A 268,427-nucleotide genomic window follows, 5' to 3' on the forward strand; every position below is an offset into this window, starting at 1 on the left:
CCTAACTACTGGACCTCCGGGGAATTCCCGAGTTTTCTTTAAAAGCTATTATTTTTATCTTCTTCGTATAGGAAGGTTACTTTTTAAAAGAATTATTCCTATTACCAAATTATTTTTAAAATATATTTTTTCCAGGTTTTTTCTAGGTCTAGGTTTGTAATTTAACTTATTTAAAACCAATAAGCGGCGCACCTCCAAAATCAGAAAACTTATAACAACCCAGAAGGGACAAACATGCTTTTAATAAGCCGTGTGCGAAAAGGATCTGTAGTCGTGGAGATGATGCAGAGTAAATCTTTGGCTTGCAAGCCCAGAGAAGCACAGGGCAGAGTTTAAAGCCACGCAGGGCGGGGCGGGAAGCTTTGGGTCTTGCCATGCCGCCCTCTTGCCCAACGCTTGATTGAATGGGCCCGGAACTCTTCTGCCAGCCCCCAGTGGAACTATCCGGAAAGGTAAGCTTCCGGTGGGTACACGACTTCCGTGCGGGGCAGCTGATTAGGCTAGCCCTAGAGGGACCGGAATTCCGTCACCCTGACTCCCCGCCCACTCCCGGAAGTGACGCACGGTGGGGTTGCCGGAAGAAGTGGCGAAGTTAGTTTTGAGGGGATCCGAGTCGCGTCGGCGTGCCGGTGTATACAGAGGAGGAGGAAGAGAAGCTGACCCAGGGTACGCAAGCAGGTGCACTCGAGTGTGGGGAGACGCGGGAGGACCCGTGGGCCTGGGGCTTCCCGATGTTCCCCGCGCTGCTTGGCTCAGCCCCCTTCTCTCCTTCCACCGTCTCCTCTCCGTAGCTCGCGCAGCCCCCGGCTGTTTCCAGGGCAACGGGAGTAGGGGACCCCACGAGAGGCCGCCCACGAGACCCTCGCGCGCAGCCATGAGCCCCGCCCCCCACTGGTGCTCGGAGAGGGGCGGGACCTGGAGAGAGGTGTGGGGGCGGAGTATGATGGGAGGAGGTGGGGCGGGACCTGGAAGGGATGGGGAAGGACCTAGAAGGAAACGATATGTGGGCGGAGCATAATAGGAGGAGATGGGGTCAGAATGAGAGGTAGGGGTGCTTCCTCGGCAGAAGTGGGGTGAGGAAGTGAGGGCCGAGCACTTGAAGCAGAAGGGACAGTATCTGGAAAAAGCCGGTGGGCGGGATCTAGAGTGGAGGGAGCCTAAAGGAGGGTCAGAGTCTAGAGGAAGGAGGGGCTTGAGACCCACCTCAAGGCTGTCCTGGAGCAGAAGGGGTCAGGCCCTATTGGAACTGGATGGGAGGGTATGCAGACTGGCAGGGACTGGGGGTGGGGTGTGTATGCAGTAGGGGAAGAGTCTGAGAGATGGAGGAAAGAGAGGTAGCCCCATGAAAACCTGTGGCTGGCCTAACCTGACCCTCCCTGGCCCCGCAAGGCTCTCAGTCCCCCTGTATTCTGCAGGCTGCTCCGTGACCCCACCATGTCCACCCCCGCCACGAGTTCCCTGGACACCCCCTTGCCTGGTGAGTGACCCCTTTCCCAACCCAGCCATCCCCCTGCCAGCAGATTATTGTCAGGAGAAACTCACTCTGCCTCCCTCTCCCAGGAAATGGCCCTAGCACCCCCTCTTCTTCACCTGATGGAAAGGAGGATGGCCCTGAGCCGTGCCCAGGGGCGGATCCTGATGTCCCAGGCACTGATGGGGCCAACTCAGCTTCCGTCGTGGGTGAGACGGGGTCCAGGGACATGGGCTGGGAGTTGGTATGGAGGCTTAGGGAGGGATCTAGAAAGGGAGAAAGATCAGAAATGGGGATGGGCAACCCCAGTTTCTTGTTGATTTTTTTCTTCTGTTAGTCCTTGACATCTCTTATTTTGACCCATTCTTTGGGATTCACTGACATACACATCTTTCCCTGTGAATTGCCATCTCCCTGGATCACTCTCCACACTCTGACTCTTTGCCTCCGATCTCTCATGGACCTGTCCCTCTGGCTGCCGTTTTTCTCTGTGGCTCTGTCTCTCATGGCTTGTCCACCAACGCCAGTCATCCTAGACACAGCAGAGGAGCCGGAGCGCAAGCGAAAGAAGGGCCCGGCTCCAAAGATGCTGGGCGACGAGCTGTGCCAGGTGTGCGGGGACACGGCCTCTGGCTTCCACTACAATGTGCTCAGCTGCGAAGGCTGCAAGGGCTTCTTCAGGCGAAGTGTGATCCGAGGTGGGGCCGGGCGCTATGCCTGCCGGGGCGGTGGAACCTGCCAGATGGATGCCTTCATGCGGCGCAAGTGCCAGCAGTGCCGGCTGCGAAAGTGCAAGGAGGCTGGGATGCGGGAGCAGTGTGAGTGCCGGGGAGGGAGCAGTGCCAGCCTGGCCCCTGCCCAGGCCTGGGACCTCTACTGAGGGCTGTGTCTCCCCAACAGGCGTCCTCTCCAAAGAACAGATCCGGAAGAAGAAGATTCGGAAGCAGCAGCAGCAGTCGTCACCCACAGGGCTGGGAGTCAGCAGCAGCTCAGCCTCTGGGCCTGGGGCCTCCCCTGGAGGGTCCGACGGGGGTGGCCAGGGCTCCGGGGAAGGCGAGGGTGTCCAGTTAACAGCCGCTCAGGAACTAATGATCCAGCAATTGGTGGCGGCCCAGCTGCAGTGCAATAAACGCTCCTTCTCTGACCAGCCTAAAGTCACGGTACAGCCCCTTCCACAGCCTTGAGGGGCGATGGGCCCAGGAGGGTCAAGCTCAGAGGGCCGCAGTCTGGGGCACAGGGAGAGAATGAGGCTCCAGAGGGCACGAGCTTTGAGACGGGGGCCTGCTAGGGTGTAGGCTTTGCCTCAAGGGGCCCCCATAGCCTTGGGCTTATGGGAGAAATCCTGAGAGTAACCTGGCCCCCCACGTCCCCAGCCCTGGCCCTTGGGCGCAGACCCGCAGTCCCGTGATGCTCGCCAGCAGCGTTTTGCCCACTTCACGGAGCTGGCCATCATCTCAGTCCAGGAGATCGTGGACTTCGCCAAGCAGGTGCCTGGCTTCCTGCAGCTGGGTCGCGAGGACCAGATCGCCCTCCTGAAGGCATCTACCATTGAGGTAATGGCCGGCCCGCCCAGCCTCAGGGAGGCCCTTCCATCCTGCCCTTAAGGAACCCAAGAGATAAGCCCCAGGACAGATGCTGGGAGCATAGTGACAAGCCAGACTCTGGTCCTTGCCTTGGTGGGGATGGTATTCTACAGGAGAAGATCAAAATACTAAACAAGTCATCAGAGCCTCCCACGAGGCAAGGAGAGAACGGAAACAGGTCTGAGGCTGAGAATAATTGAGGATTGGGCTGGAGGGACACACTTTAGGGAATGTGCTGAAAAGGCTTATTTAGGGAGTTGACATTTGAATCAAGCAATGGTAATGAATAAGCATTGAGTGCCTAGTGTATGCCGCGCCCTATTCCAAGTGCTGGGTACGTGGTAGTAAACAAAACAAAGAGCTCTGCCCCATGCCTCCTAACCACCTGGGGAGAGTGTCCTGAGTGGAGGAGGCTGGGGGTGCTGAACCTGGAGGAGGGAGAGAGCTCGGAGTGTCCAACACACTGACTGCAGTCCGTGTGGCCGTGAGAACGGCGGGGCGGGGGTGGGGGGAGGTGAGGGATGATCCCGGCAAGATCAGGGCCCCCATTCAGGCCAGGAGAGGAAGGCCAGTGGCTAAAGGGTCACAGAGCTCCTCAAACCCCTGCCCATCCCTCTCCCCACCTCTCTCAGATCATGCTGCTGGAGACAGCCAGACGCTACAACCACGAGACCGAGTGCATCACGTTCCTGAAAGACTTCACCTACAGCAAGGATGACTTCCACCGCGCAGGTAAGGCCAAGTGCAGGCTGGGCGGTGGGGGCACAAATGGCGCCTCTGCTGGGTCCCTGCTGGCTGGGAGACGCGGGGCCCTCTCATCCCTGTCTGAGCCTCTGTTTCCTTATCTCCCAAGTGGGGTGAGGGTTGAGCCCACCTTGTAGTGAGACAAGAGCACGTTTATTGAGCACCAGCTCTGCACAGTGGGACATAGCGCAGGATGAAACAGAGGGGTCTCTGCTGTCACATAGGACATCTTGGTAAGAATTAAGAGAAGATACTCTCTTCTCCTCAAGCCTGGTCTCACACGAGGGAGGCTGGATCTCAGTCCATCAGGAAATGCACAATCTCCCCAACCGTACAGGGCAGCCCTGGTCCCTGCCCTCCAAAAGCACTTCCTTGGGGATGTAACCTAGTCAATGGCCTTCTGGAGGAAGCGTAGTTGAACTGAGGCTAGAGGAGTGAGAAAGATCACCTAAAAGGGAGGTGAGGAGTAGCATTAGCCACCAGGGAATGCACGTGCAAAGGCCTCGCTCCCTCGGCCTCTGGGCTTTCTCAGTAAGTCTTGTTCTGTCCCATTCTTTCTCCCTGGGGCACCTCTCTGTACTCCTGGACATCTGCTCCTAACCTCATCTTCCCTTTAACACCTGGCCCTTCCAACACCCAGGACAGTCCCAGTAACCCTTTGGGTATAAGCTTGGCAGGGGAGCACTGGGTTGTGGGGGAGTGTTTCTGGCAGGGAGGTCAGCATGTGCAAAGGTCCTGAGGTGGAGAAGAGCTGGGCGGTTTTAAGGAACCACAAGGAGGCTTGGAGCACAGGGAGATGGGGCTGGAGAGGAGGTTGGTTCACATCACGTCCCCCGCATCCTCTGCCATTACTGCAGTCTGGGCCTCAGTTGGTTCTCCCTGGAACATTGCAGGGGCCCCTCACTGGGCTTCTACCTCCACCCCAACCCAGTGTGTTTGTTCACACAGTCATCAGAAGAATCCAATTAACAACCAAGTTAGCTCATGTCCCTCCTGTGCTCAGAATTGTCCATGGCTCCCGTCTCACTGGGAGAAAAGCCAAAGTCCTCACCTGGCCCACCGGCCCTGCAGGGTGTGGCCTCGTCCCTCTCAGCCCTCATCTCCCACCCTCTCCTCTCACTCACTCTCCTGCAGCCACACTGGCCTCCCTCTTACTGGAACCCACCAAATGTGCTCCCGACTCAGGGCTTTTGTACTTGCTGGTCCCTCTGTCCAGAACTAGGGTGACCAACTCATCCCAGTTTGCTTGGGACCTTCCCAGCTTTAATACTAAAAGTCTCAGGGCCCAGGAAGTCTAGTTCCAGGCAAAAAAGACGGGTGGTGCCCTACCTGGAACACTCACACATCCTGGTAACTTGCTCCCTCCTCTCCTTGGGGTCAGACACCCTGCATCGAGGGAGGCCTTCGTGCAATGTCACCCTACGGTGACCATCTTGTCTAAGATGTTGACACGATTCTCGTGGGCCCCGATTACCCTTCCCTGTGTTACCTTGATTCATAGAACTCAGAATCATCTCACAGGGTGGATAATTTCCTTACATATTCGTCTACTGTTTGTCCCCTCGAGCCCCAAAGGTAAGTTCCACGGGAGCAGGGGGCTTTGTCTTATAAACATCTCTCCCCTGGGGCCTGGCATGCAGTAGGTGCTCAATCAAGTTTGATGAATGAATGAGTCCCGCCTGGGAATGAGTTTGGGCTTCACTCTGTGAGCAGGGGAAGCCACCGCAGGGGGTGACATAATGTGACCTAGGATTAAACTTCTTTCGTTTTCCCAAGGAGAGGAACCGGGAAGGCAGGAAGGAAGTGAAGGTGGTGATGGGGTGGTAGAAAATCCTGAGTTAAGTGTTCACGCTCATTACTCGTTCCTTCATTCGGGCAAGAGGTATGGCACACCTACTACGTGCCAGGCACCCTGACAGGCAGTGGGATTACAGGGTGACCAGCACTCTCTACCTGCTGCTGTTTCGCTCACCCTGCTGAAGGCGGGCAGCGCCAGGGGCCAGGCATGGGGGCCGGTTTCAGGGTCAGGGGGGTTCATCGGGCCGGGCCTCCCACCTCCGCAGGCCTGCAGGTGGAATTCATCAACCCCATCTTCGAGTTCTCGCGGGCCATGAGGCGCCTGGGCCTGGACGACGCTGAGTACGCCCTCCTCATCGCCATCAACATCTTCTCGGCCGACCGGCCCAACGTGCAGGAGCCGAGCCGAGTCGAGGCACTGCAGCAGCCCTACGTGGACGCGCTGCTGTCCTACACCCGCATCAAGAGGCCACAGGTGCCAGAGCCTAGCCCCTCCGGCTTGGGGAGGGACAGGAAGTCCCTGGGGCCAGGGGCCGGCTGCCTAGTCCCAGCCCAGCTCTGTCGCCACCCCCGGCACCCCTGACAGCACTCTGAGCCCTGGTCAGCATCCTCTCAGCGAGAGTGTGTCCTCAAGCCCCTGTCCCCTCCACAAGGAGCCAGGCCTAGTCCACGCACGGGGCGCCACGCTGTCTCTCCTGGCTCGACCCACGGAGGGGCCCTCCTGGTGGGCTGAGGGGCTGACCCGCGCCCACGCCCTCCCGTCCCCCCGCAGGACCAGCTGCGTTTCCCCCGCATGCTGATGAAGCTCGTGAGCCTGCGCACGCTCAGCTCCGTGCACTCGGAGCAGGTCTTCGCCCTGCGGCTCCAGGACAAGAAGCTGCCACCTTTGCTCTCCGAGATCTGGGACGTCCACGAATGAGGGGCCCGGCCACCCTGCCCCACCACCCTGCACCCTCCAGTGAATGAACACTGCGGTGGGGAGGGGCCGGGCTGGGCCTGGGGTCCCGCCCTGTGGCTTGGAGCTCCGGCCCTGGCCCCGCCAGCCGTCAACCCTCAGGATGAGCCCCAGTCGGGGTCCAGGAGCCTCTCTCCCCGCCCACTGAGTCTTCCTGGGAGGGGTAGATGGGTCACGGATCCCGACCTCTCCCAGCACTCCCAGCTGCCCTCCCTGCCCAGCTTACACCTCAAGCCTACCACGCAGTGCACCTTGGGAGGCAGGGGAGGGCCTGTGGCTCCCGCAGAGCCCGAGAGACACAGGCCCCCCTCCCTCTGCTCCTTTTATTTAATAAAAACTAAAAAAAACAAAAACAGGAAAATAAAGTATGAATAGAAACCTGCCCTGAGCCAGAGTGAGTCTGAGGTGGGGAGGGGCTGCCAGGGTCTTCATGGACACCAACCCCCATGGACCTGGTGCTGAGCTGGGAAGGGTTCAGGGTGATGTGACTAGGCACTATGGGTGCCTAGGAGAGGCCCCTGACAACCTCACGGTCACCTCCCGGTGGTCGGAGCCCGCTCCTGAAGGACAAGGAGGGTTTAAGTGGATGAGGAGAAGGGGCTTTCATTCAATCAAGTATTGGCTGAAGTCTCTTGTGGGCCAGGCACTGTGCTGGCCATCCTGGGGTCACAGATGTCATTCATTCAGCAAAAATGTGTGAAGCATTTTGGGACTTCCCTGGTGGCGCAGTGGTTAAGAATCCGCCTGCCAGTGCAGGGGACACGGGTTCGAACCCTGGTCCGGGAAGATCCCACATGTCGCGGAACAATTAAGCCCGTGCGCCACAACTACTGAGCCTGCGCTCTAGAGCCCACACACCACAACTACTGAAGCCCCCGTGCCACAACTACTGAAGTCCATGCGCCTAGAGCCCGTGCTCCACAACAAGAGAAGCCCCCACAATGAGAAGCCCACGCACTGCAACGAAGAATAGCCCCTGCTGGCCGCAAATGGAGGAAGCCCGCATACAGCAACGAACACCCAATGCAGCTAAAAATAAATAAATAAATATAATGTAAAATGTATGGAGCATTTACTATGTGCCAAATACAATATTAGGCACTGGAAGCATCAGTGACCAAGATAAAGTCTCTCCTTGCAGCCACCGTGGGAAACAGTATGGAGGTTTCTCAAAAAACCAAAACTAGGGGAATTCCCTGGTGGTCCAGTGGTTAGGACTCTGAGGGCCCGGGTTCAATCTCTGGTCGGGGAACTAAGATCCCACAAGCCACGTGGCTCGGCCAAACAAAAACAAAACCAAAAGCAAAACTAAAACTAGTACTCATCACAGGATGCAGCAATCCCAGTCCTGGGTATATATCCAAAAAGAACAAAAACACTACTTCGAAAAGATACATGCACCTCAGTGTTCACAGCAGTATGATTTAAATTACAAGATACGGAAGCAACCTAAGTGTCCATCAGATGAATGGATAAAGAAGATGTGGCGTGTATATACACAATGGGATACTACTCAGCCATAAAAGAATGAAAGTTTGCTATTTGCCGCAACCTGGGTGGACTTGGAGGGCATTATGCTAAGTGAAATGAGAGAAAGACAAATACTGTATATTGCTTATATGTGGAATCTGGATACAACAAAGTAGTGAATGTAACAAAAAGAAGCAGACTCACAGATAAAGAGAACAGGCTAGTGGTTACTGGTGGGGGGACAACAGGGGTGGGAGAGTGGGAGGTGAAAACTATCGGGTGTAAGATAGGCTCAAGGATGTGTTGTACAACACGGGGAATATAGCCAGTATTTTGTAATAACTGTAAATGGAAAATAACCGCTAAAATATATATTAGGGAGTTCCCTGGCGGTCCTGTGGTTAGGACTCTGCGCTTTCATTTCCGGGGGCCATGTTTGATTTCTAGTCGGGTAACTAAGATCTCGCAAGCTGGGCAGCACGACCAAAAATAAAATTAAATTAAAAAAATAAAACAATAAATAAATAAAAAGATCAAGTCCCTCCTTGGAGTTGTCTACCAGTCAGGGCTGGTAACGGGGGGCTGAGCAAGGACTGCTAGAAGGTAAGGGAATAGGGGCTTTAATGGGGTCAGCACGGGGCAATGTGGGAGCTGGAAGAGGAAGTCCGGCAAGGCCTCACAAAAGGCCCAGATGAGTTCAAAGTAAGGAAGGGCAGTGGAGTTCTCCTAATGTCTCCTTCTCTTGCTCCATGCCTTGAGGGGACACCGAGGTGAGCTGGATGGACAGTCCTGGTCGAGGGTGAAGAGGGTGTTGCTTGGAGGGATGGGTTGGGTACTGAAAAACATTGTTTTTTTTAGAAGGGGGAGAGGGAACAGCAGAAGTGAGAGTAGTTACAGGAGACGGTCCCATCCCAAGCAGTGTGCCTCTCGCCTTACAGGTGTGCCCGCCCTGCGCTGAGTCCAGTTTATAGATGGGGAAACTGTGGCTGTGAGACAGGAGAACCGACCAGGCCAGGATCTGAGCGCGAACCGGCCAGCCTCTACGGAGAGGGAAAAGGTCTGGCTGCGCGAGCTGAAGAATGAACAGTGAGTGCCCAGGTGGTCCTACCGAGCAAGGCCTCGGCCAGGAGGCAGGTGGGGAAGCAGAGGAGGCGCGCCTAGCACCTTAGAACTGGCGGAGTCGTGGTGACGGCCAGGGCCCACCACCGCTGCGCGCGCTCCGATAACACTGGGCGGCGACGCTTCGGCAAGGAGGGGGCGTGGCTTTGACCCGCATACGTCATAAGGGGCGTGGTTCGGCGAGGGTTCGTCTGCAAGGGGACTAGACCACAGCCCGCGTCTGAAAGAGGGGGCGTGGCCTGTGCCCCAGAGGTGGTGGAAACAGGGTGTGGCTTTCCCCATTCGTGCGGTAGGGGCGTGGCCCGGCTCGGCGTGCCTCTACTCTGGGCATGCGCGCGCCGGAGTCAGGGGTCACGGCGGCGTGGGCTGTGGCGGGAAACGCCGTTTGAAGCGGGTGAGTTACGGGAGAAGGGGAATTGCAGGAAGTTCGGCCTGGCGGGGAAGGGGGCTTGAGGAGCTGGGCACGTGGGTCTGAGAGAGGGTTGTGAGGGGTCGCGTGGGGCGTGACGGCGAGAGGAATCCCCTTGGCTTGGGGGCGCGCGGAAGAGGGGCAGGGGCCTGTTGTGGGCGCGTGCACGGGGACGCGCGGGAAGATGAAGAGGGTGGGGCGCCCCTTCGGCATGCGGGGGGCGAGTGCGCTGGGCTCCGTGGACTCACCCTGGAGGGTCTTTGGGGAGACCGGTTCCGGAGGCATTGGGGACTGAATGGTGCACGTGGGGGCATAGCGACATCTTTATTGAGTATTCTGTGCCAGGCACTGTTCTAGAAGCAGGAGCTACAACCGGAACAGGTTAGAAAAGGTCCCTGTCTCAGGGGGAGACAGACAGTAGACAAGTAATAAGTATAAACGATAACGCAATGCTTTCAAGCCTGTGATACGTTATCCCAAGTGAAGTAAAACAGAGTAGCCTGCTTCTTTAACTAGAGTGATCAGGAATCGTCTCTCTGGGGAAGTGACATTTGAGAGAGAAGTCAGCCACGTAAAGAACGATCCGGGCAGGGGGATCGTCCAGGGGAAAAGCCTCGAAGTAGGAAGGAACTTGGAGTGCTTGTAGCTGGAGGGAACAGGTGAGGCTGGAGACGGGAGAGAGAACCAGATCCTGCAGGGCCTTGTAAGTCTCGGTGTGCGGTTAGCTTTTATTCTAGGTTCGATAGGGAGCCCGGGGGAGGTTTTAAACATCCCAGCAACGTGACCCTCCCCTGCGTTTTAAAAAAAAGTCCCTGGCGGCTGACTGAAGATAGGATTGTAGCAGGAGCAAGAGTGGAAGGAGGGAGGCCAGTTAGGAGGCAGGAGGGGACTGTAGGTGGCTCCGCCTGCAGTGCAGGTGGGGAGAATCCATCAGGCGTAGGTTGTGTTTGGGGTTTGAGCCCGCACGAGGGGATAGGGTAGGAAAGGGGAGCCCAAGATTACTGCGGTTTGAGCAGCAGGCTGGAGAGAGAAGGCTGAGGGGGAACAAGTTTGGGGGTGCCACCCTGAGGGCAGAGCTTAGGTGGAGTGAGTGGGCAGGGTGATGTCAGTGTGTCAGGTTCATGGCCACACCCACTCCAGGAACCTCTTGTTGCCTTTTCTCCCCCTACTTCCAGCACTTCCCCACCCAGGCCCCTTAGGTTCCTGTCCCATTCAGGGCCTTTGCCATGCCCTTCCCTCCTCCTGCAATGCTATTCCCTTTCTTCATTCCTTCAGCCAGCTGCTCGTGTGGCAGGGCCTTTGTTAGGCACTGGGGAGCCAGTGATAATTCAGTTTGGCTGGGGGAAGGACAGGAAAGCTCAAGCCAGAGCGCTCTGAGCTATAAAGAGGTAGTGCTGGTCTTTGGGAGCCGAGAAAAGAAGGCCGGGGCTCAGTGCAGACTTGTGGAGTCGGTGACACTGGAGAGGAGTCTGAACTGACACAACTTGAAGTGGCCTGCGTTCCAGGCACCGTGCTGGGTGATGCTGGGGACCCAGAGAAGCATCAGCCCTGCCCTAGTCTCAAAGGTTCTCTGTCTGTTGAGGGAGTCAGACAAGCCCACATGGTCCCCAGCCTGTGACAAGGGCAGCGGGATTCAGAGAGGCTCAGAGGCAGGACAAGACCAAAGAGTGAAAAGTGTGTGGTTTTCTGGGGGGCAAGAGTGAATAGGTCCATCTGTCATTATTTAATCAATCCCTCAGCAGATGTGTGTGAGCCCGGATGCGGGGGTGAGCAAGCTGATGAGCCTGTCCTCATTCTGTCTCCCCAACTGGGCAGAGGGCAGTTCACCCCCATACCTCTCCTGGCACACCTGGAGGCCGCAGTCTGGAGCGCTGGTTTCCGGTGGGGCTCAGGCGCCAACCTGCTTGGGTTTGAACCCTGGCTCTGCCCCTCTGAGCTAACTGTGCCGCCTTGGGCAGGTGGCTTCACCTCTCTGGGCCTCAGTTCCAGTCATTGTGTTGGAGGGTTAATAGCAGCACCACCCTCAGAAGTTTTGGTGAAAATTCTGTGAGTTCCTTCCATCCTTCCTTCTGCATTCGGAAAATGTTTATTGGGCACGTACTCGGTCCCAGGCACTCTCCTGGGGACATGAGATATAGCAGGAAACAAAGATGAAATCCCTGCTCTCACAGCGTTTCCATTCTCCTCGTGGGGAACAGACAATACACAAAATAAATAAGCAGTGGTGCTCAGACTTGAGCAGCATTGGAGTCCCTGGAGGGCTCGATATACAGATTGCTGGGCCCCACCCCCAGAGGCCCTGGTTCAGTAGGCCTGGAATGGGGCCTGACAATCAGCATTCAGACAGGTTCCCACCAGAAGCTCATGCTGCAGGTCCAGGGCACCACACTTTGAGAACTCTTAAGACCTGCCACAGTGCACCAGACAGCGACAAAGACCAGCAAGAAAAGTAAAGCAAGGGAAGGGGTTGGAGAGTATCAGCATGGGGCAGGGGGCTGTATTTTTAAACAGGCCTCACTGAGTAGGGGACATTCGAGCAAATGAATACCTGAAGGAGGGGAGGAGGGAGCCATGGGAAGATCTGGGAAAGAGCATTTGCAGAGCAACGGGAACAGGCTGTGCAAAGGTCCTGGGACAGGACCAAGCCTGGAGTGTTTAAGGAACAGAGAGGAGGCAAGTGGCTGGAGTGAGCAAGGGAAAGAGGGCGGAGGTGGTGTCCGTGAAGGGTGGGGTGCAGTTGTGCAGGGTCTTGTGGGCCAAGATGAGGGCTTTGCTTTTAACTGTGCATGAGATGAGAGCCAGGGGCAGCATCCGAGCAGAGCAGGGAAGGGATGATCTGACACACTTGTATGGGATCCCTTTGGCTCCTGAGTGGAGAACACTGAGGGGGCAGGGTGCAAGGACGGAGATGGAGGTGGGGTGGGGGAAGAGGCTGTTCATTCATTCAACAGATATTTCTTTTTTTTATCATAGTCGTTTTATTTTAATTTTTTAATTCTTTCACAGGGGAATGGGAGCCCTGAAGACAAATTCCCCAGGTGTGGGGAAGGAGGCTTTATAAGCTGGTTCGGCTGGGAGAGGTCAGGAATCAGGGCTGTTGCAGTAGTCTGGGGGATAGGGGAGGTCTGAGGATGCTGATGGCAGGAAGCACCCTTTTTTTTTTTGGCCTTGCGGTAGGGAATGTGGGATCTTAGTTCCCTGACCAGTGATGGAACCCGTGCCCACTGCGTTGGAAGTGCAGAGTCTTAACCGCTGGACCGCCGAGGAAGTCCCAACAGATATTTCTTGAGCGCCCTCTATGGTCCAAACGCTGTTATTGACACCTGTGATACTGCAGTGAAGGAAACTGCCTCCCTGCCCGCTAGGAGCTCATTTTCCAGCAGGGGGAGCCAGACAAGCAGCAATGCACAAAATAAAGCGGCCAACCATTTTAGGGAGCCAGAGGGACCAGACTGGGAGGCCGAGAAGCGGTGGGACTCCCGTCCGTTGGAAGGCAGAGCTGACGGGATTTGCAGATGGAGTGAGCGTGTGGTCTGAGGGGAAGAGAGAAGTTGGGGTGACTCCAAGGCTGGTGGCTTGATGGGAGCTGCCGCTTACCGAATCGGGGGAGATGGTGTGGTGCGAGGAGCACGGTTGTGGGGAGATCAGGAGCCCGGCTTTGGAGTCTGGGGTGTCTGAAGGGACCTGCTTACAGTGGGCAGTTGGATCTGTCAGTCTGGAGGCCGGGCTGAAATCTGGGCCGGAGACACAAAAGCGTAGAGGTGGCATTTAAAGCCGTGAGGTTGGGTGGGATGGGATGACAACCTCGAGGGAGTGAGTCACAGAGAAGCTGGTGTCTGACCCGAAGCAGACACTCATCGTAGTGTGTTACTGCTGGATTCGCTCGCTGTTCAGTATTTGCTACTGAAGCGTCGAGAAAGGAGGAAGCTCACAGCGTTTGCCAAACTCCAGCTCTGCGCCGGGGCCCCTGAGGGGGGACACCCAGGGGCCTCCTTCCTTCTAATGCTGCCTCGCCTGACAGTCCAGGACCCTAGATTTTGCTCCAGTGACAGCTGCCCTCCCATCGTACCCCCTGGCCACAGCCCAGTGACCCAGGGCTGCCATTCGGCCCCCTTCTACCTCCCTCTGCCAGGCCAGGTCTGGCCACTCCTCCAGGCTCCTGGAAACCCCTCAGCTTCCTCTGCTTCACCCGGGTTTCTCCCCCAGGTCCTGACTCTCCGCATCTCTCACAGTTACTTCAGAGGGCGCAAAAGGAGAGCTGGTTCAGATTCTTTCTCATACAAAACCCGCGTTTGCACGGTCATAGCAGCACTGTTCACAAGAGCCCAAAGGTGCAAACAACCCTCGTGGATGAAGTGGATGAACACAATGTGAGATAGCGACGCGGTGGGGAAATATTCAGGCATTAAAAGGAAGGAAGCACTGATCCGTGCTACGTGGGTGGGCCTTGACAACATCACCCACAGGGAAAGAAGCCAGACACAAGACTGCATTTCTAGGAAATGCCCAGGATAGGCAAATCCATCTAGACAAAGTGGATCAGTGGTGCTTTTGGGGAGGGGGGGGGGGATGGACTGACTCCAGAGGGTCTCTTTGTGGGGTGTTGAACGCGTTCTAAAATGGACTGTGGTCGTGGTTGCACAAGTCTGAATATACTAAAAATCATTAAACTATACACTCGAAGTGCGTGAATCATATGGTATATGAATTAGCTCTTGGTCAAACTGTCTTCTCGCCCCAGGGAACCAGTGTTGCCAGTTTATTACCCATCCTGCCAGAACTATGCATGAAAAGCCAACATCTTTAGATATCTTCTCCCACCCACCTTGTGAAAATGTTATTTTTATTTTATGTGTCTCCCTCCAACTTTTTTTTTTTAATTTTTTTTTTATTTATTTATGGCTGTGTTGGGTCTTTCTTTCTGTGCGAGGGCTTTCTCTAGTTGTGGCGAGCGGGGGCCACTCTTCATGGCGGTGCGCGGGCCTCTCACTATCGCGGCCTCTCTTGTTGTGGAGCACAGGCTCCAGACGCGCAGGCTCAGTAGTTGTGGCTCACGGGCCTAGTTGCTCCACAGCATGTGGGATCTTCCCAGACCAGGGCTCGAACCTGTGTCCCCTGCATTAGCAGGCAGATTCTCAACCACTGCGCCACCAGGGAAACCCTCCCTCCAACTTAATTTTGAAAAATTCCAAGCCTGCAGAGAAGTCCCAAGACAAGAACAATTAACACCCATGAACCCTTTGCCTGCATTTGCCAGTTGTGAGTGTGCTGCCTCATTTGCTTTATCTTGACACATGTACACTATTTTTTTGGCTGAACTATTTGCAAGTTGTAGTCATCATGATACTATAGGATAATTATAATCAGGCCATTTACCATGAGGCATACTGTAATCTCATAGGCAATCCTTATTCAATTTGCCTAGTTGTTCCAGTGATAGCCTTCAGAGCTATTTTTGTTTTTTTAATCCAAGATCTGACCTTGCATTTAGTTGTCATGACTATGTAGTCTCTCCTTTAATCTAAAACAGTTTCCTGGCCCTTTTTCCCCCCTTCGTGACTTTGACAGCTTTTGAAGATTCCATCTTGCAGGCCAGTCTTGTCTTTGGTTTGATTGTTTTCTAATGATTAGAATCAGGATAAACATTTTCTTCATTTTCTTAGACACCTTTTATATATTTTTATATATATATATATATATATATATACACACACACAAAAGTTCTCTTATGTACAACATTCTGCACTTTGCTTTCTCTACCTAACAATGGGTCTTTGAGAGTCCTCTGTCTCAGTACATAGAGAGCTTCCTCATTCCTTTATAGAGCTGCATAATATTCCATGGAACGGAATTCATGTAACTTATTTAAACAGTCCCCCAGGGGAGGACATTTAGGTGGTTTCCAGTCTTTTGCGACTGCAAACAATACTGCCGGAAATAATCTTGTAAATGCAGGTTTTCATTATATGATAGTGTATCTGTAGCATAAACCCCTAGACGTGGAATTGCAGCCTCCTCACTTTTATTGCTTTTACTTGAGGTGCTATTTACATATGGTGAAATGCACAGGTCTCAAGCGTACAGTTGGATGTACAGCACATTTCCATCACACCACAAAACAACCTCATGCCCCTTCCCGGTCAGTCTCTCCCACCCCAGAAGCAGCCTGATTTCTAGTACCATAGATGAGCTTAGTCTATTCTATAACTTTGTGTAAATGGCATCATACAGTATATACTGTTTTCTTAAATTGAGGTGAAATTAACCATTTTAAAGTGTGTAGTCAGTGGCATTTAGTGCATTTACAATTTTCTGCAGCCACCACCTCTGTCTAGTTTCAGAACATTTTCATCACCCCAAAAGTAACTCCCCATTTCCCCAGCATGTACTCCTGTGTCTGGCTTCTTTTATGCACTTTTTTGGTAACATCTTTATTGGAGTATAATTGCTTTACAATGGTGTGTTAGTTTCTGCTAATAACAAAGTGAGTCAGCTATACATATGCATATATCCCTGTATCTCTTCCCCTCCCTCTTGCATCTCCCTCCCACCCTCCCTGTCCACCCGTCTCTGCGGTCACAAAGCAAGGAGCTGATCTCCCTGTGCTATGTGGCTGCTTCTCATTAGCTGTCTATTTGAAATTCGGTCATCCTGTGAGTATATCAGCGGCCACCTCCTTTTTAATGCTGAGAAGTGTACCATTGTATGCCACCAACATTTGCCATAACATATCCCGAGTCAGCTCAGAATTTTTCCATGCTGTGTTTGTTAAGGTTTAGGCTAAGCTGCTATAATAAAGAAACACCAAGGCACAGTAGCCCAGGAAAGATACAAGTTTATGTCTCCCCATAGCCATCCAAAGGTAGGCAGCTCTGCTCCAGAAGGTTGTCAAGGGCCCAGGTTCCTTCCATCTTGGAGCTCTGCATCCCCTTCAGTGTTGTCCTTGTCCCCGTGGTCAAGGTTGGCTCACTGCCGCCACATCCACGCTCCAGCCATGGGGAAGGGGGAAAAGGCTGGAAGGCAGGCTTTCTTTTCAGGCTGTCCCAGAAGCTGCACACCTCACATTCACCCCCATTCTGTGAGAAAGAACACGATCATGTGACTACCCCTTGCAATGCACCTTGGGAACTGTAGTCTGAGGCTGGACTGCCTGTGGCAGCTCCAAGGCAAGGGGTCTGTTGCAAAAAGGACTAAGGGGAGACTGGATGTGGGGGGATAGTTATAAGATCCAGAGGTGTTCCCTTGCACCTAGGGCAGCTGACCTGTCCCCTCCCCCACTCTCTCCCAGCTGGGTCTGGGTCTGCTCTTAGTTTTCATAATCCCCTCCGTCCTGGCCTGATGCTGGGAGAAGTGTACTTTTTTACAACTTATTTTTCTAAATAAATAACTAATTTAAAATTTTTTCATTTTTAATAACTTTAAATTACAGGCCTGAAGGAGGCGCTTCCCAGCTGTTTGTAGGAGGAAGGCCTGGGCCAATGGGGAGAGGGGCAGGCGAGGGCATTGAGGACAGGGGCTTATGGGAAGGAAAGGGATGATCTGAGGACCACGTCTGTGATGAGAGAGGGTGGAGGGTGTGCAGGGCTGGTGCCAAGGGGTTGGCAAGGGGCAAGCAAACGAGGATAAAAATTACGTGGAGGGCTTGAGCATGTGAGGAAAGGGTTAAACTGAGCTGGGCATTGCTGATGATCGTTGGGCATCTGGAAGGTGCCAGCACCCCCCGAGCCTGTGGCGGGGGTTGGGGTGGGGAGAGTGTGGGGGGTGTGTGGAGAGTCATGTTACTCTTTAGGCGCTCCAGAGACTGACTGATTGATTGATAGTTATTTTTTGGCTGCGCCACACGGCCTGTGGAATCTTAGTTCTCCAACCGGGGATTGAACCCGCACCCTCAGAAGTGAAAGCGCGGAGTCCTAACCGTTGGACCCAGGGAATTCCCCACTCTGGAGATTTTTTTTTTTTAAAAGCTCACGGTCATGGTGGGTACATGGGAGGCCATGGAGAGGATGGGCACCCTCACCCTGCTCCAACTTGCCCCACAGGATGGATGGTAAGCGGCGACCAGGCCCAGGGCCTGGGGTGCCCCCAAAGCGGGCCCGTGGGGGCCTCTGGGATGAGGATGAGGCATATCGGCCATCGCAGTTCGAGGAGGAGCTGGCGCTGATGGAGGAGATGGAGGCAGAGCACAGGCTGCAGGAACAGGAGGAGGAGGAGCTGCAGTCGGCCCTGGAGGGGGCTGCGGACGGTGAGACCTAGAGCAGGAGCCCCTTGCACCCCACGCCTGTCATGCCTCTGAACCATGGAGCTGACCTGTAACCTCTGACTGCCAGCCCCTGGCTCACTTTGAGCTCCACAAGGGGCTGGCCTTTGACCCCATGTCAGTAGGCCACCTCTGTTTCCTGTCACTTCCAGTCTAACTTTGACCCTTGACTCCTGAATCTCTCTCGAGTTTCTGGCCTGATCCAGCCCATGACCTCCACCTGACTTTCTTTTCACAAGTCTGATGCCACCTGAGGGATCACTGGCAGGGCTGGGAAGGCACTTCGTACTTATTTCCGAAGCAGGACCACAACCCCATGGAGCCTTGCTTCCCTCTCCCGCGTCCAGGGCAGCTCTCCCTGACAGCCATAGATGCCCGGTGGCTTCGGCCCTCCCCACCCCACCTGGACCCCCAGACGGAGCCCCTCATCTTCCAGCAGTTGGAAATCGACCATTACGTGGGTGAGTTTGGGGGACAGAGGCCTGGTGGGTGGGAGGAGGGGCCCTGGGCTCCCGGGTGGAGGCTGGGTCAGGTCAGCCCCTCTGGCTCTGTGGGAGGAGATGGACACAGATAGTCCCCGCCCAGGTGACCAGGGCTGCGAGAGGGAGGGACAGGGCTGGGGTGGGGGCATCCTGGAGGAGGGGGGCATCTTCTAAATGAGGCCTGAAGGAGCTGGCTCCTCGCAGAGGGGAGAGGCGTGTGGTGTGGTATGCATTCATCCGTCCAGTGAGTCAGGAACGAACGAATGTCTGCACTGAGGCAGCCCTGTTCCAGGCAGACCAGGTCCCTGCGCTCAGAGGCTCACGTTCTAGAAGGAGAGGCAGAATAAGAAAGGAAGTGGAGGGAATTCCCTGGCGGTCCAGTGGTTAGGACTCTGTGCTTTCACTGCCGAGGGCTCAGGTTCGGTTGCTGGTCGGGGAGCTAAGATCCCACAAGCCGCATGGTGCGGCCAGGAAAAAAAAAAAAAGGAAGCGGAACGTGAGGTGGTGGTGAGGGTAACCGAGGAGCATCGAGTAGGGCAGCGGTGCTGGACCTCGCGTCATGGAGGTGCAGGAAGGCCCTTCTGAGGAGGCAACAAGGAACTCTAGGGATGTCTGGGAAAGCGGGATTCCCGGCAGAGGGTCCTGAGGAGGGAGCAGGTCTGGTATGTTTAAGGAACAGCCAGGAGACCAGTGAGGCGGGAGCGAGGGGTGAAGATGAAGGTGGGAGGTCGCGGGAGATCCCGTTGGCCCACTGAGGACCTCGGGGCTCCATTCTGAGAAAGCTGGGGAGCCTTTGGGAATGGGGAGAGCCCCTCTAAGCCCTGACTTGTGTTTCGAAGACTCCCCTGTACGAGAATGAAACGACAAGCCACAGGCGGGGAGGAAACGTTTGCGGTCCATATGTCTGACAAAGGACCAGTGCTGCGAATAAAGAACATTCAGATCTCAAGAGAAAGAAAACAATCCAGTTCAAAAGTGGACAGAAAACTTGGACAATTCGCTAGAGGATCTACGATGGCAAATAAGCACATGAGATGATGTGCTGTGTCATCAGATATCAGGGAAATGCAAATGACAGCCACCATGAGACGCAAACGCACAGCTGCGAGGAAAGCTAAGGTGAAACGCACCAACGCCAGCAAGTGCAGCCGAGGCTGCGCAGGGCCAGGAGCTCCCTGTGCTCGGTGGGGCCACAGTTCGGTGCAGCCGCTCTGGGAAACAACCTGGCAGTTTCCTACGGAGTCCAACCTACTCTTTTTTATTTTTCTGGTGGTAATTGAATTTTTGGTTTTTTCCCCAAGCTTTATTGAGATGTAAGAGTTAAACCTACTCTTACCATAGAATGTGGCAGTTCCACCCCTAGGTATTTACCCTAGAGAGACAAACACCTACATTCAAACAAAATCCATGGATGTTGATAGCTCTATTCATATCCACCCCAAACCAGGAACAATTCACATGTCCTGCAGCAGGTGAATGGGTAACATATCACACAGTGGTTCTCCACAACAAAAGGGAACAAACTTGACAAATGCAACGACATGGATGGATACCAGAGGTGCCATGCTGGGTGCAAGAAGCCAGACCTAGAGGGTTATGTACTGTTTGACTCCATTCTGTGGATGGCCTCAAAAAGACAAAATCAGGATGACAGAGAACAGACCAGCAGTGCCAGGGGGCGGGGTGGAAGCAGGTGTGATTACAAAGGGGCAGCTTGAGGGAGCCGTTTGGAGTGACGGGACCGTCTTGTACCCCAATTTGGTGGCGGTTACACAAATCTATCCCTAAGTTAAAGCTCGTAATGCTGCCCACACAAAGTTGATTCTACTTTTGAAATTTGCGAAAAAGGTGGGGTGCTCCCTCTAGCTGCGCAGTGGGAAAAGGACTGTAAGGAGGACAAGGGTAGACACGTAAACCAGGAGGGAGGCAGGCACACCTTTGAGGTGTCCGAGAGAGCAGCCCCTGCCTTACCCTATGACACCCCCAGGCCTAGCACGGCCCCTGCCTGGGGTGCCCCTGCCGTCCCAGGACTCCGTGCCGGTGATCCGCGCCTTCGGGGTCACCGATGAGGGCGTCTCTGTCTGCTGCCACATCCACGGCTTTGCGCCTTACTTCTACACCCCGGCACCCCCCGGTGAGTGGCCCCGACCCCGAAGACCCCTCCTCGCCCCTACCGCTTGGAGGCCCCCTGCACTTCTGACGGGCCCTCCCACACCCAGGGTTTGGGCCTGAGCACCTGAGTGACCTGCAGCGGGAGCTGAACACGGCCATCAGCCGGGACCAACGCGGGGGCAAGGAGCTCACGGGGCCGGCCGTGCTGGCCATGGAGCTGTGCTCCCGGCAGAGTGAGTGCTGCCCCAGGGGCCAGGTGGGTGGGGGTCCCTCCAGGCCGGTGCCAACCCGCTCCATCTGCAGGCATGTTTGGGTACCACGGGCACGGCCCCTCCCCGTTTCTGCGCATCACTCTGGCGCTGCCCCGCCTCGTGGCTCCCGCCCGCCGCGTCCTGGAGCAGGGCATCCGCGTTGCCGGCCTGGGCACCCCCAGCTTCGCGCCCTACGAGGCCAACGTTGACTTTGAGATCCGGTATGGCCCCCGCCTCGCTTCTCCAACCTTCGCCTCCTTCCCCTCACCCCCCAAGCCAGCCTCTGCCCACTGACCCTTGTCCCCCTGCAGGTTCATGGTGGACGCGGACATCGTTGGCTGCAACTGGCTGGAACTCCCGGCTGGGAAATACGTCCTGAGGCCGGAGGGGAAGGTGCGTGGGTCCCCGGGGTGGGGTGGGGGTCACAGAGCCGGGACCCTGCAGACACTGACCCACCTTGTCCCCACAGGCCACACTGTGTCAGCTGGAGGCAGACGTCCTGTGGTCGGATGTGGTCAGTCACCCACCAGAAGGGCAGTGGCAGCGAATCGCACCTCTGCGGGTGCTCAGTTTTGATATCGAGTGCGCGGGCCGCAAAGGTGTGTCCCCGGGGCCTGGGGGTCCTCCCTTCCTCCTTCCGGATGTTAGTGATATGCCAGTCTCACCCCGGGAGTCCCTGCATTTCTTAAGCTCACTCAGGGAGAAGGGAGTAGACACACAAGCAGACAGGTTATTCAAAGACTCGCAACGCAAAGGAGGAAGGTGATGGAGACAGACAGGACTGCTTCGGACAGGTGGGCAGGGGAGGCCTCGGGCGAGGGGCTAAGCTTCGTGAAGAGGGAGGGGCCGGGGAGAGCATTCCCTGCAGAGAGAGCAGCGAGTGCAGAGGCGCTGGGGCAGGTCGGCCCAGCCTGTGAGGGATGGGTAAGAGGGCCCAGTCTGTGAGGGATGGGTAAGAGGGCCCGGAGCTGCAGGCAGTGGGGAGCCAGGGTGGATTGTGCAGGCTCTGCAGGCAGTGGGGACAGAAAGGAGTGGGTGGGCCAGGTGAGATTAGAGGTACACCCACCCGATGTGTCACGAGGGAGCATCAGGGGTCAGGTCTCCGCCTCCCCCTCCTCCCTCCCCTTGCAGGCATCTTTCCGGAGCCTGAGCGGGACCCCGTGATCCAGATCTGCTCCCTGGGCCTGCGCTGGGGCGAGCCAGAGCCCTTCCTGCGCCTGGCGCTCACCCTACGGCCCTGCGCCCCCATCCTGGGCGCCAAGGTGCAGAGCTACGAGCGGGAGGAGGACCTGCTCCAGGTGGCTCTCGCTCCGTGCCCCCCAACCCCCATTTTCCTCAGCTCCCCACACTGCACCTCCCAGGCGCGAGGCCGTTTTCTGAGCCGTTTCCCCTGTGGATTCGTTATTTTCAGAAGCACCTTCCCAGTCTTTCTTCCACGGGTGGGAGGGCTCTTGGGCTGCTCTTGGGGGCTTCCAGAACATTCCAGGAGTGGGGAGGATCCATGGCAGGGGGTTGACCAGGATGACAGCCTGGGTGACCCGGTGTGCTCCTGCCTCAGGCCTGGTCCGCCTTCGTCCGCATCATCGACCCCGACGTGATCACTGGCTACAACATCCAGAACTTCGACCTTCCGTACCTTATCTCCCGGGCCCAGATCCTCAAGGTGTGGCGGGCGGGCGGGGGCGTGGGGCTGCCCTCAGACACCCCACCGAGGGCTCAGGCTGTGGGCGGCTGCCTCCCTGAAACCCCGGCTCTGGCCCCGTCCCTGCCCCGTTCAGAGCCCAGAAGGTTTCTGTGGCTTTTGCAGAGGCGAGGAAGCACTCGTGGTTAAGTCAGAAAAGGCTCGTGTATTTGGAGGGGCAGATTGAAGTGGGCAGGAGTGCAGCGCCTTGTTCTTCGGGCTTTAAAATATGTCAACAAAAAATAAGGAAAAAAGGGGGTGTCCTTGAAGTAGGTGGCAAAACCTTGATGCTTGAATCTGGTGTGGGCCTGGGGGGTCGTGTGAGCTTGCAGGGGCTGCCGTAGCAAAGCCCCACGGTTGTGTGTCATCTCTCAGTGTGGAGGCTGGAAGGCCAGTCAAGGTGTCACAGGGTTGGTTCCTTCTGAGGCCTCTCTCGTAGCTGCCGGTCGCCTCAGGCATTGCTGGAGTGTACGTGGCGCTCTCCCTGACTCTCCCTCCTGTGCATGCCTCTGTGCTCCAATGTCCCCTTTTTCTAAGGACACAGTCATATTGGATCAGGGCCACCCTAATGACCTCAACTTAATTTGCTCACCTGCAAAGACCCAATTTCCAAATGAGGTCACATTCTGAGGTGCAGGAGTTAGGACTTCAGCGTCTTTTGGGGGGACCCAGTTCAACTCCTAACGGGGTATATATTGTATTATTTTCTTCCTTTTCTCTATGTTCGGCCAGTTTCATAATGGAAAAAGCAAACAAGCACACTTTAAGGCCCCCGGCAGCTCCAGGGAGAAGCCCACCCCTGTCGGCCTGGCGTCTATACTCCGGCCTCCGCTCCCTGCCTTGCCCTCCAGCCCCAGCCTCGTTGCTCCCAGCCCAGCTCAGGCCTCTCCTCCACACCTGGCCCCGGCTCACGCACTGTCGCCAGTGCAGACCTGGTGCTCCACACCGTGCCCTGCCGTCCTCCAGGCCTCCCAGCCCGAGCACCTGCTGCCTCCCCGTCAAGCTAGCACCATCCCCAAGTCTGCCCCTGCGCCCGCTCCCGCAGCCCTGGGCACCATCCTTGCCCCTTCACGCCCCAGCCCTCAGGCCCCTGACTCTCCCTGTCCCAGCCTCCCATCCGTGCCTGTCCAGCCACAGAGGGTCCTTCTGCCCCAGAGCTGCCCCTGCCCGCGGGGCTCCCAGCAGGAAGAGAGGGTGGCACCGCAGGGGGTGTCATGGGTTGTCTGGTTACCGTTGCTGTGGCTCGGCCGTGCGGATCCCACCGCCACAGCCCCCGCTCTCCCCGTGTGCTGTGCCCCCAGGTGCAGACCTTCCCCTTGCTGGGCCGTGTGTCCGGCCTCCGCTCCAGCATTCGGGATTCGTCCTTCCAGTCCAGGCAGACCGGCCGGCGGGACAGCAAGGTGGTCAGCATGGTGGGCCGCGTGCAGATGGACATGCTGCAGGTATGGCGGGCCGGGCGGGGGCCGCCCTCACAGGGCCGCTTCCCCGGGGCCGCCGCCCACCCGCTCCCGCTTGCTGCAGGTGCTGCTGCGGGAGTACAAGCTCCGGTCCTACACGCTCAATGCCGTGAGCTTCCACTTCCTAGGCGAGCAGAAGGAGGACGTGCAGCACAGCATCATCACTGACCTGCAGGTGCCCGCGCCGCCCGACCCGCTTCCCGCCGTCCCTTCTCTCCCCACCCTCCCGACCTCGGCCCTCGGCGCCTACCTACCTTCCTGGCCCGGGACATCCGCCTGCTCTCCTGACCGTCCCCTTTAGCTCCTACCTTCGACCTCTGATCTCGCCCCGCAGATGGGACCCCTGTCCCTACCCACTCCCGTGACCTCTGGCATGGCGACCTTTGTTCCGCTGCCCTGCCCCGACCTCTGGGCCTCACTAAGTCCTCAGGCTGTGCCCTTCTTTCCTCCTTCCTCCCACGCTGTCGCCTCCCTGTCCCCTAATGCCTGCCCCCGTCCCCAGAATGGGAACGACCAGACGCGCCGCCGCCTGGCCGTGTACTGCCTCAAGGACGCCTTCCTGCCCCTGCGGCTGCTGGAGCGCCTCATGGTGCTGGTGAATGCCATGGAGATGGCGCGCGTCACCGGCGTGCCCCTCAGCTACCTGCTCAGCCGCGGCCAGCAGGTCAAGGTCGTGTCCCAGCTGCTGCGGCAGGTCAGCGGGCGGAGCCCAGGGCGGGCCTGGCCACCACGCTCCCTGCTGAGGGGCCCTGCCCGCGCCCATCCACAGTTCCCGCCTTCTGCCCTCCCAGGCCATGCGCCAGGGGCTGCTGATGCCCGTGGTGAAGACGGAGGGCGGCGAGGACTACACGGGGGCCACGGTCATCGAGCCCCTGAAAGGGTAAGGCCCGGTGGCGGGGTTGGTGGGGACAGGGGGGCTCCCCGCCCTGACTCCTCCCGGCCCCCCAGGTACTATGATGTCCCAATCACCACCCTGGACTTCTCCTCGCTGTACCCGTCCATCATGATGGCCCACAACCTGTGCTACACCACGCTTCTACGGCCCGGGGCCGCCCAGAAACTGGGGTATGGTGGCCCCGCTCGCCACGTGTACCCCGAGACCACCCAGGGGCCGGCCTCAGGCTGGCTGGGGCTGGGGATCCAGAGCTAGTGGGGAGGGGAGGGGACTGGCAAGAGGTGGGGGGGTCCCGAGAGGGGATGGAGGAGGAGCCAGGGAGGCCAGGTGTCACCCCCACCACCTTCGGCCCAGCCTGACCGAGGATCAGTTCATCAAGACACCCACGGGGGACGAGTTTGTGAAGACGGCGGTGCGGAAGGGGCTGCTGCCCCAGATCCTGGAGAACCTGCTCGGCGCCCGGAAGAGGTGGGCTCTTGAGCCCGGCCGCCCACCCCTGCTCGTAGCTCAGCCTTGCTGAGGCGGCCTGGCGATCCCTGTCCGTCATGGGTGCACTGAGCTGCAGCTGTGCCTGCGTTAGAACAAGGCATCCCCGCGGGCAGCTCCCCCCAGCCCCTGTGCTGGGCGCCTCTGTGCGGCGTGCAGCCTGCGCGAGCGAATGTGACACCCCTTTCTAGAAAGGCGCCCTGACCAGTGCCCAGGCCCGGCCTCTCGTCTGCCCCTGAGGCCTGAAATGCCACCTGAACGGCCTTTGCCTCCCCCTTCTCCTTCTCCTCCCAGGGCCAAGGCCGAGCTGGCCAAGGAGACAGACCCCCTACGGCGGCAGGTCTTGGACGGGCGGCAGCTGGCACTGAAAGTGAGCGCCAACTCTGTGTACGGCTTCACTGGTGCCCAGGTGGGCAAGCTGCCATGCCTGGAGATCTCACAGGTGAGTGCACCGCGGCAGGTAGGGGACAGACAGCCACCCCTTAGGGAGAACTGGGGCTCAGTGTAGTAGAGGTCAGGGCCCAGATCGCCCCAACCCGCTGACCTTTTGGAGAGCGGGTGCTTGTGTGATTGGTTCATTCGTTGGTTCAGCAAACACTTGCTGACCGTTCACTGTAGGTTGGGCCTTGTGCCCTGTGGGTCCAGCAGGTGACACAGTGGATGAGAGTTCCTCCCCTGGTGCCCAGCCTTGCGGGGACACAGATGGTGACAGCAGTAGATGTGTATGGGAAAGCAGCTGGCGCTCTGCAGACAGATAAATTCCGGGAGGGCTGGGGTGGAGCAGGGCGGGGCGGGGGAGGCAGAGGCCGAGGGACTGAGGGAGGGAGGCAGCTTTGCTCATTCTTTTCACCTGTCACACAGTCACCTGACAGCCCCTATGTCCCTGGCAGTCTGCACCCCAGCCCACCTCCTCCCCTGGTCCACATGAGGGTGGGGGAGCAGAGAGCAGGTTCGCTCCCTCCTCCTGATGGGAGAGCAGGGCCATGTTTCTGTGGGGGGGGGGGCTGGGGCGGGGCTGGGGGCTCACCCAACGGCACGGTCAGGCTCTGGCAGTTAATTCGCGGTGTGTTCTTGGTCACAGTTGGAACAGGCACGAGGGTCCCCTGTCCCGTCCCTGTGTGAGGATCCCAGGGAAGATGCTTGGCCGGTGCTAGGGCAGTGCTCTGCTTTGAGAGGGAATGTGGGCATAAAAGCCCACTACCTCCCTCCCCGCCACAGCAGCATCCTAGGCCTGTTTACTCTGCTGTTCATACAGAAAAACAGACCCACGGCACGACCACAGAGCGCCTGAGTCTGAGGTTCTGCCACGCTGGGATCAGTGCCTCAGCTCATGGCCTAAGAGATTCTTAGAGAGGTCTTCTGTCTAGCTCCTTCCCCTGGGGTTTGGGTCCCTGCACATTCCAGACTTGGTTACCTCCAGCCACGGGGAGCTCCCTTCCTGAACATTGTGTCAGTCCTCACATGGCTGTGGGTGGAACACCTGGAAGAACTGGCAGTGGGTGGGCCTTATGCTGGGAGGGGCCTGTGCACACACACACCCACTTACAGTTCAGGGGCCCCCAAGCCCATCCTCAGATCCAGTGATTCACTAAAAGGGTTCCGAGAACTCAGAAAAGCTGTTATACTCATGGTTATGATTTATTACAGTGAAAGGATAGGGATTAAAACCAGCCAAGGGGGCTTCCCTAGTGGCGCAGTGGTTGAGAGTCCGTCTGCTGATGCAGGGGACACGGGTTCGTGCCCCGGTCCGGGAAGATCCCACATGCCGCGGAGCGGCTGGGCCCGTGAGCCATGGCCGCTGAGCCTGCGTGTCCGGAGCCTGTGCTCTGCAACGGGAGAGGCCACACAGTGAGAGGCCCGCGTACCGGAAAAAAAAAAAAAAAAAAAAAAAACCAGCCAAGGGAAAGGCACATGGGGCAGAGTCCAGGGGAGACCAGGTGGAAGCTTCCAGTTGCCTTTCCCAGGGTAGTCCTGCAGACAGCACTTATTCCTCCCGGCACTGATGTGTGACCATACACACGGTACTGCCCATTGGGGAAGCACCCCTGAGCCTTGGTGTCCTGGCTTTTTACTGGGGGTCAGGTGCATGGAGCGCCATGTGACTGACCTTCGTTACTCAGTCTCCAGTCCCTCCAGACGTCAAGCTGGATATCATGTGGCCCAAGGCCCCACCACAAATCACGTTAGCACAGATCACCTGATGTGACCCAAGGTCCCAGATGAACAAAGACACTTGTCAGGCAGGACACGCCAAGGGCTTAGAGCAGCGGTGCCCAACCTTTTTGGCACCAGGGACCGGTTTCGTGGAAGACAGCTTTTCCATGCACCTTGCGGGGGGTGTGGTTTGGGGATGATTCAAGTGCATTGCATTTATTGTGCACTTTATTTCTATTCTTATTCCATTGGAATATATAATGAAACAATTACACAACTCACCGTAATGCAGAATCAGTGGGAGCCCTGAGCCTGTTTTCACTTGCCACTCACCGATAGGGTTTTGATATGAGTCTGCAAGCAACTGATTTATTTTGGTCTCTGTGCAGTCAGACCTCTCTGTTAGTGATAATCTGTATTTGCAGCCACTCCCCAGCGCTAGCATCACCGTCTCAGCTCCACCTCAGGTCATCAGGCATTAGATTCTCACAAGGAGCACCAAGCTAGATCCCTCACATGCGCAGGTCACAGTAGGGTCCGCGCTCCTGTGTGAATCTAATGACGCCGCTGATCTGACAGGAGGCCGAGCTCAGGCAGTAACGCGAGCAAGGGTTGGGGGGGAGCAGCTGTAAATACAATCGGAGCTTTACTTGCTCGCCCACCTCCTGCTGCGTGGCCTGGTTTCTAACAGGCCACGGACAGGTACTGGTTCATGGCCAGGCGGTTGGGGACCCCTGGCTTAGAGGTTCCCTCCCAGGAGCCAGCCGAGAGCCAGGCCTCTCTTTGAGCGAGGTTAATCTTTTACAGTAGGCCACCCTTACTGCTCTTACTGGCCCTTCATAATCTCTGGGGGCATCTCCCATCCTCCTTGGTGGAAAGAATTGGATGTCTGGCTGTCAGGTTCCAGCCCCGAGGGGAGGCCAGGCAGGAGGGTGTGGCTTTGCTTCCCCTGGGGCTTCCTCATAGCAGCTGCTGCTTCCTGGCCTTGTCTCTCTGTCATTTCCCTTTCAGCCCCTTCCCTCTGTCTCCGTTATGTCTCTGTTTCTTAGCCTCTTTCCCTATTTCTGTCTCTCAAGCTTATGGGGGCAGCAGAGTGGAATAATAATAAAAAAAAGAATACTGAGTCATTCCAGAAAGAAGAAAGAAAAAGGAACATAGAACAGGTGGGACAAATAGAAGACAGTTAGTTGGATGGTAGATTTAAGCTCAGATATAATCAGTAATTACACTAAACATAAGTGGCCTCAATGCTCTAGTTAAAGACAAAGGTTTTCTGGGCAGATCCAAACAAAAACAGAAGAGTCATGCCTGTTTCTCCTTAGTGTGTCCCTTCTCCTTCCCCAGCTTCAGTTTCCTTATTTGGAAAGGAATGGTCTTTCCATGGCCCTGGTACAGCACCCTACCTTTGGGGGGACATTTCTGATTGCCCAAGGATAGGGGGATGGGACCAGGAATGTCAGTGGTCCTGCACCATGGAGAGCTGCCTGCAGTGTCCGCAGATTCTCAGCACCTCCGTGGAGAGAAACACTGAGCTGATGGCCTCTTCTGGCTCCAGCCTTTCCACCACTGTTTGCTGCAGTCAGTTCCTCCTCTGTGCCCAGGGCTCTGGGCCAGGGACCTACTTCCAGCAGACCATTAAGGAGCAGCTCAGTAGCCGCATTTTGCAGATTTGGAAACAGGCCCAGAAGGGCAGTGGCTCATCCATACTCACAGCTGCAGAAAGCAGCAGAGGTGGGACCCTAAGCCTGTGTTCCCTGGGGACGGCCCCTGGGCCCTCACTCTGCCTGATTCTCTCTCTGACAGAGCGTCACTGGGTTCGGGCGCCAGATGATTGAGAGAACGAAGCAGCTCGTGGAGTCCAAGTACACGGTGGAGAACGGCTACAGTGCCAATGCCAAGGTCAGGGGCCTCCTGCCTGCCCACTGCTGGCCTGAGACAGGCCTGGGGCTGGTGTGGGAAGTGCAGGGGCCGCCAGCATCTCCCCAACCCTCTGGGTCACACGTGCCCCTCCCCAGGTGGTGTATGGCGACACTGACTCTGTCATGTGCCGATTTGGCGTCTCCTCTGTGGCTGAGGCCATGGCCCTGGGACGGGAGGCTGCGGACTGGGTGTCTGGCCACTTCCCCTCACCCATCCGGCTAGAGTTTGAGAAAGTAAGTGGGGGCCCCCCAGCGCTTGGAGTGGGCAGACGTGGGTCTTGCCAGTTTTGGGGGGGGTCTCTGATTCTCAGGGTGCCTGCAAAGTTTGAGCGCATTTGGGTAGAGTTCTCCTACTGCATCAGCGTCCAGGAATGCCCATTGTTGCTTATGTCTCCATTTCGAGGTGTGCTGATCTGGGTGCCCTGGGTATCCTATTCTTTGAGTTCATCGGTCCCAGTTTTATTTATTTATTAAAAAAATTTTTTTTGCCCATGCTGTGCGGCATGCAGGATCTTAGTTCCCCAACCAGGGATCGAACCCGCACCCCCTGCTGTGGAAGCATGGTGTCTTAACCACAGGACTGCCAGCGAAGTCCCTTATTTTTAAAAAATTTATTTATTTAAAAACTCTTTCGTAAGCCCCAGTTTTGAGGTATTGTGTTGCCTGGATCCTCCTGAGTTTGGGGACCTTGGTTTTGGAAACCCCCAAAAGCCTTGGGGAAACGGTGTCTGTTTCCTAAAGACCCCGTCGGTCTCGGAGCGTCTCTGGTGTTCAGGTGTTTTCAGGGGCTGTCCTGTGCAGCAGGGGCCCTGACGGGGCAACTCCTGGATCGGGGTACCGCTGTCCAATGCTCCCTGCCTCCCAGCGTGCGACAGGCTTGGGTCTGGGAGCCCTCACGCCGGATTCATCCCCCGCGTTCGAAGCTGGGGTCAGGCCTCGGGGTACACCTCTCAGATTTGGAGCCTGTCCCTGCCCCAGGGCTCACTCCCTGCCCTTAGTCTCCTGTCTTTGAGGGGGTGCTGCCTGGTCTCCCCCGTCTGCCTCTGGTCTGTTTCAGGCCCCCATTTGGGGCTCTCCAGACTTCACCCCAGTGTCTGGATCTCGGGTTTTAGGGTCTAGCTTTATCCCAGCCCATTTCCGACTTGGGGTCCCTGGAGTGCTGAGGGTGTCCCCCTGAGCTGAGGTGCTGGGGTCTTAGGGTCCATCTTCCCGTGTCCCAGGGACCATCCCTGTCTGGCCCTGTCTGTTTCTGGGGAAGCCTCAGGATGGGGCACTGGCCCCCACAGCCTCAGGGGCTCTCAGCCGCGGGTTCCCCCCAGGTCTATTTCCCGTACCTGCTCATCAGCAAGAAGCGGTATGCGGGCCTGCTCTTCTCCTCCCGGTCTGACGCCCATGACCGCATGGACTGCAAGGGCCTGGAGGCCGTGCGCAGGGACAACTGCCCCCTAGTGGCCAACCTCGTCACCGCCTCTCTGCGCCGCCTGCTCATCGACCGGTGTGTGGAACCCGCACCCGGACCTGGAGCCCGGCCTCTCTTCCCTCAGGCCCAGGAGCCCAGCCCCCAGCCCCTCCTCCCTTGGGGACACAGGTGTCAGGCCCAGCCCTTTGTCGGTGGCGGAGCTGTGGAAAGAGTGTGGGGTCGGACAGCTGCGGGTTCCGGCCCTGCCTCTGCCACTTGGCAGCCTGCGGCCGGGCAGGGCCCCTCCCCGCCCCTGGAGCGCATCCTGGTCCCCCAGCCTCAGGGCAGTGGAGGTGCCAGCCGGGCGGCCACAGCCACCGGTGACGCCCTGGTGACGCCCGTCCATCCGTCCGCCCCCCTGCAGAGACCCCGCGGGCGCCGTGGCGCATGCGCAGGACGTCATCTCCGACCTGCTGTGTAACCGCATCGACATCTCACAGCTGGTCATCACCAAGGAGCTGACCCGCGCAGCCGCAGACTACGCGGGCAAGCAGGCCCATGTGGAGCTGGCCGAGAGGTCAGCCCAGCGCGGTAGGGGGCGGGACCGGCCAGAAATAGCCCCTCTCCTTCCAGCTGGGCCCACCACTTCCTACCCCCCAGCTTGCCCCCACCGTCCCACCTGCCCTCACCCAGCCTGCCGCCCCGGTCTCCCCGCAGGATGAGGAAGCGGGACCCCGGGAGCGCGCCCAGCCTGGGTGACCGTGTCCCCTACGTGATCATCAGTGCCGCCAAGGGCGTGGCCGCCTACATGAAGTCCGAGGTCAGGCCCACCTGGGCTGCCCGCTCCCGCCCAGCTCTCCTCTGCTCTCACTTCTGCTTTCCAGGCCTGGCGGGGAGGGTGTTTCTCTCCGCAGGCCCCACGGGGCCTTGAGAACCGCCCCGCAACACACCCGGGGGAGTTGGCTCCACAGTGCTTTGCTCCGGGCCTCCCGGTACCCTCTGGAGAGGCCCTCCACCCCACCCCCCTTATTCTGACCCCTCCTGGCTCCATCCTGCAGAAGGGGGCCTAGCCTCACTGCACAGAGCGAGAGTGTCTGTCTCACCACCTGTTTCTGTGTCTCTTACTGACTCCTTGATCCTGGATCTTCAACTTGTAATTCTCTTGGATTCATACCCTCCCCTGTCCTACCTGGATGTCCAGTGACCTGTGACCCCACCCCCACCCCTTTGTCAGTCCCTAGTTCCTGTCCTGCTACCTCTTATCTTGGCTTCCAACCTTCAGCTCCAGCTCACATCCACCTTCACATCTCCTGTCCCCACCGTGAACTCTGACCCTTCCCTGGTGACCTGAGGGCTCCTACCTGTGGACCCTAGCATGGATCACAGGGCCCGCGGCCAGGGACCCCCATGACCTCTGACCCCATCCCAGTCCGGGCCCAGTGACTGCCCCCCACCATTGCCCCCACTCATGGCTGGAAGACGCACGGCAGCTCCCGGTGCCCTTCACCCTGGCTGCCCGCTGTTGACCACAGCCCCTGCCCCCCTGCCTGGCAGGGACCGCAGCCCCTTATCCCTTCCCGGGCCCCTGTGTGTGTGGCTGCGGCCCCTCCACTCTGCCCCCCTGGTGAGACCACCCCGGCCCCTCTGCCCGCAGGACCCCCTCTTCGTGCTGGAGCACAGCCTGCCCATCGACACGCAGTACTACCTTGAGCAGCAGCTCGCCAAGCCTCTGCTGCGCATCTTCGAGCCCATCCTGGGCGAGGGCCGGGCCGAGGCCGTGCTGCTGCGTACGGGCGGGGGGCAGCCAGGGCAGGCGGGGTACCGGGGTGGGGGGTGGGGGAGGGCATCGGGCCCACCGCCTGCCTTCACACGCAGGCGGGGACCACACGCGCTGCAAGACAGTACTCACGGGCAAGGTGGGCGGCCTCCTGGCCTTCACCAAACGCCAAAACTGCTGCATTGGCTGCCGCACTGTCCTCAGCCACCAGGGTGAGCACCGTCCCCGACCCCGTTCCCCTGCCCTCCCACCTCTGCCGCCACCCGAGGTCCCCGGCACCGGCCCCACGGGCTGGCATGGCTACCTGGATAGGCCCCGGCCCCTGGGTGGGGGGCTCCTGTCTGCAGGCAGCCCCGCGAGGGTCCTGGGCCCCCCGCCCTGGGAGTTCCCCAGGGAGTTTTCTCCACACACTTGCTCCCTTGTTCTCTCATCGATGGGGACTTTCAGAAGCCGGGATGGGCAGCGGGCGGGGAAGGGGCAGGGGTGGGGCGGCCCAGGCTGACCTGCCCCCCTCCCCCACCCCAGGAGCCGTGTGCAAGTTCTGCGAAGCCCGGGGGTCGGAGCTGTATCAGAAGGAGGTGAGGGATCAGGGGAGGTGGGGAGGGGCAGCTGGGGGTGCGCAGGGCCGCCCACTCAGCCCTTCCATCCCCAGGTATCCCACCTGAACGCCCTGGAGGAGCGCTTCTCGCGCCTCTGGACCCAGTGCCAGCGCTGTCAGGGCAGCCTGCACGAGGACGTCATCTGCACCAGGTGGGCATGCCTGTTGGGCCCCAGCGCTGGACTGCCCAGGTTCCTCTGAGCTGCCGAGGCCTATGGACCAAAGCCCTGGCTCCGGGCTCTCAGGCTTCGGCGCCCCCCGCATCGCCGACCCTCGGCGTCCTGGCCTGCAAAACGGGCCAGTGCCCATCCCAGCCTTCTTGGGGTGGGGTTGGGGGCTGCTGAGTGGGGGGTGCTGGGCACCCAGTATCTGCCCAGGAAATGGGGAGACACACACACACACACACACACACACACACACACGGTCACACACACACACACACACACACACACACACACACACGGTCCTGGCCCCCTCCGCCAAGGCGGGGCCAGCCTTTCCCCAGGGAACAGGTGGGCGGGGCGGGTTCCCACGCCAGGTGCCAGGTGATATACGGCTGGTGGCCCAGCGCCTGAGTGAGCACCCGCTGTTATCGGCTCCCCCCATGCCCGCTGAGCAAACAGCCCATCGTGGGAGGGGAGGTGGGTGGGCAGCATACAGGGGCCAAAGTCCTGGGAACGGCCCCTGCCCCACCACTGGGCTGGGCAGTGGGACTCTGGTGTGCCCGGGCAGGGGCAGTGGCCCTGACCCCCGTCCTCACCCGCAGCCGGGACTGCCCCATCTTCTACATGCGCAAGAAGGTGCGGAAGGACCTGCAGGACCAGGAGCAGCTTCTGAGGCGCTTCGGGCCCCCCGGCCCCGAGGCCTGGTGACCTCTGACCTCGGCCGACTCCCCACAGGGGCCTTGTGGGGTGGGATGGGCGGAGAATTAATAAAGTTCAGGCCTTTTGTTACCCGGTGCTTTGTGGTCCCTGGGGGGTCGTGGTCCACTGTCATAAGCTCTGGCCCAAATGGGTTAGCTCCACTCAGTGGGATCCACTGACCCCCAGGAGGCCCTCACCGGACTCCCTCACCCTCCCTGCAAGCTCTCTGGGCCGGGTCTCACCCCCACCCCCGCGAGCCCTCCCTCGAGGCCCAGTGAGCAGAGCATCTATGGGCACAAGCTCCTCTGGCCCGGCTGCCCCGCCCTCCAGGTGCTGACCTGTTTCCTCCAGGCCTGGGGCAGCCCCTGGCTTGGAGGCTCCCGCTCCCCGGAACGACCAGGGGGACCCCCCTCTCATGTCACACACCCACAATGTTTCCACATTGGGGTCTCCACCGGCTTCGGCCCTGGGTTTTTCTCAGGGACCCCAGCCCAACCCACGTCTACTCTGAGAGCCCAGGGCCCCCCCACCTCTGACACCCCCCAGTGCTCTCGTCAGCCGGCGGTCTCGGCGTGCCCCCAGTGCCTGGCAACCCACTCCCCTCTGGTTCCTGGGTCCAGAGCCTCCCCCCACCCCCCCTGCCCACAGGACCCCTTGACCCCTCCTTTACTTTTTCAGGGTCCCCCCAAATCTGGCTCCTCTCCCATCTCCACTCCTTAGGGTCAATCCCCCCATCCCAACCCTGGGGATCCCCAAATCCAGACAGACCCTGGGCCCACCCTCCCTGCCACGTGACCAAGGGGTTGTGCAATCCAGCCCCCTCCCCTGACTCCCTCCCTGAGGGGATTTTTGAGGCGGGCTGAGCTCACAGCCGCCGGCACCCCTGCCCCCCCCCAGGGGGCTGGGCCAAGGTATAAATAGGGGTGGTGTCTGCAGGCGGCAGCGAGCCCAGCCCAGCACCACCATGCTCACCCTAGAGGCTGCACAGTAAGTGGGGGCCACCCGAAAGTGGTACTCAGGACCCCTGCCCTGCACCTCACCTTTGACCCCTCTGCCGGGCCTGCCCCACCCAGGGGGCAGGTGGGTGGGAGGGGAGGGAGGTCCACACTGTCTCTCGCCCCTCCTGGATCTCTTTCCTCTGCCACCTCGATTCCTCCCTCCGTCCCATCCGTGTCTCCCCTGGACCCCAAAGATCTCTTTTCCTTGGGATGCTTGCTTCTCTGCCCTGCTGTCCTCTCCCAAGTGGCCCTCCATCTCTGTCTCTGTCCCCATCTCCTCGGAGTCTCACTGCATCCCCGACTCACTCACTGGGTCTGTTCACCGTGCTTCTTAGCACATCTTTTCTGTTTTGGGTCTCTGTTCTCTGCCTCTTGCTCCCTCTCTCTGTGTCTTTCTCTGTCTCTCCAGTTTGTTTCATCTCTCCTTCTGTCTCCCCGTCTGTCCCCCACCCCATCTATCTGTGGGGCTTAATAAATACTTCCTACATCCCATGCCATGTGAATTGTCTCTCCACACCTTTCTCCCTTCCCTCCTCTCCTCTCCCCTCTGCTGAACCTCTTCTGTGTTTTCCCATCTCTACCCCGACGTCCATCTCTCCATCTATCTCCTCCGGTCCAAGATGGACCCATTTAACCGACTCGCTCACCAAGGCCCCCGCCCCGCCCCCACCCGCCCTCGGGCGCCCACATCTCTCCGGGGACTTTCTCTCCCTCACTTTCCCTGCCCCCGCCCAGCCTCTGTCTATGCAAATCCCAGGGGAGGGGGAAACATTTGCCTGGCCCCCGCCCCCCACTTCCTGTCCTGGTGGGGGTGAGTGTGGTGGGGCTGGTCTCACACAGAGACACGCAGCAGTGAACGAGCTGTGGTGGTCACAGCTGCAGTCGCCTATCCCCCATCTGCCCAACCGCTTCGAGACTCAGGAGGCTGCAGGCTCCCCTGACATGCCCCTGTGTCTCTCCCCCTCCAGGCTTGACGGGCCACACTTCAGCTGTCTGGTGAGTTGGGGCCCTGGGGGTCAGGGAGGGGTGGGGGGACCCACGTGGCCCATCGCGACCTCCCTGCCTCAGTTTCCCCCTCCACTCCTTCCTGTCCCTTTGTCTTTCTGACTTTTCCTCGGTACCTCCAAGGACCCCCTTCCTACCCATTCCATCACAGAAGTTTTCCTAACATCTCTTCTCTTCTCTCAGACTCTGGTCCACTTCCTCGAACGGGGAGGGGTGGGTCTTTGTGTCTTTGACTTTGTGTCCCTTCCTCCGTCCATCCCACATTTAGTAAATCTACTTATTCCTTCTTCTCTTCTCTGCTTTACTTCGTATTTTCAAAAATTGAGTCTGGACTATTTCAGACGTGCAGAATACTATACCCCACCCCCATAAACCCACAGCTAAGTCCAAGAAATAAAACCCCACTCACGTGCTGGAAAGAAACCCCGCTGTGGGTGCCCCTTCGCCAGCACATCCCACCCTCCTCCAACTTGAAGAGTTTTGCTTTAAAAAAAAAAATTGAGGTTTGCCTTACAAGTCAAGAAAGAGACGAATCTTGTATACAGCTCAATGAGGTTTTAACATAGGCACACACCTGTGTAACCACGAACCAGACCGCGATAGAGAACATTACCATCACTCTGGAAGATTCCCTCACGTCCCTTCCCAATCAATACACCCCTCTGATATTTTCCACCACAGATTAGTTTTGCTTGGTTTTGAGCTTTATATAAAGTGAATCACACAGACCTTTTGGGTCTGGTTTCCTCACGCGACATCAAGTGTGTGTCAGACGTTGGTCCTTTTTTCTTGCTGTATAGTACTCCATCCTAGGAACGCACCGCAGTTTGTGTGTCCATTCTCCTGTCTCTGGGCACTTGGGCCGTTTCCCGTTTGGGGGCTGTTACGAAAGCTGCGCTGATTATTCTTGAACAAGGCTGTTTCGTGGACATACGTTTTCAGTGCTCATGGGTAAATACCTTGCAGTGAGATCACTGGTTTATCAGGATGGCATATATCTAGTTTTAGACTTTAATTGCTAAAGCAACATGATTCTTGGGATGAATCGGAGTGATATGGAGGGGGATAAAAAAAGCATGGAGAGCTTCTTTGCCTCTGTTAAAAACACTTCTGTGCCTCTCACCCTTCGGCCCCCTCCCCCTCCCCCAGGCAGGCAAGACTGGGGGAATTCATCTACACCTTCCCCAGCTGCTACAATGTCACAACTGTGTATCGGTGAGGTGCTGGGATTCCCGGAAGCCCACAGTCTTAGTAGGGGCTGGCTGCTGTGTCCCTTTGCGAGACCCTGGTCTCTTTCTATGTGTCCCTACCTGTGTCTCTCATTCTGTGTGTGTGTGTGTGTGTGCGCGCGCGCGTCTGGGTCTGGGCCTTTGTGTATTTCTGCTGTGTTGTATCTATCTCCCAACTCTGTATCTCTGGATGTCCCTCTCTTTGCCCTTGTCTCTGGTGCCTAGTCTCTGTGTCTCTCTTTCTCTCCCTCTCCCAGCCTGTCATAGTCTCCCCGCTGGTCCAGGGTTGGGTGGGGTCTCCCTGCAGCCTGGGTTGACCCCTTTTCTTTCCCAACCCCTATCAGTACCCAGATGGAGTCTTCTATGACCTGGACAGCTGCAAGCACTCCAGCTACCCCGACTCAGACGGGGCTCCTGGTGAGTGATCCTGGCCCAGCACCCTCCCCACCTGCCCCTTGGGCCCATTTTACAGATGGGAGAGCTGAGGCCCAGGGGAGGCTGTAACCTGGCACAGCAGGACAAGGTTAGCTCAGGCCTCCAGACCTCCTCCCCTTTCCTCTCCCAATCACCCGCTTGCCCATGCAAATCCTGGGGTCAGAGATTTGCCCAGCCCACAATGGTCCCTCTGTGCCAGTGCAGGGGCTTCCAGGGGGAGGGGGCCGAGGCCAGACCTCTCAGCTTCTGATTCAGTGCCCTTCCCCCCAGATCTGTGGAGCTACGGCCTCAGTCCAGCTGTCCCAGCCGCCTCCTATGAAACCTTTGACCCGGCTGTGGCCACCTTCAGCCACACCCAGGGTGTCCAGCTCTGTTACGGACCCTCAACCTACAGCCCTGTGGGGAACCTGGACCCGGCCCCCAGCCTGGAGGCCCCGGGGCCTGGCTTCCCAGCATACCCCATGGAGGACTTCACAAGCCAGGTGAGGGGCGGGGTGACCATGAAAATCCCCATCATTTGGTTGAGGTTTCCTAGGTGCCAGGCACTGCATCAAAACCTGTGCACACCGGAACCCCTTCACCCCTCTGACGACCCTCTAAGGTTAAGCAGCATTATTACTCCACTGCACCATCGAGCCCACAGAGGCACACACGTGGGTCAGGGGCCGCACCAAAGGCCATTATCTGTGTGGAGCAGGCTCTCATGGAGGTGGCCCGGGCATCCCCTGGCCACGCCATGGAGATCTGAACCGAGGCCAGAGTGCAGGCTGTGAGCAGAGTGGGGAGGGCCACGGCCGGGGCCCAGGAAGAAGCCAAGGGACGAAAGCAGAGGGAGTGAGAGAAGGGGGATCTCCCTCTGGGACTACAGGTAACCCTGACCTTCCACAGACCCTGGGTCCCCTGGCGTACGCCCCATACCCCAGCCCCGTGCTGTCTGAGGAAGAGGACCTCCTGCTGGACAGTCCCGCCCTGGAGGTCTCGGACAGCGAGTCAGATGAGGCCCTCATGGCCGGCCCCGAGGGGAGGGGATCTGAGGCAGGTATGTGGGCGCAAGTGGGGTGGGAGGGACTCCAACTGGAGATGGGGGTGGGAGGTTAAAGGAACCATGTCTTCCCAAGCAACTAGTATATATACTCCAGCACTGAGGGCAGTTCCCAGATCTGCCATCTGCTGGCTGTGTTGCCTTGGGCAACTGTCTCTACCGCTCTGTGCCTTGGTCTCCTATCTGTACAGTGGGGATGACAGTAATAGTATCTATTGCTGGTGGTTGGGAGAATTAGGGGGGATCATACATGTCAATGAGATAGCAGTGTTCGGCACAGAGTTTGGCACTCAATAAATCTTCACCATCATTATGGACACAGTAGCAAAAGAAATCATCACAATATCAACTCCCATCTATCATTCAACCCCTGCTTCTGCCCCTGTGCCCTCCATTAGTCACAACCCCTGGAAGTTGGAATTATTAGTTACTTTCCCTATCTGGGCCTCAGTTTCCCATCTGTAAAATGGGCATTGTTATTATCATCCCTGTCTCGTGGGGTTATGATGAAGATTAAATGAGCTCATAATTGTTCAGTGCCTAGAGCAGCACCTGGTACTAAGCGCTTCAGAAAGATTTGTAAAAACACACACACAAGCCTCACTTTTAGCTGAGGAAACACCAGCTCAGAGAGGTTAAGTCACCACCCCAACGTCACACAGCTGGAAAATGGCAGAGGTGGGGTTCTTGTATCCAGTGCCTGCTATGAACCCCCCAACTCTGTGGGGCCCTTGCTGCTTAAAGGAGCCCGGGAGTCAGACCCCTTGGCCTCTCCCAGGATCCCAGTCCCCGCGGAACTGACACACTGAGTGACCTGGAGCTGGAGAAATGGCCACATTCAAACCCACTTCAGATCTCTTCACCACAAGTCAGCTCTGTCATAAGTCTTTGAGGAGCATTGCCAACCCATTTCACAGATTCATCCATGCGCTCCACAGATACGTGCTGGCCACCAAGCAGTCACAGGACAGAGACACATCCTGAAATATAAAGCAGGGATGGGGGATGGGGGTTACGGGGTGGCACATTCAGGAAAGGGGAGCAACTTGCCCCGGATGGGAGTGTGGCACGGACAGAGCCAGGCAGGTGTACCTAGCAGCCACCCTCGTCACCCCAATTCTCTTTATGGGGAGACAGAGGCTTGGCGGTTCCGGGACGGGGTGAAGCGGGGAGGGGGTGGGGCGGGGCCCGAAGGATGCTTCAGCTAACGCGCCCCGCACCCGCCGCAGGGGCCCGCAAGAAGCTGCGCCTGTACCAGTTCCTGCTGGGGCTGCTGACGCGCGGAGACATGCGCGAGTGCGTGTGGTGGGTGGAGCCGGGCGCCGGGGTCTTCCAATTCTCCTCGAAGCACAAGGAGCTCCTGGCGCGCCGCTGGGGCCAGCAGAAGGGCAACCGCAAACGCATGACCTACCAGAAGCTGGCGCGCGCCCTGCGCAACTACGCCAAGACCGGCGAGATCCGCAAGGTCAAGCGCAAGCTCACCTACCAGTTTGATAGTGCGCTGCTGCCCGCCGCCCGCCGGGCCTGAGCCCGGGGCGGCCTCTCGGGGGCTCTCAGGGGCTCCACGCCTGTGTCACGTGGGCGTCCCCACACCCTAGGTCCTAGGACCCACGGATCCCCCATCCTGGCTGCGGGGGCGGGGCGCTGCCACAATCCCTAAGCCCTGCCCAGGCTCCCTCTGGGATCCCCCCAGTCATGTCTGGGGCCTCTTTGGGATTCCCTTGTCATGTCCAGGGGCCCCAAGATCTTCATGCCTTGGGTTGAAGGACCCAGAGACGACTATACTTATGTGTCTGTGTGGAGGGGCGGGGCAGGGCAGTGCTTCCAGAATCCCAAGAGCTTCTCTGGGATCCCCTTGTGATGTCTGAGATCCCTTGTGTGTCTGCGATCTCTCAGTCTCATCTAGGGGAGGGAGAGCCTACAGATCATCACACCAAGAGGGGGACTCTGCCAGCAATCCAAAGCCCTGTCCAGGGTCTTTCTGGGATCCCCTTCTCATGTTTGAGTCCCTCCTGTCCCATCTGAGATCTCCTAGTTACGTCTGGGTCCCTCTGGGAACCCTTTGCATACATGTCTCTGTGCCCATCTGTGACTCTCATTCTGTCTGTCCCCCCAGATCCCTTTGTCATCTTTGAGATCCCCTAATTCTCTGGAACCACCCTGCTATCACTTGTTTATGTCTGGAATTCTCCGATCACATCTACGGTGCCTCTGGGATCCTTTTGTCATGTCTGAAAACACCCTTGTCAGGTCTGGAGGGCTGACCTCAGTGAACCTTGTTGTATCCGGGCCACCTCTGCGATGCCCTTGTTTGTCTGGAATCCTCCAATCACATCTGAGGCCCCTCTGGGATCCTCATCTGGTATGCCCTTTTGGGGACCCCACCAACAGCTCCGAGTTCAACTGGGGACCCTCCGCCTCCTGTAATGCCCTCCCTAGGGCCATGCTGGCGATCAATTCTGGCCGCTCAACTGATTTCTGGGTGACCGTGGCAGCCCCCCCCATGTCAGTTCTAACCAGAGACTTTGCACCATCCAGCAACAGTGGGCCAGCTTTTCGATGTGGAGAGGCTGGAGCAGGGTGTTGGCCGCTTCTAATGGGGAATCTGTTTTCCAATCTGCTCAAGTCCCCATCGCCCCTGGCTGTCATACCCCGGTGGCTTCTCTCAGTTGTCCGTTCGCCCCAACCATTCTCGTGTGAATCCAGCCTGAGCAGAAGAAGACCGGATGAACTGTGGGAGCTCTGACTGGAACCCTCGGGGGGTGTCAGAGGCTGTGGGCTAAGAAGCCGGAGTCCCAAGTCCTTGAGCCTGGGTGGCTGGGGGGTCTAGGGTGAAAGACTTGCTGCTTCTGGGCCAGTTTGGCCCTTCTGTGAAAGGGGAGAGGAGGAGGAAGATCTCGGAAGGCCCTTGCAGCCCCATCAAGCCTTTGATACATCTGAAATCCACCCATCCACCCACTGGTAGCCAGAAGGAAGTCGAGGAAGGAGCACCAAGGATCCAGAGAGGGAAGAGGTCCTTGAGGCGGGCATACAGCGGCTGGTAGCAGAGCCCAGGCTGGGACCTGCCCTCGAGGACAGCACACCCCCCTCCCTGGGGCGGTGCCAGGGACAAAATGTCTTTTGGGAGGGCCTCCTCTTGCAAATGAGGTACCGTTTACGAAAACTATCATCATCACCCCAAGTTTGGAATAAAATAAAATAAGTCAAGGTAGACAGACCTTCTAGGACCCTTTGTCAGGGACCGCAATGCTACCCATCCATCCGGGCCTGCTGGCCCTCAGAGACACTGGGACGGCGAGGGGGGAGATAAGAGAGGCGATGCAAGAGGCAGTTAGAGCCAAACCAGGCCGAGCCTTGAAGGCCGCGGTCAGGGCTTGGGATGCAGACACTGGTGGTTCGATTCAGTTTTTGTCTCCGTCTCTTCTTGACGATTGGAGTTCTTCCCCACCCTCTTCCTGATTCCCTTTCCGTCTGGCTCTTGTCCCTCGTTTCTGAATTTCTGCCCTCCTCCGGATCTCTGTCCTCCTCTCGCTGGATAAGGCCCGCGGGTAGCGAGCGAGGCCCCCAGCTCTCCAGGCGCTCCACCAACCTGCTGGGCCCGCAGGAGCCGCGCAGCAGTCTGCCTGGCAACCCATGACGTCACAAGGGGGCTGCCTTCGGGTTGGCTCCGCGCTTGGTGGAGGCGGGGAATTTTCCAGCTCTTAGGGGGTTTTGGAAAAGAATGGTGTGGGTGGGGGGGTGGGGGGGTTGGCGATGGGCAGGAAGAAAACGGTGAGGGACTTGTCTTCAATAACACCGGGTCCTCCAGCCGGCGTTACTTCCCCGCCTGCCCTCCGCCTTAACTCCAAGCCACACCCACCTCGCCCTCCTCTCCGAAACACCTGGTGTCCTGGAGACCCTCTCCTCCCGCAATCCCCTCATCTCCTTCACCTCCCCGCACCCCCGCGTCCGGCCACCACTACCCCCATACGGAAAGCCACAGGCACCCCTGCCGGGAAGGGCGCCAATGTCTGGGCAGCCCTCCAGGGCCTTCCCGGTCTCCCCACCCGCCCCCGCTGGGGCACCCGCCCCCTCCCCCGCCTCCGGTGCCCGCCGCGCCCGCTCCGGGAACCATCGCGGGGAGCCCGCAGGGCGCGGTCCCACGAGGGGCCGCGGCCAATCCGGGGTCCCAGGTGGCCGGGGCCCCAAGCCATCATGTATGCCCACGTCCGGGGGTGGGACTCCGGAGTCCCCGACACTCAGTGCCCTCCCTGCGGGCACAGAGACCTCCCCCCGCCTCCCCCGCGGCCATCCTGCCTACCCTGGGAAACCGGACCCTCCCTCCCGGCTCTGGTTTCCCGAAAACTCCTGACTTGCAGATACTAAGAATGGCTTTCTAGACCCTGTCTTCCCCACCATCCTCAACCCCCATGCCGGAGTTCTGGCTCAGAGCCCTCACCCACTTCAGACCCCAGTCCTTTACTGTCCCTCCGCCTAGGACCCAAGAGTCCAGGCCCTCATCCTTCTTTCTCTGGGACCCAAAAATCTGGACTCCAGGTCCCTTCTGCACCGGGACCCAGGAGTCCAGGCCCTCAGGCCCCCTTCCCTCAGACCCGGGAGTCACCCGCCTCTGGCACGTCCTCCCTCGGACCCAGGTGTCGGAACCCCAGCCCCTCCTCCCTGGGGACCTGGCATTCAGCCATCTCTCCTTGTCCAGCTGTTATTTCTCGCCCTTTCGAACACACAGGCGGAATGTGGGGCTGCAGGGGAGGGTGGGGAGGCGCGTCTGATGCCTCCCAGGGCCTCCTGGGAGTCTCGGGACTCCTTAAAGGGCTCCCCCCGGGGCCCACCTGTCCTCCTTAAGGCCCATCGGGACACAGCTGCGGTCAGAGGAGAGAGAGCAGGTCCGCCGACATGCCTGAGGAAAAACCAGGTGGATTTGGGGACTCCCTCCCTATGTGGAGACGCGATTCTGTTTTCTGAATGGGGACTGGGGGCTTCTCCCTCCATAGGGTTGGGAGAATGGGGTGCCTTCTCTGTGTGGGGAGGAGCTCCCTTCCTTGTGTGGGATAGGAGGGTCCCATACTTGTGTTAGGTGGGAGGGGGTTTCCCCTTCCCTGTGGGGTGGTAGGGGTTCCTTTCTCTGGGGAGTTGGGGGTTTATCTCTGGGTGCAGATGGAGATTCTCTGATTATGAATTTGTGTCCCTTTTTCTCGTTGAGGATGGGAGTCCTGTGGTTGTAGACTGCGGAGTCTTTGCAGGGTGTTTGGGGTCCTCTACATTTGGGGATGGGGTCTTCTGGGAAGGGACCAGGGTCACTTCTCTGAGTGAGGATTGGGGTCTTTCGCTGCAGGGGAATGAGGTCCTCAATCTGCCTAGATATTAGAGGTTCAAGGTACAAGGTTGTACAAGGTTGAGGGGACCTCATTTCAATGGGAATTGGGGCTTCCCCATGTAGGAATTAGGGGACATTCTCCATATAGAGGCTGGTGAGCTTTTCTTCATGTGCAGTTTTGAGGCCCTTCTTTGAATGGGACTGGAGGCATTTCTTTATATGGGGTTGGGGCTTTCTCTCTATGAGGCAGTGAACAGAGGAGACACAAGCCCCCAGGGAGGACCCCTCCTCCCTGGGTGTCCAGTCCGCTGGCACCAGACCAACCAGGCTGAGGGATGGTGGTCCAGCCCCTCGCTGCAGCTGGGGCCCCAGCGGGCCAGGTGCCAGCAGGCAGGACGGGTGCAAGATGCTGTGGTCAGCAGGAGTATCCAGTTTCCAGCCCAGGGGAAGAGCTAATTATACCTCCAAGACCTAAAAGGTCAGAGCCTGGTGGCCTGGGTGGATGGGGCATGGCCTGCCTGGGGCAAGGAGAAACCGGATCTCACAGACTCTGGGATTAGAGATAAATTTACACCTGGACTGCTGGACTCCAGATTCCGAAGGAGGAGGGGCCCAGGGACCTGCACTCCTGGGTTCTGGAAGAGGAGAACGCTGAGCACGTGCTCAACTGTGAATATCTCCTGCCTCACAGCGGCCAAAAATGCCCCCGCAGGCAAAGATGACACCAAACCGGCTCCCAAGGAAGCCCCGCCTCCAGAGGCTCTTGCAGAGCCCCCCAAAGGTGAGATGGTGTTCCAGAGGGTGGGGCAGAAGCTGGCACCTCATCCCCCAGCCTCCGCTGGCCCCTCTGCACCTTCCCGCTCTCTCTCCTTTGGTCCACCCTCCCCACAGCTCCAGTGCTGACCGCCCTCCCCTGCTCACAGCCTTCCCTGGCTCCCCAGTGCCTCCAGGACAGAGCCTAGCCCCTCAGCCTGGCCTTCAAGCCCCCAGCAACTGGTTCATTCATCACCGAGTCCTGCCCAGCTCTGAATGCCCCAGTCTATCCTCTCCTATCCCAAAGCCCCATTTAAGACCATCCGGTTCACAGATGGGGAAACTGAGGCCCAAAGGGGCGGGGAACCTGGTCCCGCAGCTACCTGCATGAAGCGTGGTCTCTCCCAGGTCAGGAGAAGCCACTGTGCCCCAAGGTCTTTGACTGCTGAGCAGAGGGTCCCTCATTCACTCTCAACCCCGCCCCCAAAGTAGCCTGCCGTCCCCTCCCTGGCTGGCCTTAGACCCCCTAATCCTGTCTCCTGAGCAGAAGCCCCACCTGAGGACCAGTCTCCCACCGCTGAGGAGCCCACCGGCATTTTCCTGAAGAAGCCAGCCTCTGTGTCGGTGGAGACTGGTGAGGGGTGCCTCGGGGAGGATCGGGTGGGGGCTGGGCTCCTGGGTCTGAGGGAGGCAGGGCTGGGGTCTCCCGGCTTCCCAGTCCTCTCCATAGAGTCTTATGACTCCTGCCTGGCCATTCCCTCCCACCCCTCCACCCCCACCCAGGAAAGGATGCCGTGATCTTGGCCAAGTTGAACGGGAAAGAGCTGCCGGACAAACCAGCCATCAAGTGGTTCAAGGGGAAGTGGCTGGAGCTGGACAGCAAGAGTGGGGCCCGATTCTCCTTCAAGGAGTCCCACGACTCTGCCAGCAATGTGAGGACCCTGTGGGGACTCGAGGGCTTGTGGGCCAGGGCTGGAGGTCGTGTGGAGCTCCTTGGTAGGGGTTGTGCCGGGCAGGAGGGAAGAATGTTTGGGCCGGGGCAGGGTGCACCTGGGCACGGCGTGTGCGTGCCCAGAGAGCTCTCAGGGTCAGGGACGCAGGCCCCCAGAGGCCAAGATTGTCCAGGCATGGGAAGAGACAGCTGGCCCTTCCTGGGGGCACTCAGAGTTGTGAGGTGGGCTCTGGGGGAGGTGGGGTGGCACTGGGGGTCGGACATGTGCACCCATACCCCTGGCCTGGCCCCCAGGTATACTCCTTGGAGCTGCACATCAGGAAGGTGGTACTGGGTGACCGCGGGGATTACCGCCTCGAGGTCAAAGCCAAGGACATCTGCGACAGCTGTGCCTTCAAAATTGATGTGGAGGGTACGCTGGCGGGGGTGGGGGCCAGGGGTCTTGGGTCTGGTTGGGGGGATGGATCTGTCAGCCAGGTGTGGGGAGAGTATACTGATGTGGGGACAAGGCGGGCACAGGTTTTCGGAAGATGGAGCACAGAGGCAGGGGTCAGGTTGTTCAAAATAGGGGAGACGATCTACCGGCTTAGAGGGTGAGGAGGTGTAGATTTGGGGGTGAAAAGGTTCAGGGTTTGGGGGTGTTCACGTGGAACTTAGGAGGTGAGTTATGTAGATTCCAGGGTCACAGTGTACAAGCTTGAGAAAGTGGCAGTAAGGGCTCGGGAAGTGAGGGTGTCCCAGGTTTTTTTTTGTTTTTTGGTTTTTTAAAGTATAATTTCCATTTTATTGTCCACTGTTTATTTCAGGGGAGTCTAAGGGTGGACAGGTTTAGGGTGAGGGTGTACAGGATGGATGGGAGGCTACACAGATTTGGGAGCCTGTGTATGGAACTCTGAGAGTGTACAGGTTTGGGGGCATCTGCAGCCCAGGATGTGTGGGGACTTAAACATGGAGGGCACAGGGAATGAGGCTGCCCAGCCCCGGGGAGAAGGGCCAGCCAGCCCAGGTGTGAGGGGGATACAGGCCGCTGAGAGAGGGTGGTGCATGGCGGCCAGCGAAATGCATCTACAAGCAGAGGGTGTCCAGTCCCAAGTGAGAGGGTGTGCTGGCCCGAGAGATGGAGGAAAAGGGGTCTGGGGGAGGTTGTGCAGGCCTGGGGTGGGCACTCTTGTTCTTAGATCAGGCCTTGCCTCCAAGCTCACCTTCCCTTCCCCCATTGCCTCTCCCCAGCGCCCAATCAGGACTCCGCTGGGCAGAGTCTAGAAAGCTTCAAGCGTTCGTAAGTGACCCCGGACCCTGGGGAGGGGCAGGAGTATGTCCTGGTGCCAAGGACCATGGGAGGGTGTCCCTTGGGAGGGGCAGCTGTGGGAGAAGGGGAGGATCAGGGAGGGCAAGGAGTGGGGACCCAGGGTGAGTCTGAGGGTCGGGACCTCCATGGGGTTCACACTCCCTCTCAATGGCCACAGGGGTGAAAAGATGCCGGAAGGCAAAGGTGAGCTGGATTTCAGCGGCCTGTTGCAGAAGAGGTGAGTCCACCCCGCCTGGCACAGAAAGGGGAGATGGGGCCTCAAGGAGGAGAAGGATGGTGGGTGAGGCCCCCCTGCCCCCCGTTGCTTCCGCACTGCCATCCCGGGACTCTGCCTCCCCTCCATCTACCCATTCCTTGCCCACCCAGCCACCTGTCCATTCACCCATCCACCCATTCACCCACACCCCTACCCACAGCCCCACCCAACCAACAATCTGCCCATCACTTCTCCTACCTACCCACCCTTTAACCCATCGTCCTCACATCCACTTTCCTGTCCACTCAGGCTCCAATTCACCTACTCATCCACCTGTTCACCCAACCAACCATCCATCCATCCACTTGTCCATTCACCCACCCACCAGGCTGTCCACTCATCCAGCCAGCCAGCCAGCTATTTATCCATCTACCCATCAACCCACCCACTCATCAGCCTGCCCACTCATCTATTCAGGCAACCAGCTACCTATTTATCCATCTACGAATCTACCCATCCACCTACCTGCCCACCGCCCATCCATCTGCCCACATATCCATTCATCTACCCACCTCTTCCCACTTGTCCGTCCATGCATCGGCCATTACACTCAGCCACCCATTCATTAACCCATTCATTCATCCTTCACCCACCTACCGCATCATCCACTTCCCCATCTATTGAGGCACCCATCTATCCACGTTTCCACCAGCCATCTGTCTACCATGCATCCACCTTCCCATCTGCACCTGTATCTCTCTTTCAACTGAGTCCAACATCCCACCCATCTACTCATTCACCTACCCATTTGCCAGCCTTTCCTCTGTCAACTGTTCACCTCTTCAACGGCACACCCATCCTCCCAGATAGCTCCCTGTTAGACTCATCTATATGAAGTTGCTATTCTGTAGGTAAAAAATGATTGAATACTGGCAATTTCATATTATTCTACATGATGCTTGTCCAATCACTCAGTTATTCATTATCTGCTGGTCCACGGATCTATCCTTCTACTCACTCAACTATCTCCATAACCAAATCCCCAGAAACTCCATTTACTAATAGATTCATCTGTTTGTCTTTACCCAGCCAACCATCTTCCCAGGCATCTTCCATCAACATATTCACCCAACTGCTCACCCAGCCATCTGCCACCAACTCATCAATCCACCCACTTACCCAGCCATCCTCCATCAACCCATCCACCTGTCTTAATGCCACCCATCCCCTACCAACCTACCCATCCATTGACCCATTCATCCATCAACTTAGCCATCCATGGACCCCTCCACCCATTTACCAGTTCCCCACCTAATGCTCTGTACGTCAATCCAGATATTCATATGTCCCCCAAATTCACCCACGCATCTATCCTTCTTTTGTTCCCTCCCCTTCCTTCCTTCTTTCCAGAGATTCACTCTCTCTCACTCATCAAACATCTTCTGAGGCCTCCCGTCTACCAGGCCCTGATCAGGGGACAGGGAGAAGTTTGACTGGTTCCCTGACACTGAGTCGCTCATTGCCTTGGGAAGATGGGTCTGATCCAGCAGACACAGACACAGACCATGACTGTTTAGTGTGGTCAGAGAGAAGGTCCCACGAGGGCCTTGTGAGAGCTCAGAGTGAGGGCAACTGAGGTGCTGGCAGGACAGGGGGTGCCTCATGGAGGAGGGAACTTCGGTACTAGCATTTGTAGGATTGAAGAGCAGGTGGAGATGGGTCATCCAGGCAGGGACAGACGTTGTGCAAAGGCTGGGATGCAGGAGCGAGCCCAGAGTGCTCAGGAAAAGGCAGGTAGGGTGGTTTGGATAGCTGTGGGAGTGTGATGGGACAGAGGGCGAGGTTGTGATTTCGAGGCTGAGTGGCTGGGGTTTCCTCCTGAGGGCAATGGGGAGCTATGGAGGAGTTTTGAGCAGGGAAGGGGTGGCATCTGATGTGGGGGTCAGAAATAGCCCTCTGGGGCCAAGTGGAGAACCGACTGGAGGTGAAGAGATGAGATGAGGTCAGGAGGCCAGGGAGGAGGCTGGAGCAATGGTTCAGGTGGGACAGGATAAGGAATAACAGACCCAGAGAGAGAAAGTGACACAGCAAGTGAGTGGAGAAGGCAGAGGGAGACCCTCACCTCCTCACTCCCTGGTGGCCCCGGCCTGTTCTCTCCACCTTCAGGCAGGTGGTTGAGGAGGAGAAGAGAAAGAAGAAAGATGACGATGATCTAGGCATCCCGCCTGAGATTTGGGAGCTCCTGAAAGGGGCAAAGAAGAGCGAGTATGAGAGGATTGCCTTCCAGTATGGCATCACTGACCTCCGGGGCATGCTGAAGCGACTCAAGAAGGCCAAGGTCGAGGTCAAGAAGAGTGCAGGTCAGTGCTGGTCTGAGGGGAGACGGGCCCTGCCCATAGGGACTCCAGCACCATAGGTATCTGATGTTTGGACCCTGGACTTATCTTTTGGAGGTCCTAATCTGAGGAGTAATAGAGATGCCAGTTCTCAGGGGCCTCCAAGTTCACAGGAGGCTCTCTGACCTTGGTGGTCTGGGGAGGGAGACTTGACAGCTCAGGACAGTGAGAACCTCTCAGCTCCATCCCGCTTGCATCCCTCAATCTCCAGCCTTCACGAAGAAGCTGGATCCAGCCTACCAAGTGGACAAAGGCAACAAGATCAAGTTGGTGGTAGAGATTAGCGACCCAGACCTTCCCCTCAAGTGGTTCAAGAACGGTCAAGAAATCAAACCAAGTAGCAAGTATGTGAGAGGGGCAGTCCCCGGGTTGGGGGTATCCAAGTCCCAGAGAGGGAGTCCAGAAATAAGGCTGGCCACTCTTAACCCAGAAAGGGCACTCCCTCATCCATATGAAAAGTGCAAATACCTCGGTAGAAAAACAGACAAAGGCGATGAAGAACAGGAATTCAGTTAGAAGAAACCCAAGTAGCTAATTCACTAAGTACATATTCAACCTTGCAAACACAACCACCACCACCACTAATAATAACGCAAGTCAAAACAACGGTCTTGGGACTTCCCTGGTGGCCCAGTGGTTAAGACTCTGCACTTCCAATGCAGGAGGCCCGGGTTCGATCCCCGGTCAGGGAACTAAGATCCCGCATGCCACAGCTAAGACCCGGCGCAGCCAAATAAATAAATAAAATAAATATTAACAAACAAACAAACAAAAACCCCACCAACGGTCTTTCTGCTCTCCAAATGGGCAAAAACTTTACAAAATGATAAAATCTGGACTCCCCTGGCAGTCCAGTGGTTAAGACGCAGCGCATCCACTGCAGGGGGCGCGGGTTCGATCCCTGGTTGTGGAACTGAGATCCCCATGTGCCTCATGCCGGGGTGCAGCCCCCCCCCCCCAAAAAAAAGGATAAAACCTAGTGCTGGAGAAGACATAGGGAAATAGGTCCACATGTTATTGGTGGGAATGTAAATTGGCAAATCTCCAAAAGGGCAGTGTATTCTAAAGCCTTTATCTGTTTTTAAAATATTTCTTCATTTTGGCTGTGCCAGGTCTTAGTTGCGGCATGCGGGATCTAGTTCCCCGACCAGGGATCGAACCCAGGCCCCCTGCATTGGGAGAGCGGAGTCTCACCCGCTGGACCACCAGGGAAGTCCCCCCAAAACCTTTAGATCGTGCAAGCCTAGGTATTTATCATAAGGGCATGATCGTGGTTATTCATATTTAGCTGCAAGGATGTTCACTGGGACATTTGCTGCTGTAGCAAAAAGTCAGATAACCAAAACATACAATTCCATGTTAAGGTGCTGTGCAGTCACTAAAAAAGATATTCTAAGATTTATACTGACATGGGAAGCTGTTCAAGATTAGTGTTATGTTGTTATGAAGCAGAAACCAACACACCATTGTAAAGCAATTATACTCCAATAAAGATGTAAAAAAAGAAAAAAACAGATTAGTGTTATGTGCAGAAGCACAGTGCTCATCTCTGCTTCACAAAATGTTAATCTACGTGTAGATTAGATATAAAAAGATTGGAAAGAGAGAGGCCAAAATATTTGTAGCTGTTATCTCTTGATGATACCATTATGGATGGGTTCTATTTTTATTATTTTCCCCTTGGCTGTGTTTTCCAAATTTCTCATCACGAGCATTTTGGATAAGATAAAAATTATGTTAATTAAGTTACAGGTTAGGCTTCCCTGGTGGCGCAGTGGTTGAGAGTCCGCCTGCCGATGCAGGGGACACGGGTTCATGCCCCGGTCTGGGAAGATCCCACATGCCGCGGAGCGGCTGGGCCCGTGAGCCGTGGCCGCTGAGCCTGCGCGTCCGGAGCCTGTGCTCCGCAACGGGAGGGGCCACAGCAGTGAGAGGCCCGCGTACCGCAAAAAAACAAAACAAAACAAAAGAAAGATACAGGTTAAGTTGCTGTAACAGAGTCCCCAGAACATATTAATTTAGAGAGAAAGATATTTCTGGCGGATTGAGCTAGACGCAGGTTCCATATTTTTTGGCTACACCATTTCTCGTGGTGGTGTCCTCATCTGCATGATTGAAGCGGGTCATGGGCACGTCTGTGTCTATCAGACAGGAAGCTGGAAGGAGAGAAGTCTAGAACAAGCACCGCAAAATTACAGATGACCTTGCAGTTATGCCATCACATCCATTCACATTCTGTTGGTCCACGCTCAGTGGTGCGGCCCGCCGAGCCACAAAGGAGGCTGGGAAATGTAGTTGTCTAGGTGGGTCGCTGTGTGTCCCTGCTAAATGGAAGAAGACGGATATGGGTGGACGGTCAGTATTTCTGCTGTGGTTACGTAAATACTAGAACTTGGACCGTCGATCTCCTCCCACACAATTTGGCTCTGAGAGGGAGTGGCCTGTCCTGAGGATAGATGGGTGGACGCAGAGTCTCCCCCATGCCCTGGCTTGAGCTGAGACTTCTGCGTCAGGCACGTGTTTGAGAATGTTGGTAAGAAGCGAATTCTCACCATCAACAAGTGCGCGCTGGCGGACGATGCTGCTTATGAGGTCGTCGTCAAAGATGAGAAGTGTTTCACTGAGGTCTTCGTCAGAGGTGAGGCCGGGATTTGGGCGTGAGCTTGGGGAGTGGGGCTCTGGAGGGGATCCTGAACCTACTGACCTCCTGTCGCCCTGCACCCCACAGAACCCCCAGTCTTGATTGTCACACCCCTCGAGGACCAGCAGGTGTTTGTGGGCGACCGGGTAGAAATGGCAGTGGAGGTGTCAGAAGAGGGCGCCCAAGTCATGTGGTAAGTGACTCTTGACCCCTGATCTCCACACAGATGCCCACAGTGTCTTTGTCTCACAGTGTCTTTGCCCACAGTCATCCATACAGATGCCCACAGTGTCTTTGTCTCAGTCTTGATCTTTAGGACCTCTCTCTTTTTTTTTTTTTAAATTCAATTTTATTAATTTATTTTTGGCTGCATTGGGTCTTCGTTGCTGCGCGCGGGCTTTCTTTAGTTGAGGCGAGCAGGGGCTACTCTTCCTTGCAGTGCGCGGGCTTCTTACTGCCCTGGCTTCTCTTGTCACGGAACACGGGCTCTAGGCCCGCGGGCTTCAGTAGTTGTGGGGCACAGGCTCAGTAGTTGTAGTGCACGGGCTTAGTTGCTCCGCGGCATGTGGGATCTTCCAGGACCAGGGCTCGAGCCCGTGTCCCCTGCATTGGCAGGCGGATTCTTAACCACTGAGCCACCAGGGAAGCCCCAGGACCTCTCTTGAAGATTTCAGACCTTTAACCGGTAGTTTCCAGGAGACCTCAGCCTTTCTTTATAAATCCTGATCCTCACCCATGACCTCTTTCTGAAACTTCTGACCTCTCCCCATCCCATCCTCTTCCAGGTCTTTTTCCTGATCCCTGCTATTTCTGATTCTTTAAGTTATTTATTCACCCATTCAACCAATTATCCATGCTTTGACTATTCATTCATGTATCCATCCATCCATCTCCCCAGCCCCCAATCCATCCATCCATCATCTCCCCGTCCATCCCATTGATTCATCCATCCATCCACCCACCCGTCCACCCACTCACCCATCTACCCATCCATTCGTCCATTCTTACATCTATTCCCCCTCCAACAAGTCTTTATTGAGCACCTGTTGTGTGGTGGCACTCTTCCATGTATTGGAGAGAAAATGGAGAGAATATATATTAACCTGCCCTTGTGGAGTTTATGATCTGGCCAACTGCTGGGGTGGAGTGTGTGTGTGTGTGTGTTGGAGACAGAAACAGGCATTAATAAAGTCATCACACAAATAAATGTCAAAGTTTTATTTTGACAAATATTGATATTGCAGAGGATCAATAACTGATGCTATAACCACTTTTTTTTTTTTTTTTTTTTCTTGCAATACACGGGCCTCTCACTGTTGTGGCCTCTCCCGTTGCGGAGCACAGGCTCCAGACGCGCAGGCTCAGCGGCCGTGGCTCACGGGCCCAGCTGCCCCGCGACATGTGGGATCTTCCCGGACGGGGGCACGAACCCATGTCCCCTGCATCGGCAGGTGGACTCTCAACCACTGCGCCACCAGGGAAGCCCTATAACCACTTTTTAATAGGAGAAAAGGACTCAGGAGGTCAGGGAAAGCTTCCTGGAGGAGGTGACGATTGAGATGAGGTTCGAATGATGAGGAGGTAGAAGTGAAGTGGGAGGACTGGCCCAAGCAGGGAAGCACCATTTACTGAGGCCACAATATTTGACATCTCTCTGTGACCCCGAACTTCCTCCATGTTCTGACCTCTCCCCATGACCCTTTTTTTGTGTCTCCTGACCTCCAACTGAGACCTGTGGCCTGTCACCTCTTCTTCCTCTTTTTCTCCCCAACCCCCACCTGCGATCCATCCATTCTAGACACCTCTATCAACCTTTGTCTCTCATCCTTTGCGTGATCTCCCTTCTGACTCCTGATTCCTTCTCAGGACTGTCTGTCTGGCCCCTCACTCACCTCTGACATCCAGACTCCAGCCTAAGCGAGCCCCTCACTTCCCCCCTTCCTGTCCCCTCCACCCAGGACGAAAGATGGCGTGGAACTGACGCGGGAGGATTCCTTCAAGTCCATGTACCGCTTCAAGAAGGATGGGAAGCGTCACATCCTCATCTACTCGGATGTGACCCTGGCGGATAGTGGTCACTACCAGGTCATGACCAACGGCGGCCAGTGTGAGGCGGAGCTCATCGTGGAAGGTAGGGGGCCTCCCAGTGGGGCAGGGAGCCGCACTGCGCATGCTTCAGCGCGCCACTCGAAGTTGCCCAAGCCCCAAATCTTGGAGCTGTCCCTGACTCCTTCTTTGCCTCATACCCTACATTTGATTCACCAGCAAATCCCGGTGGCTCCACCTTCAAAGGATATCCTGAATCTCACCACTTCTCTCCACCTCCATTGCCCTCACCTGGCCCAGGTCTCCATCCCCCGCCCCCCATACCCTGGACTGTGGCAATAGTCTCTTCACTGCTCTCTCTGTTTCTACACTTGCGCCTCAACCCTGACTCCAGCCAGAGTGATCCTTGTAAAATGTCAGGTGGTGAAAACTGAACACATTCTGTGGTCTAGTTCACAGGACTGGACCCATGTCGGTTTCCTGGTTTGGATAGTAGACTACAGTTACGAGACATGTCACCATTGGGGGGAGCTGGGTGAAGGGTACATGGGACTCTATGTGCTATTCCCCCCCTTTTTTTTCTATGTGCTATTTTTACAAACTCCTGTGAGTCTGTAATATTTTCAATATAAAAAGATAAAAAAAAAAAAAGCCCGAGTCATTAATAGGCCAGATAAATGATGGTAGTTCCCTCTGTAGCCATAAAAAAGGACAATTTTTAGTTAGTGATTTGGAAGGGTTTCCAAGATGTATTGTTAGGTGAAGAAGCAAATATGCCACTATTTGTATGGAGGGGAAAGAGAGGAAGCAAGGGAAGGAGGGAGGGAGGAAGGAAGGAAAGAAGGAAAGAAAGAAAGGAAGGAAGAAAGAGAAAGAAAGAAGGGAATGAACTGTGTGTACATCTTTGCTTTTCTGGCTATGAACTGGCTATAGTGTCTCTGGAGAAGGGATCGAGACCGGTACGATTGGAAGTGGGTGGGTTAGAGATTTCCCGCTCTATAGCTACATCCTCTTATCATTTTATTTTTAAGCCATACAAGTGCATTGTTTTATTTAAAAAATTAAAAAGAAAATGTAAGTCAGATCGCAGCCATGTTCCCAACACCCTCCAGCAGTTTCCACCTCACTTGGAGTCAATGCAAAGTGCTCTCCATGGCCCACGGGATGTGTCCTGCCTGTGCCGTCTCCCACGTCTGCTTTGCTCCCTCCGCACCAGCCTGCTGGCTGTTTCCCAAACCAACAAGCCTGCTTTCCTCTGCAGGGCCTTTGCACATGCTGTGCCCTCTACCTGGGAGCCTTCTGCGGCCTCCCTGCCATCCCTCAGGCCTCATCGCTCCCTCTAGTTATTGGTTTGTGTGTTTCCCATTCACTGTCTCTCTCCCCACTAGAACGTGAGCTCACGAGGCCCACACATTGTTTCACGGCCAGAATCCCAAGAACCTGGGACACTGCTTGGCCCATAATGGGTGTTCGCCAGTCTTTGTGGACTGCCCGCAGTTTGATGGCCCCATCTCCTTCCCTCCCCATCCAGAGAAACAGCTGGAGGTCCTGCAGGACATTGCAGATGTGACGGTGAAGGCCTCAGAACAGGCCATGTTCAAGTGTGAGGTGTCCGATGAGAAGGTCACGGGCAAGTGGTACAAGAATGGGGTCGAGGTGCGGCCCAGCAAGAGGATCACCATGTCCCACATCGGGAGGTGCGGAGTGGACTGCGGACGTGGTCTGCAGACTTTGTGGTTTAAAAGAACAAGGGTTTAGGGAATTCTCTGGCCGTCCAGTGGTTAGGACTCTGTCCTCGCTGCCACGGCCTGGGTTCAATCCCTGGTCGGGGAACTAAGGTCCCACAAACCATGCAGGACTGCGAAAAAACAAAACAAACGACAACAATAAAACACAAGGGTTTATTTCATTGTGAGTCTCAGGGTTGGTGGGAGGCTGGCTGATCTCGGATGGCTGTCTTCCTGGGCTCCCTCAGGCCCTCATCTGGGTCAACTGGGCTGCCTCCACTCTGGTGCGTGGGACGTCTCATTCCCCAGGAGGCTGCTCCTGACATATTCACGTGGCCAACACAGGTGTCCCGAGAGAGAGCAGAAGCGAAGAGGGCCTCTGAGGGCTGGGCTGGGCGCTGTCCCAGTGTCACTTCCACTATATCCTATGGGGCAAAGGAGGTCACAGGCGGCAAGGTCTCCTTGCAAGGGTCACGGCTACAGGACAGGAAACTTGTGACTATATTTGCAAAGTCAGTTTTGGCGGGGAGGCCATCTAGCTAGGGAAACGGGGCTGGAATTCAAAGCGTAGCACGTGGACACCTGAGATAAACACCTGGTAATCTGCAGAATGCCGAGAACCACTGTGATGCCAGCAGAACGTCGTGCCCCTGTGGATTTCCTGATCATAGCTCTTGGCAGACGTAGACTTTTTCTGGGTTCTGTGTGAGGCCCCTGCCTGCTGATGGTGTCAGTAATGCTGAGAACTAATCTTAATGCTTTACAGCGCACTTACCAGGTGCCAGGGAGTCTTCTAAATGCCTTACAACAACCCCCTTGTAGATTGTGAACATTACCTCTATTTTATAGATGAAGAAACGGAGGCACAGAGAGGTTAAGTGACTTGCCCGAGGTCACACAGCTAGTAAGGGGCAGAGCGAGATTTGGGTCCAGGCACTAGCATTGCATTGAACGCGGGGATCGCATGGCGGCGCGTGTGTCTCCGCGGTGGTCCCCAGGGCGACCTGGCCTGACCTTTGCCCTGCACCCCCCCACTCCCCTTAGGTTCCACAGATTGACGATTGACGATGTTCGCCCTGAGGATGAGGGAGACTACACGTTTGTGCCCGACGGCTATGCCCTGTCCCTCTCGGCCACACTCAACTTCCTGGGTGAGGATACCTCCTTGTCTCCCCCTGGCTGCCAGCGCACCTGCCCTCCCAGACCCCAACCCCCTTCAGGATTAAGTCTCCCTAACTGTACGCTGGGGGTGACAGCAGGTGCTTGTGGGAGGAGGGACAGTCATGGGCCTGAGTCCACCTCCCAACCCCTCAGGTCCCAGGGTGATGGGGTGTGAGGGGGGGGATCAGGGGCCCCATAGACCTAACCATCAGTCTTTTTTGTCCTCCAGAAATCACGGTGGAGTACGTCCCCAAGCAAGGTAGGGACCAGAGGCTGCTGTGGTCCTTAGGCTGGGGGCCTGGACTCCTGGCTCTGAGGGCAGAGGGGCAGGGGACCTGGACCGCTGGTTCTCTGTGGCTGTTGGAAGCCAGCTTCTCAGGAGATCCTCTGGAGGGGATGGGGAGGGCCCAGCTGCCCACTCCCAAGTTCCCCAGCATCTCTCCTCTGCCACCAGAGCCACCAAAGATCCACCTGGACTTCTCGGGCAAGACCTCGGAAAACACAGTTGTGGTCGTGGCTGGAAACAAGCTGAGGCTGGACGTGTCCATCACAGGGGAGCCCCCTCCTGTCGCCACCTGGATGAAGGAGGATGAGGTAGGTGGAGCTTCCCCTGTGCCCTGACTTCGCCCTCTCAGCTCTGCTGGGTGACTTTAGGCAAGCTGGTTTCCCTCTCTGAGCTTCAGTTTGTCTGTAAAATGAGGAATTTGATTCCTTCTTCAGAGGGTTGTTTTGAAGATTGGAGATTCTGTTTGTTCACCACATGGTTCTGGCCTAGCACGTGATGAGTGCTCCAACCATTCATCCATCCACCCATCCATCCACCCATGAACCCATTAATCAGTCAATCAGTCCTGCCATCCATTAGGTCATCCATCTAACCATCTTTCCATTCATCAGTTCATTGATTGATTAATGAATTCATCCAGTAATTAATCCATTTGTCCATTTATCCATGAATCAATCCACTTATCCATCCATCCATCCAACAGATATTTTCATCTTGTATGTTCCAGGCCCTGAAACAGTTCAATTTTTCTTCTCTCCTCTGGGCTTCAATTTCCTCTTCTGTAAAACGGATAGACTTGACTCAATCTTCATTCATTCCTTCACTCAGCAAACACCCCCTGATGTTTCCTGTATGTCAGGCTCTTGCATAGGCATTGAGGATACAACCGTGAATCAGATGCAGCCCCTGCCTTCCTGGAGCCTTCACTTTTGGAGAGAGGCAGACACGTGCCCAAACAGTCACAGTTCAGGGTGATCAGGGCGGAGAGAAAGGGAGGTACCAGAAGCTATGAGGATTCTGTCATAGCAGTCAGAGTGGGCTGTCACTTTCAGCTGAGGGCAGCCAGGAGTGCTTTCCAGACGAGGCGACTTCTGGGTGGGTTCTAAAGGATGGGTAACGGTATAGCAGAGAGAGAAGTGGGTCAGGGCATTGCATGCCCTGGGGATCAGCTTTGCAAAATCTTGGGGATGAGACAGCCTGGCGTTTTTAATGAAGGGTGGTGTTTGGAAGGCAAGGAGGGCAGTGGCAGGGGGGTGATGAGGCTGGGGGCAGACCCAGCAGGTCCACTTGTGCTGGGTCCACATCCTGTGTATTGTGTGGTCACGGGGAGCCATTGGAGACTGTTGGGCAGGGGAGGGGTGGAGGGCGGTCTGGGTTTTGAGAGAGGTAGAAAAAGGCCATCTGGTGGGCTGTGTTCAGGTGTTCTCAAGCACTGAGGGCAGGGTCCACATCGAGAAGCAGAAAGACACCAGCAGCTTCGTGATCGAGAGCACGGAGCGAGCTGATGAGGGCCGCTACACCATCAAGGTCACCAACCCCGTCGGCGAGGACGTGGCCACCATCTTCTTACGGGTTGTGGGTGAGCAGAGGGGAGCAAGGGGGCTGAGCCAGGGGGGGTTCCCCGAGGCCATGAGGTGTCCTCTGACCATCCTGCCTCCCCTTCCCCAGATGTCCCAGATCCCCCGGAGGCTGTGCGTGTCACATCGGTTGGAGAAGACTGGGCCACCCTAGTCTGGGAGCCACCCAAGTATGACGGGGGACAGATGGTCACCGGTGAGTGCCCGTGTGCCACAGTGCCCATGACCTCTGATGACCTCCCTGTCCCCTGACTTCTCCTTGACCTCCAAGAGTCCCTATAGCATCCTCAGTGACCACCCTCGGAAACTCGGTTTTCCATCTTCAATAGCTCACGATCCCTTTTGCCCTCCCTATCATTCTTTACTCCCCAGCAACCTGGGAACCCTCACTTTGGCTAACAGCCTAGGATTTTCTGTGACTCCTTACGCCCTGATTCATGACCTCCTTACGCCCTGATTCATGACCTGTGGCCCTTCTTGATCCCTGGCCCCATGACGGGTAACCTCTGACTGCTCTGTGACCCTGAGATCAACTCAAGAGTCACGGCCTCAGACCTCTCAGAGTCATGTGACCTTTTGATGTGCCTTTGACTGCCCCAACTGACCTGGGACCCCAGGCCTCCCCATGACTTCCCACTTCTCTCTGCTTGCGGGGGCCTCCAGGGTACCTCCTGGAGCGGAAGAAGAAGGGCTCTCAGCACTGGATGAAGCTGAACTTCGAGGTCTTCACGGAGACCACCTACGAGTCCACCAATATGATCGAGGGCATCCTCTACGAGATGCGGGTCTTTGCTGTCAACGCCATTGGGGTCTCCCAGCCCAGCGGCAAAACCAAGCCCTTCATGCCTATTGGTGATGCTCCTCTGCACCCTCACCGAGCCCCCGCCCACCTCTGACCCATGGCCTGCCCGTCACTGATCTCTAAGCCTACACCCTGGCCTTGACTCCCTTGACTCCGCTGACGTCTGTCCCCTCTCATCCAACAACTCAAGACATTGACCCCCCAGCCCCACGCATCCTCCTGACCTCTTCCTGACCCAGTACAACAGCCACCGACCTCTATGATCCTAGACTCCATGCTGTCCCCCGAATATGGCATTGACCTCTGACCTACCACACAGACACCTATCCCTGCCCTTGGAGACCTCACGATTCCTTGAGATCTTGTTTTAATGACCCGTGATGCCACATCCTTGCTCCCTGACCTTTGGCCCACCATATTGATCCCTTTCCTGACCAGTGACTCCAGCTCTGACCCCTGAGCCCTCATTTACCCTACCTCCCCTTTCCCTGGATTCTTACAGCACCCACAAGTGAACCCCAGCACCTGACAGTGGAGGATGTGACGGACACCACCACCACCCTCAAGTGGCGGCCCCCAGATAGGATTGGGGCAGGTGGCATCGATGGGTACCTGGTGGAGTACTGCGTGGAAGGCTGTGAGTTACCCCGTCTGGCCTGGTGGGGGGCGGTGGCACACACACAGTCCCAGAGGCCTGCAAATAGGGCAGTGCAGGGACAGATCTCTGCCATAGCGAACGGCCCTTCTGTCTGTGCCTGCCTGAATCCCTGGGATGGGATGGGTCAAGCCAGGCCTCCAGTGACCGGCTTGTCCTCTCTCCCTCCCCCCTCCCTCCCCTACACCCATCCTCCACATAGTGATACCTTTTTATCCATCCATCCAAGTATTTATCTACTACCTATGTTGCTCCTCCTGTGTTCTATCTAGTTATCCATTCATCTACCCACCCAACCAATCTTTCATCCATCCATCCATCCATTCTTCCATCCATGTATCCTTCCTTCCTTCTTTTCCTTCCTTCTTTTTCACCTCTTATTTCTCCCTCCCTCCGTCCCTTCTTTCCTTCTTTTTCTCCAGTTGCCCACCCAGTCATCCATCCAACCATCTCTCTATCCATCTGAAAATTTTTTGGATCATTTAACTATCCATCCATCCAGTAACATTGTTTTCATCCATGTATCTATCGCTTCACCACTATGTTTCTTCTCTCCCTCTCTTCTTTCCATCCATCCGTTTGCCTATATGACCATCCAACCGTCTAATTAGGCATTGTTTCTCCATCTGTCTGTCCATCCACCTATCCATATTTCCACATATCCCACTCTCAATCCTCCACGGAACAAACATGTATTGAGCACTGACTCCATGCCAGGCCCAGTGCCTCGGCTCTGGGGATATCTCCGACGTGGTCCTCTCACTGGGGAGACAGACAAGATCTCCGACATGGTCCTCTCACTGGGGAGACAGACAAGATCATTTTGACACTGTATCCCAGGCTTTAAGTCAGACAGTTGTGGGTTCCAATCCTGTCCCTTCACCTTGTAACTGTGTGACCTTGGGCAAACCTCTAAGCCTCAGTTTCCTCATCTAAAAATGGCAAAAGCAGTTTCCAGTGATGACAGGATTTGGGGATGCATGTAAATGATGGAAGGGTGGTCTCTGGTCAATTTCTTCCTTTTCTCTTCCCAGCACTCTTTACCCAGTTCCTACCCTTGCCCACCCCTCCCCAATCTGTCTTTCAGAACCTATTATACTTTTGTTAGAGTTCACCCTGTTGATTGTTGGTCTGACTCTCACTGGTTCACCAACCCGTGGCAATAAAACCAGGATGGAAAAGCACCCATTTGCAAGCAGGAAATCCGAGGAGCTGTCTGTAACTACCACCCCAACCCCTTACCCTCTCTGAGCCTCAGTTTCCTCATCTCTAAAATGGGGATAACAGAATGGAGGCAGGAGTTAATGCGCTACCATTAATTAGCTCCAACCTGGTCATAAGAGATGCTCAAGAAATGTCAGTTGCAGCTACTCACTGCGGTGGGGCCCTAGGCGCTGAAAGGACACAAACGGAGGGGCCCCTAGGAAGGTCTTGAAGGAAGATGCCCAGCCTCGCTCCTCTCTCCTAGCTGACGAGTGGATCCCTGCTAACACGGAACTGGTGGAGCGCTGTGGCTTCACTGTCAAGGACCTCCCCACGGGAGCCAGAATCACCTTCCGCGTCGTTGGGGTCAACATCGCGGGGCGCAGCCAGCCGGCCACCCTGGCCCAGCCGGTCACCATCCAGGAGATTGTGGGTGAGGACTCCTGACCCCCGACTCTGCTCTCCTAAAGACCAAGTCGGTGTCATCATTAGGGCCTCCCCCCACAACCTTATCGCCCCTGGTCTGTCTGTCCCTCCGTCGAGTCCCTCTGCCCGGCGCTGAGCCCCTCCCTGGGTTTGTGCCCTCAGAGCAACCCAAGATCCGGCTGCCCCGCCACCTCCGCCAGACTTACATCCGCAAAGTGGGGGAGCATATTAACCTCGTCATTCCCTTCCAGGTGCGTCGAGCTGGGGTCGGGGGTGGGGCAGGGGTGAGGGGTCAGCTTCTGCGGGTGAGACCCGGGCTAACCTCGCCGCCCTCCCCGCCTTCCCGCACAGGGAAAGCCGAGGCCGCAGGTGACGTGGACGAAGGGCGGGGCGCCCATAGACACCTCCCACGTGCTCGTGCACACCAGCGACTTAGACACAGTGTTCTTCGTGCGCGAGGCTGCCCGCTCAGACTCCGGGGAGTACGAGCTCAGCGTGCAGATAGAGAACATGAAGGACACGGCCACCATCCACATCCGGGTCGTGGGTGCGCGGCCCGCAGGCGGCGGCGATGAGGGGGGAGGGGAGGAGATGGGCGGGGATGAGGAGGACCCAGGACAGGGGAAAGTGGAGAGACTGGGACCGGGGAAGGTGTGAGGTGGCAGTGGGTCAGAAGGGGAGGAAATGGGAGTGGGAAAAAGCCTAAGAGAGATCAGAGGGTGTGGGGATGGACAGGGGAGAGGAGGTGAGGCACTGGACGTTTAGGGATGCTTGGAGTGACATAACACGCGCCCCATCTTCCAGAAAAGGCAGGGCCACCGGAGAACGTGATGGTGAAGGAGGTGTGGGGCACCAACGCGCTGGTGGAGTGGAAGCCCCCCAAGGATGATGGCAACAGTGAGATCACCGGGTATTTCGTCCAGAAGGCCGACAAGAAAACCATGGTGAGAGACTAGAGGGGCCCGGGGTGGAGTGGACTTGGGGGGAGAAAAGCTGGCCAGATTGTCAGAGCAGGTGTGTTGTTCCCATTTCCCAGCTGGGGAAACTGAGGCACCGGGAAATTTGGGAGAATGGGCCGGGACAGGGAGGAAAGCCTTTGGGCTGAGATTTGGTGCATAACAGATTTTCTTTTTCTTTTTTTTGGTGGTGCCGGGCGGCTTGAGGGATCCCATTTCCCCGACCAGGGATTGAACCCGGGCCCAGTAGTGAAAGCCTGGAATCCTAATCCCTAGGCCACCAAGGAACTCTTTAACAGGTTTTCTTTTTCTTTCTTTTGTATTGAGGTAAAATTCCTCTAGCCAGATTTAGCATTAACCGTTTTCAAGTGGCATTTCACACCTTCCCAATGTTGTGCAGCCACCCCGTCTATTTAGTTCCAAGACATTTTCATTACCTCCAAAGGAAACCCCTTGTCCGTGGAGCAGCCACTGCCCTTTCCCTCCCACCCAGTCCCTGGCAACCCCCCATCTGCTTCCTGTCCCCGTGGACCGGCCCCTCCTGGACATTTCTTATGGACACAGTCACACACTCTGTGGCCTTTTGTGTCTGGCTCGTTTCACTCAGCACCGCGTTTTCCAGGTTCACCCACATTGTAGCAGGTATCCGTGCAGCTGAGTCCTAGGCCTGGTTTTTGTTTGTTTGTTTTTTTGCGGTACGCGGGCCTCTCACTGTTGCGGCCTCTCCCGTTGCGGAGCACAGGCTCCGGACGCGCAGGCTCAGCGGCCGTGGCTCATGGGCCCAGCCGCTCTGCGGCACGTGGGATCTTCCCGGACCGGGGCACGAACCCGCATCCCCTGCATCGGCAGGCGGACTCTCAACCACTGCGCCACCAGGGAAGCCCCTAGGCCCTGTTTTTTTGTTTGATTTTTGTTTTTGGCTGTGCAGTGCGGCTTGCAGGATCTTAGTTCCCCTACCAGGGATTGAATCTGTGCCCCCTGCAGTGGAAGCGTGGGGTCCTAACCACTGGACCACCAGGGAATTCCCCTACCAGTCCCTGGTTTGAATGGACCATGTTTTGCTTGTCCATTCATCCACTGATGGGCACCTGGGTTGTTCCCACCTTCCGGCCATTGTGAACAGAGCTGCTGGGGAACGGTGGGTTTTATGAGCGAGGCGCCCGCTTGGGTCCGTGTCCCTGACTCTCCCGGCCCCTCCCCGTCCCCCATGCCGTAGGAGTGGTTCAACGTCTACGAACACAACCGGCAAACCTCCTGCACCGTATCAGACCTCATCATGGGCAACGAATACTATTTCCGAGTTTACAGCGAGAACATCTGTGGGCTCAGCGACTCGCCTGGCGTCTCCAAGAACACGGCCTGCATCCTCAAGACAGGTATGGCTACTGCCACCGTTCCGAGGGGGCCAGTCCCAGTTCCCCCTCTCTCTCTGTTTTTTTTTTTTTTTAATTGGAGTGTAGTTGATTTACAATGTTGTGTTAGTTTCAGGTGTACAGCTAAGTGATTCAGTTATACATATACATATATCCGTTCTTTTTCAGAGTCTTTTCCCATATAGGTTATTACAGAATAGTGAGTAGCGTCCCCTGTGCTCTACAGTAGGTCCTTGTTGGTTATCTATTTTCGATATAGTCTCCCTCCCTGCACTCAGAGTTGATGGCAGCTGGTGCTGGAGGAGAAGTGGTCCGGGGACAGTGAAGACCAGTCCCCTTACAGGTGTGTCACCCCTCCCCCAGGTGTCACCTTCAAACTGCCTGAGTACAAGGAGCATGACTTCCGAACGCCTCCCAAGTTCCTGACGCCTCTACCTGACCGGGTGGTCGTGGCTGGTTACGCTGCAGCTCTCAACTGCGCCGTCAGAGGCTACCCGAAGGTGCCGTGTGTGTGTGTGTGTGTGTGTGTGTGTGTGTGTGTGTGTGTGTGTGTGTGTGTGTGTGTGTGTGTGTGTGTGTGTGTGTACGCACGTAGTGTGTGTAATGTGTAACCCTGTAGGGAATTCATCATCGAGGTGAAGCCCCATTGCCTGCCCGCCACACGGGCGCTTCCTCCCTGAGTTCTCTCTCTGCTCGTGGGATTTGCTCACTTTTAACCCACTTGCTGTCTCTCTGCTCTAACCAGAGCCCAAGTCTCAGCTCACTACACTGACTTCCCTCAAAAACAGAAACCTTTGGGGCGGAGGGGGTCTAAACCTGCAGGGCTCCTTGGCGTCTTCCTGCCCTGTCTGGTTTCCAGACTACTGTCTGGGAATGTGGACACTTGCAACCTTGAACTCCAAGGACCCACCTAGACCAGCGGCTGGCAAACTACGGCCCTCGGGCCAAATCCGCCTGCCACCGGTTTCTCTAAGATATTTTTTTTTTGGCTGTGCCACGTGGCTTGTGGGATCTTAGTTCCCCGACCAGGGATTGAACCCGGGCCCTGGCAGTGAGAGCATGGAGTCCTAACCACTGGACCACCAGGGGATAAATAATTTTTAAAACGGTTTTTTCTTTTTCTGTTTTGTTATCTTGCTTTCACGTTAATGGTTTGTGTGTGGTTCATGACCCAGAGACCACAGAGCCCCAAAAGCCTAAAATATTGACTGCCTGGCCCTTTTGACACATTTTGCCAACTTTTAGCGTCAGCTGCTGTAGGCATCCCGTGGATTCTTTCCTTCACCTCCGCCATCACCGCTGTCTACTGCTTTATTCACTAACTCCATCCATTCATTCATTCTGCTCATTTCCCTACCAATCCATTCATTTATTCAGCTCATTCATTTGCTTCATTTATTTACATCATTCATTCATTCATTCAACACACGTTTTCAGAGGCTTTCTATGTGCCGGTGATTTGAACAAGGAGTTCCCGTATGTTGGGGGAGACCGCCATGCATCCGAAGTCACACAAATGACTATAAAATTATAAAGGGTGGCGAGTGTGCTAGGGAAATGCAGGCAGTTGTGAGAGTGTAAAGTGGGGCATTCCTGTTCCAGTCTAGGACCCGGGAAGTGACAGGGGAACTGAGACCTGAAAGATAGGCAGGCACTGGTTAGGTGAAAAGAGGAGGGGAGAGCAGTATTGGAAGAGGCAAGAGCCAGTGCCAAGGTCCTGAGGCGGGAGGCTGTCTGGTCTGTTTGAGGGACAGTGAGGCAGCCCGTGTGGGCGGAGCAGATGGAAGGAAGGGGTGGGAAGTGAGGGCAGAGGAGTAATGGGGCCAAATCATGCAGGGCCCTATGGGCCACCACAAGGGGTGGGCTCTTCCTCTTCCTGAAGAGGAGACTGAGGGTCAGAGAGGAGAAGTGACTCGTCCAAGGTCAGCCAGTCAAAATTAGGAGGTGGCACAGCCAGAAGGAGAACCCAAATCTGCCTCCCAAGGCCCACTTTGCTATCTCCCAGGGTACCCTCTGTCACATGGCTTCCTCTCCACTCTCCTCAACAGCCCAAGGTGGTCTGGATGAAGAACAAGATGGAAATCAGCGGAGATCCCAGGTTCCTGATGAACAACTACCTGGGGGTCTTGACGCTGAACATCCGCCGCCCGTCCTCCTTCGACTCGGGGACTTACTCGTGTCTGGCCGTCAATGAGCTGGGGGAGGCCCTGGCCGAGTGCAAGCTGGAAGTCCGAAGTGAGCGTGGGGTGGCCCCCAGCGCACCCCTGCCGACCCTCATCCACTCCCTTTACCAAGCTAACGGGAGGCCGGTGCTGAGCAGGGCTGAGACCAGAGCCTAGGCAGACCCGGGCCCCCTGGGAGTATGATTGGGAAGCCAATTCAGACCCCAGCAGGATGTTTCAGGGTGACACGTGGGGGAGGGAAGGCAGCACAGGGTATGGTAGGGGTGGGGGAGGGAGAGCGCCTGACCCGGCCTGGGCAGGAGTCTGAGGTTTTCCAAAGGAGCTGAGGGACAAATAAGAGGTGAATGAGGGCGAGAAGAACTTAGCAAATGATCGCTAAGGCTTCCAGTGTGCCTGGGGAGGTGTGTGGCACAGCACTGAAAGCAACATGGGTAGTGGCAGAGGACGGGGGGCTGTGGGAGCCCCGAAAAATGAGCCCCCTCCAAAGCCTGTCCCTGTCCCCCTCCTGTCCCCACCTCTCTGCCCCACAGCCCCAGCCTCATCTGTCCTCCTTCCTGAATCCTGCGCCAGCCTCCTCTCGGGCCTCAGGGCCTCCGGTCTCTCTCTCCGGTTCCACCTCCGGGCCCTAGAGGGTGCCTGGCTCATATCCACAGTTGACCTGCTCACAGGGCTCCCCAGCAGCCCCGGAACCCTTCATCCTGGGGTCATGGTCCTGCCTCTGCCACCCCCAGCCCCTCTCCAGCCTCAAGCGCCCCCATTTTCCAGCCACACTGAGCAGTTGGCGGTTGGACAAACTGGTTGTGCCTTCTCCTGCTCCTGGGGCTTTGCACGTGCTTTTCCCTCTACCCAGAATGCTCTTCCTTGCATCCTCCGCCTTGGGCTTCAGTCCAGCAAGCATCCACCAGCCGAGACTCGTGGGGAGGCCGCTAAGCAAGTCCCTCAGAGGCGACTGACGTTCATAGGGGCTTCCAGAGTCCCTCCCTGGCTCTGACGACAGCCCAGTAGACAGAAGGGGCTGCAGACCCTTAGCAAAGCGTCCAGAGGGATCACTCCAAGCACCTCCTGCCTGTCATTCCAAGGCGCTGATCTGCCAGGCCGACCTACTGATAATTCCTAGGGTTCTGCTGTCCCCCTTATCAACTGTTGAATCCGTTCAGAAATATCCCTACTTCAGGATTCCAGTGACGGCTGGTCTCCAGCAGCTGCTCTGTAATCAGAACGTCCCAGTTTGGGGTTCAAAACTACAGGAATCAGGGCTCTATGGAGTTGGGTTGACCAGGTGCCGAGCTAGGTGATGAAGGGAAAACCTGCTCCCCGTGCTGGTCAAGTGAATCCAGCGGGCACAGGCCCGGGGGCAGGGACGGGTGGTGGTGGGACAAGCATTTTTACCACCCTTTTCTGTTTTCCCCCCACAGTGCCGCAGTGAAGCGCTCTCTCCCACCTGCCAAGATAATTGGCTGCTGAGTCCCAACCCAGACCTCCCCCAACACGTTTCCCTTTCCCGAGTTATCAAAGAGAAGATCATAGTCTTGTCTTGGACTCCCATATGTCTGTCCTTCTTGAGTCTGTAGCTCCGCCTTCCTCCTCCTGTAGGGCTTAGTCACCTGGGGCTGGGCGATGGGGACAGCCAGGTTGGAATGGCAACCACGATGAGGCGGCCCTCATGAAACAGACCGCATTGAGGCCGCCATCTTGGAACAGCCACTTTAGCGAGGCTACCGCGTTGCCATGGCAACTACAAAATCACGGGGGGGGGGGCCTGACACCCTGTGGAGGCAGCCCTGTTAGCCGAGCTACTGGGAGTGGGGAGGAGGTGGGCTGGCTGCAGGGGCCAGATGCAGTGGGCAAAGAAGAACCAAAGGCCAGACTGGGGAGGGCTACTCTAGTGAGGTAGCCATGATGGAGTGGTGAGCGCTGGGCCTCAGTAGCGGCCCGAGGAGCCAGACACCATGACCAGAAGACCGCGCTGGGGCAGTCATACTGGAAGAGCTGTTTCTGCCATGTTGAACCGGTGACGATGGGGAAACTGCTCGTGACCGGGTTGTTGGTTCTTAAGTGGCCGATCCTTATTAACTTTAATAATTCATCTGTCCGGCCCCGAGGTAGGGTACACTTTGATCTCTGGTCTTTTAGTGACCTCAAAATAATGTTGGAGGAATCAGAGTCCCCAGAGTTCCGAGGTCTGTGGGTCCAGGCTGGCTTCCATGGCTTGAAGCTGGGTACAAGAGTCTGTCTCGGAGGCCCTGACTGCGGACGCACCTGCCATTTGGGGGTGGGTGAGTGGGCACTCTGTACTTCCTGGGAAGGCCTGGGGAGCAGGGTGTCTCGAGAGGAAGAGGCCCCATACGTTCCAGTGTCCCCACCTTCAAGGACTGGGGCATTTCCCCTCCCCAGGCCTTACACGGAACTGGCATCTTGTCTGGCTGACCCCACTCCTTCAGGGCCTGGGCACTCCCTCCCCAGGTCCCACCATGCTAGGTCAAGGGGAGCGAGGCTGGGGTGGGGGGATGCCCAGTTAGGAAACCATCACCACTTTTGCTGGTGCGCCAAGGTCCTGCAGACCTTGCCCTGCTTTTGAGAGCCTCCTGTCCTCTGGGTACAGATGCCACACACTGTCAGGACTTAGGAGTCTGGGCTCCTGGTCACCTCCACTCTCAGACACAGGCATCCAGGTCCCAGGCCCTCCTCCCTCAGACCCAGGAGTCCCGCCCCCAGCCCCGCCCATGCCCCTCTCCCCGCTCCTTGCAGCCCCGCCCTGCTCCGCTCACCTCGTCCGCTCACTTCCTCCTGCTCGGATCCTCGTCCTTGTCGTCCTCCAGCGCCGAGCACGCCTGCGTGAAGGGTACGGCTCCCTGGGCCGAATGGAAGCGCAGGCGGTAGAGCAGCCGCACCCATTGGCCGAACTTGCGGTCGCGGCTCTCCGGCGGGGCTCGCAACTGCAGGTAGAAGGCGCGGCCGGTGCGGAACTTGACCTTCAGTTGCCAGCGGCTTTCGTCGTGTACGAAGAGCTGGACGAACTGCAAGGGGAACAGCCTGGCGGGCGGAAGGGGCGGCCTCAGCGTCTTACCCTCCCCGGCTTCGCAGCGCCCACCCCAGCGCCCCTCTCCCTGCCCGGAAGGATCCTTTTCCACTTTCTCTGCCTCTTGCATTTTATCCATCCCCAATTTTCTTCCATACACAGAGCCCATCCGTGTCTCCCGCTGGTCCTCCCTCCTAAACGCGAAACTCAGATTGCTGCTTACTTGAAATTTCCATTTGTATGTTGGATCGACATCGGACACATAAAATGTCCAACAGCCAAATTCCTGATCTTCCGCCAACCCCAAAGCTGCACCTCTTCGTCTTCCCCATCTTAACATCCTCCCACTTGCTCAGTCAGAAACCGCGGGAGGCGACTTTTTCCCATTCTCAGCCAATCCTACCAAATCCTGATGGCTCCACCGTTAAACCGTAGTCACAGTTCGACGATTTCCAAGTCCCTCCACCAGCCGCCCCCGACCCCCGCCGTCCAGCCACCGTAATTTCCCGCCTTCACCCCAGTCTGTTCCCACGCGGCCGCCAGAGGGCGCCAATCAACACCCGCGTTAGCTCAAATCCTTCCCGGGGCTCAGAGTAAAAGCAGAGTCCTCGCCTAGACTACAAGGCCCTGCGGGATCTGCCCGCTTTGTTCCCTCTCTGCCCCCCCCACCCCCACGCACTCTCCTCGCTTACTCGGCTCCAGCCATACTGTTCTCACTGTCCCATAAACACGTGCTAGGCTTGGTCCTACCTCAGGACCTTTGCACAGGCCGTTCCCTCTGTCATCCTCCAGCCATCCCCATAGCTTGGCCCCTTCCTCTCTTAGAGAAGATCTGTTTACAACCTCCAGCCTATATAAAACTACATTCGCCCTTGCAGACCTCCCCATGCCCACCCCCATGCCCCATCTGTCTCCACAGACCTCACCCACTGGACAAATTGACATCTATTCTGTCTGCTTTCCTAGTAGAAAGTGAGCTTGAGGGCAGAGATTTTTGGTCCAATTTTGTTCAGTGCTGCTTCCGTAGTACCCAGAGCTGACCCATGGTCAGTGCTGAGTGAATGCTTGTGGAGTATCTGAATAAAGGAATTGCTCAGGCCCCCAGCCTGATTCAAGGTCCAACAAGGCAGGGGAGGAAACAATCCAGACAGGATGGGTAACTTGGCCCAGATCACACAGCAGGGACTTGAAGCCAAGTCTTACCTATGTTCTTAACAACACTGGGTAGCCACATACGACTCCCCTCAGGCCCTGCAAGACTACCTCTAGAAACTGGTCTTACAGACACCCTCGCAGCTGAGCACATGGATGTCCCCTGCCTGCCACACTGGTTGTCACCCCAAGGCACAGGGCACATCAGAGTCCCTCAGTAGGCAACTCGATCTATTAGTATGTTCCCCAAATGGAAGAATAACAGCTGACATTTCCAGAGTGCATACTCTGTGCCAGGTGCTGTTCCAAGAGATTTACAGACATTTACTTAGTTTATCCCCTGACAGCCCTGGAAGGTGGGCTCTCCTCTTATCCTCATGTGGCCGATGAGGAAACTGAGGCCCAGATGGGTAGGAAACTTGGCCAAAGACAGTGAAGAAGAGGTGAAGCCAGGATTTGAAACCAGGCCATCTGAAGGCAGCCATTCGTTGAAGGACATTCCCTATTACATCATCACAGCAAGAGGCTGGATGCAAGCTAGGTGTCCATGGGGACGGAGTTTGTTGAATTGTGTGTGTCCAAAAATGGATCTGTGTGCACTGGCACAGAATCACTAAGGGCTGGAAGCTGGTTAGAAGTGAGGGGCTGGGGGATGTGTTGAGGCTGAGTTGGCAGAGCAAGCTCAATGATTTTACTTCGATGGTATGTTTTCTCTGGGGCTCGGAGGGGAGAGTGCTGAAGGAGATGATGAGGGTCAAAACCCCCCTCTCAGAACCATCCTTAGCATCCTTTCAACTGCAGGTTGTGACTCATATGGTGGGATACAATTAGCACTGAAAAGAAAAGGAAGATGGTAGAGAATGTCCCAGTACAAGGTTCTGGCATCAGAATACTGCTTTGTGAAATGTTTTAAACTTATTCGGGGGGGATAAATAAAGGCTGTAAGTGGCATCAAGTTTGTTCAGGTCAGAAGCAGATTCTACCACCAAATGAGTTACATCCAAAATTGCAGACAGGGGCTTCCCTGGTGGCGCAGTGGTTGAGTCTGCCTGCCGATGCAGGGGACACGGGTTCGTGCCCTGGTCCGGGAAGATCCCACATGCCGCGGAGCGGCTGGGTCCATGAGCCATGGCCGCTGAGCCTGCGCGTCCGGAGCCTGTGCTCCGCAATGGGAGAGGCCACCACAGTGAGAGGCCCGCATACCGCAAAACAAAACAAAACAAAATTGCAGACAAAGGATTGTGTGCATGCGTGTGTGTGTGTGTGTGTGTGTGTGTGTGTGACAATGTGACTCCATCCTTCCTTCCTTCCTTCCCGCCCTTCCCCCGTCCCCCTTTCTTTCATTATCTGTGAGATGTAGCCAAAAAGTGAAAGCCACCAGCAGAATGTTTCTGGAAATATACTCTATGCCTGTAAATGTCTTGGTATTTGCAGCTGGAGTTGGAGACAGGAGCCTAGGATGGAAGAAAGGTGTATTTTGTGCTATGTGTGTTTTGTACCTTGGAGTGTATTTGCATTACTTTTTCAATCAAAAAAACAAAGACCTGAAGGGGCAGTGTGGAGTGTGGCCCAGGAGCTCCAGAATCATGAGGTCAGCAATCCTGAGGAGCCCAAGGTTCTGATCCCAGGCCACCCCTGACCCACTGTGGGACCCTGGGCAAGTGGCTCCCCTCTCTGGGCCTCAGTTTTTCTTATGGATGGGCCTAAGGGGCCCCACCATATGACAGTAGGAGGTCAGAGAAGAGATGATGTGCATGGTCAAGGGGACGCCTGGCATGCAGTAAGTCCTGCATAAATGGTCATTCTCCTGATTCCTGCCAGGGTGTAGCTGAAGACAGTCCCCCTCATGTCTATCTATCCCTGATTCCTGGCTCCTGTGGATGGCCCTGTCCTTGTTCTCCTGGGTGGACAGTAGCCCAGAGAAGGCTAGCAGCCATCCATGGCTCCTGGCCTTGGAGGTCGTGTGGGTGAAAGGAGGTGCTGCAGGGGGCCTAGGATGCCCAGAGCTGGGGAGAAAGGAGGTCTAGGCTGGGGTGGGGGCAGTCACCCGAAGAGCTGCAGACGTCCGTTCTCCTTGGCAGGGCCCGCCAGAAGCAACAGGTCTGGGAGTTCCAGGGCTGGACTGGAGGCTGCCACCCCCATGGTGACCTTGTTGGCAACTTCTCCTAACCGGGTCACCTGGGGCCGGGGGGTCAGAGGTTAGAAGCCAGATAGATGGGGGGTGGGATTGGGGAGGGATCAGGAATTTTGGTAGGGTTAAGGGTCAGGAACCAAGTAAGTTAACCACCAAGATGGGGATCAGAGATCCTGGGGTCAAAAGTCAAGAGTCATATGGGTATGAAGTCAGGGAAAATGGACCGAGGGAATCAAAGGCCAGGGTTCATAGGGAAGCAGGAATTTCAGGAGGTGGGCATTAGGGGGAGTGATCAGAAATAGGGCGAACAGAGGTTCCCCAAGTCAGGAGGCCGGGGCTCAGGCCTGGGCTCGGAGGGCCCCGGGGCTCCACACCTGCACGAAGTTGCTCTCAAAGATGGGTAAATCCCGCAGCTGGTCGAACTCGCCGCTCAGGAGATGGCGTTGGAGCCGTCCCGGCCGGTGCGTGGGACAGGCTGGATCCAGGGGGCGTTCTACATGCGCGGCAAAGTTCGCAGGTCTGTTCCAGGAGGCTGGGCCAAGGTCCCCAGGTCAGCCCCGCGCTGAGGGTAGAGGGTTCCCGGCTACCGGTCTCCGTATCGCAGGCTCCATCCCTCACCTGGTTCCCTCACCTGGTCCAACCCCTCCAGGCCCGGCTCCGCCTCTCACCTGCCATCCCACCTGGTCCCGCCTCACCTGCTCCACTAGGGGCCGGCTTAGGCTCGTGCCACCGTTTCATCGCAACGCCCCGCCCCTTGGGGGGAGCGGAGGGAGGCGCCCACGGAGAAAACGGGAGGGCGGGGCCCCGGGCTCTGTGACGTCACAACGCGACGGACCGGGTGTGCGTCACGGAGGAGACGTCCGCGATTGTGGCGTCATCCAAGGGGCGGTGCCCGGAGACCCGGATGGAGCGGCGCCCGCCCCGTGACGTCAGGCGCCGGTAGCGGGAGGGCGCTAGTGCGCAGACGCAAAGAGCCGGCGCAGGCGCACGGGCGACGGGATGCGGGCCGTTCCTCCCGGCGTGCTCCGCGGCGCCCGGCTCACTCCAGCCCCTTGGCTGGTGGGACGGGTCCGAAATGGCCGCGCCCGGCGCTGGGACGACTCGGCTGCTCCTGCTCTTGCTGATGGCGGCAGCAGCCCCCAGCCGGGCGCGGGGTAGTGGTTGCCGGTCCGGGGCCGCTGTGCGGGGGGTGAGTGCTTATTCGCTGTGCACATAGGGCGGGGTTGACGGAAATCGTGGGTCTTGGGCCTTTAGGTCGGTTAAGGTGGGAACGAAGTTGCGCAGGACCGAGAGGGAAGACGAGGTAAAAGAACCGGGGAAAGCGAGGCTGCAGTTCTGCGCATTCATGAGGCCGCACAACTGGGAGAAAGCGAGAGGATAGTTAGGAAGGCTTTAGCTCGTGAATATGCATAAGGGGGCGGGGCTCCTTATGGGATTTTGCCATCCCCTTTCTGGGCCTTAGCTAATCCCATTTTGGTTTTGTATTTTTTGCGGTACGCGGGCCTCTCACCGTTGTGGCCTCTCCCGCTGCGGAGCACAGGCTCCGGACGCGCAGGCCCAGCGGCGTGGCTCACGGGCCCAGCCGCTCCGCGGCATGTGGGATCCTCCCGGACCGGGGCACGAACCCGTGTCTCCTGCAGCGGCAGGCGGACTCTCAACCACTGCGCCACCAGGGAAGCCCCCTAATCCCATTTTGGGATGGGACTTTGGCACCTGGGCGTTGGGTGCGGTGAAAACGAGGCTGCACCGAAAGAGAAGGTTGGGGCAAGAACTTCCTTAACATTCGGACGCTAGGGATCCTCAGTCATGAATATGTTTGAGGAGGTGTGGCCCGGGTGGAATCTTGGCAAATCAGACGTCGGGGTGGCTAAAATTAAAGAGGCGGGGGGGGGCTCTCGGAGGAGTTCCGCCTCCCGAATATGCATGAGAGGGCGGGATCTTGAGCTCGCGGATTAAAATCTGGACCGAGGTAGCGCAGGCTTGAGGACGTAGAGAGTCAGGAGAGATGTGGAGAGTTGGAGAAAAGGAAGGCATGGAATCTTGAATGTGCTTGAGAGGGGTGGAACTCGGGCGGCATCGTGGCTATTGGGGCTGTGAAGGTGAAAACGAGGTCACGTGGATATTAGCTTGGGAAGGATGCCTTTTAACTCATGAATAGTTATGATGCTAGGTGTGAAAGTGACCTGGAGATAGTTGCCTTGGAAACGAGGTTCCGCTATTTTGCAGGCTCTGGTTGTCTCTGGCCCGTCCAGATCATGAATTTTCATGAAATGGGCGGTTCCCGGTGGAATAGTGGGCAAGCGTCAGTGTTTGGATGTGGGTATGGAAATAAGGCTCCTGCCGCAGCCTGCGGGTCTGTCTGTCCTGGGGTCCGTGGGTCCTGCCGGACTGAGGGCTCTGATGGTCCTTACCTGGGGCCCTCTCTATCACCTGCAGGCGGGGGCGGAAAGTCGAGAGGGTGAGGGCTGCGGCGCCGTGGGGCTGCTGCTGGAGCACTCATTTGAGATCGGTGAGTCCAGCAACGTCCTGACCCGGACACTTACCCAGTGCCCTGTGTCAGGAACTCGGGTGCCACTCAGCGTGAGATACGCCATCCATTCACTTACAGCTTTGTACTTGGGAGTGTGTTTGCATTACACTGGGGAGGTGGGGGCGGCGGCGAACAGAAGCTCTGTCTTTGAAGACTCCCATACCTGTAAGACAAATGCCAGTTTCAGAAAGGTCGGTGTGGCAGTAATAACCTCAGAGCCGACTTTGACCAATTGCCCCATGCCCTTCCCTAGTGGTTAGATGTATTAACTCAAACATCTATATTAACTCAGACATCCTCAGAATAGTCACCCAAAATAGGTGTTAGGGATAACCCCATTTTCCAGAAGAGGAAACTGAGGCTCGGAGGGATACCAGACAAGGTCCTTTTACAAGTGAATGGTAGAGGTGGGACCTTCTCTAAAGCCAAGCTTAAACTGCCACATTTCAGGCATCCAGACTCCCAGAGCATAGATGTCAGTGGGGCCCAGGGGCTCATAACCCAGTCTGAGGCCCCAAGCTCTGGGGGCACCTGTTTTAAACACTGAAGCTCGGACCCTCTGCAGACCTCCCCAGTCAGACCCTGGCATCTGCCCAAGAAAGCCCGGTGGTTGGGAGCTCCCGAGCTCTGCAGCCCCTGTATTCCATAGCTGGGGAAACTGAGGCCCACTTAAGTCACGTGAGCGACTCTGGGTCACCTGGCAAGGCAGAGGCAGGGCTTCAGAGACACGTGGGGCTGTCCCCAGTCTTTAGGTGGGAAAATGGGGGCTCGGGATGGGGAAGCAACCTGGTGGCTGCGAGGGTTGACGTCCAGGCTCCCGCACAGATGATAGTGCCCACTTCCGGAAGCGGGGCTCGCTGCTCTGGAGCCAGCAAGATGGCACCTTGTCGTTGTCGCAGCGGCAGCTCAGTGAGGAGGAGCGGGGCCAGCTCCGGGTGAGGACGGGACCCCCCGCTTTGCTGGGGCTGGGGGCACGTGCCTCAGAGCACAACACGCGTACTTCGGGGCCTCTGCCTGAGCTGTTTCCTCTGCGCAGCACCCTCTCTTCCCCACGGTTTTCGTACAGTCAGCTCCTCTCGCTCTGCTAGATTTAGCCAAGGTGCTTCACACTTAGTGCAAGATTTGCTTGTGAGGAGAAAGGGATTCCCACGGCAGCATGGTTAAGCAGGAGAACGTTACCTCTCCTGTGGCCCTGCTTTGTGGCCTCCTCCAGGTCCGCCTGGGTCCTCCCTAGGGAGGTGTGGGGCTGGCGGGGGCGGCGGGGAGGTTCCAGGCAGCAAGGTAGAGGAGGGGAAGAAGGAGGGCCAGAGGGAACAGCCGGCTTTGGGGGAAAGCTCGAGAAAGCTGCCACAATCCACTTCCACTCCGTCCCTTTGACCAGTTGGAGCTGCAAGGGAAGCTGGGGACGCAGGCTTTATTCTGGGCGGCTGCGGGCCCATGGGTGCCAGCGCTGTGGGAGAGATCAGGCTGAGGCCCGCCCGGCCAGCCTTCCTGCGTGGTGCCCACGTGATTCCTGTCACAGCCGCCCACAGTGAGAACCAGCCGCTCATATAACCGGGGAGGTCGGGTGTGGGGCTGGACCCAGACCTGCGGGAAGTGTCCTCGGGACTTACTCTGTCGCTGGGCTGGCCTCTGCTCTCCTCGTGGTGGTCTCCCCCCGGGTGGGGCACCCAGTGGGAGGAGTCTTGGGCTTGGCCGGGCCAGGGAGTGGGGAATGCTGGCTGGGCGAGACTGGGGAAGGGCCTTCCTGGTTGTGGGCCCAGTGGGTGTCCAGACCGGGTGGGGGCTGGGCACTGTCCCTCTCACTGCCACCCTCCCCTCTCTGCCCTGCAGGATGTGGCAGCGCTGAATGGCCTGTACCGTGTCCGGATTCCACGGCGGCCTGGGGCCCCTGACGGCCCAGAAGCCGGTGGCTACGTCTCCTCCTTTGTCCCCGCGGTGAGTCGGTGATGAGGTCAGCCTCCATCCTTGCTTTTCCCGCCCGCTCTAGCCTGGGTTCTACCCTTTGGCCTCCACTGTTCGCGCTCCAGCATTTAAGGACCTCGCCTTGCTCTCAAGGGTCTCCCGGGCTGGAGGGGGACAATCCAGTTGGTGGGCCCTGGGGAGGCCGTTGCTTCTGCTGGAGGTTGGCAGGGGGCCATGGAGGGCTTTGAAAGCTGCTTCGGGGGCCCTGTGGGGTGGGGAAGGAGGCTTGGGGGGGTGGCTGGTGTCAGCGAGGCCTGGGCAGCAGCCCCTGCTGGCCTCCCTCCTCTCACCCCCCTCCGCTCCTCCCCCAGTGCTCCCTGGTAGAGTCGCACCTCTCGGACCAGCTGACCCTGCACGTGGACGTGGCTGGCAACGTGGTGGGGGTGTCGGTGGTGACATACCCTGGGGGCTGCCGGGGCCACGAAGTGGAGGACGTGGACCTGGAGCTGTTCAACACCTCAGTGCAGCTGCAGCCGCCGGTCCCGGCGCCAGGGTGAGTACGGGTGCGGGGCGGTGGGCAGAGCCAGCCCTGTCCCCGCTGGCCCGGCCTTCCGCTGCCTCTCACTCCGGCCCTGCCCCTCCCCCCACCCTTCCAGGGTGCCGCGGGGTCTCCCGGCCCCTCATCCCCTCTCCCCCTTCTACCCCCACCCACAGGCCCGAGACAGCAGCCTTCATCGAGCGCTTGGAGATGGAGCAGGCCCAGAAGGCCAAGAACCCCCAGGAGCAGAAGTCCTTTTTCGCGAAATATGTGAGTGGGGTTCTGCCCGCCCCCGGCCCCTTCCCCAGCGGCTCCCCGCTCCCATCCTGAGCCCCCCTGCCCTGCTCCCCTCGCCCACGGCCCTCCGCTGGGCCTCCAGTGTGGAGGGCCTGCTTGGCTTCTCCGGCATGTCTATGCGCGTCCTCCTGGCCCCTGGCTTGAGCCGAGGACTGGAGCCCCGCACCCTGGCCTGCCGGCGTCGGCTTGTGGCGGTGCTCACGGGGCATCCGGTCTCAGCAAGTGGCCGGCCCGGAGCTGGGCAGTGAGGGGGACTGGGGACAGCCCCTCGGGTGCTGCGCTGGAGCACAAAAAGCACAGGCAGGGTCAGGCTTGCCTGTTGGGAGGGAGCGCACTGAGGAGGGCGTGGTCAAGGGAGGGGCGGGGTCCGACCTTGGAGGAGGCTGGGACCAAGGTCTGGGGGAGAGGATGAGGCCTGAACCAGGCTGTGAGGCTGGGGTGTGGGGGGCACATGGCAGAGACCTCGAAGGAACAGGGAGGTTTGGAAAGGAGGGAGCGGGTGGGCTCCGCCAGCCAGGCCTGGCGGGTGGGTAGGTGGAGGGGCTGTGCCGGGAGGTGCCCGGGAGGCTGGGAGCTGGCAGCTGAGGGTGAGCCTGTGCTGCTAGAGCAGCTCTTGAGGCCCAGGGCCCCGGGCGCTGGGGGCGCTGGGGCTGGAGGAGGTGGTCCCACCCCAGGCAAGGGCAGGGGACAGTGGAAGCCAGCGTGGCTGGGCCCTCGGGGCCTCGGGTGGGAGGATGCCGAGCCTGACTGCGCTGAGCGCCGTGTCCGTGGGGCCTTGGTTAGTGTGCCGGGAGCTCCTGATGTCAGGAGAGCCTAACTGCCGAGCTGCGGGGAAACTGAGGCCCAGAGAGGCCGAGAGCTCGCCCACCCCTGGCTCTGCCCTCCCTGATGGCCGTGGGACGCCACAGCCGCCACTGGCCCTGACCTGCGCCCCCCTCCCTCCTCAGTGGCACCTCATCCTGGGGGGGGCCGTGTTGCTCACAGCCGTGCGTCCTGCTGCCCCCGGGCTTGCACCGCCACCGCACGAGGCCTGAGTGAGGACCGAGCCCCCTCCCGCCTCCCCCGTCCCTGCACCCCGCCAGCCCTTCCCCAACCCGTAGTGGAGTAGGGGACCTGGGCCCCCTTCCCTCACTGCCTCCCCTCACGCTGGCCCCCGCCTTCCCCACCCTGGGCCGGACACTGCTTATTCTCTCTTCTCTTCTCTCTGTCTCCCTGTTTGTCCGTCTGTCCTTCTGACATCCTGTCTGGCTCACAGTGGATGTACATCATTCCCGTGGTCCTGTTCCTCATGATGTCGGGAGCACCGGACGCCGGGGGCCAGGGCGGGGGCGGCGGCGGCGGCGGAGGCGGTGGCCGGTGAGGGGCCCAGGGTCCGTGAGTGCCCCGTCCTCTTTCCCTCAGCGGACGCCCTTCCTGCCCAGCGTGCTCGTGTCCTTGGTCATCACAGGAAGGATTTGCCGGCCCCTCCTGTCTCCCCGTCGCATGAGGGTAGGAGAGCGCCTCCTCCCCAGGAGTCCCTTCCCTCTGGGCCTTGGCGTCACTGGTGGCGGAAGGGCGGCGGGTTCTGGGTCCTGCTGCACCCTGCCCTCCCCTGTGGCCCCGCTGTAGCCCCAGAGGCTTCCCTTTGCCACAGGATAGAGCCCAAGCTCCTGGTCCAGCTCTGACCTCACTTCTGGTTCCCCCCACCCCACCCCCTGAGGCCTGCAGTTTGGGAACATGCCTAGTTCTCTCCAGCCGCTGTGCCTTTGTCGTGGTCTTCTCGCCCTGCCTGGCCAGGTTAGATGATACCCCTAACTTGTCTGACACTGGATTGGGACACCAGCCTCCTGTCTGTCTGCCCTTGAGGGCACCCTGGGGCTCCTCGCAGCCCAGAGCTGGCACAGAACAGGGGTGGGCTGGCCACGGGTGCCCCCTTTTCCATCCCTCCGTGCAGCCCTGTCCCCTGTTTTGGCCTATATCTGCCCACGGCTGTTAGTGGGAGTTGAGAGTTCCTGCCATCAGGATGCCAGGCCCTCCATAGGCTTCTGGGCTTGAAGAAGTGATGTTGAAAGTCAAAACAAACATTTAGTGGAGTCAGGGGCCAGGTGATGTAAGTAGAATCCCTTTCCTGGCCTGGGTATCTTCCCTGGGACTTTGCTGGGTCCTTGCTATCTATCTCCCCTTCTGCTTTTGTCTGTTTAAAAACATTGACAAGGCAACATATTGAAATAGGTAAACATTTTGGAAAGTTACAACTTGCAGCAACCCAGTGCAACTGTTGACTTGGCTAAGAGGCGGTCAGGATGTACCGGCACTGCTGAATTCCCCTGGTCACTGTGTGTGCTCTTCAGAAACACCAAAAAATGGCCGCCGTTGTCATGGTAACAGCTGCGTCAGGCTCCACGGTGTCTGTATAGCAGTTTATTAAACTGTCCCCCAGACATTCAACGTTCAGCTTGCCTCCTGCTTTATGTGGTTATAAATAGCGCGACATCGCGGCTCTGTCGCTGATCTGCCTGTGATGTGACTTTGAATGACTTCGCGCAGACTCGTGACTCGAAGTAGAATACCAAGGCAGATTAGAGACGTTTTGTGAACAGGGGAGACAGCCGAGGAAGGTGCGCAGTGGAGCCTTGTCTCCGTGGTCACTTGATCATTTTAGTCCATTTGTTTTCCCTCCCGGAGTGTCTGTGCGGACACCAACAAACAGGAACGTGTGCTCTTTCCCCCTCCTCGCAGCAAAGGTACCATGTTCGAGGTTGTACACTGTCCCGTGCTTGCCACTTGCCTCGTGCGCTGTATCTTCTGCAGTTCTTTCCTTGCCCAGAGAGTGGCCTCGTCCTTCGTGTGCCGCCAGAAAGGGGCGTTACGCTCATTCACCCCGCTCTCCTCCAACTGACTTTCTCACGAAATGCACACGTGACCTAAGTGCACACGTGCCCGTGGAGCGTGGCAGCACTATTGGGATTTTCTGAGAACTCTTCTTGTCCTGTGCTCCATGGCAGCATTTGTGTTTTTGAATTCCTCTTGTGATTCATCTGATACTGCTGAGACCTCCGTGTGCCACCTCCGTCCTCTGATGCTCCTGGACCCTGATCCTGCTGCGCCTCTTCCCTGCAGCCCCGTGGGAGCTCAGAGCCCACCCCCTGGGGGGCCAGCCACGCCCCTCTGCACAGTGACAAGTGGCCTGAGAGCCCCAAAGCCTCCCGCTGACTCACATTGCCTTGGTATTTTTTTAAATTAATTTATTTTATTTATCTTATTTTTATTTTTGGCTGCATTGGGTCTTTGTTGCCATGCGCAGGCTTTCTCTAGTTGCGGCGAGCGGGGGCTCCTGTTCATTGCGGTGCGCGGGCTTCTCATTGTGGTGGCCTCCCTTGTTGCAGAGCATGGGCTCTAGGTGTGCGGGCTTCAGTAGTTGTGGCACACGGGCTCAGTAGTTGTGGCTCGCAGGCTCTAGATCGCAGGCTCAGTAGTTGTGGTGCACGGGCTTAGTTGCTCCGCGGCATGTGGGATCTTCCCGGACCAGGGCTTGAACCCGTGTCCCCTGCATTGGCAGGCGGATTCTTAACCACTGCACCACCAGGGAAGCCCCCATTTTGTTATTTTTTAGTGGCTCGAGGTTTGAGGTCTTTGTCAATCTGATTACATTATTTTTATTTATTTATTTATTTATTTGGCCGTGCCGGGTCTTAGTTGCACATGTGGGATGCGTAGTTGTGGCGTTCGAGCTCTTAGTTGTGGCATGTGGGATCTAGTTCCCTGACCAGGGATCGAACCCAGGCCCCCTGCATTGGGAACGTGGAGTCTTAGCCACTGGACCATGAGAGGAGTCCCACATTCTTTTTTTCTTAGACTTTTTTTGACTGCTCTCAAGCCAGCAAGGTTACCCTGTGGCATATTCTTCAGTGTCCGACCTCGTGCAGGCTCCCTGGGGCTCTCTTCTGATTAAACTTCGCATCTAATTCTTGCCCATCCCTGGAGAGCTTAGTCACTGTTTCTTTTTTTTTTTTTTTGTGGTACGCGGGCCTCTCACTGTTGTGGCCTCTCCCGTGGAGCGCAGGCTCAGCGGCCATGGCTCACGGGCCCAGCCACTCCGCAGCATGTGGGATCTTCCCTGACCGGGGCACGGACCCGTGTCCCCTGCATCGGCAGGTGAACTCTCAACCACTGTGCCACCAGGGAAGCCCTAATTTTAGTATTTTTAAAGAATCTTTGCCACCCCCAAATTGTGCATTGTAGCAGGTAGCTTCGGGAAACAATTCTAGAGGTTTCTTTATTTAGCCCATCAGAGAGACTCCAGGTGAGGATCAAGGGCCAGTGACTGGGGCCTCTCGGGCTGTGAACATTCACCTTTGCTTGCACCCAGCTTCCATTCAGCAAGGTCACTGCAGAGGAAACAAACTCAGTTTGGCCCAGTTCCTGGAAATAGGCTCCCTAGCAAATTGTGTAAACCAAATCCCACTCTCCTTCATTTCCCAGAGCAGCGACGCGTGCATTTCCATGGCAGTGCAGGAGAGAACCTGCCTGTAGCATGACTGGAAAACACCCACGAAGTCTGGAGATTTAAGTTGGCACACCAAGAAGCTTGCTGAGTATGATGTTTATGTATTGGTTAGGAGTCAAGTTTTTAATTTTTACAGAATTTTGCAAATTCTCCCCCTCCTCTCCCGCAGCCCCTCTGCCACCCCCTGGCACTGTCCTCTTTTGTCGGGGTCATTCCCAGTGTTTATTAGAGCTGGTTGCAGTTTTGTCCTTTGCCAGTAGGTGGTGATGGACGATCACACCGAGTCTGAGAATGCCTCTTGGGCGGTACTGGGGGAGGTCAGGCATCATGCTGACCCATGTGGTCCGTCTCAGCGGAGAGGAGGACCCTAGAGGGGGCACTGTCGATCCTTTGGGAAGGTTGGGGTTCCCATGAAGTCTCTGTCTGAGCAGATGCTGGTCCTCAGGAACACCAGGCACCTGTTTTCTCATCTGTGAAGTGGGGTCATGTGAGGTCCTCCCAGCGGCTGCTGTGCTTCACGCTGCCTGAGGAAGAGAACATGGTGGAGGGTTGGGCAGGGGAACGGAGCAGAGGCGGCAGCCCGCTTCCCAGCAAGCTCAGGCCGGAGAGTCAAGAAGGAGCAGATCCCAGCCAGCTGCAGGGCGGCCCACCCTGTCCTGGCCCTGCCACTTACTTGCTGTGCGTCTTTAGGCAGCTTGCTCCCTGCCTCTGAGCCCGGCCTCGTTCCGTCCTCCCTGCACCTGGGGCAGACTTGATCCCTCCAGGCAGTGTCCAGAGCCCGGGGCAGACAGAAAGAGAGAGAAAATGGGTGTCACAAAGGCCCTTCCACCTCGGGGACTCTGGCCTGACAGCCCGGCCCCGGGCTCCCTGGGTTGGCTTTGCCATCTGCTGAGAACTTGGAAACCTCAGAGCCCCAAGGGCAGGAGAGGGAAAGGGAGAGAGGAGCCCCTGGAGCCCTCAGGGCGAGGACACGCGGGGGAGGGGGCGCTGGGCAGGGCAGGGCAGGGGCCTCCGGAGACAGAGAGAGGAGATGAGAAGACAGATTGGGAGAGGAGACAAAGGAAAGGAGGAGAGAGACCGAAAGAAGGTGCCAGGGGCTAGAGAAAGAGAAACTGTAGAGTGAGAAAGAGGAGGGATGAGGGGAAGGAGAGATTCAGCGAGGAGAGGAGAGAGAAGAGACGGATGTGAGGAGGGGAGAGGGGGCCACTCAGAGGGGAGGACAGGCAGAGAAGTGGGAGGAGCAGAGACAGGGAGGCCCCCAGAGGAGGGGCAGAGAGGGAGAAACAAGGAAAAGAGGTGGGAAGAGAGCTGGGGAGGGATGGGGAGGGGACGGGAAGGGAGAGGGTCAGAGAGAGAAAGGAGGAGGAAGAAAGAAGGAAAGAAAGAGGAAAGGAACAGAGGGAGGGGAGAGAAGAGGCGGGGCCGCCAGGAGCACAGAGGGGAGGAGCGGGAGGATGAGCAGACAGAAGAGGAAATGGAGGGAAGAGGGGAGAGGGGCATTGAGACCAGAGTGGGGGGGAAGCAGGAGAGAGGGGAGGGGCATTGAGACCAGAGGGGGGAAGCAGGAGAGGGGGGAGGGGGCATTGAGACCAGAGGGGGGTGAAGCAGGAGAGGGGGGAGGGGGCATTGAGACCAGAGAGGGGGGAAGCAGGAGAGGCGGGAGGGGGCATTGAGACCAGAGCGGGGGGAGCAGGAGAGGTGGGAGGGCGCGTTGAGACCAGAGTAGGGGAAGCAGGAGAGGAAGAGGCAAGTGGTTTTGAAAGAGAGAAAAGGGGTGAACTGGAGCGGGGAGGATGAAGGGAGCAAGTGGAAAAAAGGAAAGAGGCAGAGGAGAAGCAAGATAGAGAAAGTAGAAGGGAGACAGGGGAGGAGAGAAAGCCAAGGGCAGAGACACAGGAGCGGGAGAAAGAAAAGAGGGGGGCTGGAGGAGAGAAGAGATGGGGCGAAGGGGGGAGAGAACCGCTCCAGAGAGAGACCCGAGAGGGAGGGGACGAGCCGGGAGACAAGCAAGCGGAGAGAGAAGGGGTGTGAGCCCTGGGGAGGTTCCCAGAGAGCCGGGGTGGGGGGGAAAGAGGGAGAGATTCAGGGAGACCCGAGAGGGAGGGGAGGAGAGACCGAGGAAGAGAGAAAAGGATGGAGGGGATACGGTAAAAAGAAGATGAGAAGAGAATGAGTGTGTGTATATATGTGTGTAAGAGAGAGAACGGGTGTGAGAGACGGCACGGAGAGAGAGGCAGAGAGAGTGGGAGAGGAGGAAAGGAGAGAGAAAAGGATGGAGGGAGGGGGGAGAGAGGAGGGAAAGGGAGAGAGAGGCGTCCCGCCAGTGTCACACACACACACTCTTGGAGGCCAAGGGGAGGGGCGGAGGGAGGGGGAGGTCCAAGCTGAGGAGAGGATGGAGGGAGGCCAGCGGGGAGGCACGTGGTGGCAAGAACGGACGGGGAACACGGAGGAAATGAGAAAAGTGGAAAGTAAGGCGAGACTAGGCTGCAGCGCGAGGCCAGGACGCGCCGGGAGGGGTGGGCGGTGGCTCTTCAGACCCCAGCCAGGCCCACGGAGGACAGTCTCCCTCCTCGACACCTGGGCGGCCATCCCTAGGGCATTTGGTGACTGAGGGAGAGAAGAGAGTGACAGCAGGGAAAACAGAACAAAGCCAAAGGTGTGACAGGAAAGAGCCGGGTGAATAAAGAGGGAGAGAAGGAGTGGGGCTCAGCAAGGAGAAGGGGGGAGAGAAGGAGTGGGGCTCAGCAAGGAGAAGGGAGAGAGAAGGAGTGGGGCTCAGCAAGGAGAAGGGGGAGAGAAGGAGTGGGGCTCAGCAAGGAGAAGGGGGAGAGAAGGAGTGGGGCTCAGCAAGGAGAAGGGGGGAGAGAAGGAGTGGGGCTCAGAAAGGAGAAGGGGGAGAGAAGGAGTGGGGCTCAGAAAGGAGAAGGGGGAGAGAAGGAGTGGGGCTCAGAAAGGAGAAGGGGGAGAGGAGTGGGGCTCAGAAAGGAGAAGGGGGTGAGAAGGAGTGGGGCTCAGAAAGGAGAAGGGGGGAGAGAAGGAGTGGGGCTCAGCAAGGAGAAGGGGGAGAGAAGGAGTGGGGCTCAGAAAGGAGAAGGGGGAGAGAAGGAGTGGGGCTCAGCAAGGAGAAGGGGGAGAGAAGGAGTGGGGCTCAGAAAGGAGAAGGGGGAGAGAAGGAGTGGGGCTCAGAAAGGAGAAGGGGGGAGAGAAGGAGTGGGGCTCAGCAAGGAGAAGGGGGAGAGAAGGAGTGGGGCTCAGCAAGGAGAAGGGGGAGAGAAGGAGTGGGGCTCAGCAAGGAGAAGGGGGAGAGAAGGAGTGGGGCTCAGCAAGGAGAAGGGGGAGAGAAGGAGTGGGGCTCAGCAAGGAGAAGGGGGAGAGGAGTGGGGCTCAGAAAGGAGAAGGGGGAGAGAAGGAGTGGGGCTCAGAAAGGAGAAGGGGGAGAGAAGGAGTGGGGCTCAGCAAGGAGAAGGGGGAGAGAAGGAGTGGGGCTCAGCAAGGAGAAGGGGGGAGAGGAGTGGGGCTCAGAAAGGAGAAGGGGGAGAGAAGGAGTGGGGCTCAGCAAGGAGAAGGGGGAGAGGAGTGGGGCTCAGCAAGGAGAAGGGGGAGAGAAGGAGTGGGGCTCAGCAAGGAGAAGGGGGAGAGGAGTGGGGCTCAGCAAGGAGAAGGGGGAGAGAAGGAGTGGGGCTCAGCAAGGAGAAGGGGGAGAGAAGGAGTGGGGCTCAGCAAGGAGAAGGGGGGAGAGAAGGAGTGGGGCTCAGCAAGGAGAAGGGGGAGAGAAGGAGTGGGGCTCAGCAAGGAGAAGGGGGAGAGAAGGAATGGGGCTCAGAAAGGAGAAGGGGGAGAGAAGGAGTGGGGCTCAGAAAGGAGAAGGGGGAGAGAAGGAGTGGGGCTCAGCAAGGAGAAGGGGGGAGAGATTGAATGGGGCTCAGAAAGGAGAAGGGGGAGAGAAGGAGTGGGGCTCAGCAAGGAGAAGGGGGAGAGAAGGAGTGGGGCTCAGAAAGGAGAAGGGGGAGAGAAGGAGTGGGGCTCAGAAAGGAGAAGGGGGAGAGAAGGAGTGGGGCTCAGAAAGGAGAAGGGGGAGAGAAGGAGTGGGGCTCAGAAAGGAGAAGGGGGAGAGAAGGAGTGGGGCTCAGCAAGGAGAAGGGGGGAGAGATTGAATGGGGCTCAGAAAGGAGAAGGGGGAGAGAAGGAGTGGGGCTCAGCAAGGAGAAGGGGGGAGAGATTGAATGGGGCTCAGAAAGGAGAAGGGGGAGAGAAGGAGTGGGGCTCAGCAAGGAGAAGGGGGAGAGAAGGAGTGGGGCTCAGAAAGGAGAAGGGGGGAGAGAAGGAGTGGGGCTCAGAAAGGAGAAGGGGGAGAGAAGGAGTGGGGCTCAGAAAGGAGAAGGGGGGAGAGAAGGAGTGGGGCTCAGCAAGGAGAAGGGGGGGAGAAGGAATGGGGCTCAGAAAGGAGAAGGGGGGAGAGAAGGAGTGGGGCTCAGAAAGGAGAAGCGGGGAGAGAGGGAGAAACTGAGGGAGGCAGAGAGGAGGGAAGGGAAGGTTTGCCCCTCTCGAGTGATAGCGCGCCAGGTCACGGGACAGTGTCCCCGTGTCCCAGTTAACGATGAGCTGCAGGCGGCAGAAACGTGCAGCTGATGGTCCCAGGACCTGGCAGAACATGAAATGAATTCCGTAAGCTGTGAAACATTAATCACAGGACCGTCTGTTCCGAGACAGGATAAAAATACCACCAGCGCGGGGACGCAGCCGTCCCGCCCCCGTTGGTTACCGCACGGGCCTCCCCAGCTGTGGGAGTCGAGCAAGGACGGGACAGGGACGGGGGACAGGGGCAGGGAGAGCGGGGAGGGGAGACGCTGCAAACCCCAGGTGTATGGCAGCAGGTGTGGGAGAAAGAGACCATGAGAGACGGAGACGAGGCATGCGGTGAGGGCTGAGGGGGCGGTTGGCCCCTCACGCCAGGGAAGGGAGGGCACAAGGACAGGGTGGTAGGAAGGGCAGCGCCGGGAGAGAGGCGGGGAGGGGGGTAGACGGCGGAGGAGAGAGTCGGGAGTAAAAAGCCAATGGAAAGAAGATACAAGGAAAACTGAGTGAGAGCGAGGCTAGGAAGGGAAGGAAATAGGAGCCCCTGTGGGGGAGATGGGAGGAGCAGGAGAGGCTGGTGTGAGAGGTAAACGTGAGGCATAGGGACGAGGCGAAGGGGACGAGGGTAGAGAGAGGAGACACCGCAGCAGCCGAGGAAGGGGGAGCGGAGGGCTAACCCGAGAGCCCAGAGCGGGAAGCCCAGGGCTGGGGACTCCGCACCCCATCCCATCGGGGGTAGGAGGATGGACGGGGTGGGAGCCAGGAGCGGGGGGCGGGGCAGAGGCAGAAGGAAAAGCAGAAGGGCTTCCAGAAAGGCTGAGAGTGGCAGTGCAGGGGAGTCGAGCTGGGGCTGCGGCGGAGGAAGGTGTAAAGGACGGATAGGAGCGCGGTTTAAGGAAGAGAAGTGGGGTGGGGGAGGAGCGTGGGGTGCGTGAATTAAAGAGGAAGAAACTGAGGATCAGGGTGAAAAACAAGGGTGAGAGGAAGGAAACCTGTGAGCGGGTGGCTGTGGAGAGACGGACAAATGGACAGAAGGTCGAGACAGATCAGAAGGGGGAGGAGGAGGGGGAGGAGGAGGGGGAAGAGGAGGAGCGGCTGCAGGAAGAAAGAATGAATAGGACCTGATCGAGGTGTGCGCGAAGCAAACGGCAACACAGTGTGAGGGAAGTCCTTTCCGGCAGGACGATGCGTGTGTCAAGAGAAACTGATGGGGCAGAGGCAGAGGAAGCGTGTGAGAGACAGGGGCAGGAGAGAAAGAGAGAAAAGATGGAGCGAGAGGTGCGGAGAGAGCGAGGTCCAGAAAATGGGAGGGAGGGGAGAAAGAGCTAGTGAGAGAGAGAGATTGGGAATCGGAGGGAGATCCAGAGAATGGGGGAGAGAGGGGGCCGAGTGGCGGGCGATTCTCCCCGCCCCCCCCCCCCCCCCGCCTGAGCCTCAGTTTCCTCAGCTGCTTCTCGGGGGCGGGGGCGGAGCAGAGCGCGCAGGGAGGTGAGGGAGGGGGCCACGAGGGCGACAAGTGAGGACTCAACGACCAGAGCAGGATGAGCGCCCCTCCTCCCTCCCGTGGGCGTGTTCTAGCACTGTCTAGCCTCCTTTCTCTCCTGGTCTCCTTCAGTCACCCCTCCCTCCCCCGCCCTAGGGAGTGGCTATTGTGATCCACATTTTCTTTTCCCCAGTGAGGAAATCCAAATGGAGCCCCAGTCGGTCATCAGCTCGCGGTGCCCAGCACCACGAGGTGAAGATGACGGGCCCCTTCCACAGCCGTGGTGGCTGAGATCGCTGCCTACATCCCTTCCTTCTGGAAAAATTGAGAGCTTCCGCTGCAGAGAAGGAAGAGGAGGGGGCAGGGGAGAACACAGGGTCTAAGGAGAGGCAGCAGCGTGTGTGAGCTGCCCAGCACGCAGTTGGTGCTTAATCAGTGCCCCTACCCTTTCCTGGTGGAGTACGCGGAGAGCAGGAAGGGAGAGAAGAGGCGGTAGAGAGGAAGGGAAAGGGAGAGGGAGAGAGTGTGAGGAGGGGACGCTGGGCTTGTGAAGAGCCTGGCACACAGCTGGTGCTCAATCAATGCCCATTCATTCCCTTCGTCAGGAGAGAGGAGCCAAGTCAGAAAGGAAGTGAAGAAACCACCACAGGGGAGAAACGGGAGGAAAGACAGCCAAAGGAGGGAGGGCCAGGGGTGGAAATAGCTAGGAGTACGGTTGGTGCTCTTCAGTGTTGGTTCTCTTCCCGGGAGAAAGAAGACAGGAAGAAAAGGAGCGGGGAGGGGAAACGCCAGCAGAGAGAACGAACAGGAGAAGCTGTGCTGGAAGGAGACAGTGTAGGTAAAGCAGTGGGCATACAATAGGCACTTAATAAATGCCTGTCCCCTTTCCTAGCAGCGAGCAGAGGAGGCAGCCAGGAGGAGGAAAGCAAGCAGAGAGGGAGAGAGAAGGGAGCGCAGGGCCTATGGGGCAAGCCGGGACAGACAGACAGCTGATAGGAGTAGCACACAGCAGGCGCTCAGTACATGCCTAGTTCCTCCCGCAGGAGAGAGCTGACAGGGCAGAGAGGAAGGGGAGAAGCTGGAGGAGAGCAGGAACCAGGGAGAAGAGAGGAAATGAGGAAGAGACCATGCGAGTGTGTGGGTGAGGCACACAGGAGGTGCTCAGTGAATGCACACTGTCTTCCTTGGAAGAGAAGGCAAACAAGAGGAAGAGGAAGACACTGGTGAGAGGAAGGTTGGCCGAGGAGGCAATAGGATGGAGCAGAAGGGAGGAGGTGATGTCAGAGGAGGCAGTTCCGGCAAATCATGGGGCACATAGAGGTGCTCAGTTCATGCTTGTTCCCTTCCCCGAGGAAGGCCCAGAAAACACAGGAAGGGAGAAGCTGGCAGAATGAGCGGGGCAGGGAGAAAGAGGCAAGAGAAGATGAGGTGGGGTGTAAATTGCCTGGCATACAATAGGTGCTCCATAATTGCTTGTTTTCTTCCCCCAAGAAAGGGGAGACAGCAGAAAATAAGTCAGAGATGAAGGAACACGGAGAATCGAGGGGGAGGGAGGGGGAGTGGAAGGAAATTACCAGGCACACGATAGGTGCTCTATGAATGCCCAGTTCCTCTCCTGGCAGAGAGCAGAAAGAAGCCGAGGACAGCAGAGACCACGGGTCAGTGGAGATGAGCGGGCGAGAGGAGAACAGAGGAAGCACAAGCAATTGCTGGGTATACCATAGGTACTCAATAAATGTGTGTTCCTTGCCTTGGCAGAGAGCAGAGAGCCCAGAAAGACAAGGAGAGGACAGAGGAGAGACAGGGAAGGAAGACGGTGTGAGGAAGGGTGAGATGGTGTGCAAACCGCCTGGCACACAGTAGGTCCTCAATATATGTTCACTCCCTCCCCTAGGAGGGAACAGAGTCAGAAAGGAGAGGAAATGAATAGAGAAGGAAGAAAAGAATTAGGGGAGAAAAGGGTGTATATAATAAGAGAGGAGACAGGGTTTGTAAATTCCCTAGTACACAGTAGGTGCTCAATAAATGCCCATTTCCTTGCAGGAGAGACCAGGCAGATCAGGAAGAAGGGAAAGGAAACAGGGTGGAAGGGACAGGAGAGCAAAAAGAGTATAAGGTGCAGAGACAGTGTATGGAAATTGCCTGGCAAACACTAGGAACTTAATAAATGCCCATCTTTTCCAAGGAAGGGAGCCAGAAGCCCAGGAAGAACAAGCAGAGGGCACAGAGGAAGGGACAGGGGAGACAAGAGGGTGTCGGGAGGGGCCGGAGGCATCTCAGGTACATCCAGCAGGTGCTCCGTAAATGCCTGTCCCCTTCCCCGGCAGAGCAGAAAGCAGGCTGGGAGTGCGCAGAGACCCCAGAGGGAGGCTGGAAGGAGGAGGTCGAGGGAGGAGGGAGAGTCTGAGGGTGGAGGCCAAGGCCAGGCTTCTGGTGGCCGCCCCTCCCCCCCAACACCGGGGCCCAGCCAGCCCAGCCCCCAGCTGCCGGACAGAGTCAAGGCCCTGTCAGGACAAGGGCCCGTTGTCTGGGGCCTGGCACCGCCTGGCGGGAGGGGGAGGGGGCTGCCCAGCCCAGTCTGCCGTGTCTGGGGGGATGCGGGGCACCGTCTAACCTCTGTCTCTCGATCTCCCAGTCTCTCTCCGTGTCTCTGCATCTCCCTGTCTCTGAGATGGAGATGTCGCCCTGTCTCACTCTCTGTGTTTCTCTGCGTATCTAGGTCTTGCTGTCCCGCTGGCTCTCCCATCTCTGAGTCTGTGGCCCCCATTCCCGTCTGTCTTTCTGTCTCTGAGTCCCTGTCTCTTGCTGTCTCTGGGTCTCTCTCTGCATCCATCTCTCGGTTTTTCTCCCTATCTCCTCCATCTGTCTCTCAGCCTCTGTTTCTTGCAGTCTCTGGGAGGGAGGAACCCCGACCCCGACCCCAGCCCCGGGTTCCCGACCTCCACCCACCCGGGTTCAGGGCGGGGGTGCTGAGCTCAGAGGCAGAGGGGTAAGAAAGGAAAAGAGGCGAGAGGAGCGGAGAGGTGAGGACAGAAACAGCTTTATTCAGCAGAAACCGCAGCAGAGGCCCCAGGCGGCCTCCATCCTGGGCGATGGAGAGGTAGGGCCAGAGAGAGACGGGGAGAGAAAGTCTGGGAGAGGCAGAGAGACAGAGACAGGGAGCGACTGAGAGAGACCAAGAGAGGAGTGAGGAGAGAGACAGACAGACAGACAGACACACACACACACACACACACACACACACACACACGGAAGAAGGGAGAGTGACGGGCAGAAGGGTCAGAGATGGGGAGACAGAGACAGACAAAGAAATGGAAAGAGGAGAGATACACAGAAAGAGATGAAGAGAGATTAGATAGACATGGGAAGACAGAGACAAGAGAGAGGATGGGGCAAGAGAGACAGAAAGAAGGACAGAGGCAGAGTTAGGAACAGGATGGGGAGAAATGGAGAGCGGGAGGGTCGGAGATCGGAAGAGACAGAAAGACAGATGGAGAGACGAGAGGAAGAGAGAGAGAGAGAGAGAGAGAGAGAGAGAGACACACAGGAAAGTCGGAGAGAGAGGGGCAGCGCTGTGCAGGCGGGACGCGGGGAGTCAGGAAGGAGCGCGGCCCCTCTCACCTGGCATCGCTGGCGGCCACCCCCCAGGGCCCGACCGGGTGATTTAAGGGGTGCCCTGGGGGCGGGGCTGCACCCCTCACTGCCTTATCTGGCTAGCCCCGGGCTCCGTCCAAGAGCTAAATTGGGCCTCAGCTGTCAGCACCCGGGGGCACGGGACAGCTGTCACCTCCCCCTGTACCTTCCGCGTGACCGGACCCCCTCCTTCCCTCCTGCAACCACGCCGTCACAGAGACGCCCCTGGGGGCCTGCGTGGGGCGCCCCCAAAGGGAAACTGGGGATCCCCAGGAGCCCCCGCCAACCGATGCTCTGGGACCAGCCTGGCTGGGCACCCTGGGACAAGGGACAGCCTGACTCAGGCTTGTGCGAAGTGGGGTGGCCCCAGCAGGTGGGGGCTTTCAAGGCTGCATGGGCCCGTCTGCACCCACCATAAGGGGCAAACAGTAAGCGCTCAATCCATGCGCTGGCCCAGCCTGCAGAGCAGGAGGCGTTAGCGCCTGGGGGGGAGCTGGGAGCAGGAGGAGGGAGGCTGCAGGGACCCCCACGCCCCCTGCCCAGGTCCCACCCTTGCCCTCTGGGCTCCCGCTCTGACCATATTAGGCCGCCACTGAGAAGGCACCTGGGGAGGTCACTCAGGCCCAGGAATAGAAACACTCAGGGAGCCCCGCCAGGCTGTCTGGGACCAGATGGGACAGGCGACAGGCACAGGGGGCAGGAGGGGGCCCCAGAAGCTGAGAGCGACACGGAGAGACAGAAACACCCAGAAAGAGAGCCCAAGAGAGGGACCCAAAGGGAGGGACAGAGGGAGTCAGAGACTAGGCGGGTGTTGGGGGCACCCCTGAGCTGGAGTGTCCCGGGACCCCAGCAGTTTCCCCTCACGTGCTGCTTGACTTTTTACTTTACAAGTTGCCCTTTGACCTCTGAGGTCTTGGGAACCAGTGCCCCCATCACCACGGGTCAGCGTGTCCTGCCGGCGCCTGCTCCCGCCTTCTTTCCTGTGTCCCTCTCAGAATTTACTGTCTGGGTGGAGCACAGCCTGAGGCGGGCCCGGGGAGACGCCCCCAGCGGGGCCCTGCCTGTGCCTCCAGGTCCCCCATATCTGCCCGCCACCTAGTGGGGGCCCCCTCTTTTGCCCATGTTCCTCCCTCACAGTTTTAGGCCCATGACCCCTAAAACCATCTCCTGGGTCCCTGACCCTGGTCCTCCTCCCCTGATGTCACCCGGCCTGTCACACTCCTTACACCCCCCTGAGCTCAGCATGTCCCCCACAACCACTCCTCCTCCCTCGGTCCCATCTGTCCCCCAGGGCCAGACACCGGGTCCTCCTTCCCTGCCCGTCTCCCACCCCCAGAGCCTGCCCTGATCCTCTTGTCACCTCCACTCTGCCCCCAGGGTCCTGAACTCAGGCCCTGTCTCGTCCTCTCCCACTGGGACCCTCAGCCTCCTCCCGGGCCTCCCAGCCTCCAGCCTTCCCCCACGTGTCTCCCACTGGGACCCTCAGCCTCCTCCTGGGCCTCCCAGCCTCCAGCCTTCCCCCACGTGGCCCCAGAGGGTCTTTCTGCACTCAGGACCGACCTGCCCCCCTGCTCACAGCCCTACCCATTGCCCTGGACCAGGTCCAGCCCCTCAGCTGCTCTTGGAGGCCCTGTGGGCTGTGGACCTGCCAGGATCCACCCTTATCTCTTTATCACCTCCTCAAATAGCTACTGGAGAAATCATCTCCCTCAACATTCCAGGTCTCAATCTGGGCTGTTTCTAATTCTGGAATGGGCCCTCCCTCCCTTCCCACTGGCTCCCTGGAGAACGCCCCTCAGCCAGCTCCCCCAGGACCCCTCATCTTCCTGTGGCCCCCCACCTTGTCCCATGGGACCCCTGTTAAAACACCCCACCACTGGGACTGGGGGTCTTTACATCCATCCCCTTGTGTCTTCCTCCCAGCCCGAGAGCTGAGGAGGGCAAGCATCCAGCTGCACAGGCCAGACCTGGAGGGACAGGGGGCCCTGGGGGAAGGGTACAGGACAGGATGGGGGCTGCTCAGGGGAGACTGTGGGGAGGACACCCAGTGGGAGTCTGTCCTTCCTCTGCTCAAGTCCCACTGGCCACCATCTTCCCCCTCCGTCACCTCTCCTCCCTTTCTCTCCCTCGCTCCCTCAGTTCCAGCCACACCAGCATGCCTCAGGACCTTTGCACTGCCTGTTCTCTGCCTGGAATGCTTCTCCTGCAGACCTCTCCGTGCCTGCCTCTCTCCCTCCCCTTCTTCCAGTCTTTGCTCAAACACCTCCTCAGCAACACCTTCCACTGCCCTGAGGAATTCTACGCTGTGTTCCTTTTCCTGGTGTTCCTTTCCCTGGCTACTCTAGCAAACGTAGTGGCTTATAACAACACACATTGATTCTCTTACATTTCTGGAGGTCGGAAGTCCAAAATGAGTCTCACTGGGTTAGAGTCAAGGTGTGGGCAGGGCTAGTTCCTTCTGGGGGCCTGGGGGAGAATCCGTTTCCTTGTGTATTTCACCTCCTAGAGGCTGCCTGCGTTTCCTGGCCCATGACCCCTCTTGTCTCAAAGCGCCCCCCTCCGTGTAGCATCTCTTTGATGCTGCTTCCTTAGTCATGTCTGAGATTCTCCTCTCCTACCTCCTTCACTTTTTTTTTGGCTGCACCGCCGTGCATGTGGTATTGACCAGGGATTGAACCCATGCCCCCTGCCGTGGAGGAGTGGAGTCTTAGCCACTGGACCACCAGGGAAGTCCCGTGCTCGCTTCACGTTTAAGGGCCCTCGGGATTACATCGGGCCGACTCAGACAATGCAGGATAATTTCCCGATTTTAAGGTCAGCGGATTAGCAACCTTCGTTCCCGTTCCCCTTTGCCACGCATCTGAACATATTCGCAGGTTCCGGGGATGAGGATCTGGACATCTTTTGGGGCCATGACTGCAGTTGGTAGATGAGTTGGGAGTCAAGAAGTAAACCCTCTCCTTCTCCTTGGGGCTTATCTCCCTAAACACCCTGGACTGCGTCTCTCTGTTCACTCCTGGTCTCTCCCAGGTGCCTCGAGAGGGCAGGCATTTGCATTGTTTTCCCCTGGGCCCACCCCCATGAGGAAACTGAGGCCCGAGAGATGAGTGACCAAGCCAGGAGGTGGCAGAGAGCTCGGATCCTGGCCAGGCCTGCCTGGGTCTCTCTGATAAACCAGCGTAACTGAAGGAAAGGGGCCCCCAGTGAGACTCAGGCCAGGCTGAGAGCAAACCATCCATCTGGTTTATTGAGGCAGCAGTGGCATGTGGCGGGGGCGTTGCGAGGAAGGGGCTGGGACCTCCGCTGGGTCCAGGAGGTGCAGGGCCTGGCCCTTCCCCCGGCGCTGGGAACTGGATGTGGATGCGCGGGGGCCACGCCCGCGGGCGGCCGTGGTCCCCTCCTCCTCGGGGTCAGTCTGTCCGCAGCCAGGAGCCCTTCTCCTCCACCTCCTTGGTCACCACCAGCAGCACCTCGCACAGGCCCTGAGCCAGCGCGGCTGCCAGGAAGGCCCTGGGCAGAGAAACAGGGAGACTGAGGCCTGGGGGGTGCCTGGGGGTGCCCCCCGGGGAGGGGCGTCTGGCGCCCAGCCCTGGAGTCACCCCCTCTCCTCACCTGACACCATCCTCGTTGCCCAGGACCTCGGGCGCCCGCAGCTTGGAGTCCAGGTTGTAGTAGACGCCGTCCACCTGGCGCAGGGCCACCCAGTGCCGCCGGCGCAGCGGCAGGGAGAGCAGCCCCAGGGACACGGGCGAGGGCAGGTTCAGGATCAGCCCCAGCACCCGGGGCAGCGCCAGCTGGGACAGGGGCCTGCATGGCGGGGCAGGGATGCCACGGTCAGGGCCCGGCCTCCGCAGGCGCCCGCCAGCCCGGCGTTACCGGGTGTGGGGGGCCCAGGCTGGTGGCAGCGGTGGCTGCGCGAGCCACCCAGGGACTCTCTTCCACCGACCCACCCCTTGCTTCCTTCTACTCACCTGCTCCCCCTCCCCACCCAGACCTCCCAGTCAGCCACCCCCCACCCGGCAACTCCCCCTTCACCATCCACCATCTGCCTGTCCATCCATTACCCGTCCCTTATGCACCTACCTCCATCCATCCAAGCGCCCAACAACTCCACCACCCACCCCACTCCCCATCCGCTCCTGACGCATCTACTGCTGATTCTACCCATTATCCATCCATTATACAGCACCTGCCCACCCACTCACCCATCCAGGCCTCCCAGCCATCTAACAATCACCCACCATCCAGCCCATCAACGCTTCACCCCGTCATCATCCACCCACTGATTCAATCAACCAGCAGCCAGCCAGCAGCCCAGCGGCTTCTCCACCGTCCACCCAACTCTTCATTCATCCTTTCCATCCACGCATCCATCCATTGATCCGTTCGTCTACCCGACCGCCTATCTGGTAACCACTGCCTACCAGCTGTTCATCCTTTATTCACTCAACCACTCAGCCACCCAACCATTCACATCATCCCATCACCCAACCACCTCCCCAGCACATCCAGCCGCCCGCTCACCATGCATTTACTCACCCAGCTACCATCAACCTATCCCACTGACCATCGGCCTGCCAGCCGTCCATGACCCACCCATGCAAACCTTCCACCCATCCCCTCCTCCTGCTTTGTCCCACACTGACCACCATCACACCGCACCCACTGTGCCAAGCTCAGCACACAGGACACAGTGCTTTCGGTCGCACCTCCTTCTATCCCACCACACGGCGGCCAGGCCCTGCCCCTGCAGGGCGGCCATGATCACGTTGACGTCATAGTTGCCGGTGCCCAGGAGGCTGCGATGGGGGTTCAGCCGGGAGTCTGGGGCCAACCTGGTTGGGAGGTGGTCAGGGCCTCCTGAGTTGGGGGTTCCCTGGAAAGGCCTCCCCCTCCCCCACAAAGCCAAAGAGTCCCAGGGTCCGTGAGTCACCCAGCCTTGGGACTCTTCCCTCTCTTCAATCCCCGTGACTCAGCCCCAAGCCCTGCTCCTGTCCCCGTACCCTCTCTGCCCAGGCCTTAAGGATGTGTGCCCTGTCCCTGCCCCAGCTTCCAATCCTCCCCCTCCTGGGGGCTCTTTCTACACCCAGCATTGCCTCGGCCCTGCCCCTGCTCCCAGCCCTTCCTGGCACCCCCGTCACCCCAGGAGAGAGCCCCAGCCCTCCAGCCTGGCCTTGCAGACCTGTCCCCTGCTGGCCTCCTGGCTTCAGGCCCATCCCACCCGTTGCAGCCACCTGTCCCCAACCACATCTCCTGTGCTGCTACCCCCAGCCTTTCGTCCAGCTGTCCCCAAGCCCAGGAGGCCCACCCCACCACCACTTGTCTCTCTGGGCTCTGCCTCCTCTGGACAATGGCACCTTTGTTCTGTCTCTGGGCCTTTGGTGGGCAGGGCAGGGGGAGGGGTCGGAGAGGGGAAAGTTGTGTATTCTTTTTCTGTGTATCTGTTTCCCTGGCTTCCCTCAGCGCAGGGCTCATAGCGGACTCATCTCTGGGTCTCCAGCATGGCCTTGCCATGGAAGAGTTGATTGATCCCTGTTTTGAACGACAGAGGAGATGAATACATTCTAAAATAACCAGTCTGAGGGGCTGGGACTTTGCCTGAGGATGCCGGGGCAGGGGCACGGGCACGGGAGGGCTGTGAGCAAGAGATGGGGACAAAGGGTCTAGGAGATGATGGGGCCAGAGCTGTGGGGACAGAGAGGAGGGCATCTGGCAGAGAGATAACAAAGGAGTGATGTTTGAAATCTTGAGTAGTGAGGAGGAACATTCCAGGCTGCCGAGAGGAGAAAGCTGTGCCTGGCAGAAAGAACAGCCTGTGCAAAGGCCCAGAGGCACCGTGGCAGGGCTCCTTCGGGGACTGGAGAGGAGTTTGCTTGGAGGGGAGCAGTGAGATATGAAGCGACAGAGACGGGTGGGGATCACAGCACACAGGGTTTTGGTTATCAGACTGCAGAGCTTGGGACTTCTGCCAGGGGTGCTGGGGAGCCATGGGGCCACTGAGAGCAGGGGAGGGGCAGGGTCATCGCGGGAGCTCTATGTAGCCTGGACTGAACGAGATAAACCGGAAGCTGGGAGGCCAGAGGAGAGTGGGGGATGAGGGCCCACATAAAAGGATGTGGCCTGTTCTGGGGCTGAGGAGAGAGGGGTGAACAGGCGCAGGAGGCACTCTCAATCTCTGAGTCCCAGAGTCCAGCCCAGGCAGGGGATGGGGCAGCAGAAAGCCCCGGGGCTCTGCCCCTGCCTTGCTCTGAGACCCAGGTGGGTTGCCCCACCTCTGTGAGCCCTGCTTCTCCAGGGGTTGGGGTGGATGATGGTCACCTCTTGCAGATCTCATCGGCAGCCTCCTGGCTGAAGAGCTGCTGCTGCAGGACGTTGTTGAGGGCGTGGACGGCACAGAGCTCCAGGCGTTGCCGTTCGTGGTAAACGGAGGGCGGGCTTGGCTGAGCTCCTGGGGCCTGGGACATGCCGTCCTCGGCTCCTGCTTGGGGGTGAGGGTGGGGGAAAAGGTACTCAGGGGCCTGGGATCAGGAAGCCGAACCTGCCAGCAGGCCCTGGGGGCACCGTCATTGAGTGGGGGCTCAGGCAGCCTGAGCGGCCACCGGGCCACTGACTGCTTTCCTGGCGCTCTCCTGGCAACAGAGTACCTCCATCCCCTATTTCTAGGAAAAAAGCTCTCTCTTCTGCTCACTTAGCAACAGAGGACCACCCCCGCCACATCCCTAAGTGAAAGGGTCCCCTATGGTGGTCACCTAGCAACAGAGAACCCCCCTCCCCTGTCCCTAGGTAACAGGCTTCCTCTCTGGTTACCCAGCAGCAGAGGACCCCCCCCCCCCAACTAGGTAACCAGTCTCTCCTCAGGTTACTTAGAGGAAGCAATAGAGGAAGGCTCCTCCCCTGTCTCTAGGTAACAGGGTCTCTTCTGGTCGCCTAGCAACAGAAGACTCCCCTCCCCTGTCACTAACCAACAGAGTTCTCTCCTCCTGTCACCTGGCAACAGGGCCCCCTCCCCGGACACCGAGTAACAGAGCCCTCTCCCCGACCCGTACCCCAACCGTGGCGCTAGCCCGTTGCCTGGCAACGACCCTCACCCCGCCTGCCTCTCTGTTCCCCCGAACCGGGGGCTCCCGCATCCCCCTGGCCGGCAGCTCTGGCCTCCGAGAACAGGGCGGGCAGCACCGCGGTGACTGGGCAGGAGGGACGAACTACAGCTCCCGGCGGCCCCCGCGATCCGGACTACGACTCCCGGCGACCCTCGCGAGAGCTCTTGCTCCGCACGGAACGCCCGGGCGGCGTGGCCCGGAAGTTCGCTGTCGCCCCCGAGAACGCGGGACTACAACTTCCGTCGGCCCCCGCGGTGAGTCCCGGAAATGTGCCCTGAGGCGACCCTCTCCTTCGCACACTTCCACGCCCCCTGCTACTCGAAGGATTATGGGAAATGTAGTGACTAGGCTCTCGCGATAGCTTCCAGGGGTGTTGCTACTCTGTATGCCCGCTCCCTGTGATGACATCATGCCTAGTGTGAAGACAAAGCGTGGCGTCACAGAAGGGAAACAAGTGATCAGACACCAGACTATGCAGGGAGAAGCGTCTCCAATATTTACTGAGACAGGAGGGAGGTCTGGGGATACTGAGGCAGCAGCGGGACGGTGGCGGTGGGAGGTAAATAATGAGATGAGGATGTCCTCTTGGGAAGGAGGAGGCTTCTTAGCAGAGATGGATCCCCGGCTTGGAGGGCAGGTGGCAGCAGCCTGCGGAGGAGATACGGGGAATGAAAGGCTGAGACAGAGAGATAAGGAGTGACAGACACTTGGAAGAAGGGACAGACCAAGGTGGAGACCTAGAGGGAGGGACTGAGACCCAGAGAGAGGGACCAAATTCCAGAGATAGAGGAACGGAGACCTGGGGGGTAGACAGAGACTCACATGCTAGCGGCCCAGAGAGAGGGGGACACAGAGGCTCAGAGAGAGGAGACTTGGACAGAGATAGAGATCTATAAAGATTCAGCGTCGTGTAGTAGAAGGTTAAGGAGACTCAGGAATAAAGATGAATCGATAGAGACAGAATCAGAACTGCAGACTCAGAGAGCCTGAGACCCAAGCTCTGCAGAGCACAAGAGCCCAGGGCTTGGGGAGAGGAGCGCCGGGGAGGAGCGTGGCCGCACCCAGGAGGCTGCGCCAGAAGGTGGTGATGGTGGCAGAACCGGTGACAGCGCCTGGCTCGCTGGGGTTCTCTCTGTGGGTGTGCACAGCAAAGCTTCGGCCTTTGGGGCCCGGGGGTCCGCTCAGCTCCACATCCACCACATGCATGTCCTTGAGGCTGGGGCAAGCAGGGTGGTCAGTCCGGCTGGCCTGGCCCCAGCCCAGACCCCCGCTCAGCTTCGCTCACCTGAAATCGGCCACAAGCACCCCGATCACACGGTCGAAGCCCAGGCTGGGGGCGGCCAGGGCAGCAGCAGCCATGGTGTTGGAGTTTCGGGGGGCAAGGGGGCAGAGCCCGCGGACAGGGCCTTCATAGAGCACAGTGCGAGGCCCAGTGCTGTGCGCCGTAGCCAGGGGTCCCTCAAGCCGGAAGCCATCAGGGTGTGTGGCCATGGTGACACGGAGGCTCTGGAAGTGAGAGCCAGAGTCGGGGGGACTGGGGGTCTCTGTTGGCCCCCTCCGGTTCCCAGGGAGCCCAGCAGGCCCTCACCTGGAGGCCCCCGGCTTCGTCCAATCTGGCGATGTCCTCAGTGCCCCAGAGGGCCCCCCGGGCCACGAACACAGCGTGGCCCCAGCAATGCGAGGCCTCCAGGAGCTGCCGCTCTGTGGCCTGGTCAGCCAGGGCTGAGGGGGATCCCACCTGGGGCAGATGAAGGTAGGGAGGGGCTGAGGGCAAGAGATGGATCCCACTTTAGGGCGGGGTGATGCCAAGGCAGAAGACACAGAGCTCACCAGGAGATTGGCATAGCGCAGGATTTCTGCCCCAGATTCGTGGATTATTTTGGGATGGGCCACTTCCACCACAAGGTCAGGGTGCCTGGGAGAGGGGAGAGAGGCAGCGAGGACCTTGAAGAGGCATCAGACCTCCCCTCCCCAGATTCCCAGAGTCTATGGAGGCCTGTCACTCTTCGCCCTGGCCTGGGAAGGGAAATAAGACAGAGGCTTGTCCTATTTCACATTTGGGCGAACCAAGGTCCAGAGAGGGTAAGGGAATCACGTGAGAGCACACAGCACCTAAGGGAGGCCAGAACAGGAGCTTCAGAGAGTCCCATTCTCTCACAGCGAGGTCACTGACCTCTCCCCGAGGGCAGCAAGGTTCTGGAGCTGAAGGGTAGGGGGCACACTCCCCGCCATTCGTCCTGGGTCACGATTCCAGACAAAAACAAGTTCTAGGCCCAGTTCTGGTCCCTGAGTCAGCAAGTGGGAGACCAGGGACTGTCCTGGGGAGAGGGAAAGAGACTCAGAGAGAGGGGCACAGAGACCCAGAGAGAGGGGGACAGAGACCTGGAGAGAGGGGGACAGAGGCCCGGAGAGGGAATGACAGAGGTGAGGGAGGGAGTACATTGACCCAGAGTCGGGGGACACAAAAACTTAGGTGGGGGGCAGAGACTCGGAGAGGGGAGGACGGAGATCCTGAGGGGGCTGGAGCCCCGCGGTGAGGAGTGGAAGACACTTAGTCAGCCAGAGGCAGCCGAGCCACAGATAAAGACACAGAAGAAAAGTATGTTTGTGGAGGACAGGGGATTCTGGGGCTCTAGAAAGGGGCCTGGGGAAGAAGCCCCAGACAGTCAAGGACTCACCGAGGCGGCCGTAGCCCAGTACCCCCACCTTCCTCGGGACCGTGTTGAGAGCCATGCCCGCGGATTTGGCGGCCTGCGGTCTGAGCTCCGCAGCTTCTTGCTGCCTCCCATCCCCCCACCTCACCCCACACACGAGGTTTGGGCAGCGGCTGAACTTTGGACATTTGACCCTTGAGCTTCTCTGGAACCCTCCCCCTCCCCCGCTATGGCCCAGAGGTGGGGGTGTGGGGGGTGCCACCTGGGGGCAGGATGAGAATCCCAGGAGGCAGTGGGCGAGATGTTTTGGGGTTCCAGGGCCCTGTGCGGCACCCCCCCCCCCATGTATCCAGCCCATTCCTTCTCTGCATCACATCCTCTTCCTGCTGATGTGGAAAATTTCCTCTGCAGTCCCCTGCCCCCCTTTCTGGCCGGCCAGGTTGCCATGGAAACTGCATCCTGCTTGGGTTGGGGTAGAGAGGGTTGGGAGCAAGAGAGAGGAGATGGTGACGGGGGACTCTGGGCTCTGTCTGTCCCCTTGCTCCTGTGTTTCCAGTCCCCACCCTGCGGCCGCTCCCCCCCCGCCCCCCCGCCCCCCCCCCCCGTGCCTTGGCACCCGTGTTTGTCAGCATTCCTCCTCCAGTGTTTTCCTCCCTTGGTTCTGTCTCCATCTCAGATCTCTCTCACTCCCATCGCTGTCTCTCCACCTTTTCCCGCATCTCCATCCCTCCAGCTGCCGCCCCTGACTCCTCTGGGCTGGCTGCCATTCTGTCTCCAGCCAGGCCCTCATTTCCCCCAAGGTCCGAGGGAGGCCTGGCCTGGTCATGACCCTCTCCCCACAAGACTGCAGGAGCTGGAGTTCGGCTCATCCTAGCCTCAGTGGGCCCCCAACCCCACCAGCTCCCATGGAGGGGTCCCTTCCCCCGGCCCCTCCTCGAACCTCCCTCCCTCCAGCCTGATCATCCTTCTGTTCACCTTGACTTCTCACCTTTTATCCTCCCCTCCCCCGGCCACGATGCCACCAGCCACCCCTCTTTCGCCCCCTTATATTCTCACTCCCATGCCCATCCCTCCGCTCTCCCCACCTCCCATGGCCAAGGAGAAGCCTGCGAGGCCTGTGGAGGCGCCGAGTGCCCCCCCAGTGAGCCCCAGCCACGGTGCCTCGCGGGTGCCTGGCATCGGAAATGGCGGAGACTGCGGCAGTGTCGGCTCCCTGCCCCCCACCACCACCTGGTACTCGCTGCAGTGATACCATGGCAACCAGGATCTGGGGGCCCTGAAAGAGGACGAGAGAGAAAGAGAGCATGAAAGCGGGAGCGAGGGGGAGCCAGGCGTCGCACTAGAGGAGAGTCCCAAGCAGACAAGCCAGACAGATAGGGCCAGGGACCCCAGACACGTCGCTGCAGAGGCAGCTGCCACGGGTGATAAGGCAAGAATTTGCTTTAAGAGCTCCAGATGGGGGCGGTGGGGGGAGATAAGATGCTGTGGGGCAGAAACAGGCAGGGAGGAGGCGCAGGGCCAGGCGCATGGACACGGTCCAGGCCCTCTCAGAGGACACAGGGCCCCGGTGGGGTCGTGGGGGCTTCCTGCCCGCTCCACCTTCAGTCGTGGACTCCAAAGGGCCTGGCCGTCCTGCGCATGCGCCAGGCCTGCCCTGTACGCGGGCCAGTCTGGGCCGAGGGGAGGATGGGGCTGAGACGAGAGCTGCTCCCGGGGGCCCAGCCCTGTGTGCCCGCAGCTGTGTCTGCCCAGAGCAGTGCCTCATCCTGCTTCCACTGGCCTCTGTCTGTCTAGACAGCACGAAGCGGCGGCCCTGGGGCGGGGACCTGGCCCTCTGGAGGCGGCAACGCTGGTACCTTGGGCTGCCCCAGCCGTACCAGCACCTGCCCCGTGGCCTAGCCGATCGCTGGCATTTGCTGGCATTTGCTCCCACTCGCTGGCTTTTGTCTCTCCGAGGGCTCTGCGTGTGAGCTGCCTTCCTGAGCTGCAGTGTAGCCCCCCCTCCACTTCCTGGGCCTGGGCTCTGCCTCCTGCTGCTGAGTTAACAAGACAAAAGTGCAGCCCCTCCTGCTCCGCTGGCCCCAGCTGCCGCACCCCTCCCCCAGCTCACTCCTCGCCCCCCCTTCGACGTGACCCGCTTTCTCCGCGCGGCAGTGTCTTTTTTTTTCTTTTTTTTTTTTTTTTGTGGTATGCGGGCCTCTCACTGCTGTGGCTTCTCCCGTTGCGGAGCACAGGCTCCGGATGTGCAGGCTCAGCGGCCACGGCTCACGGGCCCAGCCACTCCGCAGCATGTGGGATCTTCCCGGACCGGGGCACGAACCCGTGTCCCCTGCATCGGCAGGCAGACTCTCAACCACTGCACCACCAGGGAAGCCCGCGGCAGTGTCTTGAATGGGACCCCTCTGGTTTGGCTCTGAGATGGGATGAATTGCGTCCTCACCTCCACGACCTGTGAATGTGACCTTATTTGGAAATAGGGTCTTTGCAGATGACCAGGATGAGGTTGTACTGGAGTAGGGTGGTTCCTAATCCAATATGACTTATAAAGAGGGGAAATTTGGACACAGAGACACACATGCACAGAGGGAAGGTGCTGTGGAGACAAGGGAGAATGCCCTGTGGAGACTGGGGTGACACTGCCACCAGTCAAGGTACATCTGAGGCGACCAGAAGCTGGAAGAGGCAGAGAAGGACCCTCCCCTACAGGTTCTAGAGGGAGCGCGGCCCTGCCCACACCTTGACCTTGGACTCTAGAACTGAGACACTAAATTTCTGTCGTTCTGAGCCACCCAGTCTGTGGTACCTTGTAAGGGCAGCCCCAGGAGATAGGCCCCCTAGGTTTCTTCTCTTTTTTCTTTCTTTTATTTTTTTGCGGTATGCGGCCTCTCACTGCTGTGGCCTCTCCCGCTGCGGAGCACAGGCTTCGGATGCGCAGGCCCAGCGGCCATGGCTCACGGGCCCAGCCGCTCCGCGGCACGTGGGATCCTCCCGGACCGGGGCACGAACCCGTGTCCCCTGCATCGGCAGGCGGACCCTCAACCACCGTGCTACCACGGAAGCCCCAGGCCCCCTAGGTTTCTGCTGTGAGGTGGGAGGTTGGGGGAGAGGACCCTAGTACATGCCTCAAAAGGGGTGCAGGCAGAATAAACACAAATGCCAGGCGTGCTGGGTGACCAAGCCGCTCTCTAGGGCCTCGGAGGTGAAAGGGTAGGGGCCTAAGACCACTCAGAGGTGCCGGCTCTCCCACTGATCTTCCAGATGGGGCCTGGAGTTTTCCATCTTCTCATTCTACTGCCCACCCATGTTCCCTTTCTTTTCTCTCTCCTCCATGCTTTCATAACCAAAAAAAAAAAAATTTTTTTTTTTTTTACTTTTTCCGTGTTTTTTTTTTTTTAAAGTAATTACAGAGCAGGTAGTCGTTGACGCAAACCTCCCTTCAGTATCAAAAGAGTCTGTGGGGCAGGAGAGGGCTGGGGGCAACGGTGGGGGGCGGGCTGAGGCCGCCCCGCCCCCGGCCAATGGGGACCAGGGGCCGGGAATGGACTCCCCCAGGGCAGGGCCAGGGGCTCGGGAGGCTCTGACCACGTGGCTGTCTCTTCAGTTTAGAGGGCGGGGCTGGGGGTGGGGTGGGGACAGGCGTCAAACTGCAAAAACTGAATCGTAAAAGGAGGGCTGTTGGGCGTGAGGGGAGAGGACACCCCTGAAAAAAGCTCCTCTCTCCCCCGGAAGGCGGAGGGCCGGGAGAAGTTGGTCGGGAGAGCGAGGAGGAAAAGCGGAGGGTTCCGGCCACTCCCGTCCTGCGTCCCCTCCCGCGACCGGGGAGGGGGGCGAGGCCGGAACCCCGGGGGTTCCATTCCCGGAGCCCCGCACTGTCCTCGCTGGGGCAAGATGCCCCGGGGTGCGGACGCGGGTGGGGCTCCGAGCTGCCTGCCCCGACCTCCCCTGTGCGGGGCTGGGGCTGGGGGCAGGGTCCCGGTCCGGCCCCCGCCCCGGGGTGCCCCCCTGCCCGGCAGGCCGGAGGCTTCAGATCTGCGTCTCTTGCACGTTCTCCTTGGAACCGCTCTTGAAGAGCAGAGGTTCGTGGATGGAGTTGAGGCCGGGCGGACCCTTGCCCCCGCAGCTCCCGCCACTGGGGTTGCTGCTGTAGTGCGCCTTGAAGGCGGCCGCCACGTAGTGGTGGTGGTTGATGTGGTCGCGCTCCAGGGCGGGCAGGGCCAGGTGGCTGTCCCCGCCCACGCCGCCCCCGCCGGCCACAGCGGCGGCGGCGGCCACGGACACGGCGGAGGCGGCGGGCAGCTCGTCCTCCACGTTGATGATCTCCACTGTGCGCGTGGGCCCGTGGTGCTTGTGGAGCTGGTGCTGCTTGCGCAGCTTGTAGAAGGCCACGAGCATCACGGCGGCCATGAACGTGATGGCCACGAAGCAGCCGATGATGATCTTGGTGGTCTTCATGACGTCGTCCAGGTCCTTGAGGGCGTTCTCCGTCACGTCCGTTATGGGCACCGTGAACGCCTTCTCCGTGGGGCGCGAGGAGCGCGGGGCGGGCGCCGTGGTGGACGACGAGGCCGGGCCGGCCGCCTCCCCCGGCCGGCCCCCGCCCCAAGCGCCGTCCGTCGTGGGCCCCGGCGGCTCCTTCTCGGTCCCCCGCGGCTGCAGGGCCTCCTCCCCGGGCTGCGTTTCCAGGGTCTCCACCGTCACCGTGGTGAAGTAGGTGTAGCCGCCGCTGCCCCCGCCGCCGCCCCCGACCCCGGGGCCGCCCCCGCCGCCCCCGGCGCCTCCAGCCGCCACGGGGTCCACGGCCGAGACGTTGAGCGTGGCCGAGGCGGTGGTGTTGCCGGCCGAGTTCGTCACCATGCAGGTGTACTGGCCCGTGTCCTGCACGGTGACGTTGGTGAAGTTGAGCGTGCCGTCGTGCAAGACAGAGATGCGCACGCGGTAGGAGCCGTGGGTCATGAGGGTGCCGTTGGGCGTCAGCCAGTTGACGGAGGTCATGGACGTGCCCGTGCGGCACTTGAGCTCGGCGGCCATGCCCTCGGTGACGTTGAGGTCCGTGGGCGGCTCCACGATGACGGGCGCGTAGCAGGTGAAGTGCGACTGGTCCAGCTCGCCGATGTAGCGCCCCTTGAGGCCGGCGGGTGCGTGGCAGCGCGCGCAGCACGTCGTGTTGCTGGGCACCGTCTCCTTGAGCCACCAGCTCAGCCAGAGCACGTCGCAGTTGCAGTGCCAGGGGTTGTGGTTCAGGTGGACGCGCTCGAGGCGGTGCAGGGGCGTGAAGAGGTCGTGGGGCAGCGACATCAGGTTGTTGTGGGACAGGTTGAGCTCCTCCAGCGACTTGAGGTCGTCGAAGGCGTTGCGCTCGATGGTGGCCACCTGGGCGTGCATCAGCCACAGCTTGCGCAGGCTGGTCAGGCCCTGGAAGGAGCCCGGGCGGATCAGGTCCAGCCGGTTGCCCGACAGCTCCAGCTCCTCCAGGCGCACCAGGGCCGTCAGGTTGGGGATGTCCTTGAGGTTGCACATGCCCAGGTTGAGGTAGCGCAGGTTCACCAGGCCCTCGAAGGCTGCCTCGGAGATGTACTCCAGCCGCTTGAGCTCGCCCAGGTCGAGGCGGCGCAGCGAGGGCACGCGGTTGAAGGCGTACGACGGGATGCTCTCGATGGGGTTGTTCCGCAGCCAGAGCTCCCGCAGCTTGGACAGGTACTCGAAGGCCTGCGTGGGCACTGTCGTCAGCCGGTTGTCGAACAGCTCCAGGGTGTTGAGGCTGGGCAGCCCGTTGAAGGCTCCCACCTCGATCTTGCGCACCAGGTTCTTACTCAGCTGCAGGATCTCCAGGTGCCGCAGGTGTTTGAATGTGTCCGTCCGGATCACCTGGGGTCGGGAAGGGGCGACACCATCAGTGATACTGATACTAACGGAGTCGACCACAGAGGGTTTTTAAAATTTTTATTTTATTAAAGTATAGTTTATTCATTTATTTATTTATCGGCTGCGCCCTGTGGTTTGCAGGATCTTAGTTCCCTAACCAGGGATCGAACCCGAATCCCCTGCGGTGGAAGCACGGACTCCTAACCACTGGACCGCCAGGGGAGTCCCTAAAGTATAGTTGATTTAATGTTCATTTCTAATGTAAAGCAAAGTGATTCAGTTGTACATATATGAAAATATATGTACATATTCATATATGAAAAAGAATATATATACACATTCTTTTTCACATTCTTTTCCATGACGGTTTATCACAGGATATTGAATATAGTTCTCTGTGCTCTACGGTAAGACCTTGTTGTTTATCCATTCTATATATAATACTTTGCATCTGCTAATCCCAAACTCCCACTCCAACCCTCCCCCCTCCCCCCTCCCCCTTGGCAACCACGCGTCTGTTCTCTGTGTCTGGATCACAGAGTTTTGAGTGCTGGTGAGGGTGCCGAGCCTCCCCGTCTCTCCACCTTTGCTGTAAGACCATGAGCTCACTGTGGAAAGCAGTTTGATGGTTTCTTATAAAGTTAAACAGAGAGTTAGTTACACAGGACCCGGCCATTCTATGCCCGAGTATTTCCCCAAGAGAAATGACAGCAGATATCCATCCAAAGGCCTGTGACGGGTGCTTGCAGCATCTGTGTTCATTACAGCCTAAGCCGGAAATGACCCAGCGTCCGGCAGCAGGTGAAGGGCCCACGCTCTGTGTCTGTAGGATGGAACACTATGGCTCAGCAATGACGAGGAATGAACTTTCCACACAATGACTTGGATGGATCTCATGGGCGTCAGGTTGAGCAAAAGCAGGCAGATGCCAAGGAGCACATGCCGTAGGACCCTGTCCATTCCACAAGCGCGCGCGCGCGCGCGTGTGTGTGTGTGTGTGTGTGTGTGTGTGTGTGTGTGTGTTGGGGCAGGGGGAGGCCAGTCTGGGAAGGGGCACGAGAGAACTTTCCGGGCCGATAGGAATGTCCCTAGTTGGGGTGGTGCCTACAAGGGTGAGTGTAACTGTCAAAACTCCCCAGACTGGGGACTTCCCTGGCGGCCCAGTGGTTAAGAATCCACCTTCCAATGCAGGGGATGTGGATTCGATCGCTGGTAGGGGAAATAAGATCCCACATGCCGTGGGGCAAATAAGCCCGCGCGCCAACTAAGCCCGCGGCGCATTACAGCTAGAGAGAAGCCCGCGTGCCGCGACGAAGAGCCCGCATGCCGCAACTAAGACCTGATGGGGCCAAATAAATAAATATTAAAAAGAAAACCAAACTCCCCAAACTGTACCCATCACATGAGAGGCATTTTATTCTATGTAAATTACACCTCAATCAAAAAGATTAAAAATAGGGAACTCCCTGGCCGTCCAGTAGTTAGGACTCTGCGCACTCCCTGTGGAGGGCCTGGGTTCGATCCCTGGTTGGGGAACTAAAATCCCACAAGCCGTGTGGCATGGCCAAAAAAAAAAAAAAAAGATTCAAAATAGTTATACCAGCAGCTAAGATGCATCGGGCACTTCCTGGGTGCCAGACGCTGTTCTAAGTGCTTTAGAGCTGACAACTCAATCCTCCAAACTGCCCTGTGAGATAGGTGCTTCTTCAATACACACAACTCTGAAATCCACAGAGCTCTGAGAACCACATTTCTCATAACTTTGGCACCAAACCTGGTCAGAACTCCTGTGAAGCTGTTTAAAGCTTTTATTGATCCCACTCACGTGACTATTCAAAGATTCCACGCTAGAAACACACCCAGATTTGATAAGGGGTGTAAGATCAACTGGGGGTGCTGTAAAAATCTATGCTGTATATTAATACCTTTCTAATATCAGGGGCCCAAACTCACCGAGCCTCAAGGGTTTCACATGAGGGATTAAGAATTATCTCCATCTAAGCGGGAGGAGATGGAGGCACAGAGAGGTGCAGTGACTTGCCCAGGGATGCACAGGAGGGGATGGCAGATCTGGGATTGGACCGAACTTGTCTGGCTCCAGAGTCGTGCCTCTTAATCCTTGAACTTGGCTGCCACCTCTCAGGGCTGAGGCTGATGCACCACAGAAGGGGCAGTGTTGGGCTGGGCATGGAAGGCAGAATCTTACCAGATTCTCCCCACTGATCACTGAGCCAGGTACACTGAGGCACAGAAGACCATGCAGCCATCAGATAGCGTTTCTGAAGCCTAGTTAACGCCATGGAAACACTTGCATTATAATATTAAGGGGATAATGGTGAACTCTAGGTAGCATACTGTGTGCTTGTCACTTTGTAGAACTAAAAAAAGCAGCTGAGGAATTAGGTATCTGCGTCTATGCACCGAGAAAAGACTGCAAGGAAATGCCCTAACCACTTCTTAGTGGTGAACTCCAGCGGATGAGGATTCTGGGCAATTTTAACTCAAGTTATTTTTTTCTTTAATGAACAAAAATTACTTTTTTTTTTTTGGCCGTGCTGCGCGGTATGTGGGATCCTAGTTCCCTGACCAGGGGTCGAACCCGTGCCCCTGAAGTGGAAGTGCAGAGCTTTAACCACTGGACCGCCAGGGAAGTCCCCAAAATTATTTTTAAGTAGAAAAACACTGTAAAAACTTTAAGAAAAGACTCTACCTGGGAGGCACCCAGCATAAGGAAAATAATATTCCTGGTACAGTTATCATCATAAGACAATAACAGCCACCATTTCTGCCAGCGCGATCCAACAGAAATACGACACCAGTTACCTGTTTAATTTTAAATTTCCTAGAGGCTACATTAAAAAAAAAAACCAAGACAGATGAAACCAATTTTAATAATTGATTAGCCCAATAGGTCCAAAATACTATGATTTCAACATGTAACCAAGAGGGAAACTTACAAATGAGATATTTTACTCTCTTTTCACACTAAGTCTTCGGGGGTCCGATGTGTGTTTCACAGTCCACGCCCTCGGCAGCAGGTCCTGCATTTCCCCTCAATAACAGTATATTCTGAGCGTTTTCCCATATCATGGGTATGCTTCTAAAACCTGACTTCCGTGGCCACCTAGAATCCCTCCCCGGGGCTACACCTCCTTTCTGATGTTGAGATGGAATTGCCAAGGTCAGTTTTTTGTTGTTGTTGTTTGTTTTTGTTTTTTTGCAATATGCGGGCCTCTCACTGTTGTGGCCTCTCCCGCGGTGGAGCACAGGCTCCGCACGCGCAGGCTCAGCGGCCATGGCTCACGGGCCCAGCCGCTCCGCGGCATGTGGGATCTTCCCGGACCGGGGCACGAACCCGTGTCCCCTGCATCGGCAGGCGGACTCTCAACCACTGCGCCACCAGGGAAGCCCTGACAAGGTCAGTTTTTTATTTTCCTTAACATGCTTCCGCCTCCTCTCATTTCTGGCAGCGAACACGGGCTAATCTTTAGAACTGGACGAGGATCACGAGGGCTGGCCTGGGGTCTCTGCAGCCTGCCGGCGGTGTGGCCCATGCGGCCGTGCCTGTGTGCGGTGAGAAGAAGGGGGCGCCGGAGAGCCTTGGCCTGACAGCCCTCGGGCCCTGGAGCCGCAGCTCTGCTGCGTGGGCCGCTGGAGCCTTGGTTTCCTCCTCTGAGGGACCCCGGGAAGAGCCCAGCCCCTCGCCTCCCACCCCTCGCTTCCCACCGTGTTCTCTTGCTGCCTGTCCATCCCGTGAGGTTCTAAACAGCACAACGAAAAGCTTTCCTGATCAAACAGGCCCCTTTGCTTTGCTCGACTCTTGAGTTTCCCAAATATAATAACCCGAGAACCCTTCTCACAGGCTGCCTTTCATCACTGCCCCGGGAAACGCTGGCAAAGCACCAAGCAGGCCTCTAGTTGCTGTTTCTAATAATAATAATAGTGGTAATAATAATAAGAGGATCCAGGCATTACTAATCGCTAGGGAGAGAATGAAGTAATGATCCAGGCATTACTAATCGCTAGGGAGAGAATGAAGTCTGAAGGTCAGACTTGAGGGTTTGGACGGACAAATTGAGAACAAAGGGATTGCTGGCCCAGGTGTTGGAGTCGCCCCCTTGCCTGGTCTGAGTCACATGTAGTTCCGGGGGCTCCCCAGTTCCCAGCAAACCCATCTGCATGCCCCACTCTGCCCCCGCTCCTCCCGGGGTCCCTGTTCTCAGCGCGGCCCCTCCAGCCTGCCTTCCCAGTCGAAAGCGGGCCTGCAGCCTAGAGCCCCCTGCATCGTCCACGGCCTCCCCTTGTTAGGGTTGGTCAGCCAGCAAGCCTGCCGGTTCTAATCCTTTTGAATGTCTCATCTTCTCTGTCCCCACGGTCCAGCTCAGGCCTCAAACTGCCTGGCCTCCAGTCTCTCCCCTCAAGTTCATCTCCAGGGCCTTGCCACACCCAGAGCTGGCCCTGCCTCTGCTTTCCTCTAGAGCCCTCCGTGGCTCCCCAGTGCCCTCCAAGGAAATTCAGCCTGCCTTGGAAGGCCCGCTTGGCCTGGCCTGTAGGCTCCCCTCACTTGCAGCCCTCACTCTGGCTACATTTCAGCCAGTATCAACTTCTTGGCGCTATCTCACAGGCACTCCGCCTTTGCATACACTCTTTCCTCTGCTCAGAATTCCCTTCCCTTTTCATCCACCTCGAAAACCCCTGCTCACTCCCTTGGACCCAGCCCAAATGTCTCACACTCATCCATCCATGCTTATTTATTTATTTTTTGTTTGTGGTACGCGGGCCTCTCACTGTTGTGGCCTCTCCCGCCGCGGAGCGCAGGCTCCGGACGCGCAGGCTCAGCGGCCATGGCTCACGGGCCCAGCCGCTCCGCGGCCTGTGGGATCTTCCCGGACCGGGGCACGAACCCGTGTCCCCTGCATCGGCAGGCGGACTCTCAACCACTGCGCCGCCAGGGAAGCCCATCGCTTATTTATTGAACGGGGATAAAGGAGTTCTGAAGGGGCAAATGGAGGAGGACCATTCTCTGTGGAAGGGCGTTGTAATGTCAGCCCTGCAGCGCTGTTTCGAGGATGCGAGGTAATCGGTGAGATTCGCTCAGCACAAGGCTTGGCACTTGCAGGTGGCATCTGGGCTACAGTGATGAATGCCAGGCTCTGGGCTGGGTGTCCCCATCCGTCAGCTCAGCTTGTCCCCCACCGGCCCTGCAGGGCGGGTGTTGTTAGCTCACTTTCACAGAAGGAACCACTCAGCGAGGTTACTCGATGAGGGGTTTGAACCAGGGCAGCACACAGGCCAGCATCGTGCCCCGTTTCAGAGATCAGGAGCTGAGGCTCAGTGAGGTCAAGCGACTCAGCAGGGCTGCTCACCTTCCCCGGGGGAAGTGGGAAGCCTGCAGCTGGGAGTCCAGCCCAGGTCTCCCTGATCCTCTGGACAAAGCAACTGAAACCACACCATGGCCATAAGGTGCGTCCTGGCAGAGCCCGAGGCTGCGGCTGCTCCACGTGCTTTGTCCCAGTTGCGATGAGAAGGGGGTGTGTGAAGGGAGATGCAGGGGCACTCCCACAGCGGGTGGGGTCCCCCCGCCAGCCACTTGAATGATGCACTTGGGAATAAGCAGGACGGGGGTGTTGCTGAGAAGGGAAGTCTGGTTTTATTGAGGATGTGCTGTAGGATTGCTTAAAATAGTGAGTCCCTTTATTTTTAACAGGATTCCAGTCTTTTCTCCCTCCTCCTCTCTGCAGGGTGACTGGGGAGTAGCCTAGTGGGTGGGGGGTGGAGTCAGGGCTGGGTCTGAATCTCGCCTTTGCTGTTGACCAGCTGTGTGAACCTGGCTGAGTGTCCTAACGTCTCTGAGCCCACTTTCCTCGCAGGTCCTGCAGGGTTATTGTGAGGCTTGGACGAGATAATGAATGCTTGGGACATGGCAAGCAGGCAATAATACATATTTTTAAATTGTTGATGCAGCTGATAATGATCATTAACAACTGTCCTGCCTCTGGGCTTCCAGTTTCTTCCCCAGCCTCTTTCCTCTACATCAGCTGTCAGAATTGTCTAAGATGCAGTTCAGACCCTACCAGATCCCTGCTCACAGCCCTCCCATGGCTCCCTATGACCCTCAGCCTGGTGTCAGAGGCTCTGCAGGACCTGCCCCACTGGCCTCTCCTCTACTCCAGCCACAGGGAGATGTCTGGGGTTCTATGCGCTCCCCAGGCTCTGCTTAGCCTCTCTGCCTTTGCACAGGCTGTGCCCTCTGCCTGGAATGCCATCTTCCCCCTAGTTCTCTGGGATGTTCCAATCGCTTTCTGCCGGAGGCTCTCTTTGGCCTCCTGTTCACCGACACATCACAGGCATCCTCTTTTCAGACCCTTCTCACACTGGTTCAATGCATCTGTCTCCTTGTCTAGGCTGCGAGTCTTCATGAGTAGAGACTCCATCTGAGTCATTTCTGCATTCCCTGCACTCAGGTCAAGGCCTAGTTCATGGCGGACTTCAGAATGAACAAGGCTTATATTTGGAGAGTACCCACTGTGTGAGTCAATGTGCCTGCACGGCTTTCGGCCTGGGTGACAGCACCCAAAATGTTGAAATCCTCAGTGACAGAACTTGGGAGATGAAAGAGCACCAGTGTTCTGTTTTTGGTACTGTTTCCAACTTATTCTTCTTTTTGCCTTAAAGTCCATGTGTCTGATATTATTAAAGACACACCAGCTTTCTTTAGGTTAGTGTTTGCCATCATTTTTGCTTTCATCCTTTCTGTCTTTATGTTTTAGGTATGTCTCTTGGATTTTTTTTTTTTGTGGTACACGGGCCTCTCACTGCTGTGGCCTCTCCCGTTGTGGAGCACAGGCTCCGGATGCACAGGCTCAGTGGCCATGGCTCACGGGCCCAGCCGCTCCGTGGCATGTGGGATCTTCCCAGACTGGGGCACGAACCCGTGTCCCCTGCATCGGCAGGTGGACTCTCAACCACTGCGCCACCAGGGAAGCCCTGGATTTTGTTTTTAATTCAGTCTGAAAATCTCTGTCTTTTGACAGGAAGTTTAGTCTGTTTACATTTATTGTAATGACTAATCTATTTGGAATTATTCTTCCTATGTTTTTTCATGCTTTCTATTTGTCCTGATTTTTTTTTTTTTTGCAGCCTATCCATTCCCTTTTCCTATGACCTTTTGCAAAGATCGAGTTTCTTATTCTATTTCCCCCATTTACTATCTTAGGATTTATGTATTTTCTCTCCTTTTAGTGGTTAGCCTTAAGATTTAGCATGCATACCTAAAGAGCAAAGCCAAGCAACTCCTCTCCTCTTCTTCCAAACAATACAAGGCTGATCCCATCTCTGACTCTGACAAAGTGCCATGCAGGGCGGGTTTCTAATAAGGCAAAAGGGGGGATCCAGTATGTGTTAAGTGCCTAGTATTCACTGGACCCTGTGCTAAACACTCTGAGGTCATGATCTCCTTGAATCCTTGTGGAAATCCTGTCACATGGAGATTATCAACCACACGTCCCTGCCTTCCTTCTTCATATTTTATGGTTTACAGCCGAGGGAATGGAGGTTCACTGAGGTAAAGTCATTTGCCCTCAGTCTCACAGCTCCAAAGTAGCAGAACTAGGACTCAAAGTCGGCTTCTCCTGAATCTAAACACCAGGTCTCCCCCATGCGCACCCACCTAAACCAAGAGGGTTGGGCTGTGTGTGGGTTTTGGTGTGTTTTTGAGCTGTGGAGCCCGTTCATTATTCAAACATCACCCACGTGGTGATTTGCTCATTTGACAGATATTCTTTGAGTGCCTGCTATGGGTCAAGCGTCATGCCGGTTCTGGGGGTCCTGCATGGACAAGACGGCCATAGCCAAGTTCCCAGAGCCTGACCTTGAGAGGGGAGGAGAAACACTAAACATACTATTATGCAAATGATCATTCAAGTGGTAATGGTATAAAGGGATCTGGATCTGGGGAGCTGCCCTGGTTGCAGGGGGAGAGGCAGGCCTGTGGCCCCTTCACAGCACAATTTGAAACCCCTGAGGCCAGAGGATCTCAAATCCTCTTTGACGCCCAGGGCCTACTCACTGACACAGAGTGGGATAGACAAGGTGGGGACTGGTTCTCGAAGCAGGCAAATCCCCCTGCCCTCCCAGCCCGACATCTTTGGCCTGATGGGACGCTGACATCCTGTGATGTGGCAGAGGAGCTGGGCCTGGGGTCCTAACTACCCAAGTCACCAAGTCCCCTCCCTCCTTCAGCCCACGTTTGCTAAGCCCTCCCCAACCTGTGCGCCCGGCGCTGTGCTGATTGCCAAGGATGCAGACACCGGTCAGGCACCGGAACATGGTCCCATCAGTGACCACCTCCCGACCTGACGGGGGCTTCTCCCCTCTCTTTCCATCCCGTAACTTGGCCTATTATTTAGGGGACTTTCCACTTTGGTGGTGGTAGGTAAACACTACTAATTCTAGAAGAAACCCTGTTGTGTTCTGTTGGGATTTTTAAGAAAGTAAACTGTCAAGAAATCCCTTATTAAAAATTTAACTGTGGTTGGAAAATGATGAAGTAAATTGTTCATCTTAACGCTATTAAGATAAATTGCTTATATGGGTTTTGAATGTAATGAACCGATAACAAAAGTTTAGTAAGCTTACTGTTGGTTTTTTTTTATCTTGTTAATTATTTTACGTTCATAATTTAAAAGCCTTTTTTTTTTTTCCCCCATACCAGCTGTTTTTATGCCAACTCCTCGTATTTCTTCCTTCTCTGAGATCAGGGACTCGTGCATCGCTTTTCAGTAGGGATTTCCCTGACCGCCAGGATGTGGCCAGAGCCGGCCAAGCATGGGGGCCCGTGTAGGCCCCCGCCTTTGCTCACTGAGCCCCCCTGCCCTGCCCCAGGCCTAGACTCGGCCTCCTGGGGCCTCAGTCTCCTCTGTAACGTGGGGACAGGGGCCCTGAGGACTAAGAGAGAACAAGCATGTACCACGACAAGCCCAGCTCAGGGGCAGGGTGGCCACTCAGAATGCAGCACCCTCTCCGTTACCCCCCCACCGCCAAAAACAAATCCTAAATTTGTCCCTGCTAGGAGGTTCCAGGCCATGTCAGGCAACCCCTCTAACAGGGGTGGGGGGCATCCTAGAGGCTCCATGTCCCACCCCCAGCGGCCATCCTGGGCGAGGGCAGATGGAACCAGCCTCGGCCTCCACCATGGGCCGGCCAACCTCAGCTACAGGAGGCAGGCAGGAAGGGCTCTGGCCAGAGCGAGAGAGGAGAGAGCCTGATCCCCACGGGTCCTCAGCTGCCCAAATGACCACTGTGCTCAGACAGACCTGTCTCATCCCCGGCCCCCAGCCCTGCCCGGCTGTCATTGCAGGTTGAGCCCTGCGGCCTGGTGGTTAAAGCTCTGGGGTCAGACAGCCGGGGTCCTGATCCAGACTCTGCCCTTTACTGCTTCTATGACTTGGAGCAAATTTCAGACCCCCTGGGGCCACTTCCCCACCTGTACAGCGGGGCTTATAAGATCTGCCTCCTAGAACTGGGGAGAAGTTGCCCTCAACCCCCAACCCAGGAGCCCAGATGAGTATGTAAACCTGCGTGCAGACAATGCAGGGGCGAGCTCTACACCAGAGGGGGGTGCCAGCCGCTAGTGCACCCCAGCTTTGCCTCAGATGGTGGGTGGGGGGAGTGGGGTTAGGCTCAGGCTCAAGGCACGCCCCTCCCCCACTTGCACCTCCCTCTCCTCCTTGACTGTTTCACTCAGCTCATCTCCATCTAAAACACACTGGCATTGGAATTCCCTGGCGGTCCAGTGGTTAGGGCTCCACGCTTCCACTGCAGGGGGCACGGGTTTGATCCCTGGTCGGGGAACTAAGATCCCACATGCCGTTTGGCACAGCCCAGAACACCAGCATTGGGGCTTCCCTGGTGGCGCCACGGTTAAGAACCTGCCTGCCAATGCAGGGGACACGGGTTCGAGCACTGGTCTGGGAAGATCCCACATGCTGCGGAGCAACTAAGCCCGCTTGCCACAACTACTGAAGCCTCCACGCTTAGAGCCTGGGCTCCGCAAAAAGAGAAGCCACCACAATGAGAAGCCCGCGCACCTCAACAAAGAGTAGCCCCTGCTCATTGCAACTAGAGAAAGCCCACGCGCAGCAACGAAGACGCAACGCAGCCAAAAATAAATAACTAAATAACAAAACAAACAAACAAAAAACCACTGGCATTGTGCTGTGCACCTCCTGCACTGTCTCTGTTTCCTCCCAGCTTCACCAGGGCAGGGACGTGAATCTGTCCTGCTCACTGTGCCTACAGCAGTGCCTGGCACACAGTAGGTGCTTAATAAATGAATCAGGTATGTGAATTGGGTGATGGACCAGCCAGGGCCGGTCAGACACGGGAGGGACAGGCAGTGTAGGGAGAGGGACGCATGAGTCTCAGCCTCCTCTCAGTCGGAGCCTGTTTCCAGGTGGAGACTTCATGGTGGCATCTTGAGGATCACACCTGTGCCCGGTGTGGGCAAGCACAGAAAGTGACTTTTATCTATTCAAGGACAGCGTGTTTTTCGAAGGGAGGGAAGGGTGTCTGAGCCCAGCAGGGGGCGTCCCTGAGTAAGGTGCGGCTGGGACACCCAGTTTAAGAAGGGTCTTCTCTTGGGGGAACATGGGCCATTTTAAAGTCCAGGAATGACGTGATGACTCTGGCTGAGGGTTGGGGAACAGACTGTGGCCAGGTGGCCGGGAGGAAGCTTGGGGGAGTGTCCTGATGGGCAAGGTCAGGCCAGAGCAGGGACTCCGGAGATGGAGTCAGGACTCGATTACAGTTCTGTCGTCAGTTTGCCAGGGTGGAGAGCCCAGTAGCTACGAATTAGGAAGCATCAGGAATGGCACTGAAGAACCCAAGGCAATCTACAGATTCGATGCAATTCCTATCAAATTACCAATGGCATTTTTCACAGAACTAGAACAAAAAATTTAAAAATTCGTATGGAACACAAATGACCCTGAATACCCAAAGTGACCCTGAGAAAGAAAATCGGAGCTGGAGGAATCAGACTCCCTGACTTCAGACTATACTACAAAGCTATAGTAATCAAAACAGTATGGTACTGGCACAAAAACAGAAATACAGATCAAAGGAATGGTGCTGAAGAAATCCAGTCTTGCAGCCTGCCTGCCTGGGCTAAGTCCCAATTCCACTGACTGTGGCTTCTTGCACCAGAGTCTTACTCCTGCACCTCAGTTTCCTCATCTGTACAGTGGGGATAAGAACAGGCCCTGCTCACAGGGTCGCCGTGGGAAGGGCTTGGAGCAGTGCTGGGTCTGCATGAATCGTCTTCCACTTTCCGCCTCTGAGGCCCTCAGTCTGCTTAACTGAGAAGTGGGGGTGAGATCTGGGCCTGTGGTGAGGTTCAGAGGCCACATGGCTCGGCAAGACGGCAAGCCATTCTCTGATGCATTAACTTAACAGTTGTATTTGGGGACCTACAGTCCATCAGGCTCTGTGCTGAGTGCTGGGGCCAGCGGCGACCACAAGTGTGACCAACAGATTTGGGCACCAGAGGGACCCGTGGGCCTGACTGGAACGGGGGCTCAGAGAAGGTGCCTCTGAGGCCAAGACATTTCTCTGACTCAAGAAAGATGACAGTGACCGACCCTGATGATGGTCTCACTATCAACACTAGCTGGACCGCTCGCCAGCCCCTCTTCCCTCATCTGAGCTGCTGAGACCACTGAGTCCCCAGGGCCCCCAAGACCACCTGGCATGCAGTGGTTCTCATTACATGCTGGTCCAAAGGTTAAAGACATGGAATTTCTTGGTGGCCCTAAGATGGAAGGACTGTTATCCCCATTTTACTGATGACAAAACTGAGGCCCCGATGAGTTCCATTATGTTCTTAAGGAGTTGTGATTCAAACCCCAATGGTTCCTTACAATCTTAAGTGCTGGTGTTACCTAGGTGATTGGGAAACTGGAAGAGTATTCCAGAAAGAGGAAACACCATGTGTGAAGGTGCTGAGCTAGGAGGGAGTGGAAAGGGCCGGTGTGATGCCCGGGGTGCAGGAGGCTGGAGGGGGGAGGAGTGGGGCTGTGTCCTGAAGGACACTTCCTTCATCAGGGTAGGTACCAGAGGGGACACCTCAGGGTCTGATGTTCAAAGAAGCGGACCAGCTCTCTGGCATCAGACTTGCCCCGTGAGGTGTGAGGCAGGAAGCGTGTATCCCCCTTTCCTGAGTCGCTCACCAACAAAGTCTGAGACAGCCTTGGTGCCAACCCCCGCCTCCTGCCCCAGCCCGAGGCAGGCAGGCCACTCTCAGGGAATAAATGGGGGAGGGGCTCCACCCACATCTCCTCCGGCTCGAAGAAACTAAATCTAAAACCAGGCAGAGTGAGAGCCCCAGACTGGAGACGATCTAAATGCCCATCAATAGGAATGCGTACAGGAATTGGGGTATCTGCATCAGATAGAATGGGATCCAAGGATACAAAAGGAAAAGGGGAAAAGCCACAGCACAGGAAACACCAAGGATGCGTCTCAGCAGCTGTGCTGAGCCGAGGAAGCCGGACATGCAGGAGTGTAGGCGCCTGGAGGACTCTGGGGAGGGTTGTCTCTGGGGAGAAGGGGGAGGAAATGAGGGGAGAGCACAGGGGTCTTCAGGGGTCTTTATTTTCTATTTCTTGCCCTGGTGGCACTGACGTGGCCCTTCTCTTTCTGATGACCTTTTGAGCTGGACATTCCCGTCCGTGTTCTTATGTGTGTCTTACACGTGATAATAAAAATAAGTCAGGAAGAAACAGACAAGGCATCTGGAGTCCCATTTGACAGGTGTGGAAACTGAGCGCCAGAGGGGGCGACGGGATGATCCGGGGTTCTAGGGGTGCTTCCAGGGGAAGGAAGGAGGAAACCAGAGTCGGGATGGAAGCCGGAAAGGTTGAATTAGGCATCCCGTCCTGGGGGGCCTGGGTGTGGCCCCGGAGGCTGGCTGCTCCTTCCTGCGCAGGTGACCCGAGTGTCCCACGGGCCTGCAGGAGAGGACAATGCCGCACCCCTCGGTCCACCATTCCCTTCCTTCAAGGGCTCTGGCTGGGAAAAGTCCATCTGGTCAAAAACTCCCTGTATTTCCTGATGCCGGTGGGATCGGCCACCCGGAAAATCGCAAACTAGCATGTAACTGAAAAGCATTTCTGGTGTTTGCCTTGGTCACGCACTACGGTGGGTTCTTCTTTGCAACAGATCGACTTTCCTAAAGCGGAACCCTGGCTGGCGGGGCCTTGCTTCTCCACGGTGGCTCCTGGGGCCCGGGGCAAGCCCCCGGGCTCACTGCCCTCTGGGGGACCTTGGACAAGCAGGTGAACAAGCCACCTGCGCCTCTGTTTCCACATCCGTCAAGTGGGAACAATCCCACCATCAAGGAAACAAACGAGTCAGGGCAAATCCTCCACAAACTGTAGTTTCGCCTCCGTCCTCCAGGGGAAGGTGAGCAAATCCCAGTGTAGGCCTTTTTCTTCGGCTTGTGTAACGTTTTGTACTTGTTATCTTTACGTTTAATTTTTCCTGATTACAAAAAGTATTAAATGCCCTCACCGAAGAAAATTTAGGGAATAAAGAAAACATAAAGAAGAAATTAAGGGAATTCCTTGGCGTTCCAGTGGTCAAGACTTGGTGCGTTCACTGCCTTGGGCCCGGGGTTCAATCCCTGGTCGGGGAGCTAAGATCCCACAAGCCTGGCGGCGCGGCCAAGGGAAAAAAAAAAAAGGCACTGTGAAAGGGTCTGGGCGGTCCCTGAATTTTGTTTTAAATTAAATTTTAGAGACACATTGGACATACTCCTTGCATCCTTTGAAAAGCTCAGCATGACCTTCTAAGCATTCCCCTGTGTCCTTCAATTGTCTTCGAAACTCCATTTTGAATCGCTGCATGAGAATCTGTCCTAAGGATGTGCAGTGATTCACTGAACCGGTGCCCCAGTCGTCAGGAACTGAGACGGCTTCTACGTTTTGACGGTAGTGCCATCCAGCATTCAACACGACTCTCTGGGCACCTCTGAGGATCTCAGGATGGGTTGATCTGTTTCTTAGGATGGAAGCCTATTTCCTTGTCAAGTGACTCCACAGGCCTTGACCACAGGACCTCGTGCTAGACCCCTGGAGGGACCAGGGCAGCCCCCTAAAGGCCTGGGCGGGTCAGCATACTTTGTGAGGTTAAGTACATCCTGTCTTCTGACCCAGCAGTGCCCCCGGTGTACATTCCAAACACATTATCATGCCGCAGCCCCCCAAGGGTTCCTAAAGGAGGCTTTGTGGTAGGAGCAGCTCGAGGCTTCCTGGGGGTGGGTGGGGCGGGCGGGGGGGGGGGACGCCCATCAAGGAAATTCTGCAGCAGGTAGAGCAGCCGAGTACACACACGCACACACAGGGCGACGTGGACGGCTCTTCACAACCCAGGCCAAGTGAAAACAGCGGACAAAGAAAGCCATCTAGAACGCACCTTCATTTACATAAATTAAAAACACCTGCACACAAAGCAACACTAAGCATTTTGCAAGAACTCACACAGGCAGAAAGATCCAGAGTAAACACATGAGGGTGGTTGGCTCTGGGGGAGGCGAGGGGAGCAGAGTAGGGGCAAGGAGAGGAGGCTGTGACCTGTGACCGAGGAAGGGGGCCCAGGGAGGACCCCTGCCTGCCTGAGGAGGGGGGAGCTGGCTGAGGCCAGCCCAGCGGCACAGCGTCTATGTGGACCCAAGTGCACAGGGAAACAAAGGTATCCCTGGGCCCGCCCGGTGGTGGCAGGTGCCCGGCTTGAGTGGCAACAGGGCTACAGGGCAGAGGGAAGGCGAGTCCCCAGGGCTTTGCCTAGAAGGCATCTCTGTAGGCTCAGCCCCTGTCCCCGTGGCCACGTGTGCTTGGAGTCCCTGTGCTCCCTGCGTGGTCCTCGCCCTCGCTGGACCACAGGCCAGGGGTGAGTGGGAACAGGTGATGGGAACCTCAGGGCTGCCCCAGTTCTCAGGGCGGGCACTGCAGGATTCACCCCCTGCTCCCGCTCACGGAGGCTCCCCCGGTCTCTGCCAGGTCCCCTGGGGCTGGCCTTCCATTCTCAAATAACTGCTGATCACCTACTGTGCGCCAGACTCTGGTCTAGGTGCTGCGGACGACACAGGGAGCAGGGCGAAGTCCCTGCCCTCATGGAAATGACCATCTGGGCAGGAGCCAGATGACAAGCAGGTGACCGTGGACATGGGGGGACTCTCGAATCTCCACAACTCAGGCCACCTCTACAGAGCTTTGGTGCCGGGCCTCGTGTATGTGCACCTTGGGGGGTCACAGCCTCCGACTCCACAATCCCTCTTCTAGGAATTTACCCCAAGGGCAGCATCCAGAATAGTACAAAGAACAAGAACTGAGGATGTTCACTGCAGTGTTGTTTACATCAGTGAAAACACTGGGTGGCGCAGTGGTTAAGAATCCGCCTGCCAATGCAGGGGACACGGGTTCGAGCCCTGGTCCGGGAAGATCCCACATGCCACGGAGCAGCTAAGCCCGTGTGCCACAACGTGCGCCTGCGCTCTCGAGCCCGTGAGCCACAACTACTGAGCCCGCGTGACACAACTACTGAAACCCATACCCCTAGAGCCTGTGCTCCTCAACAAGAGAAGCCACCGCAATGAGAAGCCCGTGCACCGCAACGAAGAGTAGCCCCCGCTCGCCGCAACTAGAGAAAGCCCGTGAGCAGCAACGAAGACCCAAAAATAAATAAACAAATTTATAAAATAAAATAAAACACTGGAAATAAGATGGGACTAGTTAATTAACTGGACGCTCACGCATCGGAATCCAATGCAGTCATGAAAATCCACGTAATAGACAAGTATCAGAATCAGGGAGAAAGATATTCATGGTTGAACTCCTAGGTGCCAAAAGCCAGTTGCCAGCCAGTAAGAAATGGGGTGATTCCATTTTTTCTTTTTTTTTTTTTTAAAAAAACCCCAAAATATCCATTTAGAGAGCCAACCCTGTCGTGCACACAGAGGTATGCCTGCAGAGTTTCTGAATAAAAAGACACCAAATGTTAATGGGAGTTACCTGTGGTTGTCGGATTACACTTGGCTTTTGTCCCTGTGTTCTTACTTAGGTATCTTTTCTAGTTTTTCTAAATTAGTTTGTATTCATTCTATGATAAATCATTTAAAACCACATTTACATAGGCACAGAAAAGAGCCAGGAAGGCTTTAAAACAAAATGTAAACAGTAGTTATGTGTATCTAGGCAGTGGGGCCAGGGTTGAGGTTTTCATTTCTTATCTGGATAATTAAAAAGTTATTTGTGGGCTTCCCTGGTGGCGCGGTGGTTGAGAGTCCGCCTGCCGATGCAGGGGATGCGGGTTCGTGCCCTGGTCTGGGAGGATCCCACGTGCCGCGGAGCGGCTGGGCCCGTGAGCCATGGCTGCTGAGCCTGCGCGTCCGGAGCCTGTGCCCCGCAACGGGAGAGGCCACAACAGTGAGAGGCCCGCGTAACGCAAAAAAAAAAAAAAAAAAAAAAAATTATTTGGTAAAACCCCTCTAATGGCGGCCCCACTCCTCCCGCCATCTGCGAGGTGTCCACCGAGGGAGGAAGATTCCATTGAACATTTTGAATCGTTCACTTTTGCAGACTGGACATTCCCTGGCCTCAGGGAATGTGCAGTCTGGGGGTGGGGTGGGGTCGGAGGTCTCCAGAGCAGGGGGCTGCAAGAACCCCCAGGGGTGAGAAACGAAAGCGTTAGGATTTCAAGACATGCTTCCCATCCTTTAACATTTGCGTGACTTTAGTAATAAAATTCATATATGTATATTCTGACAGGGATGTGGGTCACATCGTTTGGAGACCAGTAGCCTGGGAGATGGGGTGAGAGACACACGAGCAGACAGGTCCAACCAAGGGTCCACTCAGACCTACAGAGTCATCCTCTCTCCTTTTCCCATATCCACTTTGCTGGAAAATCCTGCGGTCTCCACCTTCAAAACAGACCCAGGGTCTTCCCTCGTGTTGCAGTGGTCAAGAATCCGCCTGCCAGTGCAGGAGAAACAGATTCGAGCCATGGTCAGGGAAGATCCTACATGCTGCAGAGCAACTAAGCCCATGCACCACAACTACTGAGCCTGCATGCCACAACTACTGAAGCCCGCATGCTTAGAGCCCGTGTTCCACAAGAGAAGCCCGCTCACCGCAATGAAGAGTAGCCACCCCTTGTCGCAACTAGAGAAAGCCCGTGCACAGCAACAAAGACCCAACGCAGCCAAAAAACCAACCAACCAACCAAACAAACAAAAAACACCACCAAAAAACAGACCCAGAATCTGTCTGCTCCCCACACCTCCACTGCAACCAGTCTGGGCCAACCTGGGGCCACCAGTCTCTCTTTCTCGTGAACTCTGCACCAGCCTCCGAACAGGCCTCTCTGCCATCGCCCTTGCCCCTACAGTCCCCACACCTTGGCCAGAGAGAGACCCAAGTCAGAGCCCGTCTGTCCTCTGCTCAAAGCCTCCCCTGGCTCCTGTCTCATGCAGAGAAGAGCCCAAGTCCTCACCGTGACCCCGAGGCCCCTTTGTCCCATCTCTGTCCTCACCTCCCGCCCTCTCCCCATAGTTCATTCCGCTCCAGCCACGCCAGGCTCGTGGCTTTTCCTCCTACACAGGCAGGCTCTACCCCAGGGCCTTTGCACCTGCTGCCCCCTGCCTGGAATGCCCCACAAGGCTCCCACCGTCACCCCCTCCAAACATTTGTTCAGATGTCACCTTCTGCGTGAGGCCACCCTGATATCCGTGTCTTTTTTGTTTTTTTTTTTTGGCGGGTCCGAGGAGCTTGCGGGATCTTACTTCCCCGACCAGGGATTGAACCCGGGCCCCTGGCAGTGAGAGCACCGGGTCCTAACCACTGGACCACCAGGAAATTCCCAGAGAACCACTGTTTTAAAGGCATTTGGTCAATCCCCTGTCCCCATGCAGGCCTCTCCTATCCCAGCCCATAGAACCAGGAGAGAAGAGGGCTCCGAGCTAAACTTCCCCTCCCCCACTGCACATCCTGGTCTGACCCTGGGGAAGAGGAAGGGATCAGGGCCCCCATCTGACTGTCCTGGACAGCCTGGGGACCAGAGCCCCCCTCTGTGGGGGCAGAGAGGGGACCTCTTAGGGGGTCAATGCCAAGGGCAAGGCTGTCCCTTCCTGGGTGGCCGTGGGGCAAGGACCACTGAAGCTGGAGTTGCGTCACATCACCACACCCCTGCCCCTGCAGGACTGCGTCCCTGGGCTCCAGGCCCACCTCACCAGCTGCCTCCACCTAGAGGCTACCTTTTCTGCTCGTGTGGTTTGAGTCAGCCTCGCACACATCAAGCTGCAGTCTCAGCTGCTCTGTCCATGCCTCCCTTTAGGGGGCGACACCCTCCCTTCATTCTCACCATACACCTGCCCCCTTGTTGCTGGTGCTCCACGCATCCTTTGTGTATTCATGTGACAGTCCACAGATGCTGCTAGGACCAGCTCTGGGCAAAGCCCTTCCCTGCCCCTGAGTGGCTTACATTCTAGAAGGGAAGAGGCGGTCCACCAATAAACAGGATGGCACGCCAGGCTGGGATAACCGGGAAATGGGAGCCGGAAGGGGGGAGGTTAGAGCATCAGGGATCGCGTCTGCGACGAGGAGCCGCTGAGTTCACACCACCAGCAGCATCCCTTTGGAGGAACTGGGCCGTTTTCTCTTTGGGGGGGCTCATTGAACAATTCAGTCCCACCAACAGCTGCTCAGTGGCCGGCACTGCACTAGGTGCCCCCACCCCGGTCCAGGGCAGGGCACTGGCTGACATGTGACAGCGACCAAGCGACACCGGCGCCACAGCTCCGCCACCTCCTAACGGCATACACTCAACCCATCCTCCCAGGGGCTACCACACAAGGCCGATGGTGCCCTCTGCCTAAAGCCCTCCAGAGCCCCCCTGGACTCTGTGGAATGAAGTCCAGCCTCTTCTGTGATAACCAGTCCCCCTCCCAGCCCCGAGGGGCTGCTCAGACGATCCCTCTGCCTGAATACGCCTCTCTTGGGTCCTGGGGTCCCGCAGGCAAACCTCCCCTCACCATCTTCCTCTCCGGGCCCCAAGCGCCCCAGCATCTCCGGCCTTCCCCTTAGCGCTTTGGTCCGTTCAGCGTCTCTTGGTTGTCTTACACGTGGGAGGCCGTAGTCTAGGCACTCGGGACACATCAGTGAGTAAAACTGACAGCCACACGCGCCCTCCCTGATCTCACACTCCAGGCCTCTGTCTAGAAGTAAACGGGCATTGTGTTAAATGCTGAGGGCCGTGGGGGACGGAACTGGATGGGGGAAGGGGGTGGTGGCTGCAGGAGGAGGGGTTGCTGGCTGCAGCTTTAAAGACATGGAGGTCAGGGGAATTCCCTGGTGGTCCAGCGGTTAGCGCTTGCACTGTGGTGGCCCAGGCTCAAAAAAAAAAAACCCAGTGTTTCTCAACCGGGGGTGGGGGTGGGGAAATTCCCTCCCTCCCCAGGGAATATCTGGCAACATCTGGAGACACATTTGGAACTGGGGGGCGGAATGCTACTGGCCTCTAGTGGCCGGGGAAGCTGCCCCACATCCTACAGTGCACAGGATGCCCGCCCCCCTACCCCACTGAGGGTGATCCAGCCCCAGCGTCAATAAAGCAGAGCGGGGGAGACCCTGCTTCAAAATAGCACAGCTCTGCCCCCAAAGCATCACTTACGGCCCATCTTTTTTTTTTTTTTTTTTTTTTTTTTTTTTGCGGTACGCGGGCCTCTCACTGCTGTGGCCTCTCCCGTTGCGGAGCACAGGCTCCGGACGCGCAGGCTCAGCGGCCATGGCTCACGGGCCCAGCCGCTCCGCGGCATGTGGGATCTTCCCGGACCGGGGCACGAACCCGTGTCCCCTGCATCGGCAGGCGGACTCTCAACCACGGCGCCACCAGGGAAGCCCACGGCCCATCTTAATGACAATTATAATCGGATGGCAGCTGCCGCGTCCGAGTGCCAGCCGGTACTGGGGAGCACAGGGCTCTCACACCGACTCCGGCGAGTGGGGATGTGATCCCCGTACCACACAGCATATGAGCGCTCGCCCGGGGCCAGAGCGATTCTAAATCCTTGACAAGTGTGACACCCATCAGCCCTCGCACCAGCCCCTTGGGGCAGAGATCATATCATCGCCATTTTCCGGATGAAGAAACTGAGGGGCAGAGTCATGCATCACGTGTGGCCAACGCCACGCGGCAGGTGCGGTGGTGCAGGTGGCACAGGGGCCTCAGGGAAGGGTCGCCCCCAGCACGACCTGTGGCTCCGGGGCCAGGCTGAGGGCTCACCTGTGCCGTGCTGTGGGAGGAGGGCAGATGGTCCTGCCCTGGGGCCCCGTGTGCTGGTACAGACACAGGGAGCCTTGTGCCGAGAAAACCCAGACAGCCTCGGCTCAAGTGACTAGGATGCAAACAGCATCTCATAAGTGCCCAGGGTACGGGCGTGAAGAGCTGGTGGGGACGCCCAGGAGGCTCTGCCAGCTCAGGGAGGTGGGACTGGCCACCCCCGGGCCCCTCCCCCACCCCCCGGGCTGCCAGCCCAGCTCACCTGGATGCCGTTCTCCTGCAGGTTCAGGTACCGCGTGTTGACGGGGATGCTGGCCGGGACCTCGGCCAGCTCCCTCCTTGTGCAGATCACCCGGCTGGCCTGGTTGCTGCAGGAGCAGGCCGCGGGGCAGGAGGTGGCCGGCGGGGAGCCCCCTGCGGCGGCAGATGTCACGGCCACGCCGCCCCCGCCGGCCCCCAGGGGTGGGGAGAAGAGCCAGAGGAAGAGCAGGGCCCCATGGGGCCAGGACATCCTACTGGGCGGCAGTGGGGGGCACGGGGAGCCGCGGGCGCGCGCCATCCTCAATGTTCATGCTCCGCCTGGGCGCCGGGGGGCTGTCAGGGAGAGAGAGGGAGAGGCTCAGTGAGGGACGGGGACCCCCCGAGTGGCCCAGCTCCTCCCCGACATCCAGGCCGCTCTCTGCCTCTGCTGCCACCACCATCACCTCCCTGCCCAGGCTCAGGACCCAAGGGGGCAAGACTCCTGCAGACGCCCTGTGGAGGGAGAGGCCACCCCTGATGATGAGGGCCCAGCAGGGCAGGACGAGGCGGGCAGAGAGGAGGGCTGGCCCTGTGCACCCTACACTCATCTCACCCTCTCTGTGCTGGGAAGACTTTATGCCCATTTCGCAGAACAGAAAACTGAGTCTGGGGGAGAGGAAGGGCTCACCCAGGGGCGCTTGGCCGGCAAGTGGAGATGTCGGCCAGATAAAAAACTTGGCTCTTTGCATGATTTCAAAAAGGGACATAAATAGGTCGAGATGGAGTGAGAGACAAGACAGACAAGACGTAAGTGACAGAGAAGAGGTGAAAAGCCACGCCGGGAAGTCGCAATGAGGATCTGGCTCCCGTCCCAGCAGCCGCCCGAGTCCCCTCTCCACCTGCATGCACTTCTGGGAGGGGACCAGCCTCCTGGACGCCCCCCCCCCATCACTTCTCCCTTCAGGGAGTGTTTGTAGAGGCCAAGTTTCCCAGCAAGCCAGACTCCCTGCCATCACCCGCGGTCCATGCGCCTTGAAGCAGTGGCAGCGGCGGCAGCGGCTGGAGGGATCTGAGTTCGACTCAAACGGGGGATTTGAAGGAGAAGGTGCCAGACAAGGCAAGGGGGGAGGGGCCGGGTGTGGGCAGGTGAGGCAGCTGCGGAGGGAGGACACCGGAGACGATAACGGGGGAGGAGGAGGTCGAGGGTGGCAGGTGCTCGAGGCCACGATGGCAGCTGGTGGGTCCGTGCCAGCGGCTGCTACACGCAGGGTGGTGCTGGAGAAGGGGCTGGGGGGCCGGAGAGCCTGAGCCTGAGCTCTGGGACGGGAGTGGGCAGCGTGGGGGTCAGGTCCTCCCACCCGCGTTTCCACAGGACCAGAGACGGAGAGGGGGATGGGCTAGTCATGACAGTAACAATGAAAACAACAATAATAATGGCTCCGGAATTGCGAGTGTGCCCCTTCTCTGCGCCAGACCTGCACACGCTTGTTTAAGCTTCCTGGGAGCCACAGGAGGAAGCTGTTAGGATGCCCAGTTGACAGATGAGGCCGCTGAGGAGCACGGAGCTGGCTGGGTAGCGACAGAAGGGGTTTGCGGTCCTGGCTTTACCCCTCGGGCTCCCCAACCCTAACCCTTCCACGCAGAGTCTCCGCCTCGAGCGCACACAAACGCGCCCACGCCCGCGAGCTCTGCTCCAACACGGCCGACCGAAGAGTTCCCCACGAGTGGGGCGAACAGGGGGACAGAGGAGCCGTCTGCACAAACACGCACAGCAACAGCGGTGACAGGGGCGCGCCCTCGCACTCCCAGACCCGCGGACACGGGGCCGCCGGGCCTCCCCACCGCCCCGCACACGCACGCGCACACACACACACACACGCTCCCTCCCGCGGTTTCCAACATCATTTTAACTCAGATAAAAAGACATGTGCGCATGTCTGTGTGTCTGAACGCATGTGTGAGGGGAAGAGCAACAGCTAGACGGAGACACAGAGACAGAGAGAGAGAGAGATGGGGGTGGGATAGGGGGAGGGTTGGTCCTGTGTCTACACTCCAGACTCATTTTTCTGCCTGGAGGGCTGGGGGCTGTGAGCGCCTCCATCTATGCGGTCTGTGAGGGCGGTGGGGTCTTTGCATATCCCTGAGTGACAAGGAGCGCTACGCTCTGTCCCCGTCCTGTTCCCACCTCAAGACACTGGTGATAAGCCAGCCCACACCCTCGGAGCCAAGCGCCGGCGCAGCCCAAGGGGGCCAGCCTTCGAGGCCGGGGAACCCCCAGACCGGGATGCCGCTCGGGCGGTGGGAGCCCGCAGCGCCCACCGCAGGTCCAGACCCGCCGCCGCTGTGTCTCTACCTCCGCCTCGGTCCCCATCTCGCTTGCTGCCCGCCCGCACCACTGCCCCCCCTCCCCCAGGATGGCTTCTGCAGAGCCTGGGCCTCCCTCCCCTCCCTCGTCGCCCTCCGCCATCTCCATCCTTGTCTCCCCCCACACAGAGCGACACTCACCCCAGTGGCTCGGCTTCCGCTGGGCCTCTCCCTGCGCCCCAGGTCCCCCCCTCCACATGCCTCCAGCCGCCGGGGGCTCTGCCTCCCCAGTTCTCCAGGGCTTCCCGTCGAGGTTGTGCTGGGGGGGGCGCAGGGGCTTTTGGGGTCTCCCCGCGCCCCCCCCTCCTCGCCTGTCGCCCTTCCCACCCCGCCCCCCGCAGGCCCGTCTAGGCCACTGCAGCAACTGTCTCCCGCCCTCCCTGCTCGCCTCCTCCAGTCTCTTACCCTCTACCTCCACTCTCCCCCACCTCCGCCGGCCTCAGCCCCCTGCTCTCTCCCTGCCCCTCTGCCTCTGCGCCCCGCCCCCCCTCAGGCCCCCCTCACTGTCTCGCCAGCCTTGGGACCACCAGGCCCCCCACTCCTTCTCCATCTCCTCCTCACTCTGTCTCCGTCCCCATCACCCTCTCGCAGGTAGGTCGGGGAGCCCGTCTCGGTCGGATTCTCTGTCTGTCTGTCCGTCTGTCCGTCTCCGTCTCCCTCGGCCGGGCTCTGTCTGTCTCTCTCTCTCCGCGATTACAATTTCTAGTCACACGGCAGTGCAGAGCCAAGCTGTGCCTCAGCTCCCTCCCTCCCCACCCCTCCCTCCTTTCTCGCCTCCTGAGCGGGGAGGGCGCCTCTCCTCCCTCCTCCTCCAGCCCCCCTTCTCAGCGCTGGAGGCCTCCCCCTCCCCCGTTAATCAAAGGCTCTGTTATCTAATTAACCCATTGGTTCTGGGCAGCCGGGGAAGGGCGGGGAAGTCGGGGAGGAAGGTTGAAGGCTGGTCTGCCCAGGGAAGGGGGTGGGGGGGGCCTGGCCTCCTGGCACAGCCTCATCGGCCGCATAACCAGGCTGGGCCAGCGCTGACCCACCCCGCCTCGTGCACCTGCCCCCCAGCCCGAGTGCAGACAACCTAGTGCGGGCTCCTCTGCAGGCAGGCACTCCCCCAGGACCCTAGGGGCCCCCCAAAGCCCCCCACCACACCGCACAACCAGGCACTCTAACCTCCACCCCTGATACACCAGCGAACCTGGGCCCATGTCACCGTCACCCCAGTCCTTCAGCCGAGGGCCAACCCCTGTTCATGCCACAAAGAAACCCATCCCCAGATGCGGCCCTCTCCCCTGGACCTCGGCCGTATCCTGCTATCCGCCTCCCGATACACTTCTGCAAAATGGGCAGGGCAGCGTCTTCCATTCATTCTGTTCATCGGTTTTCATCCATCCATCCATCCATCCAACAAATATTTTCTGCGTCCCTACTGTGTGCGGACACCGGTGTAGATGCTGACTAACGCTACCCCCACCCTCCAAACCCAACATCCACAGGCCCCCAAAGACAAGCAGCGATAACAGAGCACATCGACCAAGTGCCAGGGGGCCTGGGTTTCAGTCCCGGATCTGCTGTTGGTTTGCTGTGTGACCTTAGGCCAGTGACTTCATTTTTCTGAGCTGCAGAAAAATGCTGTGCAACAGGGATAATAATAGTATCTGTCTCACGGGGCCACTCGGGGACTGGCTCAGTAAATGGCTCTCTCTTTACAAAAAAATGCAGATCTGACCACTTCTCATCCCCGCCACCATCTCCCCTAGATGATCACAGTTGCCTCCTCAGTTGTCTCCCCACTTTGACTCTCGCTCTCCCTCCCAGACGGTTCTCACAGGCAGCTGGAGGGGTCCTGACAGCATCCAAGTCAGATCCTGCCCCTCCTCCACTAAACAGCTCTCACACCCTGTCTCACGGGGTGTGAGGGCAGAGACTTCACCGAGGTTTAGCAGACCCCTCTCCCCAGGATGGGCTGCTCCTAACCCCGTTCACCCACCCACCTCAGGCCACACTGGCCTCTTCGCTGTTTCTGGAATGGCGCGCACGGTCCTGCCTCAGGGCCTTTGCACGTGCTCTTCCCTCTGCCTGGACCGCTCATCCTCAGGCGTCCCTGTCCTCCTTCAGGTCTTTTCAGTGAGGCCTCCTTGCATCTCACAGCACCCCTACCCCACACCAGAACCTTCTCTGCTTTGTCTGTATCGCATTTGTTACCCTCTGACCTCTTAGAAGCCCACACACTTGAGTGTAAGCTCCCCGAGGGCAGGGACCGCGTCTGTTTTGTGCACAGTTTGGTTCCCTGGCACAGGGTAGGTGCTCAGTGAACATCGGAAGCATTAGTTATCAGCGCCATCATTTAGATCCCCCCCCAGTTTCCCCGCCTTCTCTCCTATAGTCACACACAGACGCACCTGCTTGGCCACATGCCCCTCTCTGCACACCCAGCCCAGGACACGCTCACCCAGCTGCACATCTCGGGCTCATCCCACAGACGTCCAGACCCCAGGGTCCCCTCCCATCCCAGGAGGCCCCTCCCATCCCAGGAGGCCCCTCCCATCCCAGGAGGCCCCTCCCATCCCAGGAGGCCAGCCTGGCAGACTCAGCACCTCCATACGCCGCCGCTGCAAACACACTGCCTTCGGCTCAATTTCTGCACCCACAGCATGCCGCCATCTGGCTGGCAGGGTCCCAGGTACTACACCGTAGGTCCCCAGGGCAGCTGCGTGCACCCCACTAAATGCAGGCCCTGAGGGGAGCCACACCTCAGATGCCACCTGTGTGGGCTACGTTCCAGGATATGGCTTTGCGCCGAGGGGACACCTGGCCCCAGTTACAGCCCCCTCCAGCACAGCTAATGGGGTGCTGGCTAACCCTCTTCTTCTGAGCATGTTCTCAAAGCCAGGGGCTGTGCGCATGCCTGACTCATACCAACTCCTTGAAGAACAACCAGTGATGGTAACGTCCACCGTGCACCCGGCACCAACAGGGCAGAGTCCTGGGAGTTTGACTCGCATTAACTGTAGTTCTCCCATCGGCCCTGACAGGGGACCGCTCTCACCCCCACTTCACAGACAGGGAAGCTGAGGCACAGAGAGGCAAAGTCGCTTGCTCAAGGCTAAACACGCCGCTGGGAAGCGGCCCCTCCCTGGTCAGCCTCCCCAGAGCCGAGGGGCCCCAGAGACGCTCTAGCTTGTCGTGATAGCAGGGACAGTTCCCTTGGAGGTCTCCTGGGGGCCTGTTGAACTGTGACCTGCCTTCTGCCACCCTCATTGGCCATGGTCCGCCCCTGATAGTGACGGGAATCTCTGTTGAGCACTCGCTATGGGCCTAGGGCCATGCTTAGCCGTGCCCTCGTCTCCAGATGCTGGCTTCTTCCTGCGGCCCTAGGAAGAAGGCTTTGTCCCTGTGTCCGTTTTCCAGATGGAAAAGCAGATCCTGAGGGCTGAAGGTACTGGCCGATGGTCACACAGCCTGGATACGGGGCAGCTGGGATTGGAACCCAAGGCCCAGCCCTGGGCCAGGTCACCCCACTGCCTCGCTCACCCCAGGGCCCTGGGAGAAGCCTCAACGTGAGGGTCCTCCACCCCCACCTGGTGCAAGGGACCGAAGCAGACACAGAGATGCAAGAGGCCCCAGAGAGAAGAGGTGTGAAAGGCAGAAAGGGGCAGAGACACAGCACGAGAGAGAAACAGAGACAGAGACCAACGTGAGCCCTGGGAGGTGGCAAGGGAGAGGGAGAGAGGCGTTAAGGGGGAACAGAGGAAGCTAGAAAGCGAGCCGAGATCCAGGGGAAGGCGGAGGCACGGAGGGCCAGGCACTCGAGGCGACGGGCCGAGGCCCCGCCAGCTTCGCCGTCCTCCCCAAGTCCTGAGAGATCTCGGGCATCGTGCCTGAGAGGATTCAGGCAGATGGCAGATCGGAGACTCAGGGGCCCAGGAGAGGCGGGGTGAGGAGAAAAGAGAGGCAGGGAACATTCCAGTCAGGCGTACTCAGTTTTTTCTGGGGGAAGTTCAGGAGGTGAGAGAAAAGATAGGAAATTAACTGCCATCGCAGCAAGAGGGATGGAGGTTAGATCTAAAGAAGAACTTCCCAACTGTGAGGGACTGGGGCGGAAGTGGAGCCTGGAGCCAGGAGGGTGGAGAGACATCAAAGCCAGGGAGAGATGAACACTTCTCTCCCTGGATGTCTGTCATACGGGCATGGCCGGGAGCTGTTAAGGTGGGGGGAAGAGGGGCAGGGTACAGACAGCACAGGCTTCAGGGATGGATGAAACAACTTCACACGTGTGTCCCTCTGAGCCTGTCCGTGTCCTGAATGCTTTTAAAATAAAAGCAACCCCAAAGCCCCGAGAATCGACAGTCCGCTAACTTTTGAGATAGAATCACCCTGGGAAAAGGGTGGCTCAGGCCCCTCATAGCTGCTGCGGAGGAAACAGAGTTGGGGGCTCAGCTCAGGACTTGCCCAAGCTTCCTGAGGCAGCGGTGGGCTGGGGAGAGATGACTTGCTTGGTGAGGGGGGCTGTCTTCTCCTGTCTTCCCCCAACTCCCGACCGAGAAGCACTGACGGGTCATTTATTTGGTCTTTCATATGTTCATTTAACAAATATTTACCGGTGACTCCACCACCCCGAGTCTCCGCCCACACACCAGGCACGTTCCCACCTCAGGGCCTTTGCCCTTGCTGTTCCCTCTGCCTGGAGCGGTCCTCCTTGGGTCTGCGTTGCTCTCTCTGTCTCCATGCTGGACTCTGTTCCGTGCCCGCTCCGGGAAGGTTTCTTTGCCCCCCGCCCCCCAGCCCGTCCCTTACACTTCTCTTCCTTTCCTTCACAACCCTCTCGTCAGCTGGCCCGACATCGTATGATGGATAACGCCTGGTCCTGCACATTGTCTGTCTCCCCACTAGAAGGTGAGCTCCCCAGGCAGGGAGTTTGTCTGTCTGGCTGCATCCCGGGTGCCTAGGATGCGCCCGGCTCCTACAGAACCTCATCGATACCCGCAGAATGAAGGAGCGAGCGAGCGCCCCCTACCGCTGGATTCCCTGCCGGCGCCGGGGGCGCAGGGGCAGAGGAGACCTGCCTTTGTCTTTGGGGAGTTAGTGGTCCAGAGGGGAGACATACAAAGGCTGAGTGAGAGGGTGAGCACAGGGTGGAGGCCCTGGAACGTCTGCGGGAGGAAGTGATGGCAAAACGGCGCGAGGCATGCGGGTGAAGGGCGCGTCAGGCAGAGGGACCCCTGTGTGTAAAGGCCTGGGGGCCAGAGAGGCAGATGGGGGTCGGGGGTCTGCAGAGTCCAGCTCGGTTACAAAGACGTCCTGCTCCACAGCGGACTGAGAGGCGGGGGTGCTGGGAGCTGAGGGTGGGAGGCTGTGACAGGAGAGGGGCAGGGTCAGCTCTGGGTTGGAAAGTTCCCTCTGAGTGGACTCTTGGGAGAGACTGAGGCCGGGCAGGAGCTGGGCCAAAGGTCCAGGGAGAGAGGATGAGTCTGGGGCCGGGGCCACAGGGGTGGCGAGGAGGAAAAGAATGAAAAGATACTGACAATTTGCAAAAAGTGGCAGAACTTGGAGATGAGGCAGAGGGAGGGGCCAGGTTCTTCTTATAGATTTGGGGGTCACATTCTTAAAGCCAAGAAAGGGGAGAGGGCAGGGAAGAAGGTTGGGGAGAGGAGATTGAAGCGGTCCAGTCTTTGCTTGTAGGTGGCGAACCCGCTCACGCCAGCACCCCAGAGGCTACGGGGGGTGGAGGGACCCGCAGCCTGGTTGCCATCGGTCGCTGGCTGTGTTACCTTGGGCCAGGCCCTCCCCCTCTCTGGGCTCCCATTTCCTCCTTTAAAACAGGACATCAGTGACAGTCAGCGCTGCCCGGGGCGGGGGAAAGGGGGCCCAGAAGATGGTCTGGTCAGCAAGTGCCTGGCAAACGTGAGCTGGGATGTGAAGTCTGCCTGGTGAGCGGGGACAGAAGCAAACCCGCTCCGGTCCCAGGCAGCTGCCGATTTTCTGCTGGGAACCAGAGCTCGCCGTCCCCGTTTCTTCGTCTGAGAAATGGGAATTGATAACAGGTAGCATATGACACCGGGCTGGGGAGGCAGGGGGTGGGGGGAGAACAGCAGCTGTTTGCCAGCCGGTGTGGAACCGGTTCAGTGTTTGAGTGGGTCGCTGTCCCCCACTGAAGTGCTATCCGCGCCGTCGGGTATGGTGGCCGCCAGCATATGTGGCCATCAAGCACTTGCCGCGTGGTGTGAGTGAGGAGCTGAATTGCTGATTTACTTTAAATTAATCGAGAATTTTTTTTTTTTTGGCTGTGCCCTGCAGCACGCAGATTCTTAAGTTCCCCGACCAGGGATCGAACCTGTGGCCCCTGCGGTGGAAGCTCAGAGTCTTAACCACTGGACCGCCAGGGAAGTCCCTCTTTAAATTAATCTAAATGTCGATGGCCACACATGGCTGTGGCCGTAGTGGTTCCTGTATCGGACGGCGTGGTATGGCCATCCCAGTACCTCCCGGTTCAGCCTCCGTCCCGCTTGGAACCAGTCCTGAGTCCCCAGAGCTCGGGCTCCTCTGCTCGGAGGCTCTGCCCAACAACCTCGCAGGGCTCTCCCAGGATTCTGGAAGGACTTGGAAGGAGATCAAAGTGAGAGAAACAAACTCAACTGAGAGTAGGGCACGCAAGCCAGGCTGGCTCTGCCTTTGTCGTATGAAGCCTGCTCTGTGCCAGGCCTCTGCTGAGGCAGCCTTGGGCCCGCAGGGGAGGAACTACAGCAGTTCCACTTCACGGAAGGGCATACTGAGGCGTGGTGAGGTCCTGAGTCCTCGTTGTACCCATGACCGCCCGGACCCGGGCAGGAACCAAGAGATGGAAGGAAGCTGAACACCCAGGGCCCCTGTACTGTGTGACTCTGGGAGGTGGGGCGGCCTCACACCGCCGCTGAACTGAATCCGCCCAGGAAGAGAGCTAGGACCTAGCCTGGTCCTGGAGGTTTTCCAAACAGCGGTTATTGCCAAGGCTTCGCAGGGGTGCATGGGGGTGAGTTTGCAGGTGGGGAGGGCCCTAGTGTGAGCCAGCCTGACTGTGGCCTCCCGCCCCCCTGCTCCCCTCTCTGTCCCCTGGAAGGGCAATGCTGCCATCTGTTTTCCATCTCAGGGCGTGCAGAACTACTACTCTTTAAAAAAGGGGGGGGGGGTTCTACTAAAAGTAACCAAGAGCTGAAAACTCCTTGGATGGGATCAGTGTTCCTTAGACATCGGCGCGCAGCCAGGCGAGCTGGGGGCTTTGTGAAAGTGCAGGTTCTGATCTGGTGGATCCAGGACCAGGCCAAGATCCCACATTTCCCAGGGATGCTGGTCCTCGAGCAAGGGGTCAAGGGTCCCCTAGGTGTGCAATCCGCTCCCACGGTCCATTTCCAGATGAGTAATGAACCCTCCCCTCCCCCACCCCGTCTAGAGGTGTGCTGGGAGGGGCTGCAGACCGGGGTTAGAACCGCGATCGTCACTCGTATCAGACATGGGGCCTTGGAAGGGGGACATCGCCTCTCGTGGCCTCAGTTTGCTCATCTGTAAAATGAGGAAAAGAGCTAATCGGCCTCCTCGGGTGGTGGGGAGTCAGTGGTCCCCGTATCTGCGGCGCTGCTGAGCACAGTGTCTGGCTCATGGAAAGGTCGATACAACTCTTCTATGACTGTGACTATTCTCCTCCTCCTGGATAGTGTCACACTGTCACTTTAGGAAGGATGGACAGGTGGAAAGAGCAAGGGTGTCAGGGAGGCCTGGGTTTACACTCTGACCCGCCGCTTTCTCACTGTGTCCCCCTCCAACCCCCCCAGGCTCTGTCTGTGAAGGTAATGACACCTAGCTTGGTGTCATTACCTGTCCAGTGCTGGGCACCTCAATGACAGTGTTATCAGTAATAAATCATTAATATCAGTTATCACTTATTCTCACTGGGTCAGAAGAACAAATCTTTTCCTCCTTTTTACTCCACCCCCACCCCCCCTTATGTTAATCCAGTGTTTCTGGCTGGATCAGAAACACCCATTTATCACTGGGGGGGGACCCACAGAATCACCTGAAGGATCTTTGTTCCCCCCAGACCCAGCTGGACCTGGACTGGACACCCCCACCCTGGTAAGAAAAGTCCGCCGTGAGAATGGGCCTGGGTATGTCCTCTCCCCTCTGGGCATAAACAAGATCGAGAGGCCAGGAGCCTGTGAGTTACCAGAACTCCGATATCTCTTTTAAACTCTAATCTTCTGAATCTGTTATTCTTAACAATCTGATTATTGTTATTATTAATGATCCTAATTTCCACTCGGAGGGCCTGATGGGCCAGCATGGTGCCCTCTCTGTTTCCCCCTTTGGAAAGCAGTGATCTCAGCTGGGGGAGGCAATCTGCAGAGTGACCAGTGCCCAGGTTTGCAGCCCCAGCTCTGCCACTTCCACCTTGGTGATGTCGGGTAAGGGACCTCATCTCTCCCGCATCAGTTCCCCCTTTTGTCAAATAAGGATGATGATCGTGCCTCCCTCCCAGGACTCCTGTGAGGAGAGAACAGAACAAATCCACATGGAATCACCAGCACAGAGCCTGGCCCAGGGTAAGCGCTAATGAATGTCAGCTCTTGTCATCATTATCTCCGGCCCTGGGTTTGAGGGTTCCAGGCAAGTGGACGGCAAATCTCCGCGTTTACCGCCTGGGGCTGCCCCTCTGGGAGAGCTGGGGCTGCCGCTGTTTTCTGACCTTTGTCACAGCACTTGAACAAGAGCTCTGGGGCCTAAGCTCAACACTCTGACAGGAGTGTGGGCTGAGGGGTTCAGGGGGACACAGCTGAGACAGGAAGGGAGTGGCCTGGGTCGCTGCCCCAGCCCTACCTCGCTCCCTCTCTGCTAGCCATCTGGGTCATACACAGGCTTCTCAACACCCCCACCAGGACCCAGCGTCCTCACTCTCTGCAGCCCTCTTGAGGACCCAGCCGCCCCCTGGGATGGACTTCTGCCTGCAGGGGCCCTACCAGCCCATCTCCCAGGCCTCAGAAGCAGCCCCTCCCCTCCACCTGCCATGACAACAGTTGCATGTAGGTTTCCAGGCAACAAGGGGGCATCTTGGCACGCTTTTTACTCTCCTGCCACCCCCTCTCCGGCAGAGTCACCCCACTCTCAGGGACTGGGAAGGGAAGGGAAAGGGGGTTTCTCCCCAGCAAAGATGGAGGGTTCCTAAACTCAGGGATGAGACTTCCTACACTCTGCCAGAGAGGAAACACAGACATTCTCCCTACACCCCGACAAGGGTGATGGTGGAGGAACTGATGGTGGGGTTGAGCACTGTCATGGCACAAAGGGGACCCCTGTCATCTGCACCCTGACCCGGAGATGAGACCAGGTGAAGCCCCTCGTCCCCCGGAACATAGCCTCTTGTCCTCTGAGACCTGCACTGGGACCAGGTGAACTTTCAACTGTGTACCTGCCCTCCCTTCAACACACAGGGAAACCCTCCCCTGCCTGTGGGCTGCAATCTGACCCACGGGGGACAAGGGTGGGGTCTGGGGCCCACCCTGGCTGTCAGCCAACCAAGGATGGGCTGCAACAGACCTTGTGTGTGCTCTGCAGCCTGGCGGTCTTAAGAGTCTTCCCGCCCTTGGTGTGGCAGGGAGGCAGGCCCTGGCTCCAGGGAGGCCCAGAGCTGGGGCAAAACTGCCCCGAAGAATGATGGGGCAGGAAGGGCAGGCAGAGAGAGCCCCTGGCAAAGGGGCTCCGATTCTGGAAGAAAATCAATGGTAGGAGTGTGGAGAGAGTGACGGGGGATGGGGTGGGAGAGGTGGGAAGAACCACTTGGAGAGGAACAGAAGAGAAAATAGCAGAGGTGGAAAACTCAGCTGACTCTAGTGCTGGGAAGGTAAGGAAGATGGATGAAGCAGGTGAGAACAGAGTAGGGAGGGTTGGCCCTTGGGGCACCTGAGCACAGGGCACTGCTACCCCAGGGGGAGAATTATGCAAAGCAGCTGAGAAGCTGGAGTTTTGAGATAGAATTGAATATAACATTATATTAGCTTTAGGTGTATCACACAATAATTCAATGTGTGCAAAACGATCACCACAAGAAGTCTACTTACGAATCACCACGCGAAGTTACACATTTTTTTCTTGTGATGTGAATGAGTTTTCATGTGAAATTGCTAAGTTTTTTCAAAAAGTTGGCAACACATTAAACACTTTGAAAGCAGTAGGGGGAAATAACGCTCGCCGTCCACAGGACACCAGTGTAAGTGCTCAGGGCTGTGGGGAGGGCGAGTGCAGGGGAAAAGGAAGAGGAAGGAAGACAGAGGGGCAGCTAGAAACAGATGGCTGGAGGTGAGGGAGAGCGACAACAGAGAAACGGAGAAGAAAGTGCAGGGAGCGAGTGCGGCTGGAAAGAAGTGGAAAAGAAAGCAAGGGAAGACAGAGGAGGGAAGACCGGAAGGCACTGGGCTGGGGGGCGGGGTGAAGGGTTAGCCGAGGGGAGAGAGGTGGGAGATGGAGGTGCAGAGATAGAGACACGAGGTCCAGGTGACACCTTAGGACAGATGCCCAGCCGGAGAGGTCGGGGAAGGGAAGAAGGATGCGGAGGGTGTGATAATGAGAGGGTGCACTGTCCTATCAGAGGAGACAGGTGAGCCATGGGTGGGGGGAGGAGAGGAGCCGGGGTGCTGGAAGCGGCTGAGGACTCAGCGCTTCCCCTCCCGCCCCCCCACTCTGGCCATGCCCCACAGCACCTCGCCTGGAGACCTGCCTCTCTCCACCTGGCCTCGGTGCCGCCGGTGCATGCGTGCGTGCTGGGCCCTGGCTCCATTTTCCTGAGACGTGTCAAAGGCCCTCTGATACCTGACGTCTTAATTCTGCCGGAGCCCTCTGACTGACTCTGGGAGGGATGCAGGGCGGCTGCCGGGGTCCCTCCAGCACACACGGAGACCCCTCGCGCTGGGATGTGAGAATGTACCAGCAACACGCGGGGCTGCATCTCCAGAGCTCTGGGGCCTCCTCCGTGCCTCTCGATGTCCCCATGACACCTCTTTGAGTCTCTGTGAGTGTGAGGTCACAGGGTGACCAGGAGTGAGGGCCTCCCTGACAGGGCGTCTCTCCAGGAGGTGCTGCCTTTGTCTCTCCCTCCGTGTCTCTGTGTATGAGGGACTGCGTGTGTCTCTGTGTGTCCAGGTCTTTCTCTCTGACTCCGGGTTCTGAAGCCAAGTTTGTAACTGGGTCTCTCTGATTCCACATCTGGGTCTCTGGCTGCGAGTGAATGACTGTGTGTGTTTGTGCGTGTGCGCCACGCACGTGTGCACCTCTGCCTGCACATGCGTCTGTGTCTTCCTCACACGCTGCCTCCTGCCCTCCAGTGATGGCTGACTCTCTCTGGCAAGTTGGGCGCTGTGCCTCTGGTCGCCCCCTGCACCTCTCGGGTGCTGGAGTGCCCTCGGGCTCCTTCCCGCCTGCGCCCTGGGTCTCTCCCCGTACGCTCCAGAGTCTGCGGCTCCCTGTGTCTCTGCCTTGCCTGGTCCCTTGCTCTGTGTGTGAGGATGGTGTGTGTTCCCCTCCCTCCCCTACTTTCCTTTCTTTTGGAATTGAGTAACTCCGTGCAGGTCTGGCTCCCTGGTGGTGCGCCCTAACTGTGTGTCTGTTTGGGAGTGGGGTCCCCCCTCTCCCACCCTTCCCTGCCTTGTCTGGATGTCTCCCTCTTACCTCTTGGCTGCTTCGCTCTCTGTCCCTCCTTTCTGAGTGTGTGTTTGAACACTCAAGTGCCAGGATTAGAGGAGACCCAGGGAAGAGCGGGAGGAAGGTGGGGAGGGAAAGGAGGTGCACGTTAGAAGCAGCAAGGAGACAGGAAGAGGGAGGGGCTGATCCTGGCCACTGCGGGGTGGGGGGAGGTTCTAGCGGGGAGAGGATGCTGCCTGCTGCCTGGACCGGGAGGGAAGCGACTCTGGCTATCCCCAGCTGCCGCTGGAGCCCGAGTTCCTGTCTGGCGGCTGCGCGGCCGGGACTTGGGATGTGAGGTGCATAGCAATGGTGCGCTGCGGAGGCTCGACTGCAGCTTCCAGCTGGGGAGGGCGTGGGGAGGGGGCTGAGGGGCAGCCCTGTGGCTCCCTTCCCCCCTCCCCTTTCCCATCTGGGCTCTCCCCAGGGGATTTCCTCACCCTGAGAAAGTCTCTTCCAGAAAGCAAGGCCTGAGGCTGCGAGGAGCAGGGCGGGGAGAAGGGGCCGGAGCTCCGGAGGAGCGGCAGGGGTGGGGGCGGGGAGAGAGGGGGAGGAGGATGGGAGTGGCAGAGAGACAGGACGGGCCGGGTGGGTGAGGGGGCACCATGGGCATCAGGACCCAGAGTCCAGGAGAGAGACTGGCTGGGCCCCTGGCCGGAGAGAAGGAAGAGCCCATGGAGGTGGGGACTTGGAAATGTGGGCGGAACCCTGGACAGAGCCTGGGTCACGGGCTCCCCAGGACTGATGGGGAGTTGGAAAAAGCCGAGGGAAAGAGAAGGAGAGGTTCCAGACAGGAGGCCCCTAGGACTGGGGGGTCTGGGAGTGGGGGATCCCATGAGGTGAGGAGACAGGGATGGGGGGCTCTAAGTGAAGAGAGGTCACAGAAGGGGGTCCCGGACAGAGCAGGATGTAGCGAAAGAGGCTGGGGTGCTAGCGAGAAGCTCCCCCGGCCCCTGCCCAGGTGAAGGTCCTAAGCAGAGAGGGGAAGTGATAAGGGGTCCTGAGAGGAATCAAGGTAGCGACTGGGGGCTAGAGGAAAAAGAGGCCAAAGTTGCGATCTCCTGGAGAGGGGGTCAAGGGGGGATGTCTGGGGGGAGAGGGGGAGAGATGGGGGATGAGGGGATCCTGAGGGGAAGACGAGGTGCAGTTAGAAGGTCCTAGAAGAGTAGGTATGAGGGTGGGAAGGCTTGGGAGGGCAGCAAATGGGGGAGGGGAGGTCCCCAAGAGGAGAGGGCTAAGGACGGTGGGAGGCAGGTAGTGGTCCCAGAGAGACACGTGCCAAGGATAGAAGGCCCCGAAGCAGAATGGGGTCAAGGAAGGGGGTCTTGGGAAGAGGGAGGGGAAGGGGTTTGGTTGCCCATCAGTAGGGGGTTGGGGGACCCCAGAGGGAGAGGGGCTGAAGATTGGGGAGAGGGTTGTCTCGTTCCCCAGTCACCCCCTCCGTTTTTCCCATTCTCACTTCCCAAACTCCCCGGTTCTCCCCGGTTGCCAGGGCAACCGCTCCTGCCAGGCGCGGTCACCAAGGAAACCCCGTGCCCGCCTCTCCCCCCCTCCCCATCACTGGCGTGCCCCCCCACCCCAAGCAGCGGCGGTGTGGAAGGTGGGAGGGGCAATGGGGGGGGAAGAACCCGAACTCCCGCCCCAGAAAGAGGGGCCCAGACCTACACCCAGCGAGCCACCTCCCCTCCCCCCCCCGCCCCGCAAGCCTACATCCTCAGCCCTACAGCTGGATACACAACGACCGCCGGACGCACATTCCCCCCCCCCCCCCCCCCCCCGTCCCTAGGCAGCGGCGACCCCCGCCCCCAACACAGAACTAGCCTGGCCCGGAGGACCCCCACCCGACTACCTCCCCCACCGCCTGCTGCTCTCCATCAGGCCCCGCCCACTGTCCTCTGCCGCCGGCCCCCCAGCCCCGAGGAGGCCTAAGACCACGGTCCCCTAATTAGAGAATGCTCCCCCCCCCGCGGTTCCTCCTCCCGCCCCCGCCCGGGCCCTTCGGCGGCTACTCACAGCGAGGAAAGGGGCTCCTTCCGGGGGGCAGCATGCCCGGCCCGCGGGGGGAGGACCCCCCCAATGAGGCACAGGGATTTGGGGTGCGAGGCCCGCTGCGGGGAGGCGCGGGGGGCGGGGCTGCGTCCGGGCCCGGGTCTCTCGCGTTCTCCCCCCTCCCCGGTCCTGGATGGGGAGGGGGCTTCCGCAGCGGCAGCGGTGGGGTTCGGGGGCCGCGCTGCCTCCTCGCTCGCCCGCCCGCCCGCCTGCCGCCCGGCCCGGCGCCCTCGTCCGCCGGCCCGCCTTCCTTCTTGCCTTCCTTTCTTTCCTTCTTTCTTTCCTCGCTTCCTTCCTTCCAGCCTTCCTTCCTTCCTTCCTCCCTCGTCGGGCCGCCGGCGCCGCTCTCCCCCCACCCCACCCCCCCAGGCCCCGGCCCCGGCCCCGGCCCCCGCCTCGGACGGTGCGGCAGCGACCGAGAGCCGCCGAGAGCGGCAGAGACGGGAGCGGAATACTGATGATGGAGGGGGAGCGGGAGGGAGGGGAGGGAGGGCGCCGGGAGGGGGGAGGCTGCCCGGGAGGGAACGGAGGGGGGAGAGGAGAGAAGGAGAGGAAGAAGGGGAGGGAGGCAAAGGGAGAGGATGGGGAAGGGAGGGAAAGGGGGAGGGACGAGAGGGGGAGGGTGGGGGAGGGGTGAAGCGGTGGGAGAAAGAAGGGGAAGAAAGTGAGAGAAAGAGAAAAGAGGGAAGGAAAGAGCGGGAGGGAGGGCCGAGCGGGAAGCAGGAGAGGGAGACACCGAGGGAGGAGCGGGGAAGGGTGGAAAGAAGGGGAGAGGGAGGCGAGCTCGTCCCGGACAGGATGGGAGGCCGGGGGGGAGAAACTCCTAGTACACCTTTGGTAAATATTTGCGGGGTGAATGCGGAGGGAAGGGGAAGGCAGGGCCAGAGCTGGTGGATGGAGGGGAAGCCGAGCTGGGGAGAGGGAGGCAGTAGGCAGAGGACAGGAAAGAGGGTCTGGAAGGAGAGAGATGTTTAGGGGGCTGGAGAAGGCCCAGGAGCGGGGAAGTGGGGGAAGGGAGGAGGGAGGGGAGAGGTAGGAGAGGGCGGGAGGAAAGGCGGGGAGGCTTTGGGGGAATGTGGGGAGAGGGAGGAAGCAGGGCGGAGGCGCTGGCCTGATGGGGAGAAACAAAGCTGGACAGAGATGAGAGGACTGAAGGGAGGGAGACCAAGAGGGGGGTGGGGGGAGAGGGGAGATCCAGGCCAGGGGAGAAAGGAGCCTGGGAGCTAGAGCTGTGGAGCACAGGTGGGCTGCAGGAGCCTGAGGGAGAGCACGGAGGGAATGTCTTGAACCCTCACTGTGTGCCCACTTCATCACCACCACCCCCGCCCCGCCTTTCAGCAGCCGGACAGAAGGATCCTTGCACCCATTTCCCAGATAAGGATGCTGAGCTCTCAGGGGAACCAGAGCAGAATTCAAATGCAGAGTCCAGGCTCTGGATGGGGTGTCTTGAAGGAGCTAGAGAAGAGGCTGGGCCCTGGCGAGGAGCCCCTGGCCCGGCCCTGTCAGGTGGAGGCGGGCGGGAGAGGGCAGAGGACGGGGTCTACAGCCTCCCCCCACGGAGTTCTCTCACCTCCTCCAGGTGCTGGGATACATAGAGAGCTGTAAAGCCCGCATTGCACCTTGGGTGCAGGGGTCTCGGAGAGGTCACCTTGCTCTCCCTCTGCCCCATCAACTCCCCTGTCTGCTACCGCTAAAGGCTCAGCCACCAGGCATGGGGGGCATGGGGAATTCGGGGGCAAAGAAACTCAGAAGGGGGCTGAAAAGAGGCAGCCCATTTCCAGTGCACTGAATTTCCTCCCAGGCAGGAATCTCACCTCTTCTTTGTTCCCCCAAAAAGTCCAGCTACTAACTTTGCATATGGAGGAGAGAGAAAAGGTAAAGTGCCAATCTGCCCTTCTTCTGAGAGCCCTGGGAGGGGCAAGTGTGTCCCCTTCCTCCCCACGGGCAGAAATGGGGCGAAGTGGAAGCCAGTCTGGGGAAAGAGGGGCTGGGAGGGAAAGTGGGTCACATTTGGGTGCGTAAGAAGCAGCTGTGGGGGGGGCTGGTTCACGCAGAGACGTAAGAGCTGCAGAGAGGGGACACTGAGGAGGAAGAGAGCGACCAGGGCCTGGGAGCAACAGGTGGGTTGTGGAGCACTGGGTCCCCACCTTGGCGCCACAGAAATCTGGTTTAGGAGATTGGAGGTGTGAATACGTGCACAGCACAGCATAGCGCAGGCCCAAGGTCCGTGGCAACGCTGGTAAAACGGTAATAGCAATAGCGGCCAGCATGTCATACGCGCTGGCCTGGATCAGACTCGGATGCCATGCCCAGTGCTTCATGAGCTGATTCCTTACAACCAGCCTCAGCTGGACTTTCAGGGATGTGAGCACTGCTGGGCCCAGGCAGAGCAGGATCCTGGAGGCCCCTGCAGTGCCCAGCGTTGACCCCTTAGTTTCCAGAGGCTTGCTGCGGAGAGGCCAGAGCAGGGAAGCAGAGAAGAATTTCCACATCTTACCAACTCCTGAGGCTTCCTGGTCTGGTCTGAACCTATTTCAGAGAAACAAAAGAGCACAACGCAGACAGGGGCGGGCAGGGAGGTGGAGGCCTCCCACAGCAAGTGGCTTTTGAGCGGAGATCTAAATGAGAGAAGGAGGCAGCTGCCTGGGTGTGCAGGGAAGAGCCCCCAGGCAGAAGAAGTATGGACAGCAGAGGCCCGGGGAAGGCAACAGCCTTGGCCTGTTTGACAGAGGAAATGAGACAGGTGTGGCAGAAGCAGGGCAAGACACAGGGAGAGTAGAAAGGGGGAGGAAGACACCCGGATTAGCGCAAACACAAAACCAAGCCCCACGTGGCCATCTGTCCCCTAAACTTTGCCCTAAAGCTTAACTCAAGCAGCAGTCCTGGGCATCCTAAGCTCTGATCCCCATTTTTCATCCACATTTTCAACACTGATTGGGGCCTATGCTGGCCTATGATGGGCCAGAATCCTTATTACCTAAGAAGGGATGGCAGTGATCTGGGGACCCTACCCCCCCATAGTAATGGAGACTCAGAAGGTACGTTTACTATTTCAAAAAACCAAATGGGGCTTCCCTGGTGGCGCAGTGGTTGGGAGTCCGCCTGCCGATGCAGGGGACACGGGTTCGTGCCCTGGTCCGGGAAGATCCCACATGCCGCGGAGGGGCTGGGCCTGTGAGCCATGGCCGCTGAGCCTGCACGTCCGGAGCCTGTGCTCCGCAACGGGAGAGGCCACAACAGTGAGAGGCCCGCGTACCGCAAAAAAAAAAACAAACTGGGAGGGCTTTTGTGACCTTTTCAACCAATGGAGTGTGGCAGAAGTGATGCCATTGACTTCCAAGGCCGGGTCATAAAAGAGATGCGGCTTCTGCTTTACTTGCTGGAAAGTGGCTCTTGAGCCTTTGGTGGCTTAAAAGGCCCACTGACGGCCCTGAGGCCACCATGCTGGGAGGAAGCTCAAAGTGTCCCACAGGGAGAGGCCACACAGAGAAGCCCTGACGCTACCTGAAGAGGGAAGAATTCCTGGCCAGCCCACGGCTGCGTCAGCTCCCCTTCTGTTATAGCTCTGGCCACAGTCTCACTGTATCCACTCTAGAGCCAGAGCTGCCAGCTGACTCTTCCCCACATTCCTGACTCACAGAGACCTGAAGAGATAATATAATGATTTTGCTACTTTAAGTCACTACGTATTGGGTGTGATTTACTGTACAGCAACAGATAACTGCACCAGTCAGTGACACAGAGCATGACACTCTAGTTCTTTACCAGACAGGACAATCTCAAACCATGTATATCCATCAGTGGTTGAAAGTTTGGCTGAAATAAACCAGGTACCACCCTGGTCTTGGTTTCTAGATATCGTTCCCCCTAAGACGAACCAGACTTCTTGGAAAAGTGGCTGCTTCCAGGTTTGGGGGTAGGGCAATTACAAAGTAAGCATGGGACATCTTTTGTGCCAAAAAGGCAAGAAAGTGTTCAAAATACTAATGGGATCAGGTCAAAAGGACACAGTAGCCAGCTTGAAGGGGCTCCCATTGGCGGCAGTTGGGACAACTGGAGCACCAGAAAGAATGCCTGCCATGCTGGTAACGTGTGTGTGTGTGTGTGTGTGTGTGAGTGTGTGTGTGTGTGAGTGTGTGTGAAGTAGTTCACAGTTTCGACATTAGATTTGTGCTACGTTTTTTGAGATGACTTATCTCTGTGAAGCTGGGTTTTTGGCAGTTCTGTGATTAAAAGCCAGCATTGCCCTGAAAATCTTTGTGGAATTGGAAATGAAGGTGGTTGTGTCTAATCCGATTCTGAAGTTTTTTTTTTTTTTTTTTGCGGTACGCGGGCCTCTCACTGCTGTGGCCTCTCCCGTTGCGGAGCACAGGCTCCAGACGCGCAGGCTCAGCGGCCATGGCTCACAGGCCCAGCCGCTCCGTGGCATGTGGGATCTTCCCGGACCGGGGCACGAACCCGCGTCCCAGGCATCGGCAGGCGGACTCCCAACCACTGCGCCACCAGGGAAGCCCCGATTCTGAAGTTTGAGAGGTTGTGCAGTGCCCAACAGGGGCACCCATCCCATTAGTGAGCAATTAGAATGAAATAAAATATTTCCCTTTCAATTTATGTGCATTACTTTTTCAACTGGTGCTGACTCATTAGGACATGAATACTTCTTCAGTTGCATGGATCTAACTACTTAATAAATGGAACAGTTAGGTATTCCTTTGGGGCCTTCGGAACACCATGAAAAAATTATTGAGGCACTAAACTTAATTTCCATCTTACAGAAAATAGGATAGAGGAACACGTCAAAAGACACCATGAAGAAACGATCAGACAAATCCAGAATGTGGAGCATTAGACAGGGTTATTGGCCTGGTGTCTTTAAAAAGTCAATAGCGTGAGGGAGGAAAAAAGGGTAGAGCAGTTGCTCTAGATTAAAAGGGATTAGAGATACAACAACCAAATGCAATTGCATAGACCTTGCAATGGATCGTGGTTTGAAAGACAGTCTATGGGCAACTGGGAAAACCTGAATTTGGAATCGATCTTGAAAACCTTAAGGAATGAATGTTAATTTTCTCTGGTATGATAACGATGTGATATTGTGGTTATGTAGGAGAGTGTTCTTATTCTTAGGAGATTCAGGCTGAAGTACTTACACCTGCAACTTACTTTCAAATAGTTCAGCATTTGAAGTGTTAACAATTATGGAATCTAAATGGTGGGTATATGAATGCTAATTCAAAAATGTTTTTCAATTTTCTGTATATATATATATTTTGAATTTTATTTATTTTTTTAATAAGCAGGTTCTTATTTTTTTAATTTTTATTTATTTATATTTATTTTTGGCTGTGTTGGGTCTTTGTTTCTGTGCGAGGGCTTTCTCTAGTTGCGGCAAGCAGGGGCCACTCTTCATCGCGGTGCGCGGGCCTCTCACTGTCGCGGCCTCTATTGTTGCGGAGCACAGGCTCCAGATGCGCAGGCTCAGTAGTTGTGGCTCACGGGCCCAGTTGCTCCGCGGCATGTGGGATCCTCCCAGACCAGGGCTCGAGCCCATGTCCCCTGCATTGGCAGGCAGATTCTCAACCACTGCGCCACCAGGGCAGCCCAATTTTCTGTATATTTGACATTTCTTTTTCATTAAAAAATTGGGAGAGGGGCATTCCACTGACAGAAGTAACAATAGGGAAAGTTGTCACTGGCAATGAACCCCTTCCCCTTCCTGCATAAAGAATGTCTGCCTCTCTGCATCAGCATTTAAGATTGCCCTAAAAAAAAAGGATTTCCCTGCAGGTCCAGTGGTGAGGACTCCTGCAGGGGCCGTGGGTTCGATCCCTGTGCAGGGAATTAAGATCCGCAAGCCCGGAGGTGCGGCCAGAAGTTCAAAAAAAAAGATTGCCCTAGTAACTCTCATCTTAAAAAAAGTCACCCCAAAGTTCCCTCCTTTGAGAACACATCTCCTTGCACCTCATTGTTTGTTCTTTTCAGCAAAACTTCTGAGACAGCTGGAAAGACTCACTATCTCCACTTCTTACTGTTCTATTCTCTCTTCCAACACGGCTGGGCTTCTGCCCCCCACTACACTAAGCCGCCCTTGTCAAGGTCACCAACGACCTCCATGTTGCAAATCCAGGGGCTGCTTCTTGACCCACATCCTACTCATTCGCTTAGCGGCACTTGACACAGTACCTCTTTGAAACCGCTTCTTCTCTTGGCTTTAGTGACTCCAAACCCTCCATTTCCTCCTCCCCCACCAGACTCCTCTGCTGGTCTCTGGATGTGGGAGGAGAGCAGCGCAGGCCAGCCCCTCCTTGTGCCCTTTGCTCTCTCTCTGAGTGATCTCACCCAGTTGATGGCTTTAAACCCACAGTCAGCTGACGACTCCCCGTGTGGGTCACCAGCCCTGACTCTCCCTGCGTGCACGCAAAGGACCACTGTCATCTCCATTTCTCAAATGCAGCAGGTCCAGAACAGGGCTCTCCACGCCTGCCCCACGCCCACCTGTTTTGCTTCCAGGCTCCGTTATCTTAGCAAATTGCACCACCTTCCACTGAGTCGTCCTGTGGCTCTACCGCTAAAGAGACTGCATGCAAATAGTCCCTTCTTTCCATCTCTTCTGCCACCGTGGCAGCGAAAGCCGCCACCCTCCCTCCCGCGTTGGGCTGGAGGCCTCTTCACTGGCCTGCTGACGCTCCTGCCTCACTGCCATCCATTCTCCATACAGCGGCCAGAGTGATCTTGTTAAAATGTAAATTAGATCATAGTATCCCTCAGTTTGATACTCTGAAGACTTTCCACCCTACTTTGAGTTAAACCTGGACTCCTTACTGAGGCCTCCAGAGCCCTGTGTGGTCTGGGCTCTGATGCCTCTGCGACATCTCCTGCCGCGGTCCCCTTCACTCACTGCACTCCAGCTTCTTCCTCTGCAGTGAGCACCTTCCCATCTCAGGGCCTTCCTACCGGCTGCTCTGCCTGGGACACTCTTCTCCCCTCCCAGACAGTCACGTGGTTGGCTCCCTCCATATCATCTCCTCAAAGAGGTCTTCCTTGTCCAAGTTATTTTATTTATTTATTTATTTTGCGGTACGCGGGCCTCTCACTGTTGTGGCCTCTCCCATTGCGGAGCACAGGCTCCGGACGCGCAGGCTCAGCGGCCATGGCTCATGGACCCAGCCGCTCCGCGGCATGTGGGATCTTCCCGGACCAGGGCACGAACCCGTGTCCCCTGCATCGGCAGGCGGACTCTCAACCACTGCGCCACCAGGGAAGCCCTGTCCAACTTATTTAAAGGCACCCTCCTACCCCTTCCTGGTTACTCTCTATAACACCCCCCTGTCTATTTTCTTCATAGCGTTTATTGATAACTGAACTTTTCTTATTTTTTTACCTACTACTCACTCACTTTCTTCCCTCCCTAGAAGGCAGACCCCTTGAGGAGAGAGACCCAGTCTATTCTCAGTGACTATTATATCCCAGGTGTCTAGAACATGTCAGGAAAAGTGTCTATTTTCATTAAATTTATTGAATATAATACATAATTCATCCAGTCTTCTGGGTACTTCAAATGCTCTTCTTGAAACAATATCACTCCTCAACATAACAAAACATGAACTGTTTCTGTTGAGTCTACTATGCCCTAGGCGGGCACTCAAATTATCCCTTCCAAAATCCTTCCCAAAATCCCCCAAGGAAGATGCTATTATCCCCTCCCCATTTTACAGAGAAGAGTCAAGTTCAAAGAGGTGTTATTGATACAAGACCACACAGTAAAGAAGTGTTAGATTTGGATTCTGAACCTGCTCTGTTTGACTCCAAAGCGCACATTCTTCTTGCTCTGCCGTATTGTCTGGGACTTAACTGAATCACAATTTCTTTTCATTATAAATGTAATACATTGGGAACTCCTGCTTACGGCCATGATGGGGTAACCCGTACCAGAACTGCCCTCCCGTGATAAACCACTAGAAAACTGGACACAATATATGAGGCCACTATTTTCAGGCATTAAACAGATAGGAAGAGAACTATGGTCCTGTAACCTCTGCTATTACACGGTAATTTCACTCTTAGGTAAATTTTGTGGTAAATTTCATTTACCGCAAAGAAATGAAAACACGGGTCCGTACAGTCCACACAAAGGCTTAGGTCCGACTGTTTGGGGCATCTTTGTTAATAAAGACATAAAACCGGAAGTAAGCCCAACTTTTATCGCCAATGGAACAGATAAACCGATTGTAGTGTATTCATAAGGTAGAATACTCTTTAGGAATAAAGGGAATAAACTATTGATAGATTCAACAACGTGGATGAATATCATAGACGTTAGGTGGAGCCAAAAAAAGAGACACAAAAGAGTACATAGTATATGATTCTATTCGTACAAAGTTCAAGAAAAGGCAAAATTAACCTTGAGTAATAGAAATCAAAATAGTAGTTGCCTCTGGGGTTGGGGATTAGTTGGAAGGGGGAACGAGGGACCTTTCTGGATTGATGGAAATGTTCTGTTGTCTTGAATGAGGTGTTGGTTACGTGTGTATAGATTTGTCAAAACTCACTGAATTGTAACGTTAATATCTGTGCCTTTCACTGTGTGTAAATTGTTCCTCAAAATAATTCATTGATATAAAATAGATAACCAACAAGGACCTACTGTATAGCACAGGGAACTATACTCAATATTTTGTATTGACCTATAAGGGAAAAGAATCTGAAAAAGAGTATAGATAGATAGATATAACGGAATCACTGTGCTGTACACCTGAAACTAATACAGCATTGTAAATCAACTATACTTCAATTAGAAAAAATATATAGAAAGAATTCATTGGCCTTCACCTCCTATAAAATACAGAAATAAATTCTACATGGGTTACATATCTAAACCTAAGAGGTAAAACAATACAGCTTTTAAAAGAAAGCATAGGGGAGAACTTCTATTCATCAAAAGACACCATTAAGAAGATGAGAAGGCAAGCCACAGACGGGGAGGGATTCTTATTCAGAATATGCTAAAAAAAAATTTCCTTCTAATCAATAAGAAAAGGTCAGAGAAACCAACAGAAAAAGCGGCAAACTTTTTTTTTTAATTAATTAATTTATTTATTTATTGGCTGCTTTGGGTCTTCGTTGCTGCGCGTGGGCTTTCTCTAGTAGCGGTGAGCGGGGGCTACTCTTCATTGCGGTGCACGGGCTTCTCACTGTGGTGGCTTCTCTTGTTGCGGAGCACAGGCTCTAGGCACGCAGGCTTCAGTAGTTGTGGCATGTGGGCTCAGTAGTTGTAGCCTGGGGGCTCTAGAGTGCAGGCTCAGTAATTGTAGCGCACGGGCTTAGTTGCTCCACGGCATGTGGGATCTTCCCGGACCAGGGCTTGAACCCGTGTCCCCTGCATTGGCAGGTGGATTCTTAATCACTACTCCACGAGGGAAGCCCGCGGCAAACTCTTTCACACCAGTGGAGGGAGCACAGATTGGTGTAACCACTCTGGAAAACAGGTTGGCAGAATCCTCCAGAGCTGAACGTCTGCACACCCTCTGCCTCCTAGTCTGTATCCACCAGAAACACATGCATGTGTTCACCCAAAGACACGGATAAGGACTTTCACAGAGACACTGCTTAGACCAGCCGAAAACCTGAAAACCATCTAGATGCACGTTGACGATAGAATGGCTGAGTAAACGGTGGTCTATTCACAGAAGGGCATCCCGCACAGCGAGGAGAATAAATGACCCACGACCACACGCAACAGCATGCGTGGGTCTCACAAACATTACACCGAACGAAAAAAGAAGCCAACCACCAAGGAGGCAAAAATAATCTATGGGGTTTGAGGTTAGGAGAGCGAGTGCCCTTTGAGGGAGGGCGGTGCCTGGATGGGCTCATGAGAGGACTTCTGGGGGCCTGGGATGTGCTCTTTCTTGATCTGGCTGTGAGTACACAGACGAGTGCACCTTACAGAAATTTACTGAGCTGGACACGTATCATTTGAGTGTTTTTCTCTGTGTATATTACACATATTTTTAAAGGTTTACTTTTTAAAGTAAAGTAATTCATGATTCTGTTAATTTTCTGTTGCTGCTCTAACTACCACAAACTTACTGGCTTAAAAGATACTGGTTTGGGCTTCCCTGGTGGCGCAGTGGTTGAGAGTCCGCCTGCCGATGCAGGGGACACGGGTTCGTGCCCCGGTCCGGGAAGATCCCACGTGCCACGGAGCGGCTGGGCCCGTGAGCCATGGCCGCTGAGCCTGCGCGTCCGGAGCCTGTGCTCCGCAACGGGAGAGGCCGCAGCAGTGATTGGCCCGCGTACCGCAAAAAAAAAAAAAAAAAAAAAAAAAGGATACAGATTTATTCTTACAGTTCTGGAGACCAGAAGTTCCAAATCAGCCTCACTGGGCTGGAGCCAAGGTGTGCCCCTTCTGGAGGCTCCAAGGGAGAGTCTGTTTCATAGCCCTTGCCAGGTTCTAGAGGCACCTGCATTCCTTGGCTTGTGGCCACGCCCCAAGCTCTGCTTCTGCTGTCGCGTTGTCTTCTCTGACCCTGCGGCTTCCTCTTATGGGGACCCTTGTGATCACATTGGGCTCCACTGATAATCCAGGAGATCCTCTCCTTTTCAAGATCCTTCATCATATCTGCAAAGTCCATTTTGCCACATGCATCCAGGGATTAGGACGTGGGCATCTTTATTCTGTCTGCCACAACGAGCATGAGAACACAGGTGGAAAACAGAGAAGTAGGAAAAAAAGTCCATACTCTCACCTCCTAAATCCAGTCACTCCTTAACAGTTTGGTGCATTTCCACTTAGTCTTTTTTTAAATTTTTTAAAAATTTTATTTATTTATTTTTGGCTGCACTGGGTCTTTGTTGCTGCGCGGGCTTCCTCTAGTTGTGGTGAGTGGGGGCTGCTGTTCGTTGCGGTGCACGGGCTTCTCATTGCGGTGGCTTCTCTTATTGCGGAGCATGGGCTCTAGGCGCACGGGCTTCAGTAGTTGTGGCTCGCGGGCTCTAGAGCGCAGGCTCAGTAGTTGTGGCTCTCGGGCTTAGCTGCTCCATGGCATGTGGGATCTTCCCAGACTAGGGATCCATCCCGTGTCCCCTGCCTTGGCAGGCGGCTTCTTAACCACTGCGCCACCAGGGAAGCCCCTCCACTTAGTCTTTAAAAGCATAGTTATAGTCATACTGCATATAAAATGTGAACATTCTGCTTTTGTTCACTGAACATTACCTCACCTACATTTCCATGCTAAGATGTATGCTTCAAAATGTCATTTTAAATGGCTGTGTAATATTCTATCGAGTGGATGTAGCAGAGTTAACCGTTCCCGTCTAGCTCGGTACCCTGGTAATTTCATTAAAAAGAAACCATTATAAATAACATCATGATGAACCTCTTTGTATGTGAGTCTCTGTTTGACTTGCAGGTGGATTCCCAGGCTGTAAGAGCGTGAACATTTTTTCCTGCACCGACATCTACTGCCAAATTGCTTTCCAAAAAGGGTGGTGGCAACTTACATTCTGATACCGTGTATGGGCATGAATGTCTGTTTCGCTGCTCTCTCACCAGCATTCAGCAGAACCTTAAAACATTTGTTGCTCGTTTGACGGCAAGAAAAGAATCACTACGTTGTTTTAAGGCTATGCCCTTGGGTTTTATCAAAAGGAATGAAACAAAACAGTTAATGTGAAAAGTCACTTTGGCTTTTGCTGCAAAGTTTTGTTAATCACCTAGTAATTCAACTCCTAGGGACTTATATTAAAGAAATAATCAGAGACGTAGACAAAAACATTCACGCAAAGATGTATATCATCGCATCATTTGTAGAAGCCATATTCAAAAACGTAAATGTTAAAAATTAATAGAGGATATGTGGGACTTCCCTGGTGGCGCAGTGGTTGAGAGTCCGCCTGCCGATGCAGGGGACACGGGTTCGTGCCCCTGTCTGGGAAGATCCCACATGCCGCGGAGCGGCTGGGCCCGTGATCCACGGAGCGGCTGGGCCCGTGATCCATGGCCGCTGAGCCTGCGCTTCCGGAGCCTGTGCTCCGCAACGGGAGAGGCCACAGCAGTGAGAGCCCGGCGTACCAAAAAAAAAAAAAGAGGATATGTGATCCTGAGGATGTCGCTGTACCTGTATCCTGTTGTTTTCATTTTGAATCACTCTTGCCCTATCTATTTATTAATCATTCATTCATTCATCTCTTATACGGACTAAGCTCTCTGCTGCCAGCCGGGGATATAGTGATGAATGAAACAGTGGGGAACCAAGAAGCTCACATTGTTGTCTAGTAGATGCACCTACTTCCCTGAAGGATCCCTTCACCTCACTTTTCCCGTCTTTCTTTCTTTCTTTTATTGGCCGCACCATGAGGCTTGTGGGATCTTAGTTCCCCAACCAGGGATTGAACCTGTGCCCTTAGCAGTGAGAGCAGAGTCCTAACCGCTGGACCACCAGGGAAGTCCTATATCTTTCAAATAGAGGAGTCGGAATAGATACCATCTGTGCTCTTACTAATCCAACTTCCAAGTCTCTAGTTAATCTGTTTGTTTATTATACCCCTGGCTAGACTGCAGTCTCCTTGAGGGAGTGTAGTGGGTCTCTGCTGTCTTGTCAGCATGCCAGGTAGTTCCTTCTCTTTCCGGTAAGAGCACTATAATTTCCACTGGGAACTCTCCCTGTCCTACGTTCATTCTATGGGATTTCAGTGGTGCTAACCCAACCTAGTTATTAGGAGAAGGTACACGACCTAGGCCTGGTGTCTCCCAACCTCAGGACCTTTTCTGGGGTTAGCTGCCCTTTATCCTGGGGTTGGTTAGCTGTAGAAATGAAACCTGGAACTGCCAGTGACCACCCCGCTACCCTCAGGGCCGCTGCACATGCTCCGGCAGTCTGTGCTCTGCACACATTCAGCCTGTTCTCCTCTTGGCAAACCTATGTCCTGGATGCACGAGTGTGCCAGCCGGATGGAAGGGATGACGTTTTGAAATGTATCTACCCGGAGTTGGTGGCTTTTTGTAATTTGTCCATCCCAGGGGCCTCTTTTTGTTGTTGTTGCTTTGTAATTTTTCCATAGGACACCTGGTGACCCTGCCCTAGTGGAAAAGAAACTGCCTGACAATGAAGGCAGGTGAACACAGAGGAAAGCAGATGGGAGAAATGGGGAGACAGGCTCCTGACTGTGATAGCTGAGTGCCTGATCCAGCCATTCCTGATGCTGGCCCTAGTCCTGAACTTTTTAGTTACATGAACCAAGAGGTATGCATGCTCTCCCTGACCCCGTTTTTTTTTTTTTTTTTTTTTTTCGCTTAAACTGGTTTTCACTGGGGTTCTGTTACTTGCAAGTGTGACAGAGCTGACTATATTGGGAGGCACTGTCTGCTATCTCTTCTCATACAGCTCAGCACACTCTCATTTCCCCTCTATGGGTTGTCAGTTTACCTAACTCTAAAATGAAAGGGTCGGGACTTCCCTGGCCATCCAGTGCTCAAGACTCCGCGCTTCCACTGCAGCGGGCACGGGTTTGATCCCCGGTGGGGTAACTAGGATTCCTGCATGCCGCATGGCGCGGCCAAAAAATAAATAAATAAAACGAAAGAGTTGAATCAGCGGCCCTTCATATTTCAATGCCGGTTGTATATATTTGATTCTAGAGGAATCTTGTTACAGGAAGTAGAGAAGGCAGAGATTATCGACCCCATTCTACAGCTGAGCTCATGGCAGCCGGGGGCGATTAAGTGATCTGTTCAAAGTCACATAAAACAAGCACACAGAGCTACTGGGATTCAGACCTTGGGCTCTATGACTCCAAGTCCCGTGTTCCGTTGACAGGTGGGGAAGCTGAGATCTGTACAAAGAAAGCAACTTTAAAATCTCAGGGAACGGCGAGAGGGTTAATTAGCGGCAGGCTCCTCTGATTTCCACCTGGCGCTTTTTCCTCGGCCTTCTGCTGCCTCTTGGCTGGTAGTAGCCATAAAACCATTTTGGCAAAAAAAAAAAAAAAAAAAAATCAACCCACATTTCTCCCACCAGACTGGCAAAAACTAAGCTGACTGGTGTATAAGTGTTGATGAGGATGTGGGAAAGCCCTCTGTCCCATGGTTTGCAGAAGTGAAAACTGGTGTGCCCACACCACCTCCACACCCTTGCCGTGGCCTCATCCTTGCCCTTTAAGGCTGTGTGTGGTCACGTGATTGCTTTGGCCAATGGCGTGTGGGCGGAAACAGTGGTGTGTCAGTTCTGAGTCTAGGACTTAAGTGGCCTAGCGTGTTGCCATTAGTCCTCTGTGTCTCTGCTCCGGCCACGAGATACTTGCTGTCGTAGCTGACCCTCCTTTGCCTGGACCCCAGAATGAGACACCCAGAGCAGACCTGAGACAGCTGGACCTGCAGCCCACTGCAGAGCAGCCCTAGATAAGCCAGGCTAGATCGTCTGGCATGGGATTACTGTTATCATTTTTTTAATATTTATTTATTTATTTTGGCTGTGCCAGGTCTTAGTTGTGGGATCTTTTAGTTGTGGCATGTGGGCTTCTTAGTTGCGGCATTCACGTGGGATCTAGTTCCCTGACCAGGAATCAAATCCGGGCCCCTTGCATTGGGAGCATGGAGACTTACCCACTGGACCACCAGGGAAGTCCCCCAGCACAGGATTGTTATTTGGAGTTGCTGAGTTTTGGTACTCATTACGTAGCAATAGTTGAAAGTTACAGGAAGTGTTGATTAAAATGAAAATGAATATACCCACGTGACCTGATGATTCTGCCTCTTCTTACTGACCCTGAAGCAACATACATGTACCTGAGGAAACCTATATAAAGATGTTCACAGCAACATTGTAAGATCAAAGAAACCCAAAATAACCCAAATGTCCAGCAACAGGAGAATGGATAAAGAAACATGAGTTTTTTTGGAACACCACTGCAGCTCTTAAAAGAAATGGTACAGAGCTATTTAAATAAATCTGGATAGATTTCCAAGACATATTGTTGCATTAAAAAAGCAAGCTGCAGAACAATATGTACAGCATGATCCCATTTATGTTAAAATACACTCACATGCTTGCTAAAAACAATACTACTCATTTACTATACAATACTATGCGTACACTATATTACTAGTTATATGCACACACTTATAGACAAAGATCTAGAAGGACCCACTATAAGCGGATAACAAGGATTACTTCCAGGAAAGAAACCAAGATTGCAGAGAGGCGATCAAAGGGGAATTTAGCTTGATCTGTTATACTGTTTTTAAAAAGCAAGGACACTCTATCCTTACATTACTTGTACATTTGAAAAATAACTTTCTAAAAGGGAAGAAATATATATGAACATATATACATGCATACTATGAATACAAACCTAAGGTTCTATTTTAAATGTCCTTTCGAGGCAGACAGGCCTGACTTCTAATCCCACTTCTGCCACCAGCAGCTAACTGTGTGATAAAAGTCACCCAATCACTCTGAACTTCTGTTTTCTCATTTGTAAAATGAGGATATTCGTCTCTTAATAGGGTTAAGAACTTAATAGGGTTGTCATAAGAAGTCAATAATAATGTATATAAAGTTCCAAGAACAGCATCTGACGGGTAGTGTGTGTTCGGTTAAATGTTAACTCCCTTTCCTTGCATTTCCCAGCCCCTCCTCACCCTAACCTTGCTTCTAACCCAGCAGTCAGACAGTAGTGACTGTTTTGTGGTCCCTCCTCAGCATTTATCCCTCCTGCAGTAGGTAGAATGCTGGCTCCCCAAAGATGCCCTAATCCCCAGAAACTGTCAGCACGTCAGGTTAGATGATAAAGGGGGATGAAGGCAGCTGAAGGAATTAAGATTGCTAATCAGCTGACTTTAAGATAGGGAGAGTAGCTGGGATTATCCAGGTGGGTCTAATGTAATCACAAGGTCATTTCCATGAGGAAGGGAGAGCCCGTGTGAAGATGAAGCCAAACAGAAGAAATCAGGGCTCATCAGAGGCATCCAGATGACATCATGTGAGTGTCTGGATCTGTGCTTGAAATTTTGGGGTTGCCACGACTTTTCATTTATATGAGGCAATAACAATTCCTCTTCCTTTTTTTTTTTTTTCAGCCAGTTTGAAATTGGAGTTTTGTCCTTTGCAAGTGAAATAATCTTTTGAGAATCTGATGAGCTAAAAACACTTTGCCTGGATACAAACACACACAGACAAACCTTCGCATACAATTTCAGGGAAACTTGTGAGCCCCTAAAGTCTGGCCCCAGGTTATGAAGTCCCGCTCAGTTCCAAACAGATCATCAGGGAGGCACCAAAGGGAAGGGGAGAAGAGAGAATGTCTTCATGGGGTCTTGGACCCCTCCCTCCATTCCTGTAGAGGAGCTTTGGGTCACAGACAAATGACTCGTTCAAGGAATTAGAGGTGGGAGTTCTCTCTAGAAGGTACAAAAAGCTCTTTGGGATAACTTCACTCTTCTTTGAAGGAAATCTCTCAGCCCCTCTTTTGGGATCCACCAGAGGGAGGGTGGGAGAAAATGCAACGTCTCTTGAATCTCCTTCCTGGATTATTTCTCTCTTTCTTCTCTCTTCCCACACTTGGGACAACTAAAGAATCAGAGAGGTACAGTGAATTGCCCGAGATACACAGCAAATGTATATAGAAGGTTTTGAATTCTGGCCTAGTTAGTTCATGGCTTTCCTTTCCTCTTAGAATAAAAAGGAAACATCTCCCTATGGCCACCAGGCCCTATATGATTTGGCCCCTGCCTCTCTGCCTCTATTTTGAGCCGCCCCCCCTCTCATTCACTATGCTCCCTCTGGCTGCTCTGACTTTCTTCCTGTCCCTCAAACATGTCAAACATGCTCCTTTTCCCTGCTCTCCCTTCTGCCTGGAACCAATACTGTATAACTCAAGAGGCAGACCAAGTCCACGTTCAAGGGCCAGCAAAGTATGGGCTCTCCAAAATTAGTTTGGAAAACATTTAATGCTGCAAAGGAGCCATTATGGGAAAATCCAGAACGTGGATTCCCATACATTCATTTTATTATTTAGCATTTTAAAAGCGAATATTGGCCTATAATTTTCTTTTCTCATACTCTCCTTGTCAGGTTTTGGTATCAAAGTTAGGCTTGTCTCATAAGATGATCTGGAGAGCGATGACTCTCCTAGTCTCTGGAAGAGTTTGCATGACACTGGAATCATTTCTTCCTTAAATGTTGAGCAGAACTTGCCAGTGACAACGTCTGGCCTCAGAATTTTCTTTGTGGTTTATCTTTTTCAAGTTAGTTTTGATTTGTTTAAATGGTATTAAGATTAATCAAATGCTATATTTCTTCTCATGTCACTTTCGGCAGGTTATAGTTTTCTAGGGATTTGTCCATTTCATCTATATTTTCAAATGTATCAGTATAAAATTGTTTTAATATCTGATTTTTTTTTTTTTTTGGCCTAGCGGCCCAACTGGCAGGATCTTAATTCCCTGACCAGGGATTGAACCCGGGCCCCTTGCAGTAGAAGCGTGGAGTCCTAACCACTGGACCACCGGGGAATTCCCTGATCTCATTCTTGAGATTTCTTTTTCACTGAGTATAAAATTGGTGGTTATTTTCTACCAGCACATTGATCTCATTCTGCCTTCCATTGTTATTGTTGAGAAGTCAGTTGTTATCTAACCATTGATCTTTTGAAGGACATCTGTTTTCTCTAGCTGCTACTGAGATCTCTTTGCCTTTTGGTGTTCTTCAAATATACAATAAGGTTTCTAGGTGTGGATTTCTTTATATTTATCTTGCTTGTGATTCATTGGACTTCTTGAATCTTTGGGTTACAGTTTCTCATTTTTAATTTTGGAAAACTTGAAAAATCTACCATTATTTCTCTAAATATTCCTTTTGCCACATTCTCATTCTCCTCTCTTTTGGGGACTCAGAATAAATATAGATAAGACCCTCTCACTCTATTCCCCATGTCTCTTGACTTCTTTTGTATGTTTTCTACCCTGTCTCTTCGAGGTTCATTGTGAATGATTTCTTTGACCTATGTTCCAATTCACTATTTCTCTATTCAACTGTCGATTTTAATTTTAAATCTGTTCCCTTAGTTTGAAGTTTCTACTAGTTTTGTTATTTTTAAAACATCTAGATAAAGTTTATGGTTTCTTGGTTCATGAAAAAAATGGCAGTCTTGTATTTTATCTAAACAAGGCATATTGTTTTTATGTTTGTCTGATAATTCCAATATCACAAGTATTTGGATGGGTCCGTTTCTAGTGTCTCTTGTTTCTGCTGGTTCTTTCTCCTGGCACTTTGTCCACTTGGTTATATCTGACTGTGTGCCACTCCCTTTCTTTGAAAATATGTTTACAGGAATGATTTGGGCCTTTAATGAAGGTTCTTTTCACCGGAGAAAACTTTTTGTGTGTGCTATTGTCAAGAGCCTAGAAACACTCCCAGTCTGAAACCAAACTAAATTCACAACCTGAGATCTTTTGAACCATCCAGGTAATGGACTGCAAATTCACCACCGAGGGTCCATGTACTTCCAGCTTCCTTTACCCTGAAGGTATAGCCATTGCTTTCCCAGTTTCATGTGGATTCCCTACCTTGGGTGGGACCTGAGCTTTTTTATTCCCTTCATCTAAGTAAACGTTCAAATTCCCTCAGGGCAGAAGTATTCTGATTATTTCTCTGAGTTCCTGATTTCTCTTCAGTTATGGCCTGATGAATCTTGTGAGATCTACAATGCTTTTAAGACTTAAAATTTTTTTTTTCCTTCCAGCAATTTTAATGTTCCAGTGGGAGGATTGATCTGAATAACCTAGCCTGCTATTATTAACAACTTCAATTACGCTGCCCTCTTAGCTTTGCTTAATTTTTCTTCTTAGCACTTAACACCACGTGACGCTATGTATTTCTTTGCCCACCGGCTGCACTGAAATCTCTATGGGTGCGTGTCCTTCGTTTTGTCCACTGCTGTTTCCTCAGCACCCAGAATAGTGTCTGGCACATAGTGAGTACTCAATATTTGTTGAATGAATGAAAAAAAGTGATTTTGCAACCTCTTTTGTCCTGTGGCTAAAGTGGGCCAAAGCAAGATGACTGGGGGATTTAGAAACACCGTCACAGATCTAGAATCTGTGTGGAGACCTTTCAAAACACAGTCCCAAATCAAGGTCACAACTTACCAAAGTGGCATAAAGAAGAGAGGTTGAGCTTCCCTGGTTTGCAGGACTTCCCAGGATCAGGTATTAGCCTGGGTAGTGGGTCTCAGTTGGTATCCATGGGTGGGGGTCTGTCCCTTTTACTCTGTCGGGAACTTTGTTCACTTCCCCACCCATCTTTGTTTCGTCTGTCAACCTTACCTTTCACCGAGCCTCAGGTGACTCTGACCCTCTCATTTCTTTTCTTTGCTCCTCTCGCTGTTCATCTCTATGACTTGGTCTCTGTCTTTGCGTCCCTATCTTTTTTTGTTGTGCCTTGGTCATGTTCTCCTTCTGTCTCTATCCTCCTCCGTAAGATACAATTCCACCATTTCTGACTGCCCACAACCCTGCTCCCCGGCTTTATCTCCAGGATGTCTGCCAAGCCAACCTCTATGTTGGTCATCAATCAATCCCTCTATCTCGGCCCCACTCCCCTTTCTGGCCTCTGTGCCTGTTATGTTTCTGCAATCTGTCTTCATCATCTTCCTCACTCCCTTCTGTCACCATCCTCTCTGCCTCGATTTCTTCCCTTGTCACTGTGTCATTGAATGTGCTGTTGCTCCACTCCGGTGCCGTCACCACTCTGCTCTCTACTCTGAGTCTGTGCATTCTGTTTCCGTTCCCTCTCAATCTGTCTGTGTCTGGGTCTCCGTCCCACTCTGAATCCTCCATCTGGGTCCCCCACTCTGCTTCTGTGTCCTCTGCTCCTCTATTTCTGTCATGGTCCCCTCTCTGCCTTTGACCCTCCTATAGCTCTGTCTCTGCGCCCTCTAATTCTGTTCCATCTCTCTCTCTGCCACTTTCCATTCTCTGACCCTTCTGTAGATTGGCCCACCCCTTATCTAATATATATTGTTTTCTCTAACACTGTTACCTTCCTTTAGCTCCGCCGCCTCTGCCTGAAGTTGTTCTCTTTGTCTCTGTCCTTCTTGCCTTCAACTCTGACACGTTTCCCTCCATTTTTGTCACTTTCCCGCACATTATTTCCATCTCTTATCTCTGTCTTCTCTCTCTTTCTCTGTCACTGTCCTCTATATCTTTTTTTTTTTGAGGTACGCGGGCCTCTCTCTATTGTGGCCTCTCCCGTTGCAGAGCACAGGCTCCGGACGCGCAGGCTCAGCGGCCATGGCTCATGGGCCCAGCCGCTCCACGGCATGTGGGATCTTCCCAGACCGGGGCACGAACCCGTGTCCCCTGCATCAGCAGGTGGACTCGCAACCACTGCGCCACCAGGGAAGCCCTGTCCTCTATATCTTGATCACCTCTGAGTCTCTCTTCTCTCTCTTTGTGATCGTCACCTTCTCTATATCTGCCACTGCCCCATTTATCTCTTCCCCCTTTTTTCACTGTCCCTTTGGTCTCTGTCCCTTCTGTCACCGTCCTCTTCCTCCCCATGACACTGTTCTCTCTGTCTGTATTACGGTCCCCTTGGTCTCTCTCCCTTCTTGCTTAGACCCCTTGGTTTCTGTCCAGGACTCTTGGGGTCTTCGTGTCTCAGTCCCCTCAGTCTCTGTTGACCTCTTCTCCGTGTCCATCACTTCTGCAACTTTTACCTCACCCGACTCACTCTCTTCTCTCTCTCTGCTACTCCTCCTTTGCCTCCGATGATCTCCTTCCTCATGGCCGATCCCACTTCTCTCTCTGTCCCTGTCCTGACTCCCCTCGCCTCGGTCCCCCATGTCTTCAGGCCGTCTGTGACCATGGACTTACTTCCGTCCCCTCCATCTGTATAACAACCGCCCGCTATCGTTCCCAATCACCGTCACTCTCTCTCTCCTCTGGGCCCTTCCCCTTGTCGCGTCATTTATCTTCCTCTGTCGCTTCTCGCTTCTCCATCACTGCGATTTTCTATCGTGTCTGAATCGTGTTCTGTTCCTGTAGGTGTGCATATGGGGGGAGGTCTCTGTCCCTTTGGAGTTCTTTCTTCTAGTCAGTCTCTGGCATCTCTGGGGCTCTGTCCCTCAACAAGATTTTATGGGTCCACACCGTCTCTCAGGCCTTTTCTGGGACCAAGGGGGCCCCCCTCGGTCCATCTGTCAGTCAGCCTAGCCGTCCGCCTTGTGCCTCTCGCCTCACGCCTCGCCTCATGCCCTTTCCCGCCTTTTATTGCTCCCTTACGCTTAAAAAAAAAAAAAAGGAAAAAGGAAAAAGAAACACGAGCGCATGCGCACCAAGCGCTGTGCTGGAGAAAGTGTGCGCGACCCGCCAGCGGGCTCGCAGAAGCTCACACGAACTCGCCTTCGAGCTCACGCTCTCCAGGCACCGGCTCCGCAACTAGTGACGTCACAGAGGCTTTGCCCCGCCTTATTGGCTGCCTTCAACTAGCAGGCGCTTGCTGGAGTAAGTGGCCAAGAGTTGCCGAGCGCCAGATGGCGCTCAAGCGTTTGAGCTTAGGGACTCTGCAAACTCTTTAGAGACTCGTGTTGTCATGGCAACTCTACTCTAATTGATACCTGCGCTATTTGGTTGGATCGCTAATCTGATTGGATGTCTGTTGAGTTAATTCCCGTATCTGATTGGATGCCAGGGACTCTTGATCTTTCCTTCCTCTCAGCATTTCTCTCTCCTGGTAGGGTTTCTGGACAGGGAAAGTGACTTGAGTTGCCAGGGAGCGTGAGGGGTGTTGCACCGGGCACTGGAACTTGGCCAAAGTCAGCTGACCAGATTGGCTGTCTCTCAGATACAGCCTCCCTTTTCCCCGCCAGAGGGCGCCACGGTGCGCTGAGCCCTTGCAAGCCTTGGTGACTGGTGACGTCACTGGCGAGCCGCTCTTGATTGGCTACATCTTTTCTGCCCTAGCCGTCATAAGAGAGGTCTAGAGGACGCAGGAAGAAAGAAACTGTGTGCCCAGGAATAAGGAGTGACCTTGGTCTCAAATACTTCAATATGCAAAGGGCATTCGCCTTTATTATCCTTTCCAATCTCCATAATCATCCCCAGACGTGCATACTATCGTTAGAGTGGACACCTACTGCAACTATGGACCCATATAACGGACACCTGTGGTTTTTGCCTGATTGGCATGTTATCGTTTAAAAAGAAATTAATAGGTTTTTTTTTTTCTTTTTGCGGTACGCGGGCCTCTTAGTGTTGTGGCCTCTCCCGTTGCGAAGCACAGGCTCTGGACGCGCAGGCCCAGCCGCTCCGCGACACGTGGGATCTTCCCGGACCGGGGCACGAACCCATGTCCCCTGCATCAGCAGGCGGACTCTCAACCACTGCGCCACCAGGGAAGCCTTTAATAAGCTTTTAAAAAAAGCAGTTTTAGGTTTACAGAAAAAAATTGAGCGAAAAGTACAGAAAGTTCCCGTATACCCTAAGGGGAACTCTGTACCCTAATTCTCTACACCCTACTATGCCCTCTCCTAATTCCCTTTATTATTAACATCCTGCGTTAGTGTGGTACATTTGTCACAATTGTAGGAAAACACTGTATGATTCCAATTACGTGCGGTACCTAGAATGGCGGTTGCCAGGGGCTGAGGTGGGGGGGCGGTGAGGAATTGTTTACTGAGTATAAAGTTTCCGTTTTTTCAAGATGAAAAGAGTTCTGGATATTGGTTGCACAACAATGTGAATGTACTTAACACGAATGCACTGAACCTTCAAAAGGGTTAAGATAGTAAATTTTATGCTGTGTGTATTTTTTAAATTTTTGATTTATTTTTGGCTGTCTTGGGTCTTCGTTGCTGTACACAGGCTTCCTCTAGTTCCTTCGAGCGGGGGCTGCTCTTTGTTCCGGGGTGCGGGCTTCTCACTGCGGTGGCTTCTCTTGTTGCGGAGCACGGGCTCTAAGCCCGCAGGCTTCAGTAGTTGTGGCTCGGGGGCTCAGCAGTTGTGGCTCACGGGCTCTAGAGCGCAGGCTCAGTAGTTGTGGCGCACGGGCTTAGTTGCTCCGCGGCATGTGGGATCTTCCCGGACCAGGGCTCAAACCCATGTCCCCTGCATTGGCAGGCGGATTCTTAGCCACTGTGCCACCAGGGAAGCCCCTGTTATGCGTATTTTGCCATAATTTAAAACAATGCACCGATTTTAAGTGTACTCTTCCAGGAGTTCTGACAAGTATATACAGTGTATGGTCACCTCCACAATCAAGATATAGAACAGTTCCATCATTCCAAAAGGTTCCTCCTTACCTGTATGTAATCAATCCCCCATCCCCACTGCTTGGCTCCAGGCAACCCTAATCTGACTTCTGTCCTTAGAGATCAGTATTCCCTTCTCACAATTTCATAGAAATGGAATCATACAGCTTGTACTCTTTTCTGTCTGGCTTCTTTCACAAGACACACTGTTTCTGATGTCACACATATCAGTCGGTAGTTCTTTTGATTCCATCCTATGGACATACAATTTGTTTACCCATTCCTGGTGATGACAATTTCCTTTGTTTCCAGTTTTCCACATTGGGGTTATTGTGAATAAGGTGGCTGTGAATATTTGTGTGGACATATGCTTTCACTTCTCATGGGTAAATATTCCTTCGGAGTGGGATTGCTGAGTCACATGTTTAACTTTATGAGAAACCGATAAACTGTTTTCCGAGGTGATTGCAAGAGGTTTAATGGTGACTCTCAAAAGAGATGTCATTGTCCTAACTCCCCAGAACCTGCAAACGGGATCGTATTTGGAAAAGGGCTCTTTGCAGATGTAATTGAGTTAAGGGTTTCCAGATGGGATCATCCTGGATTTCCAGATGAGATCAACCTGGATTTAGAGTGGTCCCTAAATCCAATGACAGGTACATTTATAAGAGAAAGGCAGCAAAACAAAAAACAAAACCTCCCCACAAACCCCATGTAGGGGTGACTGTAACCAACTTATGCCTATTCAAAGCAAATTATTTAAAATTTAAAAAATTAAAAAAAAATTGTCCTGCTTACACTTCCTTACCCGGAAACATCTTTCTCTTTTCTGGAATAGCTGATACTTTTATTTTAGGTCAGTCAATATTAAAGTGATTATGAAGATTCCTAATGCACAAATATGTTCTAATAATATATAATAATTAGTAGTAGTTATAGTCACCATCATTATCCATATTTGCAGCGAGCCGTTTCTGACCGGCAGAATAACGAGCCGCCACACGCAAGATTCTTCTCGTATCACACTTTATTGGAGCACAGCTTGGTTGAAGAAAGATGGAAGGAAGACCCCGCAATCCTATAGCAGTCTGCTTATATAGGGATTAAGAACATGTGTCGCTCTGTGATTGGCTTTCGCCGATGGTGCGATTTGTGAGCCAGCATCGGATAGGTCGCTACTTTAAAACCTCATTAGTATACTTAGCGCAAGCGCAGTGGCCACAGGAAGGATGACTCAGCTTATTTCAGCTTCCTGCCGCGTAGCAGTTAGCTGACCGCGCCCTACACATATTATTAGCTAACATTTGAGTCAGTTACTATATACCAAATACCACGCTAAGTGTCTCACGTGTATTATTTCACTTAATCTGCATAACATTCTTGTGAAGTAGGCATTATCATTTCTCTACCCTACAGTTAAAGAAATCGAGGCATAGAGAGGTTATATACTTTGCCCGAAGTCACAGAGCTAATACATGGGGAGGAGAATTTGAGCCTAAGCTCTAATTCAAAGCTCACTTTAGGGACTTCCCTGGCGGTCCAGTGGTTAGGACTCCATGTTTCCACTGCAGGGGGCACAGGTTCGATCCCTGGTGGAAGAACTAAGACCTTGCAAGCCGCGTGGTGTGGCCAGAAAAAAACAAAAAAACAAAAACGACAACAAAAAACAAAGCTCACTTGTGTACCAGATAAACTTGCTGAATGTAGTGGCATCATCAAAGTTGGCAAAAAGAATAAACAAGCAGCATGCCCAATAGAGTATGACATTAATTTAGAGGGTAAGTTTGGCATGACAGACTGTCTTCCTAAGGGTATTTTCAAGATATTTATTAGGTTAAAATCAACTTGCAATCCTTGTGGATGCTAATAGGCTGCCTTGTTTGCCTTTAAGCTGAACTTTACATATCGTATTGTACCTTTCTAACCTTGACATTTATTAGAGTTTTGAAAAGTGCTCATTCCTCAAGAAAAGAGAGTACATGTACTCCTAGTTACAGTGCAATAAATACAAAAAAATCAGTGTTCGATGTGCTTTTAAATAGAGGGAAAGGGAGAGGGAGATTTGAGATACAGAGACACAGGGGACAAGGCGATGTGAAGATAGAAGCAGAGATTGGAGCAATGCATCTACCAGACAAGGAACGCCAAGGAGTCCAGGTAGCTACCAGGAGCTAGGTGAGAGGCATGGTACGAATTCTCTCCTAGAGCCTCAGCAGGAACCAACCCTGCTGACACCTTGACTTCAGACTTCTGGTCTCTAGAACTATTAGAGAATACATTTCTGTCGTTTGCAGCCAGCCACTTTGTGGTAATTTGTTACAGCAGCCCTAGCACTTGAATACAGTGGCTGTACCATTTCTTCATGGTAGAATTTTTTGAAATGCTGTATATGGTCAAGTGGGTGTGAATTCATGTCAACTAGTCATGTAGTGGACATTCACTACTTTGAAGGACGGTCCCCTGACTACTGCCATGTGATTCTTTTTTAAAAATTATTTATTCATTTATTTGGCTGCGTTGGGTCTTAGTTGCGGCATGAGGGATCTTTCGCTGTGGTGTGCCGGCTCTTCATTGCGATGTGCGGGCTTCTCTGTAGTTGTGGCGCGCGGGCTCCAGCGTGTGTGAGCTCAGTAGTTGTGGCACGCACTGCCATGTGATTTTGTTGGGGCTGTCCATCAGGGGACCCCCCATGTTCTCTACTAACAAACCGTTATGACTTCAGGAGATGAATTCACAGCTAGGGAAGAAGGGATGAGTTCCTGAGGGGGTCTGAGCCAATCTAGGTGAGATGGGCAGTGGAGGAAGAATCAGCCACGGCAGGGGCAAGGCTCAAGAGCAAGCTTGCCAACTGGACACATGCTTAGCTTGAGGTGATGATCCAAGGCCTGAGCAGGACCAGTCAGAATCCTTTTCCTGAATGATATGGAAGCAGGGAGAGAAAGAGAAAGAGAGAGAGAGAGAGAGAGAGAGAGAGAGAGAGAAAGAGACTGTCCTAATTTTGTTTCCAATTTTTTTGCAGCTGCAGCAGGTCCTGTTAATTTCCTACCCAACAATCATTCCCCTTTCTGTGCTTCCTTGCTGGCAAGGGCCACATCCCACAATATAGACTAGAAATGACAGATGCTCACTTTCCAGACTGCTTTGCAACCCAGGCTGGCCACAGAACCCACTCTGGCAAATGAGAAGGAGAACTCTTCCGGGGAGAAAAAAAAGGGAACACATAAGGGGAGGCCCCTGTCCACATTTTCTTCTTTAGATGCCACCGTCTGAGAACACAACATGTGGTACCGTTGCAGACAGTTTGTACCCACGAGGGGAAAGCAAAACAATTCTCACAGATGCCAACCCAGTGCCTGACACTGAGCAGCTGAACTAACCCTGGGACTTTGTATCTTTAAAACGTTTGTTAGATGAGCAAAAGAAATCTCTACCATTTCAGCTCTCTCTGTTTTCTGCAGCTGAAGGCATGATGGCAGACGCAGAAGCCGCAGTTCCAAATGGCCGTTTATTACCACCACAAAGACCTGCCTGAGAATGAAGTCAATAAAGGACAAAGCAGAATCACTCGAACACCTGGATCCAACCATGCCTGAAGTCCTTCTGTGCCCTCAGACTTCCCTGGATGTCTTTCCATGCTGCTTGTGGCTTACAGTAGTTTGGGTTGCCTTTTAAAATATTAATTAATTAATTTTTGGCTGCGTTGGGTCTTCGTTGCTGTGCGTGGGCTTTCTCTAGCTGCGGCAAGCGGGGGCTACTCTCTGTTGCGGTGTGCGGGCTTCTCATTGCAGTGGCTTCTCCTGTTGCAGAGCACGGGCTCTAGGCGCGCGGGCTCAGTAGTTGTGGCACATCGGCTTAGCTGCTCTGCGGCATGTGGGATCTTCCCGGATCAGAGCCCTAACCCGTGTCGCCTGCGTTGGCAGGTGGATTCTTAACCACTGCGCCACCAGGGAAGCCCCTGGGTTGCATTTTGTGTCCTATAATCACAGTGGTCCTGGCCAATGTGAAATTTAGAAAGGCTCAGATAAATCAATTAAGTTGCCAAAGGTCACCCAGGCAGCGAATGAAACATTTGTCTGAATGCAGAGCCAGGATGTTCCAACCCAGCTTCCCGGTCCCAGAAAGGACAGGAGCCCTAGACGGAGTGAGACCCACGGTATGTGTTTATTCCGGCATTCATAGCAGCAGCAGTGGGGGGATTGGCCAGACGGGGGATGTGGTGAACAGAAAGGGTAGACACAGCTGTGCGTGTGTCTAGGGGAACACGAAGGATTGGTCTGTTGACATTCACGGTGAGAACAAGGGTTAGGACGCCAAGTCTTGTACAAACAGCAAAGAGACACAGAGACAGACAGAGGTTTGGGGAGGGGGAGGGGTCCCCCAGACATGCACGGCCCCTCGCCTGGATGGGGAGCCCCGGGGAAGGGAGGACAGACACAGTGGAGACTGGATGCCCCCCACCCTGAAACAGGGAGCTGGGCCCGCCTGCCTTCCATCCCCACACCTCCAGGGGTAGAAGGATGGGCAGGCCCAGCACTGCCCCGCACCACGTGGCTCGGACGTTATGGCTTCGAGGAGATGAATTCACAGTCCGGGCAGGAAGGGATGGGGTCCTGAGGGGGCCTGGTCCGATCCTCAGCTTAGGCCAGACCTGCAGGACCGGGCAGGGAGGAAACATCAGTGATGGCAGAGAGCAGGCCCATGACCTGCTGTAGTTCCGTCACCACCCCAGGGACCCAGGAATCCCGGTCCTATGTCTCTCCATCCTCAGACCCAGGAGTCCAGCCCCTCCCACCCCCGGTCTGGGTTCCTTACCCCTCACTCTGAGTTCTCTTTCTCTGACAATCCTTTGCTGCCTTTTGTGAAGCTGGTCAAAGTCTTTTCCTGAAAGGGGAAATCCAGAAGCTCAGGAGTGAGGGACAGAGACAAAACAGTTGCTAATAATCAATCTAATAAGACATCAAACCTGTTTTCTTTCTTTTTTTTTTTTGGTTGTGACTTGCGGCTTGTGGGATCTTACTTCCCCAACTTCCCCAATCCCCATGGATTGAACCCTCGCCCTCGGTAGTGAAAGCGCAAGTCCTAACCACTGGACTGCCAGGGAATTCCCTGTTTTCATCACTTACAGTTCTCTTTTTTGCCTGGCTCTGAAGTGATGGGACAAGTGGCACAACAGTCCCATTCTACAGATGCAGAAACTGAGACACAAAGAAGCAGTCCGTGGAAATGTGAGGAGAGATGAGGATACTGGGGTGATGGGGAAGACCCTGCAGGGCCTCTGAGGAGCTGAGACCCAGTCCTGGGGGTGCCGTGGAGCCACGGGAGGGCTGAGCAGAGAAGGGGCAGGGTCAGCTCTGGGAGTAGAAAGATGCTCTGGGGCCACATAACACTACTGGCTGAAAGTCAAGGTCAGGGCCAGACCCTGCTGGGGTTCAGCTCCTCTCTGCTTCCAGAGAAGTTTGTGAATAAATGAGTGAGGGAATTAGAAGAGTGAGTGATGGAAGGACGGAGAAGCTGCCATCTGTTTATCCAACTACAATCACGGTCTTTTCAAAACTCACATCTGAGTTCTGTGCTCAGCCCTTTAAGTCCCCCGCACCCCTAACCAGGAAAAAAGTCCAAAGCAGGGCCAGACTAGTCAATTCCAAGTGAGGAACTGACTCCTAGTGTCAAATTTAAGTTGCATCCAAACTCAGCAGTCAAGATAAATGCTATTGTAATGCAATTTAAAAAAAATCAAAATGAATGCAAAAAAAATCCATGATGAGCAAAATACAAATTTTAAATAAAAGCCAGTCCTGTGTCATTTTAAATAAATTTTAAATGAAACTTGTTTTATTTAAAATTTATTTAAAATTAAAATTTATTTAAATTGTAAATAAGGGCCAGTTCCTGGGCTCAAGAACTGGAGATGAAATATACACCTGATTTTTCTGTATTTAAAATTTTTTTTTCGTGGCATATTAAAATAATTGAGAACATACTGAAAAAAAAGAAGAGTAAGTGTATTGAAATTCACATTTTCTTAAGTTTAAATGTTTAATTTACACCCTACAAAGAATCTAGTATAATTTTACTTCCTTGGCTTTAGTGACAGCAAATTCATCAATAGCTTCAAAAGCTACTTCTTTGCTTTTCTTGGTTTCAAATGAGAGAACCACGTTTGAAAATTTCTCTTGACCAAGTAATGATCTTAAATTTTTAATTTAAAAATTGTCAGGCTGGTTCTTGCGTGACCCACAAGGCCTCTTGGGATCTGCTCGTACCCCTTCTTTGTCTGCTCCAGGCTCACCGCTGACATCAGCCTCCTCGATGATTCCGAGGAACAGGAACGGGCAGCCTTGCCCTCTCCCTACAATCTTCTTCACCTGAGCCCATTCCTTTTCAACCTCCAGGTCTCTGCTCAAATGTCACCTCCTCCAAGAAGCCCTCTATGACCCCCTAATCTAAAGGGCATCCTCCATCCCCCATCCAGATTCCCTCTACCTCCCAGATTCCAAAACGTTTTGGACCACAACTGACAGGGAGAAAAATAAATTAACGCTATGATCCTTGGTTTGCTGCCCTGTGAAAATGTCTGTTCTGTTCTATTTCAACTTTATTTTCTTATTCATTTCAATCTTCACAGCCTGCTTTAAATAACAAATAAAGAAAACTCCGCTCTATTTTATCACCTAGTGTTTTCCTTTTGTTTGGGACTTAGCACCATGGGTAATAATAATAATAGTAGCTGACTATTTACTGAGCCCTTACTAAGAGGCAGACACTTAGTCCTGCATTAACTCACTGAATCTTCACATCTACCCTAACAATAGGTGTTATTAACGGTCCCATTTCCCAACAGAGGAAATTGAGACACAGAGAGTTCAAGTAACTTGCTCTAAATCACACAGCTAGAGATGGTAGAGCGGGGGTTCGAACCTACGCTGACTCCACAGCCCACAGAAACGTGACGCGTTGCGTGAGTGAAGGGGCAAACGCGGTGGGAGGGACGTCGGGTGGCGCCCACGCACCTCCACCAGCTGGTGCCAGTGCTCCACGGGCTTGCGCGGGTTGGCCAGCATCTCGGCCCAGTGCTCGCGGCCGTGGGGGTCGGCGGCGTCGGGACCCACGCGGCACACGCCGATCACCTCGTTGTGTCCGATGCTGGGGGTCAGGGGTGGGGGGTCGGTGAGCACCTGAGAGGGAGGGAGGCAGGCCCGGTCCCGCCCCCCGCCCTCACCCCCCCGCCCTGCGCCCTCACCAATCATAGTCCACCACCGCGATACTGAGCCCCACGTTCTCCACGCTCTCGGGGGCCACGTCGAAGACCAGCGCCTCGTTGTACGTGGGGTTCAGCGTGTTCTTCTTGATCGAGGTTTTCCGCTTCTTCAAACGCCGCCCCTCGCTGATCAGCGAGGCCTTCACGTAGGGGTCTGGGGGCGGTTGTGGAGAGCACTGAACCTCGACTTCCTCAGACCCGACTGTGGACCCCAGACCCCTCTTCTCCCAGACCCAAGGTTCTGGATCCGCAGCCTTTTCCCCCCCGGCCCTTCCTCCCTCAGACCCAGGGGCCCAGGCCCCCAGCCCCTCCTCCCTCAGACCCAGGATCCAGGCCCCCCCAGCCCTTCCCCCCTCAGACCCAGGAGTCCCAGCCCCTCCCCCCCTTCAGATGCCAGCGCCTTCCCGGAACCCACCTGAGAAGCCGGTGAGGTCCATTGCTTTGAGGTTAGAGGCTTTGATGATGGTCACGGTGAGGCGCCCGGCGGTGGGGAGGTAGCAGAGTGAGAAATTGAGCTCCCCAAGATCTGCCTTTTCCTGCAGTTGGGGAAAGAGGGTCAGCGACGCCTTGCCTCAGCCTCCCACTGTCTCTCCCTGACTTTCTCTCCCATCCCCAGACTCCAGCTGTCCTCTCACGTCTCCAGGGCTCAGGTTTCTGATCCACTTAACAATCTGACTTCGGGCCAAACCAGGTAACTCCTCGGCCACAGCTGCCTGCCACCGTCAAAGCCTATTTGCTCTGCAGGGAAGACTGGAAGAGGCATGGGTGGGGGGAGAGAGCGGGAGAGAGCAGGAGAGGGACAGAAAGAGGGAGAGAGAGAGAGAAGAACACGGTGAGAAATAGACTGAGACAGAGATGCAAACGCTGAGAGATACAGTCAGAAAGACAGACCCACAGAGTTCTAAAGTCAGAAAGACCCAGAGGAGAGAGGGGTGGTAGAGACCCAGACAGGGGAGCACAGAGGGGGTGGGTAGGAGGAAGAGGGGCATAGACTCAGAGGGAGCACCGAGGCCTGGGAGGCGACAGAGTCCCCAAGGGGCAGGACTAGGGATCCAGAGAGGGGGACAGAGACTTGGTGGGGGGTATGGACACCCAGAGAGAGTGACAGAGACCCAGAATGAGAGGGGAGGGGAAAAGACCCGGAGAGAGAGAGAGAAACAGAGGCAGAGACCTACATCGAGAAAGGGACAGAGATCCAGAGAGAGTGGGGCAGAGAAAAGACACAGAAAGGTCAGTCTCAAGACAGGAGACAGCCAAGAACCAGACAGAGGTTACAAGGAAGGCAGACCCTTCGCTGTGACACACACAGATGGACCTGGAACAGTGGCCAGAGCTAGGGGACCTATGACCCGCCTGTCCCATCCTTCAGCCATCTCGGCCCCTCGCCTCCCAACCACAGTTAGGAGCCCAGGTCCCTAGACTCCCCACTCAGTCCCCTGAGGCTTTGCCCAGGCTGTCCCCTTGGCTTAAATACCCTTCCTCCCCATCTCCTCTCGGCCACCAAGCCGTAGCTTAGCTGTCACCTCTTCCCACAAGCTCCCAGATTCCCTGCAGCCCTGAGCAGATGCTCGCACTGTGTGTCCCCGTAATGCTGGCCCCCTGACAGCAAACTGTGTGACAACTTAGACCCACAGCTCCCGAGGTCTTGATCCTGAAAAAAACAGGTGTTGAAGGAATGCATGAATAAATGAAAGAATGAGCGATACCTGGAGCTATCAGGAGGCGGAGGGAAAAGGAGACGTGACAAAAGGAGACAAAGATGGATGCAGGAGAGTGCCTTGGGGTGGGGCTGCCTCAGGGAATGACAGGGAGCGGGGCTAGGTGGGTCCTGGGGTCAGGACCCTACAACTAGGCACGTGGTTCTCACAGGCTGGGCTTGGGGGACTGAGCAAGCAGGCTCTGGAGGGTCCAGCGAAGGGTACTTTAGGAAGAGCCATGGGCACCTGGTTCAACCGTGTCATTGTACATATGGGGAAACTGAGGCTCAGAGAAGGGAAGGACCTTGAGTAGGGCCATCAGGTGGGCAAAACCAGCCCTCGTGATATGAAGACAGGGCTCACCCAGCCCTGACACACACAGCTACCCCAGATTGGCAGAGAGCTGGAATGTTGGGAAACCCACAGATTGGAGCTGAGAGGGCTGAGGAGTTGGGAGGGTGTGAAGTTTGGGGCGTGGAAGGGGTCAGGACACCCAACGAAGACCTAGGGGCTGGGTTTGGGGAAGGATTGGATATACAGGAGAATGAGGTTGTAAGAAATGAGGAAGGGGCCCATGGGGGGTGTTGGGGGAATTGGGGAGATGTCAGGATATTGGGGATCCCAGTATGTCCGAGGCTTGGGGCATCAGGCTATCAGGATTCTAGTGGAGACCATGAAGAGACAGAGGATTAGATTATATTCGAGAATCTGAAAGTCAGGGGTTTGAAACAAAATGTTCAGAGTTCAGAGGGGTTGGGGGAGTTCAGGAACTCTGGGAATTGGAAAATTGGGAGGTTGTAAGGCGAAGGAAGTTGGGAAAACAAAAGGAACTTTGGGCTTGGGAAGTTGGAGGGTCAGGAATCTAGGGCCAGCGGGCAGAAGTCAGGGGGTCATGGCATGGAAGTTTGACAAAGCTGGCCGGTGGGTATATGGGCGTCTATTATAGTTTTCTCAATGGTTACCATCAGATGTCAACGGGGTGGGGGGGTGAGGTGCTGGTGTCAGAAGTTGGGAAACCTGGGGCCCAATTATGATATTAATAGTTGACAAAGTGCGGATGGGGAATGGGGGTCCATTATATCGGTCTCTATTCTTGCTTGTACGTTTGCAGTATCTTACAACAAAATAAAGCTAAACAGAAAACTCCAGGATCAAGGAGTTACAAGGTTATGAAGTGGGGGCAAGGAGATGGCAAACTGAGGGGTCCCAGGTCCCCGGGATGGGGGATGCAGCAGCCACTGACCGAGCCGCCCTCCACGACGTCCCTCCACAGCGGGCGGCCGGGGGGCCGCTCAGCCAGCTCGAGGAGGTTGTCCAGAACCACCTGGCCGATGAGGTCGTGCCGGGAGAAGCGGTCAAAGTCATAGACGCTGAAGTGCAGTTTGCGCTGGGCCAGCTCAGCCAGGGGCACGGAGAACTGAAATGTCTCATTGAACACGGGGTTCAGGGTCTTCCTGTGTACCTAGAGGGGGTGGGCGACGAAGGGAGACAGACACTATGCCCACCAGCCCCTCCTGCCCGGGACCCAGATGTCTGGACCCCTACCCCCTCCTTCCTCAGACCCAGGAATCTGGAACCCCAGCCCCTCCCCCCTCACACCCAGGATCCAGGCCCCCAGCCCCTCCTTCCTAAGACCCAGGATCCAGGTCCCCGGCCCCTCCTCCCTCAGACCCAGGATCCAGGCCCCCGGCCCCTCCTTCCTAAGACCCAGGATCCAGGCCCCCGGCCCCTCCTCCCTCAGACCCAGGATCCAGGCCCCCAGCCCCTCCCCCCTCAGACCCAGGATCCAGGCCCCCGGCCCCTCCTCCCTCAGACGCAGGAGTCCCCGCCCCTAATCCCTCCTCCCTCAGACCCAGGGCTCCAGGCCCTCAACCCCTCCTCCCTCAGACCCAGGAGTCCCGGCCCCCAGCCCCACCCCCCTCAGACCCAGGAGTCCCGGCCCCCAGCCCCTCCCCCCTCAGACCCAGGAGTCCCGGCCCCCAGCCCCTCCCCCTCAGACCCAGGAGTCCCCGCCCCTAATCCCTCCTCCCTCAGACCCAGGGCTCCAGGCCCTCAACCCCTCCTCCCTCAGACCCAGGAGTCCCGGCCCCCAGCCCCACCCCCCTCAGACCCAGGAGTCCCGGCCCCCAGCCCCTCCTCCCTGGGACCCGGATGTCCAGCCCACCACTCCGGACCTTGGTCTGAAACTTTTTCTTGCGGTCAGGCAGCAGGTAGATCTTGACGTAGGGGTCTGAGAAGCCATTGGAGTCCTTGGCCGGGAGGTCCAAGGCCTGCAGGATACGCACCACCAGCTGGTCGGAGCCGTAGAGGTACCTCAGGGCGAAGCTGATGCGGCCGCAGGGCGCCCCCGCGCCGGCCTCTCCGGAACCTGGGGCCCCGCCGCCGCGCCGGCCGCCGGGTCCAGTGCCCTGGTACAACTCCGGCTTGATCTGTCCGATGAGCTTGGCTTTCTCCTCGCCGCCTGGTAAGGGTAAGGGCAGGGCGGGCGGCCGCTCCTCACTGCCCGCATCCGGCTGGGAGCTCAGGGTCTGTTGGGTGAGGGGCCGCGGCAGGGCCGGGTACCTGCGGGGTGGGGAAGACAAGGTGGGGTCAGTGGCTCCGATCTTCGCTGCATCTGAAGACCTGGGAGGCTCCTCCCTGCCTCTTCCCCAAACCCCATTGCCAGGCGCACACAGGTCCCCACCTTTGCCCACTGTGACCTTGAGCGAGGCACTTGAATTCTCGGAGCCACAGTTTCCCCATCTGTGTGAGGAGGGTGACCTATCCCCCTTTCTAAGCTAGCTCCACCCCAGGCCTGGGCTTGCACCAGCCTCTAGAAGCCTCCTTCTGACCTCAAGGGGTGACCCAGAGTAGCTTCTCTATGGACCCCTGGGGCCTCACACAGCCCAGACCCCCTGGTCCTGCACCTGCCCTTCTCCAAGTCTCCCTAACCCGTCCTAAGTCCCAGCCTCATGCTCTCCCACCTGACCATCGCTCCCCCTTTCTTTCTGTCTCAACTTCCTTTTCTGGCTGTCTGTGTTTGTAGAACACTCTGGAAGCCCAAAGCTCTGTCCTTAACCATCTTTGCCATCTTCTCCCCTTCTCACTCACACGCTTTCCCTGGACAAGCTCAGCTGTGCCCCAGGTTTCCACGGCCATCAGCAGCCTGACGTCTGCTAAATCTGTCTTCTGAGCTCCAGCCTGGTTCAGCCCACAGCCTCAGCTGCCCATCAGACACCACATACCCGTCGTGTTCCCTGTTGGGCTCAGTGCCTCCTCCCAAGCCCACTCGCTCTCCCAGTTCCCCAGAATCCACCTAGATTTGCAGGTCAGACAGCTGGGGCCATCGTCATCTCCTCTCTCCCCTGTAATCCTTTCCCTCCCATCTCCTGAATGTCCCCATCCCTGTGGTCCCTGCTCGTCCATCCTCTCCCGCATGGACCATCACACCTGGGCCCCTAGTGATGGGCAGTCATGACTGGACGTGGTAGCCCCAGATGCGCTGGGAGGCAGGCATGAGGCTGGGGGAAGTGGGAGGGCACCAAGCCGTGGAAAGGGATGCCGGGTGAGATGCCTTCAGCTACTGAAGGGCCAGTCCCTGCTCCCAGAGTGACTTTGAGGAGGTCATTAACACCCTCTGGGCCTCAGTTTCTCCATCTGTATAATGGGGGAAGGAGGAACTCAGACTGGTGTATCCATCAACCTCTGGAAGGCCTCCCCAGAGACCTCAAACTATATCTTCCATGAGCCCTTGGCCAGCCCACTGGACAAGAACCACCTATGAACCTCTGGAGCCCAAGACAATCCTTCCCGGAGGCAGTTTTCCCCGGACACTCCCCCGGGCCCCTCCCATTCAACAAGACCCAGATAAGCTCAGGGTCTCCCTCAAACCCACTGCTCTTCCTAGATCCTCTGACGGCCCCACCATTCACCCAATCAACCGCCAGGCCAGACCCCTGGGTGCTGTCCTTACCTCCTCCCACCCCCTTCTACCCACAGCTGTCAACCCCAGTTCCATCCCTGACTCTCGGCGCCCTGACTCTCTCTACCTCATCTCCTCCTCCACCATCCCCAGTTCAGCCTTGTTGTCTCCTGCCTGGACTCTTGGTATCCAATCTGTCTCTCCAGTCTGTCCCCTATGTGGCCCCAGAGAGGTCTTTCTGCCCAGAGCTGACCTCCTCTGCTCACAGCCCTTTGTGGCTCCCCAGTGCCCTAGGACAAGGTCCCACCCCCTCAGTCCAGCATTCAAGACCCTGTGTGATCTGGTCCTGCCCACGTCCCCTAGGCTGCTTTACTGCAGCCCTGGCCTGGCTGGATAGGGACAGCTGACCTGGGGACCCACTTCCCCTGGATTGTGAGTGGCGTGAGGGCAGGGTGTGTCTGCCGTGCTCGCCTCTATTCTTTTCCAACACCCAGCTCAGCTCTCGCTCATATTAGGTGCTCGGTGTACATGTACAGAATGATGAACAATGGATGGATGAACTGCAGGTCCCACCACCGGTCCAGGCTTAGGGAGAAAGAGATGAATTGCTTTGTGCCTCAGGGACTCAGGGGTCTAACCTCCATTCTCTTCCACCTTCCTGGTCCCAGAGTCCTGTCCTCGGCCTCCTCCTTCCTCTGGATCCAAGAACCTAGACCTCTAGCCCCCTCCTCCCTCCAACTCAGGAGTCTGGATCCCTAGCCTCCTCTTTCCCCAGGATTCAGGAACCCACACCCCAAGCTCCCTCCTTCCCCAGGACTCAAGAGAGCCATAGATGGGAAAGAGACACATAAGAAGAACAGAAGTTCAGAGTGGACCCCCAGCCCAGTAGCCTGTCTCACCTGGTGGTGGGTGCCAGGCTTGTGACCTGCTGATGCGACTGGGCACTGGGCAGGCCCCCACCACTGGGGGGAAGCAGGAGAAGCCCAGAGCCTGCGCCGCCCTCAGAGGGCAGCTCAGGAGATGTCTGGCTCGGCTTGACCCCAGCGGCTACTGCAGCAGCTGCAGCCTCTGGATACGAGTCCATGTCCAAGTAGGAGGGCTCTGGGGGGTCTGACCCCCCTAGGCTGCCCGGCTCCAGCAGCTCAGCGAAGGGCGGATGGTGGGCAGTGTGGGCATGGTGGTGTGGGCCCCCCAGCAGGGGATGGCCACCCAGGCCAGCCCCTAGGTGGTGCCCACCGCCGCCTACCAGGCCTGCCAGCCCGACCCCAGGGCCTAGGTCTTTGCGCAGGGGGCCACCGCCCACTGCTGAGCCTCCCTTGTCCCTCCAGGGCACCCAGCACAGCTTCCAGGACACGAAGAGGGAGACACCCAGAAGGACAATGCCACAGAACGTCACGATGACCGACAGCAGGCTCACGGAGATGTCTGGAGAGAGTGAGGACAAAGGTCAGGGGTCAGGGCGGGGTCAGAGTTTATCCTCCCATTGCTGTCCCCAAGAGCTAACCTTTACTATTTGCCACACACCGTCCTAAGCACCCTACATGTAATACTTAGTATAAACTCCACGACTACTCAAGGTCGGTGTTTCTATCTAACCATTTTTAAGATGAAGAACCCCAGAGGTTGAGTGACTTGTGTAAGGCTGCACAGGTAGTCAATGACAGATCTGGGATTTGAGCCGGCAGTCTGTCTTCGGATTTTCATCTTTTTATTCTCTGGATTGCTAGCCCACAGTGACTCTCTGTAAGGGAATACACCATCCGAGGTAGGACGAAGGTTCCCTAAAATGCTAAGAGTTGATCAAGGAGAAAGGAGACTGCATGGCACAGTTAGGCAGGTCAGGGTTCAAATCCCAGCTTGCTGTGTGGCTTTGGGAACATATCTTAACCTCTCTGAGCCTGACAGTCCCCATCTGACAAATGGGAAAAATCAGTGCTGCCTCTCATAGTGCTTTTAAGGAATGCAGGGAGTAAATGGTGTGCCGAGCAAGCTGGGGGAGATAACGGCAAACATCTCCTGAGAGGTGACTGCGTTCCGGACACATAAGTGCTTTATACGCTTTTGCTTCCTGTGCCTGACAGGCACGCTAGGAGGTTGGCAACATTATTATGCCCGTTGTTATTTTCCACAAAAGGAAACTGAGGCCAAGAGACACGAAGTTACCAAAGACACAGAGTCCTAGAGCCGGAGCAGGGGAGTCAGGATTCGAGTCTGGGCGCCTGGCTTTACCGTCTTCACCATTATGCCACCACACCTCAATATTTCCCAATAAGTGGTAGTTCGAACATGAATTTTTGTTAGAATAATAAATCTTATTGCTGCTGCCACGTGTATCCAACATCACCGCTGCTGCAGCTAACACACTCTGAATGCCTACTATATGCTGATATGCCTTTCAGAGAAACCCAAGGACAGCCCAGATCTTGAACTGAAGGTTTTGGGTTCATTTAGTAATTGGTACCAGGAGTGGGGTTTTTCAAGGAAATGTGAATTTATTTGGGGTTGACTTCAGTGAGGTGGAACACAGGGGAAATTCCTGCTCTGTACAGACCATGGGTTATGGGGGGCAGGGGGAGTAGCAGATAACTAAACTATTGGCAACAAGCCCAGCTGGGTGGAGGGGCTGTGTCACTTCAGGGAGCTCTTGGTGGCAAGGGGGATGCCCTCTAGTCCTGAGTTGCCCAGGGAATCTAAGTCAGTGGCCCATGGTGTTAATCCTCAGGATACTGTGTAACTAAGGATGATTGATCCTAGTTTACAAATAAGGAAACTGAGTGTCTGAGAGAGAGAACGTGACCCTGCAGGCCCACACGGCGGGCAGTGGCAGAACTCTGAGCTTCCCACCCCGCCTCCAACCCCTTAGGGTGCTCCTTTCGAAGTGACCGACATCTACTTAGAGTTCTGGGGGCCTGTTAGAAACCGGAGCAAGGACTTTCTGGCCTCCTGAACATGGAAAGAATGGAAAAAGGGGGCCATTTTGGAAGAGAAGGGGGAGAAGAATTGAACGGATGCTTTCCCCCACTGTCAGCCTGGCCCAGACCCTCTCCAAGTCAAAACATCCATCCTCCAAACCCTGGCAGACTTCTCACCCCTGTCTGCCTGCACTGGGGAGCCATTTGGGTGTGCAAGGCAGTGTAGCGGTACAGTAAAATACTAACCTTTTTGCCCAGAGAGACATTTGGCCCTTGATCAGCTCCCGGGGTGAACCTCTAAGCCCTTGGAATGTCCTGCCGAGTGTTTTTATTTACCTGAGACACTCGGGCCACATCAGATAGTCTGTGTAACAATGTGATTGATGCTGGGGTCTTTGGGCCACGTGTTATGAGCTTGACCCTTGGAGGGGTTAAGACTAAGCAGTAAAAACCCTGGACACAGAGGCTCTGGTGAGCTTCCCGAGCGGGCCCTACTCTGTGCGTGTTGTCACACATTGTTGCTGGGAGAGTTAAGGGCTGTCTGCGTGACTCCATCAGGACAGGACAACTGGAGGCTCATGCCTGGTCTCTCCTGCACCTTACCTTATGCCTCTTCTCCCTTTGCTGAGTTTAATCTCCATCCTTTTGCTGTCATGAAATGTAACCATGCGTATAACAGCTTTTCTGAGTTTTGTGAGTCCTAGAAATCATTGAACCTGAGGGTGGTCTTGGGATTCCCCATCACTCACAATTGCAGTAGTGTACCAGGCTTCCTGGGGTCAAAATCTGGCTCTCCTGCGTACAGGCTATGAGATTCTGAGTGAGCTGCTTCAGGTCTCTGGGCCTCGTTCCTCGTCACTGTCCCATAGACATCCTGCACTCGAGATGCTGAGCCCCGCCCTGGCACTCAGCAAGCGTGACTGTCATTGTAACCTCCCACCTCATGCTTCCTGAAGGTTCTTCATCTGGACGAGGGCAATCATGATATTCCCTAGCTCTCAGAACCATGCTGATTCCTAGCTGGGTTACCTGGAGCCGATCACTCCACCTTCTGGACCTCAGTTTCCCCCATTGAAAATAGGGATTATAACTATATTTAGTATTTTGTAATAACCTATAATGGGAAAGAATCTGAAAAATAATATATATGAATTACTTTGCTGAATCACTGTAAACCAACTATACTTCAATTAAAAAATAAAATTAAAAAAAAGAGAAAATAGGGATTATATGTACCACAAAGGGTAGTGGATCTTGTATACTGTCTGGTACACAGTTGGTGCTCAGTAAGTATGTTCCAACATATATTGAATGACCACTGTGCGCCCAGCTTGTTCTTAGCACTCCACATGTGTTATATCATTTGAGTCTCTCAGATGCCCCATGAAGTAGTCACTTTTATGATCCCCATTTTCCAGATGAGGAAATCGAGGCACAGAAGAAGCCATTCATTTCGTAAGTGGGGGAGGTGGGATTTGAACCCAGACAAGTCAGACAGACTGACTTAAGAGCCTGAGCTTCTAAGCACTATGTGAAATGCACAAAGATACCTGAAGGGGGTGTGTGGCAGCAGTGGAGTGGTGGTGAGGGAGGGTGGACAGGAGGCCCACAGCGCAAAATCCAAAGGTCACAGGTCACACGGATCACAGAGCTCCTTATCCTTAGATCAGAGGTTTGGGGGACCAGCAACAGGCAGGATGGAGGCAAGACTATAAGAGGGACCGGCCCCATAAGGAACAGGAAGCTGAGCAGGGCTGTTCTGAACCTCTAGAACTCCTGGCTATGGTGGAAGCAGGGGGCTGGCCAAGACGGCTGGGGGTGCTGACCTGCATCGGGGCCCCGGGGATAGCCTCTGATTCGCAGGTCGTTGAACTCTTGGCACCTGTCACTGGTGTCGGCATCTCGGACCCGCGCACAGAGGTCCGAGACCAGGATGAGTGCCCGACGGCAGAGGTCATCCTCGTAGTCTCCTGACATGGTGGCCAGCGGGTCCTGTTCTTGGGAGGGGCCGGGCAAGAGTGCAGATAGGGAATGGAATGGGGGAGAGGGGTGGATAAAGGGCGGAAAGAGACAGAAAAAGGATAGGCGAGGGGACAGCGATTGGGAGTGGATGGACAAGGGGATGGAGATTAGGGGAGGATTGGACAAGGGAAAAGAAATTAGGGGCAAATGGACAAGGAGGAAGAGACTGGGAAGGCCAGCCAAGGGGCAGAGATTAAGGATGCATAAATAAAGGGGTGGACAGACAAGGAGACAAAGATTAGGGTTGCACAGATGCAGGGACAGATTTTCGGGAGGGAGAGACAACGGAACAACCACTTCTCATTCGTGCATTCAACAAATATTCACTGAGCACCAACTACGTGAGAGGCACTGTGCCAGCTGCTGCAGATCCAGCAGGGAACAAACCCCACGCGGTCTCCAGCTTCTTGGTGTCACAATGCAATGAGGGGAGACAAAGAGTAAACACATCAACAAACACGCACACAGAAACACATAGCCCTCAGACTGTGAGAAGTGCTCTAAAAGAAATAGTTGGAGGATGTGTCACAAGGGGACCTGGAGGTGGGCAGTCGGGGGAGCTCTCTGAAATCTGAAGGGTGGGATGGAGCCAGCCATGGGCAGTGGGCAGTGGGGCTGGAGTGAGGAAAAGCATTCAAAGCAGCAGGAATAGCGTGAGCAATGGCCCAGGGTGGGACAGGGCTTGGTAGGTCCAGGGAACAGGAAGGTGTAGACAGGGAGAGAGCGGGAGAGAGAGAGAGATGGATGGGGGTAGAAAGATAAGAGATGATTACGTGTGGTGCTGGCTGGGGAGGGATGGAGATGAAAGATGCAGAGATAAGGGCCAAGTTGAGAGAGGGAGAGGTAAGGGGAGGGGAGACAGAGATAATGGGACGGGCAAACTGGGGCCCAGAAGAGAGGGACAGGTGAACAGACAGACGGAAAGTTAAGGATTGAGACGTGGGATGGACAAACCTTAAAGAATAAGCTGGTGTGTAATTCATGGGAGTGTGAGAGATGGGTGGACGTAGGGGCAGTGATAAGTGCCAGGAAGGAGCATGGACAGAAATATCTTTGAGAGACAAACAATGGACAAGAGGATGGATGGGGTGCAGAAATAAAGGACAGAAACATAACGGCCAGAGATCACAGATGGACACAAGGATACAGAGAAGGACTGGGCAGACAGACGTGGGTGCAGAAGGAAGGTTGGACTGGTAGGGGGGCGCATAAAAGAGAGGGGACCAGGAGAAATAGGTGGCTGTGGGGAGAAGGGGAATTAGGGACACATAGTTTGCAACTAGACATCAGAGATGGACTGGAAGGAGGGTGCTGGGGAAATTAGGGACAGACAGATCAGGGCTCACAGATGGACAGGTGTCGTGGGGTGCTGCAGAAGGCCAGGACTCCGAGACAGGCATAGCAGACTCACCTGCGCTTATCCCTGCCGTGTCCTGGATGGCAGCCGAGGCGGCGGCTGGCGGTAGCCCATGGGGGTTGTAGGGTGGACACGGGTCTGCGGGCCTGTCCCTACGAGCCAGGTGGTGGGAGGGGGTGCTGGATCTGGGGGTCGTGGCCGTGAGAAAAAGCTCAGTCCGAGCCGCACATCTTGTCCTACTCGGGCCAGCTGCTCGACCCCAGGCGACCCCCGAGAAGTCCAGCCACCCCTTCCCACCTCCGGGTCCCCAGCTCCGGGGGGGCGGGGGCGGCTTAAAGACTACAATTCCCGGCAGGCCTTGCGCTCGCGTTGCTGCGGCTTCATAGACCAGGCTCTGCAGGGACTGATGGGAATTGAAGTCCTTAATACCTCTCCCGGCTGCGGAGATGGGAATTTTTTTGGAGGTGGGGGGGTTAAGAGATGCCGGGGTCCCAAGGCGCTGCAGGGGAGAGGAATAATGTCTGGGACCTCGAGAAGCCGCGGAGTCCTAAGTCCTTAGGGACCATGGAGTGGGTAAACCATCCCCACGCTCGGGGGATCGGTGGGCGAGGTTGGGGTACACCCAGGTGTTTCAGGACCCCCCCTTCCAGGGCCACGTGCCCCTCCCCCGGGGCGACCAGCAAACGCTGCAGCACTCCCACTCCCGGGCGGGAGATCCGCTCACCTCTGCACCTACCCCCGCCCCCACGCGCTGTGGCCGCCCCCCGGGATGGGTCTGGGGCGGGGGCTGTGGCAGGGGGAGGGGAGGAGCAGACTCACCCGAAGCTGCCGCCGCCGCCGCCGCCGCCGCCGCCGCCGCAGCCCCGCGCGCCGGCCGAGGTGCCAGCTCGGCTCCTCCCCCCGCCCCTGTCGCAGGTCCGCGGCTCCTCCCCCTGCACCCCCTCCTTCCCCTCGGAACCTGCGGCTTCAAAGCCCAAATAGCGCGGCCGCAGCGAGGAAGAAGGGAGATTTCCCGAGACCGAGGCGTCTGAGACGCAGCGTACTTCCACAGACGAGGATGCAGAGATCTGAGATCATGACCCTCTGCTCCCCCAGGATCCAGGGGTCCTGGACCTCACCCCCTCCTCTCTCAGAGAAGTCAGGGACCCCAGTCATCTCTTCCCCCAGGACCCAGGGTACTGAGCTTCCAACTCCCTCCATTCTCAGATCCAGGAATCCACCCCTTCTGTTCCCTCCTCCCTTGGGGACCCAGGAGTCGCAACTCCCCAGCCCCCTTCTCCGCAGGACCCAGGACTTGCAGTCCTCCCAGCCGAGGAACGCTGAGGGATGGTGGTGGGCGGGGGAGGCGGAGCCTCAGAATCAGTGGTCCTGAGTCCCAGCCCGATGTGGGGGTTGAAGCAAGGACCTGGATTTCGGTCCTTCCCGGGCCGGCTCCTGAGTAGATTCTCAGATACTTGCTGAGCGTCTACTGAGCGCCAGGCACTGCTTTTGTGACCTTGCACTCTGCTCTGAGTTCGTTTCCTCATCAACAAAATATAGACAATAAACCTGTTTCCTAAGGGACCCAGAGGTTTGAAAAACCAGTCAATAAAGAGGGAGAGCATTGACACCAAGTAGGTGCTTAATGAATACTTTTTAACAACAGCAAGTATACCTTTACCGGTATAGTAATAGCAGTGAATGACAATTGCCACTGTGATCTGGGCACTGGGCTAAGTGCTTTGAAAGCATTCTCTGAGTTAATCTTCACTTTGGCCCTCTGAGATGGGGGGAGTTATGTTATTCCCATTTCACAGAAGATACAACTGAGGCCCACAGAGGTTAAATCCCTTGAAGAGGATCCAGAGCTACCTGGTCTCAGTGGCAGCCGGTAGGGGTGACTTGGAGCCCCCTCACCACCCCCAGTCTTCCTCAGTGCTGCCCCCTGCCTCCCCGTGACACCCATATAAATATAATCTCTAAGTAAAAAATTGCTGCTTCTTCTGCAAACACTTGAAGAGGAGTCCCCTAGGCCCCCCCCTTTAATTAGATAATCCGCCCAACTGCTGCCTATGTATACACGTTGCAGTCACCATCATACTTTTGAATGCCCCAGAAATGCCTCCGGGTTCACTCTGAATCCTATCCTCAGTGCTTCTTGTATTCTCCCGGATGGACCTACGTTTGCACCCAGGGAAGCTTGCATGGGGGTGGTGGTGCACCCACAGATATGTGCACACAAGAGCAGGCACCCCAAATACCACTCTCACAGCCAGACCTCCGCCCAGGGTCCACAGGCAGCTGTGTTCCACAGGGAGAGGCACACAGAAGGAGTGTGCAGCGATGCACACTTTCAGAGATGTGCACACAGACGGGCTTGCCAGACTCCCACGACATGTTCCCAAAGAGGCACTTGGGTGTCGAGGAATAGCTGTAGTGCACTGGTTGTGTGTGTGACTTTGGAAGTGGGGTACCTGAGTTCAAATCCCAGCTCTTTCATCATTTGTGGCCTTGGGTGAATAACTTACATTCTTGGTGCCTCAGTTTCCCCATCTGTAAATGAGGGTAATCTTTTTTTTTTCTAATTTCTTTTTATTGGGAGGGTAATCTTTTTTTGAAACCCACCTCATTAAGTTATTTCGAGGATTGAATTCAATTCACCAGAGGTGCTTAGAGAAAATGGTTAATGTTTACTGTTGTCATAATTAGTAATTACACGCATTTGCTCATGGACTCCTTCACTGCATTTTACAAGTGAGGAAATTGAGGCTCAGAGAGGGGAAGTGCTCTGCCCAAGGTCACACAGCAGGGAGGTGTCAGAGTTGAGATTCAAAGCCATGTGGTCTGACTCTAGACTCCTTGAGTTCAGCCACTACGTCGTTTGCATATAGGAAGTTTGAGGACCTTGCCTGTCATCACCACCAGGGGTGTAGAAGAGCCCGGAGCACTGGACAGGGAACCAGGAGACAGAGACATTCGTTCAATTCAATCCATGCACCCAATTTGATAGATACTTACTGAGCATCTACTGACTGCCAGGCACTGTTCTAGGCACCAAGGATTTGGCTGGGAACAAAGCAGACAAAAATCCCAGCCTTGGGAGGACTCACGGTCTAGTGGTGGAGACAGGTGGTCATTAAATAACTCCATATGGGTATCAATGTTAGGAAGGAAAGTCCAGGTGCTGTGTGTCTGGGAAGGAGGTCAATGGAAGGCTTCTCTGAGCAAGTGACATTTGAGTTGGCATAATCCAGGTGAAGATGGGGGAGGGGAGAGGACTGCTCCAGGGAGAGGGAACAGTCCACGCAAAGCCTGGGGTAGGAGCGAGTTTGGCACATGGAGGAGGACTGATGAGCACATAAGCTCCACGGGGGTAGCACTTTTGTTTCCTGCTGTGTCCCCGCTGCCTGACATGGTGCCTGGCACACAGTAGGCACTCAATAAGTATTGGTTGGTTGAATGAATGAACGAGTGGACGGATAGATAGAGAAGTGTATGTATGTATGCATGAGTTGGATGGGTGGATGGATGGATGAGCGGATGATAGCTGAATGAGTGGATGAGTGGATCGTTGGTGGGATGCATGCATGCATCCGTGCAGGAGCGAATGGATGAGTTTGCAAAGTACCTACAGATTCACACACAAATGTGCTGCAAACAAACGCAGACACACACCCAGAGACACGCACATTGTGTGTAAACACAGATTCACCTGTTCTCCTGGTGCTCCCCTGGGAGAACAAACACCAAGAACAGAGGTGGACCAAGCTGGCCACGGCCCGTGTGGTTGAGGATGCAGGGAGGCAAACCCTCTAACCTGAGCTACAAGCAGCACCCCCCCCGCCCCCCACTGCGGCGCTGACATAATTTCTGGAATAGAGGGAAAATGCTGATTCAGGGATTTGTGTCCCGGGCTGCATGCCAGGCCAGGGGGTGGGACAGGGATGACCCAAGAGAGTTGGGGTGAGTGGCAGAGGGAGGCAGGTGGGGCGAAGGCAGAAAGACCGGGAAGGAGGTAGAGAGATAGAGAGAAACAGATGGCAAAATAAAGTGATGGACACAGAGACACACACACACACAGACAGAGACAGAGATAGAGACATGCAGAAAGGCATAGAGACACAGAGAATGAGAGACAAAGTCAGAGGCACGTGATATAGAAATTCAAATTCAGACACACAGAGAGATGAGGAAGGGTTCCAGAGACAGGTAGAGAGAGGGAGAAAAATAATGGAGACACAGAGAGATGGGAACTTAAAGGACCAAGACACCAGAGGGAAAAAGAGAGAGAGAGCCACATGCACACACACACATACACACACACACACACACACACAGATGCAGAGAGAGAGAGAGAGAGAGAGAGAGAGAGACAAAGACACCCAAGGAAGGAAGAAGAGAGGTCCAGAAGAGGCAGCTAATGCTGGTCACAGAGATAAAGAACTCTGGAAAGGGAGCAAACTGCAACTGAGTGCCTCCTGTGTGCCTCGCTCACATGCGGGGACTTTGCTGTATCTTGCTTTATTTAAGCACCATTAGCCCTTCAAGGCAGCATTATTGGTAAGAGATGAGGAAACCAAGGCTCAGAGAGGGAAAGACATTTGCCCAAGTTTGCACAGCCCGGCCATGGCGTTTGATGCTAGCCTGTTTGACTCCAGAGTCCATATTCTCTTCTTCATCCTATGTTACCTCATGCAGACCAAGAGACACAGGGCAGGGGCTTAGGGGGTACTGAGTGTGAGTCACAGTAATAGAGGGAAATCGTCACTTGTTTATTCATTCAACATACATGTTCCGCACTTTCCTGATGCTGGAGAGCCAGAGATGAGTCAGGGGCCCTTGGTCTGGAGTGGGAGGCAGACACAGACCCAAATTCCTGAGCAAGACAGGCGGAGTGCACCGTGTTCAGAGGTCTGAAAAAAAAAAAGAGCAGATAAAGAACATGCAGAGGATGGAGACAGAAAACACAACTGGTAGGAGGAGGAGTCAGAGAAGGCTTCCTGGAGGAGGGGGCACTTGAGCTTCTTATGAAAGGATGAGGGTGTTTGCGCACCAGGAAAAGGGCAGAAGGCAGCATGTGGAGAGTGGAGACAGGAGTGAGGGGTGGGAGGGATTAATTAAATAAAGTAATTAATAAAAGGTGACTGAAGAATGTTTGAAGGTATGAGGTGAGAGAGGAAGCTGGGACCAGATCATGCAGTTCGGAGCCATGGGAGGGCTGAGAGCAGGGGAGGGGCAGGGTCATCTCCAAGTGCAGAAAGACCCCTCTGAAACCTTGTGGGAGGGGAATGAGGGGGGAGAGACTGGAGGATGTGAGGACAAGAAGGAGGCTGGGGCGAGGGTCCAGGAAGGAGAAGACCTTGAAACCTGAGTGGGTGTCGGGCTGTGGGAATGACGAGAAGAAAGAGCAGAGCCAGGAGGCAGAAGGGGTAGAGTTTGAAGACTGATGGGCTGTAGGGGCTAGGTGTGCCTGTGGTCATAAGGATGAAAGATGTCTCCTGTCCTATGGGGATGGACTTGGCAACTGGAAGTGAAGGACAGCCTGATGGGAGAGAAAAAGACATAAGGATATGCCAACAGGGAGTCAGGGCCACAGAGGAACTGGGTCTGGAAATTAGTCCATTTAAGTCTGGACTGTTGTAATTGCCGATGACAGAAACGCAAATAACCTGAGCATGAGAGGGAATTAACTGGGTGGATGAGGGCTTGAGGGACAGCTAGATCTAGGTGTCCTCAGTCGTCTTCAGGAATCTGTCTGCATCTTTGGTTTCTGCTTTCCTCGTGTTGTCTGCTTTCAGGCAGGCTCTCTCCCCATGTGGCGATGTGATGGTCCCCAGCAGCTCCAACCTAGGCTCCGACCGGCCTGGCAACCTCATTGGAAAAAGAAAGACCCTCTTTGGTAACAGGTCCGGCAAAAGTCCAGGGGTTGAATCTGTATCCTACGTTGATTTTTAAGCTCATCCCTGAACAAATGACTCAGAAAATCAAGGTGCTACTGTCTAACAAGCAGGGAGTCAATGTTTATCAAGCAGGAATAATTGACAGCTAAGGCAGAGACCAGATGCAATCGAGAGAAGATTAGAGATACGGGTAACAGAGACAGACTGGGAAGACAGAAAAGTAACTGAAAAAGTCTGCGCTCCTCTCCCATGGTTCCTGCTGAGAGCTCTGCAGACACAAAGAAGGGATGCCCAGTGGGCACCTCTGTGGCTAAACTCCTTCACTCCTGCCCTTGGGGTCAGGAGCCCCCAGCCCCTCCCCCATCCACTGGAGGTACCATGGCAACCAGGCCCCCTGCTCACCTCTCCCTCCCCCATATAGAACCCAGTTTCTGTTTGAATCTCACCTGTACCTAACCAGTTCCTGTGTGAAACACGGATGAGTGGAGGGCAAGTGGGAACAGAAAAGGGATGACAGAGGGAGGGAAGCCAAGGAGCCCAGCAGAGGCAGCCGTGAGAGAAGAGAGATGGGGAGAGAGGTAGGGAGACAGAGAGGGGGTGATAGGGTTAGAGAGAGGCAGAAAACTATGAAGAGAGAGAGGGACGGGGGGCTGGGGAGATGTTGGGGAAACTGATGGGGGAGACTGGGGAGATGGAACAAGGGAAGGGGAGAGATGTGGGGAGAAAGGACAGAGAAATCAAGGGAAAGACTGGAGGAGAGACGGGGAGAGAGGGAGGGAGGGAGGGAGGGGGGCAGAGAGAGGGGTGGGGGAAGAAACTCGAGGAGACTGGGAGACATGGAGGAGGAGGCAGGAAAGTGGGAAAGAAATAATTGGGGCACACAGGGACTCCCAGAGGTTAAGGGAAACTGGATTTCCATGTGGTCTCAGCCTTCCATTTTTTTTTTTCCCCGGGGCTTCAAAGACAAGAAGGAGGAAGCAGCAGCGGGGAGAAGGAGCTGGGGTGGGTGACCCGGTCAGAGCTCTTCTTCCCATCCTCCTGAGACAACCCCTACCACCTTCTCAGGATGCAACACGAGGTGGAGCCCCTCTGCTCCTCCACCATGGGCAACCCCAGCATGCACAGGGAGGCAGGTACCGAATCGTGTCTGCTTGTGTGTTTGTATCCAAGTGTGGGGTTGGGCGGGTGGGGTCCTTCCTATGAGCACTGTGTCACAGCCCTGGCTTTCAGTGTGACCTTAAGTGAGTCACTGGCCTTCCAAAGAAAGAGCTACCCCAAATTCTTATGTCTACCAGATTCCTGAGCGTACCCTTTAGACCTCAAACTACATTTCCCATGAGGTCTTTCAATTCCCTGACCAATGTTCTGGACCCAGAACTACATTTCCCATGAACCTCTGGGGCCGTAACAACTCTTCTGAGGCCATTATCCCCCATAGACTCCCTACCCTGGTCCCTCACGTTCTCGTTGTCTCCCGCACTGACCTCAACATCTTCTCCCAAAGCCACTCCTCCCTGCTTCCCATGTTTGAATGGTGCTACTGCCAACCCAGTCTAGACGCCCGGCATTGTTCCCCCACTCCCATTACCTCCACAGCCATCAGTCCCAGCCCCATGTTCCTGCTTACTCTCTCTGCCCTGTCCCTACTTCTCTTTTCCCACAGCCCCAGCTCAGGCCTTGTCCTCTTCCGTTGGACCCTTTGTCCACGTAACTCCCTGGTCTCCAGTTTCTCCCCTCCAGCCCATCCCCCACATAGCTCCAGAGGAGCCTTTCTGACACCCAGCACTAACCCTGTCTCTCCCTTGCTCACAGCTCTTCCACGTTGCCCATCACTCCCAGGAGAGAGTCTTAGCCCCTCAAGCTTTTGTTTGAGGCCCTGTGTGGCCTGACACTAGCTGACAGGCTCATCTTCCAGGGTTCCCTCCTTCCACTCCACTTTAGCACAGCTCATTCATTCATTCACTCATACGACATTTCTCAAGTAATATCTTGGTGAGGATTTATTTGGCTAGCAGGTGATAGAAAATTGGACTTAATGCAGTATAAAAATAGGAAAGTCATTGTCTCACTCAAAGAGAAGCCCAGAGGTGGATCAGGGTTTGTGTTTGGTTGGGTCAGCAGCTCAGTGAATGTCACTGAGAAGCCAGTTTCTATGTCCCTGCTTTTTGGTCTGGGATATAACCCCTTTGCACACCAGCTTGCATACCTCATGGTTACAAAATGGCTGCCACAGTTTCAGGCATCACTTCCAGAGGTCTTCACTTTAAGAACCCCAAATAAACTCTCCTCACATCTCATTGGCCAGCACTAAGTCATCCACTCACTCTTGTCTCAATCCCTGGCAAAAGGAACGAGATTATCATGATTATTTTAGTCAGTGGGGCTACGCATCAGGTGGGAGAAACTTTTTAAAAAAACCTATACCTAATCCTACTTCAGGTCCCAATTAACCAGAATCTCTAGTTCTGGGGGACCTAGCAACTATAGTTTTGTTTTTTAATTAATTTATTTTTACATCTTTGTTGGAGTATAATTGCTTTACAATGGTGTGTTAGTTTCTGCTTTATAACAAAGTGAATCACCTCTTCTGTGCCAGGGGCTAAGCTAGGCATAGCAAATGCTCTAGTGGCAAAACAGACAGTTTCTCTGTCCTCGGGTCTCTTTTAGTGTCTTTGAAGACCTCTTTCATTTGGAGACGCCCCACCCCACATCATCTCTAACCTAGACGGAGGTACCCATCTGATAAGTATACTTTATGTGTAGCTCCAGAAAAGATGAGTGACATTGAGTTGACCAGTTGGCTCGTTTTGCAGATCGATATTTGTTCATTTCAGTTTTGCTGTTTCCTTTGTGGTGTTTTGGAACCAATAACATTTTTAGCTTGTCAGGTTGCAAACTTTGGCTCAGGCCATTAGAAAGCCTGTGGGTCCCAAGTGTTTTGCCTGTAGTAATGAATGAAATGACCCAGCTGGTTCTCATGCAAGGAGGACAGACATGAAACACACTATCTCACAAATAATTAATAACCTACAATTGCAATAAGCACTCCTTAGCCTTGGACCTGAAGAGAATTCTGGGAATATTCTCTTTTGCTTAAAGACCTTAGCACCCACCCCCCGCCCCCACCCCGTGGTCCCTCTGCATAAAACATCTCCTTCTCTGCCATTTCTTTATTTAGCAAACAACTCCTTTATCCCTTAAGTCTTTTTTTTTTCACTATTTTTAAAAATATATCTTTATTGGAGTATAATTGCTTCACAGTACTGTGTTAGTTTCTGTTGTACATCAAAGTGGATCAACCATATGCATACATATGTCCCCATATCCCCTCCCTCTTGCGCCTCCCTCCCATCCTCCCTATCCCACTCCTATCCCTTAAGTCTTGCTGTAGACATCACCTCCTCTAAGGAGCCTTCCCTGATTGCCCCCAGACTGGGCTTCCTCTCTGCCTCGTGACACGTCCATTGTAGCAAGTATTGCCCTTTACAGTGAACACTTACCCCACCAGACTGGAAGCTCTTGGAGGGCAGGCTGGGGTCTCATTAATCTCTTGGTCTGCAGCATTCTCCAAGGCACACAGGAGGCCTTGGAGATGCCTGTTGAAGTTTGAAAGTGTCGTGTTTCCTCAATTATTCAATAAGTATTTATTTTTAAATTTATACCTTTACTAAGTTACACATATACATTGAAACAAATATATTAAAATCACAGTTGTAATTTAGAAATCTTTATTTCTAATGCCACATTTCATGAGAAACAGTTTTATTTACATTTTAAACATACACCTTTGATGCTGCTAGAGTCAGTTTTTTTAGTCATTTCACACACATTTCCAGGGCGTATAATTTTATTTCTAAGTTACTTATGATAGACATTTAAAAGATTTTTTCTATTATGGAAAATTTCAAACATACACAAAAATAGAGACAATGTACATTTTGCTGATCTTGTTTCATCTAAGCAACCCACACATACACACTTTCTGGGGGGACATTCTATAGGACAAATTTGTTTTAAAGAAAATCCCAGACATAATTCCTTTCCACCCATAAATACTTAAGCATGTGTTTCTAACTGCTAAGGATTTTTAGAAAACAGACCTACCATGCCATTAATTCCACCTAACAAATTCACAATTTTTCTTGACTATCATCTCATACCTAGTGCATATTTAAATTTCCCTAATTATTTAAAAATTTTATTTTTCACAGTTGGTTTGTTTTAATTAAGACCCAGAGTTGACATATTGCATTTGATGGTTATATTCCTTCAGTCTTTATTCAATAAATACTTACAGCTAGGTGCCTGGTGCTTTGCTAGACGCCAAGAGCGAAAGACAAGTCCCCGACCTCATGTTGCTCACATTATAATTAGAGACTCATAGAAGTAAATGTAAAATTGCAACTGTGATGAGAGCAAATACATGGTGTCATGAGTTCATGACAGGAACTGTTGACACACTTAGGGAGACTTGATGAGCTAAGTGAGGGGGAAGAGAGTTCCACACGGAGTCACAGCATGTGTCAAGGTCCTGTGGCAGGAGGGAGCATGGAGAGTTCAAGTCACAGAAGGGCAATGTTTCTGGAATGCAGCAAGTGAGGAGGACGATAGTGTCTGATCAGGCTTGAGACATCAGCAGGGTCTGGTCATGTGTGATCTTGGTCTTAATTTATCCCAGTGACAGTGAGAAGTCCTGGGAGGGTTTTGAGGAAATGGAAACGGCCATGTGGTCAGATCTACATTTCTAAATGCTTCTGATGGGGTGAATGAAGAGGGAGAGAGAGATATATATTGAGAAGTTAGGAAGCTGTTGTCTAGACAATAGTGGGGCGAGAAGCAGCAGACTGGGGGATTGAGAACACAGATTCTGGATCCAGTGCCTAGATTTTTATCCTGATTCTGTCACTTGGCCTGTGTGACCTTGGGCAAGTCACTTAAGTTCTCTGTGCTTCCGTTTCATCATTTGTTAAACTACACTCACTCAGAAGGCTGTTTTGAAGATTCAGTGGAAAAACACTTTAAAAGGTGCCTGGCTTTTTAAAGGGGGCTGTAAACACGTAGTTATTATTATTGTTAAGTGGACAGATTTGAGAAGGAGATTACTATGTTGGGGGGATGAAAGGGAGGCCAGTATGGCTGGAGAAAAATGATCAGAGAGGTCATCAGAGTGACCACACGCAGGGCAGGTGCTTCTCAAAGGGGATCTTGCTAAAATGCAGACTCTCACCCAATAGGTCTGGGGTGGACCCTGAAATGCTCCCCAGACCACACATTGAGGAATGAGTCCCCATCACAGGGAGGACTTTATGCTGAAGGCAAGAGGAAGCCTCCGGTGGTTTGGAAGCCTCTGGTGGTGCTGAGACGAAAAGATCACCCTAGCTGCCCTGCCAAAACAGATGGGAGGTGGAAGAACAGGGACCAGAGAGGGGGGCTTACTATGGTACAAGCTGAGCTGTGTTGATGTGCTGAAGCCAAAGACCGCAATAGGAGCATAGCTGGGACACAGCCCTGTGCTGGAGACAGCCTGTCCCAGCTCACAAGAGCCGAGTGGTGAATTTTGCAAGCTGGTTGTGAAAACCATGGGTAGCATAAAATTGGTCAGGGTGAGAGTACTGAGACCATGAAAACAGGCAGATGCTGAGAGAGAGAGAGAGGGAGGGAGGGAGGGAGGGAGGGAGGGAGAGAGGACATTTACCAGCACGCCGCTGAGTTTACTGAATGAGGGAGAGAGTAACACATCAATGTCCGAGTAAGAGGTTTTTAGAGACCTGGGCTGAGTTAGGTGACTTGGGGAGGAATCTGGAAAGCAGGCTTTGCTCTGGATCACGTGCTGGCAGGAAGCAGAGGCAAGTCCACGACATGAGAGCCATCAGAATGGCACTAACACTGGTTGGGAAAAAAGCAGCATCAGCTCTGAGCCCAGAGGGGAATATTTGGTCTGTTTTGTGGTTTCGGCAGTGTCGAGGTTGTGCTGTGTTGAGACATGACTCCAGAGGGGTCTTCTTTTTATCTTGGCCCATCATGGTCACAGAGTGACCTTGGCTGCTGTTGGAATTCTGTGAAATTCCTTATGTCCAAAGGGAGGTCACCAGGGTCCCTCTGGGAGTGCCAGGCCAGCTCCTGGCTGTCAGGGGTTGCTTTCTGCATTTTTTCAGCTGCTGTAACAAAGAGACCCTCAAACTCAATGCCGTTAAGAAAACAGTTGGTTTCTCTCTCGTGTAAGAGGAGGAAGGTGGTCTGGATGGGTGGGATGTCTCAGCCCCTCGAGAATACAGGGACCCATGGCGCTCCATCATCTCTAGCAAGAATAAAGTTGGCTTATTGCTACATCCACATTCCGGTCCAAGGGAAGGGGCACTGAGTCCAAGCCAAGAAAATTTCTCTTAAGCAAATGACTCCAAAGTTGCACCCCTCACTTCTGCTAACAGTGTTGGCGAGAATTTGGTCATGTGGCCACACCTAGCTGCAAGGGAGGCTGGGAACTGTTGTTTCCAGCTGGATAAAACTCTAGGATTGTAGAGGAAGGGGAAATGGATTATGTGGGACAACTAGCAGTTGGCCATAGAAGAGACCGATGTCGATGGAGGGGTTGTGTAGAAGAGTCCAGATTTGAAAGCTGTTATGAATCAAGTTCCAATCAAGAGGCCAGTTCTGAGAGTGTTGGAAAAACCATATAACTAGATTCAAATGCTGCTGCAGTGAAGAAGCTAAGATGGGATGATTGGAAATAGGAAGCAAAAAGGAGCACATCCCTTCCCTTTCCTCCTGGCTTGCGGTCTCCCGCTAGCACCCCCTTTAGGCAGAGCCTAACAGGACCCCAACTGTCCGAGTGGAAATGGGGTTGGTAGAGTCCTTTGGGGCTGAGAGACAACAGCTTAACAACTGGCATAAGAGCTATCCTGGGGGTGGCACGGACAGTCATTTGGTGATGCTATTCAAGTGGAATGACGTGCGAGGAGTGCTCAAGGCAGCTGATACTGGGTTTTCCATCCGCAGGAGCACTTCTTGTGGACCTAGAGACCCTAGAGGAGACGCAGGCTCGGAGCCTGGGCAGACCTGTCAAATCCTCGTGAGTGGTCCCTGGCCCCATGATTTCTGATCTGAGATCCTCTGAGTGCGGTGGCTTGGACCCCTAACTTTGTGAGGTCCCTGTCCGCTGGCTGTCTTCCCAGGAAGCAGTATCTGCGCCAGGTCATTGCAGAATACGAGGCGCTGGACCGAGAGCTCCCGTGCATCCGCAAGTTCCCCATGCCACCTGCTGCCCAGCCCCTCTGTCTGTGCATGGAGACCTCAGTGAGTGTCCCCCCCACCCCCATGATCCCAGGTCCCTGGTGGCATGGTGGGAAGGACACAGGCTCAGAAGTGAGGTGGACAGGGGTTGAATCCAGGCTCTGCAGCTCATCAGCTGTGGGCTTGGCACCAGGATAAGTGGCTGAAAATTGATAGTGAATTTGTCAGAGGGTTCATCATCAAATGTATCACTGCTGATCCCAGAGGGGAGCCCGAGAGGCAGAGAGAGGGGACACTGAGGACAGAGGGAGTCCTGCTAATCCACCTATTATGAAATTCTGTAAAATTTACAGATATCGCAAAAATCCATTTCACAAAGCCCGTTGTTTGACAGATTCAGTGACTTGGTTATTCAGTGTACGGATCCTTTGGGCATTCCTGCCTCAGAGGAGGTATCTATTAAGTTCTCACCCATTTGAGAATTAAACAAGGCTCGCCAGGCAGAAGCCTCGGAAGTGCTCCCTCAGCTCATCTGTGTGACTGGGCCTCAACACAGGGATTGCTGTTCTTGTTTATGGGACCAATCCCCACCCTATTGCTCCGCTTCTTTGTGTTTTTGAACATGAGACACACACACGCACACACACGCACACACACACACACACACCCAACATACACACCCAACATACACATCCAAGGCTTGCCTTCCTGGAGGTGACCAATTTCATGATTTCACTGTGGTTTCGCAGCAATTTTATATGTCATGACATAGGGTATCGCCTTCGACACGGTAATCTCAGACTGAAGACGTGGTTGATGATCAATATATGTTTCTGAATGCAAAATAGATTGACAAGACGTCATATCCTCCTACGAGCCTTATTTTTTGAGAACTGAATAGTTCTTAAAATGCTAATATGACTAAAAAAGGAAAAAATTACGGCTTAGATCCTTGCGGAAATCTTCAAGGGCTGCCCGAGTCTCGCCATCCAACGCAGGTTGCTGGAAAGGTTTTCAGTAGATTGGCAAAGTTGGCCAAATCGGTGAATCGTTCAGTCAGCTCTTCATTGACTTTTGGCAAATCGGTTTGGTGAGAACTGGCTTTTTTTTTTGGAGAATGACCTTGAATGGCAGTAGATGCCTTGCTACCTGAAAGATTCCTATCCTCCCCGCTCTGGCAGGTTCTGCAGGTGGGGTCTCGGGTGGGGACTTCTGCACCCGGACTGAACTCCGAGTGTCACTGACGGAGGTTCTCTCTCCGACATCCCCAGCCCGAAGAGGACCTTACCCACCTGGAGGTGCTGGAGGCGCTGGAGGCCGAGTTACCCGGGGCCATGGAGAGCGGGCGTGTGAGGAGCATCCGCTTTGAGAACGTGAACGTCATCTGTGGGACTGCTGGGCGCCGGGACCGGTGAGTCCTTGGCGGGGGCAGGGCCTGGAGCGACCGGGAGGGGCAGGACCGCAACTGGCAGGACCGCGGTGAACGCGATGGGGGAGCCGGGAGGGGAGTGAAGGCAGTGAGAGGTGGGGCGGGGCGGGGCGGGGCGGGGCGGAGGCTCTGAGTGGCCGGGAGCTAATAGGAGATGTGGGCCAACAGTAAGCTCCGTGAGGGGCGGGGCGGAGAAGTGAGGGCAGTGAGGGGGCGGGGCCAGGAGCGCCCGGAGAATGGCGTGGTTGGTATAAGGATCCAGACCCCGCAGAGAGTGAGAGCCGAGAAGGGGCTAAGGCGAGAGTGGGCGCAGTGAAGGGGCAGGGGCAGGTGAGATCGGAAAAGAAGGTGGGATTTGAGTGAGGAACCGGACTTTCAGTGACCCAGGTGGTGACGGGGATGCGCAAGACCGAGGTGTGTGGTCGGAGCATGGGAAACAGCTCTGAGCGGGAGCGTAGCCGGGACTGAGCGCTTTGCAGGCGCGGGGCCAGAGTGATCGGTGGGCCTGGAGGTCTAGTTGGGCGCGGGGCCGGGCCTGAAAGCCACACTGAGGGGGCGGGACCTGGAGCTGCTGGATGAGGATAAGGCCCTGGAGCGGCGGTTTAAAAAGATGGAGCCTCGACAGAGCCAGGCTGAGAGAGAAGACGGGACCTAGACTGACCCAGGTGAGGGTAGAAGTACAGATTGACCTCGGCGAGAGTGCAGGGTTGGAGAGTTTAGGGATGTAGTGACGGGTTGAGGGACTGGAGTTGGTAAACGAACAGGGACCAGGCAGGGACTCTGGGACAATCAAGGCCAGCGATTCCCCTTCCGTCTCCGCCCCGCCCCTCTCCTCTTGGCCCTGCCCCCTTGCAGGTGGCTCATCACGGTCACGGACTTCCAGACTCGCTCGCGCCTACTGCGCTCGGGGCTCCGCCTCCGCGGGCTCCACCACCTTCTCGTGCGCAACGACGAACTGCTGCTGGGCGATTACCGCCTGCACCTGCGCCGCTCCCTGGTCCGACGGCGCATGCTCGAGGCTCTGGGGGCGGAGCCGACCGAGGAAGTCTGACGTTTTGGGGGCGGGCCCCGGCTGCGCCTGCGCACCGCCCAGCGGGCTCGGGCGACCCACCCGGAATCCCGAAGGAAAGGGGCGTTGCCTTCCCAGGAAGGAGGCGGGGTCGGCTCGAGGGGGTGGATACTGTGAGTTTAATTATAAAGAATGACCTGGTACAAAAGCCATTTCTCTCTGCAAAATCTTGGTGGGGAGTCAGGGGGTGGGAGGTGATGGGGGGTAGGGACGAACCCCCACGATATAATCCCGCCTCCCAAATCTTCCTCCGGTCCCTGGAAATGGACACCTGGGTCCCAATCCCTTGAGGGATGAACTCTGAGGCCCGAGAGAGGGAAGACCCGGGCGCCGGGGCTTTGAACGCGTGCGATCCTTGTCCCAGCGAGAACCAGACGTCCGCATCCGCCCCCCTCCTCTTCCTCCTCCCACCCGCCTTGGAAGACAATTCTCGGGCTTTTATTTCAGGTTTTTTTCTGGATTTTTTTGTGTGTGTTCTAGGTTTTTTTTTTTTTTTTGTATTTTCCTTTGTTATCGTTCCTCTTTTTGCTTTGTCTCTTCGCCCCGCGCTGCCCCCCATCCAGTCCCTTCCCCCTCCCCACCCCAACCTCCCCTCCCCCCTCCCCACCCCCCATACCCTCCCCAACCCCGCGGCACCCATCCAGAATGAACAAGCCCTTGATAGACGGGCGCCGCGCAGGCCCCCTGCGGACGGGGGGCATCCTGCGGACAAGGGGGAGGGGGCGGGTAGGGGCCCAGCGCGACCTCCGCTCCCTTCCTCGCCACCCCTCCCCCCTCCCACGACCCTCCCACAAGGTTCCCCGCAGATCCCTGACGTGGTGAGGGGAGAGGGCTGCAAGCACTCTCCCCCCATGGACGGAGCGCCCCCGCCTCGGGGGTAGAGGGCAGCAGAGTGGGAATGGAATTGGGGGAAGGAGGGGGAGCTCTCTTCTTTGGCAGCTGAACATGGTGGGGGGACCTGAGGGCGATGCCCTCCCCCCCTTTGCCCACAGTAGGGGAGGAGGTGTTCCAGGGGAAGGGGTGGCTTAAAATTCCCAAGCCCCAGGAATAAAGGGAGGGGGAGGCGTGCAGGAAGGAACAGCCATGCTGGAGGGAGGAGTTTCTTGAAGAGACAGGAAGGTTAGGAGATGAGGGAGCGGTGTCTTCGGGCAAAATGGATGGACCGGAAGGCTGGGGAGAGTGAGAGGAGGGGAGGTGAGAGGGCCAAGCCCGGGGAAGGGAGAGGAGGAAGTATGGAAGCAAACTGGGCAAGAAGTGAGTGTGCGTAGGGTCTTCTCTTGCCAGAAGGAGAAAAAGAGTGTAAAGAGCTAAGAGAATAGGCAGAGTGTGAACGACCGGAAGAGCTGGTCTTTCGGGACCAAAAAAAAAAAAAGTGCCAGGAAAAGAAACAACAATACAGCCGAAGAGCGCGTGTGCAATGAGATGAGTGTGCAAAAAGAAAGAGGTAGTAGAGTTCCCCAGGGGAGATGGAAAAAGTCACCCAGGAGCTGACATGAACAAGTAGAAATTCAAGAATGAGTGTGCAAGCAGGGCCACGGAAGGCGAGAACATTAAGGAAGAGAAGAAAGCTTCAAGGGAGCAGTGGAAGCACTGGGGAGGATGAGTGCGCGAGAGCGAGCATGCCAGAAGGTTCACCCAAGAGTTGACGATGGAGACGGACAAGGATTTGGGGAAGAAAGGTGCAAGGGAGTCGGGAGCCCGGCAAAGCGGGGAGGCATGAGCACTTGCGAGAGATTCGGTTCCTGGGAGGCACGGGTGCAAGCAACAGTGGGAGGGGGGAGGGGCGTGTAGCGTGAGAATGCGGGGGTGCAAGAATAAGAGGGGAAAGTGCTACGAGAGAATGGAGGTGAGAGTGTCGGGAGAGGCGCACAGTCTGTGAGAAGGTGAGGGGAAGGGTGTCCCAAGTGTGTCTGCAGCAAGGGCCCAGAGATTTTTCGGGAGTGAGGGGTGGAAGGGAGGGCGCCCCGGAGGAAGCGTGTGCAAACAAGAGTGTGAGAGACCAGGGGGTGTGGAGCGTGGGGAGAGAGACGCACGGTGTGCCAGGGAAACTGAGCGTGAGCTGGAGAGCTGAGGGCCTCGCAAGCTGGAAGCGAAGGCGCAGTGTGCAGGACAGCGAGAGGGCAAAGTTGTGCAAAATTGTAGCCCAGGGAGGGGAGAGAGGTGAGCAGGCGTGCAAAGGAGCGTGCAAGAGGCCGGGGGGCTGCTGTGTGTGCTGGGGAGAGGGGAGGGTGGGGAGAGCCGAGGGGCCTGGAGAGGGGGGAAGGGTTGTTAGAGGGTGGCAGGTGGTGGAATCTGAGGGCATCGCCTTCCCCTGCGGCCTGGGGGACGACCCCCATCCGGTCAGGCTCAGGGCTGACCCTCTATGGCTCTGTCTGTCCCCTCCTCCCCAGAATCGACCCTTCCCTCCTTCTTCATCCCCTTCTGTGATTTCTTCCTTCCCCCCCCCCCCCCAACTCCACTCCCCGCTTCACACACACACACACAGTCTTGTGTCAGCTGCCCCCTCCTGTGAGGTGCCAATGTCTGGCCAGATCAGGCCACCTGGTGACCTCCGGCCTTGGGAGACGAGTCAGGGTGCAGTTTTAGCAGAGTCCCTGGCCCGGGGAGAGAATGAAGGTCAGGGTTCAGAGGTCAAGAGGCCAGCAGGCTCAAGGGTTCCGTGGACGGGCTGGTCCGTCCGGGCCAGCCATCACCTCTCCAGGAAAAATTTGAGAGCCCGGTCGATGTTCATGCGGTGGCCCACCCTGGTCACCCCCAGATCGACGTAGTCCTCCTTGGTCAAGGCGGGCAGGTGGGAGCCATCGATCTCGTGGTCCAGGAACCGGGCTCGGTGCTCAGACAAGCCCAGCCACTCGAGCCAATCGGCCACGTCGAACTTGGTCCAGAACCCCAGAGGTTTAGCGCTGAACGGCTTGTCCGGGGGCAGGGAGAGCAGGCGGGTCGGTGAGAGGGAGCGCGAGGCCCCTGACAAGGCCCCGCCGAGACCCCCGGACATCCCGGGGTGCGGTGGCACAAAGACAGGGGCGAAGGGGTCAGCCGAGCCTCCTGCCCCTCCGGTGGGGGAGCCGCGGATGTCAAAGAGGCCCGGGTAGAGCGGTCCAGCAGGCAGGATGGGTAGGGAGGAGGGCCGGGGCGCAGGGCTGACCTTGTGCTCCGAGGCGGGCAGCAGGGACGGGCTCGGGGCCCGGCGGAGCAAAGGTGGCCGCATCTCGAACTCTACGCCCTGGAGGTGGCGGGCGGACGTGGAGGAGGAGGTGGCCGACGGCGAGGTGGCCCCCGGGGCCGCAGCGGCCGAAGCGGAGCCCCCGCCTCCTGTGGGGAGGGGCGGCAGAGGCGCTTTGGACCAGTTCTGAAACAGGCTGCTGACAGGTTTGGAGAGAAGCGAGGGCTGGGAGTCTTCCGAGAGTCTGGAATGTGACAACGGGGCAGGGGTGGAGGAGAAGGGTTGCGGGGGGGGGGGGGGGTGGCGGGGGTGGCAAAGGCGGGTGAGAAAGAGGAAGAGGTCAAGATACAGGGAGAGGAAGAGAGACATGGGGCAGGGGTAGAGAGTTGGAGGAGAGAGAAGGGGAGAGATCGAAGGGGCAAGCGAGGGGGTAAGATGGATGTCAGGACAGAAAATGAAGGGAGAGAAATGAGAGGACAGGGAGAGGGTGACAGTCAAGAGAGATGAAAGAAAAAGAGACATTAAGTGATAATAATAATAATCACCACCACTTACTGATGCTCACGTGTGCCAGGCATTGTTCTAAGTGCTTTTACATATCGCCATCTCAATGGAATCCCCGTGACAGCCCTGATGCAGGTTACTATTATTATCAGCAGCACAGAGAGGTTAAGTAACTTGCCTAAGGACACACAGCCAGGAAGTGGCAGAGCCCGGTTATATGGCACCAAAGTCTGAGCTCTTAACCACTACCCTATACTGCCTTTCCGGGTATGGCCAGTCACAGCAGAGTGGAAGACAGGGAGACAGTGAGAGAGGAACAAAAAGAGGATGAGCATTCAAGGGAGAGAGATGGAAGGGGACGGGGGACAGAGAGAGAGAGAGAGAGAGAGAGAGAGGTGAGGAGAGGGAGATGAAAGAGAGAAGAAACAAGGGGAGGAAAAGGTTCCCCTCATCCCTTTAGCTCCCTCCAGAACAGTCCCTGCCTCAGGGCCTTTGAACAGTTCCCTCTGCCTAGCTCTCTCTTCCCCCAGGGAGCCAAACGATTTGCCTCCTTCCCTCCTCCAGTCTCTGCTCAGCTCGCCCGTTATTTGAGAGACTTTCTCTAACCATCGCGTTACTGCATTTTTTTCCCCTAGGATGATGACAATGATTTTGTTTACTGCCTGGCCCCCGCCTCTGCCTCATTAGGCTGTGAGGTCTATGAGGGAAATGCTCTGCTTGTTTCGTCCATTGTGGGGTCCCTCTCACCCTGAAGGGCACCCGGTACAGAACAGATGACAAATCAATTATTGGTGGATCTGTTAACTAAATTAAGCGTCCTTTCCTCTCCCCAGAAGACTTAAGAATCATCAGTGAGATGCCTTAAGATCTCAAAGACCTCAAAAACCACCTCAGAATATCACCATGTGGATATCAAACCCTCGAGGAGAATTAGGGTGAGCTCTGCAGAACAAGAGGATTAAAAAAACCCCTCTCCCCACTCGCTCTGTGTGTCTGAATCAGGAATGTGACTCTATGCTTTCCCTAAGATTAGAAGGTCTTGAATGGGCTTGAACTCTGTGGCCGTTCCAACTCGCTAGCTGCTTTAGAAAACTTCTGCATCTTCCTGGACTTCTCCATCTATACTTGCTGGGCTTTTGTAAGAGACCCCTCCCCTCCCCCATCTCATGCCCTCAAAAACCCTTTTAGAAAGGTTCTGTGCTGTCCCTCTTCTACAGAGAGGTGGATCCCTTTGCCTAAGGTCACCCAGTTAGAAAGTGCGGGGCTGCAACCAGGATCCAAAAAAGCCTGGCTCCAGAACCACACTTGTAACCACGGACCGTGCCCTAAAGCATCTTGTCTTGACCAGCACGGGGCTCGAGGGACCTGAAGATTTCAGGGATTGTCAGAACTGACAGCCCACCAAGGAAACAGACATCGGGCAAGTTGTGCGCCAGTCTCCTCCTTTGTTGATCACTCTTTTTGTTCATCATGGAATGTGGGTTGTCATGGTGACAGGAGGAGACCACAGAAGCTACTGAGATAAAGGGAAATTTAAAGTGGCTGGGAAAGCATGCTTCTTTGAGGGCAAACTTCTCCAAGCCAGCCCGGCTTCTGTTTTCTTTCTACCACCTGGGACCCTAAAGGGACACAGCTATGTGGAAGACGGTCTCTGCTACCCACAGCCAGCCCCTCTGGCCTCCACTGCCAACCTCCAGCCCCCGGCTCACCTCTGCCGCTGCAGGGAGGAAGTCCTCTCTGGGACGTAGCTGGCTCCCCCGTGGTGGCCGTCCCCGCTTCCCCCGCCGCCTCCCCGGGCCCAGGGCAGAGCGCCACCAGCTGCCGAGGAGCCCCCAAACTGCTGAAGCTTGGAGCTGAGTTCACTGATGATGCTGGCTTTTACTGTGGCCAAGGCTGAGGCCTGAGGCTGGGCTAAGGGCCCAGGCAGGGGTGGTGGTGGTGGACCCGGGCCCTCCTCCCAGGGCAGCAGCTTCCGAGGCAGGGAGGAGGCGGATGGCAAGGGCACCGGTGGGCCTTCTGGCTCTACAGCCCCTGGACCGCCGGCCACACCTGCCGTCGAAGGTCCTGAGCAACCACTCAGGGCCAGCAGCCCATCGGTTCCAGCCCCCGTCACCGAGACGGTGGGGCTGGTGGGAGTGACAGGGTCTCGGAGTCCCCCACCGGGGCCAGGCCGCAGGCCTCCACTGGCCCCAAGCGCCCGGCCCCGGAGCTTAGAGGGAGTCATGAGCTGCGGCGGGTATGGTGGGCCAGGAGGACCGCTGCCCCCGAAGGCCTGGCCGTCCAGGTAGGCCACATACGTGTCCAGAAGCTCCGGCCCACTGGCCACACTGGCCACCCCGCCGCCAGCCCCGCCTTCGGCAGACAGGCTGCTCAGCGTGGACGCACTGCTGATGGTCTCCAGCGGGTGGTCACTGCTGCTCCGACTGTCCACCTCCTCGATACCAGAATCTGTGCCAGCTGGAGGATCTGGGCCAGGCTGTGGGGCAGGGGGAGGCGGGGCGGCTGGGGCTGCTGGGCCCGGCGGAGGCGCGTCCCCAGCAGCTGCGGGGCCCGCCTGGGTCAGCGTGGCCACCTCGCTGTCATAGGAAGTCAGGCTGGATGCGGTGGAGTCCAGCGTGGGAGGGGCGGCGGCCACGGCAGGGGGCGGCGCAGGGGGCGCTGGGCTGGCCGCGGTGGGTGGGTCCGGCAGCGGGTGGGGCGGCCCCGGCGTGAGGGGCGATTCGGGCTTCTCAAAGCTGTTGGAGAACTCCAGGGGCGGGGGCAGCGGTTCCACAAAGAGAAATTCGCCGTCTTCCACGTCCACCGAGGGGGCGGGGGGCGGCAGGACCAGCAGGGGGAGCCCGTTCTCGTCACTGCCCCGCGGGGAGGTCGGCGAGGGGGGCACGGACCGGCGAGGGCTGGGCGGCGGGATCCCCGGCCCGTCCTCCGAGGGGGGCCCCCTGCCCCCCGCCCCACCGGCCCGGGGCTGGCAGTTCTCGAGGAACCGCACGTGGAGGGGCAGCCGCTCGGGCTCCTCCGGGGCTGCGGACCTCCAGGGTTTGCTCACCCCGGGGTGCGGGGCGGGGGGCTCGGACCCCAGCTGCAGCAGGAGGGGCCCGACCCCGGGGGCGGTGGGCGGCAAGCGGTGCAGCAGGGAGCGTCGGGCAGCTGGCGGGCTGGCCGAAAGGGATTTCTCCTGGCTGCCCAGCCCGGCCCGGTAGCCCAGCTCCCGGCGCGCCGGGTCCGGCGGGGGGGCTCCCCAGAGACGCAGCACCGGCTCGTGGTGGGCGTGGGGCGAGTGGTGGTGCGGCGTGGGCGGCGGAGCCTCGTAGCGGGGCGACGGGGGCCTCGGAGGGGGCTGGGGGGCCCCACCGCCCTCCGCGGACTCCTTCAGCGCCCGCTCTCGGGCGGCCAGGGCCAGCCCGAGCGGGGAGGCTGGGTCCAGGGCCTTGCCGGTCAGCGGGTGGACCAGGGGGCGCGGCGGCAGGAAGCTGGTGAAGGCGCTGCTGCCTCCGCTGCTCCCGTAGGCTCGGCTGCCGGCTCCGTAGCCCCCGTAGCCGCCGCCGCTTCCGGCGCCTGCGGACTCCAGCCGGAGGTAGGGCTCGGCCGAAAACATGCCTTCATCGATGGATTTGGAGTGGCGCAGCCGGGGGCCCGGGGGCGCCCCCGGGCCCAGCGAGCTCTCGCCGCCCTCTTCGTCCCCCGTGTCGGTGGAGAGGAAGAGCGTAGACCGCCGGCGGGCTTCGTTCTGCCAGCCCCCTTCTCTCCGAGCCGCCCCGACCAGGGCCGCTCCGAACTGACTGGTGAAGTCGAGGGTGGCCGGGCCGCTGGGCGAGGCGGGGGCGGGCACGGGCGAGGGGGGCGGCGGCACTGGCGACATGGCCGGGGCGGGGCTCGGCGCGGAGGAGCCGCCGCCGCCGCCGCCCCCTCCGCCGCCGCCCGCGGTCTCGGGCTGGGTCGGGGGCTCCGCCTCGGTGCTGCTGCCCTGGCTGCTGCGGCCGCTGCTACTGGTGGATGGAGCCTTGATGATGATGGTGGGGATGGGGATGGAGTTCTTTTCCGACGGGGCGGCCGCGGCCGGCGGCGGCTGCGGGGACGCCGGCGACGTGGGCGAGGGCGTGGGCGGGAGGCCGCCGCCCTTCTGGGGCTCGCCTTCGACTTTGGTCTGCTTGACGAGCGGGCCCTTGCGCCCGCGGCCCGAACGGGCCGGCACGTACATGGCCGCGCTGGCCGCCCGGGGAGGCAGCTGGAAGTAGCGCAGGGCCGGGGCCTGGGAGGAGCCGCTAACCCCGCCCCCGCTGCCGTGGTGCGACGGGGACAGGGCCCCCGGGGTCGCGCTGGGCCCGCCGCCCCGCCAGCCTCGCAGGCTGGGCTGGGGCCCCAGAGCCAGTCGCGGTGGGGGGTCATCGGGGGAGCCGCCTGTCTCCATCTCCGGGGGATGGGGCGGGTGGGCGTGGTGGTGGTGTGGCTGGGGGAGCGGAGCGTGCGGCTGGTGTGGGGGGGGCGGGTGGTGCACAGGGGGCAGGGCCCCGCCGTGGTACAAGCTCTTCTCACGGCTCCCTACACGGCTCTCAGGAGGGCAGGGCCCATCGAAGGACGACGGTGACGAGGCGGGGTGGGGGACACCTGAGCCGGGGTTGAAGGGCGCTCCCCGGGGAGAGGGAGTGAGGCGGCCGGAGGAAGAGGGGGCTGGAGGTGTGCTGTAGGGGGGCTCTGGTGGGGACGTGGTGGGCGGCGGCGGGATGTCCTCCGAACCAGGCACAGACAGGCTGCGGCTGAACTTCATGGCTGGGGGTGCTAGGTAGGGTCTCTCATCTTCTGCAGCCCCTGGGAAGACACGGAGGATCCAGAAGCAGGGTGGGGATGGGAAGGGGTGGCCTCTCTGTTCCCCTGTCCCACAGAACTTCAATATTACAATGATAATAATAATGACACCCAGTAGATGTTAAGAAGAACATGGGCTGGTCTAGAGCTTACCCAGATGTGATAAATGCAAATCCGTTTGATACAGTAATACAGGTTGTGCACTGCACAACAGCAAACGGCAGAGGGAGCAAGAGAGGTGTGGTGTGTGCCGGGGGCGGGGGGGGGGGGGGGGGGGCGGGCGGAATTCAGCTTAACTTCCTTCCAGGGCCAGGAGGGGGCGCCTTTTCTAATTCGCCCGAAGGCAAGGTATATGCGGGCGGTCGCTTGGGATGAGCAAAAATGGCTTGAACCAGGAAGAGATACCGTGTTTCTGGGCATACTTACAGATTTCTTTTCATGTACGTGCAGAAAAGAAATGTAATTAGCACATCAGATCTGTGATTTCACAGATAGCACTGCTTAGGGTGAGGCTAATATTTAAAAGAGGGAGCCAGTTCATAGGTAAGCAACGTCAGGCAGATGTATAGGTAACTGATACTAGGCAAATGACACACACTGGTGGACTGTGGACACTGAAGCTGCGGAAAAGCTAGATCCAAACAGCAAAACAACTTGGAGGGAACTGGAGGAGTGGAATCTTTTGCCTCCTTATCGACGGCCAGGGCTCAGTCCTTGATTCCCTTTTCCCTCTGACTACTCGCTCTCCGTTGACTATCTCAACCAGTGTCATGGCTTCGTTCACTGCTTCCCTGCTGAAGACTCCCATGCCTTGTCTCGGACCCAATCCTTGCCCCTGAGCTCCGGGCTTCTATATCCAAATGCTGCATCCACTTGGATGTCTCACTGGCATCTCAAACTAAGCAGGCCCCAAATTGAGCTCCCGATCTCCTCCCCACGATCTTCCCAAGCTGCTCTCTTAGCAAATGGCAGCTCGGTCCTACCTACCTCAGGACCTTTGCACTGGCTGTTCCTGCTGTGTGGAATGCCTTACTTCCAGATAGTCCCATGGCTCCCCACTTCATCTCCAAGTTTCAGCTCACACCTGCCCCCCAGCACTCCTGACATCTCAACTCATTCTCCTCTTTTTCTATTTTTTTCCATAGCACTTAACACAGCTAACATACTATATCATTTTCTTATTTCTTATCCTTATAAGCTGTTGTCTGTCTTCCCCAGCTAGAAGGTAAGCTCCATGCGGGCAGGACCCTTTAGTCTGTTTTGTTCCCTGACAAATCCCCAGCAGTTTAGCCTGGCATATGGTAGTGCTCACTAAACATTTGTAGAATGAATGAATGAATGAATGGACTCTGGCATAAGAGAGAATGAACCAGGGTCTGTGGTGGTTTTGACTTAACCGCATCCAGGCAGGGGCAATGATGTCCCCATTTTCTAGATGCAGAGCCCTAGGCCCAGAGAAGTGAAGCTGCCTGCCCTGGGTCACACAGCCAGGATGGACAAGAGCCAGGATTCAAACCCAGGTTTGCCCAGCAACAAAGCCTGAGCTCTTCGCCCAACTTGATGGTCACATATGGAAGGAGAAAAGAACATTCCCAGGCTCCCTTGTTTTCCCCGTAAACTGTCACCCTCCCAGCCTCCCCTTTCCCCATTGGCATCCCTTACACCCACCCTTGCAGGTGACATACCAATAGACTTTTGCCGGAGCATAAGCCCAGGTCCTGGAGGCAGGTAAGAAGGACGTTCATAACTTGGCTGGGAGCGGTGGTGGGGATCAAAGCTCGACTTTGGGTTGGCAGTCAGAGGAGGAGAGAGAAAAGAGAGCAGAGAAACATCAGTCAGGGCATGAAAATCCATGGATTCCCCACACAGCCATCCTCCATTCCTTCCCCAGCCTCTGCAGGAAGGGAGAGGGGTGTGAAGGAGAGGGAAGGGAATTCTGGGTTAGGGAAAGGTTTCTGAGTCCTGACAGCGGCAGCAGGGAGAAAGAGGGGGAAAACGTCAGATTATCAACTGAGCCTGTCTGCTCTGCTTCCCAAGCCGATCACTAATCTGGGCACTTTTCTCCACCCCTGCTGTCACTGCCCAGGTCCAAGTTACCACCACTGCCTGCCTAGATGACGGCAGTAGCCTCTTCCTTGTCTCCTGGCTGCCCACCTTGTCCTGCCACCCATTCCTGGTCTGCTTTCCACGCAAGAGTCAGAGGGATCTTTCTAAAAGAAATTCTGATCATGTTATTGCCCTGCTTAAAATCCTACACTAGCATCTCACATCAGTTAGGAAGGGATCCGAGTTCCCAAGTCTGGTCTTCAAAGCCCCCTGGGGTAGACACTGCCTGTGCCCACCCAGATCTCCTCAGCCAGGATGCTGTGCCCATCCCCAGCCACTGTGTCACCTGCCTGCAACACTTGGCTGCCCCTTGCTCTGAAGAATCATTCCCCCTCCAAAGGCGTTGACGTGCCCAAGCTGTTACATGCCCCCACTTCTGGGAGCAGCCTGCAGCCAACTGACAGGAAGGTCTAAGGAGGGATCATCTCCATCCTGCAGTTCACACTCCCGAGCTCCCCAAGGGACCAGGCTGAAGGCAAACTCCAGTGGGGACCAGGGTTGCTGACCTTCTCTGCAGCCCATCCTGTCTCCCCCATGCCCTTACAGGTTCCCCCTTAGGAAATCATTGTCTCAAGCATCCTTATCTCAGGCTCTGATTTTAGATTAAGAATCACGGTGATTTAAGACACCGTGTATGATCTAGCCCTCGCCTATATCTCCCACTCTGGTCCCACCACACCCACCTTTTCTTGCTCCTGCAGTGCCGCAAGGTTCATCCCTGCTTTAGGACACTTACAAGTCCTGGATCTTCTCTCTGCAATGGTTTCCTCCCGGTCATCACTGATTCCTTTCCATCTTTATGTCCTCTGCTCAAATACCCCTCCCAGTCACTGCCTACTGCATTTCCCTGTCGTGTTTTCTTCATAACACTTCTCTCACTTCTTGCTTACTGTCTGTCTGTCTTCCTGGCGAGAACATCAGCTCCCTGAAGACACCAGACATTATCCCAGGCACCGTGGGTACAGGGTCAAGGGCCCATGATACTTTTAGGGGAAATGTTTTAATTTCTTTTCAAATAGGAGGGAAAAATAATTATAATTCAGTCATAAAACTTTGACTTTTAACTTTTTTTTTTTTTTTTAGGAAGGAGGGGCAAAAAGTGCCAAAGGCCCACAGAAGTCATAATGCAACCTTCCTGAGGGCAGTGACTTTATCAGTCTGGTTCACTGCTAGGTCCCCAGTCCCCAAACAGGCCTGATGTTCTATAAGCTTGTGTCAAATGAACAAGCCAATGTCAGGCACTCTCGGGCCCTGACTCCCCTGCTTCTGCCAGGTGGCCCCACGTGTCTTCCTTCTCCGTCTTTGAGACCAGAAGTTCATAGAAAGGAAGGCCTCTTTGGATGGGGTCCCCACTTTTGGGGTGTGACCCTAAGTGCCCTCACCTCCCCACCACGCCCCCTCCTGTTCCCCTGCTCTAACCACTCCCAGTTCTCTGAATTCCCTGTGCTGTTTCTCAGCTCAGAGCCTCAGCATCTGCTGTTCCCTCTGCCTGGAAAATCCCTTCCCCACTCTCTGCTAAGGGAAAACTGCTTCTCATCCTGGCCCCCACCCTGGCCTGGCCACCCCCTTCCTCTAGCCCTGCACTTCCTAATCCAGTGGCCACTAGCCATTCAGATGTACATTTCAATTAATTTGAATAAATTTAAATAAGCTGAAGTTGAAAACTCCCTTCCTCCATCACACTGGCCACATTTCAAGTGTTCAGTTGTCACTCATGGCTGGTGGCTGCCATATTGGACAGTGCAGAGGGAGAACATCTCCATCCTCACAGAGCGCTCTAGCGGACAGTGATGCTCTAGACCTTCATAGAATGCACCTGTGCTACCCCTCTCACTGTCCTCACCTTGGACTGGGACTATTTCCGTGTTTGCATCATTCATTCACTCATTCATTCCACAGATATTTATGGAGCACCTGATTTATGCCAGGGGCTGTTCTAGATGCCGCAGATGCAGCCGTAAACAGAACAGACAAAAGTCCCTGCCCACGTGAAGGGCAGGCAGACCATAAACAAAATAAATTAGTAAAATACGACGTGGGTCAGATGGAGGTAAGCGACAGAAGAGAGGGAGACTATAATTTAAAATCAGGCAGTCAAGAAGACCCCGCTGAGACGGTACAACCTGAGCAAACTCCTGAGGGAAGCAGCCAGGGATGTATCCAGGGGAAGAGTATTGCAGGCAGAAGGAGCAGCAAGTGCAAAGGTCCTGAGGTGGGAGTGAGCCTGCTGTGTTCAAGGAATAGTTAGGAAGCCAGTGTGTCTGGAGTGGGTGAGCCAAGGGCTGAGGGGTGGGAGATGACATCAGACATCAGGGTAACACTGGGTGGGATCTGGTAGTTCCAGATGTCTCCTCCCTGGAAAGCCTTCCTCCTATTACTCTGCATCGTAATTTCCTCCACCTACCCTAGGTTAGAGTTATTATAATTACTTGCTTACTTGTTTATTGTCTGCCTCCCTGGGCATGTAGCCTACCCAATACCCATCCTACTCTTCTTCTTTGGTAAGAAAACCCCCATCTTATTTGGCACCTATTGAGAGACTACATTTCCCAGCCTCCCTTGTGGCTAGGTGTGGTCATAGGACTAAAGCCGGCCCAGATGCATAAGTGGAAGTGTTGTGTGTTACTTCTGGGAAGTCTCATCAGAGGTAACCCAAGAAGCAACAATGTGCCCTCCTTTGCACTTCTGCCTTTTCACTCTTCCTTGTTCCTGCTACCTGGAATGCTGGTGCAATCGTTGGAGCTCCAGCAGCCTCTTGGACTACGAGGTGACTTTGTGGCTAGGGTGAGAAGAATTCTAGGTCTTCAAGACCATGGAGGCTGCCACACCCGCCTCAGACTCCCTACTCCAGACTTGTTCAAGACGACAGAGATATAAGCATTTGTTCGTTCAAGCCACTGTTATCTGGGGGTTTCTCTTATATACAGCAGAACCCAGTTCCGCAAAATACCCCCACTCCCCCGCCAGTGTCAATTCTCTAAGGGAGGTAACTTTGTTTGGCTGGTTCCCTCCTATACTCCCAGGGCCGAGCAGCAGGTCCAGCACATAGTAGTTGCTCAATAAATATTTGTAGAATGAAGGACACCTTGACAAAATGGGGGGAGCACCCTGATGACGTAACCCTAGTCCTGTTCCTTTGAGAGAGTGATGGGGAAGGATCACAGTGACAGGGGAGGGGTCAGAGTGATGGGGAGGGGACAGAATAACGGGGGAAGGGTTAGAGTGATAGAAGAAGGGTTCCCCTAGCTGAAGAGGGTCCAGACTCAAGGGAGAGGCGTCATATTGGCACACTGGCAGAAGACCTTCTAAGTGGAAAAGAGGGATCAAATAATGGGTTAGCTTGGCACAAGAGGGATCATAGTGGCAGAGGAGATGTCTGACTGACAGAGGAGCCATAATGGCGTCTGAGGAGGCTAGGAGTGACTGCCTGAGGGGTGGACGGACTCAAGGTGAGACAGGCTGACCTCCCTCAACAAACGGGGAGCGGTCTCTCCTGCGCAGAGGGGGCAGCCAATCAGAGTCTGCCAGGTGCGTGTGACGTCACCAACTGCCGGGCAGACTCCTCCCCAGCGAGTTGACCAGAGGTCCCGCCCTCTTCCTGTGCCACCTCGTGGGTCGCTGTGGGTCTGGTGCCTCCATGGCAGAGTGCGCCCTGGTGCCGTGCACAGGCTAGAGGCTGAAGATGGGCTGGGAAATTCGCGTTAGGGAGGCAGCGCCCGGACGGGGTGAGGGGGAAGATATCGGAGGGGGAGGCACATGGAGAGACAGAGCAAGACAAAGACAGAGGTGGGGAGACAGAGGCAGAGATGGGGCTCCAGAGGTGTAGGGGAGAGACAGGAGGGGACATGAGACAGCCATGGGGAGAAAGAGGGACCCAGCAAGGCAGGGAGAAAAAGGCAGTCCTGAGAGATTCTGCCATGGAGAGGGCCAGAGCTACCCTAGGAGGTCCAGACATGCCCCGGGAGGGGAAGAGGCAGAGGATGCGACCAAGATGATATGGTAAAAATAACCAGAGGGAGAAACTGAGTCCAGAGAATGGCTGAAACCAGAGCCCAGACCACCCAGACCAAGATGTGGGAGGTGGGGATCAGGGGACCCCCCCCCCAGGGCGGTCAGTCACCAGGTAACGGACAGTAGCCAAGAAAAGCAAAGCCACGCAGAGGGGAGGACAGACAGGTGAACTGCAGAGCCCTAGGAGGAGACAGAGCCCAAGAGGGGCCTTGACCTACAACGGATCTGCCCGGGGTCTGCACCCTCACTGTTGGTGCAGAGGGTCCTCCCAGCCGCCCTTAGGTTTTACGCAGAGGTGTGTTTTTCAGGGAGGGTTGAAATCTCTCCATCCTTAAGTTTTTAAACAGTGGCGTCTTGCACAATCTTTTGCCCTGTCCACTGTGGTGCAGGTCCGTTAAAAGGAGCCTGGGGGGCCACATTGGGCTTCCACACTGCCCGCTTGCCCCCCTGGTTTAGGTGCAGCGGAGTCCAAGTGGGAGAGTGAAGAGGGGAGAGAAGCCGAAACAGATGGGAGATGGAGACCCAGATGAGAACAAGACCACCCACTGAGAGAGGCACGGAGATGCAGGAAGGTCACAGAGGGGTCCCTGTGTTGACTCAGGGGTTGAGAGAGATCAGGGTGGCTGGTGGGAGGTGAGGGCAGAGATGGGGGAAGAGAGAGCCCTCAACATGAGAGGGAGGGCTTGGGGGAGGCCCAGGGACAGACCCCAGGAGGGAGAAGAAAAGGGGAGATGACCACTGGCCTCCAGGATCCAGAGGAAAGGGAGGCCCCATGAAGACCTCAGGTGTTTCATTTCTAGGAGATGGGGGCAGGCTGGCAGCTGGTTATACTATTGGCCAGTGTCTGGGCCCACCTGGGGGTGTCTTTGGAGCCAGGATCTTATCTGTCCTGTAATGGAGGTTCATGCAGGGAGGGGCTGGCACCCTGGCAACCTGGCACTTGGTGGGTACTCCATGCATTTGCTGAATAAATGAAAACAGGACTGGCCTTAATCTGTTACTAGAGACTCCGTACCGAGCCTGGAATGTTGTTGTGGGGTCTCTGGGGCGCAGGCGGGGGTCACAGTAGGGTCTCCCGTTTGTTATTTTATGGCATGGGGAGGCTCACCATTCCTTGAGAGCCTCTGTACTAGAAGCTGATCTCATTCAGTCCTCCTAAGAACCAGCAAGATTGGCTTTACCCCTATGTTACAGAACAGGAAACTGAGGCACAGAAAAATTAAAGGCGTGGGCCGAGCGACATAGTAAGTTAGAGGCGGTCAGGCTTTGGAGGCAGGTTTGCCTAGCTCTACTGCCCATGTACTTTTTTTTTTTGGGGGACAGGACTTTTTTTTATATATATATATCGGAGTATAGTTGATTTACAATGTTGCGTTAGATTAAGGTGTACAGCAAAGTGATTCAGTTATTCAGTTTTTCTGGTTCTTTTATATCATAGGTCATTACAAGATATTGAATATAGTTCCCTGTGCTATACAGTAGGTCCTTGTTGTTTATCTATTTTATATACAGTAGTGTGTATCTGTTAATCCCAAACTCTGAATTTATCCCTCCCCCTTACCTGTGGACATTTAATCCTTACACCGACCCTGGGGGGAGGTGGGCATGGAAGATGACCCTAATAGGCCCAGAGATGTCAAATTCCTCGCAAAGCCAAGGATGGGTGTGAAGTGATGGCTCCTGCATGCAGGGCCCTCTGCCGAGCCCTGAGAAGTGGCCAAGCACCCTCTGCCTCTAAATCTGGGAGAAATTCTAGGAGTCTCGATACAAAATTTGCCACCTGCATTTCTGGCTCTTGTAAAAGTACTAGGGGGCTTCCCTGGTGGCGCAGTGGTTAAGAATCCCCCTGCCAATGCAGGGGACGCGGGCTTGAGCCCTGGTCCGGGAAGATCTCACACGCCGCGGAGCAACTAAGCCCGTGCGCCACAACTACTGAGCCTGTGCTCTAGAGCCCGCAAGCCACGGCTACTGAGCCCGCGAGCCACAACTACTGAAGCCCGCGCGCCTAGAGCCCGTGCTCCGCAACAAGAGAAGCCACCGCAATGAGAAGCCCGTGCACCGCAACGAAGAGTAGCCCCCGCTCGACGGAACCAAAGAAAGCCTGCGTGCAGCAACGAAGACCCCAGGCAGCCAATAAATAAATAAATAAATAAATAAGTACTAGGCCTTCTAGAATAGGTGGTTGAGCCCTTAAGAGGGCTATGGATGGATTTCGGGGGGCCCTGTGCGCTTACTTGGGTGGGGAGAAAACCCTACGTCTTTATTTTCATTATTCTCCAGCTAAAACACAACATTTTCTCAATTAAGGATGTGGGCAACAGCCCACGTCAGTCTAAGCAAAACCTGTGACTGTATCCCCGACAGAAATCACAGGTATTTCTGTATTCTTCATTGCAGAGGCTGCAGATTTCTCTAAATAGTGTTTGTGCTTCTTAGGACTTCGAAATTAGAGTAGTCAACATCCAGCACCAGATCCTTCTGGCTACCACGGTGAAGAAAAGGCACCGACATTACTAGATCGCAAATTTTGCTTTCAAAAAATATTTTGCTAACTGTATTTCGGCGTAACTGGCTTCTTCTGTTATCTTACGTATTTTTTAAAATTTTATTTTTGGGTCAAGGGGCTTGTAACCTAACTTCATCCACTCACGAGAGCTGAACTCTGGGCTCGGGCTTGCACGGCGCTCGGGAGGGTACACCCTTCCACTGTCACTCCCCGGGGTTAGGTACTGTTCTTGACCCTTACGAATTATGTTTTATTTTATGCATTTATAAGCATTATTATGAGGACTATGCCAGCCTGCCACAGGGGTCCATGGTCCCGCAAGAGTCAAAGCACCCAGTTTTAGAGTCAGTGGTCCCTTGGTCACCAGTGGTGGGTGTGGCCTGTAAAAAGAGGGAGTCAGAGGGTGGGGTCAGAGGGCAGGGCCTGGGCAGAGAAGAAGGAAGTGCTGAGACAGAGGTAGGGCCCCGTGTGGCCTCTGGAGGGGGGAGGGGGGAAAGCTCTGGCAGGGCTGGTGGGGGGATGTGTCCCCACGAAGGGGCCCAGTTCAGTGAGGAGGGCAGCCAGGAAGGGACCAGCAGGTCCCCACCCGAAGAGCCAGGGCCGTGGCTGGATCACGGATCCAGTTGCCTGACTGCCTGGAGTTGAAATCCCGGCTCCCTCTCTGAGCCTCAGTTTCCCTTCTGTATCACAACCGAGTGTACCTCCCAGGATGATTCCAAGGAATGAATGAGATGAGCCACGTAAAATCGTAGTGTCAGAAATGTGATCAACACCCACTATAGGTTAGCAGGCAGAGCGCAGACAGAGATGATAATTAATATTTTAATAACTACCACTTGTTGAGCACCTATTATTATGCGCTGTGCCTGGGCCAGGGAGCGCCATCCATGACACCGTTTTACCTTCCCTGAGACCCCTGAGGTGGGATGGAGATGAACAGAAAGAGCTGGGCAGGAGAGGATGGAGAGTGGAGGGAGGTGAGAGAGATGGGATCTGGGGGAACAACAAGGAGGAAGAGGATGGGCCGAGAGGAAAGGGGACGCCCAGAGTGGGGAGAAAGGAGGGAACCCCAGGAAGCGCGGTGCCCCGTAGGACGGGCATTTAACACGGGGGAGTCAGGAAGGATTTGCAAGGAGAGAGGTAAAGGCTCCAAGTTGCCCTGTGCAACCCTCAAGCTTCCTTCCCCCCAAGGGCCCGGTTCCCCAGACGAGGCTGCCTACCTCAGTGGCAAAGAAGCCCTTCGGTCGGTGTTTGCCCAGGGACGCGAGGCCACCAGGCCCAGGACTCTCACTTGCACTGATGGTCTGCTGAGCGGCCGCCAAAATTTCATCCAGTTTGTCTAGGGGGAGGCGGAAGAGGGACGGAGAGCCAGAGAAACGAAGTTTGCTTTGGCCTGGCGCAGAGACAGAGCTGCCGGGAGCCCATTCAGTGTCTTGTGTGAACCAGAAAAGGGCACCCGTGTCTCCCTCCCGGTGGCCCGACGGCCCTGCTCGGAGACACAGTCTCCAGCCCCGCAGGCAGGACCCAGCGATGGGAAGGGGTGAGGGCGGCCATCGTGAGAGGGAGGATGGAAGGGAGGCAGAAGGTAGTGCGGAGAGGCTCAAAGCACGGGTGGGAACTCAGCCTCATGATGGCTGGGGCCAAGCTGAGGCGTGAAGGTGATCAGTGCGGGGGTGGCTGAAGGGGCGCGGGCCTGGAGAGGGGTGGAGCGGCTGCGGCACCCCAGGCGGTGCGGGGTCGGGCCCTGGGCAGCCCAGGGAGCGGGGCCATCTTACTGAGAGCCATCTGATACACGGTCCGCTTTTTCTCCACGCTGGGCACCGGCGCAACTTGCTGCTCGTACTCTGTGGGCAAAGGACGCGGATGAAGCCCAGGGGCGCCCCCGGAGGGCGGGGCGGAGCGGGCTCGGCCAGCGGGCGTGGCCAGCGGGCGTGGCCAGCGGGCGTGCGCAAGCGCGAGTGGGGCAGTGAGGGGCCGGGATGGGGGAGGGGCGAGCCCGCCGGCGGGATATAGGGTCGGGGGCCCTCCCGCCAGTCCTGTGCCCACTCACCACTCTTCTTCTTCCAGGGCGAGACTAGCCCGGGGGAGAGGCAGTAGAGGAGCGAAGAGTTAGGACTTCAGGGGGAGGCGAGGGGCCCCCTTTCTGGAACGCCCGCCTCCCTCAGGGCCCTGGGGTGAGGGCGGTCGGCTAGCTGCCTGATCCGCCCCCGGCAGGGGAAACAGCCCCGTCTGGAGGGAGGGGCTCGCCTTCCTTTCTGTTAGTGGGAGTGAGGGGAGCTGGTGGAGGGAGAGATGGAGAGTGGCGGTGGGGTTCAGGTGGAACAGAGCGACAGGGGCTAGAAAGGAAACAGGGACCCGCAGAGAGGAACGTACGGACGCAGAGAGACCCCGACACAGAAACAGATGTAAGAGGACGAAGGACAGTCGGCTCTCAGACGCCCTTTCCCAGCGACGCACACGCAGGCCAGAGACAGTCTGACCCATGGACGGGGGGACAGGACCAGGACGAGGACCCCTGGTCACTAACAACACTAACAAACTCAAGGGACGGTCCAGCCTCCCTCTGCCCCTTTCCGTCCGCAGCACCTGGGCCCCAGCAGCCCCGCAAGCTCACCCAGCTCCTCCAGCTCTGAGGTCATAGACTTGGACCGCAGGGAGATGGTTGGAGGCGGGAGCCGCTTAGCCTGCGGCGGTGCTGGAAAAACGAGCGGGATCAGGCATCAGCACCCTGGAAGGAAAGCCCGTGACCTTCCCCCCTGCCCGTGCACCACCGCGGAGCTCTGGCGCTCCCAGAGCTCGGAGAAGAGATGCCATCCGCATGTGCATGTTGAGCCCTCACTCAGTTCCTCTCCAGAGGCCCTGAACCAGCAGCCCTGGGGGAGGGAACGCTGCTGGTGGTGGTGGGGACCCTTGGGCCATTAGGGCTCCCTGAGGATTGAAGTCTAGTAGCAGTGGGGGGCCCGGGCCTGGCCACACGAGTGGGGGAGGAGCACCTTTCCTATGCACAGCCTCATCCATGTCCGGGTGCCTGGTGACCATCACCACCTTGACCATCAGCGTGTTGCCCCCCTGGCGGATCATGTTCACCACCTGCCGGTGGCCGACCTTCACCACATTCTGCCCGTTCACCTGTGGCACAGACACCCCCCAGAGCACACCCAATAGGTGAGGGGAGGGATGCTTTCCACTTCAGGGTCCCCACCGAAGCGGCCTCCTCCTGCCTTGCCCTGTATGTGGCACTGTCGGTCACCCTTCTCTCCCCTTGACCCTCCTCTGCCTTGCAAGCCCCCAACACTCTGTTCCTGTAACTCTCCTGGCCTCAGGGTTGGGGAAGGGGCTGGGCCCACCCTATTTGCCTCTCTCTCCCTCCTTGCCCTCCAGCATTGTGTGTGTGTGTGTGTGTGTGTGTATGTGTGCAAGCCCGTGCCCTGGGGGGGGGCGGGGAACAGCTCTGTCATCTGAGATACTTCAGAAAGGCTTTCAGATGGAGTCACTGAAGAAGCAGAGGCTGGCTGCGGGGGGGGGGGGGGAGGGGGCGGGGTTTGGGAAGCTTTGGTGCCAAAGGAGAATCTGGACTTGGGCAGCCGCATCCTGGCATAGATCACGAGGGGGTCTGAGGATTTGTTGCTAGGGGCCCAGAGGAGAGCGCGGTGTCTGTGGAAGGTGGGCCAGGGGTAGGGTCTTTGGAGAGGCCTTTGGGGTTGGGGGCCGGGACTCACCTCAATGAGGAAGTCTCCCATTCGCAGTCCAGCTCGCCATGCCACGCCACCCTCGTCCACCGACTCCAGATACTGCAGCGCCGGGAAGGCCGGGGTGGGGGTGAACTCCTCGATGGGGGTCTGCGCTGCAGATGGGGAGGAGCCGGCGGGGTCGGAGGGGAGGGGGTGGAGAGGCCGAGCAGGGGATGGGGCTCAGACCCAAGTCACGGAGGCCTCACCGTAGCTGTGGGACCAGCACCCTGGGGTGGGGTGGTGGGCAGGCTGGGGTCCCTTTCCCTGTCTTCCCCCCTGGGTCAGAGAGCCCTTCCCCCGTCCCCTCCCCGGCCGCCACTCACCCTTGGCCCCCCGGAGCACGAACCCAAACCCCTCACTGTCCTTCTTCTGCAGCAGAACTGTCTTCTCCTTGATGATGTAATCACTGGCGGGGAGGGTGGGGGAGGGGCAGGGGTGGGGCGGGTGGAAAAGGAATCATGAGACCCACGTGCCCCACCAGCCACCTGGTGACCTGAGCCCAAGCTCCAGAACCAGTCATCCCCGCTCCGAGGAGCTGCCTCACCCACTCCACGTGTGTATGCTCGCAGCAGCCCTGACGAGCCTCCCCCTCAGAGCCCAGAGCGCTCGCTCTCCCACTCAGTCTTTCCTCATTCATCCATCCGTGTTTCCATCCACCCATCCATTCAGCAAAGCACAGTGTGAGGAACGGGGAGCTAAGCTGCCGGATCAACGGACAGCCTGGCTGGAGGCCCTGCTGGCCACTTTCCGTCTGTGACCTTGAGCCCACGCCTTCAACCTTTGTGGCCTCAGTTTCCTCATCTATAATGCGGGGCAATAACAGGCTCCACCTGATGGGGTCGCTGTGGAAGTTCCCTATATATAGTACACATAGTATTCGGCACAGGGCTGGGTACCGTAGCACATGCGCAATAGAATTCATGCGCTGTCTTCGTTCGGTCAAGTCTTTTGGTCTAGAGGACACGTGTACTTGGATAATACCTCTCCCAGCTCCTTGACCATATATATGCTACAGTACCAACTCCCCAGGTCCCCACACGTATTGTAAAACTGCTTATTCAGCAGCGTCCAATGTGGTGCCCACTAGCTGCCTGTGTCTATTTATATGCAAATTAATTAAAAATTAAATTGAAGAATTCAGTTCCTCAGTCTCACTAGCCACGTTTCCAAGTGCCTGGCAGCCACGTGCGGCTAGTGGCTACCACGCTGGACAGCACAGATACAGAACATCTCCATCGCCGCAGAAAATTCTAGCGGACAGCGCTGACATCTACTTCCCGGTATATCTCAAATGTACCTCTTTCATGCAGTCGGTAGATTCTAGCAAAATGCAAACTGCGTGTGAATATGTGGATGGTCCCCAGGAAGGCCACCAGAGCCCACCAGCACATTTAGGCAAGGCTCACATACGCAGCAAAGTTCAGTTAAACGCAAAACTATTCCGTGTATCTCCACAGCCGCCCGGGGCTCACTCAGATACCAGCCCCAAACCCTAGACGTCACCACTGCGTACATCAGGATTACACATCCATTCCATTCCAGGCACCCCAGTACACAGCAGGAATACCCAGACGCCCAGGCTCCAGGCGCCTCAGAATACCCACAATCACCCCCACCCCAGAGCCACCCGAACACGTGCCTCGCTGCGTCTTGCAGTCAGGTCAGAAACCCGGCCCAGCACACACACAGACCCCCTCATCGTCCCCCGGTAATATCCGCGGGCCCTAACACACTCCAATCACAGCCAAGCGCGCTCCCCGCGCACTCCGATTACCTACCCCCAGAGACCTCGCAGAACAGCCCTCCACGGATACTCCAGTATATTTCAGTAACACCCCGCCACACCCCAGTATGCTCCACTAATAACTCCCCTTCACTTTGATCTCGGTGTGTTCCCATAACACGCCCCCTGAACATAAACCAGCACACGCCAACAAAACGTAAGGTGCTCCTACTGTACTTCCGTGCCACCCTCCCTCCACACACACAAGCACGCCGGATACTCCCACGACCCCCCCTGACATCCACTGTCAAATCCATACGGCGGTACCGTAGGGACGGTGTTCTGCACATCCCTGCTCCCACCCTCCTCGTTATAACCTGGTGGGTCCAACAGCAGGCATGCACATGTAGACACAGCCCACAACTGCCCTTGCTCAAGGTTCACGATGGTCCAGTAAACCCGTCTACACCATACCCGCTATGTCTTTCTGACCTTATATTCAACCCAGGGACCAGCCACCTTTGTAGCTGGGTAGAGGGGATGTTGGAAGAGAAGGAGGGAAGGGGTTGAAAGGGACGGGGGAGGGGAGGGGAGGAAAGAGGCAAAGAAGCCTCCAGGAGCGAGTGGACAGGGCTGACAGGAATTGGTTGAGAAGTCAGAGCTACCTACTCCTGACCATGAACGCTGTGGCATCCTTGTCCCCACCTCGGTGCCCACGGCGTAACCTGACATGCTCCTTCGAGCCCTCGTATCCTTGCTACCCCCATAGCCCTTCCAGATCTCCAGGGCCCCCCCAGTGGCCAGTAATGCTCTTCAGATCCCCTTTAGTCCTCACTTACAGCAGTTTCGCTTGCCTTCATGCATGTCACAAACCCCTGCTTTCCCCCCAATTTTCCCCTGCCCCTGGAATCTCTCACCCACACATTCTCCTCACACTTCATACAAAAGCCTTCCCCAAACAGCCCATCCCCCGATACAATTCAACAAAACTCCCATATCCTTTAGATGCCAAGAAGAAGCACTTGCTATGTGTGAGGCAGTATTTGAAACCCCTCATGGGTAAATGACTTAATTGTCTCCCACAGTCAGCCTCTAGGTAGCTGTGTGTACCATTTCCACTTTACAAGTGAGGAAACGGAAGCACAGAAAGGTTAAGCAACTTGCCTGAGCTCACACAGCCAACAAAAGTCTTCAACAATTCCCCAGAAAATACCTGGGTCACTCAGTAGTAATACGCTCCACTCCACGGCACCCAGATACCCCAGCACAGAGACATCTGTCCCCAGTTCACCATGCACGTGCCCCTCCAGTGCCTGAAATTTATCCCAGGCTATGCCTGTAACACAACAAGGAGTAACATCTATTGAACCACTGCTGAATGCCAGATGGCGTTCCAAGCACTTTGCATTTATTTATTCACTCGGTCCTTACAACACCCCTGGGAGGCGTTGACTGTTATCATTCGCGTTTTATAGATGAGGAAACTGAGGCACGGAGAAATAACTTGCTCAAGTTCGCACCACCAGAAAAATGTCAAAGCCGAGATTTTAATTCCCCGCAGGCAACCCATATACCCCGATAATATCCAAACACCCCCTGACCATCGAAGCACCCCCTCTGTCCCACCCTCTCAAGTCTCCCCACCCTGGGCATATGCCTCTCTCCTTCCCACGAATTTCTCTCACAAGTCCCAGCTCTGTGTGGTGCCTCTCTCATCCACCACATTCTTCTTGAGCTGCCTAATGGCCCCCTTGTCCTCACAGATTCCTGCAACTCTGTACTCCTTCTCCCCCACTCCTGTGTATGCCCCCACCTCGCTCTGCACCCCGATCCCCCCTCCTCCAAACCAGCTGGAAGCTCCACAGGACCCTAACCCACCCCCCATCAGCCCTCATTCCACAAGCCCTCATCACACCCCACGGGGCCCTCCCTCCACCTCCCAAATTGCCCTCACACACCCCACATCCTCTTTCCCAAAGTGTCTTCCATTGATTTCTGTGACCTCCTGGGCCAGGCCACCTCCTCTCAGGCCACCTCTCCCCCTCCTTTGCCCTCCTCCCTCCCACATCCTCTCGAGCCTCTGTGCAGAACCTCCACCGTGTCCCCTACAGCATCCTAGGTTTCCTCCATACTCCCCAGTCCCCCCCCTTCCATTCTCATCCGTGGAAGCCTCCTCCTACTTTTACATCCTCAATTCACTTCATCACACACCCTTCCTTCCGCCTCCTTTTACTTGCAGCTGCATTTCATTTACATTCCCTGCATCCTCTGTCTGTGCTCTCCCTAAACTGCCTAAATCCCCACCCCCAAATTCTCTTCACATTTCCTGCATTGCCTCCTTACCCCATTTCTCCGCACACGCTACACCCGCTCTATGCTTTGGTGTTCCCCATTTCCCCCCACTTCAGTGTCCCCCCGCCGCCGTTCCATTCTCATCCTGTCACCCTCCTACCCAGACCCTCTAACCCCACCCCTGCCCTAGTGTTCGCTACCCACGCAGCACCCCATTCATGCGCCGTACTGCTGACTACCTGCCCCGCAGGAGCGCGCACAATGCTCTCCCCCAAGCCATCCCTCGGCGACCCTGAGCGGCCTCTGGAGCTCAGCGGCCAGCTCTTGTTCACCAGATCCCACACACAGAGACTGCAGCAGCATCGACTCCCTCCACCCCCACCCTGAAGGTCCCTCTCACACACCCAGCATCCCACAGCCCAGAGCCTGCTGCTGTACATAGCGCCCCCCTCTGGTACTCAGCCCCTCCCCGCGTACCATCTCCACCGGCCTCTCCAGGGCCTGCACACGGGCCCCCACGCGGGGAAGCCAGCCCCCTCCCATGCTGAGAAGCGGCACACACAGGCAGATGCAGCTCCCGGTGCAGAAGCTCAGCCGTGTCTCAGCACACGTGCCCCACACAGGCATAGACCCTCAGGGGGCAGGGAGAGGGGCGCATGGGGATGGAGACACACGGAGTCACTGGTGAAGGGGGGGAGCTGTCGGGGAGAGGACAGGCCTGGCAAAGGAGGGTGGGTGTTGGGAAACATAGCCGCAGTCCCTGGGACAGACCCCCCCCCCCCAAACACACACAAACACACACGAGTCCCTAGACAGCCTTGCTATCGCTCCAAGTCACACACAGTGACAGACGTCGTCAAACACGGACACCCAGATAGACACAGTTGGGGGGTGGGCTGGGAGCCCACCATCTCTCCATTCCTCTCTCTCTCTCTCTCTCTCTCTCTCTCACACACACACACACACACACACACACACACACACACAGGGCTGCAGGCAGGCACACACGCACGCACACCAACACAGCCACAGGGACACACGCACAGTCTCACAGTGACACGCAGCGGAAAAAGAGGAGGGGAGGGGAGGGGAGGCCGGGGGCGGGATGCGTGTGTGATGGGGGGGGAATGACTGTGAATGGGAGAGAGGGGTATGAATGGGGGGACTTGCCAACTCCTTGAAGGGGTGTGGGGATACAGGAATCAGAGAAACGCGGGCCTGGGGTGTAGGTGCCTGAGCGGAGGGCTCCAGAATGGGGGCGCTAAGGGTGGCAGGAAGGACAAGTGGGGCCCGAAACCCGGAGTGGAGTCCGTTTGGAGGGCCTCCCTTGGAGGAAGGTCTTGGAGGAAGAGCTGAAGGGGGCCTGGAAGGGCCTGCGAGGGGCCTGGAGAGTGTGTGTGTGTGTGTGTGTGTGTGTGTGTGTGTGTGTGTGTGTGTTGCGGGGTGCTCGGGGAGAGAGGCCCAGGGAGGGGGATGAGAAAAAGAAGGGTAGAGACAAGGGGGCCGGAAAGGCTTTAGTGCTGAGAGAAGGTTAGGGGAGAAGGGCGGAGGGGGCGGCTTGGGGGCGGGGGAGGAGTCCCAGGGATGGGGGATTTAGCGGCTGGGGGAGGGTCGTCACAGCGGGCTGGGGCCTCCTGGTCGGGCCGCGGAGAAAAGGGGCGGCGCGCTCCGTTACCTGTAGATATACCAGACGCTGCGCCGCCGGGGCCCCAGGGCCGGCCAGCTGGAGGAGAGCGCGGGGGGGCGGCTGCGGCAGGGAGCCCCCACCGGGGCGGCCCCCGAGACCCCCGGCGCCGCCGCCCGCAGACAAAGCCATCGCCGCCGCGGCCCCGGCCCCGGGCCCGGTCCCGGTGCCGGCCGCCCCCGCCGCCGCCGCCGCCGCCGCGTCCCCGTCCCCGCTCGGCCGAACCCCCGTGTCCGGGCCCCCAGGCCCCGCCTCATGCTGACCCGCGCCGAGAGGGGGGAGGGGGAGGGGGCGCGCACCCTCCCGCGGGAGGGAGGGCAGGGCCGGGGGCTCACATGCCGGGGGGGCGCGGGGGCGCGGGGCGCGGGGTCGGGCCGCGGCGGGAGCGAGAGGACCGCGGACGGCGCCGGCTTCAGCACCGCGGACAGCTCCGGAGGCGGGCGGCGGGCGCGAGGCTTAACCCCTTGCCGTCCTGCGCCGGGCGGTGGAGGGGGCCGGGCAGGGGGGAGGGGAACGTGGGGGCCCCCTTGGCGGGAGAAGGGGGAGGGGCGAGGCGCGGGGGGGAGGAGAAGGGGGAGGCACTTCCGGTCTGGCCCTCCCCCTTAACCCTCCCCCCTCCAGAGCCCTCCCGCGCAGGTGCAGAGCGAGGGAGAGGGGGGAGAGGGACGCACAACATCACACAAGATGCCTCGCAACCGCGTGCAGGGACGCGCGGACCAAGCCCCACTTCCCAAGCAGGGACAACACGGTGAGGGGGACTCCAGGAGGGGACACACAGCCCCCCACCGCAGACAGACACACAGTGCACCCCAACACAGTCTGGAAGGGCCGGAAAGGGAAGGCCAGGACGTTCAGACTGGGCGCCAGAGCAGTGAGAGACACCCCTCCCCCCAAAGAAGTCCAGGCGGAGGGACATCCACAGTCCACGGCTCACACGAGAGCCGCAGACCCCCAGGGAGAGGAGAGAGGGCAGCACAGGCTAGGAGGACTGTACAGCTCCAGCTGGGACGCGGGGTCACAACACAGGCCAGGGCACCCCAGACAGGGGGCCGGAGAGCAGGGGGGGAGGCAGGAGGAGAAGCTCAGACACGCCGCAAACACAGCAGCACATGCCAGCGGGCACGAGAGTGGAGGAGAGAGAAGAAAATGCACTTGACGAGACAGAGCTAGAGAGAGGAGAAGGAAGTAGCTGAGGGCAAGAGGGACCGCCCCCATCCAGCTGTAGAGCAAGCGACCCCCAAACCGAAGCCAAGAGGAGACCCAGAGAGACACTGACAGAGACAAGAAGCAGAGGCTGATGGGAGACTCCGGGTGGGGTGGGGACCTCGATACTCACCCAGTGCCCAGAGCCGGAGACGTGCCAGGCGAACACGCACAATGGTCAAGCGCCTCGGACACTTGGGGCGCAGGGTGGGACCCCAGTCCCGCCCTCTCTTCTCATATTGTCATTTCTCCCTCCCCCCCAACATCCATCCCCACTGGCCAGAACACAGACACATAGGTTTGGACACATTTAATGGAAGGATGCTATGAACAAGGAGACCCTTCCCTGGATTAGGGGGAGGGGTGGGGGAGGGGAGGATTCATCTTTCAGATGCCCAGTTACGACCATCCCTCCCCCACAGCCTTGCCCTTCTGGAAGCTCAAGCCCTGGAGTCCTCCCCTCTTCTGCCCTCCCCTCCCCCAACACCCCAGGTCCTGAATTCCAGATCAGACAGGTGCAAATGCATGCACACGACTTTATCTGTTAATGCGCACACACAGTGACATGCATGAAGAGGGACAGGCATGTGCAGAGAGCCCCCTGTCCACATGTGGTAAGCAGGACATTGCTGGAAACACTGGCCCTCATTCTCAGACACACAGATTCAGGGAGATGTGCAGAGCCAGCCGCACGATTAGCCACAATCGTGCCCCCGTAAATGACAGCCACAAACGCGCCCATCTGTACAGAGCAGGACAGACCCTCTCGCTGTCACGGGCATATGTGCAAGGCTAGACCTCTAGGGGCCTCCAGCCACACATGCACACAGACACGTGTCATGCACACCTACAGAGACACACGGGCAAGAACACACTTGGGGAATCCGTACAAGGATGCTCGTCTGTGTAAGACGTTCACTCACAGGGAAACTTCAGCTCCGGTGGTGCACACACACATCCACACAACCCCCAGGCACCCCTTCCTTCCCGTTCCTAACCCCACCCCCCCTTCCCCTCCCCTCTCACCTCCCTGGGCCAATCCCATCCATTAAGCTTCAGAAGCAAGTCAGCCAGCAGCCAGGGAGGGGAAAGGTGTCAGTGTGCCTTCTCCCCGCCCCCACCCCGCCTGGCCCAGCTCTGCCCGCCCCCCTCCCTACGCCAGCACAGGATGCAGACACTTCTGCTGCACAGGACTGCACAGAGATGTGGCACATAAAGGAGACCAGAGCCTCCAGCCAGCCATACACACGAGCTCCCTAGCCCCCCAGGCGTCCCCACCTCGCCCCGATCCATTTCATTGGTCTCTGGCTACACCAGAGCTGGGCAGTCTCGGTGGCTGCCAGGGACGGTTTGGGATTGGGCTATGTAGTCTGAAGCTAAGTCTGCCTTCCCCCACCCCTGGATCAAACTTCAGAGGGAACAGATGAGAAAGGGGGCTTCGAGGCGGTGGAACTATTTAAAAGGTGGAGTGTAAGGGAGTGGGGGTTGGGGGGGCGCCCGAGGGTGTAAGGACATTTACCTTGGGGCATCAAAGCTGTCGTAGGAGCCCACGGTATAATGCCGGAATAGTCTCTTTGCCTTGTCACTTCGGCTTTCTGCAGGGGGACAAAGGATGACCTTGGACCTGCACTCTGGAAACCATGGGCCCACCCCCTGGGGTCCTGGCCCAAGCCTTCCCATCTACCTCCCAGCACCCCACCCCCATCAGGAGGGGGAAGGGAAGGGACATGAGAACCTAGAGTAAATCGGGGACAATTGGGGGTTCCTCGTTACCTTGCTTTGCCTCCTGGGAGCGGTTGGCCACCTCTTCCAGGCAGTCAGAGGGGAACCAGCCGATGCGACCTTTGACCTGGCCTTCCCAGAAGCCTCCTTCCCCGATGCTAAGCACTAGATGGGGAGCAGGGACATAGAAACATTTCTCATTTCTGTGCTGCCCACACCCCCACCCGCTCCCAACACTTGATGCACAGCATTTCCAGAACTCTCAGCACCTAGCACAGAACCTGGCCCAAGGGCATCCTTAATAAATGTCCAAGGAAGGGGGAGATGCAAATCATGTCGCTTCTGCATACTAGCTTCCTGGACCCAGTGGGGACATCAAAATGGCACTGGGGAAAGGGCTGTGTCCCATGACGTCATCCTTGGAGGCTAGGGACACGTCCACAACTGGTTCTCATCTCCCCTGGTGACCAGTCACAACTCAGTTATTCCAAAATTTCCCTAAACCCTCCTCGGCTCCTAGGTCAAGTTCTACACCCCCATCACTGCCCCTGCCGCCTCCTGCAGCCTCCTGCAGCCTCCTTGCCACTTAATCTTCTGTCATCTGTTCCCAGACCCCTCCTTCCATTTCTCTTTGCTTCCCCTGGCTCTAGAAGGGACAGTAGAGTCACCTCTTTCCTTCTGTCCACCGCTCGTTACTGGAGGCCACTTCCTGCCACCCTCACCCCTTAACCATCAAGCACACGTTGACCGACAGCAAAGATGGGCAGCAGGGGCAGCTAATGTTTATCCAGCTCTCACTCGGGGCCAGGAGCCTAAGTGTGGGGGGGAACACTTTCATTCACCCCATTTTACTGGTGGAGAAACTGAGGCTCAGAGAGCTGAGGTCAACTGCTCAAGGTTCTGCAGCGTGCAGTCGACAGAGCCTGGATTTGAACACGGCGCTGTTTCCAGAGCGGATATTTTTAGTCATTCATGTTTTGCTACCTCTCTGTTCCAGCACTTCGCTGCTGCTGTTTCTATGATGATGAGGGCGACAGCAACAAGCCCGAAGTCATCCGTCTCTCCAGCATCTTTCACAGCTCTGTTCCCACTCGGCCCTTCACATCCTTTGCTCACTTCATCCTTACACCTACCTGCTAGGTAACAACTGATTTCCCACTTCAAAGATGAACTTGAAGCTAGAGCGTAACGACCTCTTGCCCAGGGATGGCTCAAGCCACGCTAGGATTGGGGTTGGGGCCATCTGACGCTCTTCCCTGCACAAAACACCTCCTCTGAGAGGGTCTGGGGAACCCACATGGAGGAGATGCTCAAGGTCATGGAAGGGACCAGGAGATGTGCGTCAAGGCGTCTGGGTTCTGGGCTAGCTCTGCCACGTCTGGCTGGGTGGTCTTGGAATCAAGCATTTGTTCACTGAACAAATACGTATTTAGTGCCAGTCAGCTAGGAACTGGGTGGGGCTGTTGGACACACTAAATGTGGTTCCTGCCCTCACGGAGCTTCCAGACGGGCAGTCATTAGAGGTATAACTCTCCAAGTGACCCCATGATTGGAAATTGAGGTCAACGCTTGAGGGACAAAGGAAAGGGTATTTGGAGAAAGGCCAGATGGGAGTATAGAAATCCGACGGCAAAGGGGGACCACGAAGGTGTCTCAGAGGATGTGACATATAGGCTGAGACCTGAAGGATGCTAGGAGTGAAGGAGGCAATGAGAGGAAGGAAAGGTTTTCCAGGCAGAAGTAACAGCATGTGCAAAGGGTTCGTTGTGGAAAAGGACTTGGGGGACTTCCCTGGTGGCGCAGTGGTTGAGAGTCCGCCTGCCAATGCAGAGGACACGGTTTCGAGCCCTGGTCTGGGAAGATCCCACATGCCTCGGAGCAGCTAAGCCCGTGCACCACAACTACTGAGCCTGCAGTCTAGAACCCGCGAGCCACAACTACTGAGCCTGCACGCCACAACTACTGAAGCCCGCGCACCTAGAGCTCGTGCTCCGCAACAAGAGAGGCCACCGCAGTGAGAAGCCCGCGCACCTCAGCGAAGAGTGTCCCCTGCTCGCTGCAACTAGAGAAAGCCTGTGTGTAGCAACAAAGACCCAACACAGCCAAAAATAAATAATAAATAAAATAAATAAACTGGAAAAAAAAAAAAAGGACTTGGGGCATCTGAGGAATGGAGAGGAGGATGTGGTCCCTGGAACCCTGTGGGTGAAAGAAAGAGTAGGAAGAGGTGAGGTTGGTGGGCGGGCAGAGGAGGGGTTCGCAGGCCAGGCTAAGGCGCTAGGCTTTGGTCCTGAGAGCAGAGGGAACCTGCTACCTTGTCGGGCTGCGGCAAAGCTCAGTGACATTGTGGATGTGGCTGTGCTTTGAGGCAATTAAGCATCTTTTAATGAATGGAAAGGATATGAAAACAGGGAAGTGTGTAGAATTGCTGGGCTTGACATTCAGAAAGACACATGGAAGATACAGCCCATGGCCCTCTGCCTGTGCAAAGGTCCCTCACACTTGGCCTCAGCTTCCCTTTCTTCTTTTGCATCCTTCAAAGCACAGACCTGACCCCACCCCCAGACCCACCCACCCACACACAAACACACACACCCATACACTCGCTCCCCAGGCTCGGTGCCTCCAGAGGCACTGCCCCTGCCCCCCCACAGTTAACTCGGGCATTTGGTCATTCATCCATTCATCCCTTCACTCAGCAGGTGTGCACTGAGGCTTCCTGTGTGCTGGGTCACAGAACTGGGCCCTGGTGACCCAACCCCTGGTGACATGTGACCTTGTCTTCGGGAACTCAGGCGATAGGGAGACAGACTACGCAAGAGATGCAATTACACAACCTGCCTGATACTCTGATCCCCGCACATGCTTCAGGGCCCACTTAAAACTGTCTCCTTTGGGAGGACACCCCCCTCCCCCAGCTTCCTCGGTGCCCAGGGTCTCTCTCTTCTAAGTGCCCGTAGTGGGGGTCGCCTATGGTAATGACAGCTGGCGCTCGTTATGTGAGAATCATTGTTCTAAGGGCTTTACAAGAACTGACTCTAATCCTCCCATTGTACAGACAAGGAAACTGAGGCCCAGAGAAGTCACTCACCTGAGGTCGCCCCGCTAAGAAGTGGTGGAGCTGGGATTTGAACCCGATCAGCATGGCTCTCAACCACTACGCTACTTGTCTCCTCTGCAAGCCTAGAATCGGGCAAAGAATGGCTTCCCCATCTCGAATTAACTACTGCAGGGCACTTCCTGTCTCCAAAGCACCACTCTGTCCAAGAACATGCGTCCACGGCCCTGCGAGGGGCGAAGTCTGCACGTGGGGGATACCGCCATGGTTTTACAGATGAAGACAGGAAAACCGAAGAAAGGCAAACCCCCATGACAGCAGCCGCTATTTAGGGAGCCCTCAGCACGGACCGGGCTTCGCACACTGGCCGTCTCATCAGAGCACGGGCACCCCGTGTCTCAGGTGAGAACTCCTGGCAGAGGCAGGAGGCAGAGTCAAGGCGGTGTGACCTCTCTCTCCAAACACGATAGCGGGAAAGACCCTGGGCTCAGCTCGGGACCTCAGGCAAATCATGTCACCCACGCGAGGCTCTGCTCCTTCAACTGTACGATGGGCTCCTGACAGCTGCCTGGAAGGGCGATCGTGAGCGAGATGGGACCTCGCAGGGGAAGCGCTCCGGCCCTGCCCGCCGGCGTCAGCTTCCCACGAATGCTCATCGCCCCTTTCTTGCCTGGACACCGCCTCCTGATGGCCTCATCCCAGCTACGCTCTAAGCTCCTCCGAGGCGGAAGGGGCATCTAGGTGCCTCTGAGTGTCCGGCGTTCACTGGACATTCTAGGTGCTGGGGGCCTGTGTGCCAGTGGCCCTTCCTGAAGGCTTAGTTCGCCCGCCTGCCCCGTGTCCACAGCCCCGCCGGGCGCTGCCCTTTACCTTTGATCTTCTCGCCCTTGCTTAGGGAGATCTCCCCCTCGGCTTGGGCCTGGTAGGACTTCACAGCCATGAAGGAACGTCCGGGGACCGCTGAGTAGAGCTTCCGGCGTCTCCCGCGGCTGCCCAGGGAGCCCCCGGGGCCCCCGGAGCCCCCGGTGCCCCCAGCTGGCCCTTCCCGGGGTGTCCCGCTGGAGCTGCGTACACAGAGGGTGTGAGAGGCAGGGGAGAGTGGAGGGAGGGGGCACCTCTGGGAGAACAGGGGTCCTTGGGTCGGGGCAGGTGGAGCATCAGAGCGGGAGGGGGTCTGAGTGCCTCTTCCAGCTCTGGCGGCCCCAGGGAGAGAGGGCACCTGGGGGGTCCAGCCCGGCTCCAGCCCTCCTTCCTGCCTCCTGGCTTCCGGCTCTGTCCCCTCCCACGGTCCTGCATGCCCTGCCTGGTGCAGCTTCCTGAAGCTGAGCTCCGACTGTGTCATCCCTGGCTCACGAGCCTTCAGCGACTCCCGGCTTCCTCCTGGGTTGAGTCCAACTCCTCTGCCTGCCATCCCTGACCCGCCATGATCTCCCTCCCGCCCACGTCCTCAGGACAGGCTGGCCAGCCACAGCACCCCCTTCCCGTCCTCCTCTAGCCAGCCTGGCCTCTTTACCCCAGGATGCCCCCTGCCCACCCTCCCCACCTCTGGTCTCATCTCCAAGCTTGGAAACCCCTCCCTGACCCCCTCGCCCACCCCCTCTCTGTTTGGCTTCCTCTCACCTTGCCCCGTCTGTCTGTCTGTCCAACATGTCTTTTGGGCACCTCCCGCCCAGGCCCATGGAGCAGGTGCTCAGCTAAACGCTGGTGCGCTTGGACTTGGGTGCAAGACTGTGGCTCACGGTGCCCTCACTGCCTCAAGGGTTAGGAGAGGGGTCTGGTAGTCTGGGGCTGGGACCAGTGAGGTGGGTGGGTGGGGGACCAGCCATGTGTGGGACAGGAGGGAGGCAGCTGGGATGGCCCGGGGTGGGGCGTGGAGCTGTGGCTCTGACGAGGGGATCTGGCTGGGATGGGGTCTGTGGGAGCAGGGCTGAGCCCTTCCCTACCTGGGCCGTCCACGCGGCTGCCTCTTGGCCTCCTCGGGATGCCTCCCTCGGGATGGGGAGCGGGCCCGGGCGCCCCGGGGGCTGCTGGCACTGCGGAGGGTCCCACTGCTGAGCTTGGTGCTGGGGGCCGAGGGCTGCGGCTGGCCCTGGGGCCCTGAGGTAGGGCCGGGGGCCCCGGCGGACGAGGTCCCCGGGGCGGCGAACACCATCCAGTCAGGCAGGGCCATGCTGGTATCGCTGTTGGCCCGCAGCAGCGCGGGGGGCACCGTCAGCCCCACGCCGGGGGGTCCCCGTCGCCGGGCTGCGTACTTGGGGGACTCCTGGAAGGGCACTGAGGGGGCATGGCGGCAGGAGGGCAGAGGGAGGCAGAGGCAGGTGGGGAGGGCATGCGGGTGAGAGACGGTGGCGGGGGAGCGTGAGGGGAGAAAGACAGAGATAAGAAAGAGTGCGGTGCCTGGAACCCCACCCCTGCCGCTGCTCAGGTGTATTTGATCCCATCCCGGCCCCCACATCAGGTTCACTGACTCCCCAATCCCACCATGCACCCCCAGGCCCACAGCTTCTCCCCTTAGCTCACTCACCCACGTCCTGTTCTCGATGGTTTCGGATCAGCTCCCCAAGTTCAAAATTCCCAGCAATCACTGCCACCTGGCGGGAGGGGGTACAGGGAGCCCAGGGAGGAGAGAGAAAGAGACAGAGAGAGAGAGAGAAAACAGGAAACACTGTGAGGTCTATGGCCAGCTGTCCCCCCAAACCTTCACCCCGGTAACTTCGTCCTTCCTCCTCTCGCTGACCAAGTGCCTCCCTCCCAGCACCCCAAAGTCTCCCACCTTCCCTACCCCCTCTGTGTTCTTCATGCCCCCTCCCAACCAGCCCTGACAGCCCCAGACCTGGAAGGGGGTCTGGCCGCTGTTATTCTTCACATCCTTGTCGGCTCCTCGGTAGAGAAGTATCCTAGCACACGTCTCCTGATGGTCAGGGGCACAGGGTGAAAGGGGAAAAAAAACACAGTTAAGGTCACCATGAGTGGACACAGACACTGTGCTAAGAACTTCCAGAACCATCTGATGGAAACCCGTCCCGCCCTGGACAGCAGCCGCTTGCCCTTTAAATGCGGCCGGTCCAAACTGAGAGGTGCCCGTGCATACGAAATACACACCGGACCTCAAGGACTTGGCATGAAAAACGTAACTGAAACATCTCTAATATATTTTCTCCATTTTTTCAAAAGTCCTTATTGAATTTGTTACAATATTGCTTCTGTTTTATGTTTTGGTTCCTTGGTCACAAGGCATGTGGGATCTTAGCTCCCGGACCAGGGATCGAACCCACACGCCCTGCATTGGAAGGTGAAGTCTTAACCACTGGACCGCCAGGGACGTCCCTCTAAAAATTTTATGCTGATTACACATCGAAAGGATAATAGTTTGGATACACTGGGTTAAATAGAATATGCTACTAAAATTAATGTTACCTGTTTTCTTCCTTTTTTTAAAAGTGGCTCCTGAGACATTTAAAATTACACGTGCGACTCCGGTTATAGCCTATCGGACAGCGCTAACCGAAACGCTGTCCAGGGGTTTTATTATTATTATTATTTTATTGAAGTATAGTTGATTTACTATGTTGTGTTAATTACTGCTGTACAGAAAAGTGATTCAGTTCAGTTACACACACACACACACACACATCCTTTTTTAAAATTATTCTTTTCCATTATAGTTTATCATAGGAGATTGACTATCGCTCTCTGTGCTATACAGTAAGACCTTGTCGTTTATCCATTTTATATATAGCAGTTTGCATCTGCTAACCCCAGCCTCCCAATCAGGGGTTCTCATCTTCAGCACTAGTGGTATTTAGGGCCCAGACAAATCTTTGTAGCGGGGGTGGTGGTGGTGTGTGTCATCCTGCGCATCGTAGGGCTTTGAGCAGCATCCCTGGGCTCTACCACTAGATGCCAGTAGCACTCCCCTCCCCAGTCGTGACAACCAAGGATGTCTGCGGACACTGCCAGATGTCCCCTGGGAGGCAGAAGCATCCCGTTTGAGAGCCACCAATTCAAACCTCTTGGAGGGCTGACTATGTTGCCTGTCTGGTGCTCAGCACTTTCGAGGAGGTAGCCACCGAAGGGCCCAGCAATTCCAAGAGATGGAAATTATTGTCCCCATTTTACAGATGAGGAAACTAAGGCTTCAAAAGGAGCTCAAGGTCATGTGGCTGGTGACGACCAGCACTCGGATTTGAACCCAGCTTTTTCTGAGTCCCAAGCCTTGGCTCTAATCACACTCTGCTAGACGTAGAAGGAAGGGGGCAGTGGGGCCAGGGTCAGGCAGTGGGGGAAGGGATGTCAATCACAACATGTCACTCTCTCTCACGCTGTGGGTCAGACCCAATGTCTTTGCCCTGGCCTAGGAGGCCCCTGCTGATCTGCCTGCCCTGCCCCTCCACGCCCCCCAGCCTCACCAACTTCATCTTCTACCACTTTTCCCTGCTCCCCATGCTCCAGCCACACTGGCCTCCTTCCTCTGACAAGCACGCTCCTGCCCCAGGGCCTTTGCACCTGCTGCTTCCTCTGCTTGGAATTCTCTGCCCCTAGATCTCTGTACAGCTCACTTTCTCCCTTTCCCACTTGATTCATGTTTTTGCTCAGATGCCACTTCTTCAGAAAAGGTCCCTCTGACTATCCTGTTGAAAATAACCCCTTGTCCGGTTCCCGGCTTTATTTTAATTTACATGATACCTGCTATGTGCCGGGCATTCTTCTAAGCCAGAATTAACTCATCTTCCTCATAACACTGCCTCCCTGAAACTATATTTCTATGTTATTCGTCTCTAGCATCTCTCCCCCACTACAATGTCCGCCACCACCTGGCACAGTGCTTGGCCCGTAAGAGCCGTTCGATAAACACTTGCTGGGTGAGGGGATGTCCTCTCCCTTCATCTTGGCCTGGCCAGATGCAACCTGGCCCCCAGCTCAGCTCCACTCCAGATCCCCAAGATGCTGATTTAACCAGAATTCACAAAACACCTGCTTGGTCTCACCCTCTTCACGTGACAAACCCATCAAGGATGCTTGGACGGGTCCATCCTACAGGACAGGCTCAGAGAGGGCAAATCCATGGCCAAGGTCACACAGCCAGTCAGTGGGGCAGCTAGGACTCAAACCCAGCCTTCTAATCTTAGTGCTCATCTATCTCCTGTGAAAGCACAACTCCAATTGCCCAAGTCCAGCGGCCCTCCGATTGGACAGCAAAGTTAGCCTGGTTCGTTTTCTGGATGTGTTTGTGAGTGCGAGTGTGCGTGTCCATGTGTGCACATGCTGTCTCCCCAGCTAGACTGTAAATTAGTGCCATGTGTGTTTTTGCATATCTGCCAGCCCCCACTGCCACCTTGCCTAGCACAGGCCCAGAGCATCTCTTTCAGCTTAACCAGCAGTTCACTACACTCCTAGAGAACCTCACATTTACTGGTGCGCTAGCACTTATCTCACTGTATTGCAACTACTTGTTTACACATCTGCCTCTTCACCAGACAGCGAACTCCCCCCACCCTCCCGAGGACGGGCGCCGTGCGGTGTCTGATGCATCTCACAAGCGGGCACACAGTAGGCGCTCAAGCAATGTGCACGGGAAGGATGAGGATGGAGGATGTGGCGTTGAGTCATTCAAAATTCAATTCGTTCAAGTCATTCATTCATTCATGGAGTCATTCAATCTATCTCGAAGCAAATACCTGTTGAATGTTCTGAGTTGGGTGCTGTGCGTGGTCTTGGGGGAAATCAAGGCATCTGATCCCTCATTCATTCAATCATTCATTCACTCACTCATTCATTCAACAAAGAGACATCTAAGCCTACTATATGCTGGGGCCTTGGGACAGCGATCGATCAGACTTAGGCCCTACCCCCTGAAGAGCTCACAGCCTGGACATGGGCTTGATCTTCACCACCAGAGGCTAGACGGGCATGCCAGGAGGCCAGAGGGGCAGAGAGTGAGGAAATCTTTCAGACCCAGCTCTGGGCCTTGGGAAGCTTAAAGTCTGGGAGGGAAGACAAGGGGAGAGAAAGTCGGAAAAGAACTTGCGTTTGTCAAGCATCTATTTGCTAAGCACCAAGCCGAGAGCAAGCAAAACATTCACACCCTTGATCCTTTGCAAGGTAGGTGTTACGGACCCATTTCACAGATGAGAAAGGAGAAGCACAAGGCGGGGAAATGGCTGGCTCATCCGACCCGCTTAGAGTAACTGTTCCCTCTGTATAACTACATACCTGCTACATTTTCCCTGTTCCGATTACTGGTATGGTTTCTGTCTCCTGACCTGATCCTGACTGATAACAGCAATGATCATGATAATAATAATTATTATTTTTATAGCTGCCTTCTAGGGGTGAGCACTTAATACACATGACCTTTCATCCCCTTCAATCAGCTGACGTTATTCCCATTTCTGAGAGCGGGACGGAACCTCAGAGAGGGGGCGGGACTTGTTTCGGGCATCCTGGCCTGCACACAGGCTATTGAGTCAGAAAATCCGGACACGAGGCCCGTGTCAGGGAGTAGGAGAGACAGATGCACTGGCGGGGGGTGGGGGCGGGGAAGTGACGGCAATCTGACAAACTCTGAGTTCTCCCTCTGCGGGGCGCAGAGCAGACGGCTTGCTGCCACAAGGCAGCACGTGGCTACCTGCCACGTCCTGGCACTGCAAGTTCTGATGAGGCAGAAGGGACTGGGGCTGTTCTGGAAGACTTCCTGGAGGAGGGGGAAGAGGCTGATGGATCAGCCACACATGCCAGGCCCTGGCCTCCGAAGTCCCTGCAGCAACCGTCTAAGGGCAGGAGCCTTGGGAAGCAGGTGGGGAGACAGACACCAGACGGGAGGCTGACCTGCCCAGGATCGCCTGGTGCACAGGTGGCAAAGTGACCGGGGTGAGCAGGCTAAGAGCCTCGGCTCTTGCCAACCCAGCTGGCCACTACATCACAGCTGGAGTGGGTACGCGAGACCCCCCCCCACCCCCCGCCAGTTCTTTACTGTTCACCTCCACTCACAACTCCTGAACTGCGGACTGTCCACCCAGCCCTGAATTGCTACAACTTGCGACACACTCTTGTCCCCTTCAGGGGTTGTGGTTTGGCCTTTCCCCTGTCCCCTGCAGTGGGTGATGCTCCCCTGGCAGCTGGAGACCCATTAGAAATAGGACCCTCGGGGATTAACACATACACGCTACTATATGTAAAACAGCTCATCAACAAGGACCTACGGCATGGCACGGGAGCTCTACTCCGTATTCTGTAATAACCTATATGGGCGAAGAACTTGGAAAAGAAGGGATGCATGTCTACGGATAACGGAATCACTTTGCTGTACACCTGAAACTAACACAACATTGAATGTCTGCTCTACTCCGATATAAAATAGAAATTAAAAATTAAAGCAATAGGACCCTTGGAGTTTCTTGCACTTCCAGGAGCAATCCCGACTCTCTCCCCTCTGGCTTTCCGGCACAGGCTACGCCCTCTGCCTGCAACACCCTTTCTGCCCTCTTCTGCTTGGCCAACTCATCGTCTCAGCACTGATGGCACGCCCTCCAGAGAGCCACCTTCACCCCAGCCCCAAGGCCAAGCCCAGCCGTGGGCGCCCACAGGGACCTGGATTCCCGGTGACCGCCCTCCGAACACTCGGGATCATAACGGCAGGGTGTGTCCCTGATGGAAGGGCTGCCTGTCTTAATCACTACTGTGTCCTCAGCACCCAGGTCTGAGCCTGACACAGGGAAGGTGTTCAGGAAATATCTGCTGAATGAATGAATGAAATAGTGAAAGAACAGAGGGCACGGGGAGGCTGGGAGGCTGGAGTCAGGAGGAGGGCCCGGGGCGGGTGCTGCAGGGCAGACCTTATTGTAGAGGGCGCAGATGTGCAGGGCCGTGTTCCCCGAGGCGTTCTGGGCTCCAGGCTCAGCCCCATAGAAGAGCAGGTGTTCCAGGTGCTGAGAATGGCCCCTCTGGCAGGCCTGGAGAGGATTGGGAGTGGAGGAGGCTGGAACAGACCCACCTGGCCATGGCATCTGTCTGTCTCCTTCACCTCGAGGTCAGGAAGCTGTACATCCACCTCCCCTTCTCCTTTCAACCCCCATTCCTGCTTAGGAACTCACGCCGCCAGCTTTGCAAGTCCTTCCAAGGCCCAGGGCACTGGGCTGGCTCCTCGGGAGGGTCGAGCGGCCATCCCCACTCATCTCAGGGATCGAGGTTTCCAGGTCCCACGCCATCCCCGTTAGGTTCCCGGTGTGGACGCCCTCATCTTTTCCTCTTTGGGGACCGTGCTACTCCCACCCCTCCCCTCTGTGAGGACCCCAGCATCTGGAGCCCTAGCTCCTTGGACCGGGGTCCCTGATCTCTGGCCCCCTCAGGGTCCAGCAAACCACCCATGCAGCCCCCAGCCCCTCCTGGCCGAGTCAGGAGCACCTGGTGGATCTCCTGCCAGCCGTTCTCATCAGCTATGCCCAGCTGGGCCCTGTTGTACAGGAGCAGCTCACAGCAGCGGGGGTCGCCCCCCACCATAGCCGTATGGAACAGAGGAGTCAGCCCCCGGCGGTCCTTGTAGTTGGGGGAACCCCCAAGATCCAGGAGCGCCTAGGAAGGGAAAAAAGAAGACAGTCAGACACGTACTGGCTCATGCTGAAGGGCCAGTGGGGAGGGGAGTCCTGGGTAACCCACACTGGCCAATGCCAGAGCTGGTTCTGCCACGATGCCCTTGAGCGACCTTGATACTGGCCCTTCCCCTCTCAGAGCCTCTCGTCCCTGTGAACTATGAAGGGATTGGGAAGATGCCTCCAGAGGACCCTCCCGCTCTGAAATCCTGCCCAACCTTCCCCCATGGGCGACTACGTTCGGGGAGCCACTGAAGGAGCCTAACGCCTCAGTGCCCACCTACTCAACAGGCTGGTTCGGGGGACAAATGAGAGAACGGAGTCTGGGTGCAGGATGGTCCCTGGCTGGGCGGGAGGTGCTATCAGGACCAGGATCCTGAGGACGGGGCACAGAAGGAAGTCTGGGAGGGGGCAAGCCTGGGTTAAAGCCACTTGGCCAGCCTCGCAGGGGCTGGGGGCTCGGGGGCAGGGAGCGGGCCCGCTCTAGTAACAGCTCCGGGCCTGGAAGGCTGGCAGCATCGAGCACGTTAGGAAAGCCCTGTGTGGGGAGAGTCTGCGGTGGCACTGTCCGATAGAACATTCGCAACGCCTGTGGTGACGGCAACAGTCTACAGGCGCACGATCCAATGTGGCAGCCGCGTGTGGGCTACCGAGTGCTTGCACGTGGCTAGTAAGCCTGAGAAGCGCAAGTTTTGATTTTAGTGCATTTGAATCCGTTGACATCTACACAGCCCCACGTGGCTGGTGGCTGCTGGACTGGACAGCGCAGGCCTGGGGGGAGGGGTGGGTGCGGGCAGGGGCGGGGTCTGGGGGAGGGGTGTACATAAAGAGGGTCTGTCGGTTCCAGGGCTGCAAGGCAGACCTCTGGGGCTGGTGTTCGGGGATCTTCAAGAAAGGGGTGGAGGAAGCAGGAGAGGCTCCGTTAAGCTGGAGCGTCTATGAATCCTGGTGTTTATCGAGAGCTTGGGGGCGGTCTAGCCTGCCCTGTGTATGAAGAGGGATCAAGTGCCCTCGGGTGGGGGGAAAAGAAGCCCGTTTTTAAATTAGACCGGGCGAGCGGACTCCGTGTATGTATTTTGAGGGCCTACAAGGTTTGTCAATCTGGGAAGGCACATTCTAGACGCTGCACTGGAGGAGGGGGCTGCGAGAGAAGGGGGTGTGTTTGGGGGGTGAGCTGCTAGGTTGGGAAGGGTAGGTGGAGGGGCTGAGGGCCAGGGTCCGGAGGAAGCAGATGAAGGGGCTGTGTCTGCAGGGTGTGCATGGTGGAGGGTCTGTATCTGGGGGCACAGCAGGGAGCTCACTCTGCATTTTAAAGGCCACCAGGAGAGTCCACAGGTCAGGGAGACGGAGGTAGGTGTTGGTGTAGAGCTGGGTCGGAGGGAATGGAGAAGTTCTGGGTGTCAGGAAATTAACATGATCTACCTGCGTGTAGGGCGAGGGTCCACGCGACCATCAACTACAGCTGGTCATGAGCCCTGAGCTGGGGCCGGGGGGGGGGCGCTCCTGGAGGTCCCAGGAGGGTGTCGGCGGACTCAGTCAGAGTAGCAGCAATGGAGGAGAGGTGGGGGAGGGGTCTGGGTCAATTGGCCCAGTGCAGTCTGGGCGAGAAGCATGGTAATTTGGGGGCGCCTCTGAGCTCTGGGGGGGGTCCCGGGAGGATCTAGCACCTCACCGTGAGAGCGAGGCAGTGACGGGCACACGCGGCCTTGTGTAGCGCTGTCATGCCATCCCGGGCCCGGAAGTCGATGTGGGCCCCGCCCAGGCACAGGGTTCGAATCACCTCTACAGAGCCTTCTGTCTGGGCAGCCAGCGTCAGGGGGGTCTCTGGTGGGGGCGGACGGGAAAGGCCGGTCACATGCAACCCCTAGGCCTTGTTCTTAACTCTCCAGCCCTCCCAAAGTGCCCGGCCCCCACCCTACCTCCAGAATCCGAGTCATGATAATTGGGGTCCAGCCCCTTGTCCAGCAGCCGTGCCACCTTATCGGATGTCCCGAGCTGCACGTACTCCAGGAACTTCTTCAACCCCGTCTGAGGCATAGACAAGAGAAGACAGGCCGGTCAGGAAGGAAGGGAGCAAAGCTGGGCTCTGGAGCAGTGCTGTCCAGTGGAAATACACAGGAAGCCACACACGTCATTGAAAAGTCCCTAGTAGCCGCCATTTTTTTTAAAAAAAAAAAAGGAAGGGGAACTTTCAATTACATTCAAATTCACTTTAATGACCTCTTTTTTTTTTTTTTTTTCCTGCGGTACGTGGGCCTCTCACTGTTGTGGCCTCTCCCGTTGCGGAGCACAGGCTCCGGACGCGCAGGCCCAGCAGCCATGGCCCATGGGCGCAGCCGCTCCGCGGCATGTGGGATCTTCCCGGACCGGGGCACGAACCCGTGTCCCCTGCATCGGCAGGCGGACTCTCAGCCGCTGCGCCACCAGGGAAGCCCCTGACCTATCTTTTTAATCTACTGTATCTACAATATTACCGTGTCAGCAGATACTCCACATGGAATTTATTAATGAGCTATTTTACTTTTGGGGGTCCCGAGTCTCCCAAATCCAGCGTGCATTTCACACTCACAGCGAGGCTCCGTTCGGACCTGCCACACTGCAGGTACCCAGGGGGCCGTATGTGTCTGGAAGCACCTGCAGTGGATGGTACAGGTCTGGACGGATGGAATATTTTGGGGAGGACAGAGACAAAGGCACGGTGGAGTGGGGATGGGGATGAGAAGATGCCCGGGAGCTTTCTTCCCAAGTGTCAAGGATCCTTCACTTCACTTCTGACCAAAGCAGCCCCCTGGCTTCTTCCCGGCTTTTGGGGGACCAGAGGAGACGCAGGGGACATATAGTCTGAGGACTGGAGGGCAAGGAAGCAGGAGGATAAACGTGGCTGGGGAGGAGAGCATCCTTGGACCTGGTAGAGATTTAGGCTCTGGGATTGTGGGAACCGCAGGGTGTCTATGAAACAGTCCCTAGGCAGCGGGATGCTAGATGTCAGAGTCACAGGCCAAGGAAGGAGGGCCCTGAGGGGATATAGGGGACCTAGGAGATGAGAGGGGAGAATCCAAAGATGAAGAAGGTGGAACCGAGGTGGAAATGGTGTGAGCCTGGGCAGAGGCACAAGGAGGAAAGAGAGGAGATAAAAAAGGCTATGATAGGGTTAGCAGGGGCACTTGGGGTTGTTCCAAATGTGACACAGCATCCCAAGTTACGTGGGGGACCCTGGCAGAGGCAGAGAAGGCTTGGAGGGCTGTTGGGAAGAGATAGGAGAGAAAATGGTTGGGCAGGGAGCTCCAGGTGGGAGGGCAAGTGCCAGCAGGGTTCTCTCACCTTCGTGTGCAACTTGGCCAGCTGCTTCTCATCCAGGTTGGTCTGTTTGTAAACTCGGGTCTTGTATCGGAACTGAGGCCAGGGGTGGGGTAAAGGGAGAGACAGAGACTCAAAATCAGGGGTCTGGACCCCCTTCTGAGCCAGGAGTCAACTCTGGGTCAGGGTGGAAATAGCCCCAGAGCCTTGGCTGGGTGGGCAGAGCGGTGCTAGGCCACCAGGGGCATGTGGACTGCAACCCCTAGGGAGTCTGGACCCCATGGAGAAGGTTCTAGAATACCTACTGTAATTGGGCATCCTTTCCCACTTTGATTGATAACGGGAAGCTTGGGGCTGGAAAATGACTTGCCCAAGGTCACTCCACCGGTCAGAGGCAGAAGGCACGGTAATTTGGACTCAGGCCTCTCTGGCTCTGATTCTTAGGTGCCCCCCGAATCCAGAAGAGCCCACTGGGTTTTCCCTTGCCAAGGTCTTGGCTGGGAGAAAAAACGGGGAGGGGGCAGATGTGTCTCAGGACGTGTCTTCTGTCATCTGTGAAGGGGCCAGGAAAGCTGTGGGCCTCACCTCCAGGTAGGGCACCCCCTTCTCGAAGGACTGGGGGTACTCCCGCAGCAGCCGTTCCTCCTCCAGGAAGTTGGCGTCGCGGCCCGACGTGGCCGGCTGGAACAGGCCGTAGTTGAGGACATCCTGCAGGCTCTCGCTCAGGGCACAGAGCACCTGCTGCTTGGCCGTCCAGATGGTGGCATCTGGGTTGAAGCGCAGGCATTTCTGGTGGGGGAGGCAACAGGAAGGGGCCTGAGGTGGTGTGGGAAGGGGCTGTGGGTGATTCCAGGGACAGAGTGGGTGTTGGGGGCAATACGTGGGGGTCTGGAAATTGGGGGCCACGTGTAAGGACACCCAGCACCAGAGGCCTCCCCGTGCAGGCTCGGGTCCCTCTCCCGCCCCGCCCCTCCTCCGCCAGCGGGCTCACTGTCTGGTGCAGGTCAGGGATGCCAATCCTAAAGACCATCATGCTGAAGTGGGCGTCGTCTGGGACAGACATGGAGCGGCCCTGGAGGCCTCGAACCGAGGCCAGGCTACCAGGTCCCCCGCTGCCCCGGCCCCGGGTCCCCCGGGGGCCTCTCCCGGGCCCGTCTGGGGAGCTGTCGGACTCTGAGCCCCCCTCGGGACACTCGCTGGCACTGTGGCGTTCCTCGTCCTCGCTTGACGCGGGGCTGTGGGTCATCATGGGGCCACGGGGCGACGGGGGACGGCAGCATCACAGGCGGCTGCGGGGGGCCAAGGGCGGCTGTCAGACTAGGAACCCAGACCCCCTGGAGGCCACAGGCGCACTCAGTGGACAAATGGTCAAGGGTAGCCGCCCCACCCTGCCCGAGGGAGGCAGGAAGGAGGCTGGACACACCCCCCAGACACTCCTACAGCCTCCAAGCTCTAGCTCTAGCGCTCTCTCTCTCTCTCCCCCCCTCTCTCGTGCACACACACACACACCCCAACCCTGCCATGCTTCCTGCACGTCTCCTTCCCTGCCCTTGGCCTTGCTCGCAGCCCCCCGCCCCTCCTGCGCCCCACTTTGCCGCTGACCCAGCGTGGTGGTGTCCCAGAAACCGCAAAATCACCGCGGGAGCTACTGGCCCACTTTGCCAGGCCACGGATAAGGCAGCTAAAATTAGCTGAGGACAGACAGGTGGGCGACCCACCGGCATCCTGCCCTCCTGGCCCCAGCCAGGGCCCTCACCTGAGATCCTCCCATCTTCCTCCTGGATAACTGGGGTGAGGCTGAGATGTAGTAATGGGGAGAGGATAACTGGGGTGAGGCTGAGATGTAGTAATGGGGAGAGGATAACTGGGGTGAGGCTGAGATGTAGTAAGGGGGAGAGGATAACTGGGGTGAGGCTGAGATGTAGTAAGGGGGAGAGGGAGGTGCCTTGAGCCTAGGGTGGAGCTGGTGACTTCGCTGAAGTGTGGCTGACAATGTGTGCAGAGGGCTGCTGGGGACCCGGTGTCCCAGGGGGCAGGGGCACTGAGATGGGGGTGTCACGGGGCAGAGCACCATGCAAGGGGTGTGCCGAGGGAACCACAAGAAGTTGCCTGTGCCAGTTTCTGGGGGCTTCTTGAGAGGGTGTGTGTGGGGGTGGGGAGGCTGGCCCTGGGAGGGCTGTCCAGGTGACAGCCACCCTGTCGGCGCACGGTGGCTGCAGATGACCTGTGTGTTTGCGGCCTGGCGCTGCTGGGTGGGTGGATTGGCATTGCCTGGTACTACTGGTGGCCCCACTCTGAGGGAGACTGGGGGGCTGGGAGGGAGGCTAAGAAGGGGGGTGAGACTCTGGGGGACTGGGGTGAGAGATCCTCTCCAGAGCCCCACTATTCTTTGCCCCTGAGGGAGTCTTATCAGGGTGAGTCCCAGATGGGGTCCTTTTCTCTCATTTTCTCCACCCCCCCACCCTAGCACCGGAAACCAGAATGTCTGGTCTTGTCCCTCCCCCCCCACACCAGGCCCGGCTCCTGCACGTTGCCATGGAGACGGGAAGCAGTGGTGGGTACTGCTGACTTTGGGGGAGTGGGGATGGGCTAGGGGGTTGGGGGAGGGAAGACAAACGTGTGGCGGGGAGGAGAGTTCCAAGAGCTGTGGGCGAGCTAGTATCTAGCCGTGGGCAGGCCGACCCCTCCCCCAAGCGTGGCCACGGCTTCGAAGCCCCCTCCCCCTCTAGGTACCCCGCAGAGCTGCCCCTGCCTTACCCTTGCGGAAACCCCGGCCTCCTCCTACCCTTCCACTCCACATCCCACCTCCGGACCTGGGGCTGGCAGCCACTCCCCCTCCGCTGACCCTGGCTGACCCTCAGCCTCAACCGGGCACTAATGGGGTGGCCAGTGGCCTGAAAGCAAAACTAGCCGGGTCCCCCCGCGCGTGCGGCGGCCCCCGACTCCCCGGCCCCTCCCCCTCAGGCCCAGAGGGAGGGAGCGGGCACACTCCGCCGGGGCGGCATGAATCAAACGCTCCGCGGCTAAGAATAGCTGGCACGCAGCTGGTACTGAGACGGGGCTGAGGAATCGGCGGGGGGGGGGGGGGGGGGAAGAAGGAGAGGGGGGTGCCCTGGGAGGCGGCGGGGGGACGGGGGGCGGCTGGCTTGGCCGAGAGCCGGCCCGGGAGAATGAATGGAGGCGGAGAGAGGCGGGGAGAGGCGGGGAGAGGGAGCCGGGGCTGGGGCGGGCCGAGAAGCTGGTGGGGGAGAGCCCCGGTCCGGGGCGAGGGGGCGGGGGCACCCGGGAGCGGGACTCGGGGGCAGGAGCCGAGGGGGCGCGCCGGCCGGTGGAGAAGGAAGAGGGGACAGGGTGGGATGGGGGGGAGCTTGTGAAGGGGTGGGAGGGGACTGGAGGAGTCTGGAAGGCGAAGCAAGAGCTACAGGGGGTCGAAGGGGGCGGAGGAGGCCAAGGCCCAGAGCCCCGCCGGCGGAGACGGGCCCCGGGATGACCCGGGCAAGGGGCCTCGAGGGGTGGGGCCGCAGGAGCGGTCGAGGGGCCGAGGTGGGCCGGGATGGGCGAGGTGGGGGAGTGGCCGGGCAGGGCCAAGAGGCGGGTACAGCGACCGAGCCCTTGGCCCAGGAGCGCGGGGAGGCGGGTTCGGGCAGGGGGCTCTGCCGGCGGCGGATGGGGGCTGCATCCTCCCACCAAGTCTGCGATCTGGGACGGGGCACGGGGGACCGGGGCGTAACCTAATTTGACGTCGCCCGGGGCCACGCTCCCCTCCTCACCCCCCGCCCGCCCCACCGCACACCCCGGCCGGGAGCCCGGCTTTCAGCCAAGGACGTCCGGGGCGCCCCCGCCCCCTCCCGCGGCCCCGGGCCCGCCGTTCCCCCAGACCCCCGGTTTTCGGCCCCCTTACCTGCCTGGCGGGGCTGCTGAGTCCCGGTCGGCGGCGCCCGCGGCCCCTCCCCCCTCCCCCCCCCCCCCCACCCCCCCGGAGACGGGGGACCCTCAGGCCATGCCCCACCGCCCCGGAGGGCGAGCGGGCCCGGGGAGGCGGCGGGCGGGGGTCGGGGGGGCGGGCGGGGGTCCGAGGACCTCACCCCCCCCGCGGGCCGGGCCTGGCCATCCGCAGAGCGCCCCCCCTTCCGCCGCGGCCGCCGCGCCCCTCTTAGCTAGCCCGCCCCCGGCTCGGTCCGGCCGGCTCCGGGCGCCGCGTCTCCGCCTGCTCTTCCTCCTCCTCTTCCTCCGGCCGCCGCCGCCGCCGCCGCCGCCGCCGCCGCCGCCGCCGCCAGCTCCGCGCCTCCTCTGCCTCGCTTCTCGCTCTCTCGCTCTCGCTGTCTCTCCCTCACCCTGTCTCTCCCTCTCTCCCTCCCTCTCTCCCTCCTTCCCCTCCCTCCGCCCTCTCCCCTCCCTCCGCGAGCCGGCGGAGGAGACATCGCCCCTCCCCGCGCCCCCAAACCTCGCCCATCCCCCCGCCACCGCCGGCTCCGCCCCCTCCCCCACCGCTCCTCTCAGCCGCCTGGATCCCCAACCCTGACTCCACCCCTGCTTGCCCCTGTACCCCGACGATGGGGACCCGCCCCCCAAGGGTACCTCTCCTCGCACCCCCAGGACCGCCCCTTCCCAGATCGCCCCCACCACCTCTACACACAGTAGGGTGCAATTAAATATTTGTTGCTAGACTCTACCCCGCCCAAATTGGATGGTGAGAGCTACAGATTCCTGTCATATCCCCCCAAACACACACACACACACACACACACACACACACACACACACACACACACACACACACACCTTCCTCCGAGGCACAGGTGCAGAGAGTCGCTAGCTGGCCCTGCCCCTGCAGATATCTCCACATGTACATTCTCTCCAGGGCATGCAGGGCTCTGGGTGTACATTACCATGAACACACCCAGCTACATCATGTACATATCACACCCGAGTGCCGGAGCATGCACACGGCAGAGCACACGCATCTACCCACCCCCCACACGCGGGCACGCAGCCGGCTGTGCTTGCTCAGAACTCCAGCTCACACGGAACCCTGAAACAGACACAGAACTGGAGGGAGATGTGTGCTTACATCTCCATCATACTCACCCACCTGGCCTCCGTCACGCAGGTGTGCACCCGCCCGTGTAGAGGCGCGACCCTGCGCCTTCGCTCCCCTCCGTGAGGATTATTGCTGACATTTCCTGAACACTCCCTGTGCGCCAGGCTCCGTTCTGGATTTACTCTTCAGCTCCTCACACCAGTCCTCTGGGCTGCAGACTTGTGCCATCCCCATTTACCAGAGGGGGAAACCAAGGCCCAGAGAGGTTAAGTAACTTGCCCAAGGTCACCCAGTCAGAAAGAGGTGGTGGGTCAGAGACAGGGAGCCTGACTCAGAGTCTTGAGACTGCTGTGGTCCAGGACTGGGCACTCCATAGCTGCCTGTCCTCCTTCCTCACACGGATACCCCCAGGCATCTCAGCAGCTCAGCTCCTTGGTGCATGGGACACACCCGCAGAGATGGGGCAGATCCCGTAGGGCAGCGGTGAGAGCATCGCCGCAGCCCGGGCTCCTACCCTTCTCCCGGCTCGACCAGGGCCACCAGCCGGAGCACAGGCACCTGCAGAGGGCAGTTCTAAGCAGCCTGTGGGTGCACCTCCAGCTGCAGGCTCGCGGGTACCAGGGTATGAGCTGGAGCAGGTGCTGGCCCAGCCCCAGGAGGCCCGGTTCCGGACACACATCCACCGGCCCAGGTGGTGAGCAGCTGAGCCTGGGGAGAGAACAGCTGCCCGTCTTGGCACCACCTGTGAGAGGGGCTGTGTACCCTTCCACGGCCTACAAGGCCTTTCCGGCCTGTGTATTCTCTCTCAGTGAGGTGTCCCCAGGCCCTTCATGGGCGCCTGAGACAGGCTCAGGCTCTGAGGTGGTGGGCAGCCTGCCCAAGGTCACACTGCCCTCTGCTTTCTCGGAAAATGGAAGGCTGGATGCATTGACTTCCAAGGCCCCTCCTAGGGCTCCCGGCAGCTGAGGGCAGATGCCCTGCTTTTGCTTAGAGCCAGAAGCTTTGGCTAGCTGCCGCCACGCTGGGCACCTCCAGCAGGCTGAGCCGGCCCCTCTCCGAGCCTCGGTTTTCTCCCTTGAAGGGTGGGCCCTGCGATCCTGGCCCGTGAGCTCCCATGTTCTCTTGCACAACCAGCCGGGCTGAGGCTGGGAAAACCCTACATGACGCACGGGCCTGGCATAGAGTGGGCACGGCCTGCCCTCCTGCTTCCTTTGCCTCTGCAGCCTCTCCTCCACTGCCTTCCCCACCTCTACCCCGGCTGCCACCCCTACCCCCAGTGCCACGGGGAACTCGAGTTGCCACCTAAACACAACCATCCAGTGTTCGGTCTTCTGGCTGAGCTGTTACCCCGCAGGAAAGACTACTTCCGTCCTCTCTCAAATGATTGAGTACCTACTACGTGCGGAGCTGGCCCTGTTCTACCTCTGGGGATACAGCAATGCACACAGCCGCCTGCCTGCATTGGCGGGAGACAGACACTGAACAAGTAAACAAACAAACAAGGCAACGCCAGTCTTGATTCAACCGAAAAGATGAAATGAGGTGTTTGAATAAACTAACGTGGGGAAGGCCTCCCTGAGCTGAGACCTCAATGATGAGAAGGAGCTGGGGGAAGAGTCTTCTAGAAGGAGGAAAAGGCTAGCGCAAAAGCTCTGAAGTGGGAAAGAGCTTAGCATTCAGGAAGTAGCGAAGAGGCCAGTGTGGCTGGAGCTTGTGGAGGGTGGGGGTGGGATGGGGGGAGTTAGGGCGCGAGGGGAATGGGGGTGATGAGCTTGCGGAGGTGCAAGGGACCCATCCTTCCCAGCCCCCACTGCTGGGCAGGCCAGGCCTGTGCAGAGGACAGGGCTTGGCTTCCCTCCCACATATGATGGGAAGCTGGGGGGAGCAGGGGAGTGGGGAGTGATGTGATCTGATTTATGGTGGTTTGGAAGCATTGCTCTGGCTGCAGCAAGCTGTGTGGATTGGAGGGGCTTGGGAGGAAGGAGGGGGAGAGGCAGGAAGAGGCGACTGCAGTGGTCCAGGCGGGAGATGAGGTACCTTGCTGAATGCTCAGAGCTCTCTGTGCACCCAGCTGGCATCTGTCTACTCCACCTCCCGGAAAAAGCTTTCCTGACCCCACCCACCCAGCCTCTCCCCGCCCCTCTGCCCCAGCCCATCACCCTGTGGGTCTGTCTGCTGGGCTGTGAACAGCTGGAATCCCCAGCGTCGCCCCACCCAGGACCCGGCCTGCAGGAGGTTTCCAGGAAAGCAAGGCAGATGGATCCAACAGCCCCACCTTCTAGGGCTGCACACACAGCCACACGCGTGCTCTTCGCATGTGTCCCCACAGACAGGCACAGACACTCATTTGCATCTGGGGCAAGGGCTTGGAGGGCAGGGCGGGAGATCTGGGGACAGGAGGCGGTCTAGAGCTTGCGAATGGTGGGAAAGCCTCCTCCCGCAGGGTGTGTGGGCCACGGTGGCCACAGGACAATAACAACCTCAGCAAGACCTTGAGGTCTCCCCTGTCCTGAGCGCTGGCCAGGGGGAAGAGAGGGGAGCAGGGCCCAGCCCCGACAACTCCCTGAGGAGGTTCCTGGGCAGAGGCTGTGCCCCAGGATCCCTTGGGGAGCCGGCTCCATCCTCTTCCTGACCTTCTGGAACTTTGGCTGTGGCAGAAGGAAAGAGCAGGACAGGACGGAAGCAAGCTCTGGAAAGTGGGAAGAGGAGGGTGTGTGCGGAGACCCAAGGCAGGCGGGATCCAAGCTTTGGAACGTTGGAGGTTTCCGGCCACAGAGGCAGGGCCTCGGGGGAGCCAGGAGAGGCGGGGAGAGACACACACAGAGGAGCGGAGACCAACGGACCACGGACGAGACAGGAGCTGGGAGTTGGGAGGAGAGGGACCAGAGAGAAACGGACCAGGGGGCTGGTGGTCTGCACACACTCCAGTCCCCAGAAACATCCCTCTCCTCAGAGACATCCTTCTGCAGCCTTTGGTGCTCCGAGCCCAGCCTGATGCAGGCAGCCTGGCTCCTCGGGGCTCTGGTGGTACCCCAGCTCCTGGGCTTCAGTCATGGAGTTTGGGGAGCCCAGAGGGAGCGGGAGGGGGGATGCGCTAGCCCCCAGGAGGAGGAGCGGGAGAGGGAGGCCCTGATGCTGAAGGTGAGTTAGGGGAGTGCTGGGACTCTAGTGGGGGGACCCGGCCGGGTGACTGTGGGCTTGGGAGGGGCGTATTTGAGGGTCAGGGAAATGGGCAACGGGAGGGATGGGTTAGGCTCAGAGGATGAGGGTGACGGGTTCAGAGTAGGGGCTCGGGGCAGAGAGCCAGCTTACAGCTGGAAAGGGGTGGCTGGAGTGTCTGGGGGGTTAGAATGCAGCTGCCAGGCTGGCCCTGACCATCCCTCCCCTGCCTCAGCATTTACGGGAAGCCCTGGGACTGCCTGCTAGGAGGGGGGACGAAAATCCTGAGGGAAACCCTGGAGGCAAAGGGGCCTGGGCGACTGAGAAGGACGGTCAGGGGGAGGAAGGCGAGGAGGAACCAACCACAACTCCCTACTTCAGCCCCAGCCCCTCTCCCACCTCTGAAGACACCTTCACTTATGTCCGTGAGTAATCATTAGCTCCGCCCTGCCCCCAGGCCTCCGTGGTCATTTTCACAAAAACGAACCGTCCTATCACTGCCCCGGGGTCTTTCAGTTGCCCACTGCCCAGCTCGGAGCCCCTATACCCCCAGGAGCTCCGGATCCCCGGCCTTGCCTCCCAAGAGCCCGGAGCCACCGGCCCCTACCTTCCAGGAGTCCTGAGTACCCCCACCCCCACCCCAACTCCGCCCCAGAAGCCCTAGGTCCCGGTCCCCCCAGGTCCTCTGGTCCCCTGGCTCCGCCCCCAGGGTCACGGTCCAGCGTGCGCCCTGTCCATACGCAGTGGGTCGCCTGGCCGGCCTGGACGCAGGCCTGCACCAGGTGCACGTCCGTCTGCACGCGTTGGACACCCGCGTGGCCGAGCTGAGCCGGGGGCTGCGGCAGCTGCGGGAGGTGGCGGGTGACACCCGCGACGCCTTGCAAGCCCTGAAGGAGGCGCAGAGCCGCTCCGAACGCGAGCATGGCCGCTTGGAGGGTGAGTCGCACCGTGCGGGGCGGGGAAAGAGGGACGATCCGGGTCAGATGGGGGACTGGTGGCAAAAGGGGTCCGGAAAAGTCTGAGGAGACGTGAGGACCCTGGGTGTCAGGGGCGAGGGGGTTCTTGCAGATTTGGGGTGTGTTGGTTGATGGGGAGGGTGAATGCGGGGAGCAGACGGGCTTGTGGGGAGGAACGCTCCCCACAGTGCTGTGGAGCCGAAACTACTCTGGCCGCACCACGCCCCCTACAGTCCCGCCCCAACAGTCTGGCCCCGCCCCTGGCGGCCCTGACGCCATCGCCCAGCCCTTGGCGGTTCTGAGCCCGCCTCCGCTCCGCCCTTGAGACACTAATCCCACCTCCGCTCCGCCCCGCCCGCAGGCTGCCTGAAGGGGGTGCGTCTAGGCCACAAGTGCTTCCTGCTCTCGCGCGACTTCGAGGCTCAGGCAGCGGCGCAGGCGCGGTGCGTGGCGCGGGGCGGAAGCCTGGCGCAGCCGGCGGATCGTCAGCAGATGGAAGTGCTTACTCGCTATCTGCGCACGGCGCTTGCCCCCTACAACTGGCCCGTGTGGCTGGGTGTGCACGACCGGCGCGCCGAGGGCCTCTACCTCTTCGAGAACGGCCAGCGCGTGTCCTTCTTCGCCTGGCACCGCTCCCCCAGCCCCGAGCCCGGCGCCCGGCCCAGCGCCACGCCGCACCCGCTCAGCCCCAACCAGCCTAACGGCGGCGCGCTCGAGAACTGCGTGGCGCAGGCCTCGGACGACGGCTCCTGGTGGGACCATGACTGCGAGCGGCGCCTCTACTATGTTTGCGAGTTCCCCTTTTAAGCGGGCCCGGTCCCCCGCCTCTCCACTCCATCCCACCATCCGCCCTTTGTGGCCGATCCCTGGGGGGCTCCTGCGGGGCCGGGACCCCTTCCTTGCCTGTCTTTCCTGGAAGCGGTGGGCACCAGGCTAGGTCCGGCGCCAATAAAGCCTTGTGGAATCTGACTTGAGCAGGCAGTGGAGGCACTTTTGGCCTTTATCTCTCTGCGGGGCAAGGCAGGAAGGGCAAGGTCCCATCCCCCTTTTACAGGTATTGTTTGATCCCCAGATCAGAGTGATGGACAACACGTACATATGTACACACGGGCATCCGCTACTGCACACACATGTTTGGACTACACGAGTGCACACGCTGCTGACGCCTCCACCCCCATCGTGCCCCACTCAAGGCCTTTGGGACCCAGGGCCTGTCAGTCATCGTCCCAGGCCTTGGCCTTGGTCCTGATCAAAGAGATCTGGGAGGCACAAAGGAGCTAAAGGCTCTGACAAGTCCTGCAGGAAAGACCCTCATTTAATTTTTTTTAGTGTGTCTCAAACTTGTTTCACCAGATGGTACCCTCATGTCATGTAAAGTCATGACATTATGGTCCTGACTACTCCCTTCCCCTTCCCCCAACTCCAGAGCATGTGTTTAGACACAAACATGAGGACCTACCTAGCCTGGAAGCTTAGGCTCCCTCCCAACTGATCCGTCCTCCACTCCCTGCCTGTGAGGCCGTGAGCCAGTCCCTCCCTCCCTCTGAGGCTCAGTTTCCTCTTCTGAACATGGGCACATTATCCCTACCTGTATGGCTCTTGGGATGTTCACATGAGCCCAGGAAAGTGAGCATTTGGGAAATGGTGGAGCATAAGCCACACACGACATTTTCTTCCTCACCATTAATCCCATGAGGCAGTGAGGACACCCAGACCCATCTTGGGCTCAGCACTGTGGACAGCACTCTTTGGAGGAAGAGCTCTTTTGGAAACACCCAGTGTCTCCCCACATACTGGCATCAGGGTCGGGACCCTGATAGCCTCACAGAGCCCAGGAATCGGAGTGTGACCCTGTCTGTCCTTACATCTCTGTCCCTTCCCCTTCATCAGCCATGGTACCACCCACCTAAAGTGTCACCATTGGATCTTCCAGTGGGAGGAATGAGCCACTCCGTCATCTCCAGAAGGGGGGAGCACAAGCCACCCACTCCCTTTAGGAGTCATTTCTCAGCCCCACAGGCCCCATAGGAGGTACAGAAGAAGGGGGGTGGCCTCTGGTCAGGAAGGCTTCGATCAGGGGACTGAAGACTTTGCTCAAAATTCATCCCCCCTCTAAGCTTGTTTCCGGGGTTGCAGTGGGGTAGCAGGATGTCTTACAGAAAATCAAAGGGCAGATTAGGCAGACATTGATGAATGTCTGCTATTGCTTGGGAGAGGTCCACCCTCACAGACCTGAAATTCTGGGAAGTGAGTGGTTGGGGGCAGTTCAATGGTTACCTGCCTAGATTCTGGAGCCAGATGGCCCAGGTTCTAATCCTACCTCAGCCACTTAACCTGTGCAACCTGAGGGAGACATAACTTTGCTGTTCCTCAGTGTCCCTATCTGTATAATGGGGGTGATATCATCTGCCTCCTAGAATAGTGCCAGACACAGAGGGGCCTTTGTAACGTCAGCTCTGATGCTTACTCGGCTATTTTAACCTCACCTTCACCTCTGCTTGCTCTCTCCAGACACTGTCTTTGCATATGCAAAAGTCCAAGAATTGGCTAATGTGTCACCCTGAACAACCTGCCTACCCCCTAGCTCCCACAGCAGGGTAAGGTGCTGCCTTTGGTGCTCCCGAACCCCGACTCCTCTCATGACCTAGCTAACCCTGATCAGCCAGACTGGGCACCCTTGTGGGGCAGGGCTGGGTATGACCAGCTCTGCGTCCCCAGCATCCCTGGCATGTGGGAGTTCTTTGAATGAAGGAAGGTGCCTGTGTGGGGCCATGTTGGGAACCCTGAGATGAACTGGATTTCTAACTGCTTCTCTTCCTCCCTGGCGTCCCCCAGGCCTCAGTCGGGTGACTCACCTGGGCTCCCACTGGGTCGGGGGCTTTCCTCATCAAGACTTCCATCACTCTAGGTGCCACTGTTTGGTCAGTATCTGTCATACTAGCCCAGGGAGAAAGAGTTGTGGACACAGAGACGTCCGGGGTGGGGAGTAGAGGGCATTTGCAAGGAGTGTTAACGCATCAGATCAGCTCGCCTGTACGCTGCTTTCTGGGCTGATTCCGGTCTGCATATGGGAACCCTGCTGCCTTCTCCAAGAAGCCCTCCCAGGCCTCTCAAGGGCGTTTGCCAATGCCACCTCTTTTGGCTCTCTGTGGAGCACCTGCCGTTTGAGAGCTCCGAGCCGCGGACCGGAGAAGGCCTCGGCAGTTGGTCGGGTTCGGTGAGTTAAGGGATCCCAGGGAAGTGATGGAGGAAGGGCGCAAAGCCTGAAATGACCCAGCGGGAAGATAAAGAACCAGGGCTCCACCGGCCTGCCAGGACTACGAATCCCAGGAGGCTGAGCGGCAGGCCCTCTACCTCCTGCCCAGAACAACATTTCCCAGCAGCCATCGTGGGCTTCATGCAGATCCTCTCTCAAGCCCCGCCCTCTCCTCCACGTGAGGCTCGCCCACATTTCCCTGCAAGTTGGAGGACCACACCCAGTCTCCAATCAGAGCTCAGACCCTGGCTCCCCACCCTCCTGGTCTCACCCCGAGGTACTTTGGGAAATGTAGTCCGGTCCCGAGTCAACGGAGAGAAAACATGAATCGGCGGAGTCTAACATTCCATTAGGCTTAGAGTGTAATGGGTGCTCAGATCTTACTACGAGAGTGTTTCAAAATATGGGTGAATTTCCACGGGTGTATCATAACCATTTTTAAAAAAGTGAAATCATAGAAAATATCAGAATGAAGAGAAAGTGTAAAGAATTGGTTCTCATAATTTGAGTTCTTGAGTATGTACTGAATTACAATATAAAACACAACATAAAAATTCTCCCTTTGGGGGATTCCCTGGTGGCGCAGTGGTTAAGAGTCCCCCTGCCAACTCAGGGGACACAGGTTTGAGCCCTGGTCCAGGAAGATCCCACATGCCGCAGACAATTAAGCCCGTGTGCCACAACTACTGAGCCTGCGCTCTAGAGCCCGCAAGCCACAACTACTGAAAGCCCGCACGCCAGGACGCCTGTGCGCCTAGAGCCCGTGCTCTGCAACAAGAGAAGCCATTGCAATGAGAAGCCCATGCACCTCAACGAAGAGCAGACCCCGCTCGCCGCAACTAGAGAAAGCCCGCGTGCAGCAACAAAGACCCAACGCAGCCAAAAATAAAATAAATAAATTACTTTTAAAAAAATTCTTCCTTGGCCTGCAAAAGATTTGCTAAAAACTAGTCCAAACCAATTCAGCCCCTTTTAAAAGAACCAAAACTTTTTATTTGGAAATAATTTCAAACTTACAAATAACTTGCACAAATAAAAATAATATTTTGTATATACCCTTTACCCAGATTTATTTACTGTTAACAGTTCACCCCATTACTTTAGCTTTATCATCCTCAATCTATTGTCAACCTGAAAAAATAAAGTGGCAAGTTATTTTACCAGCAAAATGAGTTTATTCAGGAATAGCAGAAGAATTACAGTTCGAGCAGAGAAAGCTGCGGTGAACCACAGGCAAGTCCGAAGAGGTGGACAGCAGGTCAGCTTTTATCAGGTTTCAGGAGGAAATTGGGGAGGGTTGTTTTGAATAAAAGTTTATTGGAGAAGAACAAGACTTTGAGATTGTGGTGGTTTCTTTCTTTTCTTTTTTTGGCTCTGCCGCAGGGCATGTGGGATCTTGGTCTCCCAGTCAGGATCGAACCCACGTCCCCTCCATTGAAAGCACAGAGTCTTAACCACTGGACTTCCAGGGAAGCCCCCGTGGTGGTTTCTTGTTGACTGCAAGCAGTGGTTAGTGGATCTTGCTGGGGCAAGGAGGAATCCTCCTCCCTTTTCTTAAAACCAGGAAGTGAAATTCCCATGTGAAAAAATGTACTCTCCTGTCCCAGAAGGAAAAAAGTAACATTCTTATCATCATGCATAAGAAGTTAATACCAAGAGAATTTTGTACAAAGAATTCTATATGAGCAGACCTTGTTAAAATAATTTTTATCTCCCTTCTTCCTTCTGGTTATGCAGGCTGCAGTGTGTGGTATATGCATGAGAGCTCTCTCTTCTGGGCTTTCTGAATTCATTTTAAATGAAGTTTTCCTCTATTTTCACTCTATCTATCTATCTACCCATTCAACCATCCATCCATCCACTCATCACCCACCACTCCATCCTAACGCAATCACCAGGGACAAACCAAAGTCAGGTTTATTGACTCATTGCAATGAAAGAGACCACGTCCCCAAAAAGGAGCTGGATCGAGCTATAGAATTTGGGGGAGGAGAGGAATTCGAATGAAATTTAAGTGAAGCTGTGTTTTAATAGCTTGAGAGCAAAGCAGGGATTTGTATAAATGAGTCAACATCAGGTCTGGACTGCAAAGTGGTCTCAGGGTCCTGTTTCCTTGGAAACTACAAAGTTAAGACAAATGTGGCATGTTGTATCTAGAAACTCTATCTAAATCTCTGCATCAGGGCTGGAAATGGAGGCTTCTTGTCTGTGTCAAAGTGACTTACATCTTACAGGCAAGAGTAGGATGTTTATTTATTTATTTTTTTGCCGCGTGGCACTGGCTTGCAGGATCTTAGTTCCCCAACCAGGGATTGAACCCAGGCCATGGCAGTGAAAGCGCCAAGTCCTAACCACTGGACCGCCAGGGAATTCCCTGTTGAATTCTTATGGATATAATTTCAAATAAGAAAGTTTCCAAAAGCCTGTGATTTTTGAGAACTAAGCTTCTCAGTGAGTAAAATAGCCCTAGTCACCCATAAAGGGAGTTCTTAGAACACTACAGCTGCAGCATATCCCCGGGGGCGGGGATGTTTCCTGTTAACTTTACGGTTGGCTTTATCTGTGTCCATAGATGGATGGTGGGGCAGAGTTTTAATTCCAGCTGGTTTTCATTTCTCAATATACATATATTTTCTAAAGCATGTAAGGGTTAGTTCTACACATCATCGCCCTTTACCTTTAAATACTTCAGCGTGTATTTCTTATGAATAGAGATGTTCTCTTACCTAACCACCTGTAATCAACCTCAGTAAATATAACATTTACATAATACTTGTCTAATCTACTGGTGATTTGCCAATTTTGTCCATTGACCCAAATGCTGTCCTTCCTAACACTTTCCCCATCCCCAGGATCCAGCCTTTAGTTGTCGCGTCTCCTTGAATCTGGAACATTTCTGTATTTATGAGATTGACAATTTGGAAGAACAACTCTCTCCCTTTAAAAAAAATAGAAGTGCTTCACTTGAGTTTGCCTGATGTTTCCTTATGATGATTGGATTCAGGTTACTCGTTCTCTACCGGAATATATGAGGTCAATGTATCCTTCCATTTTAGGGTCAGTTGAGAGAAGTGTGCAAAGCATGGGATGGTTTATTTATTTATTTATTTTTTTTGCGGTACGCGGGCCTCTCCCGTTGCGGAGCACAGGCTCCTGACGCGCAGGCTCAGAGGCCATGGCTCACGGGCCCAGCCGCTCCGCGGCATGTGGGATCTTCCCGGACCGGGGCACGAACCCGTGTCCCCTGCATCGGCAGGCGGACTCTCAACCACTGCGCCACCAGGGAAGCCCCGGCTTATTTTGTTTTAAGTTACTTTTCTGTTGTCAGTGGTTCTCCATGAACGTGACTCCTTCCTGGCTTCCTCAGGTTTTTCCTGTGCTAGCCCTCTGTTCTTCATTCTTCTTTTTTTTTTTTTTTTTTGCGGTACGCGGGCCTCTCACTGTTGTGGCCTCTCCCGTTGCGGAGCACAGGCTCCTGACGCGCAGGCTCAGCGGCCATGGCTCACGGGCCCAGCCACTCCGCGGCATGTGGGATCCTCCCGGACCGCGGCACGAACCCGTGTCCCCTGCATCGGCAGGCGGACTCCCAACCACTGCGCCACCAGGGAAGCCCTTGCCTTCACTTTTGAGAGATAGCTTTGCTGGGTATAGGATTCCTGGTTGATAGTTTTATTCTTTGAGCACTTTGAATATGTTACACCACTGCCTCCGGCCTCCAACATTTCTGATGAAAAATCAGCTATTAATTTTATTGGGTTTCTTTGTATGTGTAAAGTCATTTTTCTCTTTCTGCTTTTAAGATTTTCTCCTTTTCTTTGAGTTTCAGCGTTTTTACTAGTATGTATCTGATTGTGGGTCTCTTCACATTGATCCTATTTGAGTTCATTGAGTCTCCTAGATATGTAGGTTGGTGTAATAAATTTGGGAGGTTTTCAGCCATTATTTATTCGGAAAACATTCTTCTATTCCTCTGTCTCTCTTCTCCTCTGGTATTCCCATTATGCTTATGTTGGCCTGTGTGATGGTGTCAATAAGAGCAATAGTTGTTACACCATCTGCTAGAGACCTTCAATATTTGGGTTCTATATTTAAAAGCATAGAATGGTTAGGAGAAAAGAATTGCCTATTCATCATGTCAATCCTTTCAGCTTTCTTGGATTTTAAAATACTTAAAGTATAAAAAGGGTGCAAGGGATTTTGGGGGCGATGGAACCATTCTCTGTCTCGGTTGGGGTGGTGGTTACACAATGTATGCGTTTGTGAAAACCCTAGAACTGCATCTAAAAGTGTGGATTGCACTGTATGCAAACAATGCCTTCATTTTAAAAATACTTAAAGTAGATTTTTTTTCCTTTTTGTCTCGTATGAAAGATACAGATTTGACAACCTTAAATTTAAAACCTCTGTGTATAAAAAACAACTCACACTAAAATTAAAAGAGAAGAAATAGACTTGAAAAAAATTGTACCTTATGTGACAGAAATAATGTTAATAATCTTATCATATAAAGTGACAGAAGAGGGAACACAACAGTTGGATTCCTGAAGGCAAGTGGGCAAAACACATGAAAAGACAGTTCCCAAAACAGGAAATATAGTGAGTAACCAACCATTTCAAGAAGATAGCGCGTCACACAAGAAATCAAAAAATTCCAGTAAGTCAATAACCAGGGGAAATGTTTAAACTAGAAGACCCAGAGGTGGTGGGTGAGGCCTGCCCTGTTGTACATCCTCACATCCTTCTGGAAAAAAAAAGCCAAGATCTTTTCTTCTTTGGGGGCCACTTCTGGGAATCCAAAGAAATAATCCTAAACATGGAAAAAAGATTTATCCCCAAAGATGTTATTTGCAGCACTATTTATAACAGCAAAACACGTGGTGGGAAAAAAATGTTTGTTCAGGAATTCCCTGGCGGTCCAGTGGTTAGGACTCCGTGCTTTCACTGCTGAGGGCCTGGGTTCGACCCCTGGCCGGGGAACTAAGATCCTATAAGCCCTGCAGCACGGCCAAGGAAAACAAAAACAAAAACAAAGAACACACGGTGGTGGTCGTGGTGTCGGGGTGGGGATGGAGAGAATAACTTAAATTTGTGCTGAGATGGAATTGGGTGAGAATGTCACAGTCACTGCATGGGATACTATGATTTTTAAAAGGTTGAAGCATCTACAGCAGCGGGAGAAATACTTGCTTCTAGAAATCAGTTATGCAAAACAAAGCCACCTACTTGAATATATTATTTAGGATTTCACCGTTACAAGAAGCAGTCCCCAAATTCAGGCAGCGAGTAGCCTGGTGAGAACAATTATCATCTTACCAGCTGCCCGCGGTGTTGGTGTTCTCTTTGGAAAAAGGCACTGGCTTTGATAAAGGAGAACATCAAAAAGGTATATCGCATTTGATCTATTCTAAGAATCACACTGTCTCACATCTTGATCCGTCCAAAACAGGGAGGCATCTTCCAATGACTGGCACTGTTTGATTGCTTCTGGCAAGGCACGGACTCCTGCAGGAGTGTCTGAAGCCTCGAAGAAAATCCTGCAGATCACTGCAGGGCACTCTGAGCCCCTGGGAACCAACTGGGTGTGCATGGGGTGGGGGGGATCAGGGGTGAATAAGTCGTGCTTGGAAATGCCCTGGAAATAGAAATCAGTAGCAGGCCACTGTGTGTAATTGCAAAGCTGCCTCAAGAACCCAGTAGCAGTGGTTTTTAGTTTTCGCCTGTCACCTTTAAAGAAACACTGCCTCACCAAATCTAGACCGGGGTTGAGGTTGGCAAACCGTGGCCCACTGCCTGTTTTTGTACAGCTCATGTGCTAAGCATGGTTTTTACATGTTCATATGATCGCACAAAATCAAAGGAATAATGTTCATGACACATGAAAATCATATGAAACTGAAAATTCAGTGTCCACTAATAAAGTTTTACCAGCACACAGCCACGCCCAGCCATTCACCTGTTATCTGTGGAAACGCTTCCCACAATGCAGGGTTGAGTACTTTTGACAAAATTCAAGTGGCCCACAAAGCCAAAAATATTTACTCTCTGCCACTTTACACGAAAAAGTTTGCCCACCGCTGATCTAGGTGGCACAGAGGATGGTGTTTTATTTTATTTTTTTCGGTACGCGGGCCTCTCACTGTTGTGGCCTCTCCCGTCGCGGAGCACAGGCTCCGGAAGCGCAGGCTCAGCGGCCATGGCTCACGGGCCCAGCCGCTCCGCGGCATGTGGGATCCTCCCGGACCGGGGCACGAACCCGTGTCCCCTGCATCGGCAGGCGAACTCTCAACCACTGCGCCACCAGGGAAGCCTGGATGGTGTTTTATATAATATATGGATATTAATGATTCTGAGTGATCCAGAAGAGTTGAGTCCTCTCAAAAAATGTCATAATATTTAGGAGACAATTGGAAATGTGAACACTGACAACTTATTTTGTATGTGTTAAGGAGTTATTCTTATTTTTTAGGTGTGACAATGTTATTATACATTTTTAAAGGAGCTCTTTCTTTGAGAGACATAAGTTGAAATTTTTGCAATAAGATGATGTATCTGGAATTTGCTTCCAAATAATCTGGTTTAAGGAGAATGGACAGGAATACAGATGGAACAAGATGGCTGAGGTTGAGTGACAGGTACATGCGAGGGTCATTACACTATTTTGACTACTTTTATATGTGTCTGAAACTTTTTAAACAATAAAAAAAGCAGTCAATCAGGAAGAAATTTTACAGACACTTCATTTCTCTTACATTTTCCTTTACATGCACGAACAAAATTCATCTAGAAGAGATCTTTCAACAAATATAAAGTAACATTCCAGGACTTCCCTGGTGGTGCAGTGGTTAAGAATCTGCCTGCCAACTCAGGGAACACAGGGTGGATCCCTGGTCTGGGAAGATCCCACATGCTGCAGTGCAACTAAGCCCGTGCACCACAACTACTGAGCCTGTGCTCTAGAGCCCATGAGCCACAACTACTGAGCCTGAGCACCACAACTACTGAAGCTCGGGCGCCTAGAGCCCATGCTCCACAACAGAAAGAAGCCACCCCAGTGAGAAACCTGTGCACCGCAATGAAGAGTAGCCCCCGCTTGCGTGCAGCAACAAAGACCCAATGCAGCCAAAATAAATAAATAAATAGAATAAAAATAAAATAAAATAAAATAATATTCTGAATGGTAAGGAGCATTGTGTTTGTATTTTGTAGGCTGCGTCTTTTCTTTCTTTGGGGCACCTATAAAAATGGTATGTCTTAGAGTCTGTGAAATGCAGAAGGTGAAACATTCTGCGGAATAAACACTCATGTTAATCATGACAGCTGACAAGTTTTGAGCACCTACTGTGTGCCAGACACTGTTCTAGCACTTTGCATGTATTAATTAATTTCATTGTCATGACAGCCCTGGGAAGCACAGAGAGAGGGGAGAGGGGACACAGGACTGAGGGCTCTGCCTGCCAGAAGTGAGTGACAGGCTGATTAGGAGCACAGTCATATGTGCACCTCCCACAAACTGTCTTTGCAATTCCTCAGGTCCTCCATGACATGTGTCTGTTGTGACCGCAAGTCCAAGGGCACTAGCATCGTCTTTGGGGAAAGAAAGATGTTAAATATTGAGCTTGGATATTCAGAGCTGAATTCAGAGCTTAGTCTGTTTGGTTTGCTATAACACAATACCATGGACTGGGGGCTTATAAACCATAGAATTTTACTTTTCACAATTCCTGAGTCTGGGGAGTCTAAGATCAAGGAGCCGGCAGATTCAGTGTCTGGTGAGAACCTCCTCTTGGTTCATGGACTGCCATCTTCTCCCTGTGTCCTCACATGGTGAAAGGGCCCAGGGGGCTCTCTGGATTCTCTATTATAATGGCACTAATCCCATTCATGAGGGCGCCATCTTCATGACCTTCTCACTTCCTAATACCATCATATTGGAGGTTAGGATTTCAACATAAGAATTTTTTGGGGACACAAACATTCAGTCCATTGAAAGCCCCAAACTGAAAAGAATTCAAACATCCACTAACAGGAGAATGGGTAACTATACTGTGGTACGTCCATACAGTGAAGTACTACTCAGAATTGAAAAATGAAGCACCTCCTGATACACACAACATGGATGAATCTCAAAAACATTGTACTGAGTGATTGTACTGAGTGAAAGAAACCGGCCATAAAGATATAAGCATTGAGAGGGCAGACAGCAGAAGCAAGAACTACAGTCCTGCAGCCTGTGGAACAAAACCACATTCACAGAAATATAGACAAGATGAAAAGGAAGAGGGCTTTGTACCAGATGAAGGAACAAGATAAAACCCCAGAAAAACAACTAAATGAAGTGGAGATAGGCAACTTTCCAGAAAAAGAATTCAGAATAATGATAGTGAAGATGATCCAGGACCTTGGAAAAAGAATGGAGGCAAAGGTCGAGAAGATGCAAGAAATGTTTAACAAAGACTTAGAAGAATTAAAGAACAAACAGAGATGAACAATATAATAACTGAAATGAAAAATACACTAGAAGGAATCAATAGCAGAATAACTGAGGCAGAAGAACAGATAAGTGACCCGGAAGACAGAATGGTGGAATTCACTTCTGTGGAATCGAATAAAGAATGAAAAGAAATGAAGACAGCCTAAGAGACCTCTGGGACAATATTAAACGCAACAACGTTCGCATTATAGGGGTCCCAGAAGGACAAGAGAGAGAGAAAGGACCAGAGAAAATATGTGAAGAGATTATAGTTGAAAACTTCCCTAACATGGGAAAGGAAATAGCCACCCAAGTCCAGGAAGCACAGTGAGTCCCATACAGGATAAACCCAAGGAGAAACATGCTGAGACACATAGTAATCAAACTGGCAAAAATTAAAGACAAAGAAAAATTATTGAAAGCAGCAAGGGAAAAATGACAAATAACATACAAGGGAACTCCCATAAGGTTAACAGCTGGTTTCTCAGCAGAAACTCTACAAGCCAGAAGAGAGTGGCATGATATACTTAAAGTGATGAAAGGGAAGAACCTACAACCAA

The 268,427-nt window shown here is 56.1% G+C and overlaps 13 protein-coding genes, 1 long non-coding RNA gene and 1 other non-coding gene across 38 annotated transcripts; 8 read left to right on the top strand and 7 right to left on the bottom strand.

The window, feature by feature from the left end:
* Positions 1–527: 527 nt before the first annotated feature.
* NR1H2 (nuclear receptor subfamily 1 group H member 2) lies at positions 528–6,526 on the top strand. 2 transcript variants are annotated; one of them, XM_073796661.1, is made up of 10 exons: positions 528–666; positions 792–925; positions 1,416–1,477; positions 1,561–1,680; positions 1,999–2,289; positions 2,372–2,631; positions 2,845–3,024; positions 3,687–3,786; positions 5,862–6,070; positions 6,368–6,526. In XM_073796661.1, exons 3-10 carry the CDS (start codon positions 1,435–1,437, stop codon positions 6,512–6,514), a joined length of 1,350 nt encoding a protein of 449 aa, XP_073652762.1. In that variant the 5' UTR covers positions 528–666; positions 792–925; positions 1,416–1,434; the 3' UTR covers positions 6,515–6,526. The 2 variants fall into 2 exon arrangements, with proteins under 2 accessions (XP_073652762.1, XP_073652763.1); XM_073796662.1 differs by having other exon boundaries at positions 2,008–2,289.
* A 2,896-nt stretch (positions 6,527–9,422) lies between these two features.
* POLD1 (DNA polymerase delta 1, catalytic subunit) lies at positions 9,423–33,969 on the top strand. Of its 3 annotated transcripts, none has more exons than XM_033845526.2 (27): positions 9,423–9,533; positions 17,588–17,790; positions 18,153–18,266; positions 20,275–20,421; positions 20,507–20,632; positions 20,703–20,871; positions 20,962–21,043; positions 21,120–21,249; positions 21,782–21,948; positions 22,209–22,313; positions 23,633–23,773; positions 23,853–23,963; positions 24,291–24,482; positions 24,580–24,668; positions 24,737–24,853; positions 25,038–25,151; positions 25,464–25,611; positions 29,127–29,222; positions 29,339–29,476; positions 30,562–30,737; positions 31,066–31,218; positions 31,359–31,461; positions 32,296–32,428; positions 32,517–32,630; positions 32,944–32,996; positions 33,071–33,168; positions 33,783–33,969. In XM_033845526.2, the coding sequence occupies exons 2-27, from the start codon at positions 17,589–17,591 to the stop codon at positions 33,886–33,888; spliced, it is 3,324 nt and encodes a 1,107-aa protein (XP_033701417.1). In that variant the 5' UTR covers positions 9,423–9,533; position 17,588; the 3' UTR covers positions 33,889–33,969. The 3 variants fall into 3 exon arrangements, with proteins under 3 accessions (XP_033701417.1, XP_073652718.1, XP_073652720.1); XM_073796617.1 differs by having other exon boundaries at positions 21,782–21,912; XM_073796619.1 differs by lacking the exon at positions 9,423–9,533 and having other exon boundaries at positions 17,652–17,790; positions 18,045–18,266.
* On the bottom strand, positions 16,367–22,289 carry LOC117309172 (uncharacterized). Of its 3 annotated transcripts, XR_004523440.2 has the most exons (3): positions 22,005–22,268; positions 17,566–17,735; positions 16,367–16,624 (listed from the first exon to the last, which is right to left on the bottom strand). It is a non-coding gene; the product is annotated as an uncharacterized lncRNA (long non-coding RNA). The 3 variants fall into 3 exon arrangements; XR_012328209.1 differs by lacking the exon at positions 17,566–17,735 and having other exon boundaries at positions 22,068–22,289; XR_012328208.1 differs by lacking the exon at positions 17,566–17,735 and having other exon boundaries at positions 22,005–22,289.
* A 135-nt stretch (positions 33,970–34,104) lies between the features above and the next one.
* On the top strand, positions 34,105–41,992 carry SPIB (Spi-B transcription factor). 5 transcript variants are annotated; one of them, XM_033845584.2, is made up of 7 exons: positions 34,105–34,866; positions 35,846–35,873; positions 37,456–37,528; positions 37,817–38,028; positions 38,435–38,585; positions 39,818–40,053; positions 40,705–41,992. In XM_033845584.2, the coding sequence occupies exons 1-7, from the start codon at positions 34,844–34,846 to the stop codon at positions 41,332–41,334; spliced, it is 1,353 nt and encodes a 450-aa protein (XP_033701475.1). In that variant the 5' UTR covers positions 34,105–34,843; the 3' UTR covers positions 41,335–41,992. The 5 variants fall into 5 exon arrangements, with proteins under 5 accessions (XP_033701475.1, XP_033701476.1, XP_033701477.1 ...); XM_033845585.2 differs by having other exon boundaries at positions 39,818–40,845; XM_033845586.2 differs by lacking the exon at positions 40,705–41,992 and having other exon boundaries at positions 38,435–38,581; positions 39,818–40,002.
* A 1,354-nt stretch (positions 41,993–43,346) lies between these two features.
* On the top strand, positions 43,347–68,089 carry MYBPC2 (myosin binding protein C2). Of its 2 annotated transcripts, none has more exons than XM_073796616.1 (28): positions 43,347–43,500; positions 44,615–44,683; positions 45,203–45,289; positions 45,439–45,587; positions 45,902–46,019; positions 46,838–46,886; positions 47,074–47,133; positions 49,279–49,472; positions 49,720–49,852; positions 52,022–52,146; positions 52,237–52,342; positions 54,108–54,280; positions 55,727–55,892; positions 56,967–57,073; positions 57,313–57,342; positions 57,538–57,677; positions 58,789–58,948; positions 59,038–59,142; positions 59,610–59,798; positions 60,251–60,385; positions 61,872–62,039; positions 62,195–62,283; positions 62,384–62,579; positions 62,837–62,976; positions 64,205–64,364; positions 64,725–64,861; positions 66,410–66,596; positions 67,960–68,089. In XM_073796616.1, exons 1-28 carry the CDS (start codon positions 43,482–43,484, stop codon positions 67,968–67,970), a joined length of 3,402 nt encoding a protein of 1,133 aa, XP_073652717.1. In that variant the 5' UTR covers positions 43,347–43,481; the 3' UTR covers positions 67,971–68,089. The 2 variants fall into 2 exon arrangements, with proteins under 2 accessions (XP_073652717.1, XP_033701419.2); XM_033845528.2 differs by having other exon boundaries at positions 43,349–43,500; positions 44,594–44,683.
* Positions 50,128–50,200, top strand: TRNAG-UCC (transfer RNA glycine (anticodon UCC)). The gene has a single exon. It is a non-coding gene; the product is annotated as a tRNA-Gly (tRNA).
* On the bottom strand, positions 68,041–73,745 carry GARIN5A (golgi associated RAB2 interactor 5A). Of its 3 annotated transcripts, none has more exons than XM_073796673.1 (5): positions 73,518–73,745; positions 73,224–73,381; positions 72,763–72,893; positions 69,313–69,577; positions 68,041–68,154 (listed from the first exon to the last, which is right to left on the bottom strand). In XM_073796673.1, the coding sequence occupies exons 1-4, from the start codon at positions 73,585–73,587 to the stop codon at positions 69,322–69,324; spliced, it is 615 nt and encodes a 204-aa protein (XP_073652774.1). In that variant the 5' UTR covers positions 73,588–73,745; the 3' UTR covers positions 68,041–68,154; positions 69,313–69,321. The 3 variants fall into 3 exon arrangements, with proteins under 3 accessions (XP_073652774.1, XP_073652775.1, XP_073652773.1); XM_073796674.1 differs by lacking the exon at positions 68,041–68,154 and adding an exon at positions 68,665–68,803 and having other exon boundaries at positions 73,224–73,342; XM_073796672.1 differs by lacking the exon at positions 68,041–68,154 and adding an exon at positions 68,665–68,803.
* A 160-nt stretch (positions 73,746–73,905) lies between these two features.
* Positions 73,906–80,552, top strand: EMC10 (ER membrane protein complex subunit 10). 4 transcript variants are annotated; one of them, XM_033845630.2, is made up of 7 exons: positions 73,906–74,038; positions 75,286–75,358; positions 76,205–76,314; positions 77,213–77,317; positions 77,656–77,837; positions 77,999–78,092; positions 79,521–80,552. In XM_033845630.2, the coding sequence occupies exons 1-7, from the start codon at positions 73,925–73,927 to the stop codon at positions 79,725–79,727; spliced, it is 885 nt and encodes a 294-aa protein (XP_033701521.1). In that variant the 5' UTR covers positions 73,906–73,924; the 3' UTR covers positions 79,728–80,552. The 4 variants fall into 4 exon arrangements, with proteins under 4 accessions (XP_033701521.1, XP_033701522.1, XP_033701523.1 ...); XM_033845631.2 differs by having other exon boundaries at positions 79,375–79,663; XM_033845632.2 differs by lacking the exon at positions 79,521–80,552 and adding an exon at positions 79,067–79,427.
* Positions 80,553–95,520: 14,968 nt separating this feature from the next.
* Positions 95,521–99,545, bottom strand: JOSD2 (Josephin domain containing 2). 6 transcript variants are annotated; one of them, XM_033845653.2, is made up of 5 exons: positions 99,388–99,545; positions 98,618–98,777; positions 97,009–97,134; positions 95,912–96,106; positions 95,521–95,809 (listed from the first exon to the last, which is right to left on the bottom strand). In XM_033845653.2, exons 2-5 carry the CDS (start codon positions 98,761–98,763, stop codon positions 95,710–95,712), a joined length of 567 nt encoding a protein of 188 aa, XP_033701544.1. In that variant the 5' UTR covers positions 98,764–98,777; positions 99,388–99,545; the 3' UTR covers positions 95,521–95,709. The 6 variants fall into 6 exon arrangements, with proteins under 6 accessions (XP_033701544.1, XP_033701542.1, XP_033701541.1 ...); XM_033845651.2 differs by having other exon boundaries at positions 98,572–98,777; XM_033845650.2 differs by having other exon boundaries at positions 98,572–98,780; positions 99,388–99,527.
* A 325-nt stretch (positions 99,546–99,870) lies between these two features.
* Positions 99,871–103,236, bottom strand: ASPDH (aspartate dehydrogenase domain containing). Of its 2 annotated transcripts, none has more exons than XM_033845610.2 (8): positions 103,139–103,236; positions 102,078–102,512; positions 101,573–101,717; positions 101,230–101,314; positions 100,988–101,137; positions 100,685–100,905; positions 100,461–100,615; positions 99,871–100,047 (listed from the first exon to the last, which is right to left on the bottom strand). In XM_033845610.2, the coding sequence occupies exons 2-8, from the start codon at positions 102,409–102,411 to the stop codon at positions 100,004–100,006; spliced, it is 1,134 nt and encodes a 377-aa protein (XP_033701501.1). In that variant the 5' UTR covers positions 102,412–102,512; positions 103,139–103,236; the 3' UTR covers positions 99,871–100,003. The 2 variants fall into 2 exon arrangements, with proteins under 2 accessions (XP_033701501.1, XP_033701503.1); XM_033845612.2 differs by having other exon boundaries at positions 102,316–102,512; positions 103,139–103,230.
* A 2,693-nt stretch (positions 103,237–105,929) lies between these two features.
* Positions 105,930–144,899, bottom strand: LRRC4B (leucine rich repeat containing 4B). Its single transcript, XM_033845666.2, has 3 exons — positions 144,555–144,899; positions 128,512–128,843; positions 105,930–107,918 (listed from the first exon to the last, which is right to left on the bottom strand). Exons 2-3 carry the CDS (start codon positions 128,806–128,808, stop codon positions 106,077–106,079), a joined length of 2,139 nt encoding a protein of 712 aa, XP_033701557.1. The 5' UTR covers positions 128,809–128,843; positions 144,555–144,899; the 3' UTR covers positions 105,930–106,076.
* A 27,756-nt stretch (positions 144,900–172,655) lies between these two features.
* On the bottom strand, positions 172,656–185,585 carry SYT3 (synaptotagmin 3). The gene is made up of 8 exons (XM_033845564.2): positions 185,435–185,585; positions 181,596–182,121; positions 178,970–179,357; positions 178,039–178,257; positions 175,514–175,634; positions 175,081–175,252; positions 174,851–174,983; positions 172,656–172,721 (listed from the first exon to the last, which is right to left on the bottom strand). The coding sequence occupies exons 1-8, from the start codon at positions 185,583–185,585 to the stop codon at positions 172,656–172,658; spliced, it is 1,776 nt and encodes a 591-aa protein (XP_033701455.1).
* Positions 185,586–193,932: 8,347 nt separating this feature from the next.
* Positions 193,933–202,746, top strand: C19H19orf81 (chromosome 19 C19orf81 homolog). Of its 3 annotated transcripts, XM_033845659.2 has the most exons (5): positions 193,933–193,999; positions 199,863–199,935; positions 200,039–200,159; positions 201,368–201,507; positions 202,381–202,746. In XM_033845659.2, exons 1-5 carry the CDS (start codon positions 193,933–193,935, stop codon positions 202,574–202,576), a joined length of 597 nt encoding a protein of 198 aa, XP_033701550.1. In that variant the 3' UTR covers positions 202,577–202,746. The 3 variants fall into 3 exon arrangements, 1 of the variants encoding a protein (XP_033701550.1); XR_004523429.2 differs by lacking the exons at positions 193,933–193,999; positions 199,863–199,935; positions 200,039–200,159; positions 201,368–201,507 and adding an exon at positions 201,737–201,855 and having other exon boundaries at positions 202,381–202,514; XR_004523428.2 differs by lacking the exons at positions 193,933–193,999; positions 199,863–199,935; positions 200,039–200,159; positions 201,368–201,507 and adding an exon at positions 201,743–201,939 and having other exon boundaries at positions 202,381–202,517.
* Positions 202,747–205,055: 2,309 nt separating this feature from the next.
* SHANK1 (SH3 and multiple ankyrin repeat domains 1) lies at positions 205,056–248,308 on the bottom strand. Its single transcript, XM_073796676.1, has 22 exons — positions 247,977–248,308; positions 247,571–247,774; positions 247,010–247,081; positions 245,608–245,716; positions 245,361–245,512; positions 243,504–243,671; positions 242,936–243,052; positions 237,934–238,011; positions 237,625–237,691; positions 237,044–237,374; positions 235,971–236,164; positions 232,094–232,207; positions 231,840–231,915; positions 223,742–223,824; positions 223,407–223,531; positions 222,681–222,816; positions 222,302–222,382; positions 221,463–221,531; positions 220,908–221,026; positions 212,750–212,846; positions 207,971–211,067; positions 205,056–206,001 (listed from the first exon to the last, which is right to left on the bottom strand). Exons 1-22 carry the CDS (start codon positions 248,232–248,234, stop codon positions 205,284–205,286), a joined length of 6,465 nt encoding a protein of 2,154 aa, XP_073652777.1. The 5' UTR covers positions 248,235–248,308; the 3' UTR covers positions 205,056–205,283.
* A 6,208-nt stretch (positions 248,309–254,516) lies between these two features.
* On the top strand, positions 254,517–257,115 carry CLEC11A (C-type lectin domain containing 11A). Its single transcript, XM_033845625.2, has 4 exons — positions 254,517–255,167; positions 255,421–255,610; positions 255,930–256,121; positions 256,503–257,115. The coding sequence occupies exons 1-4, from the start codon at positions 255,021–255,023 to the stop codon at positions 256,946–256,948; spliced, it is 975 nt and encodes a 324-aa protein (XP_033701516.1). The 5' UTR covers positions 254,517–255,020; the 3' UTR covers positions 256,949–257,115.
* The last annotated feature ends 11,312 nt before the right edge of the window (positions 257,116–268,427 follow it).

Source organism: Tursiops truncatus, chromosome 19 (genome assembly GCF_011762595.2).
Source record: "Tursiops truncatus isolate mTurTru1 chromosome 19, mTurTru1.mat.Y, whole genome shotgun sequence".
Classification (NCBI taxonomy): domain Eukaryota; kingdom Metazoa; phylum Chordata; class Mammalia; order Artiodactyla; family Delphinidae; genus Tursiops; species Tursiops truncatus.

Bases quoted from the DNA above. Each gene is read 5' to 3' on its own strand.
- GARIN5A (XM_073796673.1), bottom strand. From the start codon at position 73,587: ATGAAACGGTGGCACGAGCCTAAGCCGGCCCCTAGTGGAGCAGGTGAG. The intron at 73,382-73,517 runs GTGAGAGGCGGA...ACCTTGGCCCAG, and splicing joins GGGACCAGGTGGGATGGCAG to CCTCCTGGAACAGACCTGCG. The intron at 72,894-73,223 runs GTGTGGAGCCCC...CCCCGGCCCCAG, and splicing joins TTGAGAGCAACTTCGTGCAG to GTGACCCGGTTAGGAGAAGT.
- SYT3 (XM_033845564.2), bottom strand. From the start codon at position 185,585: ATGTCAGGAGACTACGAGGATGACCTCTGCCGTCGGGCACTCATCCTG. The intron at 175,253-175,513 runs GTGGGTTCCGGG...AACCGCCCCCAG, and splicing joins GGACCTCACCGGCTTCTCAG to ACCCCTACGTGAAGGCCTCG. The intron at 174,984-175,080 runs GTGAGGGCGCAG...CCTGACCCCCAG, and splicing joins GCGGTGGTGGACTATGATTG to CATCGGACACAACGAGGTGA.
- NR1H2 (XM_073796661.1), top strand. From the start codon at position 1,435: ATGTCCACCCCCGCCACGAGTTCCCTGGACACCCCCTTGCCTG. The intron at 1,478-1,560 runs GTGAGTGACCCC...TCCCTCTCCCAG, and splicing joins CCTGGACACCCCCTTGCCTG to GAAATGGCCCTAGCACCCCC. The intron at 3,025-3,686 runs GTAATGGCCGGC...CACCTCTCTCAG, and splicing joins TGAAGGCATCTACCATTGAG to ATCATGCTGCTGGAGACAGC.
- C19H19orf81 (XM_033845659.2), top strand. From the start codon at position 193,933: ATGCAACACGAGGTGGAGCCCCTCTGCTCCTCCACCATGGGCAACCCC. The intron at 199,936-200,038 runs GTGAGTGGTCCC...CTGTCTTCCCAG, and splicing joins GGCAGACCTGTCAAATCCTC to GAAGCAGTATCTGCGCCAGG. The intron at 200,160-201,367 runs GTGAGTGTCCCC...CGACATCCCCAG, and splicing joins GTCTGTGCATGGAGACCTCA to CCCGAAGAGGACCTTACCCA.
- SPIB (XM_033845583.2), top strand. From the start codon at position 35,088: ATGCTTGCTTCTCTGCCCTGCTGTCCTCTCCCAAGTGGCCCTCCATCT. The intron at 35,874-37,455 runs GTGAGTTGGGGC...AACCCCTATCAG, and splicing joins GGCCACACTTCAGCTGTCTG to TACCCAGATGGAGTCTTCTA. The intron at 37,529-37,816 runs GTGAGTGATCCT...CCTTCCCCCCAG, and splicing joins CGACTCAGACGGGGCTCCTG to ATCTGTGGAGCTACGGCCTC.
- POLD1 (XM_033845526.2), top strand. From the start codon at position 17,589: ATGGATGGTAAGCGGCGACCAGGCCCAGGGCCTGGGGTGCCCCCAAAG. The intron at 21,250-21,781 runs GTGTGTCCCCGG...CTCCCCTTGCAG, and splicing joins CGAGTGCGCGGGCCGCAAAG to GCATCTTTCCGGAGCCTGAG. The intron at 24,854-25,037 runs GTATGGTGGCCC...CCTTCGGCCCAG, and splicing joins GGGGCCGCCCAGAAACTGGG to CCTGACCGAGGATCAGTTCA.
- CLEC11A (XM_033845625.2), top strand. From the start codon at position 255,021: ATGCAGGCAGCCTGGCTCCTCGGGGCTCTGGTGGTACCCCAGCTCCTG. The intron at 255,168-255,420 runs GTGAGTTAGGGG...CCCCTGCCTCAG, and splicing joins GGGAGGCCCTGATGCTGAAG to CATTTACGGGAAGCCCTGGG. The intron at 255,611-255,929 runs GTGAGTAATCAT...GTCCATACGCAG, and splicing joins AGACACCTTCACTTATGTCC to TGGGTCGCCTGGCCGGCCTG.
- SHANK1 (XM_073796676.1), bottom strand. From the start codon at position 248,234: ATGATGACCCACAGCCCCGCGTCAAGCGAGGACGAGGAACGCCACAGT. The intron at 231,916-232,093 runs GTAACGAGGAAC...GTCCCCCTGCAG, and splicing joins CTCCCAGGAGGCAAAGCAAG to AAAGCCGAAGTGACAAGGCA. The intron at 222,817-223,406 runs GTGAGTCCCGGC...TCTGTGCCACAG, and splicing joins TGGGAGACTTCCTCATTGAG to GTGAACGGGCAGAATGTGGT.
- LRRC4B (XM_033845666.2), bottom strand. From the start codon at position 128,808: ATGGCGCGCGCCCGCGGCTCCCCGTGCCCCCCACTGCCGCCCAGTAGG. The intron at 107,919-128,511 runs GTGAGCTGGGCT...TCCCGACCCCAG, and splicing joins TGCAGGAGAACGGCATCCAG to GTGATCCGGACGGACACATT.
- ASPDH (XM_033845610.2), bottom strand. From the start codon at position 102,411: ATGGGCTGGATACATGGGGGGGGGGGTGCCGCACAGGGCCCTGGAACC. The intron at 100,616-100,684 runs GTGAGCGAAGCT...TGCTTGCCCCAG, and splicing joins GTGCTTGTGGCCGATTTCAG to CCTCAAGGACATGCATGTGG. The intron at 100,048-100,460 runs GTGCGGCCACGC...TCTCCTCCGCAG, and splicing joins CTTCTGGCGCAGCCTCCTGG to GCTGCTGCCACCTGCCCTCC.
- EMC10 (XM_033845630.2), top strand. From the start codon at position 73,925: ATGGCCGCGCCCGGCGCTGGGACGACTCGGCTGCTCCTGCTCTTGCTG. The intron at 75,359-76,204 runs GTGAGTCCAGCA...GCTCCCGCACAG, and splicing joins GGAGCACTCATTTGAGATCG to ATGATAGTGCCCACTTCCGG. The intron at 77,838-77,998 runs GTGAGTACGGGT...CCCCACCCACAG, and splicing joins CCGCCGGTCCCGGCGCCAGG to GCCCGAGACAGCAGCCTTCA.
- MYBPC2 (XM_033845528.2), top strand. The intron at 45,588-45,901 runs GTGAGGACCCTG...CCTGGCCCCCAG, and splicing joins CCCACGACTCTGCCAGCAAT to GTATACTCCTTGGAGCTGCA. The intron at 55,893-56,966 runs GTGCGGAGTGGA...CACTCCCCTTAG, and splicing joins ACCATGTCCCACATCGGGAG to GTTCCACAGATTGACGATTG.
- JOSD2 (XM_033845650.2), bottom strand. From the start codon at position 99,429: ATGCGGGAGCCCCCGGTTCGGGGGAACAGAGAGGCAGGCGGG. The intron at 98,781-99,387 runs GTGAGGGTCGTT...CTCACCCCCAAG, and splicing joins GGAACAGAGAGGCAGGCGGG to CAGGAGCCGAGGACGGCATG. The intron at 97,135-98,571 runs GTGGGGCAACCC...CCTCCCAACCAG, and splicing joins GAGAAGCAGGGCTCACAGAG to GTTGGCCCCAGACTCCCGGC.